This window comes from Lygodium microphyllum, chromosome 5 (assembly GCF_053477565.2).
Source record: "Lygodium microphyllum isolate KBCC chromosome 5, Lygodium_microphyllum_v1.1.10, whole genome shotgun sequence".
In the NCBI taxonomy this organism is placed as follows: domain Eukaryota; kingdom Viridiplantae; phylum Streptophyta; class Polypodiopsida; order Schizaeales; family Lygodiaceae; genus Lygodium; species Lygodium microphyllum.
In genome coordinates, this window is record NC_141139.1 from 4,278,265 (window position 1) to 4,566,622 (window position 288,358).

The following is a 288,358-nucleotide window of genomic DNA, read 5'->3' on the forward strand; positions in this document are numbered from 1 at the left end:
ATTTTTCTATAAGAAATCAGAAAACTCATTAGAGAGATATTCTCCCCCTCCATTTTGATATGTAACCCTATCTTTTTCTCAACCAAAGTCTTTAAGCTTTTAAAGTGAGTGAATGCCTCACTCTTCTTATACATAAAGTAAATCCATACTTTGTGAGTATGATTATCAATGAAGAAAACATAATACTTGTAATCACTCAAAGTTACAGTCTTTGTAGGACCCCACATATCAAAATGTATCATTCAAGTGGCTTCTCGCATACATTTCTTTTAGTGTAGAAATTCATGCCTTGCTTGCTTTTTAGATTGACATGCTTCATATACTTTATGCATCTCATCAATCCTAAACTTAGGCAAACTATCCACAATTTATTTGGTTGCATGTCTTTAAGCTATTGCACATTCACATGGCCAATTCTCTTATGCCAAATTTCAATATCATCCATAATACTTGAACCTTATGCAAATATAGCAACATTTATTTTAGGCAGACTTATATCAAAAGAAAACAATTTGCCAATATGTTTTCCTTTTGCAATCAACCTGCAATTACTTTTAGGATCTTCTATATAACAAGTATGAGATGTGAATTGCACCTGCAATCCCTATTCTACTATTTGACTAACAAAAAATAAAATTGTTGTAATATTTAGCATATGCAGCACATTAGCTAAGTACTTTATTTTACTATCTTACATACTCAAATGAATATTTTTAATATAAGGAATGGGGTGAGATATATCATCCACTATCTCCACATAGCTTGGAGATTCTAGATTGCACATCTCTCTCAACCATTCTTCGTCGTAATCCATGTGGTTAAAGGCTCTTGAGTCTACATAGCATACATCATTCTTTAATGAACCCTTAGCAGTCATATTATTAATAAAGTGATACATAACAAACACCTATTCACTTATGTCATCATTGTTTTCTGCTACTAGATGCATAATTGCCTTGTTGCTTTTTCCATTTCTAATTTTAGCCTTCTTTTTTAAGTAGTTTTTAGAAATGTGGCCTTTTTCACCACAATGTCAACACTTTGCTATCATCAGAATTCTATTTCCTATTAGAATCTACAACTTGTCATCTTTGACTCCTCCTTAGGAATGTCCTCCTCTATTTTGTTGTGCATCATAACTTTGACCACAACCACCACCTTGGCCTTTGTCATGACCTCTATCTTTGCTAGTAGAGTAAAGCACATGTTTAGACTTATTCTTACTTTTGAGAAGAAGAGGAATCCAAGCCAAGGTTCTTCTCCTCAAGTATCAACATAGAAATCAAGTCTGAAAAGTAGTCATATCATCCCTCATATTCATAGATGACCTGAACCTCTTATATTCATCTCCAAGTCCATCTAAGGATATACACACAAAATCATCATTACCAACTACCATACTAATAGATCCAAGAGCTTCCACAATACTCTTAATATTCAAGTCATAATCATTAATGGATAGGTTCCCTCTTTTCACTTGGTTTAGCTTCGAACTTGAGTTGCAGCTTTCTAGCCTTTGTGTTTACTTTGAATTGCCTTGCTAGATTCTTCATGTAATAGAGAGGGTATTAGATTCCTCCAAATAGTGTTGCATGCTATCTGTGGTACTGATAGATAGAAAATACATGACTTTACTTTGTGTTTGCTCCCAATATTTCCAAGCCTTTACTTGTTCTATAGCAACATTTGCATAAGAACTTTGGGTGCTATTGCTATGTCTTCTTCAATATAATTCCAAATACCTTTACCCTTCAAGAAATTTGTCATTTTGAACTTCCATGCAATATAATTGAACTTCAAGAAATCTAGTTGAATTTATGACATTTCAACAAAACAAATAATCTTACAAAAAACTATAATTTGCAATCAAGCAAATACTAGGTGCACGACAATTAAACATGTAGCCTTTTTTTACTGACTACACAACAATAATTGCAATCTACAACCTGTATATAGATGCCTTCTATATCTACAACCCAACAAATACCTAAAACCTTATAAGTCCAAAATCTGTAACCTATACACTTGTAAATGGCTGACACAGTCAAAACTATAGTATACCCAAAAACTAATGTTGGACCACTTGCAAGTCTAGAACAGATACCAAAATGACATTAGATGCTAACAATAGTAGTAGGATAGTTGTAAAGGGCTTATCTACAATATATATATTTTTCTTCTTGCTCACTAAATTTCATTGCAATCAAAGACTATAGCCTTGCCAGTCTCAAGAGTCTCCCATAGCTATAATTAAAGGTAAATTGAGCAAGGTAGAAGAGCTTCTTACCCTTTCTTGCTTCATACTCCAATGCTTTCGTTTCAACCTTCAATAAATCTTTTTGCAATCCTGGGATGGCTTTGGTACCATGAAAACAAACAAGAGGGGAGAAAGGTGAAGAAACCAAGAGCACATACACAAAAACAATGGTGACTTGAGCACACAGAGAGATAGGCTTGAAATCTTCTTATTCTTCTTTTACATAAAGAACATGATAAAACACTAATATGAAAGTACCACAATGTATGTACACATGGTCACTAAGTGTGAACCAGCTAAGGAAAGAAGAGATGGCATAATGAATGTGCCATAACTAAGGGTGGACTACGTGGATGTAGTCTAGCTAGAGAATCAATGGTGTATCATCATGTCGGTCACATTGAACATGCCAGTGAGTAATATCTTGCCGTATCATGAAGGGACATAGTGGATGTCAAGTCATGTAGAGTTCAACATCTCAACAGATGCAACATTTTGCTGAAGGCAATGTAAAATTAACTAGTATTTAGTTGATGCTCTCCTTGTTCTTGTTCATTGATAGTTCTTGGTTTTCTTTTCTAAGAATGCATCCTTGCAACTAAGTCTTGATTTACAATGATGAATTCCTTACTTATGCAAGGGATTCAAGAATGTCAGCTGCTACTAGTAGCTCCAAATCAACAGGGCAAAGAAAAGATACAGCTCTTTCTTGATATATTGAGAAATTTGATCACATAAAGGTAGATGATATGCATAAATGCAACTACTATGTCCTAGAGAAAGATTATATTAATTTGAGTGAATGATAAATGTTATGTTTGCCATTACAGAAAATAATTTTTCACAATGAGTATTCCCTCGAGAATGCAAGGTTTCCCCTTTTTGCATATTGAAGGTGTTGGACTAGGTTTTGTGGAGGCTATCCCCTTCCAGTGAATATAGATAAATTAATTTTAATGGAAAAGAGATTTGCATTGTGGGTGTTTGTTGGCATCAGGTATGGATACCAATATTTAAGGCATCTTTACTATATATCATGTGATGCTCATGCCATTGCAATGGGGGTAGAGATTGCATGCATAATTTGCATCCTTACTCAAAAAGACAATTTTTGTGGTGGATGAAAGGCAGGGTTCCTGCGAAGTCACTAGAGGGCATGGTTGAAGGTTGGTTGGTGTTTGAGGTGCTAGTGCATATTTCACAATGGCTACCAATGGTGGATGTAGACAACAAAATGCTATGGTCGCTGAAGAACGATGATAGACTGACCAAAGATGTGGTGGTTGAAAATAGGGTAGAGAAAAGAATGGATCCTGCAATGGAGGAGAAGGTGAATCGCTTTTGTATGTTGCACCATGCCTCTATGGAGACGTGGCTTGCCAAGTACCAGATCACTAGGCAAGATCAACACGAAGCGGCATCTGAATTTCAACGTAGTACTCACCATCGACCAATTCGATATCCCGAGGGCATGGAAAGATGTCGTGGTTCATGTCAACATGATGGTTGCATGGAGCTTTGAGCGCAGCTTCTTGCGAAGGGGTGAAGGTCTCAATGGAGGAGTGGAAATTCTCGAGGGGATGTAGTCCAAAGGTAATGATGTATTTAGGATTTGTCATATCTATATTTTATATGCGATAACTAATTTGAGTATTTCAATGTACAATACAAAATATATAGTGTAGCGTGGTTGCGCGGACAATATTTTCGTGTGGAGCGTATTCCATCCTCTTCAATCCCATGTAGGAAGGAGAAAAAGGCTTATATTATCTACTCTTTGAGCCCCATTTTTGGCCTTACCTCTCCCTAGAGACCAACCATTGTAAAAAATTCTCATTTGCATATGAATTATTGTAAGCTTCATGTCTTTTCTTTCACCGTTTTTAATGCAAGGGCTATATCTGATTTTTGGCATGTCCTCTTTGTTTCTTCTACTCTTGTTCTTTGCCAAATTACTTTGTAAAACCACTAGAAAACTTCTAGTAGGCTGTTTGCCTTTTGTGCACCATTGTTGTGTCTTGTATGTTTGAAGTACTTAGTCCTTGCTTGGTAATGGGACTTCTTCGTTCCTTGAGTAGACCAAATTGATAGACTCCCATACTGCCATACAAACTCAAGGCTGCCTTTATGGAGGTTTTGAATTTGTTGAGGATCTTCTTGAAGCTTGAGAGATATTCCTTAAACCAAGATGTTTTATCACAATACATGAACTCTATGTCCAGTGCCTCTCCTAGACTTGGACTTCCTCCTCCTTGCTCTTCCATCATCCTCATGGTCTTTGACTACATTGTGTAGCACTTTCCATTGGTTGTAATAAGTTCCTTGTTTTTCGATTGCCATGGAAGCCCAAAAACCTTTTGATCTTAACTCCACTTGTTGAGGGTTTCCTAGAAAAATGTTTCCATTTTTAGATCTCTCAAGATTTTCTTCCATCACAACATTGCCCTTGTGGAGACCAATGTCAAATAGAACCTTTCCAATATCCTTGATAATATCCTCCTTGGCCTTTTGGGGTTGTAGTTTCCATGTAAATCTAATGTAAAGGTGCACAATTTTATCTACTATTCTACACAAAGCATGCAATGTGCACATGTGGATGATTGATAAAGGTATATCTAGAATATATTAATGTTTGGATCTTTGATGTATCTGTCATGTAGCTTATTCCAACTAGGAGCATTACACTCCTTGGCCATGGCCATACAATAAATACAAGGACTCTTAGAAGTTGCCCTCACTATTTGGCTACATATCCCCATTCATCAGGGCGATAGAAACTCTCTCCATCTTCTTAAGATTTACAATCTCTATTTCATCCAAGTTGATAACAAAAATGGCAATCCCATTTACTATTGTATTCTCTAGCTTGTGAAACCTTATCATGGCTCTCTATAAATTTCTTAGGTCAAAGAATATGTTATTATACAACTATCATACTTTAGCACTCTCATCTTTTTAGGATAGCTATCTATGATGCGAAAGGAGTCACCAAGGACTTCCAAGATTCTTTGGTTGATATTGAATCTTGTTTGTTGATTCGAGGATGGATTTGGAAGTAGAGACTCCTTTACCCTTTTCTTTTTCAAAATCTATTGCATGACTTTGAACAATTGAGTGTAGCTTTGCTTGCTAATCTCCACTTTGTCTAGGGTGCTTTGGATGTTCTCTTTGTCCATGCAAGACCTTTCTAGGAACTTTTCATTGCATTGTTCCTTAGTCTTCCTAAATCTATTCTTGGCCAACACATTCATTGCAGCTTTGGGAGGAATGATGCTGCTATAGGCTTGCAATGCTCCCTCCAAATTCCTTGTTACATTGTTCGTGGTGAAGCCTTGTCAATCACAACAAAAATGATGACACACAAATGATCATGTATTCGTAATGCATCCATAGATCCATAGAATGCTCTCGAAACACAATAGAAGAATATAACTAATCTAGCATGAGTAACCAATTGTTACCATATTACTATTATTCTTCTCCTATAATCTCCACTTCTAGGCTTGAGTGTCATGATATTCTTCAGGCTCCTCTACCTTTCATGCAAACCCAAGTGTTGTTTCCTTCCATTTGGCTATGGGTAGTTGGGTTCCAAGAATCCTTATTTTTCCTTGGCTCTCCTCTAGTTGTTTCCTCATTGTGTTTATTTCCTAGTAAAACCATTGGTACTTCAGCTTCAAAATGTTGGAATGGCCTACTAGATTTTGAGTATATGTGCTAGAAGTCCTTGATGCCCATCTCCAATAAACCTCAGCAATGAGGAATACAAAGAGAATGGAGGGGTTCTTCTTATTATAGGATCCATAGGATAAAACATACCACCATCAGTCCATAAATCAATGTTCTTTCTACCCTGTGATCTCATTACTTCCAATGCACTTGGTGTATGACCAAACATCTTGTTTCTTTTGTGAACAAATGCACACACATCATCTAGATCAATATGGAGGTGGTATATACATTTATGGTTATCCATGCTTGCAATCAAGTTACCAAGAGGTGATCCGAGTTTGCAATCGAAGTGGTTTCAAGGGACAAGATGTGATCCAAGCTTGTAATGGAAGCGGTTTATAGTCCCCCAAAATGAAAAATTTGAAAACAAAGAGGGAATATTTTGAGAGAGTCATTGCCTCTTGAAGGGAAGCAGTAAGGCATTGAAGGTGACAAGTTCATGTGATTCCTTTGAGGTTTGTCATCGTCAATGAATGATAGATAATGAGAGTACTAAGGTATAAAACAATCAACATTCCTCGAGATGGTAAATTTATTTTCCAATATTTTTTTATAAATATTTTTTTCCAATAATATTTTTAATAAATTGCATTGCACTTTCTTTATCACCAATTTCTTATAGGGCCAAAATGTGACCTCAAAGGTTCCCTAATGGCAGTTAGTGGTAGGGCTCTAGTTTGTAAGTAGTAGGGAACCACTTTCAAATGGTGATGCATTGCCAATAACTTGGTAAAGACACTTCACGATGGGCATAAAGCTTTTTAAGTGGTATAAGAGCACTTGAACTGATGATGAACTTTTTGTAAGTGGTGGAGCAGACCACTTGAAAGTTGTTTGCACCACTTTTAGTAGGGGACCAGTAAGGCAAAGCAAACCACTTGGGAATGGTAGCTTGCCACCTAGAAGTGGTAGCACTCTAGTTACAAGCTCTATGGGAATATTTGGGAGATGTAATGCACTACTTGCAAATTGTAGGGTCCAAGTTGCAAGTGGTTGGGAACCACTTTCGAGTGGCGAAAGACCACTATTGAGTGGTAGGGTACCACTTTCGAGTGTTACGGGACCACTTTCCATTGCTAGGGACCTCTTGTAAATATTAGGTTAATAGTTGTAAGTGGTAGGAGTCCACTCTCATATGGTTTTAAGGAAATATTTACAAGTTGTATACTACTTGGCTAGTCGTGTTGGACCTTTGACAAGTTTTGATGCTACATTGGCAATCATCCATTTGAAAATAGGGTCATAGAATGATGCTATGCCCAACACTCAGACTTTCATTTTACAAAAAAATTTCAACTTGAATCCAACAATAACTTCATCCATTTTCCCCTTAATCTAATTTTCCCAAGTAAATTCGAGATTTAAATCATCTAAGTATTCACATGTATTGAACATAATTTTTACTTCAAGACACCCTAGCTTTTGGCCCTTTGTTATGTTGTCTAAATTATTTGGACTTAAGTTTTAATTTTTTCTCATAATACTTTTTGCTAATGGCATTTTGCCTGTATTATGTAGTTCTTAATTATTGAAATTCAAATAATTATTGATCTTATTTCTCTCAATGGTAATTCATAAGTTAATCTTGTTTTCACTATACTTTTCTCTAGCATCTTTAGACTAAATAACATATGTTTGATTTTTCTAACCAAGTTTCAATAATTTATATCACTAAAGTTTTCCATGAAATTTTTTTCAATTTTTTGAATGGATTTAATTTATAAATACATGATTATTTTTCTAGATTTTTACTTTTTCAAGTATTTATCTTAAATTTATTTTAAAAAGTTCTAAATTCTAAATTTTCACATTTTCCCTTTAAGAATTTGTCATTTTGAAAATTCAATGTAGAATAATTATTCTTATCAAGCTCCTTGCTAACGATTTGGTTGAAGTTGTCAGACATTTTGGCACAATAGAAAATCTTGCAAAAACTATAATGTGCAAGCAAGTTGATACTGCGTGCACCACAATTAAAACATGCAACCTTTTACATTAACTGCATAATAATAAATATACTGTAATCTGTATGCAAATGCCTTTTGTGTTTGCAACTTGGCAAACACTTGAATCCTTACAACTTCGAGATCTATAACATGTACACCTGTAAACAATTGGCATAGTCGAAACTATAGTATACCCAAAAAACTAATGTCATGACCATTGTAGGTCCAAGATGGACGTCATAATGACCACATATGCCAAAAATGATAGTAGAAATTTCCTAAAGGACCCATTTGCTGTAGATACATTGTTCTTCTTACTCACCAAGTTGCAATGCAATTGGAGATTGCAGCTTTTCTAGCCTCAAGATTTGTCTGTTGGCGATAACCTAATGCAAATCAAGTAAGGTGGAAGAGCTTCTTTCCCATTGTTTACTTTCGTGCTCCAATCCCTTCACCTTAGCCTTCAATCAAGTTCCACCGTCCCACGTAGCCATGGGACGACTATGATACCATGAAAACAAACAAGAGAGAGGAGAGATGAAGAGACCAAGAGCACACACAAAGCAATGGAGACTTGAGCACACACAGAGATAGGGCTGAAGTCTTATTCTTCTTTTTTCTTTTTCTTCCACACAAAAAAACTAAGCCTACAATATGGTAAAAGAATAATATGAAAGTACCATAATGTATGTACATGCAGTCACCAAGTGCTAAGAAAGAAGAGGTGGCACAATGAATGTGCCATAACCAAGGATGTGAACTATGTAGGTACAATCTAACTATAGAATCATTGGCATATCCTCATGTTGGTCACCTAACATGCCAATTAATAATATCGTGCCACATCACCAAGGCACGTAGTGGGGATGCCAGCTCATGTAGAGCTCGACATCTCAATTTGAATTGCATTCTTTTTTGTTATCATTTCATATTATGGTTTGTGCTTTACAATGGTACAATGATGGCATGCCATCATTAAACAATTAGCCTTAGTTTGATTGAGTTAATAACTAATTTAGTTCATCTTACCATCACAATTTTTACCAATGAGGCTATCTCATCAAAGATGACATCTCTGCTCACTAATGCATCCCGAGTAGAGGGATCATAACATTTTTATGCCCACACTTATGTGATTTTGGATCCAGGCTTTTCCTTTTCTCGTCAGGTATGTGCACATAAGGCAAGATAGCCAAATACTTTCATGTGATTGACATCAGGCTTGTAGCCATACAGCTTCTCAAATGGTATGTGCACATAAGCAAGACAGCCAAATACTTTCATGTGATTGACATCATGCTTGTAGCCATACAGCTTCTCAAATGGTATCATCTCATGAATATCTGTAGTGGGAGTCCTGTTCAAGATATATATGGCTGTCATAACAGCCTTAACCTAATAATAGAGCAGGATACTCTTCTCATTTATTATTTCCCGAGCAGCTTCCATTAATACCCTGTTCTTCCGTTCAACTATCCCATTTTGCTGCGGAGTGTAGCTGTATGTAAGCTATCTACATATGCCATTTTCAACCAAAAATTTGTCAAACTCATTTGTCACATACTCCCCACCATCATCAGATCTCAAGCAAGAGATATAACAATCAAATTCCTTTTCAACCTGCTTTTTAAACTATTGAAAAACAACAAACACTTCATCCTTTGTTTTTAGTATATAAACCCAAGTATAGTGACTGAAGTCATCAATGAATGTCACATAGTACCCGAAGCCTCCCATACATGCATTATGGGCTAGCCCCCACACATTAGAGTGAACTAACTACAACGGTCGCGTACTATTTCTTACATGCCTGACAAATGGCAACCTTGACTATTTACCAAAGTGGCAAGCATCATAGGCATGACCAATATCTGTATACTGAAACTTGGGTAAACTTGTCACAAGCTATTTCTTTTGCATCATTTGCAATCATTGAAGATTAACATGTCCCACTCTCTTATGCCATATTTTCAAGTCTCTAACTGTGCCAAAGCCATGGGCAAACATTGTTGATTTTAGTTGTGGCAAAATGGCATCAAAAGTAAACATCCTGCCATTCCTATGACCGCGAGCAATCAATTTGCAGCCATTTCTAAACTCCTCAATGAAGCATCCATGCTTGTTAAATTGGACCTGCAAATTCTACTCAGTCATCTGACCAACAAACAATAGATTTTTAGTAATTGACGGGACGTGCAATACATCATGTAAGTTCTTCTTCCTGCCATCATGGATTACCAAAGGTACTTTGCCTTTATGTTCTATGCTATGATGCATGTCATCCCTTGTGCATACATAGTCATTCTTCTCAGGCACCATATTAATCTTTCTCTTTCTTTTTAAATTAAAATATGTAAAAGATAGGAACAAAAAGGCTATGCTCTAGTGAATGACAATGTGCACTTGTTACCTGGTACTCTTAGAAAGATTTTGTTCATTGCCAAGACTTTTTGGATCACATTATATATATTGCTAAAGAATTCTTATGATGCTCTCATCTTGTTCAAAAACCAGCATGGTTTTTGCACACATGTGATACTAAGTCAAGAGCCAAACATAATAAACCCTATCATGTAGGCCAAGATCATGGTGTGAGTTATAAAACTTTTTTGGAGCAATCATAGTAAGCAACCAAATGTTAAATAAACAACATATTGAAATTGATAATTAGTGATAGAAGGGAAAATATGCTATTTACCGTGGAGTGCAACCAAATGAAGAAAATAGTACATTTTTGGGTAGAACAAGCTCAGTTTGAGCCATGAATGCTTAAGCTATCTAGGTATGGATGCCATTGTGGAAGCACCTACTCTTTGATTGGTTTTTCTTTAATAGGTTCAGAAAACAATGCTCTTAAGCGTACAAGTTCAAATCACTTTTCAATGTACCTAATTGCTATTGTAAGTTTGCATGATTTTTTACCAATATTGCCATTATTTGCTTAGTAGTCTTTGTTATACAATTGAACAATGCCTTGGAGCACATCTTTGATATCATTGTAACAAGATGGAATGTGTGTATTCTAGATTTCATGACTCAAATACAAGCATTATACATCCAAAACATCCATGGGGACATTCTACATAGTTTAAAGCCGAATTGAATAGATACAAAAGTGACTTAGAAGCCTTACAAGCTACATAAACACCAAACTAGTTACAATCAACCAATTTGTGACTCCCTTACTAGTTTTATTAATCAAGGTAAGGTTGGAAGAGTGAACGATCTTTAAGCATGAGATTGCATACTTCCTTTAGCATCTCTCTAGCCTTTTCTCTTCAATCCTTAGTCCCAATTTAAGAGGGTAATAGTGCAATTTGCAACCACTGTCAATGATGCTGATCTAAAAGGCATACAAAGACTTAGTAGTGCCCATGTGCTATGTACTACTTGGATATACAACTAGAGAGTGGGAAGAGCAACTTGTCCAAAAACATGGCCAATGAAAAGCTTCATGAAAATGTCTCCATACTATTAGACAAGGTGAAACTAGTTTGAAATAACCAAAGGCTAGTAGACTTGAAGTTGCACACACATAATCTTTAAGATTGAATTTTAGCAATCGACAAGAAAAGAAAGTTATGGAGCTAGAATGCTCATACTCCACAACAAAAATAAAGATTGAACTAGAGCTTAGTGTCCCTTGAGGAATTGTCTATACAAGTGTTTGGATATCCTTGCTATTTAGATATTTGATATTGACTTTCAAGAGGCCAACTTAGTACTTTTACTCCACATATTAATATTTCTCTAAAACTTGTCTCTTGTTGTTGCTCTCACTAGCCAAGACATATAATACTATATTTGAATGTAATTTCTATAGTTATTGATGATCCCACAAAAATACAAGAAGACCAATTTTTCCAAACCTTTGATCTTCTCAAATTTCCCATTTTGGTAGTGCAAATTGCAAGGATTGCTTGAACTACCAAAATCTTCACTACCACACATCCAACACTTGCCTTTTTGTAGGAGATCATAATCTTGCCCAAATCCTTCATGATCAATGTAGAAGAATCCTTTTGACAAGGTCTGTCATGATAGACCTCTTCTATATATCACAAAACACAACTATAAAGAACATAGGGCCATCAGTGATCATATTAGATGAAGGGCTACATGATCATACTTAGAACAACATTGTTCAGGCTAGAACAACATTACCTTGCCTAGGCTACTCATCATCATTCCTTAAATAGTCATCACCATGCCTAGAATAGCTTTGCTCTATCTCAAAATAAGGCTATAGTTCCAAAAACAACACAATGTATGCTAGGTGCAAGATAGCCTATTTATATTGATAAAGCCGATGTGTAGTGTAAATATGCCTTTTTCCCCCTTTCTTACACATTTTTTCTTTTCTTGAAAATCATTTACTTTTTAGTGAAACAATTAATTTACTAGTAAGCTTTAATTATTTTCCCATTAAATTATCCAAGTTAAGTGTTATGGCATAAAACTTTGACTTGGCCCAAATTTAATAAATCAATAGACACTTTCTCATTAAGATGTTATTGAGTTGATTGATCATATGTCCTTCCAAAGTTTTCATCCTGTGCATATTACATCTTCATCTCATCCAATTTTTTATGATAAGAAATATACATGGTTGAAACTTGTGGTTTCTTAGATAAGCATCAACCACAACATTCCTTTTCCATCTACATGCATTATTTGAATGTGAAAGTGGGATAAGAGGTTAGCCCATCTTCTATTCTTTTCAAATAGTTTGGTTTAAGGGAGAAAGTAATGCAAAGTTTGTTTATTAGTTCGGACTTCAAAATCATCACCTAGTAGGTAGTGCTTCCACACAGTAAGAGCATGAATGAATACTACAATCCCTTTTTCATAAATCTACAAATACTTTTTAGCACCCTACAAAACTCTAATCTCATTCACTACCCCTAGCCATCCTGCATGGGAATTACACAAATGCAATTGACATATGCTTCAAAATTTTCTAAAAATACTTATTGGAGGTTAGATGAATCAAAACTAGATTTGAAGAAAGTGTTTTCGTCAACTATTTGAATATTGTAATCTATTTTTAAGCCTATTTCAAAGGTGCTTTTCCTCTTACAAAGCATGAAGGAGAGAGGCTATCTTTGAAAAAGGGCTAAACCTCATGAAGTAAGAACATAACCCAAGGAAACTAGACACCCTATGCATCCTAGGATGGGAGTACTTAGTAAACCGGATGCATAAGGCTAACATTGTTGCTATGAGCAAGAAACTAGAGATTTGGGAGAGTGCGAGGGGGGCTAGAATGTAATCTAGAAATCCTTCTCTATCATTCTTATGACATGACTGTGGATGTATGACTCTAAATAGTCAAAAAGTCTTGAAATAGGTCAATTCATCTAACAAATTTAAGGTGGTTAAATTAATATGTGCCTCTTCTAATAGTTAAAACTATAGTCTAGATCCATTCTAATGTCAAGACACTTTGGCCAATTAGGTTATTGACCCTTTTGACAAGCATTTATATTTTTTTGTTGCATGAAATGGTCTGTTTAGTATTGTTGCTCTAATAACCATTCTCCACTCTCTAGAGTTGAGACAAAAAAGAAAAAAAAAGGCATAAAGGAATCAATTTCTAATTATTTTTTATTTGCCATCTCCTTGCAAAGACTACATTAAGATGGGAAAAGTGGTCTTGCTGTGCTGATCTTTATCATTGCAGAGGAGTCTTTCCCTTTCTCAAAAGGTCTCAATAATGTTTCTCGTCTTGTTGATGATTATTTGGCTTATGCTAGCTCTATGATTCATGTCACATATCTACTTGAGGACTTTACAAAAATGAAATGCAAGAGAAAAGATGAGAAAAGTGGAAAGAGTTTGACTACAACCTCCTTTCAAAATAGGGATGGCTAATACTTCTCCATGCACGTATTCTTGAATTGGATTTTCTTGGTTTTTTGGGCCACTTTACAAATTTATTACAAGTGAGATTGTTAAAGCTCATGTGTTTTTTAGTTTTGGGATTTCTATTATGGTGTTTCTTTCTTGCACTCTTGAATAGTTTTGTTCTAACAAGTATCTTACAAATGACTAAGTAGGAAATTGCACATTTCTTCAAACCAAGCCAAAAGGTTAGCGCCATAAAATGCGTGATGACAAGCACAAGGAAAAGGAAAATGATAACATGCATAAAAAGAATGATGATTGTAACATTATCCCTAGTAGGTCTAGTGTCAATATTGAAGAGATTAATATTGTGAAGACTAATTTTGATGAGATGTGACTACATACTTGTAGCTTCTTCTCTTGATGTTTCACAGTTGACTAGTGCCTTGTCTACCTATGCTTAGTGTTGGTTGCTTGATTCGGGGGCTTCATTTCATATCACCCCTCATTGATAGTGGTTCCACTCCTATTGCAGCATGATGGGATATGTTAGATTAGATAATGACTTGGCATTGGATATTGTTGGTATTGGAGATATCCAGTTGTAGTTTCCTTTAGGTAATATGTTTACTTTGCATGATGAATGCCATGTTTCGGCTTTGACTAAAAGCCTACTTTTGGTTGGACGGTTGGATGATGCAAGTCATGTTGTCATGTTGTATCTTTTGGTAATTCCTCATGGAACCTCACACATGGAAATCTTATTCTGGCATGAGGTACCAAGTCTAGCACTCTTTATCCCTTACTTGTATTTGGGTCTATCAACAATATTTTGGCAGTGGCTGTAGCACTACATATATTGTTATGGAATCATTGTCTTGGGCACATGTCCTTTAACGGAATGAAAATGATTATCCATTTGTAGTATCTTTTGCCACTTGACTATAAGTTTTTTTATTCTTGTGATCATTGTCTTTATGGTAGATAGACTCGTAGTTTGCATAAGAAGTCTCGCATTATGTGCATGGGTGAGCCTTTGGCTCTTGTTCATTCTGATGTTTGTGGACCTATGCCTTGCAAGTCTTTAGGTGGCATGAGTTATTTCATTACTTTCATTGATGATTACTCACATAAGGTCTGGGCATATCCCATTAATCAAAAATTGAAAGTCTTGGCTACATTTCAACATTAGCTTTCTTTTGTTGAGAACCAATCTGGGTATAGGCCGAAATGCGATTTGATAATGAGGGAGAGTATGTATCTAAAGCCTTTGAGCAGTTTTGTGATGAGAGGAGTATTAAGCATCACTTGACCACCCCATATACCCACCCTAGAATGGTATGGCTAAGAAGCTTATAGTATGCTTAGCTAGGTAGGCTTATTATCAATCTCCATGCAAAAAGCCTAAGGGATTTAAGAAAATTTGTAGGGAATACCTAGTGTTCATGCATTCCTAGGGATGTACCTATAGTGATATGGATCCATGTTTATACATAAAGAAGGATCGTGATGGCATCCTTATGCTTTTGGTACTCTATGTTGATGATATGTTGATTTACTTTGAGCACTCATGATGAGCTTGATGCCTTTAAAAATCAGCTCAATAAGAGCTTTGAGATTAAGGACACGGGATAAGCCTCACATGTTCTTGGGATGCGCATCACACGTGATCACTCTAAGGGTCTCCTTTACTTGTCGCATGATGTTAAGCCTATTGGCTATCCTTTACCTTCTCATGTGATGGTTAATCAAGTTGATTATCTACAGTTTGATCAGCAAAAGGTCGATGTGGCCAAGATCCCTTATGCATTTGCAATGGATAGTTTGATGTATGCCATGATAGCCACTCGTCTTGACATAGCATTTGTAGTGGGAGTTGTGGCATGCTATATGGGTACACCTAGCAAGTAGCATTGGGATACCATGAATGGTATCGGGTGGTACCTTAAGGGCACTACATATATATGCATATGTCATGGTGGCTAGAATACATGAGTTGTAGGAAATAATGAATATGATTATGTAAGACATGTAGATAGTAGGAAATTCATCTTTGGCTATGTCTTCACCTTTTACTAGAGGCATTGTTTCTTAGATGTCTAGGGTGCAAAATGCATGGCCCTATCCACTATAGAGATAGAGCATGTTGCAACCACCACACTGAGGCTTATAGGAGGCTCTCTAGTCAGGCCATTTGGTGGTAAACCTTGGTATTATTGATGTGGTCCCTAGAGTGCATCTAGATTCTATGAATGCTATTCACTTGGCCAAGAATCCGGTCATCCATGTGAAGACAAAGCGTATTGAGGTGTGTTACCACTTTATCCAAGAGGTCGTCGAGGAAAAGTCCATTGAGCTTGTCAAGATCTCAATTGACTAAAAACCTGCAAATCTGCTCAAAATATCTCAGCAAAGCATTTTTCCTTTCTTAGGAAGCTAAGGGGCATTGGATGAGATGATGTCTTTCTTCATCTTATTATACTTTATGTACATTTATCCTTTGCCACTTTTTTCTTGTCTCTCCTCACTAGGAGCACATTTGCCTTTAAGTGGGAGGTTGTTAGGGGTATGAATGTGCCTAACTGTCTATTTTTTTATTACACTAATAGTACATGCACACTTGTGCACTATAGGTGGTAAGCACCCATCACTATCACTTTATTCTTTATTCTTTCAATGACATTTGAATAAGGAAAGGTCGATCACACATTGTGATTGTTGGAGTTTCCATATATTCTCTCTCTCTCTCTCTCTCTCTCTCTCTCTCTCTCTCTCCATCTGCCATTGCTCTTGCTTTTCTTTTGCTTTCGCTTTCACTTATGCACTTCCACTCGAGCTCTACCTTTTAGGGGAGAGGTTAAATTCACTTCTACAAAGCCAATGTAGTGGGGCTAGATACACGGTTAGGGTTCACTACTTCAACCATGGCATACACTTGCATTTAGTTGGAATTTGATTTTGAAATCAAGTTCAGACTTGGGAAAGAGAATGTGATTGTTGATGTATTAAGTCGTAAAGCTTTTTTGAATGCACTTATCATGGAAGAGCCATCTAAAGGAGATACTTTAGCTACCATAATATCGATGCCTAGCAATCCAGTCATTGAGCTAGTCAAAGAAGAGGCAGACAAGGATCCTAAGTATCAGCTAATGCTTAGAGAAATTCTAGTTAAAGACATTGATCCTAAGCTCAAAGTCAAATACCAAAATTTCATTGTGGATAATGGACTTGTCTATTTCAGGACAAGGCTCTGCATTTCCCTCAATCAAGTGCTGAAAAATAAGATATTATGGGAAGCCCATGACTCCCCATTCTCAGGATACCCTGGCTATGCAAAAACTCTTAGTGCAGTCAAGAAAAGTTACTACTGGGAAAGATTGAAGCATGATGTACTTAGATATGTCTCTGAATGCCTAATTTTCCAGTGGGTGAAAGATGAGCATGTCAAAATTCTAAGCAAGCTCGAGTCACTTGACATTTCACAGATGAAATGGGAGTTCATCAATATGGATTTTGTAGTTGGCTTACCTTCTATTCAAGGAGGGTATAATTCAATCACGGTGATTGTGGATATGTTGACAAAGGTCGCTCATCTTATCCTAGTCAAGACCAACTACAAAGCTTCAGATATTACATGATTGTTTGTGAAAGAAATCTTTAGGCTTCATGGTTGCCTAAACGGATCATTAGTGACCGCGACTCTCTGTTTACGTCACATTTTTTGAGAAGCCTATTTGAAGCAATTGGAATCCAGCTTTGCTTTAGCACAACTTACCATCCCCAAACTGATGGTCAAATAGAGCAGGTTAATCAAGTCATTGAAGATATACTGAAAGCTTATTGTTCCAGAGAACTGACAAGGTGGATACAGTATTTACCCTTAGTAGAATTTTTCTACAATGCGTCATATCACCAGAGTATTCAAATGCTCCATTTCAAGCATTGTGTGGGCAAGATTGTTTGATGCCACTAAATTTCTGTGACCCAACCCTAAAGATTGAGGCTTCTAAGAAAATGCTAGAAGACATGGATGATCAAGTCAAAACTATCAGATAAGACATCCAAGTTGTGAAAGACCGCCAGAAAGCTTATGCTGATCTAGAACAGGAAGAGCGTATCTTCCAAGAGAGAGACATGGTTTTCATCCGTGTTCACCCAAAGAAGAGTTCTCTATCATTAGGAAAGTTCAAAAAGTTGATTCCAAGGTATTGTGTACCATACAAGGTTCTCAAATGCCTAGGAGCTAATGCCTACAAACTGCAACTTCCTAATCATGTGAAAATCCACAATGTATTTCACGTTAGTCTTCTGAAAGCTTATGTGGCCAATCAAGATCGTATTCATGATGACCAACAAATCATAATGCCTAGTCAAGGAGCCCTTGAATTCCAACCTGATAAGATTCTAGATGTAAAAGAGAAATCTCTGACAACAAACAAAACCATTAGAGAGTAACTTGTCCAGTGGATAGATTATCTTGAAGAAGATGCCACCTAGATAGAAGAGACAGCTCTAGAAAAATAGTTTCCCCAATTCTTTTTGAAATGAGGATATCTTGATTCCTCTCAGGAGGAGAGGATGTAATATTCCCACCATAACGCTTCATATCAAGAAACGAATTCGGGCTTGAGATGGTTTAAAAATTACTCGGTGAGCTATCACATAAGTGATTGCACATAATTTTTTTAATATCAAGTCTTGCATTAAATCAATTCCGCAATCCAACACAAGAATATGCCTCAAAGTTCCCAACCAACAAGAAGCAAAGATGCCTCGTAAATAATATTATGACGGCTTGACCATAATTTTTACCACATTATATTTGATTTAGCATTCCCGATTCCATTTAATGTATCAAAGATCGCATTGATTTTGTAACCACAAGACAAATAGTAAAAGCCTTAATCGGTAGACAAAGAACGCATAAGAACGAGCATGACATTGAGTAAGTTAAGTATCAAAGAGTATGGCATCACTTTATAAACTAGATAAGTCATGAGGTAACTTAGCCAAAAACCACCAAATGAAGTCATTTGAAGAAAAAAAGGCGTTTTTGAAAAAATAGGCAAAAAATCATGACTTTTTTATGCATGGAGGGAGAGAAATTATTTTAAAATCATCCCCATGCCACCATCCAACATGTAGGCAATCAAAAAGCATTTTTTCTAAAGCTTACTTAACTCTTGACAAGTAGCCAAAAGAATGAGTCGATTCATGATCCCCCTCATGGCTATAAATATACCCCCTCTCCTTCACAAAGAAAGAAAGAAGGAAGACCTCTTGATGATGGAAAATTTTCTCTACTTCTCTTTTCCATTCTTCTCTACCCGTGTTACACCTTCTTTCCATACAACCATATCACTAAGTAAAATGCTAGCAAAATTTTTATGGACAACCACCAACTCTTCCTAAACTACCACGTTAATTGCCTGACAACCATGGCTCCACGAAGTTGCAAAAATTCAAGAAGCCCATTTGAAGAAAGAGAAGCAAGAAAACATGGTCGATGGAGAAAATGGCATGATAGGAATTGGCAAAACCCTCATTACCACAAACCTGATAGAGGTAACATCTAGTCAGTTTGGAAAATTTTAATGTTTTATAATTTTATCACTATATTTGGCTTTAAATGATTATAAACGCATTCTAAAGAACATGCATATGAACTGCCGCTTAGGAAAATAGTGTAAGTAATATAATAATTAACTATTCAGTGAAAAGACTCTTTCCACCAATAATTACACATGCTAGACCAAGGCTAGCCCAGTAGCCCTTTACTTCAAATGCATGTGAATGTCTAGTTGGCTTGGTTATTCAGATTTGAATTTGTATTGTATTCAACATAACTTTTGACACAAAAATGAAACAATAATTGAATATTTTCTAAAGTTCGTTCAAAATGCAGTAGATGAACCAATAATTAATATAGATCAATGTAGACATCCCTATGTTGTAGAGCTTGCATTTCTTCTTGTTGATTGCATACATGTGTTTGACTCATGTTGAGATTGGTTCAAGGGAGGCTTGTGATGTATGGTGCACACTAGTTTACCATAGAGATGGTTTCAAATCCCATTGATATTTTTGTTGCATGTTGTAGTACCATATTTAAAGACATGTTATGTAAATGGCTAGAAGCTTTTGTAGATGATCTATATGTTTACACAACTTTTGGGAAGAGTACTTAGTCAAGCTTCATCTCATCTTTGAATGATGTTTATAGTATTAGTTATCCCTCAATCCACTAAAATTCCATTTTGGATAAATCATGCTATTTTTCTTGGACATGTTATGTCCAAGAATGGCATTGCTATTGGTACAATTAAGATTAAGGTTATCATCGATCATCCACCCCCAAGCATTCAATGCTTCCTTGGGCATACTAGCTATTATCACCACTTTGTTTTAAACTATGCTACTATTGCTAGGCATTGTATAAGATTTTGGTGTGGGATTGGATTGTTGAATCAAAGGAAGCCTATGAGGCCCCAAAGAAGGCTCTTGCTTTTGCATCTGTTTTACAAGCCCTAGATTGGACAATTATCTTCAATGTTTATAGTGATGTTTTTGACATTTTCATTAAAGCTCTATTGTGCCAACCTGGTGAACAAAGGATTTTCCTATAAGCTTTCCAAGAAAGAAACTCACTAATATTGAGATGAATTAGTCCACCATTGAGTGGGAAGGTCTATTAATGGTTTATGCAACTAAGAAGTTTCAACATTATTTGCTTGCCACTCCCTTCACCTTTTTTGCTAAATTAAGCTCTACTTTATAAGCCATGTGCTATGGGAAGATTTGGCAGAGATGGTTATTTCTTTTGCTTGAGTTTGATTTTTATGTGGCCATGCACAAAGGAAAGAAGCATTACATGGATGATCGCATGTATTGATTGACAAATGTAGAAAAGGCAACTAGTATAGTGATACGATACCGAATGCCGACTTGTTTAGATTTCAGTAGGAGGCCCAATCGTTCAAGGTTGATCTCACACCTTGTTGTGAAAATGTTTCAATTTTGGAGGATGAAATTCATGAACATCCCATTGAGAAGGCTCGCCTCACTAGGCTTGATGAGGCCTGTCGGCCCTACTATATGATTGTTGGTCAACTTTATTAGCTAGAGTAGGGTAGGTCTCCTTCAACAATGTGTGTATAATCATGAGATTGAGTATGTGTTTCAAGAAGCCCATGGTGGCATCATTGGTAGACATTTTGATGACTAGGCTAGTCCTAAGTTTTTATAGTCCTAGTTGTGGTATCCCACCTTGTTCAAGGATATGGCACACTTTGTTAAGCATTGTGACAAGTGCCAATGCGCCAAACTTCTGATTCACAAGGATAAGATGGAGCTATCACTAGTTATTTCTAGACAACCCATTGAAAAGTTGGGAATTGACTTTGTAGGGCCTATCACTTTAGCTACCTAGTACTCACAAGTACATTATATGATTGTGGCCACTAACTACATGATTCAATGGGTTGAGAAAAGGGCCACATGTAAGAATGATGCCCATATCACATCTAAGTTACTGTGGAAGTGATTTCTTGATTTGCCTACCTAATTAAGATAGTTAATGATCAAGGGACTCACTTTTTGAATGAGACATTGCTCTCTACCTTCCTAATTATCCACCAAAGTCATCTCCTTACTATCCTCAAGCCAATGGCCAAGCTAAGTCTACTAACAAGATTTTGATTAATGTTTTGACTAAGAATGTCCTTATTTTGCATTCAAATTAGGATAAAAAGATTATGGATGCCCTATGGGTATATTGTATAGCTTTTGAGATTGTGATTGGCCAAACTCTATTATGACTTACCTATAGTAGTACTGATGTTATTATGCCAATAGAGTTTCTCATCCATAGTCTTTACATTACAATCCAATAGTTTTGGGAAGGCACAAGTGATTAGGCTAAATGCCTTGTTGAGTTGGAACACCTCACTAAGACCCACCTTTTAGCAACCCATGCCCTCCTTATGGAAAAGGATTAACACAAGGCTTGGTTTGATAGGTATGTGCAATAGCAATCCTTTGATAAAAGGTGACATGGTGCTCTATATTCTTCTAAAGTCCATAAGCAAAAATTGAAAAATTGAGGCCTAGAATCATATCATCTTTGTTAGATTAGCACAACATGCAGTGTTCACCTTGATACCTTGGAGAGTGAAGATATTGGTGAAGAGCACCCTGCCACGGCACAATATGAACCACAAACTGGCTAGGTAGAGGCTACAAATACATTGCTAGACACAAAACCTGCAAGAAACCTCTTCTTCCTCACCAAGAACCATGCTCTCCAAACACACAAGAGAGAGGCACACAAGAAATTAAGAGAAAGTCTTCCATCCTCACCCTCTTCCTCTTCCTCACTCTCCATTAGAAATGAGCATGAAGCACAAGAGAGGGAAGCAAGAACAAGAAAGATGAGAGTTGTGCCAAAATGAGAGAGGGAGAAATGAACCGTGACAAGAGAAGATAAAGGAAGAGAGGGTGTAACCACCTCAACCTCCCACCTCCCCAAATCCCACGGCTGCAACCACCTCCTTTTCCTTTCTTGAATTATAAAATTCAAATTTGCATACATTGGCTAAGATCTAAAGACCCTTCAATTTTTGGAATGAGACAAAAGGGTTTGACCTTCCCTTTTCCTTTCAACATTTTTTTAATGTGAGCCTTTTGGACTACACATTTTACATTGCTTCATATTTGATTTTTGACAAAGGGGTACATTTGCAAAGTACCAATTTACAAAAAGTTGTTTCCATGTGAGCACATTTTTGTGCCTTCATTTGCACTGATTTCCTGGTCATCATTCCTTCCACTCTTAAGTGTGAAGCGTCCCCGTGAACAAACTTGAAGAAAAACCACAATCAGCTTGGACAAATCTTCATCTTCAATCTTCGGTCTTCATTTTTTTCTTCATCATCTTTGAATTGCCATTGGATAGGGAAATGAAATAATCACAAATATACACACACAACTAGGTCGTTGAAGCCTAGGTAACAAACACTCCACAAGAAAAATTCACTGAGCACACAAAACATAGGGCTCTTAATCAACTTACACACAAAGTTAACATCACACCCAAGATAGGTTGAAACACAACCACGCCATGAAGCTCCTTAAAACCCAAAAAGATATAACCATCCAACATTCCCTCACAAAAGCTATTGCAATTATGCACTCCACCCGGTTCTTTTTAGAAAGGATAAGGAATGTAGGTTTTATTTGAAAAGAAAACTAAGAAGCATAGAAAGATAACTAGACGTGTGGTTTTATGAGGACAAAAGTTCTTGATGAGATAAAGAAAGAGGCACAAGGAAGAATGAACCCAAGGATGTGAACAAGATTTATAAGGGAAGGGTAATTTATTAGATTTAAATGTTATTAAGATTAATGATTTTTTTGAAGGAATTCTTTGTCTGACAAGACGAAGATAAAGCACATGTGGCATATAAAGAATCTAAGAAGAGGAGATGACATGACGACTAATCTGTTGCTTTTGTGTGGAGGATGGGTGGAGATGAAAATGATAGGAAACCTGATGACGAGATTATTTCTGTTTGTGATTGCGAAGATGGCAGCAGCTGACAATAATGCGCCATTGCACGAAGACGACAGGCATATGGTGGAGGTGCTAATGGAAGATGAGCTCGGCTCCTCTTGCATCTTCCGACAATATTTTCCGATCTCATGCGTCTGTTCATCATCCTCTTCATATTCATCACCATGAGGACGGTATTGCTACTTCAGATGTTGAGAAGCAGACCACGGGCTAGTCGGCATTTCATCCTTCAATGGGCTATGGCCTGGATCTGAACCGCCATATTATGATAGTGGACAATGATGATATCACACTAGTAGCTGGTAGGCAGTGGTAACCACAAGTTTTTTTTTGTAACAGATGTTGTCGAAGAAGCCTAACACTGTACAACTGTAGTGAAGAAAAATAAGATGAGAGGCCATGTGCAAGAAGGTGTCGAGGGCATCACCGTCTCTCTCTTTGTAATAATAATCTCGTTTTGAAACCAGCATCTTCCTGAGACGACTCCCATGCTCAATGGTAAATCTCAAGCAACAAGAATAGAGGGTTCAATAAACCATCTTCTTCTCCATCTTCCCATGGATAAAGCTTTTATCTTCTTAGTACCAGAGCACCCATCTCTTCCTCTTGAGAATGCAGCCAAGAATGAAGCCTTCCATGACCCAAAATCAGACCTGCAAACCTTTTCTCTTGCAAGCTCCATGACCACCTCTTCTCGGCCAGTGCACCAAATGAAGAGCACCCTGCCACGGCACAATATGAACCACAAACCGGCTAGGTAGAGGCTGCAAATACATTGCTGGACACAAAACCTGCAAGAAACCTCTTCTTCCTCACCAAGAACCATGCTCTCCAAACACACAAGAGAGAGGCACACAAGAAATTAAGAGAAAGTCTTCCATCCTCACCCTCTTCCTCTTCCTCACTCTCCATTAGAAATGAGCATGAAGCACAAGAGAGGGAAGCAAGAACAAGAAAGATGAGAGTTGTGCCAAAATGAGAGAGGGAGAAATGAACCATGACAAGAGAAGATAAAGGAAGAGAGGGTGTAACCACCTCAACCTCCCACCTCCCCAAATCCCACGGCTGCAACCACCTCCTTTTCCTTTCTTGAATTATAAAATTCAAATTTGCATACATTGGCTAAGGTCTAAAGACCCTTCAATTTTTGGAATGAGACAAAAGGGTTTGACCTTCCCTTTTCCTTTCAACATTTTTTTAATGTGAGCCTTTTGGACTACACATTTTACATTGCTTCATATTTGATTTTTGACAAAGGGGTACATTTGCAAAGTATCAATTTACAAAAATTTGTTTTCATGTGAGCACATTTTTGTGCCTTTATTTGCATTGATTTCTTGGTCATCAATTGGACACTTCAATGGTAGCCATATTAGGAAGTATTACTCCCTAGGCCATCACTTACATGACTGCTCTATGCGTCCTCCTAATGTTCCTATTAGCATTGTCATTGTAGCTAAATAAACATGATACATGCAACTTGAGTAAAAGGCTGATGCCTTATAGATGGCTCCACCTAGTCCTGTGTAGAATTCCTATTCATTCTTTATTGCTCTATAGTGGCCAACCCTATGCACTGCTGATGGGTAAATCTAACATTTTACTTACTGTTGAGATTGAAAGCACCCCCCTTCTTTTTTATGTTCTTCTGAACAAAGAAGATGTGGGGAAGGAAGTTCTCTTGGGTTGACCCTTTAAGTATCAAGTTCCATGCAATATCAAATATGTTGATTAATGTGTTAACTTATAATTCCTTGATGCCCAGGTCATTTCTACTTTGACTAAGGGGGATCACTTTGTGGGGAAATGTCGACTATCCATCCCAACCCTTCTCAATCCAATGGCTCATTACTTCACAATTGATCCAAAACTAGCACCACTAGACTACTCCTAAGCCTTAAAATCCAAGTCTAAGAAGACTAATCATTTGTAGGGGCATCCTTGCACCCTATTGTCCCACCACCACCCACTAAACCTTCAAAATTAATGCATGCAAGACATTGACCCAGTGTTATAAAACTTCTCCAAAGCTAAAATTTTCTTTTTGTTAGGTGGCACATCCTCTCTTAGAGATCCAAGGCTAGTACAAGGGTAATGTATACATTTGGATCCCAAAACAATCTAGCCCCCTATTGTCCCCTTCACCTTGGGCTCGATCTAAAGTGGCTCCAACTAGATCCCACCATCAAACTTCCTATCGATGGGGCAACCTTATGCACCACTACTTTTGACTAAACCCTCTCAACCTGTCTTTGTACCCTCTTTAGTCCAGCTTGCACAATTGCTTCCTAGTGAGTCTACTATGTCATTCACATCAAACCCACTTTCTACATCTTTTACTGATTCTCAATCCCAAGATCCTCTCCTACTTTTTCTCTTGAATCCTCCCTTGAGAACTCAAAATCTTATGTGGCATCTTCCACTCCATCTCAATCCATCCACTAGTTGGATCAAGTAGTAGCGTAAGTAAAATTCAACACGCACATGGGGAACATGTGCAAAATCATCTCCAAATTTACTTCCATTGCTCTTGATCCATCTTCTAGTCTCAAAACTTTGCTCATTTGATGCTCTCTCAATAGCATGGTAGTAAACTTAGCTCAAAAGGATAATTTCTTAGAACCTAGTTTATTATCCAATTTGAATCTATGTTTAGCACTTTTTCCAAATTGTTTTCTATGATTGATCTTAGCCATGTAGATGATGAGGCACTTGAAATTGCTAAACGATGGAATCCTATGATTGATCTCAGTCTTGCTGACAATTAAGCACTTGAAATTATTTGCTATGATTGATTTTAGCTTGTTGATGATGAGGCACTTGAAAGTGCTACACGATGGAATCCACTTGGGAGAAGCATGGACATCTCTTTTGCAAGAGTCTCCAAGTGCAAGATGAGCATGTTAACACTCTTCCTCAGGTGCATCTCTAGTCTTCTAGATTCATCTCTTCTTTTGCTCTAGTAACCAAATGTGTTAATTACATCGAGATTGTAGAACTTAAGGTTAAACAAACCACCTACTACTTTCTTACACGAATGGTATGGATGTTGGCTCGAGATCACTCATGCTAGTAGTCATCTCATGACCATTGCTGAGAGCAATGGTGTGCCATTAGCACCCTTCATGCCAACCCTACATATCACTCCAATGTCTCACTCCACGCCATTATGTTGACTCATGACCTAGAAGTGCCATCCAATCCATAGCACCATCCATTGTTTAACAAGATTCTTACTATTGTAGAGGAACTATATGTGGCTAGTCTCTTTGCTAGTCCCTATCTACTCATAGGTATTACCATTTATTTCTGTGGCTTAGCTATGCAACCATTTGACCTCAATGCATTTGCTAAAATGGAGTATAATCCCAACTTTTACATTATGGATGTCCATCCTCACCTCTTTTTCCCCTCGGTTGAGTAGTCTTTGGATTTTATTTGTATATAATTTTTCATTTTTTAATTTTTATCTTTTTACTCTTCCTCTCTGCCTCTCCCACTCCTTTCCTCTCCTTCTTTCCCTATCTTCATGTCTACTTTCTTTCTACTCCTCATCTCTACTCTTTCCCCTCCCTTTTTCAATATTCTTTTATTTTTTCCTAAATCTCTCCCTCTTTTCTATTATTTGTATATCCCTCCAAAACATGGAGCCTCGAGAAGAACAGCAAGAATAACAAAGAATCTATTGTAAGAAAATCTATCTTGTCACACCAACAAGCATGTTCTTCACATTTTGGTTATCCAAAAGAAAAAAAACAACACCATTCTTCACAAATCTTCACGTAGCATCATATAGCAATTCTCCCATGGATTTATCACATCAAATCTTCAATACATTCTTCATATTATTCATAGAAACCATCAAAGAATCACAATGACACAAAATAAAGTTCAACTTTGAATGGAATTCATCACATACTATTCATCTTTCATCATCTTCATAGTCTTCATAGTCTCTCTCTTATGTAGATACAATGTTTCTCATTAAAATTTGCCATCTCTCTTACATATACTCTATCTCTCTATAGTACATTGGATTTACCAATGAATATTCCTCAATAATCCTCTCTTGGTCATGATGGATACCCCTCATAAGAGGTATGCCTGATATGAAGAATCACCAAAGCCACTATAGTGTCCCCTGAGAGCTTACTATTGTCACTATTACTATAGTCTTCACTTCAAGTCTTCTTCATCTACTTCTTCGAGCCATTTTAAGCTTGTATTCTCCCTTTTCCAAGATTTCAAAACATTCTCCAAGCTAAATATCCATCCATCAGAACAAGTATAGAAGCAAATAGAGGCTTAGAGAACAAAGACATAGGCTCTACAACACACAAAGGGTCAACAGAAAGCATAAAAACCATACAACTCAAATCAAAACCACTTCAAACCATCTAAAACCATCCAATACACTCTCAATAATTCCTCAAAAGACTTATTCACAATCCCAACCTTTCAAATAGAAAGAGATCAAATCAAAACAAACCCTATCAGAACCAAACATATCTCAATCAATAACCATCATGAGCTTCTTAAACATACTCAACCCATTACAACACATTCCAAAACACTCCCATGATAACAAAAATCAATTAATAAACCTTCAAAATCAACCATTCAACTCACAAAAATAACAAAAATCAACCCAAAACACAAGTCAATTAAGCTCTCAATATATCCTTGCACTTAATCAGGGAGCATCCTCATGACCTTGAAACAAGGAAGAATACTAAGCCCAAAAACTAGCTCAACACTACTTTCTTGAACATCAATAAATTAGCATATCTACCAACAAACCTCAAGCCCATGAATCTCCAAAATAACTTGGATCCATCAAACAAATTGACGAAAGGAAAACACCTCAAAACATAAAGTAATTCTTAGTTCTCAAAATAGAACCAAACAAATAAATAAAGGATATAAGAGGTTCTTCCATTCCTTCACATCGTCAAAACTTTAACCAAATCCATAAAGTAGCAACTTCAAATCTTGGTTGCTTTCTTGAACCATATCTCTAGATAAACACAAATCAAACACATCCATTCACTAACACATAACACATAAAAATTGAATGACATCCTAGTAAGGGAGAATAGAAAATAGAGATTTTATTAAAACTCAATCCACCAAGTACATCCATAAAGAAATCATCAATGAAGATGTTCCCTTTTAAAGGCCAAATGATTTCAGAACCTATACATAGAAAGGGATTCGCCTACAAATATCTTGGGTGGATTTTGAAAGAATTAGAAGTAGCACATCCTCTCCACAAGGATAAGATATCTGCTCGGAACACAAAAGCCATGAAAGTACAAGATACCTAATTGATAGGGACCAATATCCACATGGACATTCAAGAAAAACTTTGGGACTTGCTTCTAATCATTATGAGAGTGTCGATGCATGTATGCTAGATACCAAACAAAATGAGAAATTGATCTAACTAAAGGATCAGTAGATTGATGATGGATCTGACCAAACTGCAAATAATTCTAATAAGCTTGGATAGGAGTTTTCCAATCCCCTAGAATTACAGGCTAGTTAATCTAAGGTCCTATTAATGAATAAGTTTGGCTCCATCGTCTTTGTCTTTGTATCTACAAATCAAAATCAAAGTTGTTACTAACCAATTGAGGGGGGCTAAGAATAAAAGAGGTAGATGGAGGAAGTGGAATCAACACCAAGGGATGAAGTGATGGATAGGAAAAATCATAAAAAAAAGAAAGGTCCAAAGATGGAGATTCGGGTAATTTAACGAAATCAAATAAAAAAGGGGTTAAGAAATAGGTTGAAAAAGTGGAAAGGAGTGTGATAGACGATGTTGGACAAGGAGGAGCAAGAGAGAAAACATGATTGACAATACATGGGCATGGAGTAAAGATAGGAATTTGAGGAGCACCTTATGGTTGGAAAAGAAGAGAAGTTACATGGGGAGTCATTTTAAGTATGGAGAGATAAGAATTCAATTTGTGGGCCATTTGTTGACAATAAGGGAGGGCATTGATGGACCTAGAATAGAGCGACAATTATAATCTTCGAAGAAAGAGGTATCAAAAGGGAACTGATTAGAAATATGAGGTAAAAGATCTTCCCTCAATTGTTTAGCAATTTATAATTATGCATGAGCTTTCAACAGTCTCTAATTCAATACCATAGACTCAATCATGGAATGCCAAGAAATCTCAAGACATGCGTCCACTTTGGATGGATAGGCTTGAAAAATTGCATCCAACTGCAACTCCAAGTGTCAGACATGAAGAACAGCTTGCAAGATAACATTGTCCACATACCAAGACATATCCTCATCATCTAAGAATCAGGCAATCACCTCTAAGATACATATAAGATATCAACATTTTGTTTGGTATGACTAAATCCACAAAAACCATTCTTACAACTTCTATTAAAAGATATGAAAACCAAGCACCACCCCATCTATCCTTTGGAGGATGCAAATCCATAGTGGAAAGCTTCATGTAAAAGACCAGCTTTTGTTGTTGATAGTGTACAAAGAAGAAATGATTTTGCAAGATGTATTCCAGAAACTGCTCAAAATAAGACCACAAAATATCCATTCTAGACTAAAGTCTTTCCACTTTAACTTGGAACAAAGGATAAAAAGTTGCTTGACATTGAAGAGCAGCCAAGTCCGATAAAGATGGTACTAATGCTACATTCGAACTTGAAGGAATTAAGCATAGCCGAGATAGCTTTCTTTTAACTCCTTAATCTTGGTGTTCTGATGCTCAAGTGTATCATTGGCTGATTATAACTCCACTATTTGGGTAGCAATTAAAGCTTTAAGCTCTTAGGTCTCTTGAAAAAGATTATCCTTATCCTCATTAAGAGTAGTTACTTGAGCTTTTGCTTCAGCCAATTGAGCTTGCAAAGAGGAGATTTCCATCTTCTAGGCTTCTAGCAACTGAGTCTATGACTTCCACTTAAAAACATCAGAAAGAGTTTCCTTAGATGAGGCAAGCTTAGTGGTAACCTTATGAAACTCCTCCTTGGAGTGTTGCATCTTCTCATGGAAAGAAAAATACTGCTGCTGAACACAAGCTGTAAACTGAGATCTCTATAGAACTCTAAATGTCCTTAGAGAGGAAGGAATTGCATCTCCTGAAACTAGGTGATGCAGAGAGGGAATTTGTATGCCCAAACTACCATATCTTATGTGCCTTAAGTAAATTTGGAATTGTGAGGCATGCAGGAAGGGTATTGCTTAATGTAGTAGGGATTTGCACTAGAGGAACAGAAGTAGAAACTGTTTCTACTACTTGCTTTAAGTGCTTCCTCTGAATGACCACAAAAGGAGAGGAGTCATGATATTCAAAGATAGGTTCAGAATCCTCAAGAGAAGGAGGGGAAACCATTGGAGGGTTTTTAGAAGGTGGTGGAATTTCTTTTGCAATAGTAGAGTATGTCAAAAAAATATACAAATAAGAGCCATATGTGACATTAGTCACATTACCCCTAGTCACCCTCATAAAGTGTTGATCCATTTTAGCCAAGAGATAGGAACTCCAATCAATACCTATGCCCTTGAGTACCATTCTGGAAGCAATGAATAATTCCTTGAACATATAATTGGACAGAGTCTTGGCATCCTGAAGGAACTAACATAGTTATTACCAAAAGGATCAGATATCATGGAGACACAAACCCAAAGGTAGTGATGACCTATTGGGTATCCAATAAATCTTTGGTTTGTCTCTATAAGAGCTTCAGAATATTAGCATTGGAAAAGGGTTGATAGGCTATTGGAAAGGGTTCCCCATGATAGGGAAGAGACAAAGTCTTTCCCAACCCTCGAGGTGTCATCAAAACATTGGTACCTCAAGCAGAGTTAGACTATAAGAGGTTAAAAATTCATCACATAGGGTAGGATCATCATGAATAAGTGGTAATGAGAGAGCCATAAACTGGGAGAGCCCGGCCTCAATAATAAGGTTCAATCCCATCTCACTAAGAATGAGCTTGAGTGACCAATGGAACATATTGGACAGGAGGAGGAATACGGGGTGCCATTGAGATAGAAAAAACAAAACAAACACTACAAACAGACATAAGGAAGGCTTGCAAAATAAGGAAACAAAGAAACCAATAAGATCTTGAGAGGCTCAGTTTGTCCACCACAACATAGAAGACTACCCCATGCAAACCACATCCTAGAAAACATTTGGCATGACCTACCCACACGTATGGTCGATATCTTCATGAAATGCAACAAATAGGCATTCTGATCCTCATATCAAGCAAGAAAATAAAAATAAATATACATATCGTATCCCAAACCACATCATTGTGACTAATAAAGCAAAAGGAATACCATAAACTACACCAATCTTGACACAACTAAACCAAAACTAGACTAAAACCTGTCAATATGGACTGAGTAATAGACTGCGTCTCTCTCTTTCCCATGTATCACGTTCATTGATTAGATGAGAGATGTGCAGTGAGGATGGATTTAGGTTTAATGGAAGGTGGATTTTACTAATGATCAATAATGGGTGATTTTTTATTACGTGATTAACCTTAAAAAGAAAAATATGGTTCATTTTATCCTTTCAAAAAAATTATTACATTTTACGGCATATTAAATGAACCCGAAATTTGATCCCAACTCCATGGATCTCTAAATGCATATTCATTTTATTTCAATTGATTGTGTGTGTAGTGCATTTTTTGCCAACGCATGCAAGAGTGACGGTTGGTTCATTTTATTATCAATTAAAAATTATGTGTATTTAGTACATGAATGCATGCAATGTGAATAGCATGTTGATTTTATTTTAACTAAATTGATATGTGTATTGAGTGTGCGGATGCACGTGGAAAAAGTGATTATCTAGTTTTCTTTAATCATTAAATCTCATTTGGGTGTAGTAAAAATAAAATAAAATTTAAAATACTTGCAGGGTGTATGAATGCATGTTAATCTGATTTCATACACAAAATCAATGAGTGAAGAGAAAACAACCTCGAAGCAATCCAAAAGACAATCCCACTAGACTCAAAATTTACAACATGACGAAAAAATACAAAAAATACTACATTTATTTTTTAACTTTTTTTAAAGAAAATTTTTGGATTCTTAGAGATATATTTTCTCATTTTAATTTAATTTTAATATATTTCAAATTTTATAGTTGTGAAAATAGGTTATAAAAGATTAAAAATGGGGCATGAAAATAGTTGGAATTATTTTTACATTTTATGGATTTTAAGTTATTTTTTAAAATTTTAATGTTTTTAAATAGAATTTTAAGGTTTTTAAAATTTTAAATTTCTTTATTTGCAATTTTCGGCTAAAAATTATAAACAAAAATTTCAATGGATTTGTGAAACATTTTTTATTTAAATTTTTTAATTGTATTTGAATTTTTTGGTGTTTTTGAAAGTTTTTTTTGTGTTTATGATATTTTTAATAATTGAAAATTACACAAATGCATGTTTAGTGATTCGTGATAGTGCATGTGAACAACAATAATACCTCGCACAATTGAGACCCCACATGCGTCGCTGCACATAAATGGTATTAGAGCTGAAGGAACACCCCCGCATCCATGACAAACTCTTGCATGGACAACGACGAACAAAATGAGACCAAAATATGGAGGCACAAAGACTTGAAAGCAAACACAAGGCACATGCTTAGTGGTAGTTTGGGGATGGAATAGGGGGTTAATGGTGGTGGGAGTACGAGAAATGTTTTTGGTTTGTTTTTTGGTTGTTGGACGGTGAGGCGAGAGAGAAAAAACAAGAAAGGGAGAGAGAGAAAAAAAAAAGAAGAAAGGAGGGGGGGGAAGGGTGGGAACGATTGGAAAGGAGGGGGGGGGGGATAATTGACGATTTTGAATTTTTTTTTGTGTGTGGTGTGTTGTGAAAAAAAAAAAGAATTAAGGGGTGGTTGTGTAAAAGTAAAATAATAAAATAAAACAAAAAACACAGTGACTACTTTTCCCTTACCCACGCATAAGCACGGGGTGGGGTAAAAAAATTTGATGCGACGAGAATGATCAACAAGGGAAAATGACGGGTGTTTGGACCACTAGAAGGCAGTCCTAAGGACATACAATTCAAGGCAAAAACCAAGCATTTGCATGGACATGCAAACGTGACAACATGGTGAGTGGGGGTGTTCACATTGAAAAAATGACAAAAACGCACACGAAAAGTGAAACAAAAATTAATTCAAGACAACTCAAAAACAGAAACAAGGGGCAACAAAAAGAAAAAGTGTTAGGGAGTGGTGTTTGATAGGGCAGTTAGGTCAAAATGTGATGCGGGTGAAAAAAAGGCACATTCACATAAAACAAATGTAAAAAATATATAGAAAAATATAATTAATAAATTAATAACACAAAATCAATGGGTCATAATGAGTGGAGGAAAAAAATTTATTTTTGTTGACCAACGACTCAAGGCATTCCAAGCAAGACACCATTTTGACGAGAAAAGAGTGTATTCACATGGAAAAATAGTAAAACTCGCATAAGAAAATACCCATAAACATGCAAAAATGAATAATTGTTAATCCATGCATCGAAATGATAGGTTGTAAAAAGGGATATCAATAAGGCATAGATAAAACCTGATATTGTTTAAAGATCATATAGTAGTGTGTATATGGTGCATCAGTGCATCTCAACCCATTTGGCACAGGTGTGAGAAGGCATGCCAGGGAGCCTTGTAGTTCAGTGCATAGAACAAAGTGATGTATTTGGTGTGATGGTAGAGGCCCATCTCGTGTGTGTATAGGAAAATGGAAACGTACCTGGCCCCAGTGTTATAATGTCTCTCAATCCTCACCTCTTAGAGTTGATTGAAGGAAAAATTAGTCATGCTCAGCCCACTCTCTGTCTCACGCTCTGTTGATGAATACAAGAGGGTAGCCCATACGCACATCTCCATGCAGTTAGGATCACTCCAAGGGTTTGTCAGTAAAGAGCAGCTTCGTTTTGTCAATGATGTAAAATAATATCTGGTGATGAAGAGGCGTACCCAAGGAGGTAGCCAATAGATCAGGAACTTGATTTGCATGTAAAAGAAATTGTCTACTATAGGGTTTTGATGCCACTATCCAAGCACATGATACAATGCACCAAGGGAGGTGGCCTCTGAATTGCATCCTAGGGATATCCACTGAGGAGTCAACTGTTCTGGATTGCAAGGTGTTGCCACCTTTTCCACAGCCAAGTTCTTGTCCAAGGGTGTTTTCCACCTTTTCTTGGAACAACGCTTATCATGACAGGGAATTTATTCCTTTTCTCTCATAAAAATGTTTATTATTCTTTTATTTTTTTTATTTTTTTTCATTTACCCTACTCCCGAGGGTGTCCCCACGTTTTCTCGAAGAGTAGGTTGGTGTATGACAGGGACCGAAGTCCTTTTCTCTCATGATCTTTTTTTTTTTGTTTATTTCCCCCTTCTTTTCTCTTGTTTTTTAAAAAGTAAATGGTAGAACACCATAGATCAGAACTAGCCACACCATATCAGCTGGATTGAATAGGAGGGTAACTAAATAGAGGTAAGAGGTAGAGATGAGGGGCTAGTAGAATGGCGCCACCCAATGAGGCCGAGAATGATGGATATCAATATTAGCATAAGAAATAGGAAGAAGCGACACCTCAAAGGGAGAGAGACTATCGATTGTAATTGTCGGGATCCCTCGGGAAGGTTAATACTTCTTCAGGTGAACCATTAATCAAGAAGGGATCATCAGAGGCATCAACGCTTGCACTTGGATAGAGCCGTTAGGGTTGACAGCGAGTAGCTTGTAGGGACCCATCCAACATTGTTGGCGCTTTCTTGGAAACTTGCCAAAGTATGAATCATAGGCGAGGACTAGGTCACCTTCCTTGAAGTCTTTGTACTTGATGAAGCTATCATGGTAAACCTTTCCTTGAGCCTGTGTGAGTTCCATACACTATAAAGACATTTGTCATATTTCACCCAAACATTCCAAGTGAAGAAGGTAGTGCTACAAGGACTTAGTATCTCCCAAGTGCTCGATGATGGCCATTCACAAAGAGGGTAGCTCTAACTCGAGAGGAAAGACAACTTTTGTGATGTACACCAACTCGAAAGGTGTTTGTCCTATAGCAGCTGTATGGGAGATTTTGTACGCCCAAAGGGCCTTTGTAAGTTGATCATCACAATCACGATGATGTGCAACAATTGTCCTTGTCAGGATGATCGAGCAAAGGAAATGATTGGTAACTTCGACTTGGCTGTTGGCTCTGGGGTAATATGGTGTGGACTTGTGATGGGCAGATCTAGTAAAGCTGTATCGGCTCTTCCATAATCTTGTTTAGAAAGTGAGTGTCTCTATCATTGACCAGCTCTAGGGGACTACCAAAGTGAGTGATGATATTATCGTACAAAAATAGGGCTACGCGGTTATCGTCATCTTGTTTGAGAGCTTTGGCCTCACAACACTTCGTCACATAGTTCCTACATACTAAGATGTACTGGTTCTACTTCCTTCTGGTTGGAGGATTGATGGGGCCTATGAAATCGATATCCCACTTTTTGAACGGCTTTAGGGGAAGGATGGGATGTAGTGGCATGGCACTAGATTTGGTAGGCTTTCCAATCTGCCGCCCTTTGCTGACAAGCGTCACAGTCATTTGCAATAGTCATAGGTATCTTTATGTAATGTAAGCCACCAATGTCCAACCACTCTATCTAACATTTGGTCTCTAAAAGGAATAGGGGAATGATCCTTCTTTATCTTGGAATTTAGCTTGCGAATGTCCCACATATTCGCAGCTTCCATTCTTCTTGGGTACTACCACGATGGGTGAAACCCATTCACTATTGGCCACTAGATAGATAAACTCAGCTTCAAGGAGCTTAAATAACTCTGCTTTTACCACCATGGCTAAGTAATTTGGATTCGTGCACATGTATCTTTGACTTACTAGCTTGGCATCGGACTCTAGGTCAATGTGATGCAAACACACTATGGGATCAATCCTCTTTAGATCTTTATATGATCATGCAAATATGTCAAGCTTCTCATTTAGTAGGTTGTGCAGGATTGACGGCTCTTCTATAATACTAGTACCCACCTCTAGATGATGTTCAATGCCATTTGTTTCCACAAAAGTTAATTTCTTTTCACCTTCCAGTTCATGGATGAAGGTCTTGTGCACTACTTCTGGTGGGTATAGATCTGACTCCTTCAAGGGGAGTGACCTCTTCATTTGATGCCCCACTAAAAGTGACTTCTTCTTTCCATGGGGACTTGGTTGGCTCCTTGGGATGCTGAAATGGTATCATGGTTGTTTTAGATTTTATGGGAGAGTTAATTACTTCTTGACTTGAGGACTCATCTTCTGAGGATGCCTCTAGGAATGTCACATAACAAGGACCATCTGAGTTTTGCTTGGGTTGCTGGATTGGTGTTTATTGGCAAGGTGCATCATCATCGTCCTTTTTTGAGAAATGTAAATTAGGGTGACAAGAGCCACTGCTAAAGGAAGGGTTATTCTACTTAATCCATTTCTTATGGAGGTTGTGCATATGTGATGTGATTCATTTATCAGTCCAAAGGGTATCAGAGTCATTCTTTCCCACAGCATGGGAGCTTTCTAAAACCTTAGAGACTTCATCCTTGTTTCTATCCTCTTTCGATTGTATAGCTTCTTCCATTTCTCTTTCATTATCTACATCTTGACTTTCAACATTGTCCTCTTCAAACTCTAGCTTTGCCTTTGCTGTTGTGGCTATGTATTAGGGAGAATAGTACATCAATGCCTCTAGCTCACTGTCAGAGGTAATTTTAGAAGGCATTCCTTGTTCATGTAGCAGGTATTCAGCCATCGACAAGGACTTTGCTTCTTTTGGGAGTTGGCCTACATTGCCTACTATTAGGGACTATGCCTCTATTTTCTTGGGAAAGATATGTTTGAAAACTCATTCATCTACTAATGTCCTATCTGTAACTTTGTTGGAGGACTATGTTAATACTTCGATGGAGGTGAATCCATTATCTTTTTGCAAGCCATACAACTTTACTACTACCTTGTTGGGGCCTCTACCTAGGGTTAGGGTTCCCTTGAACTAATTTGTTCATGCTCTTGCTTCAAAAAGCCATGGTCTTTTCAAGGAGAAGAGGGTATAAGGTCCTACAGGAATTTGCTTTTACCACCAGATAGCTCAATCAATAGTCTCTTCCTATAAGAGTTATATTTACATATGGGAGAATGCCCAAAGGCTTAATTGTGCTTTGGTCTACTAGTCGAATAAGCTATTGTGTAGGCTGTATGCCTTGCACGCCTAGATCATTGTCACATCTGTCATTATGTTCAGTGATGAGCCACCATCAATCAATGCATCTGCAATAAAATATCCTTTAATCCCAATGCCAATCTCTAGAGTACCAGGATCCAAGAAGGCATTAGCCACAGCTACTTTTTTCACAGGCTCTAGGGCTTTATTGGACCTAGTGGCAACTGTGGGGCAATCCTTAAGCCACATCTTCTTGTTAGTATGCTTTTAAATTTCTTTTGACAGTTGGGGGACAACACTAGCACAATTGTCAAAATGCTAGGTTTGAAGGTGTCTAGGTCTTTGACCAAGTTATACTCTTTGATGGGATCCATGGGCTTCTCTCTTGGGGAGGTCAGTCATAAATATATGCATATATCACGTGGATTCAACATAAGAAATTTTTAAAATAAAAATTTTACACATTTTTAAACATATAGAAGGGTCCCACATAAAGGGGTTACTTAGAGGTTGAATAGAAAAGGGTTATGTTTATTAAGGGAAAATTCAAAGATAAGGGTATTTACAAATAGGCCTTGAATCAATTACTTACCATGATTCCAACCCCCTCAAGTGGGAGGTCCCCACACTTACCTCAAGTGATCTTTGCAACCAACCACAAGGTCACACAACCTATCTCAAGTTTGCTATTTATTTCTCACCTCACCTTGTGTGAAATAGCCTTGAGTTTTGCAGTCCCCTTCACTACCCCATGTGGAACCTTGGGCCCATCCACATGGCGTGTGCAACATTATGATTGCTGAGCAACCACATCTAGACCTAGGGCACAATGGCCACTACTTACCAACTACCTCAAGCTTCATGCTCGCATTAGCTAAAGTTTCCTCTCACCACTACTGAAAGTTGTGGATTGTAGCCACACCTAGTTTGACACAATGATGGCTTGCTATGCATAATCACCATTGTATTGAGGGCCAACCCACCTCGAGGACTCACACCAAGATCACAATCGAAAAAAAGTAACCTACCTTGAGTGCCATACATGCCACATTTTACCAACTCAAGTTACCCTACCTTGAGTACTATGCATGTTCAAGCCTCTACTTTGAGTGAATAAATGTATGCCAACCTTGTAGTCGAGTCCTGAGTCAATGCAAAACCTCCCATCAGTTGCATTGAGTCTTTAGCCTTGCTACACTTAGCCCTTGTAATGAGACCCACCCTGAGGATCGTGACTACTCTTCCTTTGCCTACACACTGAGTTGCACCTCCCAGAGTTGATCACTCACCTTGATCTTCAACAATACATGTGGACAAGTTAATCATTGACATGATGGATCCTGAGTCAATGCAGAACCTCCCATCAATTGCAGCCCTTGTCACGAGACCCACCCTAAGGATCATGACTACTCTTCCTTTGCCTACACACTGAGTTGCACCTCCCAGAGTTGATCACTCACCTTGATCTTCAACAATACATGTGGACAAGTTAATCATTGGCATGACAGATCCTAAGTACAAAACATTTCAAGTCAGTACTAACTAGGGCACCCCTATACACTCCAAGTGGAGGTTCATCTTCTAGTAGGAAAAATAGCAAGTGAAAAGACAATAGAAAGTTGTCAAGGCCTCCACAATCATGTGTTTTGCTAGTATCCAGTCTCACCCCCTCCACTTCTACTCTTGCATACCCAACTTGCATACCCAAGTGCCATTTGTAGTCAAAGTTTGTTTGAAAGAATCCCAAAGCACATCAACAGCATCACCTCCACCATGATGGTTATTGTAAGTCGGCAAGATGATGATTTCCATTTGAAGTCTGGGATGACATGATCAAGGAGGCAAGCCAAGGGAGCATGAAAGGCAAGGACATAGGGACCATCTAAGGTCATGATCCAACTAGGTAAGAGATGATGGTGGGTGAAGAAGAGGTCAATGGCATAGGTGCAAGTGAGATGATTATCTAAGAGAGGGTGTGTATGAGGTCAGGTTTGCCTCTTCGATCCTCATTGCCCCCTCCCAAAGGACCTCAATAACAATTAGAGAGAGAGAGAGAGAGCTCTTGAAGGAGGCAACAGATTGATCTACACATGTGGGCAACCTTTTTGTGGCCACAGTGGCAGCACAATTGAGTAGAGATATGATTGTGCCTTTAGAGTTGAAGAAGACTTTGGAAGAGGATGGTCTAGGAGGGGGCCCTTAGGCAACTAGAATGCTAGCAACCCCACTTCATACCATTGGCATGGTGTGGCTTGTAGCCAATTGTTGGGCTTCCCCATGCCCTGCATCGTTAGTATCACCTGTGCCTACAAGAAACTCTCAAGCTCCCTCCTTGCCTCCACCCTCCGCTATCTTAGCCTCCACCACAATTGAGTCTCCAACCACCTTCCATCCTCCCTCTCCCTTGTCTTCATAGCCTCTTCCTCCAAAACAACCTTCTCTCTAGCAAGATCCCTCCTCCTTTGCCTCCCTCCCCTCCTTCCAAAACCTCAACCTCTCCTCCAACTAGCTCTTTTGCACCATCCCCCCACCCTCACCAACTACCGCCAGATGCAACACCTCAATCTCACATGCAACGACATCTCCAGTTTCATCTTGGATGGCTTTGCCACCAATCTGTTAGAGCTACAAGAGCTGGATGTGTTAGTGAATGCATTGTCAGAGACGATATGAAGGGACTTAGGCAATCTAACTGTGCTCCAGAGAGAGACATATTTTCTCCTAGGTTCCTCATCACCTTATAATGATATAGAGTCTAGACTCCTTAGAGAGAGAGAGAGAGAGAGAGAGAGAGAGAGAGAGAGAGAGAGAGAGAGAGAGAGAGAGAGAGAGAGAGAGAGAGAGAGAGAGAGAGAGAGAGAGAGAGAGAGAGATGTACTTTAAGCGCACACCTATTTTTAGAGGTAGTGCGCTTAGAGAGAACCCCTAAGAACAAGTGTGTTGAGTCTTTGTATTTTGATTTTGTTTTCTTAAGACCTTTGGATCATCTACTATAAGAGAAAGAGCATCTAAGAATAGAGGTGTTAGAGTGCTTGTAATTTGATTTTGTAATGGTCATCAAATATAGAGGAAAAAAAGTATTTTAGGTTTGGGGTATTCACATAGATGCCACATAGGATCAACGCTGGTTTGTGAGATTTGTCAATTCTAAGATGGTATAGATTTCATGGTAGACTATCATCACCAATTTTCCTTGCTCGCAATGGGTAGGAATAGCCTTTTAACCTTGCCAACAAATCAACATACATACTCAGTAGGCTACTGCAAAGTAGTATTGCTCCGTCTTCTTTATGGTTGTTTACACATCGAGTCCAAACGCATTTTGGGCACATGGGCATGATCCAAATGTGTCACCATTTGAGAGAGATTCAAAAATATGTCTGTGAGAAAGAATCCCATCCAATGCGTTTATATCACCCAAGGAAAAACTACATTAAAATTTATGGAAAATGTAAACTTGAACCAACACCAAATGTGGATAGAACACTCATGTAAACAATCCATAAATGAGAGAAATGACAAATGGATTCTAAAACTTTACCTATTACTTTTTGTTTGGATAGTGTGAGAAGGCAAGTAATCCCTTTTTTAGGCAATTTCCACACACCTTGGTGTGTAATCAGGTTGTTTATCTTGCCTTTTGCATCCTTGATCTCTGTTCCACCTTCTCTCTCTCTCTCTCTCTCTCTCTCTCTCTCTCTCTCTCTCTCTCTCTCTCTCTCTCTCTCTCTCTCTCTCTCTCTCTCTCTCTCTCTCTCTCTCTCTCTCTCTCTCTCTCTCTCTCTCTCTCTCCCCCCCTTGCCTCACTCCCTCACTCCCTCCCTCTCTCATCCCTTTTTTCTAAAATACCTTTTTTGTCAACAAGCACTTGAGTATGTGGAGAGTGTGTGCAGTAATAAATCTAACCAATTTGAAGTATCTCCTCTAGTCTTTTTAAGTTTGGGATTAGCTTCTAAGTTCTAAAATGCTTGTGGTGCTTGGATGAAAACCATAGCAATGGCCACATTAATATTTTATTCTTTTCTCTGTTTTCTTTCCTCCCTCGCTTTGCGTCCTTTTACTCTCTCTAATTTTTCTTCTACTCTAATTGTTTCTTCTCTAATTGTCTCTCTCTCTCTCTACCCTCCAATTTCATTCTCTTTTTTTTTACCTCCTGTGTGTGTGTGTGTGTGTGTGTGTGTGCGTGTGCGTGTGCGTGTGTGCGTGCATGTGTGTGAAGAAGCTTATATTAAATGAGAATAGTTACATCAGGTCTTCTAGCTAACCAAAGAATGATACAACCTCATAAGGGAAGCTAAAAGGATACCAAAGCACATCACAAAAATTTCATATGGGGGGCACAACAGGAGTGGAGCAAACAATATACAACCATGAAGCAACCATTTTAGCAAGGACCACATAAGTCAAAACCATGGAAGAAATTTACCATAACACCATCCCTCAAGCACATCTCACATGACCATGGATACCCAAGACAAAATCAAAAGTAAAGGCATTATGAGTGCCTTTATGTGCTAGCAGGCAATCCATCTAAGAAACCAAAAAAGGCAAAGATTATTAGGTTACCAGTGGTCAAAGAATGCAACTTGCCCATAACTCAAGAACATATGGATGTTCGCTATTGTGTTATCAAGGTCCACACATAAGAAATAAAGCTCCAAATTTGTCTTGCAATAGGGTAACATGAATCACGGCCTCATTACGAGTAGTGGTAAGGATACAATAGCCATAGGGGATCTTGTGATAAGCATGGAACACATCCCTAGTGGGAAGATTACCAATAGACAATCTCCATATGAAACCTTTCCCCTAATTAAGGAATCTTCGACCTCCATACCTAAGGAAGTATTTTTAGCCACTTTCCTCTGCTATCCCAAACATGCCATGCTTTGTTGGCTTTCTCAATGACCCATCTCTTATCCTCAACCATCTTATAGTAAATTTGATTAGCCAACCTATTTAGGAAACGACCTAGTTTTACAAACACACAATCATCATGCCAAGGTGAAGAAGTCTAAAAATCAAGCAATGACGTATGCAATTGAAGCTACTCCTCCATAACCAAATTTGGTTGTGGCCTCTAGGCACCTGGAAGTACTAGGGTGGATGCAATGAAAGGAGCTAAGATGGGGATATTGAGGAATGAAAACATCACGTACAATTTTCTCTCTCTCAATCTCTCTCTCTCTCTCTCTCTCTCTCTCTCTCTCTCTCTCTCTCTCTCTCTCTCTCTCTCTCTCTCTCTCTCTCTCTCTCTCTCTCTCTCTCTAGTGAAGAAATTTTAATTAATGAGTCAAAACATGTACAATGGGCCCCTCTAGCCAACCAAGTAGAATCAAAGGCAAGCAACAAATACTAATGAATTTACAAAATACAAAGCTATCGGAACAAGAGAAGGGGGTCATGAAGTAGGCCCGATAGGGGTGTTGCAAAAAATATATAGACCTGGAGTAGTTGCCTCTTCAAGTATCAACCAACTGAACCATGGAACTATTCTATTATAATAGCATGCACATGATCTACATGACAATGGGTACTCAAGGCCAAGTCAAAAATGAAAGCATTACAAGTTTTCTAGATGTGCCAACAAAGACCAATCCATCGCACAAAATGAAAGAGACATGGAAGATGTGGTTGTAACAAGGATGTGCATGACATCTTGCCCAAAACCCAAAAATGACGAGTCATAGAGCTCCATACACAGGAAGTGAAGTCCAAGATCTATCTTGCAACTAGGTAAGAGATAAAAAGATTTCTAGGGGTATCATCACAATACAAAACACATCTACCATGGGAAATCTTGGGGCCACTCAAACCCCATCCCCCCCCCCCCCCCCCCCCCAAGGAAGACCATTGATGAAGAAGCCTCCATATGAAGAAATTTCCTTGCTAAGGAAGCTTGGATTTCCAAAGTTGAAACTAATCATGCCACTTGGCTCAATTGTCACAAAATACCCATCTCTTATCCTCCCATAGCTTGGATTTCTAAAGTTGAAGTAACTGATCATGCCACTTGGCTCTATTGTCACAAAATGACCCTAGACTACGAGGTGTTACCACCTTTTCCACATCCAGCTTCTCGTCCAAGGGTGTGTGCCACCTTTTCTTGAAATGAGGCCTGTTATGACAGGAATTTCTTCCTTTTCTTCCATAGCAGTTGTGTTTTTATTTTTATTTTATTTTCTTTCTTTTTTTTGTTCTACTCACAAGGGTGTTTCCATCTTTTCTTGAAGAATAGGCCGGCATGACAGGGACCAAAGTTCTTTCCTCCCATGACCGATATCGATGTATATATGTATGTATGTATATATGCATGCATGCATGTATGTATATATGTATGTATGTATGTATGTATATATGCATGCATGCATGTATGTATATATGTATGTATGTATGTATGTATGTATGTACTTTTTTCTTTTGAAAGAGGAGAATGGCAGGAATGCCATGTATCAGAACCATCCTCACCACCTCTACTGCAGCAGATGGAAAGGAAGCCACATTGGGGTGGAAGGTGGCTATGAGGGGGCTAAGAGAACAAAGCCACATGATGAGGATAAGCACAAAGGCTATCGATAACAAACTCTTATCCTCCCATGTGCTTTTCAAGCCAATCAACCAGCATGGATGTGGACAAAACCTTAGCTTGCAAGGAATTAGCTTCCTTTTAAGAATCAAGGGGTGTCAAAGAGTGAAGGGAAGAATCTCTTGCAATGATATAATCAGGTGGGAAAGATAAAAAGACTATGGAGTTTTGAGTGGGTATTTTGAATTCAAAACATTCCATCATGAGGCTTGGATATAGTAATGTGGTCATGCGAGATGCCAATCTCCTCAATAAAAGACCTAGCAATGTTTGTTCCATGATGATGTTGTATACATAAAGATTGCAAAAGGGCCAATTGCAATGCTATCTTATGAATCTTGACATCCAATAAGATAGCACCACACAAATATTTCAACATAGTAACATGTTGCGAGAAATCCCACAATTGATTTCCGTACTTTCTCCATAAAGAGGATGGATAACACCAGTTCTAGTAGTCATTTCTATGTCCAAGGAAGCAAAGGCAAGAAATAAGATATCATACTTATCATGATAATTTGTACAACTTTCAAGCACACATATAGAGCCTAGGCATGGGATTTCCAATGCATAAACTTATCATGAATATGTGAAGATATCCAATCAAGCAATGCATGAGGGGCAACATCCACCTTGATGGGTAATAGAACATCTCCTTGCCAACCCAAAGCATGCAAATCACTTTTTGTATAATTGATCAAATTCTATAATTCATCCCTTAATGAAACCTTATTGGCATGGGTGAATAAACTCCCGGAAGACCTTCTACAACGTATTAGAATGATCTTAGAGAGGATTTCTAGAGAAATGCATACTTTGTCTTGTGAAAATGGGATTCAACATGCTTGTACCTTTAGAGAATAACTTTAGCATTTTCAATCTCTATTGGAGCAATATATGATCTTGCAATAGGCTAGGACACATCTAATGAATTGACCACTTATTCAAAATTGTTGAAATGTAGAATCCAAGCTCTTCAATATGAGCAATATATAAAATGTCAACTATTGGCTTGCTTGGATGCTCTGCATGATAATAATTGTAATGATCATCTTTTTTTTTTGCTTGCCTTTGCCAAAAAAATGCATGTGAGAATCTCATGTGCTTATTGGATGCACATGGCACTGTGGTCCTTGAGCCTCAATCTATCATTGAACTATATTTAGAGTACTATAAATCTTTGTTGGTTGGGTCCAAAGAAATTCTCATTAACATAGTTCATGATGCCCATTATTACCTCTTGAACATGGGGTGTGACTAGGTGAAGCATGAATGGGAAAATTTTATGGAGGTAGATATTACTAAGGTTGAGGGAGAGGAAGTGTTGTCCTATTTGTTGTGCGAAGAAGAGCCTTGGTTGGGATGGCTTGCCTAATGAAATGTTTTCCACTTATGTTAATCAATCTAAGAATTGCTCCATATACCATGAGAACCAATCACATAACAAAAAAGACTCATTGAATCATAGGGGAAAATGAGCAAGTAGGGCCTTGAATGCATCCATAGACTATTGATGAATCATTTCTAAGACCAAGGGTAATGATCTGAAACGACATGTCGTCTCTCCACCCATATATTAAGCACTATCATAAGGAAGAAATTACAAAGTCCATGCTCAGAAGGATGAAGCCAAGACCACATATCTTGTTTTGATGAGGCTACCCATGTCTTGTGCTTGAGACCATCCATCATAAAATAAGGTGAAGTTTCTTTGCATGCTCACAAGTATTGATATTTCCCATCACAAATCCTAGACAAGCCATATAGAGACAATGCAAGTCCTCCTAAAGCTAACATTGATCTTGAGCTGTGGTGGGTGTGTACACATCTACCAACCATACTACCTCACCCTCATACATAATCTCAACAATCATGAATCTACCTCAAATACCCTAGTGAAGTAATTATGGTTGTAAGGAAGAGTGAACAACCAACATAACCCTAGATCTATGAGGAGCATGCCTATTGAAAAACATAGTAAAATCCTTAAATACATAAATGGAATTAGCCATCATGTGTTGCGCGCGCACGCATGCACGTGCATGCGCACCCACGCACGCACGCACGCACACATGTGTTGCGCGCGCACGCACGCACGCACGCACGCGCGCGCGCACACACACACACACACACACACACACACACACACACACACACACACACACACACACACACACACACACACACACACACACACACACACACACACACACACACAGTGTGTTAGATTAGGATATTCCACTTAGTCAAATTAAGAATGAAATAAAAACTCTACGAATACTGAGCACCATTGGATTGTGCTTGACTAGGCTTGGCAAGAGGCATTGTTTCTTTATGTGTTATGAAAGCATTAAAAAATTAGTAAAATTTTTAGCTTTTTACGATTATCTTGCTAAAAAATACTAAAATTTAAACCCCCAATCATGGGATGCTATGGGAAAAGTAGTAGTCCATGATTAGCTAGTTGACCCGTTGACCAGATAGTTAAAGGTTATAGTCATTTGCATGATGGAGATCATTTGTGAATTTATTTTAATCGAAACATTTATGTAATTTTTTGGGTTTTCCTAAAATATATTTGATTTTTTTAATTTAGTGGTGTTTGGAGGGATTACCATCAACTATGGATAGGTACTACATCAAACTAGCAAGTCATGTGCATAAGTGGCTACATATTTGCCTTGGGGTTGATGGTTCTTATCTTGAGTGAATCTTCATGTTCAATTGATTTAGTCACCAAATTAGTTCTAGAACCTAATATGTTCAAAGTTTGGGAGAGGTTGTGTGTGAAAATTACACGTTATTTCATTATGTAGCTACTGTAGTCATTGAGCTTTTGACTAGCACATATCTTGCCAATGCTAGTTAGATTGTTTGGGATTGAGAGAACCATACTAGTCGAAGAGTTGTGTGAACAAGATGCATCAACCATATGTCTAAACCTTTTTTGGTCTCCATGACTGATTTGAGTTGGTTTTGAGCGGTAGTAATCAGGAACCCTCTTGAGAGAACTTAGGGGCATATATATATATATATATATATATATATATATATATATATATATATATATATATATATATATATATCCGATGAAGATATTTGAATTAATGAGGCAAAATATTTACAACGGGCCCCTTTGGCCAACCAACCAAAATCAGAAGCAAGAACAAATACTAATGAAGTGACAAAATACAAAGCTATAAGAACAAAAGAAGGGGACCATGAAGCGGGTGCAATAGGAATTGCAAAAAATCTCTAGACTTGGAGCAACTACCTTTATGAGTATCAAACAACTAAAATCATGGAAGTAATCTACCATAGCGACATGCACACAACCTACATGATCGTGGATACTCAAGGTTGAGACAAAAATGAAAGCACTATGAGATTTCTAAATGTGCCGAAGACAATTTCATTGCACAAAATAAAAGAGACATGGAAGATGTGGCTATAATGAGAATGTGGATGGCATCTTGCCCAAAACCCAAAAATGACGAGTCATAGAGGTGAAGTCCTAGATCTATCTCATTAATAGGAAAGAGATAGAACAATGAGTAGGGCTGTCATCATAATAGAGAAGACACATCTACCATGAGAGATCTTGGGACCGCTCAACACACCCCCTAGGGAAAACCACCAATGAAGAAGCCTTTGTATGAAGAAATTTTCTTGCTGAGGAACCTTGGATTTCCACCAAGTAATTGACCATGCCACTTGGCTCTATTGTCACAAATAGACCAATGTATGTTTGCTTTCTCAGTGACCCATCTCTTATCCTCAACCATTTTATGATAAATCCAACTAGCTGATTGTTTTAGAAAATTCTCTAGTTTCATGAAAGTACAATCCAACCACGGGGATGAAAAGTAGGCAAAGGGGAAAGTTACCTAAGCTAGTCGTCCAAAGTCAACCATATCAACTTGTGACCTTGAGGCATCCTGAAGTATTGACAAATACTATGGAAAGAATAAACCCAAGACTAACTTGGAATGACAACATCATGTAGGTCTTTAGACACAATCTTTCCATGTGTTTTTCATCCCTCTCCATGTGCTTTTCAAGCCAATCAACCAACTTGGAAGTGGCCAAAACATCAACTTGCAAGAATCAAGAGTTGCCAAACAATGAAGTAGAGAATCTCTTGCCATAAGGTAATCTCAAGAGGGAAAAATGAAAAGACTACAGAGGTTTGAGTGGCTATCTTAAACTGAAAACATTCCATCATGAGGCATGGATAGTAATGTGGCCATGCAAGATGCCAATCTCCTCAATAAAAGACTTTGGCAATGTGTGTTCCATGATGATATTGTACACATAAAGATTGTAGAAGGACCAACTAGAAGACTATCATATGAATCTTGACATTCAACAAGGTAGCACCACCCAAACCTTTCAGCATAGTAACACGTTCCTAGGAAACCCACAATTGACACATGATTTCCCTGCTTCTTCCATAGCATAAAGCAGCTGCCATTTTTATGTCCAAGGAAGCAAAGGCAAGAAATAAGATATCATACTTATCATGATAGTTAGTGTGGCTTTCAAGCACACATATAGAGGCTAGTAGGCTTGGGATTTCCAAGTGTATACTTACCATGAATACATGAAGATATCCAATCAAGCAATGCACGAGCAACAACATCCACCTTGATGGGTAACCCAAACATTTAGTTACATATCCTTGAGAAACAACACCTCCTTGCCAACCCAAAGCATGCAAATCACTCTTTGTACAATTGATCAAAGTGGATTTTTGAGCATTGATATACATGCCCAAAGCCAGACCAAATTACCCCAAAAGTTAAGGTCCACTTGGAAGAGTTAATCCCATGATATTGCCATCAATAGCCAACTTATCCAATAGGAAGAGCATCAAATGAGTCACTAGTGAAAATAATAGGGGATTCAAAGGGCAACCATGATGAAAGAATGGGATAAAGCAATCTCTTTAGTCACCCCTCGTTTAACCATATGTATGCCATGGATCACACAACGAATGATGACACCAATGAGATATGCCATGTGAGAATCAAAACCCATGGCAGATATCAACTGTCAAAGAAAGGACAAGCAAACCTCATCCAAAGCCTTTGCAATATCCAATTGAATCACAACAACTTACTGGCCTTAGGCTTTGGCACAATCTATTCCCAATTGAATATTCAAAATGTTATGCATAATAATTCATCCCTTAAATGAAACCATATTGACAAGGGTGAATTCATCCCTTCATCCCTTATGCATGATCATTCATCTCTAAATGAAACCATATATGACATGGGTGAATCAACTATAGGAAGACTTTCTAGAGTGTGTTAGAAATTATCTTAGAGAAGATTTTATACAAGGATCCCATATAAAAAATGGGCCTTCACCATTCCAAAGTTTAGAAAAGGCACCTTCAATAATAAATGAAGGACTACAATGGTCCTATTTGAAGGCATGCAACCTGATCTCCAAACATGCTAACAAAGACGAGCCAATGGGTTGCTTCGTTTGGCAAATAGGTTCTATTTGGGGATCTAGAGGCATGGTCTAATTTTTGGGAAAATGTGTATATTTGGTCTCACAAATATGGGATTCAACATGCATTTGCCTTTAGAGCATAACTTTCCTATTTACAATCTTCGATGGAGCAATCAATGATCTTGCAAAAAGATGGGACACATCTGATGAATTTGCCACTTAGTCAAAGAGGTTGAAATGTAGAGTCCAGGCTCTTTAAGATGGGTAATATACAAAAATGTAAACCATTGGCTAGCCAAGATGCTCCCCATGATAATAATTATTAGGCTTATCATTTGTTTGCTTGCCTTTGCCAAAAAAATGCACGTGTCAATCTTGTGTGCTTGTTGGGTGCATATGGCACTATGGTCATTGAGCTTGCATCTTTCATTCAATTGTGTTTAGAGTACTATAAATCTTTGTTGGGTCCATAAGAAAGTCTCATTAATCCACTTCTTGCTACCCATTATTACCTCTTGAACATGGTGCATGACAAGGTGAAGCCTCAATGGGCAAATTTTATGGAGGCAAATATTATTGAGGTTGAGGTCAAGAAAGTGTTGTCCCATTTGTCACGGAAGAAGTGCTCCATATACAATGAGAACCAATCATGTAGCAAAAAAAGAGTCATTTAACCATAGGGGAAAATGAGCGAGCAGGGCCTTGAAGGCATCCATTGACTATTGATGAATCATTTCTAAGACGAAAGGGTAATGATCCCAAAAGACATGTAGTCTCTCCACCCACATATTAAGCACTACCAAAAGGAAGAAATCACTGTGGCGTACATACATCATGTCCAATTGAGCCCAAGTATTAGAGTGTTCAAGAGAACGATAGGTAAATCCATGCTTGGAAGGATGAAGCCATGTGTGTTGCTCTATATTCTCTCTCTCTCTCTCTCTCTCTCTCTCTCTCTCTCATTGTGTATTAGATTAGGATTTTCCATTAATTCAATTAAAGAAAGAAATAAGAACTCTTAACAATGAGCCAAACTTGCTCAGCACAATTGGATTGCATGTGCTTGACTAGGCATGGCAAGAGGCAATGATTCCTTATATGTTATCATAGAATCATAAAATTAGTAAACTTGTAGTTTTTTGTAGTTGGTTGCATTACCCCGCTCCGAGTGGATTGATGCACGCCAACCTTGCAGTCGACTCCACCCCAATTCACGCCCTCGCACCAAGTCCCTCTGCATCACCCCGGGTTAACTCGACTTCATGGTTTTATACCTCCACCTCGAGGCATCCACTCCTGAGTCAATGCAAACCCTCCCATCGGTTGCATCGAGTCCCTCCCCAGCCCTGCTACACCTATCCCTTGTCACAGGGACCCATCCCGAGGACTGTGACTATCCTTGCTTTGCCTACACACCGAGCTGCTGCACCTCCCCGAGTCGCCCACTCACCCTGAGCTTCCACGTCTTATCACCTCAAGCCCAGCACCAATCAATTGTTTGATTAAGTCCACAACCTTCCTAGGCTTGGGTTGGGCGACAACGTAACCGCATAGTATCAACAGAGGACACAAACACAAACCTCATAGTGGGACACATTGTATTCTTAAAAGAGGAAGGGGAAAGTAGTGAGAATCTGACTTCAAATCTTAGAAAACCAGAAGGTTGTAGGACTTGCAGACACCCAAGCATTCTATTCAATCACATGAGAGAGACGAAAAAAAAGAAGGAAGTGATTGACCTAGTTACACATTTGAACCTTGAGCACAAATTCCAACATGATCTGAATTGACACCCCACACCTCATTACCTTTTGGTTTGATTCCGCAAACTTGCACCACTCCTTGGGTACACATTTCATCCTTGGGCCCCTACTTTCACCCTCTAGGGACTTAACCTTACGAAAATCTGCATTGACCCTGGGATAGCTGCTTAACACCCCTCTTAGTTTTAAGTCTCTTGCATAATGAGCATGAGCACTTCAACTTAGGTTACTCACTTTAATACCATCACATATTCAACCTTGGGTGGGGGTTAGCTGACATACGAGATGATTTCAGATTGCACTAGCTAGTCTGCACAATACACCTAGACTTAGGCCATTAGGATATCATATCACAATAGGCACTAAACCACAGTCAAGGGGGGGAACAAACAAGCAAGTTGCTAAGAATAGTATGCTGAATTCAAATCATTGCAAGGACACATCCATGGGTGTATTAAGATCAAGAGAATAAACTAAAACCCAACACCCAAGCCAACAATTCTGATAGGACTAGAGAATAAATGTGGACTTGAGCTACAAATTAGCTTGACAAAGACCATCAGGTTTACCTGCCCAAAACCCAATGTACTTGGGTGTTGCAGAGATTTCTTCCTTGAACTTCAGTCTTTTCTCTTCTTCTGGAAGACAGAGGCTTCAACTTCGACTAACATAGGAGAGGACATGTTGATAAGAATAGTGACCACGTGGTCATACTCCTCAAGTAGGAATTTGAGCGAGTCACCAATAGCAATGGCTTCTTCCACGAGTTCAATTTCTACAAGTTGGGTTAGCAAGCCTTTCATATGATTTAAATGAGATGCAACAGATGACAGGGGTTTTATTTCTAATCTGAAAAATTCAACAAGTAACCCAAACTTGAAGCTTCTGGATTGAGTTGCAAAAAGTTTGTTGAGCTGGTCCCAAGTATCTGCAAGGTGGCTTTGAGAGGATGACAAGGAGGAGAGAGGCCTTCTTGCAGACCTGGCAGTCTGACATCTTTCACCTTGATCCTTACACAGTCTGGCATTATAGCCATTAGATTGGTTGTTCACACAACCATTGTATCGCATATGTGATGTATTCAGTTGCTCCTTCATGGGATTCTTTGTACTTCAAATTTTACCTCAAGGGGAGTTTCTCCGAGGTGTTATTAACAAAACTTATTCTACAATATCAAGGAAAACCAAAAATTTCCAGCTTATATTTTTTCAGTGTGTCCGCTTTCTTTGTGATAGAAGCCTTACAACAGCTAGCCCAGGATGGAAAGAAAATCCTTGCTTCCATCCACCAACCCAGCAGTCAGGTGTATGAGCTACTACCACGACGTTGGAACTGATTTCAACCCTTATCATGATTTGTGTCACTTCGGCTCCCAAACTGAACTATCACCTGGTCTAAGGGACAAGCAGAAGGCTTATTGACTCCCATATTTGGAACTGTAGAATGCACAGTGATATGTCAGAGGTTTTGCTCCCTTGGGCCAGGGTTTTGTGTGTGTCATATGTTTCAGGCTTCTTGACTTCCATGCCATAGGAGGATCCATTTCCTTTGTCAAGGACATGAGATGATTGAGAGTCTCTTTAACCCTTAATTTTAGCAAACCTGGAGCAAAATAGGTGTGATGGTTCAATTAATATTGAACCGAAGGTTTTAAAGCTCTTGCAGGTCTTTACTCATGAGCACATGAATGGCCATTATGCAGTTGTGGCATTTGCCATGGGAAATTCCCTATTGTGTTTGCCATACTTGTCCCTCATGTCCCTATTTTCAGCCAGAATCTGCTATTGCATGTTGGATTTGCACCAAGGCATCAGCCACTATCTTGACTTTGCCTGTTTGCAGGCATAAGTACCATGCCCATTTGCAGGCATGGTACTTGCGGAGAGCTTCATGATGGCGATTACAAAACTATATTATGAGGAATCATAACTGGTGCAGGCATACAGGTATTATGGTACATTGATAGGTCTTAATGATGGTTCAAGCATTTCACAAAATTGGGTGTCTTAAATATCTTGAGCAGTAAGTCAGACTTACACAGTGGCTTTCCAGGTTATCTTCCTCCTAGGTGCTAGTTTCTTCTCTCCCAAATGATTACCAGCACTTGGATGGAAGAACCCATTCTTCTATTTGAGCTTCTGCTCATAGTCTCTTGAGGTACTTTTGCCGGATATCTTCCTCCTAGGTGCTAGTTTCTTCTCTCTGCCAAACAATTGCCAACACTTGTGTGGAAGTTCCTATTCTTCTATTTGAGAGGTCCTGCATACAATGAAGGGTGCCCGAGGGCCCAGATGGACCAGTACAGGCACTGTTTATCTATGTTTTAAGGTACAACAACAAATTAATTGTTCTTGACACACGTGGCCAGAGAATATATAAGAACAATAATCTAGGATTGAGCTTCCAAAGAAGACTGGAGGTTGGTTCCCCCAAAGTCTCTGGACAACAGTCTTGAAAGAAGCATTTGAGATCAACATGGGAACTTGGTCCAAGTATCTAGGCATTTTGCTAGGGATGGCTGTGGGTTAAGGTTGTTAGCAGATATGTCAGTTCAATGCTGAGTCTGCACATGTCAGTGGGCTAGGGCACCAGGATATTATCTTGATTATTTAGGCATTTTTCTTGGCATTTTATGATGGTCATTTAGCATTTATTACTGGCCGACCTGACATGATTTATGGCATCGTTTTTCCCTACTTGTTCAGGCTTCTCCTCCACATTCATTGATCATTCATCACCTGACTAGTTCTGGTGGAGGGAGAGGAGCAGGTGCCAGTGCCTTCACAGCTGGTGACTCACATTGGTTCTGTACTGTCTCATATCTTGGTATATGGATTCCATTTCCCGAGTATCTCTTTGCTTCTGAGTTTCTTATGCAGTGTTCTTTTCTTTTGCATTGTTTCTCTCTCTTTTGTTTGTCTCTTGTGTACAACAATCTGTTTACAGCAGTTTCCCACATGCTTCCATTGCTGCATCCACTTCTGACATGGTATCAGATTTCAGGATTACTGTTCCTGCTGCTGTTTACACTGTTTCAGGTCTGAGTTTTGACTTTTTGTTTGCTGATTGGACCTGTTCTGACTGCTGCGACTGATTTACAGCCTTTTGATCATTTTCGGCCTATCTCCTCAGTGTTTTGTAGACTCCCATTTTCGTTTTCAGCTTTTTGGGCCTGTTTCAAGGCTGGAGACCTGTTATTGACCCTTCCAAATCTGGGTTTTCGTGTCTGCTGCCTACATTTTACTAATCAGCACTCGCTTTTTGGCTGTTTGCTCCTATGCAAGGCTGGGCGACAATATTTTCAGGCTGGTTCTAGTTATTTTTGTTCTGTCTTCTCACTTTGTGGTACACTCCTTAGCTTTAGAGAGGGTTCATGTGTATCTAGTTGCTGTGTTCTCATCACTACACTCTTGTTATTGTTGATCTTTTCTCTATGAGCTTTCTTTCCTGCTTGGAACTAGTGCAATCCTCGTGAGTTCATAATTTTGGCATACTATTCCCTCTAAAGATCCCTTACTTTTCTTCATCTTCTCTGTATCTCCCTCATGATGGCTCCTCCCACATCTCCTCCTGATGGTTAGCATACAAATATTCTTCACTCATCTACAAGTGCTATGTTGGAGACTTGTGTTCAGCTTTAGGTTTCTGTGAGGATACTATCTCTTGATACTTCAGATGTTCCAATTTCAGAGAGGGATGCCATACAATAGAAGAAGTCTCAATGTTATTATTGTGGCAAGAAGGGACACCTCCAGAAGGACTACAAGCCATTAATAGCTTTACAACAGGAGCAAGTGCGAACGATGATGATGGGTGATGCCTCTCTCGGTGAGTCTTCCTCTTCTCCAAGTCCAAGTCTTAGCTCTATCTATATGGCCCAACCGATGACTGCAGAGACCTCCCTTCCAGGCTGCTAGTACAGGTGATCGGGTTATCCGTTACAACTCTCAAGTGTTAGAGAGGGAATGTGAGAGGTTGGTGAGATGGAATAGGTGAACCTCATCTACAGAGTTGTACAGGTGCAGAGGTTCCAGAGAGGGGTTTCCTTGATGCACCAATTGAAGTCTCACTGGTTCAAATCCTGGAGCTGGGATTGACATCCAAGTTCATGATGAGCTCTTTGTTTGATTGATAGAGGAATTGGCTCCTAGTCTAAACTCACAAACACTTTGACAGTCTAGCCAAAGGCGGAAAATCCATGGTTACATATGTTGAGAGGCATTTTTGACAAGATGGTCTTGTATGTTACTACGAGACATTGTTGACAGATATTAAGAGCTGCTACGATTCTTCTCTGTTTTTTGGAGCTAGTACGATCGACATTGACATCAAGTTCTCTCCATGGCACCTTGGTGGTGGTTGTGCACCCACTACTAGGGTATCTATGGTTATACTCTGGTGGTCCTTGTTGCATATACTATGATGGGAGATTAAAATTGTATATTGTATTGTATCAGGTCACCCATGATCTAAGAGAGGGTGTTAGCAGATATGTTAGGTCATGGCTGAGTCTATGCATGTCAATGGGCTAGGGCACAAGGATATTATCTTGATTATTTAGGCATTTCTCTTGGCATTTTATGATGGTCATTTTAGCATTTATTGCTGGACAACTAGCATTGAATGCTGGCCGACCTGACATGTTTTATGGCATTATTTTTTCCTATTTATTCAAGCTTCTCCTCCACATTCATTGATCATTCATCATCCGACTAGTTCTGGTGGAGGGAGAGAAGCAAGTGCCAGTGCCCTCACAGCCGGTGACTCACATTGGTTTTGTACTATCTCATATCTTGGTATATGGATTTCATTTCCCGAGTATCTCTTTGCTTCTGAGTTCCTTGTGCAGTGTTCTTTTCTTTAGCACTGTTTCTCTTTCTCTTTTCTGTCTTGTGTACAGCAGTCTATTACAGCACTTTTCCACATGCTTCCATCACTACATCCATTTTTGACAAAGAAATGCTCTTCCTATCCATGATTTAAGACTCAAAAAGCTGCACCTTTTTATGCAACATCAAGTAGTCTTCAAGCTTGACAACCAGGGGCAAGTTGCATTCAGGCATTGTCCACCAAGTAAATCATCGCCAATAAACTGCCATCTTATCCATCACCAATGATTGCATCAAAGAAAAAGACCCACCACCAAGCCTGAGTATCATTGCTAAAAGTACCTAGAACATAGAGCTTGACAGATACTGAAAAATGTGGGTGTGCTAATAGTATGATGCGTTGTTGACAAAAGGATGCTGCACTAATCAAGCTTGGTGGTTCAAAAGTCCTGTCCAAACAAGATGAACACTTCTCAAAAGCATCGCATGTACTAATGATTTATGGATGATTGTCAGGGTTCCTATTTCACACAGCTCAATATCAATTGTCTTTAAAAGCATCACATGTACTAATGATTTATGGATGATTGTAAGGGTTCCTATTTCATACAGCTGAATATTAATTCTCTCTAAAAGGGGATGATGATAATTCCATCCCTTTGTATAACTTCAATTGGGCCTTGTCTAGTGCAGATTTTAGACTAGAGTCCTTTTGTAGGTTCTCATGCATCCCAAATTAAAAGTCCTAGCCTTTGAAAATACTAGGAAAAATAATTGAAGCATTCAAGTTTACTTTACTGATAAAGTTCCAGATTCATTGGAAAAGGTAATGGTTGTGTAAGCATGGTGAACCTGGTTTATGCTGAAATTTGCATGCCCACATATCATCCATTGTGCATGTATGCATTTCCTGGAAAGGTATGTTGTTTCATACACTTCTTCGATTGAGATATTCTGACAAATTTTAACACGAATACTACAAAGTAAACTTTCTGTTGCAGTCAGACCATTGCATAAAAATAATTTTGTTTTCTGCTACTGAAGGCGATGGGGTGGCCAGTATCATTGCCACTGATTGTATATCATGCACCAGAGTCATTTTATTTACATACATAAACAAACATTCCTGAACCCAAATTTCAAGGTGGTCAACACGATTTTTTGCACTGTTGCTTCAAATTACATGCTCAGATATTCATATAGGCAAACGTTGAAGAAGTGACCATAGGTTTCACTAGATCACAACTTTGAAACCAATGATGTTTCATTATTGATTGTAACAGATCCACGTGAGTTAGGATGCCAACCACAAAGCATATCAGCGACTATATTAAGCCTATCTTGGCCCCATATGAGTGACACCCTTTTCCCATCTGGATCAAGAATCAGAAAAGTAGGTGCTCCGCAAGCTCCAAGTGACAATACCTTCGAGCAAGCAACACTATTAGCTTCTTTCAACAGATAGTTACATAAAGGAAAGCAAGACTGGACTTGTTCACATTAAAGATCGCAACAAGAGTCATCTAACAAGGCAATCCCACAGCAAATGAGAAACCGAAATCCACCATTCAGCTAAAAGCTCACTTAATATCTGTAATTACTAATGATGAGAAGTATCTGCATAAACATCCATGTAGAAGCAGAGGAAAAACACAATCTGCTGCTGCTTGATTATCTAAATATGTGAAGGGGGAAGAACATGCAGAATTATGTGTCTTTCAGCATATTATCCATACCCATACAAGTGGCCTCTTAAGTGATGCATCCATGAAACTCTTCAAAGTCATGAGGATGTTTGAGGTTGGCACATGCCCCAACAGGCCTATGTTTCCAACCAATAACATGATAGCTCACAGGTCCTCTCCCTTCTCAAACTGGGGTGCTCACGGTTTGTAGCTTTGAGGGAAGCTCAAAGTTGCTCACCTACTCTCCTCCATATAGAGGCCTCCTTTTGATGTCCCCCTCTGACCCTTGTGCTCAATAGCAACCAATAATATCCTCCTGCTTGGAATAATGGGAGGCAGCCTAACTACATATTGTAGAAAATAAAACAAGCATGTTGGGAAATAGACAACAAACCCAGTATAGTGTAAGAATACTTGCCACTTGCCATATATCTTCATATGTTGGATCCAGAAAATAATGTAAGACACACTACATGTCGTGATCATGTTAATTTTCAAATTGCATTGTCAAAATTAAAATAGTTAAGGATCATTATCTTGAGTCAAAAGCGAGAAATCTGAAGGTACTTCTGTTTACGTAATTGTGTGATGTTTCAAGTTCAATCTATTAGTGGTGTACATCACATGCATGTTAGGCTCTATTAGGCTTTGTATTGGGCACCTTTATGGGCAATTGGACAGCCCATTTAGGGCTAGCCCATTAGTCTCGGGTCTCGCTCTAGAGTCGACATATACTCCAGTCCTCCATTCTTGCTACATCGGATCACATCCACTTGGAGAGGGAGTCTGGAGGTATTGCTGGTCACCACAGATGCCATTCACCTGTGTCATTTGTATGGTACATCTCTTGTATTGTGTTATGGATTCCATTGCCAGTTCGTTCATTGTTTGCAGTTTAGTGTTCTCCCTGAGATAAATATACAAGAGTCACAGCTTTGTAGCAGAAGAGACTGCCATATGCTAAGGTATTAAATCCTCCCGTGGGAGGAGACCACTGTGCTGAATAAGATCTAGTGGCCAATGAAGAAAACCCTTCAGCCTGGCAACATGCCTTTGAATCCTTGAGGCAGAATGAAAGATAAAAGCATTCTGGGTGACCCAGTTGTGCCAACAGTGCCAAAACCCAAGAAAATGAACTAACATTTTCGTATGTAATTGGGCTGGAGTAGGATATTTTGACTTGCCGAAGACCCCATCTGATGGATGGAGGGAAGGACCCACCACAGCCCTGCAGATGTCAGAGAGCATGGACCAGATCTTTCAGGCCAATCGGCAGGAAATGAATCTTTGGTGGGAAGATTTCATGCTGGTAGCACAAAAGAAACAGTTGCCATTTGAAATATGGCATCTGGAGAGGGCAAAAGCAAGGGGCAGGCCACCTATCAGTACTCTCCAAAGAAAAAATTTACATTTGAACGGGTTCTTATTGAGCCACCCACAGTTAATTTCCACCATGCTCCACTTTTATGCAATCCCCAAACAGCATTGGCCTTGGCCACCAATCAAGTACAATCTCTGATCAAATCCCTTGAGAACACTCAGAAGAATGAACAGTCAGAGTTCTCTCTTTCACTGTTCATTCTTCTGAGTGTTCAACAGTTGTGATTCTTGCACTTCTGTTGCTCATTCTCGCAGAATCTAGAACTCTAGAACACAAATGTTGGCCAAAATATGGTTCTGCTTGTCCAACTAGATTGTAACCTTACATCAATTTCCTTTTCACTGGCCATTCAAAACCTGGGAATGTTCAACCCACATAAATGCAAAAAGCAAGCTAACATTTCCACTTGCCATTAGAGACCTATTTATGATCCCTTCATGATTCCTACTTTTGGTTCTAGAACGGTTTGCATTGTCATGCCATTTTTACAAGCCCTAAACCCCCTCATTTATAACTTTAAAATTTTCACATCATTGACAGCAGGACATGTTTGGTGATTGTCTATTGTGCACATCATGGACCTTGTACGTAGCACGTTGCAGCTTGCTCACTTTTTGCTTTTCAGGAACTAACAAACTGGGATGTGACAAGCCCTAAACCACCTTAATACTTTTTGCACATATATTGAGAGCTAGAATGTTTGATGATTGCCTCTGATATGCAGATCATGAACCTTGTATACAGCATGTTGCTTGCTTTTTGCTTTTCACGTACCAACAAGCTAGAATGTAATGATATTTGGGACACAACAAGGATTGTGGTGTACAAACTTGCTAGATTAAGTCATGGTGTAAAACATGCCTAGAGATTAACACTAGAGCTTATAACTGTGTAGTTGTGGGTTCTAGAGTTGCTAGGTGCATCACTCGATTGGACACCTACATACACATTGTGTTGGTGTAAGTCCAAGCTCTTGCTCACTCAAACACTCGGTTCATCCTTCTCCTTGGTAGTCACTGAGGAAGGGGGTCCTAGTAGAATCAAGCTCTGCTATTTCAATCTCTTTGGAAGCTATCCTATTTGTGTATAGGAAAAATACTAGTGTGGCTCTTGATCACTTGACTAATATTTGGTGAGAGCAACGAAGCCCATGTGCGCGCCCGTGAACGAAAAAAAAGAAAAAGAAAAAGAAAAAAATTTCGGGTTGGAATAAAATGGCTTATTGACTAGAAAATTTAGTTCATGTTAAGTCAATTGTGCATGGATGTACCTTTCAATGCAAGAAGTTTTATTGGTCTGTTGAAACACATTTGCTGGAAGCGGCTATCAAAATCCTTAATTAAGCAGACGGATTCTAATGTTGAAAGTAAATTTAACATTTATTGAGGTTTTTTACCTCACTTGTAAGGTTTCTAAGTTTTTGCTTTGTTTCAGTACTCTTAGCTGCTTGCAACAATCCATCCGCATCAAACCCACCTTCTTTCAGCACCTGCACAGGAAAACCCCTACATACTTAGGTTTTTGATTGCAATGGAATCAAGTTCATGCCTTGAATAGTGAAAAAAGAACTTCAATTGCTCAACACTCTTATAAAACAAAAGAATGCACTTTGTCGGTGCACGCAAGCACTCAAATGGGCCACAGATAGTTAATAAATATTTTCACATATGATACCAAGCAAAGAAGTGACGATAGTATGATGCTCCTTTAAACTTAATACCAAAATCCTCTCATAAAGAGGTATTGTGTCACTGTGACACTATCTATGGATCTTGCTTGTCATAACAGAGGCTTACAATGCCATTTTGTTGGCTAAAACATTATGAATATTAAGAGTGCCTAGTCATGGAATGAGAGTTTGGAACTGGTCACAATAACCTGGATGACGATAAAACCCATAGTTCAATTTTTTAAACACAAAATTTGCAAAATAAAACAATCCACAATGGCTAAAGACAGGAGGAACATGAAAGATACATTGTATGGGTCATCAATGGTGGAACTCTCTAAATGAAGTTTCAGAAATATAAATCCTGATACCACGAGATAGAGATTGGCTGGAATTGATATCAGAGTGAGTACATTAATCTTTTTGGGGGGGTGTGGTGGTGGTGGTGGTGGAAGTCTGTGATGGAACTTTCAGAATCCAGAAGATTTGAGGTCTCTCTTGCATAAGCACGTCTGTTTCCTGCATTTCACATGAATCACTTATGGATGCACATGCTGCCAAACAAGTATGAAAAGGAAGATGAAATCTTATGCCACTGAATATCATCTACTCTACCAGCACTAGAGAGATGACAAGACAATGCCTATGATTAAGAAATTCATGTTGTCTTGTAACACCCTTAAACACTTGAGATCACAAGAAAGGGGTGTGCATGTGAATTCCTACTTGTAAACGTACAACTATAATGTATTATAGCCTATGTCCACTAAACAACACAAATGAATCCCATGACAAAAAATTACCTTGTAAAGAACAGCTTCATCAGAAATATTTTTGTCTTCAACCCATGCAGCACGATATATTAGACTCGTTGTGTTGGGCTCACAAATTGCAACTCTCAAAGCTACCACCTGTTAAAATGACGACACAGTCCTGTTGTATTCATATCAGATACCTCTACTTCTAGATTCTACAGATTTGCAAACTTTCTCTACAAATATTTGGTACATAGCCTCCAAGAAAAGAGAATCTACTAAACACCTCAATCCAACCAGGACATCACTGTAAAACAGAATAACCAAAAAGTCTGTTCACTAATTTTCAAGGAGAAAATTGAATACATAGTGGCATACTGGATCTCCATGTGATGCAAGCTACAGTCCCCGAGGTCACTATCAGAGCCTCTCTTGACCATGGAATACCAATTTGATAGCTCTTCTCTGGACATCCGGAACTCCAGGGCAGCCCAATAAGAAGTGCCTCGTGTCTCCTCTGTCTCTACCATCTAACACATGCTACTGGGAACTTGTTGTATCCCAGCCATGTACGAACTGAATCGCTGCATAGTGCACCCAAATAGTCCAAAAGAAGTAGAAGAGAATGCTCAAAATGTTAAAAGAGAGGGTCCTTGCAGGAAACACATCCTAGGTAAGGGTGGGATTACAAGATTGACGACCCTTAACAAACTATCTACTATATCCAATATTACAAATAATTTTTTGACCATCAAGGGACCTTTCCTCTTCTACCACATTGTTCCTTCAGCTTCTTCCCACGACAACTTCTGCTCATCTTAATTGCCTATGTCTATCTGCAAGCACAGCAATGGGCAGGATCTGCTATTGCGCTCCTAGGTTCATTGTCCCTACAGGCCAAAATGTCTCAATGACCAGCACCTTGTATGCACATCAGACTACCTAACCTGCAGAACTTTCTGAGGAGTTGGAACATGGCCACACTGTGACTGCCTAGCATGAAGCTCTGCAACAGTAAAGCACTGGTAAGGTCAAAAAGTGGAGTCTGCTGCATTTCGGTTGCTGAGATATTTGGAGACCAATAACATGGATCCTCCAAGGGATACTGGATAGCACCATGTCGTGCTGTTCTCTGTCAATAACCAATCAGCCACCCTTCTAAACTATAAAGCAAGTACCTTTTTTTTTGCAGGGGGTTGGGGGGAAAATGGGAGCCACCACTTCTGCCCGCCACCTGCAAGTGAATGCCCATCAGCAAGAACTGAAGTACCCACACCTCTCACGTACCTACACTAGCGAGAGGAGGATCTAGCCGCTCCATTGGGATCACTGCATCTATCTCTTTCCTCCTAGCCTATGGCCCTTGCTGACAACCTGCAACCTGCTGTAAAGCCTCCTGATCTGCCAACCAGTAGACATCTCTCCAAACCCTAATAGAGTGAGTAAGGCCAACCTCCAACCAGCCCACTGAACATGAGAGCGCTCTCCTAGTTGTAGCCTGTGATCTCTAATCCATGGGTTCCAGGTGACCTGCTGTCTGCTGTTGATCAACCCCCTCTTGCCATGCTGGGGGATGAGACTCTAGGGCCTTACGTAGACCCTGCCAAAACCAATAGCAAGCTGCGAGGAAGGATGATTTGGGTAGTGTGGTCTATACTGAGATGAAGATCCACCTTGAGGATGGTCTCCACTCCCCACCTAGCAGGGGCCAGCACTCCTAAAAGGCCATTTGGAGGAGAATTTTCCCTGTCTATCCATTTGGGGTGAGCCCTTGGATCACTAGCTTGCCTAGCAAGGCCTAATTCTGAAACTCTGGATCAATGATCCCAAAGCCTCCTTGGAGCAGTGACAGATATTTTCTCCAACCACCTTGGCACAAGAATCCCTGGACCCATCTGACCCATCCCAAGGGAGTTTCCACACCAAGCAGCAAAGCTAAACCATACGAGACAAAGAGAAGCACCATAAGGAAGCAATGTACCAGGAGGACCTGGTTGACCAATAAAGGCCTGCCTGCCAAGGAGAGGCCAACTGTGCTCCAGGCCAGCTTCTGGCAAATAGAGTCAAGCACCAGAATGAACTTCTAGGCTGGTGTGATGCCAACTCCCCCCTTGAAACCGAGGCACCTGACAGTCTGACCACTAATCACCCATTTAAAGCCTAGGTGGATGCCCTACTCGATGCTAGAATTTGGGTTTGTAACCAACTTCGACCAGTTCATTTGCACACCTGTTGCCAAGGAAAACACCTCTAGTACCAGTCTCTTTCTTCAGCTCAAAGAAAGTGTACATCGTCAGGATGCTCCCTTCCTAGACAAAGCATGTCTATGTGTCATGAATAAGGCATGAATGATGTCCAGGAGAATGGGGCAGAGTGATCTTGGCCAACACCTTACAGGCAATTGACAGCAAGGTGATCAGCCTTAACAAGTTCAGGTAGTCTCCCCCTTTGGGGGGAGATTAATCCACCCTACTGACAAGCTGCATGGCATCAGCCCGGACCTGAAGATCTCTTGAAATGCTTGCAACAAGGGGCTCTTCACATCCTCGCAATAGGTGAAGAAGGCGGCTCTGGACAGCCCATCCTCTCAGGGCATTTCTACCCATCCTGTGATCCAAATGCCTTGAAGAGCTCCTCCTCAGTGAACGAGGAAGGAGGGAGTCCCCCCATCTCAGTTGTCACGAGGGATGGGAGGCAATCCCCCACCTGCTGCATGCAACAAGGCACTTGAGTAGAAATCGGCTCCTGCTAAAAAAAAGCTATCCATAGAAGTCAATGGCTGGTCCCATCATCTCCTCAGGACATGATTGGACTCTCCCATACTAGTTATGAAGGCTGAGAATCTTGTTCCCCAAGGTGTGCGGTTGGTGCACCTGGAAGAACTCTCTCTCCAGTGTCCCCTTTCCATGCCCAGAAGGCAGTTGAGGTGCAGAAAGAGAACTATGTCCTCCTCTCCTCTAGGCTCACAGGAGCTATCTGAGCTCATAGTTCCTAGGTGTGGAGGACGGGATTGCCAAGAGCCTTCTGTAGTAGCCTTTGTATTGCTGCTAAGTCCTGCCAAAGGGCCCTCTCCTCCTCCCAACATTGTTGTTAAGCCTAAAAGGGTGGCCTTTTGATAAATCCCACTCGACTCTCCCAAGACCGCTATTACCTCCTTTGCAATCCCTCCATACTGCCGCCACTCCGTAGTCCACGGCCATGGGACTTATCTTGTTTCCTCCTAACGCCCGTAGGTTGAGTCTCAGATCCAACAGCAGCAAGGATCCAGGGCTAAATCAAGGGTATCTGGTGTGAGGAGAACCAGAGCATGATCTGTGAAGGTGGTGTGTGACCCCACTCTCCCACATAAAACCTGCCCAACCAATCAAGGATACATCCCAGCCTCTTGTACCCCTAAGAGAAGTCCAAAGAGCCATCCCGCTTTTGGAAAACCAGATCCCTCCATGTATAACAGGCTCCCACTACAAAGACAAAAGCCTCCCAGGCCTCTTGTTGCTCCTTTGCCATGCCCTGGAAGTCAAAACCTCAGCCCTATTGCTCCACTTAGGTATCCAAATTGTTGAAGTCACCTCCAACAATCCAGGAGTCACCTCTACAAATCTAGCCACAATCTCCATCCAGAAGCCCATGTGTGTGTGAACCTCTAGGCTCCATCTGTGCATACACTGAGGATCCCAATGCATGAATCCCCAATGTCTAGCCAAACCCATAGAACTCTCCTTGCAACAATTGCCCATGATTCTGCACACACAATGGAAGCCTCAAGCCAATGGAAAAGCATACCCCACCACTTGTGCCATGTATTCCAATAGAGTACTCCCAATAAATATGGAAACCACCCAGAAGAACCTTTGACACCCTATTGGTGTGGGTGAGTTTGTGCTCTTGTAGAAGAAGGATGTCAAGTCGTCCAAACAGGGCTGGTTGCAGCTCCTACTGGACTATCAATTTCTTGGAACCTCTCACCCCACTATAGTGGAGGTTGTTCACACTCCAAGATGCTAGATGTCTAATGTATGCTCATGAGAAAACTCTAGGGTCTGTCAAATAGGTCCCTATTTGGCATGGTCAAAGACTCGGAAGACGGTGAGTTGTGTGACACACACTCGCACCTAGCAATGGGCTTGAAGGGCGAGCTCCACTCCCCCATGGTGGTCTTGGGAAAGAGAGGGGTGGCAATGGTTGCTCTCTAAACCACTATGAAAGCCTTCGAAAGCCAAGCTGAGAGATGCACCTTAGAAGTCTGATAGTATCAAGCAACTTGGGGTGAATAGCCAGAGTTGATCACATTGTTGAGCTAAAACACGCTTTTCAGCTGATTAGCATTCTTAAAACAGCCCCAAAGTACACTTAATTGATGAAAAACCCTGAAAAGGGGAGCGGTCCGAGAGAGTTTCAATGGTCCCCCAAAAACCCTAATTCTTTGGGGCACCCTTCAACATCTATAAATAGACAGGCTGCCCCCATTCAGCCTCATTCCCATCTGTGCAGGTTTCAGACCCTTGAGTGCAGATTTCAACCATCAGTCTACCTCTACGTGGCTCTCCGGCCTTCAAGACTGCTACCACCTCTCCATCAGCCCTTGTAATGCCCTAGCGCCTTCCTCCAAGCTATTGCCCACTGTTTGGTGCCTTCCTCCAAGCTGCATTTGGCATCTTCCAGCCATTGCCAGCATCTTCATCAACTCCAACTGCTTGCCTTTGGTGTCTCTTCCTCCACGCAACAGGTGCTGGTGCTCCTCCTCATCCAAGCGACATCCACAGTTTGCGTTTACACTCATCTGGGGGCCGCCTTCCACCTCCATAGCTTCTCCTACTTGCGTTTGGTGCTCTAGGCCCTTCTGGCATCATCGTTTTGCAAACTCCTCACTCACTTACTCGTAGTCATAGACTTGGGATCCGTCTCTGGTGGATGTCACTTTTCGACACACTACTCTGCCCTTGAGTATCTGTACACTCTTACATTCATTTGTAGTATTCATTCACTTCAGAGTTGTGTTCTTCTCTCCTCAGAGCCGGTGCTCTTGTAAAGAGTATCCTACAGATATTGTGGAGAGCTAGTCTTTGTGAGAGACACACAATACGACTCCTGACCAAATCACAATGTCCCAAACGTCTTCTTCTCTAGTTTCTATGATGTCCTATCAGGCTTCGAAATCACTTGAGGCCCTAAGACGACATTATGGACTCGATGAGGAGAAGGACACTCCACTTTCATCTTCACCTTTTTTTTCTACTCCTATTCCAGATTTCACTAATATGACAAAGGAGGACTTTGAGGAGTACTATCGCAACAAGTACGGTAATGTTTACACTGCTCCTACAAGCTTTGCTACCACATTCAAACTGGTTGGTGAGGCTCGCCACCTCTCCGATCATGGAGGACATACGGCATTTGGAATGTCTGGCGCCCTTTTGAGTTGAATGAATCAAAACCCTCACATGTTTCTTCTTTTGAGGTGCAAGATCCGGATGGATTTGCGTATGTGAACTTTAGTAGAGGGGGCTCATGAAGCAGACGGAATTCAGGTACATCTACAGCTTCTGTTTCATTTGAGCATGTAGCACACACTTCTCACTTCTATCCCATCCCACCCTCTTCTACCTCCACTCTTGATCATCTCTCTTCATCCTTTCAAAATCTCGGATTACACTCCACATCTGCTTCACACACACTAGGGGTTGAAACTTCCATCTCCGCTCCTAGCACCTTCTCCTTCTCTACCCCATTCTCTACCTCTTTGCACGATGGTACTTCGTTGGGGGGGTGCCACCCTTTTAACACAATGCCTCTCACCTTTTTCCAAATGAGCACACCCATAGCACTTGGACGGCTCTGATGGGCATCGCCCTCACTACCCCCAAACTCACCTCTTACATGACCACTCAGACGTAGGGGATTCCATCCTCGGCTTATGGTGCGTCATCCCACTTACCTTTGGTTACACCTACGCGCAGGGATCTCCATCTTCTGCTCCACATGTTCCCATCCCACCTCCACTAGGGGCTACTCATACGGCTACCATACCCATGTCTAATCAGCCCATCCCTACCTATGAATCCACCTTGTACACTACCCGCATGCTTGGTGGGCACTCTAGGGCCCATTCCCAAGCGCAATACAGCATAAATCTCGGCTTTGAGCTTCAAGAGTTTTCTATTAAGGAAGGGGATGATTTGAAAGTCAAGCTAGTTGAATATAGGCGGTTACTTGTCAAGTTCGCCACTACTGGCTCTCCAAAGTTAGACAACGATCAGGTTATGTTCTTCTTGAATAAGTTGTCTGAAAAATACTTCAATTTCATTCAGCACATCATCTCACAGCTTCGATTGCCAACCTTCTACAAGTTTGAGTGCCAGTTCTTGTGTTATGCGAGGCTGCATGATCAAGTCCACGAGCAATCCTCATCATAGCCTTATTCAAAGCAGAGGGGGTTGGTTGCCTCTTCTTCGGAAGGGAAAACCAACAGTGGCAAGAACTCGTAAGATGCGAAGGCAAGCCAATCAAAGGGTGACTCGTCTTCCACAGATGGAACCAAAGAATCTCGACCTATCTGGCAGCAACTCCCTAAGAAAAACCAGTTTTGCGCACACTACCAGAGAGGAGCCCATGTGGACAAGGAGTGTCGCTCCAAGGCCCAAGGTCTTCCACCTAAAAAGCCTTAGCAGACCACTGTGACTACACAGTCCAGTGGAGCTACGCCTTCCACTCATGCTTCATCTGCTACTTCAGCACCCATTGTTGCTGCTGGACATGTGGCCCAAGCACAGCCTCAGCAAATAGTCTCTTTCACTATCCCAGAGGGACTGGCTGATTGGTTTGTAGCAGGTCCTGATCCCATTGCATTTCGTGCATCTATCTCACCTTCCTCTCCACCTCGTCAGGCATTCCCTTGGCAGAGCCCTACTATTGGAAGTACGTGATGGTGGACACCTTCTTAGACTAGCATGTCTCTAGGTCCTTTAGGATACCCTAGGTCTAGCATCCATTTTTCGCACTCTTAGAGTTAGGCCCAAATTATTCATTGTCCTTAGCTTTTCCATTCTTAAGTCTTCTGTTGCATTTACTTACACACATCCATATTCATTGCATTGTATTTTTAGTTAGATTTTCTCTTTGTTACGTTTTGCTTTGGAGCATCTCACCACTAACCTCTGTGTTTGCAAATTCTCATCACTTTTGTAAGGTTTTGTCTTTCAGTGTAGGGCTAACTTGTAGATTGCCTTGGTTCTACCTCGGCTAGAGCCGTGGGGATGCGCACCCTTTCTTTCATGGTTTCATCATCCAAGGAGTGCTTGCTCTTCTTCCAACATGGAGGTTTTCCCTCCTGAGGCAAATCGTGTAGCATCTCTCTCAACACTATCATGGCGATGACTTCTATCTTGCTCTTCCAGCGGGGTGTTTTATCCACTTCATCTTCTTCCATTCCTTATGGTTCTCAGCACCACACAAAGACCGCCGACATCAGCCTCCTCTTCCTTCTTCGGCATTTACATCTAGGTTGAGAGGGGGTTCTACCCTTCTTGGTATTCTACAGGCTTCAACAGTTTGTCTTCAACATTGGCTTCTCCCCCTTGTTGTGCCTTCCCCTTTGCATTGCATGATTTCATCATCTTTGTACTAGGGCGCTTGGGCAAGTGAACAATTTTCCCACGAGGGACACTGTCCAAGTGGCACCTGTTGCATGAGCATTCTTCAGCATGTAGCATACTTTGCATCTCATTGTGCAAAGCAACCTTGAGTAGATTCCTAAGCTGTTTCCATCGGCGGCTGTTGACACCATACCACCATACTCCCTCATCATATTTTCCCATAGTTGTCAGGTATGAAAGGTACGATACGATAAAATATGGTACTAAATGGTACCTTAAGATTTTATAAGATACGGTACGATATTAGTATGACAAAAAAAATTACTTGATTATTTTAGACAAAAGATAATAAAATAGATATTTCAAGTCTACATAGCAATGCTATTAGAGCATATAAGATGAGTACTTAAGGGTAACATGCCAAAGCCTAATGCGGAATATGCAACATGCGCTACTACTATCTACAACTTATAACTACATAGATGGGAGTGGATACATCATACATGCATGATCATACAAATAAGAGTAGTGTGGGCTTGAGAGAGAGAAGGTTGAGAGAAATTATTTGAATCTCAAATAACCTAATCTCATGGGAGAATCATATTAATATAAGGAGCATTTAGCTCATCCCAACGTGTAGTTCGAATGGGAAAGATGCATCCATTAAGTTGGTACCTTATGATACTAATACGTAAGGTACGGTACCTAAAGTATGGTATAGTATCAAACCTTTCGTACATGGTACTAGTGCAACTAGAGAGAGAAAGAGGCTTGAGAGAAAAAGAGGGTGTGAGAAGCTTGAGAGAGAGAGAGAGAGAGAGAGAGAGAGAGAGAGAGTTTACGAAAAAAAGAGAGAGAGAGAGAGGCTATGAGGAGAAATAAGAAAGAAAGAAGAAAAAAAAAAGTTGTAGACTTAAAGTAGAGTTGCCAAAAAGCCCCCATTTTTTTGTACTAAATCATACAGATACGTACTGTACCGTACCGTACGGATCAGTCCGTACTACGTACGGAGACAACCCTGTATTTTCCCTCGTCATCGACACCCTTAAGTGGATTTTGTGATGTGTTGGATATACCCTCCCTACTCTCGTCTTCTAAGTCATTGTTACTCAATCGGCCACATCTCATAAAATTTAACTCTCACCAAAAAAAAAGTTCAATGTGGTTCCATCCGCCTTTGTAGGGCTTGGTAGGCCACTGGGCAGCCGACGTGCACCCTTTGTCCGATGCCCTGTCCTCTCTGGGGTAACTACTTGGACCCCCTTGGTAAGATAACCATTGCCTCTGTAGTCTTGGTAGGCCACTGGGCAGCCGACGTGTACCCTTTGTCCAATCCCTTGGTTGCTTTGGGGTTGAATGCCTTGGGGTCAATAAAAATCCAAGTGGCTGGCCTAACCTTTTGGCTCCGTTTTGGGCCTAAGAGGGGGTGTTGAGAAAAAACACACTTTTCAGCTGATTAGCATTCTTAAAACAACCCCAAAACACAATTAATGAGAAACCCTAAAAAGAGGAGCCATCCAAGAGAGTTTCAATGGTTCCCCAAAAACCCTAATTCTTTGGGGCACCCTTCAACATCTATAAATAGACACGCTGCCCCCATTCAGCCTCATTCCTGTCTATGTAGGTTTCACACCCTTGAGTGCAGATTTCAACCATCAATCTATGTGGCTGTCCAACCTTTGGGACTGTTGCCACCTCTCCATCAGCCCTTGTAGTGCCCTGGCGACTTTCTCCAGGCTATCGCCTACTGTTTGGCACCTTCCTTCACGCTGCATTTGCCATCTTCCAGCCATCGCTAGCACCTTCATCAACTCTAGCTGCTTGCGTTTGGTGCCTCTTCCTCCAGGTGATAGGTGCTAGTGCTCTCCATCTAGGCGACATCCACAGTTTGCGTTTACACTCATCTAGGGAACACCTTCCATCTCCATAGCTTCTCCTACTTGCGTTTGGTGCTCCAAGCCCTTCTGGCATTATCGTTTTGCAAACTTCTCACTCCGACTCGTGGTCACAGACTTGGGATCCGTCTCCGATGGATGTCACTCGCCGATACATTGCTCTGCCCTTGAGTATCTGTACACTCTTACATTCATTTGTAGTATTCATTCACTTTAGAGTTGTGTTCTTCTCTCCCTTCTTCTGTTTGTGTTTGAATTTTGAGTTTTTTGTGTTTAGGGTTTGAGTTTTGCTTTCTATGTCTGTGTCTGTCTCTTTGTGTTTCTATCATGGTCATACATTCTGTGTTTCCTCAGTGCAAACGCTAGCAGTTTTCTTCACACATCCCTTGGCAGTATTCATTGTTGCAAGGCATAGAGGAGGATACTAACATGTGGGATCTTCGCTCCCCATCTACCAGTTAATGTCCATCACGCACCTCAACCATGCTCCAACACCTAATCCCTCACGATCTCCTCCACCTTCCCCACATCCATCTACCACAATGGGAAGTTTGGAGGAAGGAGTAGTAGTTCAGCCCATCCAAAGGGGCCAACATGTGTGTCCTACTAGCCCATGACTTGTGGATTACAAAGATCCTCTAAAGGCAATGGGAACTCCTTGCAGCCCACAACTTTCATGTATGTCCAAGGGCCGCAACGAAAGAACTCTTGTGGTAGGAGCTGGGGATATTGTGGGAAGGTGTGGCTGGCTATAGGGGAGGAGATGTTGGACAGACCAGAGGAAGGAAGCACCAAGTGAAGGGCCGCTTGGCTGGTGTCCAAGGGAGGACACGGATCTATGAGGATCATCACGCCCTTTAGGAGCAAGCTGAGGATGTGTTGAAGAGGGAGGGTATTTTTTCACATGTTATCAGAGCATGACCTCTATAAAGGGGGTTCTTGTTGCTTTTTCTCAAAAGGGGCAGCAAGGGAAGGATAAACAAAATCAATATTTCAATCAAAATAAAAAACAAACTGAAAATCAAAATCAAAATCAAACCAGTGAAACCCAAGGAAACTCCCAATCATCTCTAAAACACAAGGATGGCCATTTTTTATGATGAGTGTCGATCAAAGGCAAGAGACACAAGAGTTCCAAGTATAATTTTCATTCTTGCATGGTTTGTTTACTGTGTGGGCATTATATATTCAATATTCATTCATTCATTCAGATTCCACTGTGTTCATTGTCTCTAAGTTACCCTAACCCTAACTGTGTTCTTTTGAGTTTATGCTTTGTCATACGCTTTCACTTATGTTTCTGCATTAGGGTATTTCTTCACATGGTATCAGAGCAAGGTTCTCTTCCACAAAACCTCGGCCTTTGATTTGAAAGCCCTTCACAAGAAGCATGAACAATAGGAGGGCAAGATAACTTGGAACACATCTTCGCCACATCATGATACTCCCGAGCCTAGCACATCAAGATACTAGACTATGTGGGCTTCACAACTTGCTCCTTCATTTGACAAGGCCAAAGAGTCTTTAGACTATCATGGAGTTCACAAACCATACAAGATCTCACGAGCCAAATATGATCTCATCCTCATGTATCTTGCTCAATAGTAGATCAAAGGTAAATTTAAGTTTTCCCCTTTAGGTTCACTGCATCGGTCTAATGATTTTGTAGGAAGCATGGAAGCTCCACAATGGACTAGCCACCCTAACGTGAAAAATGGCATGGAGTACAAACCATTTTCCTCTCTACCTTCATCTACTTCCTTACCTCTTTCATCTTTTCCACACACTTCTCTACCTTCATTCACTCAGCTAAGAAATGCATTGATTAGCCTCTTGAATAGCCCCAAAACATACTCAATAAAAAATGCAAAAACAATGTGCAGTTTGAGAGAGTTTCTGTGAAATCCTAATTTGGGAGGATCCATCCACATCTATAAATAGATAGGCTGCCCCCATTCAGTATTCATCCTTTTGTGCAAGCTTCTCACTCTACCATGCATATTTCAGCCATCAACCACCTACCATCTGCTATTGAGCCATCATCGACTACACTCCATAGTTACCAAGAAACCCATTTCATAAGGTTAGGAAACTTATTTCATACCTAGGCATTTCATAAATGTATGAAACACCTATTTTAAATTCACAAATGCCATACCCTAAATGTCTTGGGGCTTTTGCAATCATCATTTATCATGGATTTACTTTGACATGGATATTAGCATTGATTACTAAAGTTTTTTTTGAGTTGTTATCCATGATGATTGCATATATTGATGGCTCCTTCTATAGCTGAAGTCGATGCTGGGCATTGATAGTGGACCATGATGCATGCAAATATTGATGCTATGTTGAATGTTCATTTGTATTGTATAGAATAATGAATAATGTCAATCTATGTTTTCTATGTCCTTGAGTCATACAATACATGTATATAAAGCTTTCATACTTTTTTATATCTCAATGAAACCCATTTCTAATATTTTATGAAACTCGTATGAAACCTGTGAAACCTGTTTCATACCTCCCGTTTCAAAAACACTTGGCAACTATGTTGTAGCCCATCACTATCCAGTCCGAGGGTCATAGTTACCAGGAACGGGGAACGGGAACGGGAACGGGAACGGAGGGAACGGTGTGTATATATATATATATATATATAGAGAGAGAGAGAGAGAGAGAGAGAGAGAGTCAACACTTGTCTTAGAATCTAGAGAGAGAGATTATATCAACCATAATTCATGAAATTAGACTCTAGAGACATAATAATCAAGTTTCAACAATAATAAAGATTCAAAACATTGTAACCAGCAATGGATTGTCGCATTCATAATTCAACATTCTAATCAACAATGTGCATAAGTCCAATTGGCAACAAGTGTGCATTGCAAAAACACAAAATATGCACTAAACTTTAAAGCCTAAATAGTAAAGATCCAAGTTACAAGAGCTCCAATTTCCAAGTCAATACTTTAAAGTTCCAAAAGGCTAGCTACTAAGTGCTCTGATTCATGGAAGATGGCTCCACTGTGCCTCAATGCTCATCCTACTGAACAACATCCTGCCCATCATCATCACCATCATCATCATCGTCATCTTTTTCCCAACATATAAAAGAATCAGCCTTTGCAACTGATGTACGAGCTAGCAAGCGAAGATTGGAGCTCACATAAACTAGGTCATTCGTCTTCATTGTACCAAGACGATTTCTCTTCTTTGAGTGAATGTGATTGAATGAGCTCCATAGTTTCTCTAAACAAGAAGAGCTAATTGTTTGGCTAAGAATATGAATAGCCAAACTCTGCAACTCTGGAGCTTCTGCCCCGTAGTCCTTCCACCATAAAGCAGCCCCAATATTTGTCCTTTCCTCTAGTGCATCCTCTGTACTAAACATCCCTAATGTTTGCCGATATACAGAGAGCTGATTTTTAATTTTGCGTTGCATTTCACGGCTGGGATAAAGCCTCGCAAGCAATGTGTTCCAAGCCTTGACCACCTCAAGGTCTCTTTCTTGCATCTTTCCTTGAAACTCAGGATCAAGCACATATGCTGTAGCATGCATAGGAGAGTCATACTCATTCCATCTACTGATGCATAACTCCTTGATCTGCTCATACCTATCTGCATTTGGTTCCAAACTCTCCAACCTCTCAATCATGCGATCCATACCTTCATAGATATTCCCAATGCATGGATCCATGCCATCTGCAAGCCTCAACATGTGCATAATAGGATCAACCATTTGGTTGGTGCGATAAACCTCATCCCAAAAATCTCTATCAGAAACATATGCATTACATAACACGGCAGTAGCAGTGGCAGCCCCAGTCCAATTTTCATACTCATCACTAGCAAATAGCTCCCGAATTGCACCTTTGCAATAGTGCAATCGACCGAGTATAAGAAAGTTATATGCAAATCGTGTATCCGAGTATTTAAGAAGTTCTTTGTTACTTCGCTTGCGAAACTCAGCATGCAAGTACTGATGATTACATATAAATGTGATAATCTTGTTGCCTTTCGCAACAAGAGATGCAATCCATGGCAAGTCTCCAATATCCTTCAACAAGTTATTCAAGCAATGCGCCATGCATGGACTAAAGGTGATATGTGGATACATTGCCATTAAAATGTTTCCTGCTGCCCTATTTGTAGGTTCACCATCTGCCACAAACTGCACTACATTTTCTACCCCAACAGCCTGCACTGCCTCGCACCACTCGGATGCCAATACATCTGCACTCTTTCTAGTCTCTGAAGCATCATGACTACCAATGAAGTATACATCTCCACGAGAATATGCAACAACACCATGTATGGACCTATGGCGTGTGTCACTCCATCCATCTGCTATCAATGTCACTCCATTTCTTGCCCATTGATTGCGAATATTTGCTGTTGCAATCTCTATGGCTACTTTCTCCTTTTGAAGCAATGTAGTCCTGATAGTTTCTGATGAAGGGGGCTTATATGTGGGTCCATACTCTGCAATCTTTGTCACCATATTTAAAAAATAAGGTGACCTGGCTGATTTGAATGCAATATGGTCATGGTAAAAAAAGCGTGCCATTGCTGCATCTGTTTCCTCTTTTTTCTTGGGTTCCCATGAAGTGTGCAATGAACTATGTTTAACACCACGACCTGTTGCCATTGATGGCCCACGAGAAGGCTGCGTAGCCACTAATCCTGGTGGTCTTCTACATGAAGCACCATGCCCTGCTGGCCTTGGAGTCCATGTTGTTGGATCCACTGCTATATTTGGCGTCCTCCTGGCATGTGAATTCCCCATAGAAGTGGCTATGCGGTCAAGTAACTCCTACCTTTTCTCAATTGATACATTGGTGCAAAAACGCACCTCTTTCCCCTCCTCATGTAGAAGATGGGCTCTCACTTTATCAGCCCCACTAGTGCGAGCATAAGGGCAAAGTTTGCATTTCCAAGGGCGAGCCCCTCCACCTCTCAATGGCACCCCTGCATCTACCTCATCCCACCATGACCAAGTAGTGCTTCGACTTCGTCCAGTTGTTGACGAAGTACCTACTGAGAATGATGAAGATCCCATAGATGTCAATGCTGCCATCTATATAGAAGTGACAAATAATCAGTAAACTGTAAACTTCAATGAAATTAGTAATTACAGAAATTTGCAGTCAACATTTCAACATCCATGCGTCAAAGTTCAATGAAATTGCAAAAATTTCAACCAAAGTGTACCGTGTGCCGCATGCGACGTAGGCGGGAGACTCAGAGGTAGGTGGGAGAGTCAGATGGGCAGAAGTAGGCACGCCCACGGCCTTGGCGAGGTAGGTGTGGCAGGCCGAGCAGCCTGCAGGTGAGTGAAGCGGGAGCAGGCGGAGGAGCAGGAGCAGGCGGGGCAAGTGCAGGAGTGAGAGCGGGAGCAAGAGGGGTAGGAGCAGGCGGGCGCATGGAACGGCAGGCGACAGGCGGGCGCAGCGGCGGCAGGCCGCAGGCGACAGGAGATAGGCAGGGGCGCGTGGAGCGACAGGCCGTAGGCGACAGGCGGGGGTGCGTGGAGCGATAGGCCACCGCAGGCGTCAGGCGGGCGACTAGCGAGAGCGGGCAACAGACGAAACGTCAAACAGGAATTTTTTTTAAAAAAAATTAAAAAATTACATGGCTGGAACGGCCGTTCCAAATAGGAAACGGCCAGGGAACGGGATGGAACGGGCTGGAACGGGCCAAGGAACGGGCTGGAATGTTTTGCCAGCGTTTCCTGGGCTCGTACCTCCCGGAACGCGTTAATCCGTTCCTATGCGCCGGAACGGGCGTTCCCTGTTTCTATGCCGAGGCTGCTTGTTTTCAGCCATCGCCCTATTATTTGGAGGTCTCCATTTGCCGCATTATCATAGCACCTGATCAGCCTATGTTTTAAGCATCTAGTGCCAAGCAACAAGCTAATGCCATCTCTCCTGCCAAGTGAGTACTGCAGTACCTACATTTTTGCGGTCCAACAAGTTGCCTACTTTAGCAAACACCTCTCCTCTTGTCTCCTAGCAGTTCTCTACCTCGGGCGATCAATTTTCAGCCTTCTTTGGTGGTACACTACTGCATTTACCAGATTTCAACCTCTAATTGCTGTGTTTTGTTGACCAGCCTATTGCCCTTCATTATTCAACACTCTCATCTCAAACCAGTGGTTACAGCTCTTGGAATTTGTCTCCAGTGGACATCACTCTCCGACACTAATGCTCTGCCCTTGGGCACTTTGTACACTCTTCATTCATTTATAGTTTTGCTTCACTTCAGAGTTGTGTTCTTTCTCTCTCCTTCTACTTATGTTTGTTTCTATGTTTGAATTTTGAGTTTTACTTTTAGGGTTTGTGTAAAACAAAACGACACAAAAACACAATGTTTAATGTGGTTCCATCCACCTTTGCGGGACTTGGTAGGCCACTCGACAACTGATGTGCACCTTTATCCAATGCCTTGGCCTCTTTCGGTAACCACTTGGACTCCCTTGATAAGATAACCATCGCTTCTCTAGTCTTGATAGGCCATTAGGCAGCCATGGTGCACCCTTTTTCCAATGCCTTGGCTACTTTGGGATGGGACACCTTGGGGTTAAAACACATAAAAATAAAAACACTCAACACTTTGGGGTGGCCTTCCTTTCTAGCTCAATTTTTGGGCCTAAGAGAGGGTATTGAGCTAACATAAGCATTGCATGCTGAATTAGCTACTTAAATAGCCCCAAAAATGCTTAGTTAATGAAAACCCTAAAATGGTGTGCAGTTTGAAAGAGTTTTAAAATAGTTCACAACACGAGGTCCCGAAACTTTCTATAGATAGGTAACCTACCCTCCATTCAGCCCAATCTCATTTTTGCAAGTTTCAAGCCCTCTAGCTTCCCTATTCACACCTCGTTCGCAGAGGATATCTTAGCCGAAGCTACCGGTTGCTATCTACATCCAGTAGGCACTTGTCTCCAATCTCCATCATGAAGTCTACATTGATTTTGGCTGCATTTGCTAATCAGTCACATTGTCTACAGCTGGCAACCTACTGAACTACTATGTTTGTGATGTGTGGCTATTATATAAACTACAACGTCATGATACCTACGTTTTTACTGCCATTAGCTTGCCATATCATCATACCTATATTTTTGCTACCGTTACCCTACCACATCATCATCAACTTGTTGCATTAGCAGTTTTCTCTCTCCCCTCCCCATCCGACACTAATCTAGAACCACACACTGCTTTGATTGCTATTGTCCAACATTTGGAGATTGCCTTGTTGCGTTTGAGATCTTTTAGGAGTACAACACTCTCTCCCACTCAGTACCTCTACCTCACTCTTTGAGACACGAGAGTTCAGGGTATAGTTTTCATTCCTGCATGGTTTGTTTGCTGCATGAGCATTGTATATTCAGTATCCAATCAGTCATTCAAATTTCCATTGTGTTCATTGTCTCTAAGTTATCTTAACCCTAACAGTATTCTTTTTTGAGTTTATGCTTTGTCATATGCTTTCATTCAATTTCTTCGTTAGGGTATTTATTCACAATGTCATTAGATATAGTGAGTTTGGCTCACAATGCTCTCCAACAAGTCGCCAAGCCTCTCTAGAGTCCTGGCTCAAGAACAATTGATATATAAGGCTCTCTTCTTGCACCATGTAAGACGCCTGAAGAGTAGTTGTTTGTACCTACTTGTGAGTCCTCAATCCTAATGTCACCTTTCTCTCTAAACAAGCTCTAGTCTTGCAGCTCTCATCATATGAGCTATTTCAAGGCATGAACCTAGAGAAAGCTAGCTCTTTGTGCTGGCTATGACGGTGAGAACGTTACACTCAATCTCGCATGTAAAGCCTCATTGAACTACTATGTGAGCTTAAATGATAGAATGTGGGGGATCGATATCATACAACAATCTAAAGTTCTACACGGATTAAATACCCTCCATCTCTCTAGAGAAATAGTATCTTGAGTGCTGGTAAGCCACACAAGGAATCTAACCATGAGTAAACTAAAAGTTCACTATGAATGATAAGGATGGTCTGCTGCAATATGAATGAGGCACGATAAGGTCCTGAATATGAGATATAAGCATAGGAGGGGCAAGAACATAGTCCATTGTGTTGGCAACATGTTGATGGGGATAGCATGTGGATGCACCTGAAAAAGGATAATTGCTAGACATTGAGTATGGCTAATCCATGTGTTACACCCATCTCTCATAATCTTTTTGTTTTGCTACATCATCGGAGGTCCAAACTCTTCTTTACCACTTCAATCTTGGACAACTAACACACAATTGGCCCCAAAATTAGTGCCCTTTGCGGTATTTCTTTAACTTGTATTACTCAAACTTGTAGTACACAGATGCAAACCGATCTCTCTATAAATATTGGAACTATGGACTGTCAAAAATGAACAACACAGTATCAAGATTCAATTCACCCCTTGATTGTGGCACAAATTGGGCAGATATTGAACCGAGAACACTTGCATGCAGGCCAACTCCAATGTGGATGTGCAATCCCCCTCAGATCTACTATAATTTCTTCAATTGCAACAGCTACTTTGATTACTCGGCTTTTGATTTATGGGCACACTTTTCAAGGTAGCTGAAAACCCCTAAGTTAAGCAGAAATTAAGGTTTATAACAGCAAATTGAATGCTGTCCTCTTCAATTCTGCTGAGAGGAATTAAGAACTGCATAAAGAGGAGAGAAAATCAACTAGAGAGAGAATCCTTCAAACAATAACTTGGATGGCGCCAACAGCTTCAAACGGGGGGCAAATCCCCAACTTGGCTGACCAGCCCTCCTCTTATATCACCAACTTTGACTGGGGTGGAGACGGAATTTTTTGCCCTTCTCGTCACGCACAGACGTTCTGTTGTCACATGAATCCAAGCTGATCTGGCAGCCCAGAGAATGCACACCACACTAGTCATTCTTGCTAGAACAAGCCCTCCTCAACCTCAGCCAGCCGCCAATGGTCTCAAGCAGCCTTGCATGGCAAGTTCCTTATCCGTTCGACAAGTGGCACCCCTTCTAATGCAATTTCAGCCTCTAGACTTTAAATTCCATCAATATATTAATTGCGGAAATTAGAAATCCTCGTGTCCTTGCCCATAAATTGGCCATCAATCATCCACATTTCATGTGCTAAGCATTAACCTTAGTCTAGGCATTAAATGTGTAATTTCTCTTGGCCCAAATGACACCACAAGTCATTTCACAAGGTCCATTTAATGTGGAAGACCAAGATTGTCACAAGGCACCCACAAATACCCGTCTAGTATAACTCGTGAAAACTTTTGTCGATGTTCTTCGCTACCCAACTTGGGTTTTGGACTATATTCATGACCAAATTAACTTGCACTTCACATGTGCACAACTTAATTATGCCAAAGCCGAAAAAGCGAGCTCACGCCCATCACGTCGCAAGCTTCCCCCCCCCCCCCCTTCATGTCTGTTCGCACCCGCCAGATCATTCGCGCTGCTACGTCAGCTAGCCCCGCCACGTCCTGACGGCTCGCGACAGCCCGGTGCCCCGCCTATCCGCCTTTCACCTCCGCCCCGACAGTTCGCCCCCCACCAACAAATTCGGTCGCCTGCTCCACCTACTCCACCCTCCCCGCCATTCCATCCCCCCCTGCTGGCCCCTCGCCGCCCTCGCCCGCCTTGCTGTCCCCGCCCTACTGTTCCCACCCCACCCCCCCCCCCACCCCCGGCATTGTTCCCCCCCACCCTCCAATTGCTCCCTCTCTTGCAGCAACTTTCCCCCTCAGGTAGCACCACGACGTGATTAGTAGTTTTCTCAGAAGGATCGCGCAATGGAAACCTCTGGTCAGACGCCGACGCACTTAACGAGTGCCCCCCATTCAAACACCTTACATGTCGTCCTCTATGAGAAGCAACTCTTAGCTGTCCGAGCTAAGGAGCTGTAGCTAAAGGAAACAACAATTTATGGTCAGGTAGTAGGACATTCCCTAGCTAGGGCCTAGCTTCAGGACTAGCTTTACTCCACGCTGCACATGGGCACAGCGCAGATTGTGGAGGCGGTTCTAATGGGCCAAGGAATCTTCATGGTCAGGCTCAGTTTGGTAGAAGCAGCTTGCGAGCTACTTGCCAGTTCACCATATGCGTCCACAAAGGGGGTCATATACATGGTCCCTTGGTACAATGGCTTTACTATGGAGGCATTTACACTCCACAACAGGTTTCTTCGGCACCCGGTTACCCTTCTTTTCCCTGGCCTGGCGATAGAGTATCGCCAGTTGGTGGAAGACTTTGGATGGCTCTTCAGCACTGTCCTTCCCGCGTCTTTCGCGGATGCGGTGACAGCAACAGGAGTCCCAAAGGTACAGGTGGCAATGAAAGAGGTCAAGAATATCCCACAGTTCCTACAGATTGAGATGGGAGGGCATGCTTTTAGGCAGCAGGTCATTGTGATGGGGCACTGCCATGACTTTGGGCATTAGGCAACAGTGTGTATGCGTTTTAAAGCCAAGGCGACTCTGCCGACAGGCCTGCATGTGGACGTTGACGGCTTCAGACGATTCCAGAGACGACAGAGGGACACGGCAGGGGGGGGCGCAGCCAGCTCTTCAGACCCAGCCTCGACAGCAAGGAGCAGGTGGGCAAGCAACGCCCCTTCGGCAAAGCACCTCACAGCCCCCCCCTGCCCGCCCCACCTTGCAAGACTGCAGTCCCCCATATCCACCACCCGTGCCACAGAATACCTCACCCGAGATCCCACAACCCCCACACCCATCTCCCCCCCCCACTGACCCTGGCCCATAGCCCACCCTCTCCAATGCTGCTAGCCCCTCCCCCCCACACCTGCCATGCACCTCCGTCCATACCACCATCCCTCGATCCTTCTCCCCCCACCACCTTCCCTATAGAGCACCCCCCCTGATCAGCACACCTGGTACAAGTGTTCCCCCCCAGACCCACCCCCCCTCATCCCACAGGAGGTGATGAGCCACACACGCCTACATCCTCCCCACACTAGCAGTCTTTTCCCTCCCATACAGCCACCAGCTCATCCGCCCATCACACTTTCTCGAGACAGGCATAGTTGTTGCCACAGGAGTTCTTCCGTAGTGGCCCATGGTCCTACCTGACAGTTGTGGAGTGCGGAGAGCTCCTACTACCTCTACAGGTGGGGAACTTCGTGGTCCATAAGTCAAGGAGGGGCAAGGTCCATCTACTAGCACCACTGGATGGACCGAACTACGCCTTTTTTCTTCAATCCTCTCACTCAGGGGAGTGGACGACTACACAAGTAGAGGAAGAGTTAAAGAGTCAAGTAGCGGACCACATCTCCTAGTGGATGGGAGAAGAAGGACTAGCACTATTTGCACAGCAGTGGCCTGGTTGCATGATGGACGTTAACTAGTGGGCTGGTGCTAAGGTCCCACACTTGAGTATTATCTTTCGAGCTCCTCCACAGTGGAGAGCTCCAAGGGATGTGATCAAGTGGCCCCTAGCACAAGCAGCCCGTTTCTACCAATGTACAGAGTCATGACTCTCAGCATGGGTGATAGATGCATTGATAGTACAACCTAGAGTATCTATCACCCCTATGGTCCGAGGGCCACCATGGGGAATTGGAGTTCACTGTCCAGACTGGTGGAAAAGCGTACTTGCATGCCTCATAGCTTCTCCTCCTCATCAGCAACCTCCACACCGAACAGATGCTTGTTCGGTCAGTCACAGGTTTCCCCATGAGCTTACACCTTGCATCCTGGAATGTAAATAGTCTCCACTATAGTGGGGCATGTGGTTCTAGGAAGTTAATTGTTCGGCAGGAGCTGCACCCTACCCTTGCCGGACGGATTGACATCTTACTTTTACAGGAGCACAAGCTCACTCCCACCCAGGCCCAACGGGTTGGGAAGGTACTTTCGGGCAGCTCACACACTTACTGGGACCACACTATAGGTGCCCACGGCAGGAGTGGAGGCGTATGCACCTCTATTGGCCCAAGTCTCACCGCCTGTGTACGAGACCACGGGACGACAATGGCAGGGAGGGTTCTATGGATCAGATTGGATATTGGACACTCGTGCCTTGGAGTCCTCAATATCTATGCCCCTACGGAGGTTAGGGCACGCACTAGGTCCTGAGTGGAGATTGCGGATGGATTCCCAAAGGTGGACTCCTGGATCGTTGGAGGAGACTTCAACAACCTGGAGGCTTTGGAGGACTAGTAGGGCAGAGGCAGAAACTACCAGGGCATGGCTAGGGAGGAGCAGGAGGCATGGGAGGTCTTTTAGCTAGTAGTAGGAGCACGCAATGCCTGCAGAGACCTTGCCTTCCACAGGAGGGAGAGTCCGTTGGACTTCTTTTGGGGATACAGGCGGCTAGGTGGAGCCCTGCTTGAGCGATTGGACAGGTTTTATGTGGGAGAGTGGGGAGGCTCTCGTGGAGGCTGGATTGAGCAGTTGGCAAGCACCACGTTGTTCGATCATTGCCCGGTTCTCCTGGCACTTGATCCCCCAGCATCCACCCTAGACACACGATCTCCTGTCAGATCCCTAACTCGATCTATAGGAGGGAGGAGGTGACGAGACAGATAGAGCAAATTTGGACGAGAGAGTGGGACAGGAGGGACTGGGTAGCAGAGGAGGTTGCAGAGATTCTAGCCGAGTTGAGCAGAATCTGCCAAGAGGCAGCCATACAGGCCAGGTAGCAGAGTTGGGAGGAGGAGAGAGCACTCCGGCGTGAACTTACAGCCATACAAAGACTATTAGGAGGCACTAGGGGATCCCACCCTCCACGCACAGGAGGTGCAAGCGTGAGCAGCCATTGCTAGCCTAGAGGATAAGCACTCGGAATTCTCTTTCCGAACCTCAGCAACCTTCTGGGCACGGAAGGGAGACACGATGTGCACGGAGTTCTTCCAGGTGCACCAACCTCGCACCGCAAGAGAGCAAATACGCAGCCTTCAGGATCAGTATGGGAGGATGCATTCTAGCCCAGACGAGGTACTGGAGATTGCCACTGAGTATTACACTTGCCTCTTCCAGCAGGAGACAGCTTCAGCTAGAGGATAGAGATGTAAACAACAAGTCTGGGATCACATCCCGTCCCTCGTCACAGAGGAGATGGGGCGCTCCCTCCTGACCCCCTTCACAAAGAAGGAACTAGAGGAGGCCTTCCATACACAGGATGGGCAGAAATGTCCGAGGGAGGATGGCCTATCTAGGGTCTTCTTCACCACCTACTGGGAAGTAGTGAAGGACCCCCTACTGATAGCCTTCCAGGAGATTTTTAAACAGATGCCAGGGAGTCTTTCGGCAGGCCTTATCAGTCTTCTCCCCAAAGGGGGAGACCGATTGGAGCTTTCCCCGTGAAGACCCAATCACCTTATTGTCAGTGGCCTATAAGGCACTGGCAAAGCTGATTGATAGACGACTACACCTCATGCTCCTAGACATCATCCACGACACACAAACAGGCTTTGTCCAGGATAGGAGCATCCTAGACAATGTATTTACCTTCTTTGATGCGACAGAGTGGGCTCAGCACAGTGGGCAGAGACTGGCCGTACTACTCTTGGACTTCAAGAAAGCTTATGACAGGGTGGACTGGGATTTCCTACAGGGCACCATGGTGAGGTTGGGATTCCCCCAGGTTTGGATTCGCGGGGTCTCCGCCCTTTACAAATCAGCCACCAGCAGGGTTCTCATAGGCAGAAGGCGAGGGGAGGAGTTTCGGCTGGAGAGATTGGTTCGACAGGGCTGCCCCCTGGCCCCATACCTGTTTCTAGTCTTTGCAGAAGCAATGTCTTACTTCCTCAGGTCACGTGTGAGCGGATTATGCGGCCTCCGACTTCCAATGAGAGAGGAGACTGAGTTGTTAGACTCAGAGTATGCAGATGATACAACACTCTACATAGAGGACGATGAGTTGATACTGGAGAGAGCGGTTGACTCTTGACGTGTTCTGTTCTATAGCGGGAGAGAAAATCAACTGGCAAAAGTCGGTTGGTTTCCTCACAGACCCGGACTCTAGCACGGAATGGGGCGTCCACTTGGGATTGAGATGGGTGAGAAGAGGGCAGACCATCCGGTACCTAGGGTTCCAGGTGGGACTCAACATCACTCCTACCCAGCAATTTCTTCCTGTCCTTGATTCTATTCGGAGAAAATTGACCTACTGGAGCATGGCTCGTCTCTCATTAGCCGGCCGAGCCCTGGTGGTTAACCAGGTACTCCTAGCGACGGCTTGGTACATTGCCTCGTGTTGGTGCTTCTCCTCATCATGCGTAGTGCAACTCCACCGCCTAATGCGGAATTTCCTTTGGTTAGGGTCAAATGATTCTAGGGACTCCAGGGCCAAGGTGGCATGTACAACCATCATACGGCATCGGTCAGAGGGAAGGCTTGGGATCATAGACCCAGAATATCCGAGTATGGCCCTCTTAGGCAAGCTAGTTATCCACGGCCTCACACTAGGAGGGCAAACCTGGAAGGTCTTATTGCAAGAGGGCCTTTAGGACTATAGACCAAGGCTTGGCGGTAAGTGGAGGCCGTCCTTGAGATGGATCTTCATGTCAGCTCAGATCACCCCCCCCAGATCACCTTTCCTACGCAGCTTACTCCGTGTGTGGCAGGGCCTCCGTAAAGCCCTAATTGAGCGCCCCCCAGGCTACCAGGAGGAGATAGACCATCAGCCGGTGATTTGGAACCTCCAGGTCAAAGATCGGGAAGGGGCACAGATCGGTGAGCGCCCCCACATCTAGTGGGCTGGTTGGGGGGCCGGCCCGGCTCGTACCATCAGGACATGACGGGAGGTGTACAAGATGGCAGACGAGGAGGTGTTGTAGCGAGTATTAGGTTGCGAGAGAGGAGTGGAGTTGAGGAGAAGGGAGATAGATGCAGCGATACCTTTGGAGTGGCTTGCTCCCCCAATACGAGAGCCGATTGAGCACGAGGAGGTATGGGTAGCTAGGTTTTTGCCAGCAAGCATCCCCCTACAGGTGGCAGGTAGAGTGGGCGGCGCCACACAGGAGACTTTCTTCGCCGTGCAGGAGGGGGGACGCTTGGCCCTTGACAGAGGGCAACAGGATGAGGAGATAGCCGGCCTTTCATGGAGGAGAATTCGGGTGGTGGGCCTTCAAGGGAAGACATGGCGACTAGACCCCTATGTTTTCTAGAAGGAGCTCAAGGAGTGGCACCTTTGGATCTGGGAGGGCAAACCACTTGATGAGCTGGAGTGGGATCCAGGAGAGTGGCTATGGCCAGCCACTGCGGTCGCCAAGAAGCCACCCATGTTCCTAGAGTACACTGCCAGGATTGGCAGACATGTATTGATGCAGGAGGATATGGATTGGGCGCTGTCTGTAGCAGGCACTGGGCGGAGCACAACATCACGAAGCCTTTCCGACGGACCTTCTGGCGCCGCCTATGGGATAGCTAGAGGCTGAGGAGGGTGTCGTATTTCTTATGGCTGGTGGCACATGGAGGCTTGACGGTGGGAAGTTGGCTTGCCCAGATGCAGGAGGGAGGTTGTAAGCGCTGCACACAGTAGCCTTTGGAAACCCCAAAGCACTGCCTTTGGTCATGTGAGGAGGCACAACTCATGTGGAGAGAAGCATGCCGCATCCTTTGCCGTATAACACCCAGCCTTGGATGTATCTCATGGGGAGCTTTCTGTTGGCAGGCAATCAGCCAAGGCCATCATCTTCTATATGAGGCCGAGATGCAGGACACGATATTCATTATCAAGGTAGGGTCATGCGCAGTGGTGGGTTTGGAGGCTCTACCCATCCGCCAAGTACTGGAGCCCACAGTAGATCACTCGGAGGTATGGGAGATCATACAGAGTCTTACTGGATGGCATATTTGGAAGGCGTGGTGTCAGGAGGTTTTTGGCATAGAGAGACTTTCAGTACAGGAGACCTTAGCAGAGCTCTGGACCTCCATCATCCACTCCCTCCGCAGCTAATGGGATCAAGTGCAGGGCGAGTCCAGGGCTCGTCAAAAGCTCCGTTGTCATTTCATGCGCACTTGGGGCGGCCAGGACCTGTTTTTCGTGATGCAGGTAGGCAGCCCTAGTTGGCGATACACCCCCCGCAAAAAAAAATTATGCCAAAGCAAGGCAATAAAAATACACCTCCTGTGACGAGATTCCTCAAGATGTGTTTCAAGGTGTAGTAGAGTCTATGATTGTAACATAGGGTACAATTCCTTGGGTCACAGACATAGGCCCAATCTATGGATATGAGGATGTACAGGGGAGTCATGCCTATCCCATCTCTGGTCACCTCTTGAACATGATTGCCACGCCAGATTTTTCGCAGCCAGACTGGACTCAGGTCACTATCATAGATGAAAGTTGATAGCTAGAACCATTGCTTGGTATACTTGGACAGCCAGATGTATTTGTGCTATAAAATTATTGAACATATCCACTATACTGACTCTCTCTCTAGGATTTGAATAAAGATTGTCCACACTCCATGGGAGATGGAGATGATACAAAGCAGTTCAAATACGATGAGACTCATAGGAGACATGATTTTCTCAGGACCTAGGAATTCTAACACTTTTCTTTCATTCTCAGCCACACATGGCTTGGCATGATAGACCTCCTGATTGGTTATTCATTCAGGTGAATGTCCCTTATAAGGCCATTTTTTGTACTTTGCCTCGGGATACTTTGTCACAAGGGGGATTCATTGATAATCAATGTTTCTCTAAACAAAAATATACGCTCACAGCTAGGATACCTTTCACACCCAGGATCTCCCATCTCAACTAACCAGTGGGTGGCACCTTAGTGTTGAAAATCACTCTAGGCTAGCCACACTTAAGGGAGAGATTTTTTCAGCAGATACCCAGGGAACTGCTGACCATGTTTCTCTCTTTTTATATTCTGGTATTTGTACCTTTCTATCTATCGTAGTGATGATTGTGGCTGAGGTGTCTTAAATAGGTTTCTCTTTTTGTAAGACAGCTACTACTGTTGTGGAGCTAATGACATGTATCAAAATTAATATTGGTTTCATACTTCTAAATTTGGATAAATAGACCAATATAACTTACAGATCGAAGGGGAAACACTGTAGGAAATTTGAAATTAGCATTGAGGTAGCCTGACCAATCATTCAAGTCTTTCCTGTAGACAAGAATAAAGAATTAGCAATTAATTTATCAAAGGCTTTGCATCAAGTACTCAACATATAATATAGCAATTAAAAATATATCACTAGCCTGCTCCAAGTTTGCTGTGTGCTGATTTTACTTATGCTGCTAATTAAATATTTCCTTTAAAAACACGTGTCTGTTGCTGCAGCAATGCCAGCATTTCTGCTGCTGCTTTTAGCCAACATTTCTGGTCTAGCCTACCTAAGCCTTGTGAACATGACCACTCAGATTTCACAATGAAAAAGAGTGCCTAAATTTGAGCTCAATGACCAGAACTTAAGAGGGGTGATTAGAGACTAGAAGGAGAAATAGGTAGGTTGCATGTGCTAAACTTGTGACCATGTGCTTTGGATGAAAATGTTAGTGAAAAAGACAGCTACAGAAGATCAAAGAGAATCACCATTATTAATGTGCTGATTGAGTATTGATTAATATTCAGACGTCTATATAAAGAGTAGGGTTCTAATTAATGAGGGATATTTTGTTGAACAACAAACTTGCTCTTTCAAGCTTACTTTTCTGCTCTCGACTCAAGTTCTTAATGTTACATTTATGTAGATTTTGAAGCTAGTAATAAGGCTCTTGTTGTGGTACAGTATGATGATTCATTATATTGATTCTAGGACAAGGCCTTCTGATAATGAGTGGCAGTCTAGTGAAAACCCTCCAACACCCAAATGGATCTCCAACTTGCGCAGATGACACGGAACAACACATACAAACTTAAAATAAAACATTAAGGAATGCACATCTAGCTTCCTTCCAACAATAGTGATTCAGCAGTATATCTGGCCAGGCTCCCATCGCAAGGGCTGAACCCATATCATCAGCAACACCATCTGGGGGTGTGGATGGAGCTGCATGGCAGCAAAGAAATGAGTTTCTTTGGGTTCAAAACTTCCACATTGTTTCTACAAGTAAGAAACTTGTAGAAACACTTCTATGAGTAAAAAAGGTGAGGTTTCTTTGACAAAAAAAATCTGCAAAACCCGACTTTAGGAAAACATCACGCGATGCTATGGGTCCTTAATTGGGGCCTTTTTCTTTTTTTTCCATGCTCCTCCTATCACTCTCCTCATGCACGAACAGCAGCCCACTTCTTAGCCTTCCAGAGTTAATTTTGGATATGAGACGAACTTTTCTGGCATTTTGTTTAGTTATTGTACTTTATCACTATAGCATCTATTCTTGTCTCGGAAATTGATTATATGACTCTAGTCTCATTTATGAGTTTATCATGTATCATGATTCAGTTTGGCTTTCGGCATTTTCTCATTTTGTTTTGGAATGAGAATCATGAAGTTGTAGCATGATCCATTCGACATTGCACGTGTGTTATGTGATACATTTATTTCAATTTTCATTGTGTGACATGTATGAATCATGATATTTGAGGTCTTATTAATAGTATAGCTTGTCTAAAGATTAAACTTTGACATAAGTTAATGATGGATGCATGATGTGTTATTCTAAACTGACTCCCATGTATTATCACTTATGCTGAATTGGCCTCTTCTTGTTTAAGAGAGAGTTCCAGAGAGGATTAAAACCCCTTTTTCTAGTTTAAACTATAAAGATTCCCTTCGTTAAAGAACGTGTTTCTTATTTGACAATGACTTGGAAGAAACAAACCATGCTGCTTACATTTCATTTCTAAACATTTTTAATGTTTCTAGCTGCTATGGAGCTGCCAATTGTCCTAATTGAACTGACCACATGAAATGTGGCACAAAGAGTCCCCATATCCTTTTTATACGTTCCTTACCTGCCCTATCCTTTAGGGTGCATTCATGCTACACGACCATTAATGCCCTAGCAGAGCGTGTCCACATTGTGTGACCTTATATGGTCCATGGTCATTGGCCCATGTTGTGAGCACCTATGCTGAATATCTAAGGATATAATAGTTCCCCCTTATGAACAGTTTTCAGCACTTAGGGACAAGGTGTTCAAGAACCAACAAGTCAGAATACAAACTCCCACATTACCTCCTCCTTTTGGCAGTTCTTCAGGATCAATGATACACAAACTTCCCTCCAACTGATTTTGAATTTGGTCCACAATACCATCTTTCTTGGTTCCCCCATCCTCTTTGAATGACACTAAAGAAATTTCCAAATAGTGTGGTGTAACACCAACAAGACATAATATACGAAGCTAGTAGGCCTAATTGAGTACTAGTGCCTAACCCACCAATAAGGGGTGGGTTGTGCTTTAGTAGGTGAGCTTCTACCTGATGTAGTTCTTAACACCACAATACATTGTTGGGCAACAGTGATGTAAGCTATATTGTATATGATCGTTTAACATTTTCTCATTTGAAATGAAGGTGAACTCTCAATATATGTTAGATTTGGGATCTGTGAGAAAAAAACTTAAGGCTGTAGATTCGTACCCCTATTGTTGGATTGCAAAACACTTCTAAGGCTAGTTTAAGCCTTCCAACATCACAATATTGTCTCCACATTTAGAGTGGTGTCATTTCCAACTTACACACATGACATGACAAGCCATACAAGTAAAGAAAGAACATAGAAGAATGGATGTCAAAGCTTACCTTTCAACCATAGAGTCTAATTGGGCTCACCCTAAAGCTCGGGGTCAATACATTGAGCCAAGATCCTATTACAAAGGTTAATGTTCTATACCACCAGCCCATATCATCTTAATATGGATGGAGCTGCCAAGGGTCTAGAGTCCAAGTATGGTAATCACATGAGATGTGGTACTATTGAGCCCTTATAGGGCTCTTTATTGACCCTAGCCATCAGGGGGCTTTCACACTTTAGGACCCCTTAATTGCTGAGATTCATCATACTACGTAAAAGAAATAATTGGCAGTGGTCATCCATGTGTTTAGGATTTGGTGTTACTATTAATATCGATACGACACTTCCATCTTTGTGTTGGGTGTAAACTCCCATTTATCGTGTGTGTATAAACTTACTATGCAGCACAATGGTACACTCTTACTCAAATCTCAAGTTCATGTATTAATGCAATCGGTGCAGATTTGTTCAGTAAAATTTTGGGGATTTTGCTGAAATTTGAGAATTTTGGCAAAAATGATATATGAAATGTACATTGGAAACATTGTTGATGCAATATTGGTGCTGTAAGCAAGGAAATTCATCTCAAACTTGTGAAATATTGAAGAAATTGCAGAGATTCTTGGTTTCTTATGTGTAACAAAAGTACTTGGTCACATATGTATGCAATACATATGTTGGGCAACTCCCATTGAGTTGATGTATTGCTGAACAGTCATTTTGCAGTAGCCTTAGTGATCATTTGCAGATCTGGGATTATTGCAAATGTACTTTTGGAGATACTATTGAAGTGAGAGTCACTGGGCAGTGATGTATGCTTTGAGTATATGCTGAAATTTCAGTTATACTGCTGAAAGTCATCAGTTCCACTTCTGTACATGTACTTGGACCAAACCTTGCTCTCATTGACTGAAAATTTGGACCGATATTAACTGAATATTCAGCTCATTGTTTTGTTGTTACAAATTGCAGTATTGTTCTTTGGGTACATTGCTGAAAAATGGCTGCAAATGCTTCAAGCAAGAGTGACACTAAATCCCTTCTTGAAATCAAGAGATTAATGGCACTGGTTTCGACTTGTGGAAGGACAGGATGCAAGGCATTTTGTTTCTCAAGGATTGTGATGATGCTCTTTTGGAAGTCAAGCCTGCAACTATGACAGATGAGGATTGGGCTGCTAGACTCAACAAGAAGGCCATTGCATACATTAAAATGGTTGTATCTGATGATGTACTTACGGACATTAAGCGTCTTGATATAGCTTATCCCATATGGAAAAAGTTAATGAACACTTATGAAAATACAACTCCAGTAAATCAAGTGCATCTCATGTGCAAGCTTGTAAACATGGAGTTGGATAAGTCTAAGCCAGCATCGAAGCATTTGAGTGCTTTCACTGGGATTTTGAGCCAATTGCAGGACTCTCGATTGCAGCCCTTCAATGATAAATTGAAGGCCATTTTCTTGTTGATGACTTTGCTTGATAGCTGGGAGTCATTGGTTGTCTCATTGAGCAACAACCCTGATTTAACCTTCGATGGTGTTAGGGACAGTATTCTCAATGAGGAGATTAGAAGAAAGTCCAGTGGAAAAAGTAGTCGTTCAGCTTATCATCTTAGAGGCAAGTCAAAAAAGAGGGGTAAGGCAAGAAATAATGGCAAAAGCAGGAGTAAAAGGAAGGGCAAACAACAAGATGTCACTTGCTATCAATGTGGACATAAAGGGCATAAAAAGCTCGATTGTCACTACTACAAGAAAGAGCAAGAAAGAAAGAAACAGCAAGGAAAAAAAAGGAAGGATGACAAGAAAGATGATGACAGCTCTCCCTCAAAAGAAGTAGCAAATGCAAATGTTGCATCTAGTGTGGTCATTGAAGAGCTCTTTGACACTAAAGAGAGACTTGTTGCAACCTCATGTAATGATGTAGATGTTATAGCAGCAACAAGTGATATGCACAACACTAAAAAGGAGGTGATTGATGCCTTACTTTCAGCTCATGATGGGCTGTCTTAATCATGGATAGTGGATAGCGGTGCCTCTTTTCATGTCACTCCCTCTTTGGAGTCATTTTCCGAATACACTTCAGGTTGCCTAGGTAAGGTTTACTTGGGCAACAATTCTGCATGTGAAATAGAGGGTGTAGATATCATTCACTTGGCCCTTGAAATGGCCAAGAGCTGATTTTGCATGATGTTAGATATGTACCTAGCATAAAGACAAGTTTACTATCAGTTGGGTAGCTTGATGCAAGAGGGTATTTTACTACCTTTGGTGGTGGATCTTGGAAGGTCCACAAGGGCTCTATGCTGATTGTTAAAGGCAGCAAAAAGGGAGCTTTGTATTATTTTCATTGTAAAGCATTACTTGGCAAGTTTTTGGCTATGGATGAAGTTCATCCACAGATGGAATTTTGGCACAAAAGACTTGGCCATATGAGCCAGAAAGGCCTTCAAGTTCTCTCCTCTTCAAGGAGATTTGATGTAAAAGGCTCTAGTATTAACTTTTGTAATGATTGCATATATGGAAAACATATGAAGTCTCCTTATTACTCCGGTGTCGTTAAGAAGTCCAATGCTCTTGACTTAGTACATTCAGATATGTGCACTATGCTTGTTAATTCACATGCGGATGCACGGTACTTTGTCACTTTTATTGATAATTTCAGTAGAAAGTCATGGGCGTATGTATTAAAGAGCAAAAAGACAATGTTGGATGCTTTTAAAAAGTTTCATGCTTTTGTTACCACACAGAAAGGGCTTAAGTTAAAAGCTATAAGAACGGATAATGGGGGCGAGTATATTTCTAATGAGTTCAAAAGGTTTTGTGAGATGCAGGGTATTAAGAGAGAGTTGACAGCCCCTTACAATCCTGCATCAAATGGCGTGGCTGAAAGATATAATCGCACACTTTGTGAGAGGGTCAGATGCATGCTATCCACAGCTAATCTCCCGCAACAGCTTTGGGGAGAGGCTCTTAAAATTGCAATTCATGTATACAATCGCACTCCCAATCGTGCATTGGAAAATGGCGTTACTGAAGAGGTTTGGTTTGGCAAACCTATTTCATATGACCATTTGCGTATCTTTGGTTGCAATGCTTTTGTGCATATTCATGTAAATCAGAGGACTAAACTAGACATGAAATCCATCACGGGTATCTTCATGGGATGTGGAGATGAGGGAGAGATGGGATATAGAGTTTGGCTTTCTCAGGATAGGAAGATAGTACGTAGCCAAGACGTAGTATTTAATGAGGCAAAGTTGCTGAAAAATGCTACACATGGTGACCTTGACAAGAAGAATGTCAAATTTCAGCATGAATAGCCAGTCATTCAGTAACCATTAGCTGAAGATTCTATCCCTTTTGATGCTGAAAATGATCACAGAAAATTGATGCACATGATGGAATAGGAAAACAACAAGAACATGCTGAAAACAGGTTACAGCAGCAAGAAAATGATCACAGCAAATTGATGCACATGATGGAATAGAACAACAAGAACATGCTGAAAACAAATCACAGCAAATTGATGCACATGATGGAATAGGACAACAACAAGAACATGCTGAAAACAGGTTACAACAGCAAGAAAATGATCACAACAAATTGATGCACTTGATGGAATAGGACAACAACAAGAACATGCTGAAAACAGGTTACAGCAGCAAGAAAATGCTGAAAACCAATTACTAGGTGATGCTTGTATTTTTAGGCTTTTGTAGACATTTAGGTAGGAAAAATTAAGGGAAGAAAAAGAAAACAATAGTTGGAGTTATATGAGGAATTTGTATACAAAATTCAGTCATTGTTACTCAATAACCAACTTAGTTACATAAGTTCTTTTGTATTTAGCATATAATTTTCAGTTGTGCCTGCATATTGATGAAAAATAAGTCTATGGGAACCTTCAACTTGGTCAGCTGAAAGTAATTGACAGTCTGCATGATAAATCACATTGATTCAAGTGCAAAAATATGGTTAGAACGAGTTGTTGATGAGGTTGATCAAGTTGTGTAGTGTCGTGCTCCCAATGGTGTTTCTCTTTCTATGTGTTTGGATTTCCATGTTGCATCTTTCACTTGGTCCTACCAATTCGGGTTGTTGATCACCACCCATCTAGGTTTGAGGGTCTTCTCCTATTGGCGGGTTTGTTGTGTTCATTAGGCATGAGTGTGTTCCTTCTTATTTACAGACAATCCTCAATTTATGTTCACTCACTGTATGTGTGGTCCTCTTTTTTGTGCACTGTGCAATATTAGCTGAGGATGTAAGCCCATTGCCTATCAATACAGATCATTGGGTAAGAAGTTCCACACATGTCAGAAGGCAGCCACAAAGGTTTCAACCATCTTTTGATGAAAGTGAGTCTTTGACATCTAAAGAGGCACAGTCATGAAAAAACAAGAGAAAGTGGGAGCTTGCTATGCAGAAAGAGATAAAGTCTCTGTATGCGACAATAATCCTACCACCATGTGCTTTGAGAGAGAGAGAGAGAGAGAGAGAGAGAGAGAGAGAGAGAGGGAGCGGGACGAAACCCCTGCTGTCGGCCCGTCCTCTCAGCGCCTGTCTGGTCCGTCGCCGCCGTCGTCTGACATGCACGCAACAGTCTCCCCCGTCGCCTGACACGCCCGTACCAGTCGCCCCCGCTGAGCCGCGCCAGTCGCCGTCGCCTCTGCTCGTCTGCGACCGCAGGTGCTCGTCCTCGCCTGTCTGCCTCTGCGCGTGCCCGTGAGAGAGAGAGAGCGCGACAGAGAGGAGTCGCCTGCGCCCTGGAGCCATTGCCTGTAGCCCCGTTGCCTGTTCCTCTCGCCGTCATCTGCAGTTCCGTCGCCTTCTCCTGCAGGCCCGTCGCCTGCATCTAAGAGGCCCGCCAGCTGCCTGCTTTGCCCTGCTGTCGCCCGTCAGATCTGCGGGCTCCGCTCTTGCTCGTCGCCTGTCCGCCCTGTGTGTCAGGGCTCCTGCCGTCGCCGTTGGACCTGGGCCCTGTGGACCTTGCTTGCCCCAGCACCTGCCCCATCGTCTGCCCCGCCGCCTGCCCACTGTGCATCAGTCCTCCGTCGCCCTCAGATCGTGATCCTCGATGGCTGGTTTGGATCTGGATTTCATCGACCAAACGGTGGCAGCACTTGGCCCGGATTCCGATGCTGAGGAACCTGAGGATATGGTTCCGTGCACCGAAGAGATGCCCCCTGGTCCTGACATCCAGCCTGCGGGTAAACGTACCAAACATACTTCGGAAGAGATAGGTGTTCAGCAGGATCGTTCCTATGCTCAAATTGCTTCAGATTCAGTGGACTCTCAGGATGTTGACTGGGAGCATTTGCTGGAATTTGCCAACACTCTGCTTGGCGATTATGTTCAACATAATCAGGAAGTTTTTTCCGACTCTGCACCTGATGATGTTCTGGAAGCCACCGTCGACCCAAAAACTGTCCTACGCTCCTTTTCCGTGTTTAATGATCGCGCTGTGATACTCTTCTTCACTGGCCGAATCCCGTTGCTTTCCCGTATTCGCCAGTGGCTGCACAGTCTGCTACAAGGGGAATGTGTTGAAGAGATTTTTGTTGGGCCCCGGGGTTTTTTTGAGGTCCTGCTGAAATCTGAGACGCACCGTGCTGCTCTCCTGTCTAAACTGCCTTTGTTTTTTGATCGCCGGTTGGTTCATGTGGTTCCCTGGCGCCCAATGGCAGATTTTCAGCGCCTGCTGCAACGTGAATGCCCTGTGTGGGTAGAAGTGGAAAATTGTCCGGCTGTTTATTGGCCACTATTGAAGGATGCGATGGCCGCTGTCGGAACTGTTTTGGTCCCTCCCAGTCTCAGGGCTGTGAATCGCAACCGATTGTGTATGTTATGGGATACTGCAAGGAAAAGGCCTGCCTGGTTACGCCTCAATTGCTCTGGCATGCATCCGTTACACTTTCGTTTAAAATGGGGCAATTTTGCGGGACATTGCTTTTCCTGTGGACAGTTGGGGCATTTTATGGCCGAATGCCCGGAGCAGCAACACACTTCAGATGTTGGCCATGTTGCGCCGCCCATGGATGATATGGTGTGTGATGCTCCGTCGCTGGATACTCTCCATCCGCCTCAAGTTCTGGCCAAAGGTAAACAACAGGTTTCGGATCTGGATTCCCGTGCCACTGATTGGGTTGAAGTGCGTGCAAAAAAAGGCAACAGGGTTGTTGCGGGCATGGAGAATACTGTGCCTACTACTTCACAAGATTCCATGCGTATATATATGCGCAGGAAGGAAATGTTGTCTTCTAAGCGCTCTACTCCTGCTATGGCTGCCTCGGCCCCCCGTCCTCAGCCCGCCAGGAAAATGTATTCGGATCGTCCAAAGGGTCCACCTGCTAAGCTGGCTTTTGATACCAGAGGCAACGTCATTACCCCGTGGGACCGTCGTTATCCTCGTTCCAACCCCAAGCCAGCAGATATGCCGTCTACTTCCAAATCTGGTCCTCAGAACTCTTTTGCGGTATTGGCAGATTTCTTGGACGAGGGAGTCCTGGATATTCTCGCCGACAAAGTCAAATCGCGGCAAGCTGTGCCTCGTACCTGATTTTGTTTTGAATACACATGAAAATAGCCACCTGGAATGTGCGAGGCATTTGTTCTCGACACAAGCAACATACCATGTGGACTGTATTGTATGAGAATCAGTGGGATGTCTTGTGCGCTGTTGAGCACAAGAGTCACGGTGAAGCCGGCAAAGTTGTGGATTGCCATGGCTTTCGTTTGTTCTATGCAGGGACACAGGCCATGCATTATTCGGGTGTGCTCATGATTGTACATGCCAAATATCAGCCTGTTCTTGTTAAAAATGATGTTCATGGCCGCTTTTTGGTGATAGAAATTTTATTCGAAGGGGAAATCTTATGGTTACTTGGCCTCTATGCTCCGAATGATTCGTCATCTCGTCGGGAGCTTTGGCAGACTTTGCAGACCTCCTTGTCACTTGGCAGACGGGGCTTCTTCATGGGGGATTTCAATATGTGTGTTGATTCTTCCCAGTCCACATCGGAGCATTCGGTAATGGATGCGCCGGAAAGTCGTATGTGGCATGAGTTGGCTCTTGCTGTTCTTAAGCAAGATCTCTGGTCCTGGCTACATCCGTCTTCTACAGGGTTTACTTTCCATTCTGCCCAGTATGCAACAACATGGTCGCGGTTGGACCATATATATATCATGCAGAACGATGATTTTCTTCCCGAGATGCTCGAAATAAAAGTGTTGCAGCAATATGCCTTGTCGGACCATTTCCCTCTGCAGCTTGAGCTGCTTGCCCAACCCATTGCACCTTTCAAGCAATTTCTGGGAAAACTCCCTTTGCGTTTCAACTCGTCTTACTTGAAGCATGCCATATTTCAGGGCTATATGCAGCAATCGATTGACACACTCCTCTTGGACTTCTCCTCTCAGGGCACTGCGTCATTTGAACGATTGCTCTCTAATGTGCAGCGGGTTGCTCGGCAGTATGGGATCTATCATGCATCTCTTTGTCGGCGGCGTCGACAGGCCGCCGAGAACCTGCTGGTTTTGGTCCGTTCGCTGCTGGTGGACACTCCGGATGATGCATTTCTGCTTGCACTGGCCATGCGGGTGGCTGATCTTATTAAAGAATTCCAGTTGAGATCATATCAGCACGCCAAACTGCAACATCTGACGGAGACTTTGCAAGATAGTGCGTGTCAGACCCATAAGTTCTTTCGAGCTCTCCACGCCTCTCCTGCTCGCGAGAATATGACCAGACTCGAGGATGCAGAAGGCCACCTTATCCTGGATCCGCAGACTATTGTGCATATGTGCAGGAATTATTTCCGCGACCTTCTCGGTTCTACTACTCCACCTTCACCCCAAATTACTTAGGCCCGTTCGGTTTTTTATGACCTGGTCCGCAATCAGCTTCCGCAGGACATGCAAGCTACTATGGAGTCAGATATTTGTGAGGCAGAGGTTATGGATGTCTTGTTACACTTGCCCAAGGATAAAAGTCCGGGCTGGGATGGTCTCACTAATGAGTTCTTTGAGGCTTTTGCTACCCAACTGGCGAAACCATTGCAGGCTTTGTTTCAGCAGGTGTGGGAAACGGGGATCATGCCTTCCTCATGGAAAGGGGGTCTTATTAAGCTGCTTCCAAAAGTTCCTTCGCCATCTAAGTTGTCACAGTGGCGCCCAATTTCTTTGATGGGTTCAATGTACAAAATCTTTTCCAAAGTAATGGCGAATCGGCTCCATAAGCATCTCCCTGCCATTGTGCACCCTCTCCAGTATGGTTTCATTAAGGGCCGCAATATTCTGCACAATGTATTGAATGCTCAACAGGCAATTGATTATGCAAAGCATTCTCATCAGGAGGTAGTACTGATTCAACTGGACCTGGAAAAGGCTTTTGACTATCTGGACTGGTCTTTCGTTTTGCTGAACTTATGTCTGCTATGGGCTTTGGTGCTCGGATGTCTCGTCTAATCTACACCATTAGCACTGCGGCGTCTTCGGGAGTCATGCTGAACGGAGGTGTTACTGAGCCATTTGTCCTTGCCCGCCCTGTCAGACAGGGGTGCCCTTTGAGTCCTCTATTCTTTGCCCTTGCGACACATCCAGTTCTTTCCATGTTATCTCATATGGCAGCCTCTTCTCAGTTGGCCGGACTGTCGCTTCCTACAGGACAGCACTTCATTAGCCAATCCCTGGCGGATGATAGCTTTATGATTTTGCGTGCGGACAAGGATAACCTTCGAAAAGCGTTGGATGTTTGGGGTCTCTTTGGTCAGGCGTCCGGCCTTCGTATCAATGCGCTCAAATCAGCCATTCTTAGCTGCACGGAGTCGGATTTGCAGTCCCTAGACTGGCAAGGTCTGGTTGTTCCTCATGGCTCCATTGTCAGGCATCTTGGGTACCCTTTGGGTGTTGAGGTTCCCCCAAAGCAGCTTCTGCAGTGGATTTCTCAGAAAATGGTGGCCAAGTTTATGTATTGGAAGTCTCAGGCCTGGCCCTTCCATGTTCGCCTCAAAGTAGCCCAGACAATTATGTTGCCAATGCTCACATATTTCTTGCCATTGTTGCCCTGGACTACTATGACTCTGAATGCTCTTACTCAGTCTATTCGTTTCATGCTATGAAAGAAGGATTCATTGCACATAGGTATTTCCTGGATCTCTTGGTCACATGCGTGCACCCCCAAACGCATGGGTGGCGGAGCTCTTTTAGATGCCCAAACTCACATGCAGGCACTCCGTTGGTCTCTTTTCCGAGCCATGTGCTCGGATCATCATCCATGGGTGGATATAGCCCGTTATTTCCTTGAGGCCCATGGGCTTTTGCATGGTAATACCCAAATCCGGAGTTCTTGGTGGCATGTTCTTAATGCTGATTCGCGGTTCTCCAGTTCGTCTTCATCGCTGCTTACTCATTTGGTATGTTCCTGGAAAGTGGTCCTCCAGAAGGCTCAGTGGCATCCAGCGGAGGATCGCTTAGCTACTAACTCTTTTCAATTGGAATTGCTGGCAGTCTCGCGTTTACTTTCATGGGAAGGTAAACATGAGCTTAGACCACAATTTAACCGGATGGGACGTTTGGGCTTGTCTTCAGTTGCGGATGCCACCCTTGCCAGTCGCAATGTGCTTATATCATTTCGTACAGCTAGGAGGCTTTTCAGGATCCCTCGTGGATATAGGCCTTTATGGGAACAGCTTTTGAGGGAGCTCCAGTGCAGACAACCCTTTCCTGCCCTTGCTTCGGATCATCCCTGGCAGGATTGGGACCTACAAGGCCGGCTCCATTTAAGCAAAGCTTCTGCTAACCAAGTGTACCATCTTCTGATTAAAGATCATCAATGGCTAATTACTAAAGCGAATGCTTTATAAGATTGCGTAAATCCCGATCATGGTGGAGGGCAACTGTGATGGAGGGCTGGTTGAACAAGACACCCTTCAAATATAAAGTCTTTCTTTGGAGAGTGATGATTGGTGGTCTTCCGCTTGCTTCAGCTCTTTCCAAGCGACGAATCTCCAATGGCAATTGTTTCTTTTGCACCACAACTGTGGAATCCGCCCGCCACCGATTTATTTCTTGCCCCATCGCTAAGAAAGTCTGGTTATTTTTATCGGCTGTTTGGCAAGGAGTGGTTGGTTTCCCCCTGCGTCCCTTTGATTGGGTTTTTGGGCAGCCCAAATACCACACTCCGGCACAGCCCCATATGAAGCTCATGTATCACTTTCTTCGATATTGGGGCTGTTGGCATAACTGGACCATTCGGAATGCTTTTCTTTTTGACTCCGCCTGTAATGTTCAGCGACATATTGTGAGGCTTAAGGGCCTCTTGTATTGGCAGCTAGATCTTCTCCAGCATTCTGATTTGCTCTCTAGGGAGGACTTACGTCCCTGGCATATGGCAATTTCCTCCGCGCCGTTGCCTTGACCTTGTAACTTATAGTACTTAGAACCTCTTCTCATGATGGCTTAGATTGTCGTCATGTATCTTGTAATCAAGTAACCTTGTATTTTTTTCGTAATTAATATAATTACCTTTTACGGGAAAAAAAAAAAAGTCTCTGTATGCGAATAACACATGGGAACTTGTACATTTGCCCAAGGATAGGAAAGATATTTCTAATAAATGGGTTTATAAGGTGAAATGTATTGATGGGAAGTCCAAATACAAGGCATGTTTGGTTGCTAAGGGCTACATATAGAAGGAAGGCATAGACTTCCAAGAGGTTTTTCACCAATGGTGAAGATGACTACACTTTGTGTTTTATTTGCTCTCACTGCATCCTTGGATTTAGAGTTGGATTAGATGGATGTGAAGACCACGTTGGGAAGCAGTAAAATGTATCTTTAGATACTTAAAAGATACACAAGACAAGTGCATATACTATGGAAAGGGTATATTACAATGAAGTGAGCGATGTGCAGTGGCGATGCAATGTCCGGCGATGAAAATGTCTGATAGAGAGCAAAACGTGAGCAAGAGTAGAGAGTGAGAGTCAGAGAAAGAGATGCATGATGTTCTTGGGTGCAATTTGTTGTGTACCTCTTTAGGTTTTAGATAGATATATATAAAAGTATAAATGTGTTAAGGACGTGGTCACACCCGTGTACATATTAATGGCACGATGGCCCTTTATTCCCAACAACCTCCCACCTAAAGGCAATGTGCCTTAAAAGGAGAAAAGAATTAGCTAAGTCTAGGTATGTACAAAGCTGAAATACATATACCTATCCAACTCCCATCATCTGTCGGCAATGAGCAAGCCACTCTGCTCGAAGACCCTTCGTGAGAAGATCTACAGGATTATCATCTGTATGCACTTTGACGAGCTCAATACTCTTGCTGTCAAGTACATCTCTAATGAAATGATACTTCACCTGTATGTGCTTCATCTTTGCATGAAAGACGGGATTCCGTGCTAGTATGATAGCACTCTGACTATCACAATGGAGAACAGGTGACTCTATAATGCCAAGCTCTCCCACCACAAGTGCAAGCCATAAAGCCTCCTTGCATGCCTCAATGGCAGCCACATATTCTGCCCCTGTAGTAGACAATGCAACACACTTTTGTAGCCTGGAGATCCAAGAGACTGCTCCTCCTGTGAAGATAAACACATACCCATAAGTGGACTTTCTGCAGTCTACATGACCAATATAGTTTGCATCCGTAAAGCCAACGACATATGCCTTCTGCTTTCCAAAAGAGATGCACAAATCCTTTGTGCCTTTGGGGTATCTCATAATACCTTTCACTGCTTCACAATGCTTTTTACCACGGTTTGCCATGTATTTGCTAACCACTCCACTGCAAAGGCAATGTCAAGACGTGTAGCAACCATAGCATATGGTATTTTGGCCATTTCAGCCTTCTCATCATCAGATGTAGAGCTATCCTCTGCACTGAGTTTCACATATGGAGGCAATGGAACCCCAATTGTTTCCCCCCCTCCCCCCCCCCCCCCCCTCCATATTGAAACGCTGCAAAACCTTGGAGATATACTCTTGTTGAGATAGATAGAGTAATCCTTTTGATCTATCTCTGAGTATTCGCATGCCAAGAATGTGATTTGCATCACCAAGATCCTTCATGTCAAAGCTTCCATGAAGACTTTGCTTTAGTGAGTTCAAGGCATGAGTATCCCTGCCAACAAACAGCATGTCATCAACATACAGAACCAAGATAATCAGGCTGCATCTGCTGCCTTCTTGGTGTGAAAGCAGTGATCCACTTGACTTCTATGAAAACCTTGAGACTGCATAAATATATCAAACTTATGATACCATTCTCTTGGTGCTTGTTTGAGCCCATACAAATTCCTTTTGAGTTTACATATCATCTTCTCTTTCCCTTTTACCACAAAACCTTCAGGCTGCTGCATATATATGTCTTCATGCAGATCACCATGTAGTCTTTACATCCATCTGTATGAGCTCCACATCTTTAGCTGCAACCAAGCTCAAAATGGTTCTCAATGTAGTCATCTTGACTAGTGGAGAGAAGATCTCATCAAAGTCAACTCCATGTTCCTGCTTGTATCCCTTCGCAACCAATCTTGCTTTGTACTTTGGCGAGGAACCAAAAGTGACCTTCATCTTGTAAACCGATTTGCATGGAAGGGTTTTCTGCCCTTTAAGAAACTGCACCAAGTCCTAAGTGCCATTTTTCTCAAGAGATTCCATCTCTGACAACATGGCTTTATACCATTTCTTGTTGTCTTGTCTGTTCATTGCTTCCTTGAAGCAAGACGGTTCACCATAGTCTGTCAACATGACATAATCAGCCACATTGTTTGCACTAGGAATGAATCTATCAGGTTGTCTAGTAGCCCTAGACGATCTCCTAACCCAATGATCATTGTTTGCTGACTATTGAGCTTGCAAATTTTCATTTTCAGCTTGCTATCTTGGCATTTCAGCCTACAAATCAGCATTAACAGTTTACTGTCCTGGCTGTTCTTGTACATCCAGTGGCTCATCATTATGGGCAATGGCTGGCTAATCATTTTCAATATTATTTTCCACATTTGCAGGTTCATTTACAGCGGGTATTTGCTGCTGTACAGTGGGCATATTTTTCTGTCCAAAAGGTACTTCTTCCCGGAATACAACCCTACGGACCTCCTCAATCTTTTCGGGCTGTTTATGCATGCGATCTTCCCGGAAGATAACATCATGCTGCGTACTATTTTTCTTTTCTCGAGATCCCATAATCTATACCCCATTTCACCCTCGTCACCATATCCTAGGAAAATGCATTTATAGGACTTTGGCTCAAGTTTGCTACATTCTTCTTTACGAATGTGCACAAAAGCCTCGCAGCCAAACACTTTCAGGTGAGGATATGAAGGTGTCTTGTTTGACCACGCTTACTGAGGGATTCCCCCCCCCCACCCTCCCCCCCCAAAGACCTGTTCGGTGACTGATTAATCAAGTCAACAACTGCCATAATAGCCTCTGCCCAAAAACCATGGGTTAATGTAGCATGAGGCAGCATAGTACAGATTTTATCTTGTATGGTCCAATTCATACGCTCTACAACTCCATTTTGGGGTGGATTGGGAGGGGTAGTGAGCTCCCTCTTTATCCCTTTGCTGTCACAAAATGCCTGAAAGGCCTTGAACACATATTCCCCACCATTGTCTAAGAGAAGACACTTAAGTGTCTTATCAGTCTAATTTTCAACCAATGCCAAGAATTTTTTAAACTTATCAAGCACTTCGTCCTTGCTACGAATAGAATAAACCCACACTTTCCGTGTGGCATCATCGACAAAGGTGACAAAGTATTTTCTTCCCCCTAAAGATAACCCTGGCATCTGATATACATCAAAATGTACTAACTCTAGAGGAGAAGATTTCAACGAAAGAGACTTCTTATGAGACGTCTGCGCATGTTTACCATAAACACAATGATCACAATGCTCAAAATCAGTATAATGAAGACAAGGCAAGTAACCCAAACGAGAAAGCACTTTCAATCCAGTTTGACTCATGTGTCCCAACCGGCCATGCCACAAAGAAACACTTGGCTGCTCGTTCATGGCAACCACATGGTCACGCATACTAGATAAATGGAGAGGATACAAGGTATCACTTTTACAACCTCTGGCAATCACTCTAGATCCCTTATAGATCTTCCATTTCCCATCACCAAAGGTGGCACGAAATCCATCGTCATCTAGCTGCCCTATGCTAATCAAGCTCTTCTTGAGCTCAGATGCATGCCGTACATGCTGAAGTGTGAAGACAGAACCATGCTGAAACTGCAACTGCACACTGTTAATACCTACAATGTCACATGTATAGTTGTCCCCAAGATGGACAACACCATGTTGACCCCCTGTATAGTCAAAAAACCACTCATGATGAGGGGTGACATGAAAGGAAGCACCTAAATCTAGAATCCAAGTGTGCATGTTATCATCCATATCTGCAAGTAAAGCATGGTACTAAAGTGTGAAGAGACAAAGAGTACGTGATTTCCACTGTCACTGTCATGAGTGACTACATTCACCTCTTCAATTTTGACATTGCTCTTCTTAGGTTGACTCTCTTTCTTCTCTTCCTTACTATCATCTGTCTTCTTGCCCTTTCTTTTTTCTTTCTTCCATTTGTAGCAGTCACGTTTAAAGTGACCCTTCTTGCCACAATGATGGCATTCAACATCCTTACCACATGATTTACTGCATCCCTTGCTATCAGATTTGCCTTTCTGTGATCTTCCCCTAGCATGCAAAGCACTGGAAAACTTACTAGATGCATTGTTCTGCCGATTCATTTCTTCCATGAGTAGAGCACTCTCTACAATAGCATACAAAAGTATCACATTAGAATTGCTCATAGCCGTCCTGAATGTATCCCAACTCTCTGGCAGAGTGCAAAGCAAGAACATAGCCTTAAATTCTTCATCAATCATGAACTTCAAGGCAACCAACTGGCTGAAAATGGAGTTAAACTCACTCAAGTGAGGAGATATTGCTGTACCCTCTTTCATACGCAAATCCATAAACTTTTTCAATCAATAAACTTTGCTTGTGGCACTCTTCTAGGCATACAGTTCTTCCAGTCGAGTTCAAATAGCATAGGCAGAATCCAAATCTTCAATGTTAAACAGCAAGGCATCAAAAATCGATAGCTCGATGGTTGAGAGTGCAAGCTCATTTAACTCATCCTAGTCTTCCTGTTCCATATCTACGGGCTTTGTCCCTTTGGTCTTAATCAACCTTGCCTGCTTCTTCTGCAACACGATATTATAGCACTGTTTTTGCCAGACTACAAAGTTATGTGCTTCAAGCTTCTTAATGTGCATGAGATGACTGTTGTCACTACTGCCAGCCATGATTTTCAGCCCAAATGTGACCAACAAATTCAGCAAATGCAGGCCCAGACTGTCACACAAGTGATCAACGTACAAACAAGTACCAACCAACAATAAATAACCACATAAAAGCAGAAATTTCAGATCTGCAAATAAATTTCCAGAAGCACTAAACCTTGTGCTACAGCACTCCACAACTAATTACAGCTGCTCCAAGGAAAAATACATCACATTACATGAGAAGTCCCAAATTTTAGCTGCAATTTCTGTTGTACATGCACCCATGGGCACAAAATTTGACACGCACGGTCAAAAGCCCCAAAATTTTTGTGCTCAAAGCATCAACCATACATCTACACTGTCTCTGACATGCATAGAATAGGCCAATTTTGTCCAAATAGAGCAATTTCAGCAAAACCCCCCAAAATTTTCCAAGTGCTAGATGTCCAAATTGCATGGAATTAAACCCGCATGTATATAAAATGACCAAATGGTGCACAAATTTCGCCCAAACAGCAAAAGCCCCAAATTGCACGGGGTCCAATGTGCATCAATGTCGAGAAATTTGGTAAATTGCAGCCCAATTCTTGCATGCACATGAAAAGCCCCAAATGTCGGAGGCAAAATGTCACAAATTCTTGCAATTTCTGAGACAAATATCACTGTTGTGTCTTGCTCGCATCAAATCTAGACAAATCCCCAAAATTTTGGCACAAACCCGCCCAAAATTCTGAACTGTGCTTACACACACAAACGCCCATCAGTGAGCAAAGGGCTTGCTTGCAAGGAACCTTTGAAAATTAAAAAGTTTTGCAAAAGAAACGTGACGAATCTGCCCCATTTACAGCCGCCAGCCCTTCGCCTGCTCGCATGACCTGCTCATAACCTGGAAACGATGTTTTGACCTGCGCCTAAAGTGCGTGACCTGGGCATGACTGCGTCTGACCAGGAAATGACGATTTTGACCAACGTGCAACCTGGAACTGTTGCCTGACTAAAAAAATATCACCTATTGACTTGCGCCTAATAACTGCACGAGCTGTCACCTGTCTGAAAACGTGGCCTGTTGACCTGTGCCTGACTGCACGAGCTGTCATAGTTGTTGCTTGTCTGTCCAGTGAAATAACAATGACGAGCTGACTTGCACGGACTCCGAGAAGCGCGAACACCTTAGCCGCAGCTTTGAAGTGAGCGACCTCTTATTTGTATGATCATTCATGTATGATGTATCCACTCCTATGTATGTACTTATAAGTTGTAGCGCATGTTGCGCATGCGGCATATGCCATAGAGGTTTTGGCATGTTACCCTCAAGTATTCATCTCATATACTCCAATAGCATTGCTATTTAGACTTTAAGCATCTGTTCTATCATCTATAGTTCAAAATAATGAAGTTATTTTTTTTTCGTACTAATATCGTACCGTACCTTATAAAATCTTAAGGTACCATTTAGTACCGTATTTTATCGTATCGTACCGTACCGTACTTTTCGTACCTGACAACTATGGTGTGACTTTTGTGTTTAACAGCACATAATACATTTCAATTATTCTCATGCAAAATATACCACATGTCATGCTGCTTGTTGGAAGAGCAAATTTCACAAATATTCGAAGTGACAATCTTGATATATTAACTAGAGAAAATCAGGTTATCACATGTCATGTTACTTGCTGGAAGAGCAAATTCCATGAACATTTCAAGTGGCAATCTTCTTATATCAACTAAAAAAAATTAGGTTTGAGATTGATCTTGCCTCAATTTAACTTTCTTTACCAATGTGCAAAATATCCCAACTCTCTCTCTCTCTCTCTCTCTCTCAAGAGTACTAGATTGCAGTATATATTGCTACATAATAGAAGATTCCCTCCCTCTCCCGGCAAAAAAAAAAACAAGAGTAACTATATTAGTCACATGAGAAATACAAGTGCAATGCAATGGTTGGACAAGGACCACATACGGGAATGTATGGCACAAATCCCGATGGTATGCAGTAGCAAATGCATGGTATACAAGGCCCAATGTTGTCACAACTCTATAGAAACAGAATTTGTATCCTTTTTCATTAATTTGTCTATATAATGATTTATTAAATTTATTTCCTTTGCACTAATTAGATATAAAGCAAAGTGCATTGGAGCTGGCCACTGATGAGTGGTCACAGGTTATGGTGGACCCACGCGGTGGGTTAGAGAAAAGATAGTTCACACTTCCACCTATATGGCCCGATTGGGCGCCTGTGACCAGAACTCACGCATATCAGGGTTAGACTCGCACACAGAAAGGATTGATGCCTTGAAGTGTGGCCTAGATCCACCACAACAGACAGTTACAATCAACAAGATGGCATGATCATGAAATGCTTGTATAATGTGCATGTGTGGACTGAAAGCTTGAAATGCACATTTTTTTGCATAGGAAAGTCACATGAAGATTCTGATACCGTTTTTGCGATGTACACGGAAAAAGCTTTCATATGACACCCATATTGAGGGGGTCTCTAAATTTTAGGAGATCCCTAAATTTTAGGAGCCTCGAATTAGCCTAAAAATGCTAGTCCTAAAAAATAGGGAGGTCATTCTAAAAAAAGTAAGTTTTGTACTCTGACTGTGCTTACTAAATTTAGTTGTTTCTATTCTTGACAGTATTCAACCCAAAAAGGAAGGCCATAGAGAAGAGACAAGTGTCAAGACACTTGTCACACAAGTTTCCAAGTGTCCCACCACTTGTCACATCTCATGACATGTGGCTGGACACTTGTCTTGTGCTACTCCACTTTCCCCTTTTGTACTAGCTCTTCCCTCTCCTATAAATAAGAGCTCGTTTTTCTTCATTCATCATCATTTTTCTTTGCTGTAAACTCATGTACAGCACCCACAAATAGCCAAAAACTGGCCCCATCCATCCCCATCATCATCCCCCACTTCTCCATTATCAAATTCCTCCATATTCCCTCTTCTATCACTGCTGTTTTACAGGATAGCAAGCCTATAAATTCATTACAGCACCTCCTTCTCGAGCTCTTTCTTCCATTTTAGCAACAAGAAGCAAGCCCTATCCATGTACTGCTAATCAACGATGGAGAAAGGCTGATTTCCTCTCTTTCTTCTCTCATACTGTAAAGAAATCAGTTCTTATCATTGCATAATAGATAATGCATGTGTGTTTGTACATCTTTGCATGATCTTGTGAGAGTGAGAATTACTTCTCCTCACTATCAAGTTGATTGTAACTGAGCTCTTCCCTAAGGGACTTGGGTTGAGCAGAAATGCATTCCTTCGGGGGGGGGGGAGGGGGGGGGGCGGTTTTTGCCATCTTCAACCCTCAATCTTGTTTCCATTACTTTTACATTTTCATGGCTGTAATTTTGTGAGTAATTTTCATTTTCAGCTTTAAGTGTTCATTCTCTTTTATATTAAATCTCGAAAACAAGCGAATATCATAATTGTTAAGCATACTACGTTGTTCGGGGCGATTACAAATGTATTCGGATATGGTTGAAAATGTGCAAAAATGTATGGCAACATTGGCTTGATGTGTGTGTGTGTGTGTGTGTGTGTGTGTGTGTGAGAGAGAGAGAGAGAGAGAGAGAGAGAGAGAGATGAAACGACATGAGATGCTTTATTAACGTCTACAAGAGGCCAAAATGATCATATATACGTAATGCAAGCTAATGCTTTCTTTCTAGAAATTTTGGAGATGAGAGTATCAAATTACTTTCCTTTGCAATTTGACGTGCGTAGACAGCCCATCACCCCCTTTGCACAGTTTCTTGGCAAACTTCATTTGCTCTTCAATTCCTCCTATGGTTTTCCTCAAACATTTCCAAATTCAATAGTGTGTAAGGGCCATGCTTCTTCACTAGGTGATTCTTCCTACTATATTACATTTATTGATGATTTCTCATGCAAACATGGGCTATGTTTTTTGCAATTTTTAAAAGATCTTAAGGACAATATTGAATGGCGAACAAGGGCAAGGGTTAAAGCTTTGAAGATTGATAAAGAAGAAAGATACAACTCTAAAGTATTTGGATGAGTTTTGTAAAAAACGTCACATTAATCATCAACTTATGGCAATATATACTCACTAAAAAAGTGATGTTGCAAAAAAAAGAAATAGGACACTTACTGAGAGTACTCATAATACGTTGAAGATTAAAACCCTGATTTTAAAATTTTGGAATGAGGCTGTCCAAACAGCCATGTATCTTCTAATTAATGTCCGACCAAAGCTTTGCAAGGTATAACTCCACATGAAGCATTTTGGGTATGAAGCCCAAAGTGTCTCATTTGCGTGTATTTGCAAGGATTGCGTATCTCTCTCATATCCAAGGGGTCTAGAGGTGAATCCTAGTAGGGATGTATAGTACTGTGTGGCCACCTGTCTCGCCTCTAGAGGGCCATGTGCAATGGATCCATTAGCTCTCCTGAGTCTCGGAACACCCTATCTAGAGTATTTAGGCCCTGTGGTGGTGCGGGAAAAATCCCTATTAACCTTGTCCCCAAACTGAGTCCAAAAAGAGGCTCTCACGTGAAATATGTACTTCGATCTAGCTTCCTTCATGGAGTCAATCTTTGCCTCAACAGTATGCATCCTCTCAACTATCCATCTGCATCCTGATCTCCTCTCCTCCTCCCTCTATAAGGCAACCAATGATGCCCTAGCAGCTCTTTCCTTCTCTAGAAGGCTCTGTCTCCTCCTTGCGGCCTCCTCTCTAAAGAGGGAACTGAGGGCTGAAATGATGAATGGGTTGCCTCTTACCCATCCAACCTCCAATCCTCACTAAGAGAACTAAAGAGGGGCACCACCTGGCCAAAGGGAGGATAGGCTAGGACATCTCTTTTCTCAAAGAGAATCAAAAGAACCAAGACACAAATTTACAAGAGAGAATATATGTACTAGACACCCTATTAGAATATAAGAGAGAGAGAAGATGAGAAGAGAGAGAGACAAGAGAAGAAGAGGTAGAAGAAGCTTGCCATTATGTATTCATGGGATGAGAAGATGAGAAGAGAGGGAGACAAGAGGAGAAGAGGTAGAGGAAGTTTGCCATTATACTACATAATAAAAGAACTTACTCATAGCTTACCTCAAAGAGATGAGGGTATTCTAGAGTGCTCTCATGTGCTTGTCATTGTCCTTCTCCTCCCCTCCCATTCTCCATGGGCTCTTTATATAGCCTCCATGAGCGATTAGATTAAGCTAATCTTCTTGATTAACATAATCCTAGATGATGTATGGCATCTTTGAAAATATGGAGAATAGTGGATAGGACAAGTCCCCACCTTGGTCATCATGCAAGAAGCCAAGGGTGGTGGTAGACAAAATAGAGAAAGGGAGCTAGATTACAAGAGTTGGGTGCCCAAAGCACATTATTATAATATATTTACAAGAAGGATAGAATGGAAAGTTGGTGTGGTGACAAAGAGAAGTAATTTGCATGTAGCCAACAGTCCGCGCCTTCGTAACTTCAAATCCGTGAAGAATCTGAAAAAAGTTTCTTCTGCAACTTTGTAGACCAAGTCGAAACCGATCGGGCAATGCAGGAATTTTCTTGAAATTCACTTTTTCTTGGGAGTTATTGAGATTATAAAAAACGGCTTCCAAAAGCTGCTTTGACTTTAGTCCCCCATATATATATAAATACATATAAGCATGTGACAGAAGAGGTCCATGCTTGTAAGCTTTTGTGTAAGATCCAAATGATACCATGATGTGGATATTGACTTGTGCACTGTGAGGTGTCCTCTAATGATGGTGATAGATTCCAAATCTTAGTGATGCAGGCAGAACCCATATGTAGTTGGAGGCTAGTCCTTTGAAAAATCTATGCACTCACTCAACTCCTAGGTGTAATCCATTTCTATCTTCACTAAGATAACCATCCCTTTTACCCTTTATATTGACATCCCTCCTAAGAACTTGTTCCCCCCATTTGCTAGAGTTATCATAATCAAGAAGCAATGTAGCATACCTAGTGTTTAAAGAGTAAACCCAAAGTGATATGATAAAGCTCTTGATAGGGGTTTTGGCCAAATTTTGTGGTAGAAATCCGGGTTGTAAAAAACCCGGATCAGGACCTAATCTCTTGTAGCCTCTCATCCAAGTCACTAGCTACCCGTCCAGCTGAGAAGGGTCTAGATCTCCAACACTGTGTGACTGTGTCTCTAAGATCATCCTCATAAAACAAGTGCTATGGAATCCTAACACTGGAATGGGATCCCCCTACTCTCTAAAAAAGAAGTATTTGAATCGGTGAGTGGTCCAAGAGGGTCATGCCAGGTATGATGCCTATAAGGCCGCCTCTGTCACAGGCCCAGTCATCCACATAAAATCGATCAATCCTAGAGAAAGTCCTAGCTCCTATCGCTCTATCTCTCCTAGAGAGCTCAAGTGAGCCTATGGTCCTGCCAAACTCTGCTATGAACCATGGGTCCTAGCCTCTAATCTAGAATAAGAACTCCCAAGCAACCTGTCTCCTCCCCTAATGATTTCTGTGCATCTGCCTCTCATGTCCTCAAGAGCCTCCACCATGTTAAAGTCACCCCCTACCACCCAGTGATCAACCTGTTGGTAGAGACTGCGTCTCCTGTCTCGTTGGCCATTTGGGGCGTAAATGGCCAACAAACCAATGAGTGCCTCCTCCACTCTCACCAAGACCCACATGGCTCTCCCTGAAATCAAAATACCCCAGCCTTGTACCGACTAAATCCACTGCTCCCCAACACATATGCATACTCCATCTTGTATCTCAATAGCACCTACAGCTGCTGCCCAGTAAGTGTCACTCTGACCTGGCAGTAGCTTCCCGTAACATCAGGATATCCTGTGTGCCGAAAGATGGTGCTCCTATAACATAAGAAAATCAATTGATCCTCCTCCTAGAGCTCTGTGCAAATCCTATCGCATGAGGCTTCGGCCCTGCCTAAAGTGACGACCTCCAGAACCTCGTACATTCCATGAGAGTATCCTCATGGAGAGTGTCTCAGCCTCTCGGATCTGTGTGGCTGTACAGCCCATGCCTGCCTCTACTACCTCCTGGTATATACCCGATCATGTGTCCTCTCCGCTATCTCTGTTGTGGGGTGTAATGGGGGGGAGTCCTCAGAGTAGTCATCTGAGTCCTCTACCTCTTGCTCACTGTCCTGGGCCATCACAACTTCCCCAGCCTGTTGTGTGTCGGGTACCTGAGATGGGCTAAGCTCGGGAAGCTCAACCTAGTGAGGCGATGGTTTGAGGTATTGTGGCGTATTTATAGCCTGTTGTAGCTACTGAGAAGCTACTGGTGTCGTTGCCTCCATGGGCTGAATCACATCCATCTGCAGTGCTGCCCCTATCAGTGGCTGTAGGACCTCTAGCTCTAGGGCATCCAAAGGAGCATCTATGGGAGCAGTGAGGGGCTGCAGTGGCTCTGCATAGGCTGACGGCCTGAAGTCCCTGATCACTCTCGACCGTCTCAGCTCTAGTCCCTCCTGCCCCTGTCTCTCAGCAGCGCGCTCTCTTTGCTGCCATTGTCTCCTCCTTTGTCTAGCCTTGTGCCATCTCTGGTGCTCTGCATCACTCCTCTGACGCGTCTTGGGTCTACCACCTCCCTCATCCCTGAAGATCTGGCGGGCTGGTAGCGAGTGCTGCCTCCATCTGCTCTGGTGAGCTGAACTCGAGTCTGAAGCATCCCTTTTCGAGGGGCACCACTCGCATGATCCTGGCTCGAGTGCTAGTAAGAGCAGACTGGATGGAGTCCTTAAGAATGTGGATAGGCAGATGATCTCCAACCATTCTACAGGCCAAGGATGACGCTTCTAGGGCTGACACTCTCTCCTTGATTGCCAACTCTGTGTCCGGAGCAAAGCGGATTGGTGGGAAGGCATCGGCCGATGTATGTAGGGGGCTGCTCTGGAACCCTCTGGGGATGGTGGAGGACCGGCTGCAATCTTGGGCAATACGCTAGCTCCATGTGTCGGTGGTGTGGGTGCTTCATGGTCTGTTGGCGCAAGGTATAGCCACTGGTCTGCCTGTTGAGGTTGTGCGCGGGAAGGGGAGATGGAGGTTGCTTGTGCAAGGAATCTTATGAAGGCTGCAAGGGTGGATGAGGAGGCTGAGGAAGTGTCCATGGCTGCAAAGCGAGGAAAGAGTGCAGGCAAAGCAGGTTGAGGCATGGTAGACAGGGCGATTACTGTGAGCCCTCTTTTTGTCACTATCTCTGTTGCATGCTGGTAGGGTTTTACTGCTGAGTGGCTGCAGGTCTCATGCTGCTGAACCCAATACCTACAGGATAAGTGTAGACAGCAGACAATATAGATCACAGTAGCATTGCACAGGTCAGGGACTAGGTGCCCCACAGGCAGTGCAGAAGAAGATGCTATATCTCTATTTTGTTTTGGTCTCTCTCTGGTGGCTTGTTCCTACACGCTGGAGGAGGAGCAATGGGTGTACAGGGCAGAAGAGCAGGGGCACAGCTGGTCCCCTTGGTGCGCACAGCAACAATGAAGTCCCTGCCTGTTTGTCTCTCGAGTCTCTAACAAGCTGTAGAAGCAAGGCGGTAGTGTGCAGGTCACCAGACGGATAAGGTTGCAGGTCACTGGACGGATAAGGCTGCAGGTCCGCTAGTCTGTTCATGAGGGAGACACGACCTGTTTTGCAGAGTTTGCTCTTGTGCCTCTCCCTTCATCATCAGTTGTTGAGAGAATCCATGGAGGCAGACTGTCCTGCAGCGCGCATCAGGCCTCCAGCCATCTCATCGCCACTAGACCAGTCTCCTGAATCCTGCAGTGAGAAGGCGGGCGTATCCACAGCCAAGGTCGTATACCAGGTCAGAGGAGTTCACACGAGCCAGCTCCAGCATGCGCCAAGCAACGTGGAAGCGCATACGCACGTAGGGTGCCAGACGAAAGCCTGCCAGATAGCGCATACACAGGCCAAGCCTCAGCCCGCCATCTCGTCAATGTCTGTCACCATGACGACCATCCCACATCGCACGTTTATCTCTTTGGCTATCCAAGTCATTTTAACAATTTGCATACTATTATGGATTTGTTCAAAGTGTTTTGGACTCAAATCTCTATATCACAAGGGAGATGTTGTCACACTTGTTCTTGTCTATATGATGCTTTCATAATCACTGGAAGTAATGGACAACATCTTAAGCAAACTAAAGCGGGCTTCTCAAAGGAATTTGGCATGACGAATTTAGGTTCTTTGCACTATGTCTTAGGCATTGAAGTGTAGAGAAATGACACTACAATGATTCTTACACAATCAAAGTACATTAAAGAGATGCTAGAGACGTTTTCAATGGCTGACAGAAAACCTCTGTCTACTCCTAAACCTAATCAGTGGTAGTCAGTTTTCTCACATGATATGTGTGTGCTAATATAACTCTTTACAGACAGCTTGTGGGCAGAGCTTGATATATCTAATAATAACTCGGACACATAAAGCTTATGCAATAATTCGTCTCAACCAATTCATGGCTGATACATAGGAGTCACATTGGAAGGCAGCAATGCATGTACTTAGATATTTCAAAGGCACCTTCAAATGGGCTATTGAATATCTCTCCACACATGCTTTAGTATTATCTTGATTTTGTCACGCAAATTGAGTAGCTGATATTAATGATAGAAAATTGATTTCATCGTATGTGTTTCTCTTGGATCCGGTGCAATATCTTGGAATGTAAGAAGCAATCTATAATGGCACTGTCATCTACAGAGGAAGATTCTTTGCAGTTTCTGAATGTGTTTGGTTGAGGAGATTGTTGGCCCAAAGATTGTTAATACTCCTAGTGGTTATCTGAAGCTATCTTCAGACTTGGGCTGGAGGACTTGAAGATCACTTTGTTGCATCTATGCCCTCACTAACATCCCAAATTTTCAGCAAATACCCTACTGTATCAGATCAAATGAGGTCGGGTTGTGGACTCACTCAGATGCTTGGTGGTGCTTGGGGCCAACTCAGAGGACAAGGCTGAGATGCTTGGTGGTGCATGGGGCCAACTCAGAGGACAAGGCTGAGGTGTCGATAATATTTGTTAGTATTATCATATGATCACACATGTGACATTGGTTTTCAGAGGGGAGCATACAACTGTTTCACTTTGGCTTCTATCTTGTTAGATATCATTTAGATTCTCAACAGCATGTCTCACCAACAGCAACAAAGACAAAAGGTTTCTGCCCCAATATGGGCATTCAACAAGTCCTCTTCTAGATGGACATACAGCCACCATGTGAGAGATTACACCATGCGTCCCTGGCAGCTTGTCTGTACTTCTCTAAGATAGGCTTTGAGTGCTCAGCCATCATAGCTGGTTTTGTTTTTGTTTTTGCCTGGTTTTCTCAAATATAATATAGCACATGATTATTTTCTTTGCCAAAAAATATATATTTAATAGTTTCAAACATAACCTTGAGTATGAAGCCTGAGATGCTCCTGCAGCCAGCAAAGGCACTATAGGGGTGTTGATAGCTTTGAAAAGAGCACCGAGTAAGAACTGCAAGTTTCAACAATGACAAATGATTTCAAAACAAAGTTCAAGAAACATCAGACTAAAACACAGATTGATGCAGTCCCTTAAATAGATGTTGCATCAAAACCCAATCTTTAGGGCAAGGATGCTATCAGCAAGAAAAAATATTGAAGAAATAACAAAAGCAGTGAAGGAAAGGTGGTTAACTAGCAAGCACAGCATTCTTCACCTTCATAACAAGAAAACTTTAGCTATGTTTTCTTAAGCATTCTTCACCTATATAACAAGAAAACTTTAGCTATGTTTTCTAAATGAATTCTCTATACCGGTTTGTACACAAGCTTGGCTCCTGTTTGCTGTGTGACTTCTGCTACCTGCAGAATATATAGTAAATGTATGATTGTTCCTGTGTGATGTGAAACCTAAACAATTCAGATCATAAACACACAAATTCCATTCTTTTGAAACTCTAGATAAGTTTTTCAGATAATTTGTGAGAATGCTTTTCAAGTTACCTGTAAAGATGCTAGGAATGACCAAGGACTGCTAAAATCGTGATAGAATACGAGTGTGTGAGGTTTGTGTCCAGTGACTGACCTGCAGCAGTATAATAACAGCCTTTTTGTCCCAAATAAAAAATAGTTGCATACTAACAGACAAATGCATGTCCTCCAGATGCCAGAACAAGAGAAACATGGAGATAAAAAGTCAAACATACTAACCTCAATATTCTTCTAGGACTACCTGGGACGTTACTTATCACTGTTTCAACAAAAATAAGACGATCCTGCAGTTGGTTCATTAAAGATCAAAACAACTTCAAAGTTAGCATGTTTAACCAAATGTGCAAACTCCATTCTACAATAAAGGCAACTTATACTAAGAAAGAAAGAATCAGAAATAACTGTGCATTTTCAGTTGTTCTATCATTTTTTGCTGGAGAAAAAGATCCTTCTTATAGTTACAACTCCATCTTGGAGCAGTCATAAACTGAGACTCTTCGATTTGAGGAACAAATAATGTGCAGTAAAGAGATGCTCCAGGCAGTGTAGCCAAGAGTTTGGAGACAGGAGGTTTCATACATAGGAAACAGTTCATAAACAACTTTTTTTTTGGTGCAAAAAAAGCTGTGACTAATTATATTCCAGAAGATTTTCACAAAGAAATACAGGTGCTCAACAATAGCTGGAGCTCAACAGTAGCTGGAGCTGCCTGAAAATCAGAAAACAATCATATATACGAGCCTCTCAAAGTGGTCTGGGGAGGAGGGAGATAGAAAACACCCCCAGGGGGAGGATGATGTATCGCCACCTAGGGCCACCCGCCTACATCATGGAAAAACAAGCCATGGCCACCCCAAGTGAGAATGAATTGATGCCAAAGCTCCTGACACTGTCAAGAGAGTGTCAAAAGTCACCGAGCAGCTGATCCCACCGGCGGAAAAGTGAGTGCATGATAGATGTCCAAAGCTCTGTTAAGGCGCATATACCGAGAGTTTCTCAGTGTTGAAAATCATCTGGCAGAGTGCCTTCGAAATGTGCCCCCCTATAAGGCTACCAATGATTTCCAAGACCTCTGGTTGTGATGCAGTAGGCTCCAATATCTGGCAGCTGGGCAAGGCCTCCAGACCAACCAGAGCACAAGAGCTTGCCTTGATGATAAAGATCATATCATGCATCTCTAATTCATACAGAAGATCGTGGCCCTAGCTAAGTGACTCCAATAGGAGGCCCCCCAAGAGATACACCCCAGGCTAGGTGCAACTTGACGAAGTCATTGGCAGACACCTCTCCACAAAATTTGAGTTGCTTGGCATGACCAAAGACATGATTTGGACATAGTGTTGTTGTGGGCAATGCTTACACACTCCATCCTACTCCATCTGGGCCATCCAACACCCAATTACTAGGCCCCCATGCGCTAGAAGCCATATAAAGTAGGACACTTTCCTCAACCACCAACTATCCCAAAGGTATCTCCAGAAGGTCCAGCTGAAAGCATCTGTAATGCTCTCCTCTGCCCGTTGTCTGCTATGTGAGGGTGCCTAGCCCATGTTGGCCTGCATCAATCCATAAGACAAGAAACTCAAAGGCTTATAGGTGACTGCTAACGCCAACCAGAGCCACTCTCTTCCACTCCAAGATGAACGAAAACTATGTTTTACAGAGAGGCTTATAGGCAACTGCTAAGGCCAGCCAAAGCCACTCTCTTCCACTCCAAAATGAATGACTTTACACCTTTCATTGAGTTTTTCAGCTTTTCCTTGCATTTTATCAGCTTTCACATAAAAAATTACATGAAAATATTACATTCTAATTATTCATCCTTTAAATCAGTAAATTCAAGTGTCCCAACCCAAAACTTTGGCCCACACTCAACTTTGATAAACTAAAAATAAATGTGTGAACAAACTTGAAAGGCAATTTGGCACCTCTGGATGTTCCCTTCATAGAAGAGGTTACCACAGTTCCCTCTAAAGTGGACAATATGGGGGAGGTCTTTTGTCAACTTCATTATGTAGCCTAGTGTAACACAAGAGCTGGCATTTGAACTCATAAAAGATGGTAGGTGGGGTGAAGAGATGACTTGCTGTTTAGAGTAGAAATATTTTAAGTGCAACTTGTTTAATAGTGTGCCATGATTAGGATTTGAGTTTGGCAGAGCAGTGGTAGCAAACTCTACAAGTAGTCACCTATATTCTGCCATCTTGACTTTCAGATCATCCTCTTTCTTGATGGAGAATTCCTATAACTCATGATCAAGATTAATACATCAGGTTTGATCTCTCATTGCATAAGGGTCAATAAGATAACTCCAATAATCATGCCTACTCATCAAGGTCCAACCCTACCAGATCATTGCAAGACAATTATACAAACCAAGGTAGGATGAACTATTAAGAAGATGTGTATTTTGAGCTAAAAATGCATTATATACTAATTAACTCTTTAAAACAGCCCCAAAACGTGTAAATTATCAGAAGTGTCATTAAAGGGGGAGTGGTCCTAGCGAGTTTTTGTATCCCACATGCAAAATCCTAATTTGGGAGGATCAATCTGCATCTATAAATATGCAAACGGCTCATCATTCAGCCCTATCCTTGTCTTTCATGTTTCGCCATCAGCCCTCTTCCACTAGCTGTCCAGCCCCAGCAACTGCTCCTACGTGGTCTACAGCTGTCGCCCAACCTCCCACTACTACCTGTGATCAGCTGTCCTCATTTTCATGCGGTTTCATTGCTCTGTTACCAATTCCAGCCCCAAAGACTACTACGTTCTGGTTTCCAGTCTACTATCCTTCCATTTCTAGCATCAACCTGATTTGTGTTTGCATCCATAGTAGGTCGCTTTTGTGTTTTTTGCGCTTTTCTTCATCAGTCTCTGCTTTTACTGGTGGTTACTACACTCAGGTCTATCTCCGGTCGACAACACAATCGAGATTCGACACCTCCCTCAACCAGCTCACACGAGAGCCATCCACTATTGGATAGTTGTGCCCTTGAGCATTTTGTACATTCTCTCCTTCATTTACAGCATTGATTCTTTCACTTCAAAGTTCTCTTTCTTCTCTATTGGTGTTTGTGTTTTTGTGTTTTGAATTTTGAGCTTTGCATTTTGCATTTTGCATTCAAGGTTTGCATTTATTGTGATATTGTCAAAGTTATTGTGTTTCAGCCATGGTCGTACATTCTGTGTTTTCTTTACGCAAACCCTAGCATATCTTCACATGGTATCAAGGACGGTGCTCTTTTAAGTTTTTATCTACGAATAGGATCAAGGGATGGATTGAAGCAATAGCAATGCAAGGCTAAATGATTGTCCATTAATAAATTAGGTATCAGTATTTTAATTCAATTCGCAAAATGATTATATTGCTTCTTGTGGAAAGTGTGTGCAGGTGGAACTACAGCAATTCTATGAGCCATTTCTTGCAGTTTACCAAGCAAGAAATCAATGCAACATCTTCTTAAGGGAGGAAATTTTCCGCACTATGGAAAACATCAAGATCCATCCAAGCTAGGGGAGAGAGCCAAAATACCAAGGCCGAATTCAAAGCATTACCACATTAGGGGCAAGCTTCTATACTACCAACACAAGTTGTATGTGCCTAATAGTTAGAACCTCAAGAAGAAGACTCTATGGGAGACCCATGAAAATCTGACAACTAAACATTCCAACTATGCAAAGACTATAAATGTAGTAAGAAGAAGTTACCATTGGCCAGGAATGAAAGTGGATGTGCTAAGATATGTCACTCAATGCTTGAGTTATCACTAAATTAAGGCGGAAAGGATCAAGATGCCAAGAGAGCTACACCCACTAGACATACCATAGATAAAGTGGAAGTGCATCAGTATGGATTTTGTAGTAGGTCTTCAAATAGTGCAAGGTGGATATGACTCAATTCTAGTAGTTTTTGATATGCTGACAAAGGTCACTCACATCATTCTTGTGAAGACTACCTTCAAAGCATTTGACATTGCTAGATTGTTCATCAAGTAGATTTTCGCATTCCCAAACTCCTCCTCCTTGGGATCCCATGGTGTCTCTTCAGGCTTCTCCATCACTAGAGGCCCCAAGGAGGTATTATGGACTCTACAAGAAAGACGATGCTTCACCTTCACCTTCACATTCTTCACTTTTTCCTAACTTCATGTGACAAATGAGAAGTTTGAAGAATTCGTGCAGTTCAAGTATGGTCCAATTTACCTTTCTCCTACCAGCTCTTCTCCTACATCCGGACCAGTTGGTGAGGCTAGCCACCTCTCCGATGAAGGAGGACATATGGCATTTGGGACGACCAACAAACCATCCTATTCATATTAGCCAAGCTCAATATCATGTTCATATAACCCTTTTGAGTTATATGGATCAAAGCCCACTCTTGTTTCTCCTTTTGGTGGGCAGGATCCGGATAACTTTCAATATGTCAATTTTAATCAAGGAGGCTCTAGACGCAGATATACATCTACAGGTATACCTGGAACTATATCTTTTGTTTCTTTTGAGTATGGAGTTGGCACTTCGCTATCAAACCTCCCTCACCTCCCACCCACATCTCCAAAATCTCTTTATTTTGCATTCAGTAATTTTGAATTGCACTCCACTTCTACATCCAACACATTGGGAGTTGGGTCTTCCATCTCTGTTCCTAGTTTCTCCTCTTTCTCTCCATCCCATGTCACTTATTCTCAAGTGAATGCCACTTTGTACCCTCATACATCATTTGGGGGAATGCCACCCTTTAATAGTGTGTTGTACCCACACCCCCAAGTAAGCACATATGTTTATCCTAGGATGGCGATGATGGATATCCCTCTCACTTCCCCCAAACACTCTCATCCTCATCTATTGGCTTCTCAAACGCCGAGATTTCCATCATATGCTTATGGTGCACCATCACACACTCCTTGTCGCTTCCATGCAAGGATTTTCATCCTCTACACCATGTCCCTATCCATCCTCCATGGGCTACTCATGCGGTCCCCTTCCCCACCATCCATTCCCACTTTTGGATCTACTGTCCAGGTGCAAGGATTTCCATCCTCTACCCCACATCCCTATCCCACCTCCATGGACTACTCGTGCCCACCATGCCTAGTCCGTCCATTCCCACTTTTGGATCCACTATGCAGTGTGCGCACTTCACGCATGCATGGTGAGCACTCAGGGATTCATTCCCAAGTGTACTCCACTCCCCTGCCCCACTCACCCTACCCACCTTTCCCATCCTACAATACTACCACTCCTGTTGCTATGGCCAAGAATGCCTTCACGAATAAGACTCGTTTTAATGGGTCCAATTTTACTACTTGACATCTATCAACATTTTGACTGCAATGACACAACCAATGTTGAGTTAATGTAGGGGTTGCTTCCTGAGTCCCACTCTCAATTACAATGTTTTCCCCTCGCATCTAAGCATTAGAGTCATCTCATCAACCACTATGTGGCATAAGATCACACTCAATGTATCAATCTTGACCTTGAGCTTCAAGAGTTTTCCATTAAGGGGATGATCTGAAAGTCAAGTTGGCCAAACATCGGCGATTACTCACTGAGTTTGCCACTATTGGCTAATCAAACTCAAAAGACAATCAACTTACATTCTTTTTTAACAATTTTTGAAAAGTATTTTCACTTCATCTAGCACATTATCTCATTGCCCCGATTCCCAACCTTATATAAGTTTGTACACATTGGTGGCCACATCCTTAGGCTAGCATTTCTCTAGGTCCCTTCAAACACCCTAGGTTAGTCTAGTATTCCTCTAGATCTTTAGTCTTCCGCTACATTCATTCATAGATGCATACTCATTGCACACCTTTCATTTATCTTTACATTTCTTTTTGTTTTGCTTTGAAGCATCTCACTACTAATCTCTATTTTGCAAATTCTGAGCTCTCTTGTAGGGTTTTGTATTTCAATGTAGGGCTAACATGCATGCTTGCATTAATCCTTCCAGGGCAAGAGACATGGGATGCACACTGTTCCTTTCATAATTTTATCATCTAGGAATTTTGCTCTTCTACCAACATGGAGACGTTCCCTCTTGAGGTGGATCAGGCAACATCTCTCTTGATGCTATCATGGCGGTGCCTTTTACCTTGCTCTTCTAGTTAGGGTGCTTCATCCTCATCTTCAACTGTCATCATTTTTCTCGGTGTACCACACGAAGACCGACATTAGGCTCCTTTTCTCCTTTGCCTTGACATTCAAGGTTGATAGAGGGTTCCTTCCCTTTCTTGGTACACTACAAGATTCCAGCCCTTGTCTCCAATGTCGGCCTCCCTTCCCTATTGTACCTCCACTTTGCATTGCATGATCATCATCATCTTTGTAGAAGGGCACTTGGGCAAATGAAAATTTTCCCACAAGGGACACTGTTTGTGTGGCCCCGCTACATGCGCATTCTCATCATGTAGCACACTACTCTATGCATCTCATTGTGCAAAGCACATGTCTCCACCGCCGATTCTCTACCACAAGATTATCATACTTCTTCGCCCCTTTCCCTCATCATCAACACCCACAAGTGGTTAGTATGGCTTGTCTATTTTCTGATGTGTTGGATCTAACCATCCCTTTTCATTCTCCCCTCGAGGCACAGTTACTTGACAGGTCATAAACCATATCTTCTCAACAATTTAAAAAAATTTGGGAAAAAAAAAGTTCAATGTGGTTCTATCCACCTTTGCAAGTCCTAGTAGGCCACTAGGTAGTCAGACAAGCGCCCTTTGTCTGATGCCTTGGCCTCTCTAGGGTGATAACTTGGGCTCCCTTGGTAAGATAACCATCGCCTTTGTAGTATTGGTGGGCCATTGGGTAGCGGGCATGCACCCTTTTTCCGATGCCCTAGTTACTTTGGAGTGGAATGCCTTGGGGAAAAATGGGCTTCAACTTTTTTCAGTCCCTTTCTAGTTCCAATTTTGGACCCAAGAGGGGATGCTAAGTTAAAAATACATTATATACTGATTAGCTCTTTAAAACAGCCCCAAAACATATAAATTACCGACAGTCTCATTAAACAAGGAGCAATCCTAAAGAGTTTCTATGTCCCACATGCAAAACCCTAATTTGGGAGGATCATTCTGGAATCTGCATCTACAAATAGACAAGCTGCCCACCATTCAGCCCTATCCTTGTCTTACAGGCATTGGCCATCAACCTCTTCAACTAGCTATCTAGCCCCCAGCGACTACTGCTATGTGGTCCATAGCTATCACCCAACCTCCCACTACTACCAGTGATCAGTTGTCATTATCTTCAAGCAGTTACATTGCTGTGTTTACCGATTCCAACCTATAGACTACTATGTTTTGGTTTCCAATCAGCTGCCCTTCCATTTCCAACATTAGCCTGATTTGTGTTTGCATCTACAGCAAGCCTTTTTTGTGTTTTCAACACTTTTCTTCATCAGTCTCCACTCCAACTAGTAGTTACTGCACTTGGGATTTGTCTCTAGTGAACGATACACATTGACACCTTCCTCATCCCGCCTCCACAAGAGCCACTGGCTGTCAGAAGCTCTGTCCTTAGAATTCTATACATTCTTTCCTTCATTTACAGCATTGATTCATTCACATTAGAGTTTACTTTCTTCTCTATTTGTCTCTATGTTTTTGTGTTTTGAGTTTTGAGTTTTGTGTTTTGCATTTTGCGTATTGTGTTTTGCATTCAAGGTTTGCATTTATTGTGCGACAAGCCTAGGTTTTGTGGCCCATATCATTCAAAGATGTGGCTCAATTCGTTCAACAATATGACAATAAACAAAAGTATCGATTTTAAAGGACAAAATGGAGTTGTCACCACTTATAGCTAATCAACCATTTGAAAAGTGGAAAATTGACTTCATAGGCCTATAAGTCCCATAGCTCAAGATAAGTAAAGCAAAGTGTAATTGATTGTTTTACAAAATGGACCAAGGCAAAAGCCATTAAAAAGAACGATGCCCACACAATGGCAAAGTTTTTATAGGAGCAAGTCATCTCAAGATTTAGCTATCACATCAAGATAGTATGTATACAAGGAACCCATTTTCTCAATAAAGTGACTAATTTTCTCCTATCAACATTCATGGTCATTCACAAGAATTCATTATCTTCCTATCCACAAGTAAATACCCAAATTGAGTCTACTAACAAAATCCTAATCAATGTTTTCATCGAGATTGTTTTGGTCTCTAGGAGTGACTGGGATAATAGACTCATATTTCTATTTCCCCCCCGCCCCCAAAAAACTAAACCTTAATTATTAATGGACTTTCCCATGTCCACATAGCTCATGCAATGTTGTAGACCTATCAAACAAAGTTTCAAAGATGAACCGCATCCCAATGACACTCAATTCTTTCCATACCTTCAATGAACTTTCTTTCAATTGATTTGATTCAAATTTCAAAATCCATACTTTGATATCACACAAACATGACGTGTACCTGGCCCCAAAATAATTGATTGTTCACAATAAAGCAAGGAACTCCAAATGCTCCCATGCTAGCCAACCTAGTCTGTTCAAAACATTTATCAAAAGAAAAGTCATCATGCACAAGTTCTTAAATATAACATGATTATAACACATATACAAGAAATACTAGTTTAATCATTTACACTTTCACAATTTCTCAAGGCCTTTTGTTCAATCATTATCTACGTACACACTTTTAACGTGAAAAAATGTCATCTCTAAGCCATCCTCTCCAAGACACTTGCCCACCATAGGTGCTCTCATAATCTCTCCTCCATAGGAAAGGGTGCCAAATATGCTACTCTCATGCCGTCCAACAACTCTCTTAGTGCTCTATAGAGTACTTTCAATCTACACAAGATAAAGGGAGCTAGAAGTGGGAAATGTTATAGCCAATTACCAATTGTGCCACCTCTTGGAGTGACTACAACATAGCATCAATTGTCCTCCTCAAGAGGTTTCCTACCATGCATTGAGCGCATATGGCCTATCTTGCAAACTATAATCTAAGGAACCCTTCTATCACACAGATGTGAATTTTTAACTTAATGCTTTTTGGACACTTGAGTTGTACATGTGGAGTACAATGTGAGATTAAGTAAAATGTATGTGTGTCACAATGACTAATAATCCTAGTGAGGAACATTGGTAGAAGTTGTGTGGATAGGTGTGAGTGGGGTACCTAGGTTAAATCTTGCTCAAGGACATTAAATAGCCCCTTGGAAATGACTTTTTGTGCATCAGTTTTAGAGAATCGAGATTTAAATGATTTAATGTACTACACTAAGATTTGTGGAAAGTTCCAATACTTTTAGGTTCAAAGAGGTTAGGAATTTAAGCTTTTTGAGGTTGGGCAATATTTAATGTTCTTTTAATGAGGGCAGCACCAAAGGGCTATGCACCTTGAAATTGCATGTGGAGGCCCAAGTTAAAATGGAAATTTGCCAAATGTCAAGTTTTGGTTGGTTTTGGGCTGCATGCAAGTGTATCTTCCATGTTGGCGTCCTACTTGATTCTAGGGTGATTTCTAGGCCATGCAAGGATTGAGAGGGGTTAGACTAGTTTGGGCAATTGAGAGCAGCGACTTAGTGGTTGTTAGAAGTCCATTGTTGCTTTTTCATCTACCAATGTCCCTATGGCCCTAATCACATTGTGTTGGTCTATTCAAAGATTGGAGCAACACAACACTAGAAGGATTTTAGCATATCCTCATGGTCCATAATTGTCTTGTGTTAGTTCAATCCGAGACTACACCACACACAAGAGTTTTTGGGATGTCTCGCTCGATGCTCCTAATCAGATTGTATCGTTGTGAAGTGTGCCTAGACCAACACACAATGAGTTAACAATAATGTAAACCATAAATTAGAACAATGAGATAGGAGACTTTAGAACATTCTCATAGGCTTTTATCACATTGTGTTGGCTCAACATGAAGACTTGAGAGCACATGTTTAGAGGTACCTAGATACACACGTCTATCCAAAAATAGTAAAGACATCAACAAATCCAAGCATGCACCAAAATTGATGAACAAAAAGCAATGAGAAAGAGAAGAGAAGATGCAAAATTGAGTGTAGCATGTGCAATCACATTTAACACATGTGAAGTAACGTGCTATAAATGAGGTATCATGGACTCCTTGATGCTAGCGCGTGCAAGTAAATTTACCATATATAGCTAGACATCAAAGGGCCTTTGCCTTTTGTGGTCCTTAAAATCTCTACATATATCATTGTCCTAGCCAACTGATTGAAAAATGGTGAGTCTCTTTGTCTACTCATCTCACTGTGTTGAGCAATAGATTGCCTAGCCCAATCAGTCCAAAGGCAAGCAACCCACTCATTCTTCCGACTTTGGAAACCAGGGGTGGACGGAAGCCCGACACAACAAAGGAAAGGGAAAGGAGACTCATGTACTTCCCACACCTGCTGTCCCTTCTTCACAGGACCCCCTCCGCACTTATTCCCATTGCAAAGAAAAAATCCTAGGATGCGTCTACCACTTGGGCCCCTATTGTAACCATGGATCTGCCACCTCCCAAGGAGCAACAGCCACATTAGCAACCATCCCGATCATCACCGTGCACCCGTGACCCTCCCTCTTAGTTGATTATGGGTCCCAAATATGTTGAGATTTGATATTGTGTTGTGTTGGTCTTTAGCCGACAATGCGATTATGCTTTCATGATGGTTTCAAAAAATCCAATATTGTGCTATATTGACGTCCATAGGCTGATCCGCCAAGGCACTCTTACGATCTGGGCATTCGCCCATGAAATGACCCAGTTGACCACAAGAGAAACAGTGGCCAGCAAAAGTACCCCACTTGAACTTGAACCAAAGAGGCCACATGCCTGTACAAGCTGGGTCACTTCCAGGCAATGTCCCACAGAATGCACAATCTATTCATGTTGGCTGCCTTCAAGCTAGGGGGGACCAACACATGGCCTTTGGCAGCCATTGCATCCTTGAGAAGAGCCCAGTAAACCGCCAGGAAATTCTCAACTTCCACATAAACAGGACATTGTTGCTTCAACAAAGATTGGAATTCCGGCAATGGACACCAAGAGACAATATGCACCAGTTGCTTGTCAAAGAAAAGGGGCTGCTTTTGGAGGAGGAGATCAAGGGCCGAAGCAAAAAGGACCACCTCATTAAACCCACGCAGGCCAGCAAAGATCTCCTGCACACCATCGATCTAAAGAATAGAGGTCAGCCATTGATGGATCATGGCAAGCACGGGAATCCAACCCGTGAAGAAGAGAATGACACCTCACTCATGAAAGACTGAAAAGGAGCAAAGGCCCTGGTGAGTTGGCACTTCTATATCTAGAGCCTTCTCCTCCGCACAAGCAGGGATCACTCGATGATTATGCTCAGCATATTCTTCTAGGAGGGAATTCGCAAACTCCAGCAACTGCTCCCAATTCTGTTCCAACGAATCCTATGAAGTGGAAGCCACATAAATATACGAGCGAGGCGGAGAATCACCCATGTCAGGGGCTTCAGGAGCAACAGTGAACTCATCATGAAGATGCTTGCTATGTTTGATAGATGGCTGAACAGATCAAAAGTTACTGTGGTGGTCAATGCGAGAAGCCATTTCTGTGCACTCATGACCTCTTTTTCTTCCATAATCTCAGTAGAATTCAACCTTGAATTTGTTATTGGCAGAAATAAAACAAAGTCTTGGCATCATTTTCTCATCTTGCTTATTCACCTGATTGAACTTCTATCCTGAAATTAGTCACGGTCTTCTGTAGACGCGACTTTGCTTTCGAAAACCCTTCGACATCTTTGGTGAAACCGACGTGAAAGCGTCGTAGAAATTTCAGGATGGGAGATACTTCAGCATCTATTTCAGCCTCTTCTACAATTCCAACTGCGTCCTCTACTTCAGCTCCATCAATGACTGCTGCGTCAAGTACTTCAACAGATGATCTAATGCAGATTTTGCAGAATATGTCCATGTATATGCAGCTTCAAAATCAGCAGACACAATTGTATATGCAGCAGCAACAGCAATTGCATCAACAACAGTTGTCTCAACAAAGGCAACTATATTCAGAGCAGGAGAATGCAATCAGTGCGACTAAGGCGATTGAAGCAGTTGAGAATGAGAAAAAGCTATTTGATGGCCGTAATGTTTCCGCATATTTGAAGACATATGAGATCAAGATGGGGTTTTTTGGAGTTCCAGCTGGACTTATGAGTAAGTACTTCCTTCGTCTTGCCACACCCGCCTTGAGGGCAAAAGTGACTGATCTTTTTATTCAAAATTCACATTGGCAAGATTTTAAGAAGGCCCTGAAAGAAGAGTATTTCCTTGAGGACTTTGGGATGGCTACACGGCGGTCATTCCGAGAGTGGGTCTACATGCCAAACAAAGGTCTAGCTGCTTCAGAGTTGATTCGAGAATTTGAAGAGAGGTATAGTCAGCTTGATGCCATTGAACAAAGAGCATTGGATGTTGAGAAAGTTGAGCTTTTCTTGCAAGCTGCAGATCCTGCTCTTCAGGAAGAATTGGGAGAGCTTCTTGAGGATCGCACGAAGCCTATGGGTCTTAAAACAGATTGGCAAGATGCCCAAGATGCAGTCTCAACTTTGACCAAGAGAAGGATATGGAAGACCCGCCTACAGAATGGTTCTATGACACCGACACCATCTTATGCTCCTATGCTTGCTTCTATCCCTGTTATTTCTTCTCCTCCTCAGCCAGTTTCTTGGCCTATGCCAGTGCCTACTGTTTCCACTCCTCCTATTCCTCCTGTTCCACGACCGATGCCAGCACCTTCTGCTCCAAAACCATCCACTCCGTCAGTGCCTACCTCTCTTGATGACATAATCAAAGGCATAACGGATTTGACACTGGAGTCAGTTAAAGCGGAGTTGGTGGGAAAATTGAAAGAGCAGTTTGCTTCGACTGCGCCTACTATTTCTTCTAGTGCTCCTACTGCACCTAGGAGTGCTCCTAGTGCACCTAGGAGAGATCGGAGATGTATTTGGTGTGATAGTACGGACCATCAGCATTGCAGGGATTGTGAATCTTTTCAGGATGCAAGGAGAAAGAATTTGATATATTGGGGACAAGATGGTAAGATTTGGTTAACTGAAACAGGAGCTCCGCTTGCTACCAACTTTGGGAAAGGCGGAATGAAGAAGTTAGTGGATGACATGGCTGCGCGTACTTCTTATGTGACAGCTAGAGGAGATGCTTCTGCATATGGAGTCCAGATTGAGAAGGGATCAGAGAATCAGTCAACACTATGGACTTACGCTATGGAGACTGCAAACAAGGGAAAAATTCAGCAAACTGTTTTGACTAGTGCATCAGATAGTGGATGAAGAGAAAGGGCTATCTCTATTTCTCTTCAATTGTGGTCATTGTAGTCAATGGTAATTGATGCAACCTAGGTGAAACCAATCTCCAAGCTCAAATGATGGCAGCCTCAAAGTTCCTCCCCACGTCTCTGGCCCTAATCTACTAAAACTGAAGTTTATACAAGGAACCCAAGTGAAGTCCTCATGAGGCCTCCAATCCAACTATCTAGTGTTAGATACCCAAAACCCATACGACTTGTGCCAAAATATTACAGCACAAGATGCTTTGCTAAAGGTCTCCATGGCTGCAACAAAGGTCCTAAAGTTGTTCACATCCCTGTCCAACTAAAGTATTGTGTCATCTGCAAACCCCACATCAAGGAGCTCCTCAAACTAGGGATGGGTAACCTAATGCCCCTAATACTAATATACTTGTTTGCTGAAGAAGAGCTCATGACCTCTACTTTAACGAATAGGAATAGGAATAGGAATAGGACTAGCAGACATCAAAATCTTCTTTATCAACTTTCCTAAAAAGCAATCAATCCCTTATTTTGAGATACTCCAAGGATCTACCCCTTTGCAAGCCCATAGCCCAAATCCTCCCAATTTCTTTCCATTTCATTTCCTAGAGGAAATTTTTTCCAAGAAACTGATTTAAAGTCCAAATTTTAAGAACTCCATTGGCCTCATTGAAGGTCCTCTAGCACCTATGCTTTTGGCCCTAAAGACAAATGATCTCTCAAGTACATAATTGTCTCTTAATCTTGGTGGTTGAGATTGTTTGGATAAATGGTCTTATATAGTGACTATTGGATCTTGACTACCAACACCTAGACATTTTGACACAGTTTAGTGCGTCGTCGGGGACCAACTCGGACCATGTGGCATGGAACCTATATCCTGAGTTTCTTATCCTTTTCCCTTTCCCTTTTTGGTCACGTTCACAAAATGGGTCAGTTGCAAATTTATGGTATCCAATGTCTCCACAAAAACTTACATCTATATTATCATACTATAGACATAGCCATGACTCATGAGTGATTCAAATTGCTTGCACATAGCAAGGTGATCATCTCCTTTTAAAGAACATAATTGTCTCTTAATCTTAGTGGTTGAGATTGTTTAGATAGATCATCTAATAAAATAACTATTGGATCTCGAATACCCTTTCGAAAAAATGAGTCATTTGTAAATTCATGTTATCCAAAGTCTCCATAGATCCTCACTTCTATATTTTCATTCTATCAACATGAGCCATAAGCAATCCAAATTGCTTGCTCATAGCAAGGTAGTCATCCCAATGTTCCTTAACCTCTTCAATTTCTATCTCAAGATCAATGATAGGCTTCTCAACCTCTTCAATTTATATCTCAGGTCCTTTGTAATTTTCTAATCCCCTTCCCCTTCCTGAGGAGCCACTGGTACATGGGGTTGTGGCATTTCTACCTCCTAGGGGCCTGAAGATGCCTACAGAAGCTGCAGCCTGCAAGTGGCTGAGGTGGAGGGTTTAGTGTACTCGTCCTCTACTGGATCCTCAACATAGTGAAGGGGAGCATCACTTGGAGGATGAGTAATGATTGGGCATGGTGGTCTTGGGATCCTGGAGGGGTTAATTTTGTTCCTCAGCACTATTTGTCTTTGCTCCTAGGGAGTTCGTAAGGCAAGGGTGGCACTACTTGTGGCTGGCTGGGTAATTGAGACCTCAGTTGTATTGTGGGTAGCTGAAATTGGGGTTGGGTCTTGGAAGTCTTCGTGGATCTCTGCAATAAGTGGCTTCATGCCCATAGCATCTACACTTTGTGCAAGTGCATGCTGTCACTCGGGCAGCTGGTTTAAGGTCTCTAACAACTCTCCATCATTCATTAGCCTGCCTCTACTGCTCCAAGCATCTGGACTCTCTTCTCTTTGTCTCTTGCAACATGAGCCTCCTCTCTCTATCTTTGCCATTGCCACCTCTACCTAGCGATGTGCTGTCTCCAATGCTCCATCTCATTGTTAGCTAATACCACTACAAGCATGCTTATGACTAACTGCCAGCACTCCATACGGTGAACTACATACATTCTCTCTAGACTTGCATTACGTTGTACATAACTACTTGTCTAGAGTCCAAAATTTTTTGTCATATTTTGTCTACTGGCATTGTACAATAACCACCTGTCTAGACTCCTAAATTGTCGGTCGTGTAATTGTACAGAAATGAACCTAAAATTTGCATTCCAAAATTTTTTCAAATAAGTTTTTTAAAGTTACTCCTGCCCTACATAGTTAATGTCTCCTGTAGCTCGGAAGAAAGAAAAGAGAGGATGAGAAAGTTGCCTACTTGGGAATGACCTGCCTCAAACTCAAGTGTAACAAGATTAAGAACCAGGATTTCCCATTATGTTCCAAAAGAGATAATGGCAATGATAAGATTGGGAACAGCACAGCACCATCAAAAAGAAATGAATGAAATGGAGCAGCCAATGTATTGCAAGGACTTCATCAGTGCAAAAATGAGGAAAAGATTCTGAGTGGACTGGAATTGTGACTCATATGTGATGCAAGTGAGAACAATTAGATACTTATCAGCTTTTACCCACCAACCGAGTGCTCCAAGTATGGGGAAGAGCCCAGACTTATGCAGATACACCATGTGAACATTGGTGTCCAGCCAAATGATGCAACAAGCAAGATTTGAACCAACCTCATAATTAGGAACATAAGTCATAGCTGCTAGACCATCGCATGTAGTGGACTGGAATAGTGACTCATATGTGATGCAAGTAAGAATAATTAGATACTAATCAGCTTTTTCAGACCAACCAAGTGTTCCAAATGTGGGGAAGAGCCCAGACTTATGAATAAACACCATGTGAACATTGGTGTCCAGCCAAGTGATGCAACGACCAAGATTTGAACCAACCTCATAGTTAGGAACCTTAGTCTTAGCTGCTGGGCCATCACATTTAGGATATGTTGGTCTTATCTACAACCAGACACCATGACTTTTCAATAATGTAATGGTTTCATGTGGCTGATTTCACCAAGTCCAACACAAAGTTTTGAGATAGAACACAGCATATGACTGCTTGAGACAGATCTGCTTAGTGGGAATACTCTTGGCATATTCAACTCAAACAAACATCTGCCAAAATGAATAAAAATTCATCATACAGTATTGTCGTGTAGCTGTTTTTTAATCTCCTCGCTGTTGATAGAGTGAAAGGGAACTGCATGCCGATGTGCAATCAAACAAAGTACCTCTTCATCTGATACATCCAGATCTCTAACCCAATATGCCTACCATCAAAGAAAGGTAAGAGTCTTAACTTACAAAGTTTGAATTGAAATTGGAAAAAAAAACACATCAGCATGATTTGGAATTTAAATGACAAAAGAGTTTCATATAAATGACATCAACATAAACTGTTGAAATTGGAAGAATGAAAACCGAATAATTCAGAAATTACTAAAGAAAAAATTAACTAAATTTTAATGCCCAAGGCTTTTATATCATGTAGCTTCATCAGTTTGTTTCATGGAATTCGGCCATCGGATAAGAAAATCTGGTCAAGGTCAAAAAGTAAAGAAAAAAGATTTTGGCTGGGAAAGTGATGTCCTAAATTTCCATCATCACTTGTACAGCTCATAATGCTTTGCACACTTTATATTATATAAACAATACCATGCCTCAAAAGAGGTGGGGGAGAAAGCAAGCAAGTATTGTGTCCTACGGTCCATAGGCCAACCTCCAAGAAATCAAACCCTACATCATGTAGCTTTCCCTGCTTGTTTCATGGAATTCAGTCATCAGTTAAGAAAATCTGGTCAAGGTCCATAACTAAAGAAACGTAGATGTTAAATGGGAAAGTGAGGTCGTAAATTTCCATCATCACTCTCCTAAGGTCCACAAGCCAACCTCCAAGATATGAGACCACCAAAGAGTTTAGCAAAGCACTAGAGGGTTGTGAGTAAGGATACAAGCAGATTGCTGATGGCCCCTTTCACATAGGAGAAACTTCTTAAAGCTTTGGCTCAACTGCCAAAGGGCAACTGCCAAGGGGAGGATGGCTCCTACTCTCCAAGGGCCCTGCTCTCCTCTCCTATCTGATATCTATCAATAAAATTTGTCCCAAGAGAGATAAAGGCTCTACTCTAAGGTGTGTGGCCATCCATGTCTTTGAGGGGTTGTCTCCTCTCCTCTTCAACAATTTCTGGGAATTTGTGGAAAAGGGTAAGAAAGACTACTTCCAGCTGAGTTGACAATCACTACAAATCCATTCTTAAATGTCCTGCCAATAGATATAGCTCTCATTTGGTGCCCTATTGCAGGGCTATCTGCTGCAATCTAGAAATGAGAAGCTTCTTCAGACTTCTAGGGATGCTATACTTAAAAGGCATCAACATATAAGTTTCACTAATAAGGCTTTACTCTAGCAATCAATATCAATAATGCCTAGGTCCCCTCTTGAATTTATATCCCATGTAACCATAACCTTTGTGGGACTTCCATCCCTTTCAACTAAATGAAGTTCCTAAGAATGGACTTTGTTTGGCCAACACAAGATTTAGAGAAAGCCTAAGTAACCCATGTACAACATGGCCACTAAGAGTACTTGATCAACCACCGCCAATCTCCCAAAGTCTCCCTCCAAGAGTATAGCTATGTCTCTCAAAAGTGGATGCAACAATGGCAGCATAGAAGAATGCTGAAATAAACTGATGAGCACAAGATAGAAGAGAGAGAAAAAAGGAAACACAAGAACACTTCAAAGGATAACTCAAAGATATGCTTGGGAAATGGAATCCATATGCCTAACATGAGACAGTCGCATACAATAGTGAGTCACTAGCTACATGGGCGTTGGCACCAGCTCCCTCTCTCCAACAAGGCATGCACTGGAATCTGCAAGTGATGAATGAATAGACTTTGGAGGAGGGAGCCAAATAAATAGGCAAGAAGTATGCCAATAATGTGATCAGGTTGGCCAATAATAAATGCCCAAATCACCATCATAAAGACAAATAAAAAATGCATAAAAATCACTATAACATCAGGCCCACTATTGTACATGCCCAAACTCACTCATGACTAGATAGTATCCTTCCACTCAAACTTCATCTACTAGAGGTGCCCATAGAGGGTAACTGAACACATGGTCAAGGGAGCCTTGTACAACAAATGAAGTTTCACCCACATTGCTCAAGCTATTTTGCATGAGGTGACCACCAAAGAACCTTTTTAAAGATGCAAGAAACAAGAGTAAAATATACATGGGCATCATCGGAATCCCATGTAAGCACAACTTCCTCGTGGTTGTCCTCATTGAAATCAGCTGGAAGAGGAGCGGGGCGCTAAGGTTGCTCAATAGCTCCAAAAATAATACTACCACAATCACTTCTGCATAAACCAAGTTTTCATAGCAACACTCCATATTAGGTAGTCAGGGCCGTGAAGTTTGTCATCAATAGAATAGGAGAGAGGAGCCATCTGGAGAGCATAGGAAGAGAAGAAAAGGAATAGAGACAGATATTACAGCCAAACACAACACAAATTGCACAATCAAGAGTTCACACACAATGTCAAGGTAACTGATCAAAAAATCTGCAAAAGTCAAATAGAATCAGCCAATCAAAGATGGACAGAGGATGAAAACCTGCCACCCAGCCTAGAAGTGCAAACAAACGCAAATGCTACATGTCAAAATGTAGACAAAGAAACATGAATAGTAGTCAACGCAGCCTGGAAGGTGATCCCAGCAGCAAAATGCAGAGATTTGAAGGCCAAAAAGTCCAAGAAACTGGTCGCTCAGATGTAGCCGACACAGATGATCAGTAATGAGTAGAAGACAGCAGTGCAAATGGAGATCTTGAGCTGAAATAAACTGTTGAACACAAGACAAAAGAGAGAGAAAAGAGAAAACACAAGAACACCACAAAGAAGAACTCAAATATATGCTCGGGAAATATAGCAAACACAAGACAATCACATACAGCAGTGAGTCATTGGCTGCATGGGAGAGAAAATGGAAAATGATGAAGGTCTTGTTGTTCAAGATTGCGAGGTGTATCTTAATCAGCTTGTCCCATGAAAGCTGGCAATTATACGAAAACGTCGATTGTCTATAGAACACGTACGCGATTTGGCGAGTTTCAATCTAATATCATTGATCAAGCGATTGCGGATTTTCAGCAAACGGTAAGAAAAGTTAATATTAATCATGCATTGTACTCGCAAGCTAATTGAATACCATATACAATAAGATTGGGTCTGGCTGGCAAATTTTCTATCCAGGGAGGTGATGTCTTGTCCCAAGGAGGAGTGCACCCTTTGCAGCCAATTAGAAGAGTTCGTGGGCGTGCAATGGATGGAGTCCATGAGCCACACTCTCTCCAACAGGGCATGCACTGGAATCTGCAAGTGATGAATAAATAGACTGTGGAGGAGTGAGCCAAATAAATAGGCAAGAAATATGCCAATAATGTGATTAGGTCGGCCAGCATTAAATGCCCAAAACACCATCATAATGACGAATAAAAAATGCCTAAAAATCACTATAATGTTGAGCCCACTACTACACATGCCCAAACTCACTCATGAGCTGATTATACTACTAACATGGTCCACTACATTAATTTTAATTTTTGGTCTAGTGCTCACACACAAGGGTGCCATGATAAGAGAATGTTGATCCCCACATTTCCAACTTACATAACTCACCAAAGTGAAATAAGTCTTTAAAGATCTAAAGACTCTATTGAGGCTGTGAGTGAGTGTCGCCCAAGTGATCATGGGATCATATACCTCCATGGATATGACAAACGCTCAAAAATTATCCTCCTCTCCATCTAGATAAACTTGTGTCAACAAACTCTACATCTATCGATTGCTCGTAGTCTAAGATGGGAAGCCTTATACTTCTAAAACCAAACCAACGAAGTTTGATACATCTAACACCACCATGTCTATCCCCCTAAAAAGAAACTCATAGTCTCTACAATACAAAAACTTCACAGAGATGGGTGCAACAATCTCCTCTTTGTCAGATGGGAGAGGATCGAGGTGCAGCTGAAGTGCAGTAGACAGTGTGAGAGTGAGAGACAGAGTTGAGCACGACACCCAATGCAATAGTACTGAATAGAGTGTTAGCAGAAAGTACAAATGATAACCCTTATACCTTAGGGTTATAAGGGGCTGTTCACACCCGAACACAGTAAGTGCCCGTAAGTGTGCACCACAAGCACATACAAAATAGTACACATAATCTAGGGGAAAAACCTCTCCTACCGAGAGTAAAAAGTGCCCCAGTGTCCTAGTGATCACCCGCACACTCCCATATGAGCGTAGGCGTAAGTAAGGCGTGTGAGATACCCAACAAACCCCCCTGGAGTGAAGAGTGATCAAGTGTACAAGGATCATCCGCCACCAAAGGGCGTCAAATTCAAAGCATCGCGAAATGCTTCAAATTTGTCTCGTGGAAGAGCTTTGGTGAAGATGTCTGCCACATTGCTGGTGGTAGGACAGTAGACAAGGCTGATATCACCTGCATGTAGCCTCTCTCTGACAAAGTGGTAGTGAATCTCTATGTGTTTCGTGCGAGCATGAAACACAGGGTTCCGTGCCACTGCAATGGCACTCTGACTGTCAGTATATAAAGGAGTAGGCTCCGTAACAGATACATCCAAATCAGCAAGTAAGCGTCTAAGCCATACGCACTCAACTGCAGTAGTGAAGGCTGCCTTGTACTCAGCTTCACATGACGACGTGGCAACAGTGGATTGTTTCTTGCTAAGCCAAGAAATGCATGACGAGCCAAGAAAGAAACAATTGCCACTAGTGGAGTGACGAGTATCAAAATCACCAGCCCAATCAGAGTCACTGTAAGCATGTAACTGCAGTGGTCCCCCCTTGGCATAAAGCAATCCAAGAGCTCTAGTACCCTGCAAGTAACGAAACACACGCTTCACAGCTTGCCAATGCGACATACGAGGCTGATGCATGTACCTGCTCAAAACTGAAACGGCAAACTGTATGTCTGGCCGAGTGTGGCATAGATAGATGAGACATCCCACTGCTGGAGCATAAGTATGGATATCAAACAAATCACTGTCATCATGTAATGACAGTTTGAGCCCAGGTTCCATGGGTGTACAAACTGGCTTGCAATCCTGTAAGCCAAACTTCTCAAGAAGTTGCCCAATGTACCTTGACTGACATAATCCAATGCCTCTAGCATCATGTACAAACTGGATGCCCAAGTAATAGTGCAAAATACCCAAGTCAGACATGTCAAAAGTTTGCTGTAAATTATTTTTGAATGCTGAAATCTGATCAGCACGTGTTCCAGTGAGCAAAAGGTCGTCTACATATAGACACAAAATCAGCATGGATCCCCCCTCTTTATGTACATAAAGGGTAGACTCAGATGGGCTGTTTACAAACCCCTGACTAAGCAAGAAGGCATCTATCTTTGCGTACCAAGCTCGTGGAGCTTGTTTCAAACCATATAGAGCTTTTTTCAGCTTGCATACTAAATTTTCTGAGCCTTCAACTGCAAAACCAATGGGCTGCTGTACATACACTTCTTCCTGAAGTTCCCCATGTAAGAATGCAGTCTTTATATCCAGCTGATGCACTTTCCAACCAAAATGTGCAGCCAAGGCAATCATAGACCGAATGGTCGTCGTACGGGAGGTAGGAGCAAAGGTCTCCTCATAGTCAATGCCCTTTTTCTGTGCGTAGCCTTTAGCTACCAGCCGTGCCTTGTACTTATCTATGGATCCATCTGCATTCCTTTTCAATTTGTAGACCCATTTCGTACCAATGGCACGCTTGCCAACTGGCAAAGACACCAAATCCCAAGTATGATTCTTATGAATAGAATCCAATTCAGCTTGCATGGCTGCCATCCAATGCACACTATGTCATGCATCCTCAAAACATTCAGGCTCCTCATTATCATGAGTACATGCTGCCATAACAAACTCCATGGAATGTGCTGAATCATGCAGTCGAGTTTGCCTTCGAGTACGACCAGCCAAGGGTGTTTCCAAATGACTATCTCTCATAGTCTGCGTGTACCATCTAGGCACCTGTCTTGCTTCCTGGCTGTGTACAAGTTCCTGCTGAATTTCAGTTTCAGCAATGTGCTGATTTACTGCATGTTCCATAGGAGCAGCTGGCTGAACATTAGGTTCATTTGCTGAAGTACCAGCTGAATCACCAAATGTGATGGGCAGCAGCCCTTCAAAGACATCACGGGCAGCCTGATATGTATCAAAACCAGCCAAGGATAATTCTGATTTTTCATCAAATACAACATCCCTGCTGACAAAAACCTTCTTGGTCACGGGATCATAGAGTCTGTAGCCTTTGCTTTCGCTGCTATATCCCATAAAGATGCATTTTACAGCCTTGTTGTCCAACTTCTTTCGAAGTACCTGTGGAATATGGGCATATGCAAGACACCCAAAAGTACGGAAGTGGCCAACAGAAGGTTTGCGGCTGTGCCAAGCCTCAAAAGGTGTGACGGTTTTCAAGGCCTTGGTAGGGCATCTGTTCAAAATGTGGCAAGCGCACATGACGGCTTCCATCCAAAAACTATGAGGCAAACTCTTTGCCTTCAGCATACATCTGGCCATCTCCATGAGTGACCGATTTTTCCTCTCTGCTACCCCATTCTGCTGTGGAGTATATGCAGTAGTGTACTGATGGATAATGCCCTTCTGCTGCAAATAAGAATTCAGCATAGAGGACATGTATTCCCCCCCTCGGTCCGAACGGAGAGTCTTAATCTTGCAACCAGACTGAGTTTCCACAAGTGCACTGAAAGCCAAAAATGCATCATACACTTCTGACTTCTTTTTCAAGCAGTAGACCCAGCAAAAACGTGTAAAGTCATCAATAAATGTTACAAAATAGTAACAACCACCCAATGACTGTGTCTGCATGGGCCCACAAACATCCGAATGCACAAGCTGCAATCTGGCTGTTGCTCTAAAAGCAACATCACGGGGAAAAGAGAAACGATGCATTTTCCCCAAAATGCAACCCTCGCATAAATGCTCAGGAGGTCTCTCCAAGAGAGGTAATCCATCCAACATCTGAGTACGCTGTAATAGCATCAAGCTGCCATAGTTTACATGCCCCAAACGAGCATGCCATAACTCTGCCTCTAACATAGCAGGAGTAAGAGTGGATGTCAAATATGCAGACTGATCTACCGAAAGAGCATCCAACTCATATAACCCATGACACAGAGAACCTGTCAAGACCAATGTCATGTGTTCCTTGTCACGGACCATGCAACGGTCATCATCAAAGGTGACCTGCAAACCACAACGTGCCATAGAAGAAATGGAAAGCAGATTCTTCTTAATGCCAGGCACATACAAAGCATCCTGTAGGCGGAGAATAGAGCCATCAATGGCTGTAAGCTGAATCTCCCCAATACCACGAACAGGGTATGATGCATTATTAGCACACTGAACAGACTTCCCAACGGGAGGTGCACCAAGAGAAGCAAACAAATCTCTACGAGATGTGATATGCCGTGAAGCACCACTGTCAAAGAACCAAGTGTCAGCATCTTCTGTAGAGCTAAATGCTCTATCAGCCCAAGAGACATCATAACTGCAAGTGTAAAAACAATAGTCCCTGTCTGCAACAAAGGACGCGGACTCACTAGCAGTGGAAGGAGCTGCAGAAACAGACATCCCTGACTCCTTCTTCTTCTCTTTGGCGATGCGCTTCCTGCACTCAGTGATGTAGTGGCCAGGCTTCTTGCAGTAATGGCATTTTCCTTTCTTGGCTTGCGTGCCCCCCTGTTTCTGACTTGTCTGTGAAGTGTTACTACTACCAGAACTCTGCGAAGCATTTTTCCCTTGGCTGTTTTTACCCTTCTGCCTTGACATAAAAGCCTGCTCAGAGGCTATACCATCCACACCACTGTTCCGTCTAGTTTGCTCCTCCTCTAGAAGCAAACTGACAAGCTGAATGAAAGTGATGGGCTCTTTCGAAATCCTCATAGTGAGGTTCAAGGCAGTATGAAAAGCCAAGTAAGAGGGAGGCAGTGAATTCAATGTCGTAGAAATCAGCTGCGCATCTGAGTAGTACTCATCCACATTCATGAGTTGCTCCCGCAAGTCCTGAATTTTGTTGAGATGATCCTGCATAGAATCACCCTCATTCATCTTTAGAGTCTCTAGCTCTTTCTTCAAGAAAGAGATGCGAGTCTCATTCTTTCCTGCAAACATCTGCTCCAATATCAACCAAGCTTCTTGTGAAGAAGCTGCTGAACGAATATGAGGAATGATAGAACGCTGAACTGCCAATGCAATCAGCGACATAGCCTGTGCATCCCGTGTATCCCAAGTTTTCTGAGCTGCAGTTCTTGGGGGAAGTGGCTGAGCGGGGTGAGGTGGAGGGGGCTGAGGTTGCCCTCTTGCACGTCCTCCTGGAGGAGGAGTAGCGGGAGCCACAACTCCCGGTCGTGCTTCCTCTCCACTAACATAATCCCACAAATTTTTTGCCACTAATACATTCTTCATCATGAAAGACCAAAGGGAATAATTGTTCCCATCCAATCGGTCTTCCTTGGACACATAGGTGAATACATCTCCTCCCTGATTTGCCATTATTTCCCAAAAGGTAATAGAGCAATGTCAATGCAGTACGGGCTGGAAATCTGCAAATTTCCAGAAATTGCAGCAAACACAAGTCTGCAATTAATGTGCAAAGGGTACTCTGTCAAAAAAAAACTGTCACTGATGCACGCTTCCCAAGGTGCAATTAGTGCTCAGCAGCACTAAAACATCAAAAGCCCCAAAATTTTGCCAAAATCTCTGTCAAAAACAGTCGTTCTGTGACTGTATCAGCAGTTTAAATGCATCTGTCCTCCAAATACACAAAAGCCCCAAAATTTCTGACGATCCAGTCCAGAAATTTGCATGAAATTTATCCCCCCACTTGTTTTGTGCTTGCCGCGTGTGAACCTCCGCTTCCAGAACTGTGTTCTGGGCTGAAATTAAAAAAAAATTGTTGAAAATTTTACCTGACGTGGAGCAGACTTGCGTGTGCTGGTCGACGGGCAGTTTGGCGCAGGACAGGCTGACGTGGTCGTCAGACGAGCTGGCTGCGCGTGGTCAAAACGGCGGGCAGGACGGGCTGATGTCAGACTTGCGGGCTGCACGTGACGTTGACGGGCGGGCGCAGGTCAGTCGCGTGTGACGGGTGGACTGACGGTGTTCTGACGGAAGTCGTATGGGCTAACAGACGACTTAGGCGGCGCCTGGGCTGACAAGGACTGCACTGTTGGACAGCGCGCTGGCATACGTCAGCGCCTGCAGCTGACGTGAAGCAGACTGATGTCAGACGTGACTGACGAGACTAACGTTGACGTGGACCTGGTGCTGCTCGCGAGCTGCTGACGGACAGGGTACTGGTGGAGGCTGGCGACGACTTGTACTGTGCTGAGGCAGCTCTGTGGAACAGCGCCTCACTGCCGACAGAACTGACGACAGGTTGTACCTGTGCTGAGGTGACGTCTGACGCTGGAGCAGGACTGGCGTGTGCTGCAGAAGCTGAGTTCAGAGCTGAGCTCTGATACCAAATGTCAGATGGGAGAGGATCGAGGTGCAGCTGAAGTGCAGTAGACAGTGTGAGAGTGAGAGACAGAGTTGAGCACGACACCCAATGCAATAGTACTGAATAGAGTGTTAGCAGAAAGTACAAATGATAACCCTTATACCTTAGGGTTATAAGGGGCTGTTCACACCCGAACACAGTAAGTGCCCGTAAGTGTGCACCACAAGCACATACAAAATAGTACACATAATCTGGGGGAAAAACCTCTCCTACCGAGAGTAAAAAGTGCCCCAGTGTCCTAGTGATCACCCGCACACTCCCATATGAGCGTAGGCGTAAGTAAGGCGTGTGAGATACCCAACACTCTTGTAGGCTCCATAGTAGCCAAAAGTTTCGGAAATGGCTTTCAAATAAGTTTCCTACAATACTAATTTTTAGGAAACATCAAAAAAACGTTTCTCACCACATATTAAAAAGTATAGTTCATAGAGCTTCCATATATGCAATATTCAAAGAAATAGGCCTATTTATTCATTATGTATATGGCCAATGATTAAATTCTACAATATATAATGCCAAATAATGTCAACTCCTCAAGAATATATGTGTTACTTGTCATTCCTCAACCACATTATTGTTTATAATGTGGTTAAAGTGAAAGTAATCATATTATTTACAACGGTCAAGGTATCAATATTTAAAAGGGAAGTCATAAATATCAAAGGTCGAGTTAAAGTAAAGACATGCACATGTATAATAAAAAGTGACAAAAAAAGACATGAGTTTGTCTACTGAAGTGTCAAACTTGCCAAATTATTCATTACACAAATGAAAAGTACTAAAAAGTCACCCTTGAATCCTAGAGAATATATCTTGATAGAACCTCCACATCCTCCTCAATCTCCTTATTTTAAATCGCATTGTTACCAACCTTCCTTTCATGGATGGCTAGTAAATCCCTCATTACAGCTTAATTAGCAAAAAACAATTAACGCAAATCTCAAAATACAAATTTACCTACTGATCTTAGACAATGCACACCCAATTGGCCCCAAAATTGATGCCCCTTTTGGTATTTCTTTAGCTTTATTGAAGAAAAAGTTGATTTACAATGGGATTCTCCCAATCCCCTTCACAATCCAAACTCCCCTTGTTGTCCAAAAAGTGACCAACAAGTCTTCAATTTGATTTGCCCCTTGATTCAGGCACTTAATTGACCTTCACCCACTTCATAGACGATGGAAATTGCCCCAAATTCAATTATTTGTTGGTCCCTCCACTTGAATAGGCTAAAAACAACTTCAATCCTGTTGAATCCAAGTCTTGGAGCTTCCAATTTCTTGGACGCTTCCCGAGGCTGCTGCTAAACCCTAATTTCTGCTGCAAATTAGGGTTTACAGCAGAGAAATTTGAAATTTCTGAGCCTCTAGTGATCTCAATGCTGCAATCTCTGGAGCAAGGTCGTAGAAAGGCTCGGAGATGAGAGAGAAAGCTGTAGAGAGAGAAAATTCAGAGTTTTGTCGCGAAGAATGATTGAAAATCAGTCAAATGTAGCTGCTGCCCTACCACAATAGCTTGTAAATACAAAGAATTGAAAAAAATCAATCATTTACTGTTGTTGCCCTGTCTCAACAGCCTCTAGATAATGTCACCTACTGTTAATTGGTCTTCTCCTGCCCTTGGCTACCTCAGAAGGTCCTCCAAAAGGTCCTCCAGTGGCTGCAAATCAAACCAGCAACATCTCTTCCCTCTCTCTTGCAGGCTGAATACACTAAAAATGCCTCTCTCCAACCTCTAAAGACGTTTTTCAATCTTGCATGGGCATTTTTGACAAGTGGCAGCCTTCCCAAATGGTTTTTCCAACATTAGCCATAATTAAATATTAATTTTTAGTCTTTAAATACTGAAAATTAATCTAATAATTATTTCGGTGCCCTAAAAAATAATGACTGGCCAATAATTAAATTGGCTAGGCAACTTCCATTCTCGAGTGTCTCTGTGCCATCTTTGACCATCAGATTGGTGTTAGGTACCATTAAACATCACTTCTCTAGTGTCACCAACCAACACTAATGGCCAAATAAATGACCTAGGCCAACAATTAGCACCAGATATCACCAAGTATCTGTGCGGCATAACTTATAGCAACTTTTGCCTTTGGCATCCCGTGATTTCCTTGGGTCCCACACTCGTAAATTTACTCTAACCCCAGATACACCTCACATGTGCAACATTTACTTAACCATGTGATTAAAAATTAATCTACATGTTAAGTGGGGTTTTCAAAAATACAGGTCCTTTTGACACACACAAACTAGAAGTGGAGATCTCATAGTACACTAATCTATTTATTGAGAGCTGAGTGGGTAGCTGCTGGAATAAAAAATGTAAATAGCCAAGAGCATCTAACAAGGCAACAAGGGGATGCAGCAGCCAGCTGATATGGGTGGCAAGCTCTAGACAACTCCAAGCATGTGCAGCAACAACTCTAGTAGGGCAGCATCCACCATGCATCAGAGGATGAAGAGGAACAGAAGTCGAATAAAAGGTAGATTGGTGGACTATTCGAGAATGAATGGGAGAGAAAACTCCAAGCATGTGCAGCAACTCCAGTAGAGCAGCATCCACCAAGCATTAGAGGGAGAAGAAGTCACATAAAAGGTGGACTGGTGGACTATTGGAGAATGAATGGGAGAGACAAGAATGACATTTACGTGGTGTTCAAGGTTAAAGGCCACTTGTGAAATAAAGAGAAGAATTTTCCAAAAATTTGTAAAAAAGGATAAGAAGCAATGTTGTATTATTAATTGATTACTTAATTTAGGGCTAATTTGCTTGGCAACCACTTCCCATAAACTATTTGTAATTTTGCACAAAGTATATATATGTTCTTGATATGGCTATTTCTAATTGCCCAGTATGAAATGTGAGGAACTGAGTTCCCTAGTTGTGTGGCCTGGAATTCCCTACTATGTTGTATGGGAAACATGATTCCCTAGTTATATGACCTACAAATCCCTAGTTTAAGATGTGGAGAATTAAATTTCCTAGTTATATGACCTACAAATCCCTATCTTAAGATGTGCAAAGGTAGGTAACACATTGTGACTATTGGAGTTTCCACCCACCGTCTTGCTCTTTCTTGCTTGAATCTCCATAGCTCTTGCTTCCTCTTGTGCTCTCACCTTTTGCTCCACCTTTCAACTGGTATCAAAGCACGCATTTGAGAGGCATTACTAGCATTCACTTCAGCCCGAGCAATGAGCTTTAACTCAGCTTCCACGGCAAATACTCATTGAGGTGCGCATCAGCCCCATTTCTCCCAAATAAGCTCCCCCCAACCCATTTCTCAGCCTTCCCCAAGGTATTTGTGAGTGCCAAGGGCCCTAGCACTATCGGTATTTTCAGCCAGTTTTAGGACTGCTATCTCACCTGCCCCAATTCATCCTACTACTACTACTGATCATTATCCAGCAATTTGTAGTTCTTCATGGCTTACTTGGCTCTGTATGAGACGCGCTCTCTACCCGTTACGTCGCAAGCTGCCCCCCCCCCGGTTCCGCCTGATCGCGCCCGTCATACCTTGCCATCGTCAGCGCCCGGTTCGCCAACTCCCCCCCCCCCCGCCCTGACATTTCGCCCTGTCCGCCCCAACATTTCGCCCTCCCCCTACCATTTTGCCTTGCCCTACTATCTTTCCCCTCCGCCTTGACATTTCGCCTTGCCTTGCTCCGTCATTTCACCCTGTCCCGCCCTGACATCTCACCCAGTCCGAATCCAAAGGATTCGGCCCTGTCTTTTCCGCCCCAACAAATTCGGCCGCCCGATCCCCCCGCCAAGCCACCATCTCCTACAGTTCCCCCCCCCCCCCCCCCCGGAGCGCGCTGCCTCCGTTCATAATCTCGGATCCGTCAGCGTTTTACAACATCCCCCCCCCCCTCGTCATTGTTCCCACCACCCTCCAGTTGTTCCCTCTATCTGCAGCAACTTTCTCCCCTCAAGTAGCACCGCGATGTGATAGGTAGTTCTCTTAGAAGGGACGCGCAATGGAAACGTTTGGTCAGACGCCGGCACACTCAACGAGTGCCCCCCAGCCAAACACCTTGCGCATCGTCCTCTCTGAGGAGCAGCTCATAGCCGTCCAAGCTAAGGAGCTGGAGCTAAAAGAAACAGTGATTTATGGTCATGTAGTAGGACTGGCTTCACTCCATGCTGCGCATCGGCATAGAGCAGATCCTGGAGGCGGTCCTAATGGGCCAAGGAATCTTCATGGTCCGGCTTCGTTCGGCAAACACAACTCACGAGTTACTTGCCAGCTCACCATATGCGTCCACAAAGGGGGTCATATACATGGTCCCTTGGTACAGTGGCTTTACTATGGAGGCATTTGCACTCCACAATAGGTTTCTGCAGCACCCGGTCGCCCTTCTTTTCCCCAGCTTGGCGATAGAGTATCGCTAGTTGGTAGAAGATTTTGGTCAGCTCTTCGGCACTGTCTTTCCGCGTCTTTTGCGGATGCAATGACAGCAGCAGGAGTCCCAAAGATACGGGTGGCAGTGAAAGAGGTCAAGAATATCCCACAGCTCCTAGAGATTGAGGTGGGCGGACACTCCTTTAGGCAGGAGGTCATTGTGACTGGGCAACTAGGGCAGTGCCTGCGCTGCCACGCATTGGGCATCAAGTAGCAGTGTGCACGCATTTCGGAGCCAAGAAGGCTCCGCCGACAGGCCCGGAGGTGGACGCCGACGCCTTCACACGAGTCCAGAGACGACAGAGAGGGAGACGGCAAGGGGGGCGCAGCGACCCCTCAGACCCAACCTCGTCAGTAGGGAGCAGGGGGGCGAGTGACGCCTCCTCAGCAGAGCACTCCACAACCCCCCCTACCCATCCCACCCGGCAGGACCGCAGCTCCCCACATCCACCACCCGCGCCACGGACTACCTCACCTGAGATCCCATAGTCCCCACACCGCATGACCCCCCCCTCCCCACTGACCCTGGCCCAAAGCCCCCCCTTGCCAGGGCCACCAGCCCCCCCCCCCCCCCAACACCCGTCATGCACCTCCGTCCATCCCACCATCTTCTTCCCCCCCACCACCCCCCCTACCGAGCACCCCCTTGATCCGCATTTAGGTGATCCCCCCCAGACCCACCTCCCCCCCTCCCATAGAAGGTGATGAGCCACACACGCCTATATCCTCTTCGCACCAGCAATCCCCCCCCTCCCACATAGCCACCAGCTCATCCGCCCGTCACACTTTCCCGAGACATGCACAGTTGTTGCCACAAGAGTTCTTCCGCAGTGGCCCATGGTCCTACCTGAGAGTTGCGGAGCACAAAGAGTTCCCACTACCACTAGAGGTGGGGATCTTCGTGGTTCGGGTCCATCTACTAGCACCACCGGATGGACCAAACTACGCCTTTTTTCTTCAGTCCTCTCACTCAAGGGAGTGGATGACTACAGAGATATAGGAGTTGAAGAGTCAAGGTGGCGGACCACATCTCCCAGTGGATGGGAGAAGAAGGACTAGCATTGTTTGCACAGCAGTGGCCTGGCTGCATGATGGACATTAATTGGTGGGCCGGTGCCGAGGTTCCACACTTGAGTATCATCTTTTGAGCCCCTCCATAGTGGAGAGCTCGGAAGGATGTGATCGAGTGGCCCCTGGTACAGATGGCCCGATTCTACCACTATACAGAGTCACGACTCTCAACATGGCTGATAGATGCATTGATAGTACCACCTGGAGTATCTATCACCCCTATGGTCCCGGCCGAGGGCCACCATGGGGGACTGGAGCTCACCGTCCAGACCAACATCAAAGCATACTTTCATGCCTCATAGTTTCTCCTCCTCATCAGTAGCCTCCACACCAAACAGATGCCTGTTCGGCCAGTCACAGGTTTCCCCATGAGCCTACACCTTGCATCCTGGAATGTGAATAGTCTCCACTACAGTGGGGCACCTGGTTCCAGGAAGTTGATTGTTCAGCAGGAGCTACAGCCTGCCCTTGCCAGACGGATCGACATCTTACTGCTACAGGAGCGCAAGCTCACCCCCACCCAGGCCCAACGAGTAGGAAAGGTACTTCCGGGCAGCTCGCACACCTACTAGGAGCACACCATAGGTGCCCACGGCAGGAGCGGAGGAGTATGCACCTCTATTGGCCCGAGTCTCACCGCCTGTGTGCGAGACCACGGGTCAATTGTAGCAGGGAGGGTTCTATGGATCAGATTGGATATTGGGGACTCGTGCATTGGAGTCCTCAATGTCTATGCCCCTACAGAGGTTAGGGCACGCAGCAGGTTCTGGGTGGAAATCGCGGATGGACCCCCGGAGGTGGACTCCTGGATCGTTGGAGTAGACTTCAACAATCTGGAGGCTTTGGAGGACCAGCAGGGCAGAGAAAGAAACTACCAGGGCATGGCTGGGGAGGAGCAGGAGGCATGGGAGGTCTTTTTGCTCGGAGTAGGAGCACCCGATGCCTGGAGAAACCCTGCCTTCCATAGGAGGGAGAGGTCGTTGGACTTCTCTTGGAGATACACGCAGCTAGGTGGAGTCCTACTGAAGCGGCTGGACCAATTTTATGTGGAAGAGTGGGGAGGCTCTCATGGAGGCTAAATTGAGCAATTGGCTAGCCTCTGACGTGTGAGCGGACTATGCGGCCTCCGACTTCTAGTGAGAGTGGAGACTGAGTTGTTAGACTCAGAGTATGCAGATGATACAGCACTCTACATAGAGGACGATGAGTTGATGCTGGAGAGAGTGAGGCTGGCTCTGGAGGTGTTCTATTTTGTAGCGGGAGCGAAAATCAATTGGCGAAAGTTAGTTGGTTTTCTCACAGCCCCGAACTCTAGCACGGAGTGGGGCGTCCAGCTGGAATTTAGATAGGTGAGCAGAGGATAGACTGTCTGCTACCTTGGAACCGCATCCTTCGCCTTATAGCACCTAGCCTTGGATGTATCTCATGGAGCCTTCTGCTGGTAGGCGATCAGCCAGGGCCGTCACCTTCTGTATGAGGTCGGGATGCAGGACACGATATTCATGATTAAGGTAGGGTCATGTGCAGTGGTTGGTTTGGAGGCTTTACCCATCCGTTGGGTACTGGAGCCCACAGCAAACCGCTCTGAGGTATGGGAAATCATAGGGAGTCTTACAGGGTGGCATATCTGGAACACACGGTATCAAGAGGCCTTCGGCGGAGAGAGACTGTCACTACAGGCGATCTTAGCAGAGCTCTGGAGACTGAGTTGTTAGACTCAGAGTATGCAGATGATACAGCACTCTACATAGAGGACGATGAGTTGATACTGGAGAGAGTGAGGCTGGCTCTGGAGGTGTTCTGTTTTGCAGCGGGAGCGAAAATCAATTGGCGAAAGTTAGTTGGTTTTCTCACAGACCCGAACTCTAGCATGGAGTGGGGCGTGCAGCTGGAATTTAGATAGGTGAGCAGAGGACAGACTGTCTGCTACCTTGGAACCGCATCCTTCGCCTTATAGCACCTAGCCTTGGATGTATCTCATGGAGCCTTCTGCTGGTAGGCGATCAGCCAGGGCCGTGCTTTGGAGGCTTTACCCATCCGTTGGATACTGGAGCCCACAGCAAACCGCTCTGAGGTATGGGAAATCATAGGGAGTCTTACAGGGTGGCATATCTGGAACACACGGTATCAAGAGGCCTTCGGCGGAGAGAGACTGTCACTACAGGCGATCTTAGCAGAGCTCTGGACCTCCATCATCCACTCCCTCTGCGGCTGATGGGATCAGGTGTAGGGCGAGTCCAAGGCTCATCAGGAGCTCCGATGTCATTTCATGCGCACTTGGGGCGGCCAAGACCGATTTTTCGTGATATAGGCAGGCAGCCCCAGATGGCGATACACCCCCCCTCCATGGCTTCTTGCCCCCATCCCCCCCCAGACCGCCTTGAGAGGCTTGTACACATGATGTATTTGTGACCTTATCAACTCCAGCTTGTCTATAGAGCATGAATATTGCATTGTAACCAGTGTTTTTGAGTAATATAATCAGCCACATTTTATTTGCCCAAAAAAAAAAAAACTTGGCTTCGTATCCTGCATCATTCAAAGAGTTTTGGATTAGCCATTGCTCTACAGTTCAGGGCAGACTGTTGTATACCATTTGGACAGCAAGCATTTAAACGGTTAATGCTCTAATAATGCTTACGAGGAAATTTTGCAATGCCCGGATGATGTATTGATGCTCAGAAAAGGCTTTTGGACTGATTAGAGCTTGTTGTTCTTTGATGTAATACCCTGTGGGTAGCAAGCATTAATTGTTATCGCTTATGTATTGAATGCCTACACATGCTTTGGGGATGCTTCATGTATATATTGATGCTTGGCATTGATTCTTCTGCCCAAATATGCTTATGTTGACCTCTATATCTTGGATTTGAGCTCAATTGGTTGCATTTGGCCAGTGGCTACTTGCATTTAAGTTTTATTAGTTGTGGTCTTGAAGGCTTATTGAAGGTACATGCTCCTAGAAGTATTGATTCATGTCATTGGGCACCCTAATATTATACGGTTTATGTATTGAGCATTGCTTGGCTCTTTCCGGATCACTTCCATTGGAGCACTTTGATATTTTATTGGATAGCTTGGACACTTGAGTCAATGGGAGACTCTTACTTGCTCATGTACATATAATTAGTTGGTTATGGTCTACAATACTCATGCACACATTGATGACTATGGGCTGATTTAGCTTTGGTTTGTACATCCATTACTTCCTCCTATCAGATAGGTTTGTCAACTCAAATGCATTCTTTGATTATATACTTGAACTTCACTGTTGATATGCAGTGAATGAGTTGCAAATTGGCAAACGTCTGTTGCTTTTGGGAAATCTCATCTGCATAGTTGGCTTATGTATATACTACTCTCTTGTTTGGGATTGCATCTGTCTCTAACATCTTTGGGTCTCTGACAATACTTGGTACCTTGGTGGTTCATGCTCTATTTTGCACTGCTAATCAGATTGTATATCCCCATTGCTACCTGGATATTCCTGGCAATGGGAGCTGTCTTTTGCTCATTTTGAATAGAAGGTAGGTGACTAGGTGTGCAGTAGAAGACTTGAAAAGTAAAAGTACCGCTAAGCCTAAAGGAAATGGATTCTACCTAACCTAACATAAGGTTCCTAAGGATGATCTAGGACTTTAGGAGACTAGACTAGTCAGAGGTGATGACTGAACGAGCCATAGATCATAGATACCATAAGGCACTGGGGGGGAGATCCAAGAACCATTGCCCGAGTGGCCAATCACTGATGAATCTGATAACAGAGGGTGGAGAAACTATTCTAGCTCCCTAATGAAGACTCCCTCTCTCAACTGCCTTGGAGTGGCACTACCATTGCCAAAAGGAGCTGAGACCAGTTTGGCGATGGGATGATTTTGGGTGTGGGTCTAATGCCCTTGGCCTTTGAGTGACAATTATCATCTACATGGCTAGTTTTCTGGCAAAAGATACGAAAACTATTCTTTTTAGGTAAGAAGTACTAGAAGGGTCTTTGTGAGCATTTGGTGTACCACTCCCTTTTTCCATCAACAAAGGAGGCTGACCATTGGCATTGGAGCGAGGTCCGTGTTTAGGATCAATTAGGGACGATGGGACTAAATCTAAGTGACTAGAAGGAGGTGACTTGTCAGCACAATAAAAGGAATTATGTGTTTGAGCAGCCACAAAGGGTGGTATAGAGTACAGGAAAGGGATTATCCACACAATAGGACCAGAGAAACGAGTGTGATGCACTTGCGGATAAGGGAAAGGTGCACAATGCACAAGTGGCATTCTCGACAAACAAAGCAACAAGGTCCAAAGTGGTGCATCTCCAAATGTCTATTGATGGCCTAGAACCTAAATATGCATCTAAAACGATGTGAGCTAAGACTAGATAACCTATGGTGGGTCTAAACTAGAATTCTAGATGGAAGAGAGAAGAATCAAAGTGGAAGGAAAGGGTAGGAAATGTAAAGATGAATGTGAAGCACCAAACTCAAACTCAAACGAAATAGAAGACAAAGGATTACCCTGTGGATCATCTCTAAACCTAGAGTTTTCTTCTACTCCAAGGTAGTACCAATCCGGTTCTCCACGGGGTCCCTACATATCCCTGCATAATTGAAGGAGCAATATAAACATAATCAAACTCACACAAGAATGGGCTGCATGAACCTGTCATCGGGTTGGTTTGTGAAGATTTTGAACTTTCACTTGTATTTCAACTCAATAGTCTTTCCTCAACTAAGAAGTGATCAGTCTCATCAACGGAGTGCTCTAACTAAGATGCACCTTGTGGAGAAATATGAGATGAAAGAATAGTTGAGCCTTAGTCAATGATCCCTAAAAGAAAGATTAGTAGGTGGAGCGTTGTCCTCCAAATCAAGACCATAATGCCTCAACAAAGCCTCCATTAAAGAAGTAGCTTGAGAAAGCACCAGAGGATCCCGAGATGGAGTGGTCTGAGCCACAGTGAATCAACATGTAGCATATAGTGCCTCAAGTAACTCTTTCAAAGAGCACTAGCTTTGACACCAAGTTGAGATATACTAGGGTTTGCAAAAGAAAACACTTTGTGCATGATGACAACTGAAACACAAAGAACTCAAACACAAATGCAAAAACACAAACAGAGAAGAAGGAGAACTTTGAAGTAAATGAACAAATACTGTAAATGAAGGAAAGAGTGTAGAAAATGCTCAAGGGGAGTGCTGTCCAACGGCCAATGACTCTCGTGTGGCAGGCTAAGGGAGTAGTTGAAGAGTGATGTCCGCCGGAGATCGATCCCAAGTGCTATAACCACTAGTCAGAACTAAGATGATGCTGAAAATGAAGGGGCAGCAGGCTGGAAACCAAAGCATAGTAGTCCCTAGGGCTAGAACTGGTAAACACAAGTGTAACCACCCAAAAGTGATGGTAGCTGATCACCAACAACAAGGAGTTGGGCAACGGCTAGAGGAGGGTGAGCTGACACGGCAGCTTGCAGGAACAGTAAAACACATACAGCAGGGCTGAAATCAAGGCAATGTGCTGATGACATCAGCAAGATGCAGCAAACCCAGCTAGGAATGGGTTGCCTGATTCTGATGATGGTGGGCCGCAATTGTGAAGGTTGGACAGGCATTGGAAGGGAAGCTGATGGCTGAAAACTATAAAACAAGGGATGAATTGAGTGGCTAGGCAGCCTCCTATTTATAGAGGTTGATCCTCCCAAAGTTTGGGAGTTTGCTTATTGGACACAGAAACTATGATAGATTTTGAGTTTTGGGGCTGTTTATTTTTTTAGCTTAACAGTTGTCGCTTCCAACAACCTTTAATCACCTTCACTAATGAGAATGCGGATCTTTAGCCCTTGAGAACCTCTACTTCGATACCATGTAAATGAACGGTGGGTTTGCAAGGAGGAACACAAGGTGTGCATGGCAAACACAATGCCACAAAACTTAGAAACACGAAAAGTGAATGGAAAAATAAAGCATATATAGTGCTAATACAATGAAGTAAGCCTTAGGTTTCTCTCTCTCTAGGACCAATACTGAGGTGAGCAGAGTCAAGTTGATAATGCCAATCAGAGCTGAGAGAAAACTGCATTGTCTTAATCAGGCACTAACATCTGTGGACGACGATGCTTTGTGGAGGGAGTGAAATGCAGTCCTCTGGGCAAGTAGGTGTTGGAGAAAGACACAGATGACAATGGACAGCAATAGAGGGAGCAAAACACAGTTGTCAAGAGTTGTCAATGATGAAGAGGATGATGTAATCTCTCCAAAATTATGTCTACTATCAAGACCGCTATTGGGCAGCCAACTCAAGAAAAATTAAAGTGTCGATGAAGAAATCTCTCCAGATGAGTGGCTGCAATCAAGCAACAGCTAAGCAGCCCTTAAGGAGAGAAAAATGCAGAGATATTTGCTGATGAAGGTTGGCTGCAGTAAACCATAGGGGCTGAGAATGCTGGAGATAGCTCCCTGATGATGATCGAATGCAGGGTGGCCAGAATGGGCAGTAAAGGCAAAGTGGGCAGCTGCTGGACAAACACAAATAGGCAGCAGCCTCTGACTAGGTGGCAGGCTGGGCAGTAGTCATCTGATATGGCAGCAGCTCTAGACACCTCCCAAGTGTGGGCGGCAATTGCAGCTCTAGTAGGGTAGCATCCGCCAGGGATTGGAGGAAGACAAAGAACAGCAGTTGGAGAAGAGAGAGACTGACTGAATGTGAAGAATGAATGGGAGAGACAAAGAATGCCCACAGCATGATCTATTTATAGGGGATTTGGGAGCATTTGTCCTACTATGTGAAATAAATGCATACAATACAATGGGGCTGTTAATGGAAACTAGAAGTAGGAATTAATGTAATACAATTGAAAGTTAATACATATAATGACATTGGTTGCTCAATAGTGACCACCAACACACACAAAGCATGTCCCATGTCTTATCTATCACACTCTAAGCTTATTTGTATTGTAGAGACACTCATAAGGTCCACCATTTCACACCAACTGCAGACCCATCATGAGGTTCACTCAACCCCATTAAGAGCACACCCCATCCACAAGTGCACCTTGATCACATTTTTCCATTGGTTTTAGTCTATCTAAATTGATACTAGTCGCTCAATATTCCGGTTTTATTCCATCTGAATTGATACAAGTCGCACAAAATTCACGGAAGAAACACGGAACTACAGCAAACTTTCACCACCGATGAGGCATGTAATGTCCCTAATTGGTAAAGTCGAGCTTTTGCTTTCAAAGTCAAAATGTTTGTATTCTTAGTTAACCTAAGCAAACCTTCTTAAGTTCCCCAACTTTTAAAGGAGTAGCTAATTCATTTCTAGGGCATGTCTTACTTCCTTAAATGGTAGAATTTGGAGTGTCAACCAAAGGACTCTACCACTACCTCTAAAGAGAGAAGTTGTTCCTCAACTAAATTTTCAAACATCTAAAGTCAAAATTCAACTAAGCATAGTTTGATCTTGGGGTCAACTTTTAAAATGAGGACAAAACCGGTAAGTGAATTAAACCTCCCAGAAAATTAAGAAAATTATTTTGTAATTAAGTAGAGACTAGCATTATCAATTTAGAATGGCAATAAATTACTTTTTAATTCCTAAAATAGCACTAAAGATGCCATTGAGACTATAAGCTAGGCTTACTTGAGATTCCAGCCAACCAAAATAATTATGAGAAAAGACTATGCATCGATAAAGTATAGCAATTCACTGAATTTTTTAGCAATACCTCATGGCAATATTGATGTTTAGAATCAATTCAATAGGTGGCCATAAAGCTTGGAAATCAATCCCCCGACCATGACTAACTATGCACACTACAAGGGTGCTCTCAGAAGAGCCCAACGACTAAGCTGCTGAGTCAACAGCTCACTCAAAAGTCCAAATCAAGTAGAAAACTGAGTGTGGAGATTTTTTGTGCATACTAGGCATGGTTACACAAAAACTATACATAGGAGCTCCAAGAGTCCAATTCAAGCTCAAAACTAGGGGTGGAGATTTTTTGAGCTTATTGGGCCTGCTTTCACAAAAACTTTAAATAGGAGCTCCCTCTCACTCATATTTCAATTGTTTCTTCCACCACACCAATCAATGGCACATACCTAGAGTATGAGAAAGGATCAATGGAGGATTTAGGAGATGGCACATCTAGGAGAGTCACTAGAAACATGGAATGACAAAAAGGAGGACTATCTGATGTACCATAGCCAAAAAGTAGAGACGATGGAGACTGCAAGGAGGCATGGCCAAGTCGCTCTTGCTCTCGCTCTTTCTAATAGTTCACACCCCAATCCATAACTTAAGGTGCATATTTCCTCAATTTTCCATTCTTTTCACTTGAGATCAATTAATCATTACAATTGTTAGAGACCCTAATAAGCCTTGAGCTAGGGTCGTAAAATCACATTGATAGTATAAATCTTATACATTTCTTGCTAGAAAAGTCAGATTGCTCAGTTACACTTTTAAAATTTGCAATGGGCCATGAGTGAGTCGTTACATTGTCCAATATTTTATAAAACTTCTAAGCTTCTACTTTTAGAAAGTTAAGATTGCTTAGATACACTGCTTAGGGCTTGCAACAGGCCACAAGCAAATTGCTATGTTGGGCCAATTTTTCTTAGAAATGCTAAGTCTTTTTTATCAATAAGCTAAGTTTGCTTAGATGAGTTCTTTACCAATTGCAAATCACTATAATGACAATTTTTCCTTAAAATCTAAGACATGAATAAGTCATTATAATGTCATTAGTGCCATGAGCAAGCCATTATAATGCTAGATTTCTGTTAGAATCTTAAGTCTTCGCTTTAACAAAATAAATTCTTGCTTAGAAGTGTTTCTGAAAATTCATAGACAGGCCATGAACAAGCTGTTGTGCTGCCCAATTTTCTATAGGAAGTTATGAATATCAATTAAAAAAATTAAATTAGCTTAAGGTACACCCCACCTTTTATAACGGGCCATGGGCAAAGCCATTATGCTATAAAATTTTCTACAAAAGCTATGCTAAAGATTCAAGAATGTAATTATGGTTTATTTCATGCTCATTATACTGCCATAATTTTCCAAGAAAATTTGTCATTAGACTAGGGAGGTAACGTTTAATAGTGGCCTGATTGCATGTCCTAAGCATCACCACTTGGATTTCTACAAATTCACCAACTTAGACAGTCAAGTTGCTATTGGGTCTACCTCGTAGGAAAAGCACATGGCTTTATCCACAAGAGCCCATTTGAGGGTTCCTAATGATATACTAAGTCACCTAGAAAAAGATTGTCACTTTGTCGACGATTCATCACTTTGATTTGGGCCAAGAGTAGAGATAACTCTGGCAAAATTCTCCTAGGAAATTAAACTAGGGAAATGGACTAAGTAAAACTAATAAGGTCACTAAGTTGGTTGGACTAAATGGACATGGTTTGGGAAATCTAAGCTAGATGCTATAATATGATAAGGCAAAGAGGGTAGATGTAGTAGTGATGTTTTTAGTTAGAAATTTTAGCCTAAAATCTATGGAATTACCATTATAAAAATCATTTGATTTTTTTCTGTTATAATTGCTACATTGTGGGAATGATTAAAGGTCGAGTTTCAAAACAGTAATTAAGTATCATGGGTATGATAGTCAAGAAATGAAAATAGTGATGATTTATGGCTTCCCTATTCTACTGAATAGGACTAGCAAAGGCTTTATTTGCTTTGTTAAATATGCTTTTACACATGATAAACCTTAATGTGATATTAAAGGTTTGAGTTATGGAAATGGCTTATGGAATTGCACGAGAAAACCTTTCTTTTGGCAAAAGCACCATACCTTGTTGGTAGCAAAATATAAAGCAAACAATAAAATCTCTGAATTTTGTTGGAGAAACACAAACTGTCAAATATTATTGCTTGAAATTTTGAACTTCTGAGCAGTTTAACTAATGGTTAATTCCAAAAAATTGAATAGTGTGGACATTAGACGTTCTCTAGACATCAAGCAATTAAAAGTCTATTTGTCTTATAAAGCTTTCAAAATAATATACATGAAAAAGACTACCTGAAAAAGATCATGAATAATGGCAGGTCGAAGAGCTTCTGGAGTACTTAAGATAAGCCTAAGAGCCATAACTGTCCTTATGGGATGTCTGGAGTTCCATAGAAAAGGAGCAGCAACATGCTTAACCTGGATCACACCAAAAACTGAATAATGAACTACACAGCAGAACAAACTTCAATCACAAGCATAACAAACAATCAAGTTGTCTCCAAAATTTTACAGGTTTGGCAACCCTAAAGATTAGTGCATGCACTAGTATTTTCTAGTCTAACTATCATTTTTGTTGGTTTTCTATGCACCCAACTTCACATATCGATGGATGCCATGTTTTATCTTCAGCAAATTCATAAATAGTAAATAACCTTTCTCAACAAGAGGAGACACAAAAACCAACAGCCAACCACCACTTTATGAGGATTTATAAATACATTGGAAGAACTTGATTTCAAAGAAAAGAGAAATTTAATCAGTAAAAAGCCTAGAATAGGTCTTCATGGTACATCAAAGATAAAGTAAAAAGTTTACACAGGGGCTGAGTGAATAGCCAATCAAGTGGTATGTTATCCCACACCATATGTGACTGTAAATGGAAGGTGCGAGATTCCCAAGTCTGAAGAAAAGCATCTTTCCTCCTAAAACCAGCCTTCATCCTCGGATAGGGTGGTAAATAACCTGATTAATCGATATTTACAGCAGGTAATCAATTCACATAAACTGAAATGCACACTTTACCTCTTAATTCTTGGACAATGGACAGCCAATTGGCCCCAACACTCACGCCTCTTTTGGTATTTCTTTATCTTTTATTGCAAATGAATGGAGTACAACCAAGATTCACTGATGTGTTGGGTATTTGACTCACGCCTCACTTACGCCTACGCTCATATGGGAGTGTCGGTGATCAGTAGGACACTGGGGCACTTTTTACTCTCGGTAGGAGAGGTTTTTTCCCCCAGACTTAGTCTTATTTTCGTATGTGCTTATGTGCTTATGTTACACACTTATGGGCACTTACCGTGTTCGGGTGTGAACACCCCCTACAACCCTAAGGTTTAAGGGTTGTACTTTGTACTTTCATTCTACACTCTTTCAATCTATTCTATTGGGTGTCGTGCTTCACTCTGTCTCTCTCACTCTCACACTGTCTACTGCACTCTCAGCTGCACCTCGATCCTCCCACCTCACATTTGGTATCAGAGCTCAGCTCTGAGCTCAGCCACCTGTCTGCAATCTGCAGCCCCCGACTATACCTTCTGTCCCTCCAGCCGCCAGCTCTGCCCCAGCTGCCAACTCCAGTCGCCAAGTCTGCAGGCGCCGTCAGCTCCAGCCGCCAGCGCGCCACGTGTCAGCGCCGCCAGCTGCAAGCGCAGTCGCCACCAGTCCTGGGCGCCGATTCATCTGTACCTGCACGCGCCACCTATACCACGCGCCACCTGCCAGTTGCAGGAGCCGCCTCCTCTGCCCAACGTGCCTCCTGCAAGCGCCGCCAGCTATAGCTGCTGCCTTCTCAGGCGCCGCCAGTCCCTGCGCGCGCCACCTGTACCTGCGCGTGCTGACGCTGCTCCTGCAGGAGCCGCCTCCTGAACCTGCAGCAGCCCGCCACCAGGAGTTCATGCAGCAGCAGGATCAGTTTTCTGCATTGGGACACGTGCTTGTGTCTGTGACAGAGACACATTGAATGCACATTCTAGGGTATTTGTAACAGAAATTTTGGCAGAAATTTTGGGGATTTCGACATTACTGTGTTGTTGAGCACTGTTTGCACCTTGGGAAGCGTGCATTAAAGACAGTTCTTGACAGAGTACACCCTTGCACATTAATTGCAGAAGTGTGCTTGCTGCAATTTCTGAAAATTTGCAGATTTTGAGCCCTTACTACTTTGACATTGCTCATTTGTCTTTGGAAATTTGTCATCATGGCAAATCAGGGAGGTGATGTATTTACCTATGTATCCAAGGAAGACAGATTGGATGGAAACAATTATTCGCTATGGTCATTCATGATGAAGAATGTATTAGTGGCTAAGAATTTATGGGATTATGTCAGTGGAGAGGAAACTAGACCGGGAGTTGTAGCTCCCGTTACTCCTCCTCCTCAAGGGGCATGTGGACAACGGGGACCTCAGCCCACTCCACCTCAGCCACTTCCTCCAAGAACTGCAGCTCAAAAAGCTTGGGATACACGAGATGCACAGGCTTTGTCGTTGATTGCTTTGGCAGTTCAACGGTCCATCATCCCTCACATTCATTCAGCATCTTCTTCATGAGATGCATGGCTGACTTTGGAGCATATGTTTGCAGGAAAGAATGAGACTCGAATCTCTTTCTTGAAGAAAGAGTTAGAGACTTTGAAGATGAATGAGGGTGATTCTATGCAGGATCACTTGAATAAGATTCAGGACTTGCGGAAGCAGCTCATGAATGTAGATGAGTACTTTTCGGATGCACAGTTGATATCCACCACCTTGAATTCCTTACCTCCTTCGTACTTGTCTTTTCATACTGCATTGAACCTCACCATGAGGATTGCCGAGCACCCACTCACTTTTATTCAGCTAGTTAGTTTGCTTCTAGAGGAGGAGCAAACAAGGAAAAATAGTGGTGTGGATGCTTTAGTCTCTGAGCAGGCTTTTGTGGCAAGACAGAAAGGCAAAAACAGCAAGGTAAAAAATGCTCCACAGAGTTCTGGTACTTCTGGCACATCACAGAATCAGACACAAGAGGGGACGCAAGCTAAAAAGGAAAAATGTCATTATTGTAAGAAGCCAGGCCACTATATCACTGAGTGCAGGAAGCGCATTGCCAAAGAGAAGAAGAAGGAGTCAGGAATGTCTGTTTCTACTACTCCTTCCATTGCTAGTGAGTCCGCATCCTTTGTTGTAGACAGGGACTATTGTTTTTACACTTGCAGTTATGACATCTCTTGGGCTGATAGAGCACTTAGCTCTACAGAGGATGCTGACACTTGGTTCTTTGACAGTGGTGCTTCTAGGCATATTACATCTCGCAGAGATTTGTTTGCTTCAGTCGGTGCACCTCCCGTTGGAAAATCTGTACAGTGTGCCAATAATGCATCATATCCTGTTCGTGGTATTGGGGAGATTCAGCTCACAGCCATTGATGGCTCTATTCTCCGCCTGCAGGATGCTTTGTTTGTGCCTGGGATCAAAAAGAATTTACTATCTATTTCCTCTTTGGCACGTTATGGTTTGCAAGTCACATTTGATGATGACCGTTGCATGGTTAGAGATAAAGAATGCATGACTTTGGTCTTGACAGGATCTTTGTGTCATGGTTTATATGAGTGGATGCTCTTTCAATAGATCAATCGGCATACTTGACATCCACTCTTACTCCTGCTATGATACAGGCGGAGTTATGGCATGCTCATTTGGGGCATGTAAACTTTGGCAGCTTGATGCTTTTGTAGCATACTCAGATGCTGGATGGCTTACCTCTCTTGGAGAGACCTCCTGAGCACTTATGCGAGGGATGCATTTTGGGAAAAATGCATCGTTTCTCATTTCCCCGTGATGTTGCTTTCAGAGCAACAACCAGATTGTAGTTGGTGCATTCAGATGTTTGTGGGCCTATGCAAACAATGTCATTGGGCAGTTGTTACTATTTTGTGACATTCATTGATGACTTTACACGTTTTTGTTGGGTCTACAGTTTGAAAAAGAAGTCAGAAGTGTATGATGCATTTTTGGCTTTCAGTGCACTTGTTGAAATCAATCTCGATGCAAAATTAAGACTCTCCGTTCGGACCGAGGGGGGGAATACATGTCCTCTATGCTGAATTCTTTTTTGAAGCAGAAAGGCATAGTCCATCAGTACACTACTGCCTATACTCCACAGTAGAATGGGGTAGCAGAGAGGAAGAATCGGTCACTCATGGAGATGGCCAGATGTATGCTGAAGGCAAAGAGGTTGCCTCATAGTTTTTGGATGGAAGCAGTCATGTGTGCTTGCCATATTTTGAACAGATGTCCTACCAAAGCCTTGAAGACCATCACACCTTTTGAGGCTTGGAACAGCCGTAAACCTTTTGTTGGCCACTTCCGTACCTTTGGGTATCTTGCCTATGCCCATATTCCACAGGTACTTAGAAAAAAGTTGGACAAGGCTGTTAAGTGCATTTTTATGGGATATAGCAGTGAGAGCAAAGGCTACAGACTCTATGATCCCGTTACAAAGAAGGTTTTTGTCAGCAGGGATGTTGTTTTTGATGAAAAATCAGAATTATCCTTGGCTGGTTTGGACACATATCAGGCTGCTCGTGATGTTTTTGAAGGGCTGCTGCCCATTGCTTTTGGTGATTCAGCTGGAGCTTCAAAAAATGAACCTAATATTCAGCCAGCTGCTCCTATGGAAAGTGCAGAAATTCATCCATTGGCTTATCGGAATATTCAGCATAATGCTGAAACTGAAATTCAGCAAGAGCTTGCACACAGTCAAGAAGCTAGACAGTTACCTAGATGGTATTTGCAGACTATGCAAGATAGTCCTTTGGATGCACCCATGGTTGGTCGTACTAGAAGGCAAACTCGTTTGCATGATTCAGCACATACCATGGAGTTTGTTATCGCAGCAAGTACTTTTGATAATGAAGAGCCTGAATGTTTTGAGGATGCATAACACAGTGTGCATTGGATGGCAGCAATGCAAGCTGAATTAGATTCTATCACTAAGAATCAAACTTGGGATTTGGTGTCTTTGCCATTTGGGAAGAAAGCCATTGGAACGAAATGGGTCTACAAACTGAAAAGGAAAGCAGATGGATCCATTGATAAATACAAGGCACGGCTTGTAGCTAAAGGCTACGCACAGAAAAAGGGCATTGACTATGAGGAGACATTTGCTCCTACTTCCCGTATGACGACCATCAGGTCTATGATTGCTTTGGCTGCACATTATGGTTGGACAGTGCATCAGCTGGATATCAAGACTGCATTTTTACATGGGGAACTTCAAGAGGAAGTTTATGTACAGCAGCCCATTGGTTTTGCAGTTGAAGGCTCAGAACATTTGGTATGCAAGCTCAAAAAGGCACTATATGGTTTGAAACAAGCTCCTAGAGCTTGGTATGCAAAAATAGTTGCTTTCTTGCTTGGTCAGGGGTTTCTAAACAGCTCATCTGAGTCTACCCTTTACGTATGTAAAGAAGGGGGATCTATGCTGATTATATGTCTTTATGTTGATGACCTTTTGCTCACTGGAACACATGCTGATCAGATTTCAGCATTCAAACAAAATTTGTAGCAAACTTTTGACATGTCTGACTTGGGAATTTTGCATTACTACTTGGGCATCCAATTCATACATGATGCTCGAGGTATTGGGCTATCACAGTCAAGGTATATTGGGTAGCTTCTTGAGAAGTTTGGCTTACAGGACTGCAAGCCAGTTTGTACCCCCATGGAACCTGGACTGAAATTGTCATTACATGATGACAGTGATTTGTTTGATATACATACATATGCTCTTGCAGTTGGATGTCTTATCTACCTATGCAACACTAGGCTGGACATACAGTTTGCAGTTTCAGCTTTGAGCAGGTATATGCATCAGCCACGTATGTCACATTGGCAAGCTGTCAAGCGTGTTTTTCGTTACTTGCAGGGTACTCGATCTCTTGGGTTGCTTTATGCCAAGGGGGGACCACTGCAGTTATATGCTTACAGTGATTCTGATTGGGCTGGTGATTATGATACACGTCACTCCACTAGTGGCAATTGTTTCTTTCTTGGCTCTTCTTGCATTTCTTGGCTTAGCAAGAAACAATCCACTGTTGCCACATCGTCATGTGAAGCTGAATACAAGGCAGCTTTCACTACCACAATTGAATGCGTATGGCTTAGACGCTTGCTAGCTGATCTGGATGTATCTGTTACGGAGCCTACTCCTTTGTTCACTGACAGTCAGAGTGCCATTGCAGTGGCACGGAACCCAGTGTTTCATGCCCGCACGAAACACATTGAGGTCCATTATCACTTTGTCAGAGAGAGGCTACATGCAGGTGATATCAGCCTTGTCTATTGTCCTACCTCCAATAATGTGGCAGACATCTTCACCAAAGCTCTTCCTCGTGACAAATTTGAAGCATTTCACGATGCTTTAAATTTGATATCCTTTAGTGGCGGATGATCCTTGTACTCTTGATCACTCTTCACTCCAGGGGGGTTTGTTGGGTATTTGACTCACGCCTCACTTACGCCTACGTTCATATGGGAGTGTCGGGGATCAGTAGGACACTGGGGCACTTTTTACTCTCGGTAGGAGAGGTTTTTTCCCCCAGACTTATAGTCTTATTTTCGTATGTGCTTACGTGCTTATGTTACACACTTATGGGCACTTACCGTGTCCAGGTGTGAACACCCCCTACAACCCTAAGGTTTAAGGATTGTACTTTGTACTTTCATTCTACACTCTTTCAGTCTATTCTATTGGGTGTCGTGCTTCACTCTGTCTCTCTCACTCTCACATTGTCTACTGCACTCTCAACTGCACCTCGATCCTCCCACCTCACATGATGTCCTCCGCTAATGCAAGTGATATTTGCAATCATTAATGATCAACAAGCCTTCAAACCAACGTGTCCCTTGGTTTGCTTCGGGAATTGGCCTTCACCCAGCTCCTTGCCAAAAACATTTAGCCTCAAATTGAAATTGGCTGGCTAGCCTCTTGAATATCACTGAAATTCTTCAATTTTAGCTCCTAGAATTTAAGTCTTAGGCCTCCAATTCTGAGCACGCATCTTGAGGTAGTTGTCAAGACCATAATTTCTATTGTAAATTAGGGTTTATAGCAAAGATGGATTGAAATTTTTTCCTCTAATGACCCAAACTACTAGAAAATACTAAGGGAGTTGAAAAATGGCTAGAGAATGAGAGAGAGTGCTGAAAAGAGAGAAAATTCACACTTTCATCGCGAGAAAATGGAAGAAATGAATTGTTCCCCTATCTAGACAACCATGAAAGCTCTGTCCATGGATGGAACACCCCAAATATGATGTTGCCTAGCTGAAACAACCCTTGAACTGTCACCTATACTGTAGAGACTTCCAGGCATGTCTCCACCTCTTGGAGGGTCTCCTGACTGGAAATGGCCTATCAACACTCTCTCTCTCTCTCTCTCTCTCTCTCTCTCTCTCTCTCTCTCTCTCTCTCTCTCTCTCTCTTTTTTTCGTAAATCTCTCTCTCTCTCTCTCTCTCTCTCTCTCTCTCTCTCTCTCTCTCTCTCTCTCTCCGTGAAAAAGTGTATTAATATATGGAGATATCTACATTAGGCCTTTAGGCCAACCAAACAAAAAGGTGACAAGTCACATGAAGCAGGTCTTCTGGCCATCCAAGAAATCCTAGCAACTCACATATCAAGCCTAAAAACTACCAAAACCTAGCACACAAACATCATGCTGGCAACACAATAGAAGTAGAGCAAATAATATCCAGCCAAGCAACAGCCACATCAAGGAGGACTAGGTCCGCTAAAACCATAGAAGAGATCTCCCATAATAGTAATCCTCAAACACAAGCCACATGACCATGGATGCCCAAGGCCGAATCAAAAATGAACGCAATGCGGGCGCACCAAATGTGCCAACGAGCTATCCATTTAAGAAAATGGAAGAGGTAGAGATTATCTAATTGCAAAGCAAAGGAAGAAGGGATCTTGCCCAGGACCCACAACCGGATGCTCATCTATTGCTACTAAATCACCGAGGTCCACACACGGGAAATGAAGCTTCAAATCCGTCTAGCTAGAGGACAAGAGATGCACATATAAAGCAAAGTCTCATCACATGTACAAAAGATACATCTGCCACATGAGATCTTGTGGCACATAGCACATTCCCAATGGAAAGTTTTTGATAAGCAACCTCCACATAAAAACTTTTCCTTGATAAGGAATCTTGGACCTCCACAATTGAATGAATCTATCTCGCCACTTCACTCTACCATCCCGAGCATGCCAACCTTTATTGGCTTTCTCAATAACCCATCTCTTATCCTCTACCATCTTATGATAGATCTAATTAGCTAACCTTTTCTGAAAATCATTACGTTTTACAAACATCCAATCCTACAAAGGGGAAGTAGGCTTAAAATCAAGCAATGGACTATCTTGCTGAAGCTGATCTTGCAAGGTCGACCAAGCTCTCTCTCCACATAAGAGTGGTTGGACTAGACGAGAAAAGCTCCCCAATTGAAGATGCTACAGCTCTTGCCACCAAAATTGGAGCTACAAATGTACCCATCATTGGGGCTTGGCGAGTCGGGAAGGCTGACACAAAAACAAAAGTCCTCATCTTGAAGTTTGGAGACCTGGAAAAGAAGAGAGCCTTCCTCTCTAAGAGGATCGCTCTCAAAGGAGAAAAGATCTACCTAGATGAAGACCTCACCCCAGCCCAGTTAGCCCACAGGAGGGAAAATATGCCACGTGTTCTAGAGGCACGGAAAGCAGGTAAATGGGCTGTATACAGAGATGGAAGAGTCATCATCACAGAGAAAAGGACGGCATGACGGTGCGCGGCCTATGAGACCCTGAAGTTCACACTGTGGAATTGCAATGGCTCCCTTAAGACAGATGTAGGTTATTTTGAGGATACTTTCAAAGGTATAGACATTGCTATGTATACTGAGACACATCAATGTAAAGACAGCCGTTTACCTGATGTATATGGATATGGATGGGAAAGTGTATATCGCCCTCAGCCTAGACGGCCTGCAGGGACGAGGGGATCAGGAGGTGTGGCAATTCTATTTAGAGAAGAGCTCCGAGATACAGTCCAAGTGGTACATAGAGATGTAGAGGCAAGATACATGTGGATCAGGTTACGTACAAGCAGAACTCGCGACATGTATATTGCCATATGCTATTTTCCCCCTGCATACTCTAAGTTTGCCCCTAAAGAGGCATCCCCGTATACACCACTATATGAGGACATAATGGGATACATGAGAATTGGGGATGTTCTACTAGCAGGAGACTTTAATGCACGCACAGGAAACAACCAATCTGCTTTCTTTGACACTAGTGATGAGATGTTCAGAGATATTGCATTAGATGAAGTGGGATTAGTTAGATCAGCCCAAGATAGAGAGATAACAGAATATGGAACACACCTACTGGCACTGGGAAGTGCACATGGTTTGGCCATCCTTAACGGGCTACCACAGTGGCCAAGATCTAATGGCTTCACATGTTGGACTAACAAGAAGGGGTCAAGCACAGTGGACTATTTGATCGGATCACCCAACTTGCTACCTGACATAAAAAGTTTTGAAATCTCAGACAGACCAATTGGATTAGTAGCAGACCATGCTATTCTAGCTTTCACAATGCAATATGGGCATATACATGAAGCACAGTCACATATACCAAAATTACCACGCTATGATTTTGTGGAAGCGACCTCACACATATACAGCATTACTGTGCGAGATGCATTGAGGGAGCTAGACACACAGGCCTCTCTGGATGAGTTTACAGGACAGTTGGCCGAGATAATACACACTTCAGCAGCATACGCTTTCCCACACACTACACCGTCAGATAAACCTCCACGAGGTAATGCTCCACAGAATGGCTGGTATGATGATGAGTGCAGAGAGACACGAGCACGTTTTCAGCGAGAGCTGGCACTTGGTATATGCACCCATAAGCATGCTCGAACACTCTTCAGACGGTTGGTACGCAAAAAGCAGCAGGAATACCTGAGCAGACTAGAAACAGAAATGTATTCCATGTTCTTGGGGCAGGACAGCAAGAGAGCGTGGAAAAAGATGCATGAGAGCCAGCCACCCCTACAAATTACTAGACCGGATGATTGGCATGGATATGCTTGCACACTCTATGATATCCCTGGCCAAGAGCCTATGCCACTCCCCTCAACCTCAAGACCAGCAAATTGCAGATTTTTCACAGAAAAAAAAGTGAGGAATGCCATATGGAAGCTGAAAAATGGAAGAGCCCAAAACCATGAGGGTTTAGTGGCTGAACACTTCACGCATGCCTGTGATATTCTGGCACCAACGCTGGCTCACATCTTTAATAGGGCAGTTTGTGAGGGATTTCCAATCTGTTGGTCAGACCATATTATTGTGCCGCTCTTTAAGAGTGGAGACCCCGCGCTACCTAGTAACTACCGAACTATCATGATTGGACACATGCTGGCCAAGATATATGGCTCTATCGTGGAACAAGCGTTGAGTGAATGGGCCGAGATGCATGGCCTGAGGTCAAAAGGCCAGGCTGGCTTCAGGAGGGGATATACAACTCTAGACCATATCTTTACGTTGAGGGCAATCATTGAAGAAGGCAAGGCATTCAAGAAAAAGATCTATTGCTGTTTTGTGGACTTTCGCAAGGCCTTTGACACAGTGCCACGTGCTAGACTCATGAAAAGAATGCAAAACATTGATGTGCCCGTAGAGATACAGTGGAGTATCTATGCCCTATATGAGACAGTGACAGGCAGAGTACGAACACCTGAGGGCATCTCAGATACAGTCAATAGCACCATTGGGGTGAAACAAGGCTGTCCACTTTCACCGACACTTTTTGGGCTGTATATAGATGAAATTTCAGAATATGTGGATAGGACGGGTGGGGCCGGAGCCAGCCTAGCTGGAGTGCTGATAGCATTACTGCTTTATGCCGATGATATTGTACTTATATCTGACTCACCTGAGGGACTAAATAGACACTTGGATGCATTATCAGCTTTTTGCAGAGATAGAGATCTTAAGGTGAACCTTGGGAAAACTAAAGTTATGGTATTTAACACTTCAGCTGCTTGGGTGACAAGAGCTGAGCACCAGTTTACTTTTGAGGGAGAGCCAGTGGAGATGGTTAGGCAGTATGTTTATTTGGGGGTCACATTGAAGGGACCACGGTTCTCTTGGAGAGAGACATCAGAGGCTCGTTTGGCAAAAGCATATGCAGCCTTAGGGGCATTGGAGAGGCAATGTGCTCACATACAATTTCATGAGCCGCGCACCAAACTGTGGCTTTTTGACACCTTGGTTACACCCACACTCCTATATGGGGCAGCTATTTGGGGTCCGAGTCTGTTTCACACGAAGAGACAGCCTTTGGGAGACCAGGATGGACCAGAGAAGGAATACTATGATGGATGGGAGCATATGGAAAGACCACTGGTCATGATGATCTCACGCATGATACGAGCGAAGAGCTCGACCCCACATGAGATTATCAGAGCTGAGTTGGGGGCATCACCCATGGTGGCTGAGGCCTTGGTTCAAGCAGTGACTTTCATACATATACTATGGGAGCTCCCCCAAGATAGATACCCACGGCTAGCCCTGGCCTCTTCTAGACAACTAGCAGCAGACGGTGACAGACACTGTTGGTATGCTCAGATGAGTACATGGATGCGTCTACATGGTCTGCAGATTGACAGACTACCCCCCTTTGACTATAGCCTGGATTGCCCTACACTTGACCTAAGCCGATCAGAGCTAAACCATGTGATCAGAGCAGACATACTGAAGTTAGATACGGAGAAGACCTGGATCCGACCCCCCTCGCCCCATGGCACGAGGATGGCACACTACCAGACCCACTTCCTCCAGGTATCTGAGGATGGTTTCATCACCCGACCCAATTACATGGACACACAGCTGCCTCATGGACTACGCACAGTTATTGGTCAGATCCGCACCTCATCCCACCACCTAAGGATTGAGACAGGAAGATGGGAGGGTATACAGACAGAAGAACGCATATGCCCACTATGCGACAGAGAGCCAGAGACAGAGGAACACTACATCTGCCGATGCACTGTATATTACGACATACGAGGTAGATACCACTGTCTGTTTCGAGAGGGTTTTGGACCCCTGAGACGGATCATGCAGTATGAGGATCAGAGATGCTTGGGATTTTTCCTCTTGGAGCTCCAGAGGCACAGAGCAACAATTCTACGGAGTAGGAGGCCCCCACAGCTCGGCTCACATAGACAGAGAGCAGTCACTGACTTTTTCATGGATACACGACAGAGTATGGCAGATACCACTACTACTGCCACACAGCCTACAGGAGTACATCATCATTGGACCTCATCTTCTGTAGGTGTCCATTTGGATAGAGCAGTGGAACTTAGCCGGTCTAGGCGCCCACGTCCACCCGGACGAAGGCCTAGACATCCACACCAGAGACAAATTAAAGCCATCATTGAGCGCCACAGGAGACAGATGCCAAGACGCCTCAGCTATGCAGAGATACACCTCCCTAGAGAACAGACATATCATTGATGGAGAGTTTTCCTTTCTCTACTCTCACTTTCAGATCACTGACATGTTTCCCTTTTATGGGACACTATTTCATTTCCTTTTCAGTCTTATAGGCATGTTTTTCATCTTTTTTCTCGTTCTAGATGAGAAACACACCATCATTGTATGTACTGCTTTGGTCTCATAGGCCACATTGGCCTTTTAGAGACGTTAATATACTCTCTCTCTCTCTCTCTCTCTCTCTCTCTCTCTCTCTCTCTCTCTCTCTCTCTCTCTCTCTCTCTATATATATATATATATATATTGCTGAAGCTGATCTTGCAAGGGCATGCTGACGGGCGTGCTGACGGGCGTGCTGACGGGCGAATGCTGACGTGCGTGTGACGGGCGTGGACGAGCGTCTGACAGCGAGCGTCTGACGGGCGTCTGACGGGCGGGACTGTCGTGAGTGCCGCCACTAGGGAGCTGCTCTGCAAGGTCACGTCTCTGCACAGGGAGACAGCCACTGTCCTGCAGGACACGAATGTACTTAGAATGACATGAATGCTGGCTTGTCTGCTGTGTCCTGGGTGAATGTACTGTGGCAGCAGTGACGAATGCAGACACTCTCAGATTGCACTTACTCTCTCAGACTGACATAAATGCAGGCACTGTGAATGTACTGTGGCAGCAGTGACGAATGCAGACACTCTCAGATTGCAGACACTCTCTCAGACTGACATGAATGCAAACTGACATGAATGCAGACACTGTGAATGTATCGTGGCAGCAGTGACGTATGCATACACTCTCCCAGATTGCAGACACTCTCTTAGACTGATATGAATGCAGACGCTGTGAATGCACTGAGATTGCAGATATACTCAGACTGATATGAACCTTGCATGCTGTGTGGACTGGAAACCTACGGGATCTCAGACTGACGCACATTAACATTTCATGTTACAGTCATATCTTATGATGCAGTCACATTGACAGTCTATGATATACTGTCTCTAGTTCATGCTAGAGTGATAGTTTATGTCACTGGTTTACTACTCTACCCAGACTGTAAACAGTTTTATGCTATAGCGCATACTATAATTACGATGGAAGAAACTGACAATGAAGGAATCACAAAACCAGCCATGGAGACAATGTTTCATACACCGCCAAAGAACACGAGATACAAAAACTATGGGCGTAAAACCCGAGATTGGAATGTCTCTCCAGGGTCGAGTAGATATGGGAAGACATCCCGCAAAATTAATGAAACACTATATGAGGAGATGTTGACCATACTCCGTGCTGAAATACGTACCATGAGGAAGGAAATGGAAAAGGACATACAAGAGCAGGTTCGAGCTGAAATGATGGAAGAACTAAAAAAGGAGATGGAACAAACTTTGGATGCACGCATGGCAGAGAAAGACTCATTGATCTCTAATCTACAAGAAGAACTAGACGAATGCAAAAAGAAACTGGACACACAAAAGGAACCACAAACCACACCGAAACTACAAAAAGAAATGGATGTTTTAAAAAAGGACATGCACACCTATGCAAGTGTGGTGGAAGGCACCCAAAAGAAAATGGAGAATGTTGAGAATACCGTCAAAGAAAATGCAGAATGGATAGATGTGGCAAAAAAGAACAAAGGAATGCATGGCAACAAAGTGGAAGTCATGAATGCCACCTTGGAAGAAGAGGCAAAAAAGCGGGTACGCGCACTCCACGTAAGAGTGGTTGGACTAGACGAGAAAAGCTCCCCAATTGAAGATGCTACAGCTCTTGCCACCAAAATTGGAGCTACAAATGTACCCATCATTGGGGCTTGGCGAGTCGGGAAGGCTGACACAAAAACAAAAGTCCTCATCTTGAAGTTTGGAGACCTGGAAAAGAAGAGAGCCTTCCTCTCTAAGAGGATCGCTCTCAAAGGAGAAAAGATCTACCTAGATGAAGACCTCACCCCAGCCCAGTTAGCCCACAGGAGGGAAAATATGCCACGTGTTCTAGAGGCACGGAAAGCAGGTAAATGGGCTGTATACAGAGATGGAAGAGTCATCATCACAGAGAAAAGGACGGCATGACGGTGCGCGGCCTATGAGACCCTGAAGTTCACACTGTGGAATTGCAATGGCTCCCTTAAGACAGATGTAGGTTATTTTGAGGATACTTTCAAAGGTATAGACATTGCTATGTATACTGAGACACATCAATGTAAAGACAGCCGTTTACCTGATGTATATGGATATGGATGGGAAAGTGTATATCGCCCTCAGCCTAGACGGCCTGCAGGGACGAGGGGATCAGGAGGTGTGGCAATTCTATTTAGAGAAGAGCTCCGAGATACAGTCCAAGTGGTACATAGAGATGTAGAGGCAAGATACATGTGGATCAGGTTACGTACAAGCAGAACTCGCGACATGTATATTGCCATATGCTATTTTCCCCCTGCATACTCTAAGTTTGCCCCTAAAGAGGCATCCCCGTATACACCACTATATGAGGACATAATGGGATACATGAGAATTGGGGATGTTCTACTAGCAGGAGACTTTAATGCACGCACAGGAAACAACCAATCTGCTTTCTTTGACACTAGTGATGAGATGTTCAGAGATATTGCATTAGATGAAGTGGGATTAGTTAGATCAGCCCAAGATAGAGAGATAACAGAATATGGAACACACCTACTGGCACTGGGAAGTGCACATGGTTTGGCCATCCTTAACGGGCTACCACAGTGGCCAAGATCTAATGGCTTCACATGTTGGACTAACAAGAAGGGGTCAAGCACAGTGGACTATTTGATCGGATCACCCAACTTGCTACCTGACATAAAAAGTTTTGAAATCTCAGACAGACCAATTGGATTAGTAGCAGACCATGCTATTCTAGCTTTCACAATGCAATATGGGCATATACATGAAGCACAGTCACATATACCAAAATTACCACGCTATGATTTTGTGGAAGCGACCTCACACATATACAGCATTACTGTGCGAGATGCATTGAGGGAGCTAGACACACAGGCCTCTCTGGATGAGTTTACAGGACAGTTGGCCGAGATAATACACACTTCAGCAGCATACGCTTTCCCACACACTACACCGTCAGATAAACCTCCACGAGGTAATGCTCCACAGAATGGCTGGTATGATGATGAGTGCAGAGAGACACGAGCACGTTTTCAGCGAGAGCTGGCACTTGGTATATGCACCCATAAGCATGCTCGAACACTCTTCAGACGGTTGGTACGCAAAAAGCAGCAGGAATACCTGAGCAGACTAGAAACAGAAATGTATTCCATGTTCTTGGGGCAGGACAGCAAGAGAGCGTGGAAAAAGATGCATGAGAGCCAGCCACCCCTACAAATTACTAGACCGGATGATTGGCATGGATATGCTTGCACACTCTATGATATCCCTGGCCAAGAGCCTATGCCACTCCCCTCAACCTCAAGACCAGCAAATTGCAGATTTTTCACAGAAAAAAAAGTGAGGAATGCCATATGGAAGCTGAAAAATGGAAGAGCCCAAAACCATGAGGGTTTAGTGGCTGAACACTTCACGCATGCCTGTGATATTCTGGCACCAACGCTGGCTCACATCTTTAATAGGGCAGTTTGTGAGGGATTTCCAATCTGTTGGTCAGACCATATTATTGTGCCGCTCTTTAAGAGTGGAGACCCCGCGCTACCTAGTAACTACCGAACTATCATGATTGGACACATGCTGGCCAAGATATATGGCTCTATCGTGGAACAAGCGTTGAGTGAATGGGCCGAGATGCATGGCCTGAGGTCAAAAGGCCAGGCTGGCTTCAGGAGGGGATATACAACTCTAGACCATATCTTTACGTTGAGGGCAATCATTGAAGAAGGCAAGGCATTCAAGAAAAAGATCTATTGCTGTTTTGTGGACTTTCGCAAGGCCTTTGACACAGTGCCACGTGCTAGACTCATGAAAAGAATGCAAAACATTGATGTGCCCGTAGAGATACAGTGGAGTATCTATGCCCTATATGAGACAGTGACAGGCAGAGTACGAACACCTGAGGGCATCTCAGATACAGTCAATAGCACCATTGGGGTGAAACAAGGCTGTCCACTTTCACCGACACTTTTTGGGCTGTATATAGATGAAATTTCAGAATATGTGGATAGGACGGGTGGGGCCGGAGCCAGCCTAGCTGGAGTGCTGATACCATTACTGCTTTATGCCGATGATATTGTACTTATATCTGACTCACCTGAGGGACTAAATAGACACTTGGATGCATTATCAGCTTTTTGCAGAGATAGAGATCTTAAGGTGAACCTTGGGAAAACTAAAGTTATGGTATTTAACACTTCAGCTGCTTGGGTGACAAGAGCTGAGCACCAGTTTACTTTTGAGGGAGAGCCAGTGGAGATGGTTAGGCAGTATGTTTATTTGGGGGTCACATTGAAGGGACCACGGTTCTCTTGGAGAGAGACATCAGAGGCTCGTTTGGCAAAAGCATATGCAGCCTTAGGGGCATTGGAGAGGCAATGTGCTCACATACAATTTCATGAGCCGCGCACCAAACTGTGGCTTTTTGACACCTTGGTTACACCCACACTCCTATATGGGGCAGCTATTTGGGGTCCGAGTCTGTTTCACACGAAGAGACAGCCTTTGGGAGACCAGGATGGACCAGAGAAGGAATACTATGATGGATGGGAGCATATGGAAAGACCACTGGTCATGATGATCTCACGCATGATACGAGCGAAGAGCTCGACCCCACATGAGATTATCAGAGCTGAGTTGGGGGCATCACCCATGGTGGCTGAGGCCTTGGTTCAAGCAGTGACTTTCATACATATACTATGGGAGCTCCCCCAAGATAGATACCCACGGCTAGCCCTGGCCTCTTCTAGACAACTAGCAGCAGACGGTGACAGACACTGTTGGTATGCTCAGATGAGTACATGGATGCGTCTACATGGTCTGCAGATTGACAGACTACCCCCCTTTGACTATAGCCTGGATTGCCCTACACTTGACCTAAGCCGATCAGAGCTAAACCATGTGATCAGAGCAGACATACTGAAGTTAGATACGGAGAAGACCTGGATCCGACCCCCCTCGCCCCATGGCACGAGGATGGCACACTACCAGACCCACTTCCTCCAGGTATCTGAGGATGGTTTCATCACCCGACCCAATTACATGGACACACAGCTGCCTCATGGACTACGCACAGTTATTGGTCAGATCCGCACCTCATCCCACCACCTAAGGATTGAGACAGGAAGATGGGAGGGTATACAGACAGAAGAACGCATATGCCCACTATGCGACAGAGAGCCAGAGACAGAGGAACACTACATCTGCCGATGCACTGTATATTACGACATACGAGGTAGATACCACTGTCTGTTTCGAGAGGGTTTTGGACCCCTGAGACGGATCATGCAGTATGAGGATCAGAGATGCTTGGGATTTTTCCTCTTGGAGCTCCAGAGGCACAGAGCAACAATTCTACGGAGTAGGAGGCCCCCACAGCTCGGCTCACATAGACAGAGAGCAGTCACTGACTTTTTCATGGATACACGACAGAGTATGGCAGATACCACTACTACTGCCACACAGCCTACAGGAGTACATCATCATTGGACCTCATCTTCTGTAGGTGTCCATTTGGATAGAGCAGTGGAACTTAGCCGGTCTAGGCGCCCACGTCCACCCGGACGAAGGCCTAGACATCCACACCAGAGACAAATTAAAGCCATCATTGAGCGCCACAGGAGACAGATGCCAAGACGCCTCAGCTATGCAGAGATACACCTCCCTAGAGAACAGACATATCATTGATGGAGAGTTTTCCTTTCTCTACTCTCACTTTCAGATCACTGACATGTTTCCCTTTTATGGGACACTATTTCATTTCCTTTTCAGTCTTATAGGCATGTTTTTCATCTTTTTTCTCGTTCTAGATGAGAAACACACCATCATTGTATGTACTGCTTTGGTCTCATAGGCCACATTGGCCTTTTAGAGACGTTAATATACTCTCTCTCTCTCTCTCTCTCTCTCTCTCTCTCTCTCTCTCTATATATATATATATATTGCTGAAGCTGATCTTGCAAGGGCATGCTGACGGGCGTGCTGACGGGCGTGCTGACGGGCGAATGCTGACGTGCGTGTGACGGGCGTGGACGAGCGTCTGACAGCGAGCGTCTGACGGGCGTCTGACGGGCGGGACTGTCGTGAGTGCCGCCACTAGGGAGCTGCTCTGCAAGGTCACGTCTCTGCACAGGGAGACAGCCACTGTCCTGCAGGACACGAATGTACTTAGAATGACATGAATGCTGGCTTGTCTGCTGTGTCCTGGGTGAATGTACTGTGGCAGCAGTGACGAATGCAGACACTCTCAGATTGCACTTACTCTCTCAGACTGACATAAATGCAGGCACTGTGAATGTACTGTGGCAGCAGTGACGAATGCAGACACTCTCAGATTGCAGACACTCTCTCAGACTGACATGAATGCAAACTGACATGAATGCAGACACTGTGAATGTATCGTGGCAGCAGTGACGTATGCATACACTCTCCCAGATTGCAGACACTCTCTTAGACTGATATGAATGCAGACGCTGTGAATGCACTGAGATTGCAGATATACTCAGACTGATATGAACCTTGCATGCTGTGTGGACTGGAAACCTACGGGATCTCAGACTGACGCACATTAACATTTCATGTTACAGTCATATCTTATGATGCAGTCACATTGACAGTCTATGATATACTGTCTCTAGTTCATGCTAGAGTGATAGTTTATGTCACTGGTTTACTACTCTACCCAGACTGTAAACAGTTTTATGCTATAGCGCATACTATAATTACGATGGAAGAAACTGACAATGAAGGAATCACAAAACCAGCCATGGAGACAATGTTTCATACACCGCCAAAGAACACGAGATACAAAAACTATGGGCGTAAAACCCGAGATTGGAATGTCTCTCCAGGGTCGAGTAGATATGGGAAGACATCCCGCAAAATTAATGAAACACTATATGAGGAGATGTTGACCATACTCCGTGCTGAAATACGTACCATGAGGAAGGAAATGGAAAAGGACATACAAGAGCAGGTTCGAGCTGAAATGATGGAAGAACTAAAAAAGGAGATGGAACAAACTTTGGATGCACGCATGGCAGAGAAAGACTCATTGATCTCTAATCTACAAGAAGAACTAGACGAATGCAAAAAGAAACTGGACACACAAAAGGAACCACAAACCACACCGAAACTACAAAAAGAAATGGATGTTTTAAAAAAGGACATGCACACCTATGCAAGTGTGGTGGAAGGCACCCAAAAGAAAATGGAGAATGTTGAGAATACCGTCAAAGAAAATGCAGAATGGATAGATGTGGCAAAAAAGAACAAAGGAATGCATGGCAACAAAGTGGAAGTCATGAATGCCACCTTGGAAGAAGAGGCAAAAAGGCGGGTACGCGCACTCCACGTAAGAGTGGTTGGACTAGACGAGAAAAGCTCCCCAATTGAAGATGCTACAGCTCTTGCCACCAAAATTGGAGCTACAAATGTACCCATCATTGGGGCTTGGCGAGTCGGGAAGGCTGACACAAAAACAAAAGTCCTCATCTTGAAGTTTGGAGACCTGGAAAAGAAGAGAGCCTTCCTCTCTAAGAGGATCGCTCTCAAAGGAGAAAAGATCTACCTAGATGAAGACCTCACCCCAGCCCAGTTAGCCCACAGGAGGGAAAATATGCCACGTGTTCTAGAGGCACGGAAAGCAGGTAAATGGGCTGTATACAGAGATGGAAGAGTCATCATCACAGAGAAAAGGACGGCATGACGGTGCGCGGCCTATGAGACCCTGAAGTTCACACTGTGGAATTGCAATGGCTCCCTTAAGACAGATGTAGGTTATTTTGAGGATACTTTCAAAGGTATAGACATTGCTATGTATACTGAGACACATCAATGTAAAGACAGCCGTTTACCTGATGTATATGGATATGGATGGGAAAGTGTATATCGCCCTCAGCCTAGACGGCCTGCAGGGACGAGGGGATCAGGAGGTGTGGCAATTCTATTTAGAGAAGAGCTCCGAGATACAGTCCAAGTGGTACATAGAGATGTAGAGGCAAGATACATGTGGATCAGGTTACGTACAAGCAGAACTCGCGACATGTATATTGCCATATGCTATTTTCCCCCTGCATACTCTAAGTTTGCCCCTAAAGAGGCATCCCCGTATACACCACTATATGAGGACATAATGGGATACATGAGAATTGGGGATGTTCTACTAGCAGGAGACTTTAATGCACGCACAGGAAACAACCAATCTGCTTTCTTTGACACTAGTGATGAGATGTTCAGAGATATTGCATTAGATGAAGTGGGATTAGTTAGATCAGCCCAAGATAGAGAGATAACAGAATATGGAACACACCTACTGGCACTGGGAAGTGCACATGGTTTGGCCATCCTTAACGGGCTACCACAGTGGCCAAGATCTAATGGCTTCACATGTTGGACTAACAAGAAGGGGTCAAGCACAGTGGACTATTTGATCGGATCACCCAACTTGCTACCTGACATAAAAAGTTTTGAAATCTCAGACAGACCAATTGGATTAGTAGCAGACCATGCTATTCTAGCTTTCACAATGCAATATGGGCATATACATGAAGCACAGTCACATATACCAAAATTACCACGCTATGATTTTGTGGAAGCGACCTCACACATATACAGCATTACTGTGCGAGATGCATTGAGGGAGCTAGACACACAGGCCTCTCTGGATGAGTTTACAGGACAGTTGGCCGAGATAATACACACTTCAGCAGCATACGCTTTCCCACACACTACACCGTCAGATAAACCTCCACGAGGTAATGCTCCACAGAATGGCTGGTATGATGATGAGTGCAGAGAGACACGAGCACGTTTTCAGCGAGAGCTGGCACTTGGTATATGCACCCATAAGCATGCTCGAACACTCTTCAGACGGTTGGTACGCAAAAAGCAGCAGGAATACCTGAGCAGACTAGAAACAGAAATGTATTCCATGTTCTTGGGGCAGGACAGCAAGAGAGCGTGGAAAAAGATGCATGAGAGCCAGCCACCCCTACAAATTACTAGACCGGATGATTGGCATGGATATGCTTGCACACTCTATGATATCCCTGGCCAAGAGCCTATGCCACTCCCCTCAACCTCAAGACCAGCAAATTGCAGATTTTTCACAGAAAAAAAAGTGAGGAATGCCATATGGAAGCTGAAAAATGGAAGAGCCCAAAACCATGAGGGTTTAGTGGCTGAACACTTCACGCATGCCTGTGATATTCTGGCACCAACGCTGGCTCACATCTTTAATAGGGCAGTTTGTGAGGGATTTCCAATCTGTTGGTCAGACCATATTATTGTGCCGCTCTTTAAGAGTGGAGACCCCGCGCTACCTAGTAACTACCGAACTATCATGATTGGACACATGCTGGCCAAGATATATGGCTCTATCGTGGAACAAGCGTTGAGTGAATGGGCCGAGATGCATGGCCTGAGGTCAAAAGGCCAGGCTGGCTTCAGGAGGGGATATACAACTCTAGACCATATCTTTACGTTGAGGGCAATCATTGAAGAAGGCAAGGCATTCAAGAAAAAGATCTATTGCTGTTTTGTGGACTTTCGCAAGGCCTTTGACACAGTGCCACGTGCTAGACTCATGAAAAGAATGCAAAACATTGATGTGCCCGTAGAGATACAGTGGAGTATCTATGCCCTATATGAGACAGTGACAGGCAGAGTACGAACACCTGAGGGCATCTCAGATACAGTCAATAGCACCATTGGGGTGAAACAAGGCTGTCCACTTTCACCGACACTTTTTGGGCTGTATATAGATGAAATTTCAGAATATGTGGATAGGACGGGTGGGGCCGGAGCCAGCCTAGCTGGAGTGCTGATACCATTACTGCTTTATGCCGATGATATTGTACTTATATCTGACTCACCTGAGGGACTAAATAGACACTTGGATGCATTATCAGCTTTTTGCAGAGATAGAGATCTTAAGGTGAACCTTGGGAAAACTAAAGTTATGGTATTTAACACTTCAGCTGCTTGGGTGACAAGAGCTGAGCACCAGTTTACTTTTGAGGGAGAGCCAGTGGAGATGGTTAGGCAGTATGTTTATTTGGGGGTCACATTGAAGGGACCACGGTTCTCTTGGAGAGAGACATCAGAGGCTCGTTTGGCAAAAGCATATGCAGCCTTAGGGGCATTGGAGAGGCAATGTGCTCACATACAATTTCATGAGCCGCGCACCAAACTGTGGCTTTTTGACACCTTGGTTACACCCACACTCCTATATGGGGCAGCTATTTGGGGTCCGAGTCTGTTTCACACGAGGAGACAGCCTTTGGGAGACCAGGATGGACCAGAGAAGGAATACTATGATGGATGGGAGCATATGGAAAGACCACTGGTCATGATGATCTCACGCATGATACGAGCGAAGAGCTCGACCCCACATGAGATTATCAGAGCTGAGTTGGGGGCATCACCCATGGTGGCTGAGGCCTTGGTTCAAGCAGTGACTTTCATACATAGACTATGGGAGCTCCCCCAAGATAGATACCCACGGCTAGCCCTGGCCTCTTCTAGACAACTAGCAGCAGACGGTGACAGACACTGTTGGTATGCTCAGATGAGTACATGGATGCGTCTACATGGTCTGCAGATTGACAGACTACCCCCCTTTGACTATAGCCTGGATTGCCCTACACTTGACCTAAGCCGATCAGAGCTAAACCATGTGATCAGAGCAGACATACTGAAGTTAGATACGGAGAAGACCTGGATCCGACCCCCCTCGCCCCATGGCACGAGGATGGCACACTACCAGACCCACTTCCTCCAGGTATCTGAGGATGGTTTCATCACCCGACCCAATTACATGGACACACAGCTGCCTCATGGACTACGCACAGCTATTGGTCAGATCCGCACCTCATCCCACCACCTGAGGATTGAGACAGGCAGATGGGAGGGTATACAGACAGAAGAACACATATGCCCACTATGCGACAGAGAGCCAGAGACAGAGGAACACTACATCTGCCGATGCACTGTATATTACGACATACGAGGTAGATACCACTGTCTGTTTCGAGAGGGTTTTGGACCCCTGAGACGGATCATGCAGTATGAGGATCAGAGATGCTTGGGATTTTTCCTCTTGGAGCTCCAGAGGCGCAGAGCAACAATTCTACGGAGTAGGAGGCCCCCACAGCTCGGCTCACATAGACAGAGAGCAGTCACTGACTTTTTCATGGATACACGACAGAGTATGGCAGATACCACTACTACTGCCACACAGCCTACAGGAGTACATCATCATTGGACCTCATCTTCTGTAGGTGTCCCTTTGGATAGAGCAGTGGCACTTAGCCGGTCTAGGCGCCCACGTCCACCCGGACGAAGGCCTAGACATCCACACCACAGACAAATTAAAGCCATCATTGAGCGCCACAGGAGACAGATGCCAAGACGCCTTAGCTATGCAGAGATACACTTCCCTAGAGAACAGACATATCATTGATGGAGAGTTTTCCTTTCTCTACTCTCACTTTCAGATCACTGACATGTTTCCCTTTTATGGGACACTATTTCATTTCATTTCCTTTTCAGTCTTATAGGCATGTTTTTCATCTTTTTTCTCGTTCTAGATGAGAAACACACCACCATTGTATGTACTGCTTTGGTCTCATAGGCCACATTGGCCTTTTAGAGACGTTAATATACTCTCTCTCTCTCTTTCTCTCTCTCTCTCTCTCTCTCTCTCTCTCTCTCTCTCTCTCTCTCTCTCTCTCTCTCTCTCTCTCTCTCTCTCTCTCTCTCTCTCTCTCTCTCTCTCTCTCTCTCTCCAGCCTAAAACATATCTTTCCCACTTCCATGGGCAACTTTTGCTAAGTGGCAACCTTTTAATCCCATTTTCTGACATTATCTAGCTTATTAAACTAAAATTGACTTAATAATTACTCTAGCGCTTAGAAAATTAATTTCACCAGCCAATAATTAAATTGGCTGGCCAGTTTATCTCCCAAGTGTCCTTGAGCAATTATTGACCCTTAGACTGGCATTAATTGATTAATTAATGTCTAGTCTCTAATGTCACCACTGACATTAGTGGCTAATAAATTAGTTCATGCCCAAATCTAACACCAAGTACCACTTAATATCTATCAAGCATAACTTATTACAACTTTTTCCTTTGGCATCAACTGATATCTCGAGGCCCTAGGTCTCGCAGTGTGAAATAATTAACTTGCGCCTCCCATGTGCAAGTCACATTAGCACATTTGATTAACTTTTAATCAAAGGCTAAGCAAAGCAATGAAATTTCACATCATTGTGACAAACCACCTCTTGAAATCCTTGTAGCCATCCTCGATTGCACTACAATGTGCCAAAGCATCCGTTGCCACTCTACGGAAAATACATGTTGGCATCATAATGAAACAACATGTGCACCTATTGCTTAACCATGCTTGTGTCCTCTGTAAATGAAATTCCAATCACTTAAACCACTTACAATCCACACATATGAATCATAACCACTGTCAAAACCATAACGGATGCATTCACATACCCAAACCCAATATTGTTCTGACTACTAAGGCATTGTAATGCATAAGCTGAGCATAGACAACACCTCATAGCAATGATGTACCACATGATAGACATATAAAGCATACATCAGCTACAAACCACATGTATTTTATACAGTTGTACTTTTTTTGCCTGACCTAAAAATGTACATTACATACCATCCATATATTCCATATATACCTTGCAAATGTATATCAAATTTAAATGTACATTCCATGTATGTCATACATGCCTTACAAATGTATGGCTTAAGAGCCTAGGTGCAAACCATACCATATGCAAACTGACTAGTACACCAAATAGTGATCCCAATGGAAAAAATACTGTCAGCATTCAATAACTTGGATGCAAACCAAGTACATGTAAGATCCACTACATAACTGAGTTGTCCATCACTAGAGGAGTGGAGGTACAACTTCCCCTTGAGCATCAAGTAATACCCTAAACCTTCTATGCTTTGCTGAGCTTGAAACAACCCGATCCAAAATCAACTCTAACTAAGACACATCAACGTAAAGTACATCATTGAGGATAATCTACCAAGTTTTCCTCCTCCATCCTGTTGCATTATTTCATTGATGAAACAATACTAAAGCTTCACCAAGAAGCACTTGGAAACTTTACCTCTAACTTTACTTGCCTCAAAACCTCCACTAAATTCTAGGCCTTTTGTCTCTTTGAAGCGTAATCGCTGGAACTTTCACATTGATGCAATTCTATCTTGACCAACATGAAACCTTGTATCCAGTTGACAAGCCCCTCATGTATACTTGGCATGCTAGGACCACCAAATACATTAGGAAACATTCTTGTTTGCATAGTTTGGTCTATTGCAATGTGATTTTGCATACTACTAGCCATACCAAGATACATTTTCCCATATATTACATGCATTAATAGCTACATTTCCCTCGTGACCATAGCATACATGGATTTCACCCAGACAGCCCCTTTCCCCAAAGATATACTACAAAGTCCACTTCATGAAGACTACAACAAATGGCTTCATTGAGAGACCTCGATACCTACATGTATACATGCCACATGAGAGACAAGTAGCCATTGGCCAGGTCAGGGTATCCTCTCACTAGCTTGAGATTAAGACCAGGAGGGCAGCCCACATTCCCCCAACTAAACGGATTTGCGATCTATGCCAAGAGGAGGTGGAGAGCAAGGAGCACTACATTTGTAGATGCAAAGCCTACAACACAGTCCGAGCTCAGTACCCCCTACTATTTGAAGGAGACATCTCCCTTAGAGTAGTCATGGAGTCCCCACACCGACGCCACCTAGGCCAGTTTCTAGTCGAGTTTCTAGTCATGGAGTCCCCACACCAGCGCCACTTGGGGCCAATTTCTAGTCAAGATTCAGAGGCTCCATACATCACTACTATAGGCTAGCACTTCACAAAGAGGGGGACGTTAGTCACAACTCACCAATTTCCTCCACACAGTAACCATGCACATAGCACCGACACAGAGAGGGGTGACATTCTAGAGAGCCAAGGAGATTAGCGTAGCCTGTCACCCATGGATACAAGGATGCAAACAAAGATGCTATATCAGAGAGAGAGATAAGGGAGATCCGCAAATGACATGAGCAACAACTGACAGAGTTAAGGGCCCAGTCCGGATGCTACCCTAAAACTAATTCATCCGGGATGTATGACATACTCTATCCACCAATTCTGACCAGGTGAAACTAGATATAGGGATATCATTCACCCACAGAGCTAGACATATATTACCTCATCCTCCCATTGTATCCCTATGTGAGCACTATTTTGTTTTGCACATCACCTGACCTTCTTTTCATAGTATATCACTAACCATCTTTTAGCACGTCACACTTTGATATCTAGTGACAACCAGCATTGTACATGATTTTGTCTCATAGGCTGAGTTTGACCTCAAAAGACGTTAATATATCTTTCTAGCATGAGTTAAGCACGTGGGCAGAGATGTGGGGAAGACGTTAATATATCTTTCTAGCATGAGTTAAGCACATGGGCAGAGATGTGGGGTCTTAGAGCACAGGGACAGGCTGGCTTTAGGAGAGGCTTTCTCGACATTAGGTCACATCCTCACACTCAAAGCGATCATTGAGGAGGGAAGGTCCCATGCCAACAGGCCTACTACTGCTTTGTGGACTTCCGCAAAGCCTTTGACACAGTACCAAGAGACAAGTTGATACATAGATTGCATGCCATGGGATACTGAAAGAGCTCGGCTGGGGTATTTTGGCACTATATGAGAGGGTTGTGGGCAGAGTACGGACACCTGAGGGCCTTTTGACACCTATTTACTCCCCCATTTGGGTGAAGCAAGGATATCCCCTCTCTCCGACATTATTTGGCCTGTACATTGATGGGATTGCTGATTATATTTCACAAGAAGGAGATAGAGGAGCTCCACTAGCTAACACCTATATACCTCTCCTATTGTATGCAGATGACATTGTATTGATAGCTAACTCTCTAGAGGGACTACAGAGACACTTGGATGCATTACACTCCTATACTATGGACAGTGGACTTTCAGTGAACCTCGGTAAAACCAAGGTGATGGTATTTAATACTACACCACACTGGGTCAGGAGATCAACACCTACATTCACATATGGACTTGAGGAGCTTGAGTATGTGGACTCTTATGCATACTTGGGAGTCTTATTCACAGGGCCCACCTTTTCTATGCAAGAGGCAGTAAACACTAAACTGACTTGCGGATACATAGCACTAGGTGGTTTGGAGAGAATGTGCTCACATGTGCAGTTCCACGAACCCCGCACCAAGCTATGGCTCTTCGATACACTGGTCACATCCAGACTACTCTATGAAGTACAAATATGGGGGTCCCGTCTTGACCACTATAGCAGATCAAGGCGCACTTATGACGGATGGAGGTCGATGGAGAAACAACTAGTGTCCATGATATCCAAGATGATCAAATGTAAGGCCTCGGTTCCATATGAGATCATCAAAGCTTAGATAGCAGCTACATTGATTGTGGTGGATGCCCTCACCCTATCAGTTGCATACATGCATATCCTATGGGACTTACCCAAACATAGATATGCACGGTTGGCTCTTGAATCCTCCAGGTAGGTTGCCAAAGAGGGTGATACTTTATGTTAGTGTGCACAGATGTCGGCCTGGTTTGAGTTACATGGCTTTAGCATGGACAAGTTACCCCCTTCCAGTACTCCCTTGATGCACCATCTCTTGATTTGAGCAGATTATAGATTCATTGGATCATTAGGATGGATCATACCCAATTGGATATCAAGCGGACATGGTTGATGCCAAGGCAGGAGCTAGGGACAAAGATGGCTTTCTATCGCGAGCATTTCCTTCGTATTACAAATGATGGATTTATTGTTCGCTCAAGATACATGGACAGCCATCTTTCCCATGGAATTAGATGTACTATTGGCCAGCTGCACACCTCACATTAGCTAGAGATTGAGACTAGCAGATATAGATCCATCCCACTAGAGAAGCGCATATGTCAATTATGTCAATTAAAGCCAGAGATAGAGGAGCATTATATCTGCCATTGCCCAGCATATTATGAGATCCATGGCCGTTTCCACTCTCTCTCTAGAGATGGATTTGGACCACTATCCAGAGTCATGGATTTTACCGATCAACAATGCCTTGGCCTCTTTCTCCTTGAGATATGACAGCTTCGTGACATACGCCTCAAGAGTACAACTGCTCCAAGATACCGAGGCTCTTTACAAAGGCAGCTCATAGACTTCTTTGCAAAGGAGACTCAACAGACTTCAGTACAGTTACAGCCCCAATCCACACGAGAGACTCAACAAAAACACCAACGACACCTTCATAGCCGAATGAGATATGACAGCTTCGTGACATATACCTCAGGAGTACAACTGCTCCAAGATACCGAGGCCCTTTACAGAGGCAGCTCATAGACTTCTTTGCAAAGGAGACTCAATAGACTTCAGTACAATTACAGCCCCAATCTGCACAAGAGACTCCACAAAAACACCAACGACACCTTCATAGGCGGATACAGGGGATTATTCCTAGGCCCTCCATACCCACATGAGATTGTACCATTTGGAGCTCATTGTTACTAGATAGTGATCTATGTTTTACACATTGCCATAGTTAGTTTCCTTTCTTATTTTGCTTGTGCTACATATTTTCCCTAGACAGTTGTACCATCATACACATGATTGTAACTAATGGTCTCATAGGTCATTTTGGCCTTTTATAGACCTTAATATTTCATTTCATTTCTCATAGCTTGTACAATGCTGGAATGACCCTCCCTTCCTCTCTCTCTCTCTCTCTCTCTTTTTTTCGCAGAAGATAATTAAATTAAGTAGTAAATATTTACATCAAACCATTGTTGAGCTAAAAATGCATTAGCTTTACTTAAACAACCCCAAAACATACTTAATTAATAAAGAAACCTTGTTTATTTAAAAGAAATTCGATCCTAGAGAGTTTTTGTGTCCCATAAGCACAAACCCACTTGGGAGGACCCAAACTTTCTATAAATATGTATGCTGCCCTCCATTCAGCCCTTAATCTCATTTTTGCAAATTTCAGATGTTTTAGCTTGCTGCCTACACCCCGTTCGCGGAGGACATCTCAGCCGAAGCTGTCCATTGCTGTCTCCATCAGTTGGCGCCTGATTTCCAGCCCTCTTCACGCACTTTGGAGCTGATTCCAGCCAGGCAACTGTTGTTCCTGTGCAGACATGTTACCATACAATCTATCACGTCATCACAGTCCTGCAGTCTGCGTTTTTAGTCTTTCTCTCTCCTACAGGTTGTCATGCCTGCGTTTTTAGTCTCTCCCTCACCTGCTGCCTACGTTTTTAGTCTTTCTCTCACCTACTGCCTGTGTTTTTAGTCTCTCTCTCTCTCCTCACTGCTGTCTGAATCAGATCCAGCTTCTCACTGCTACGTTTGCTGGTGTTCAACATCCGGAGGCTGCCTTGCTGCAATTCGGGATCCGTTCAAAGTATGACCCCTCTCCAACTCATTATCCCTGCCCTGATCCTTGAGATACAAGAGTTCCAAGTACAATATTCGTTCACTGCATAGTGTGTTTGCTGCATGAGCATCGTATATTCAATAGTCATATCACTTCATTCATTCACTATGTTCATTGTCTCTAGAGTTACTCTAACCCTAACTATGTTCTTTTATCAGTCTGTGTTTTGTCGTACGGTTTCTGTTTATGTTCTTGTGTTAGGGTATTTCTTTACATGGTATCAGAGCTTGGTACTCTCTAAGAAGCAAAAAAAATAGTAGGTTCAAATGACTTCGAATACAACAATACCGATTCAATCTCCAAAACCAACTATGCCGAGAACCGAGCAAGAGTGGGCCGATCAACTTGCTCCACAAAGTTCCGACATGGTGGTAGACACCTCTGATTACATGGAAGAAAATCTAGGCAAGCTGACCTCTGAAGAATACAAACTAATCATAGCTCATAGACGAAAGAAGATTGAGGAGCTCGATCAAAGAATTGCCCTTCAAGAAAAGCTTCTAAATGAAGGTATGCATGAATTTCTCTCTTCAGATGTTGCGCGTAAATCTGATAATGTTGCAGGGCCGTCGAGACCTCCATCAGAGATGGGCCCCCCTCCTAGAGAACAAGACCAGGAGTATGTTCCTTTTTTTCATCCTCTTTTGTCCACTCCAGTGCAAGGTAATTTAGATTCGCCTTTTGTTCCTTCTTCTTTTACCTCTTCTGCTTTGCAATATTCTGGTAGAGATCATGGGGAAGAAAGAGTCTAGTCTGTTGACTACGGAAAAGGTCCTCTTAAGGATCAATTCTTGTATGTTAACACACGTCGTGGGGATTATAAGAAAAAGCTAGATATCTCCTCTTCTACCTTCCTTCTTTTTTCTCTACTTCACAAAATCAGAATGAATTTGGTGTTCCTTTTTCTTCATTGCATGGTGCATCATCATCTTCACATTTTCATTTTCAATCATTAAATGATAAAAATGAACAAAATGCATTTGCACCTCACACACCACATTTTCAAAACCCACCCATCCCACCACATTCTTTCCATTCACGCCATTTACATTTCCATTTCAGACACCTCATGTCGCACCGCACATCACCGAGGGGTTATGGAAACATAGGCACATTCTTTAGGACCTCATCCTTTCCTCAACGGGGTAATGTTCCACCTACTTCACACACATTTTCCGGATCATTGTAACCTCGGTATCCCCCCCAGTCTCTCCCAAGGGTGGATCAGTTGGCTCCACCGTTTGCCTCCGTGGGTTTACCTAGTAAACCTTTTGGTCATACTGATGTGCCCCAGCCTCACTTTGAACAGGGCTTCTGCATCCCAGTGCCTCCACCTCAATCCACACTCATTGGACACTCACAGCCTACTTCTTCCTACCCACCTCTATCTCCTCCTTCTACCTATCAGACATATCCACCTCCACCGTCTTACCCCCCACCATCTTATCCCCCACATCCATCTTACCGCACCTACCCAACACCTCATGGTTCTAGCTCATCTTCTGCCAAGCATGCATTTAATGACAAGACTCGTTTTAACGGGTCAAACTTTACTACTTGGTCGAACTTGATGAGACATGTCCTTGACTCCCAAAACCTAAAGGATATTGTGCAGGGATTGGAACCCCAACCAGATCCCGCACTTGTCCCATACGAGGTTGTCCGCTCATGGAAGGCTAGAAATGCCTCCGCCATTGTCGAGCTGATGCACGGCTTATTGCTTGAGTTTCATTCTCAGCTTCAGCATTTTGACTTAGCGTTTGAGCAATGGGCACACTTGACTGACCGCTATGTGGCTCACGACAGGACCCGTCGTATCAATCTTGACCATGAGCTCCAGCTTTTCAAAATCATTGATCGGGATGACTTGAAAGTCAAGTTAGCTGAGTATCGACATCTTCTCGCTAAATTCTTCACTACGGGAACTCCCAAGTCCTCTAACGATCAGGTCACATTGTTCCTAAATAAACTCCCCAAGAAATATTTCAATTTTGTGGAAGGTATAGTTTCAAAGCCTACCATGCCTGCATTCTATGAATTTGAGTGTCAATTGTTGCGTTACGCACGGTTGTTTAATCAGTTTCATATGAATTCCTCTTCAGAGGGGGCTCTTGTTGCTCATTCTCAAAAAGGGCAACAAGGGAAGGGAAAACAAAACCAAACCTCCACTCAAAATCAAAATTAAAATCAAGAGCAAAAGCAAAAGCAAAATCAATCCGAGGAATCACAAAGAATATCATCTCTCAAACCTCGGTGGCAAAATGCACCTAAAAAGAAAATGTATTGTCAACATTGTCAAAAGGCTGACCATTTTGACGACGAGTGTTGATCAAAGGCAAGAGGCATAGCACCAAAATCTAAGTCACAGACCCCCGCTCCTCAGTCTGGGCAACCCCCAGCAAGGGAGGCACGATGATGGCAAGGGGCAGTTTAAAGATCAGACTCATACTGCCACCGCTCAGCCATCTCAATCAACAGCGTTCTCAACTCCAAAGGGCTTGTCTGACTGGTCTGCAAAGGCCCACATCGTCTCCATAGAGATATCCAATGCGATTCTCATCCACATCTGTGAGTTTCCTCCTAACGAGGTTAACGTAGAGACTTACTCGTCACAGCCGAGCACTTCAGCTCCTATTTGGATTGTGGTCAGTGGAGCTATACATCATATGACTCCTATAGCAGACATTTTCTGTTTCCGAGTCCTTGCATCCGGACGGGTCTGCGTAGGAAACAACTCCTCGGTCAAGATTCAGGCTCAAGGTTGCGTCAGTTTTGACACTAACAAGAGTCCGGAACTGGCTTCGCACTGGACAATGTATATCATGTCCCTCAGCTTGGGGTGAACTTGTTATCTATTCAACAGCTTTGCCGGTTGGGGTGAGCAGTCTTCTTTACAGCAACCACAATCGAGATCCTTGACTCTCAAACTGGTTTAGTGATTGCTCGCGGCGAGGCACAGCCTAATGGCCTATACCACATGACACATTTTCTGACCGAGCCAACAGCTGCTGGCTCCGTGTTCCATAGCTTCCAGGCTTTAGCCACATCTCGGGAGCCTACGAACAATGAGCGCCTTTGGCATTTTCGCTTAGGGCATCTTGGTTATAACTCTCTTTATGAGTTGTCACGCCATGAGCTGGTTAAGGGCCTTCCACACCTGAAGGTAGCTCAAGATGTCTATAAAGCATGTCAGCTCGAGAAGCAGCACCGTACCTCATTTCCTCAGCAAACCTCACATCGTGCAGAGGCACCTCTTAGATTGATTCATCTTGATCTTTGTGGGCCGACATCCACTACTACCTTGAACGGCGCAATGTACTTCTTTTTCATAGTGGATGATCATTCCAGATACATGTGGGTGTACTTCCTCAAGCATAAGTCTGATGCTTTTACCTATTTTCTACTTGGGTGCTACTGGTTCATAACCAGACTAGTCGTCGTGTCGGTTGCATGAGGAGTGATAGCAGTGGTGAGTTCATCTCCCACGAGTTTTCCGAGTTTCTACAAACGCATGGCATCTCCCGCTAGCTCACCTCTACCACTTCTCAAAATGGAGTCGTAGAGCATAGGAACCAGACAGTCATGGAAATGGCACACTCTATGTTGTTCACAGCAGAGCTCCCTAAGCACCTTTGGGTCTAGGCTATTAACACTTCGGTGTACATCCTCAACCGGTGCCCCGACTGCGGCTCTTCACCTGTATGAGGCATTTTTTGGCTCTCGGTCTGCTATTTTCCACTTCAGAGTCTTCGGGTGTCATGCATACAAACACGCGCCTGATAACATAGGAAAGCTCACTCCCCAATCTGATCTTCAGTTTTTTGTGGGATATTCCTCTGAAGCAAAAGCCTATCGTTTATTCGATCCTCAAACAAACAAGGTGATCGTTAGACCGGATGTCGTCTTTGACGAGAGGGATATCGTGCAATCCTTTGCAACGGATTCCGCTCTAATTCCTTCTTCCATATCATCAGAGATCATGCCTACTGAAACTGGTCTACTTCCCGCTCCTGACATTTCTGCAGATTCTTCCACTCCTAGGCCCCCTCTGCAAGACCTGTTACCTCATTGATACCAACAGACTGTGGGAATCAGGGATCCTACCACCGGCTTTCACTCCGGAGGGACCTAGAAGATCTGCCCGGCTTGGTCCTCAAGCATCATTTGCGTCATTGTTTACAACAGATTATATAGCGCATTTTGAGCCAGATACATGGCAGGAGGCTCTTCAGCACCCTCAATGGCCAGAGGCCATGGAGAAGGAGCTAGAGAGTATTGACCAAAATGAGACTTGGACATCGGTGGATCATCCGAGCCACAAGAAAGTCATTGGGACAAAGTGGATTTTTAGGACCAACATAAAATCTTATGGGACTTTAGAAAAGTACAAGGCTCGCCTTATCGTATAAGGGTTTCGACAGAAGCAAGGCATTGATTATGAAGAGACCTTCACCCCTACTGCGCGGTTGACTTCCTTACGGTTGCTACTCACGCTAGCCGCTCACCATGGTTGGCCGATACATCAAATGGATATCAAGAGTGCCTTCTTGAACGGTTTCTTGGAGGAGAAAGTCTATGTGAAGCAGCTACCGGGCTTTCCTTCAAGGAACCCTAGGGATAAGGTATTCCGCTTGCATAAAGCTCTTTGTGGGCTGAAGCAAGCGCCACGGTCTTGGTTCCATAGGATGGATAAGTTCTTGCAGACTCAGGGATACCATTCTACCCCTTATGACCTGAACTTATATGTTCGATCTACTGCAGAGGGGGTTAGCTATATCCTGCTATACGTTGTTAACTTACTCATCACAGGCTCAGATTCTACTGCCATAGTGGAAATCAAGGCTAAGCTTAAAGCTACATTTGGGATGACAGACCTTGGTTTGTTGTCCTATTTCTTGGAGATGGAGGTGATTCATTCTCGAAGCTGTATTTTTGTGTCACAACAAAAGTACACACTTCAGCTGGTGGAACAGTATACTCAAGATCAACCACGGCCAGCGGCCACGCCTCTAGCTCCTACTTTCCACTTGTCGAAGGATATCCTAGGACAGCCCCTCGATGAACATACCTATTGTTCTGTTGTAGGAAAACTTCTTTGGTTAATTCACACTTGGCCAAATTTAGCTTACTCGGTTAGCATACTCAATCAGTATCTCACAGCACCTAGAATGTCACATTGGATTGCATGTCTTCAGGTGTTAGCTTACTCGGTTAGCATACTCAATCAATATCTCACAGCACCTAGGATGTCACATTGGATTGCATGTCTTCAGGTGTTGCGTTATTTACGGTGTACTTATTCTTATGGCCTGTCATATGGTTCTGGTTTATGTTTGCAGGGGTACACTGATTCTAATTGGACAACAGATCCTAACACCCAACGTTCCCATGGCTGCTACCTCTTTATCTTGGGCACGGCTCCCATTTCTTAGTCCAACAGTAAGCAGGAGACGATGGCAGCTTCCACGTCCGAGCCTAAGTATCGGGCTCTCTTCGATGGCACCACCAAATCCATCTATCTGAGGAGTTTACTGGCGGCGCTTCACTTTCCATGTGACTCTCCCACAGTTGTCTACTGTGACAACTAGAGCGCCATTGCCATTGTGGACAATCTGATCATCACACCACAGACACGGCATGTGGGAGTCCACTTCCACTTTTTCAGAGAGCAGGTTGAGCTAGGCACTATTCGCCTAAAAGTTTCTACCATCATCAGATAATTTTGCAGATATCTTGACCAAAGCGGTCAACCGGTCGGTTCTTCAGTACTTGCTACCCAGGATCGGCTTGGATACAACCTCCCCTACTTCTTTAGCTTGACGAGAAGAGGGTGCTTCCCTCTTGCTTTCCCTTCCAGTTTGACAGGGGGAGGCTTCTACTCTTAATAGTGACAGTAATGAAGCTTACAATTTTTTTTTTAAGACATCACATTCATTTATTCTTTTGTATTGTACTATGGATATTTGTAACTTTATCCGCACTGTCAAGATGACATGATTGTAAAAGGGCACTTGGACAAGTGAACAATTACCCTGCGAGGGCATTGTTCCAATGGCACCGTTGCATAGCATATTGCATGAGCATGATATCTTGCATCTCCCTTTGCATTACCCCATGCATTGGCGTTCTGTTCATGTAAACATGCATCTGTGCGCATTTATCCCTTTTCAGTCGTTTGGAGTGGTCGACTCTAGAATCCACCATATCGTGGCATTGCACATGGCGGTCTCCAAGGCAATCTTTCCTAGCTTGCTTGCTTGCTTTGCTTGTCTTGCTTGCTTGACATATTTGCTATACACACACCTTAGTCATTTTCTTCGTCATCGACACCTAGTAATAGTAGGAATAGTATGCTTGTCTTGTGAAGGTCTTGGGTCTGCTGACCATCCCTTATCACTCTGCTATTTGGGGCACGGATCCTCAATAGGACAAAAACTCATTTAAAACCCTCACATAATGCTTAATCTATCAAACCTAAAAAGCCCTATTAAAAAAAAACCAAAAAAAAGTTCATAGCTGACAACCATCGCCTCTGTAGTCTTAGTAGGCCACTGGGCAGCCAACGCGCACCCTTTATCCGATGCTTTGGCTACTTTGGGGTGGGATGCCTTGGGGTAAAAGATAAACAAAGAAAGGGCTTGGCTGGCCTCTATTCTCCTTGCACCGTTGTTGGGCCTGAGAGGGGGTGTTGAGCTAAAAATGCATTAGCTTTACTTAAGCAGCCCCAAAACATGCTTAATTAATGAAGAAACCTTGTTTATTTAAAAGAAACGCAATCCTAGAGAGTTTCTGTGTCCCATAAGCACAAACCCACTTGGGAGGGCCCAAACCTTCTATAAATATGTATGCTCTCCTCCAGTCAGCCCTTAATCTCATTTTTTCAGATTTCAGGTGTTTCACCTTGCTGCCCACACCCCGTTCGCGAAGGACATCTCAGCCGAAGGTGTCCATTGCTTTCTCCATCAGTTGGCGCCTGGTTTCCAACTCTCTTCACGTAGTTTGGAGCTGATTCCAGTCAGGCGTCTACTGATCCTGTACAGACATGTTGCCATACAGCCTGCCACATCATCATAGTCCTGCAGTCTGCGTTTTTTGTCTTTCTCTCTCCTGCAAGCTGTCCTACCTGCGTTTTTAGTCTTTCTCTCACCTGGTGCCTACGTTTTCAATCTCTCTCTCTCTGCGTTTTTAGTATTTCTCTCTTCTACAGGCTGTCCTGTGAAAGGTGAGAAGGATAGAAGCTTGCTTGGAAGTGAGCTATGGCGAAGAGCAAGAGCAACAAAAGAGAGAGACACAAATGGGAACTCCAACAGTCACAATGTGTGACCGGGCCTTCCTTTATTCAAACTGTCACTAAAAGAATAAAGAATAAAGTAATGCTGACGGGCGCCCGCCACCTGAAGTGTGCAGTGGCGGGTATTGTCAGTGTAGTAATACACGGGCGGCTAGGCAAAGGCGCCTTTACCCCCAAAAATCTCCCACTTAAAGGTGAATCTACGCCAGTAAGGAGTGAAAAGAAAAAGAAAAGACAATACAATGTACACATATACAACACGATGAGGAAAAACGTCATCTCATCCAACGCCCATCAATCTCCTGAGGAAGGCAAAGCGCTCAATAGTGAGGCTTTTTGTGAGCAGATCTGCAGGATTTTCATCAGTGGAGATCTTGACAAGGTCAACAAACTTGTCATCCATGACCCCACGTATGAAGTGATACCTCACCTCAATGTGTTTCGTCTTCGCATGGAAGACCGGATTCTTGGCTAGCTGAATAGCACTCATAGAATCCGAATGCAGCATAGGTATAGTATCAATCCCAAGGTCATGAACCAAACAACCCAACCATATGGCCTACTTGCAAGCCTCAGTGGCCGCAACATACTCAACCTCAGTGGTAGAGAAAGCCGTACACTTCTGAACCCTAGATATCCAAGAAACAGCACCTCCAGCATAGGTAAAGACATAGCCGGAAGTGGACTTCCTACTATCTGCATGTTCTGCATAATCGGAGTCTGTGTAGCCCACAACTCCTGTATCCTGGCTGCCATACCAAATGCACATATCTGTTGTGCCCTTCAGGTATCTCATGATACCCTTTACGGCATCCCAATGCTTTTTGCCAGATGTAGCCATTTAGCATGCCACAACACCAATTGCAAAGGTAATATCTGGACGAGTGGCTATCATGGCATACATCAAACTGCCCACGGCTGATGCATAAGGGATCTTGGCCATCTCAGCCCTCTGCTCATCCGTCTGCGGACAATCGGCTTGTGAAACCTTCACATAAGAAGGTAATGGACAGCCAATAGGCTTTACGTCCTGCATGCGGAAACGCTCAAGGACTTTATGAATGTACTCCCTCTGTGAGAGGTAGAGTAGTCCCTGATGCCTGCCGCACTTAATGTGCATACCAAGAATGTGAGAGGCATGTCCTAAATCCTTCATCTCAAAGCTCTTCTTCAGCTGAGATTTAAGAGCATCCAGCTCATCATGAGCTTTTCCTGCTATCAGCATATCACCCACATAAAGTATCAAAATAAGCAATGAGCCATCACGGGCTTTCTTCGTGTAAAGACACGGATCCATAGCACTCCTACTATAGCTTTGTGACTGCATAAAGGCATCAAACTTATGATACCACTCCTTAGATGCCTGCTTCAAGCCATAAAGACTTTTCTTTAACTTGCACACTACATGCTCCCTTCCAGGTTCTGCAAAGCCCTTAGGATGCTTCATGTATATCTCATCATGCAAATCCCCATGCAAGAATGCAGTCTTGACATCCATTTGATACAAGTCCAAGTCAAGCTACGCGACTAAGACCAAAACCAAGCGTAGGGTGGTCATCTTGACCACAGGAGAAAAGACTTCATCAAAGTCAACTCCATGCTCCTGTTTAAAACCCTTAGCGACAATTCTTGCCTTATAAGCCGGCTTGGGGTTTCCAGGGGTACTTTTCAGCTTGTACACCCATTTGCATGGCAAAGCCTTCTTGCCCTGAGGCAGTGCAACGAAATCCCAAGTCGTATTCTTGTGCAGGGAGTCTATCTCAGACTACATAGCCCTCCCCCAGGAGTGACTACCACCCCTGGGCATAGCCTCATCATAGGTGAGAGGCTCTCCTGCATCTGTAACCAGGACATAATGCATCAAGGGCTCAAATCTATCAGATGGACGTCTATCTCTAGTAGACCGTCTCATGGCAGACTATGCGGCCGGTCCAACACCCTGGCCATGTGTACCAACTACTGCTGCAGGCTGTCCAACTGGCTGTGCAAGAGCACGTGGCTCCTCCTGGAATATAACCCTGCGTATCTCTACCACCTTCTCAGACTGCCTATGCATCTTGTCTTCATGGAAAACTATATCATGGCTGCGGATGACTTTCCACGCTTGCAAATCCCAGAGGCAGTAACCCATCTCGCATGCATCCCCATAGCCAAGGAAAATGCATTTGACACTCTTAGGATCCAACTTAGTACGCTTGTCTTTGGACACATGGCAGAATGCCTCACATCCAAAGACACGTAGATACGCATAAGACGGAGGTTTCCCAGTCCATACCTCCTCTGCAACCTGGAAATCCAAACCACTAGAATGTGATCTATTTATGACATACACAACTGTATTGACTGCCTCAGCCCAAAAGCTCTATGGTAAGTCTGCATGGCTAAGCATACTACGTACACACTCCTGGATGGTTCTATTCATCCGCTCAACCAAACCATTCTGGGGTGGGGTATAGGGGGCGATCAACTGACGCCTAATACCCCTCTCATCACATAGTTGCTCAAAAGCACGTGACACATATTTTCCCCCATTGTCAGTCCTAAGGCATTTCATCCTATGCCCAGTTTGGTTCTTGACCAATGTAAGCCATCTCTAAAACACAGCCAAGACTTCTGACTTAAGCTTAATGGGGTAAGCCTAGACTTTACGCGAAAAATCGTCAATGAACGTCACAAAATACTTTGCACCACCCATAGATTGACAGGGCATGGACCCATGACATCCAAATGTACCAATGCCAGGGGCTCACTCATGCATGTCCTACCAGACTTCTTATGTGAATTCCTATCTGTCTGCCATAAAGACATGCTCACATGAATCAAAACATGCGTAGTCAAGGGGCAGTAAGTAATGCAAACCAAAAAGCATTTTCATTCCCTTCAAGGACACATGGCCCAAACAGGCATGCCAAAGAGATACATGTGGGATGGAACCCACTGACAAAACATGGTCAACAGAGGACCCATCAACTACAAGAGGATAGAGGCTGCCAGCTTTGGCACCTCTAGCAAGCACAAGTCTGCCACGGGTGATCTTCCAAGCAGAATCCCCAAATGAAACATGAAACCCAACATCATGAAGCTACCCCCTGCAGACATAAGACTGCGTGTAAGCACAGGTACATGACGTACATCCTGTAACAGAAAAGTACTGCCAGTAGAGAACTGCAGCTGTACGCCAACAATAGCAAGTGACCTGTCATCATCCAAGTGAACTCAACCAGAGACAATGCGGTACTCATGGCATGGTGTAACATAAAATGAAGCACCAGAATCCAAAAGCCAGCATTGCGCATACATAGAGTGAACATCAACCAACGACGTAGCATCACAAGAACTAGTTGTAAGTATGTACTCCCCACCGGAGTCATCAGTCTGCATGACATTTATCTCCTCGATTTCCACACTAGATTTCGCAAGCATAATGCTGCGATCAAAGGACTTTTCATATACTTTGTCTTTCCCCTTCTCTTTGCGCTTCTCATTGCACAACTCATGACACTATGGGCGTGTATGACCCTCTTGCCGCAATAATGACATGTCACATTAGCGTTTCACCCGTGAGACTTGCTACGTGACTTACCACGTGACTTAGACCTAGACTTCTGTGAGTCTCTGCCACGGCCATTCCCACAGTCATTCTTGCCATTGCCATCTCTGTCTCTAACAGTCAAAGCATACGACATACGAGAGGCATCCAAGTTCTTACGGTTGATCTCTTCCTGCAAAAGAGCACTCTCTGCATCAAGCAAGTTCAAAATAGTAGTAGGAGTGCATAAGGCAGTGTGGAATACATCCTATGACTCACTTAGAGTCCCCAGCAAAAACAATGGAGTAACCTCATCATTAAAGGTAATACCCTGCGAAGTCAAGTTCTTGAGAATAGGATGGAACTGGCTCAAATGAGTAGACATTGTTATATTCTCCTTCATGCGCAGGTCCATAAGCTGCGTCAACCTATACATCTAACTTGCTGGACTTTTCTTGTCATAGAGGTTTTTAATTTTATCCAAAATCTACCAAGCAATCTGTCCTTCCTCAATCACATTGTAATGCACTTGTTCAATGAGAGACAAGATGAGGGTGGACTTACATAACTCATCAAGCTCATCCCATTCATCATCAGTCATAGTTTCAAGCTGCTCACCATGCATCCTTAGTGGCTTTGTCTGCGATTTCTGTACCAATACCTGCCAAACTTGGCTCTTCCAATAGGCATAATTCGTACCATCAAGCTTAGTGATGTTGAAGATAGCACTGTCAGTGGAAGAAGAACCCATAATGCAGTCCAAAATAGTGCAGACAATTCAAAACTGCTTCTTGTTTTCTGCTGTAAACAGCTAAAATACTACCATAACCAAGGCAAAATGACCACTAAATGATAGCTAATGATGCTGCCCACTAAGTACCATCAAAAGTACATAAAAACAGGATGATTCAGCAAGAAAATTCCATATCAGTCCATACATAACTGCTTGCTGTAATAAATTACAGCCAGGTATAATGAGAGCAAACTGTAGGCAAAATCAATGCACCAAGTCAACCACTAACTGTCAAAGCATGACCAACATCAAGCGAGCATAAATCAGCATATGACAGTCATACGGACATCGAGCAAACACCCAAGCATGTCAAACGAATCCGTCAGTAAGCAGCACACCCCCTGTGTAATAGGGAAAAGTGTACACAACACTGGCAAGACCTGACACAAAGAGGTGTATGCTCTGGAAGTGCGAAGCCCAAATCAAAGCTCAATAGCATGAACCACCTGCTCAATGTCTATTAAACATCCAACGATGCTCCCATTGGCACAAAAGCCGTATGGATCAAGCCAAGAAGCTCAAGAAAGGTATATGAGAGCACCAATGATGAAAGATCCAAGACCAGACATCAATAAGACATCATGAGCATATAGGCTCTGCAGCCTCCAATTAGAGCATCCATAGACATCAACTGTATCCCAAATACAACTCTGGCAAGCCAAGAAATATCCCAAGTAAGTTCTGGGAAGCCAGATGCAAGCCAAGACAAGGCACTAGTAGCAATCAGCTCCAAACAATGTAACTAGCATGTAGTAGTGGCATAGGCCAAGCATGTCAAGACCGGTCAGACATAGGTAACATACATGCCATATGTACATCCAAGATGGAGCATCAAATGCATTCCAAAGCCGAGCTCAAGCTCAAATGAAGATCTAGAATCAAAGACAAGCTCGATGTTGTACCCTGAAGATCAATACTCCATTGCATATCCCAAAGACATAGCCCGAAACCAATAGGCATAACCAAACTCGAGATAAAATAACCTGTCAATTCAAGGTAGCACGAATCCCAACCAACAACGAAGTGTCCGCATCCAAATCAAGGCTCAATAGCTCTCAAATAGCATATCTGAGCATAAACCATGATGACCAAGCATCAATACATCCAACAGGACACCCGAATGTCAACAAAGAGCATTATGCATAAGCCGTCCTTGATAAAACCTTGCTGCCCAAACAATGTACAGCAGTAAATCCCTGCATAAAAATCGAGCTATGGAAGCTCAAACCAAGTCCCAAAGCATCTCAAAACATTGGAAAAACATCCCCAAGTTAGACTCTTACCTTGCCTATATCGGGTTTCGAATACCCGAGATTTGAGAAAAAATGGGATTTTTTTGCCAGATTTTGAAACAGGCACAAAAAAACGTGAGTTGCTACTGTGGGGCCTGCTGGTTATGCTAAGGATAAGGGGGCAAATGGGGGCATACAAGGTACCCAATGAAGCCAAGAAACACCTGTAAAGAACCTATGAGGGTCGGGGAGAGGCGGGAGATGAAATCTTACCTTGGGGGAAGAAAACCATGGCTAGCATTGAAGCTCCAAGCTTTAGGTCTTCAATCCGGGCTAAAGTAATTCCGGGCCAAGCTCAATGATCAAGCTCTGATACCAGTTGAAAGGTGAGAAGGATCGAAGCTTGCTTGGAAGTGAGCTATGGCGGAGAGTAAGAGCAAGAGCAAGAGCAAGAAGAGAGAGAGACACAAATGGGAACTCCAACAGTCACAATGTGGGACGGGCCTTCCTTTATTGAAACTGTCACTAAAAGAATAAAGAATAAAGAATAAAGTGATGGTGACGGGCGCCCGCCACTTGCAGTGTGCAATGGCGGGTACTGTCAATGTAGTAATACACGGGCAGCTAGGCAGAGGCGCCTTTACCCCCAACATCTTGCTTGCGTTTTTAGTCTTTCTCTCACCTACTGTCTACGTTTTTAGTATTTCTCTCTCCTCACTGATATCTGAATCAGATCCAACTTCTCACTGCTGCTTTTGCTGATGTTCAACATCCAGAGACTGCCTTGCTGCAATTCGGGATCCGTTCAGAGTATGTCACACTCTCCAGCTCATTACCCTTGCCCTAATCCTTGAGATACAGGAGTTCGAGGTACAGTATTCATTTACTGCATAGTGTATTTGCTCCATAAGCATCGTATATTCAGTAGTCATATCACTTCATTCATTCATTGTGTTCATTGTCTCTAAGTTACCCTAACCCTAACTATGTTCTTTTATCAGTCTGTGCTTTGTCATACGATTTCTATTTATGTTTCTATTTTAGGGTATTTCATTACAACCATCAGGTCAACACTTAAAATAACAGACATAAAGCAAAGTCTACACAGACTCTAACAGAGAAATGTCACACCTAAAGAACAACTGGTGTGAAGCGAATAGTATCCAGTCAGGGAGCAGCAATGTCAGGAAAAACCAAATCAGTAGACACCATAGAGAAGATTTGCCACAACACTAAATCACAAATTCAGGCCACATGACCATGAGTGCCAGATACTAAATCAAAAATGAAGGCATTCCGAGTACGCCAAATATGCCACAAGGCAATCCATCAAAGGAAATGGAACACGTAGGAATAATCTGAACGCAAAAAGGTCATGGAGGTCATCTTTCCCATAATCCACGAACGAGCTGATATCCGGTGCTGAGTCAACAAGAACCATGCACGGGAAACAACACTCCAAATCTATCTTGCAACACGACAGGAGACAAAAAGATGAAGCACTGTCTCATCACATGTAGTACAAAATACCCATCGACCAGCAGAGATCTTACAAGCACACAGCACATTCCCGGTAGGAAGAGCCCCAATAAGTAGCCTCCATATAAACACTTCTCTTGATACACGAAACCTTAGATTTCCAGAGTTGCATGAATCTCTCTCTCTCTCTCTCTCTCTCTCTCTCTCTCTCTCCCCCAACCTCAAAATCGTCTTTCCCAATTGCATGCAGTTTTGCTAAGCACCAACCTGCTAATCCCATTTTCCAGCATTATCCAACTTATCAAATTAATTTTTAATTTTAATTTCACCAACTAATAATTAAATTGGCTTGGCCAATTTGTCTTTCAAGTATCCTTAGGGAATTGTTGACTTAGAATGGTATCAATTAATTAATTAATGGTTAATCTCTAACGTCACCACTAACGTTAGTGGCCAATAAATTGGTTTAGGCCCAAATCTGACACTAGGTACTATGTAGTACTTGTCAAGCATAACTTATTACAACTTTTGTCTTTGGCATCAACTAATATTTCGGGGTCTTGGGTCCCACACTGTGAAATAACTAACTTGTACCTCACATATGCAAGTCACATTAGCATATTTGACTAACTTTTGATCAAATGCTACACAAAGCAATAAATTTCACATCCTAGTGACACCTCCCCTTTGTGATAGTACACAATGGAATAAGAAACATGAACATAGAGCGACAAGGAAAGAGAGAGACTGATATGAACACAAAGAATAGAAGTAAAAGACAGCACTAATCAGAAAATGGAAAGCTAAATGGGAAGTGCAAAATAAGTGGGAGCCTTTGGTACATGTCAAATGCCACTACTTTTGACATTACTTTACTAACTCAATGAGGTAGAGACAAGGCTCTGCCCTTGCTTCTAGTCAACTCATATTCCAATTTCAAAGGCATTCACTCTCTACTCAATATTCTACCCCAACAAGAAAACTAACAACCAAGAGCTTGTAGTAGACTCAACTTTTCACCTTCACATGTTGTAGTTTGAATGTCTTCAAAGGTTTAAGGTAGCCTCACAATTCCAACAATGCTCCCTTGATCCACTCCCACTACACTCCTTTTCAACTAATGCAATTTGCAATAAGCACTTGAACAAAAGAGGGAACGTAGGGAAAAAGAAAGTATACCAAACCTCAAACTCACACTCTACCTCTAACCCTCCAAAATACAGAAGAAGAAGGGGGAGAATAGAAGGTAAGAAGAGAGAGAAGTTTCACTCTCTACATCCCTCACACTCACTCTCTCTCATGCTCTAACTCTCTCCCTTACTCTCAACGAGTGCACTTGCGTCCTGATGTAGGTGGCACAATTTAGACTGATCCGTCCCTACATGCAGCCTAAGGCATCAATTAGGGTATCAAATCACATTGATGACGGAGGAAGCACGTAGGCCGAACGGAGAGTATGCTGGAATCTACAAAACAAATGGAGGAGAGACTGGGTGGGGGCTGCTATTTACAGCAGCAGCCCCTAAGGATACATGACCTGCAATCAGCTGCATTAATTGCAGCCAACCTGCAAAATCTGGTCACCCCAGCCTCCTACAAATAACAATGTGAACACAAACTGATTTCGCAGAAACTAAAATGCATGGGAACCAGCTCAATGTCCAATGAACAGTCAAAGGAGCGTCTCTGTTAAACTCTGACAGAGCTGACAACCAAGAGATGGCAAGCATGGAAAATACAAGAATGCTAATACCCCCTCTCAAATCCTAGAGGCGTGTTTGAAGACCCGACAATTACATGTGTTGAAGCATAAAAGCCTGAGACACATGCTTCTTGAAGAGATCTTCTGCATTGTCCTCCATGGGACAGTACTGAGTAGACCACTACTAGCTCAAAATCTGCAATCCACTCCCAAACATAATGGTACTGAAGCTCTAGGTATTTTTTGAACAGGCATGAAACACAAGGTTCTTTACTAAAGCTATGGCACTCTAGTTATCCATGTGTAGCATTGTGGGTCCTATCTATCGAAAGCCAGTCTCCACCAACATCCAATGGAACCATACCACCTTCTATGAGGGAGAATAGAGGGCCCAAATATTCAGCCTCTTAGAAGATAAGGCCACACTAGGTGACTTCTTGTTGCTCCAAGAGATCGCTCTCAATCCAAGGGGGAGAGCAAAACCTATAGTTAAGCATCAGGTGTCAACATTTCCATCCCAATCTGAGTCACTCCAACCTACTAGAGTGGCTCCCTCTCTATACATGATCCTGTAGGATCAAGTCCCCTAAAAATAGGGGAAAATGCGCAAAGTGGCTCTCCAATGAGCCTGCAATGATGGTGTCCTCATAAAGAAGATAAGAGTGTCACCACATAAGAAATATCAGCCTCGTATGAATGAGCCAAATCAAAGAGCCGACAAGGCACATGTAATGGGTGGCATCTAAAAGAGGATCACCTATAGTAGATAATTTGAACTCTGGGTCCCTAGGGCATAACATGGGCTTATATATGTCCATACCATGTTTCAAGAGAAGCTTTGATATGTACCTATACTGAGAAGTGAAAATATCTTGTCCCATCTAATAGATCCCCAATCCATCCAAGAAATGAAGGATGCTCAAATCAGTCATATCAACCTTCTGGTGTAAGATCTCCCGTATATGATCCACCTCTTGTGTGTGCCTACCTGCAATGATCAAATTGTCCATGTAAAGGATGGCCAAGACATACTACTAACGCCCACACTGATATTAAGGTTAGGTTCAGGATCTAAACATCTAAAGCCACTCTGAAGAAAGAATATGTCAATACACTAGTACCAAGCCCTAGGAGCTTGCTCTAGACTATAGGAAGCCTTCTGCAAGTCATAGATATGGTCATCCTTTCCAGGCACATGGAAGCCTAGAGGTTGATCAACATAAATCTCCTCCTATAGGATGCTATTCAAGAAGGCAGATGTCATATCCATCTAATACATGAGTCAATATGCTAGGCTGCAAAATTTATGCTTGTCCAAAGTGCTATCAACCAGGTATTTGGTCTTATAGATCCACTTCACACCAATCACTTTTGCTTGCATGGATAAGGAACCAGCTCCCAAGTCTTATTTTTCTTGATAGAATCGAGCTCTTTATACATAGCATGGAGCCAAACATCCTATGCTAGAGCCTCCTCAATGCTAGTAGACTCTCTATCCTCTACAATCAAAGTCATAAGGAATCAAGCTCCTTATGCATAGCATGGACCCAAACATCCTATGCTAGAGCCTCCTCAATGATAGTAGACTCTCTATTATCTACAATCAAAGTCATAAGGAAATAGTTCACACAAAGTGAATGTCACCAGAATAAGAAATAAACTTAATGATTTAATTAAATTTCACAAAGATTTTTAATTAAAATGAACTTTAATTATGATACCCCTAGCTCTTGGAATAGTGACCGTTACAACGACAGTGAAGGATTTGACATTGGGATATACATTGGACAGGTGTCGAGTCATGTGGTACATGGTTAGGGCTAAAGGAACAAGATGCAATATGAAACTTTAATTATATTGAAAGTTTGCACCTTAGAATTAAGTTATATTCAAAGTTTCACCTAGTCAGCAACTCCCTTAGGACACTTAAGTTATTAAGCAGACTTTGAGCTTATAAATTGAAATGCACCTTAGAATTAAGTTACATTGAAAGTTTAACCCAGTCAGCAACTCACTTAGGGCACTTAAGTTATTAAGCAGACCTTGAGCTAAATTTTTGCCCATTGAGCAACTCACTTATGATTAATGACTAAGTCATTAATTAGCTCTTAATCAAAAATGTGATATGATTAAGCAGCAATTAATTACTCATTTGAAAAGCTTATCTTGGCTATTTAGCACTTTTTCTCTTTCATTTAAAACAACCCTAATTTAAAGATAGCCACACTTCTCTTTTTTGCTTCAGAAAATTGCAGATTTCAGCCATGGAATGAGCTTACAACATAGATGGAGTATGGACAACAGCCACTTTCTTTCCTCTTGGCATACGGATTTCATTGGGTAGCCTCATATCTCCATATACAGCAAGGTACGCTAATATTTTTAAGCTAAATATTAAAAAAACAAGTTATGATAGTATTGTGGCCTGAGATCCTTTCTTCTTCTTCGAGATCTTAGGCCTAGTGCACTTTCTAGGCAATTTTGTCACAAAGAAAACGGCATTCTCACAATTTCATTGCAAGAAACCCCCTTGTTTGTGAGAAGAACAATATGGGATTGCATGGGGACTATGCAATAGAGTTATCTCAGCAAATGCTCTACGAAATTGGGTTCAAATGCTTGTTGTCATTTTTAGGGTTTGGCACGCTGAAGCGTTCATTCGCAATTTTGAATACTGTATAGCTGGTTGAAGGCTAGCAATGAAGATGCCAAGGCCATTGTGCACCATGAATCAGTTATGTCGTGAGAAATTGCTGAAATACAACCATTTGTCACCAATTTTGAGCATATTTCAATAATCCAAAGAAATATCAAAAACGGCACCAAGCATTGGGGCCAACAAGTGTCAATGTGTATTGTAGGAGCACTCTAGCTCCAATTGTGTGTGGAGTTTTCTTCCTGAACTTATTGTTAATATGAATTAAGCGTTTGCTAAAATGTGGTTTACTACACTTAGGGCTTCCAAAGGCTAGTTTCATGGTTCCGTTGCCAGGACATAAACCAACTTTCTGAAGGAGGTGAGCTTGTCGTCTCCTCAAGGAGCAAACATATACAATTTAGTTTGTTGTAATTCAGTTACAGCAAGGTTTATACTTGCTGAAAATAGTATACAGCAAGGTGCAGATAGTAAAGATGTCACACAACAGTGGTAGTAGGAGTGAGGAACAGGGATCCCCTCTTGAAAGGCACTCAATACATGGTTTTGAGTCTCCAAATGCTGAAAATGCTTTAGGACAGCAAGCAACAAATGTGATCAGTAAGCATGCAGCTCAATCACATGTAAGTCCACAAGTCCAAGGTGCTTAGGAAGCAAATGCAATGTTTATGGCACAATTAGCAAGTGCTATTATGAGCTTGCAACAATTAATTCAGCAACCTCAATTTGCTAAATTTATGCAATCAGTTCATGATGTTAAAGGGAAAAAAGTTGGTTCGCATTCTAAATAGGCTCATGAGCAAACTTTTCAGCCAAAGCTATTACACCGGCACCTATAATGCCGAATGTGCGAGGAACTCCAATTCAGCAGCATGATCATCCATTAGGGAATAATGTGCAGCATATTCCTCATGGACAGCAAACAATTCCTCCACCATCTATGCATCCAAGTTATTGTGGAGGTGGATCAGTGTTTCACGCTATGAATGCCACTACACCCGCCAATGTTGGAATGCAAAATGCAACTAGTTTCCAGCCAGCTATGTTAGGTGTTCATGAGAACTATCATGGGGCAATGCAGCCCAAAAATGCACACTGGAATGTATTGTAACATTGGTATGCAGCTAGGTATGCAAACTAGAATGTTTGGTCACTTGGGAGGCACTATTGGGCATATGTCAAATGCAAATGTAGCAATGGCATCACTGGGACTACCATTTTTACAGCCACCCATGTATGATAACTTGACTCATTTAGGTAAGGTGAAAGACTACAAAGAAGGTGGGACAATAGTCAAATTTGAAACCTTTAATGGTATGCAATAGACTGAAGACTTTGACCTTCATTCAACAATTTGATGCAGCCTTTACTCTAGGGGCAAGTTTTCTGAGCCTTCAAAAGTGCACAAGGTAACCACTTTTTTAAAAGGAAATGCACTTCAATGGTGGACAACCCTTTTGATGCAAGGCAAGGCACCAACAACTTGGGTGCCATTCAAACTAGTTTTCTTTTCTCAATGGCTAACAAATACTTTTGAAGTGGACATGACAACAACTTGGCACAAATTGGATACAATTCATTGTGCTGATTTGTAAGAGTACACAAAGAAATTCTGGGCAGCCAAACTGACTTTTTGGGCAGCAAGTTCAAATCCTCAAAAAAGGGTCAACATGCTGAAAATCCATCAAAGTCATTCTTTCAAAAAAGCAGACAAGGCAAAAGGTCATTTGCTAGTGCTAAGAAAGCTATTAAAAGAAAGGCATCGTATGATGCAAATAAATGTTATGTTTGTGAACAAGATGGGCATATAGCACGTAAATGACTAGAACGTAAGTTTTAAGACCGTGCAGATGACAATAAGGATCAGAAAGGCAAGAAGTATAAAACTTATGTTGGATTGGTATCTGATCTTGTTGGTGAGAAACCAAACACAAATGCTTCAACGCTATGTTGTGCATGCGGCAAAGTGAGGCATCAGCATGCTTTAGTTTTCTTTGATGCAAGAGCTCGTGCCAACTTCATTTCCCTAGAATTGGCAGCTAAGTTGGACATTAGAGATGATGAGATGGGTCCATGGGTGAGGCCAGTTTAGCTTGTCTTGGACATGGAGAGCCAGTCACCCCTGTCATTGGAAAACTCTGAATTCATTTATAGTCATATATGGATAGTGAGGATTTTCGCATTATGCCATTGAAGAACTGTGATGTCTTATTGGGTATTCCGTGGTGTCATAGAATGCATGCAATGATTGATGTATATAATAGGAAAATCGCTCTCTCATAAAGGAAGGCAACATGTTCTTGATGTAAAGTTGAAGGGAGAGTCTATTCCTCTTGTGTCTGCTTCAACAATTTCTTCAGTAATGAAAAACCATCTTTCCACATACTTAGTGAAAGTCATGCACCTCCATATGCAAGGCATTGTGGCATTGATGCTAGAGTGAAAGCAGTTGAGACTTTTTTTTATTGGCCAACTTTGAGACATGATGTAGATTACTTTGTGTGCACATGCATTGTATGTCAAAAGTTCAAGTTTGACCAACAAAAGGCACCGGGTTTGTTGCAGCCCTTGCCTATTCCGAATAGACCATGGAACAACATAGCCATGGATTTTATCTTTAATCTTCCTAGGACACCTACACGGGATGATGGCATATGGACCATTATTTGCAGGTTTAGCAAATAGGCTCATTCCATTCTAGTGAGGAAAAAGATAATTGCGGATCACATGGCAAGGTTGTTCATGTAGAACATCTTTAAATATCATGGTATGCCATAGTCTATTGTGAGTAACAAGGATCCTCACATGACGAGTCTCTTTTGGAGAGGCATTTTTGAGAATATGGATATGACCCTAAAGTTCTCATCTTCTTTTCATCTACAAACAAATGGGCAGTCTAAAGAAGCAAATGCTACTATTTTCAATCTTTTGAAATGCTACACTGTTTGGTGAAGTTTCAAATTATTGCACCGCTTGATGCAAAATGGATGGAGGAGGAGGATTTCATAGAATCGCCTCATTTGTTACAACTTTACCTTGATGGTTTTCAGTTGGAGCTAACTTTAATCTAAGCTTAGTCAGAGACTCAATAGAGCATAGATCTAGAGCATTGCATGATACTCAAGAGGAGAGTGGTGTTTCTACTTCTTTAGTATAGATATGCTCATGTATCTACATGCTGTTTGGAGATCTTTCATATTCCCTACAAGTACTTCTATGATCAATCTACTAGACACATGTTTCTACAATAATGTTTGGTTATTTAATAGTACAATTACCATTTTCATAGCTATGTATTTGTATAGTTGTGATTGGTTGTATACTAGTGCAATAACTACCATCTTTTGTTTTTTAATGTACATTCCAGAACATGGTGTAGTAGCGACGTGCTTGGTTACATTGAAACATGGTGTAGTAGTGACGTGCTTGGTTACATTGAAACATGTATGGATAATTGTATAATGGCAATACATGGAGTAACAGCAGTGTGCTTGGTTACTTGGAAACATGTGCCAACAATTGTACATTAACAATACATATAATAATGGCAATATGCTTGGTTGCTAGAAAACATGTATTAGTACTTTAGTATGCAGTCTTGGATCTTAACCGTGCAATCGAGGTCACTTGTGATGTTTCAAGAATGGGGTATGTCACCAAAACAAGAAATGAACTTAATGATTTTTGCACTAGCAATGCAGGATTTGACACACAGGCATGAGGGCCATGTGGTACATGGCCAAGGCTAAAGGAACAAGGTGCAACGTGAAACTTTCATTAAATTGAAAGTTTGCATCTTATAATTGAGTTACATTGGAAGTTTCACCCAGTCAACAACTCACTTAGGGCACTTAAGTTATTAAGCAAACCTTGGGCTAAAGTTTCGCCCGGTCAGCAACTCACTTATGAGTAATGACTAAGTCATTAATTAGCCCTTAATCAAAAATATAATATGATTAAGGAGCAACTAGTTACTCATTTGAAAAGCTTATCTTGGTTATTTGGGGCCTCTTCTCTCTCATTTGGAGCAACCCAAGTTTGGAGATGCCACTCTTCTCTTTCTTACTTCAGAAAATTGCAAACTTCAGTCATGAAATGAGCTTACAATATAGATGGAGTGTGGACAGCGGCCACTTTTTCTCCTCTTGGTATGGGGATTCTATTCAACAGCCTCATAACTCCATACACAGCAAGATATAATGTTGTTTTCAAGCTAAATATCAAAAAAACAAATTATGACAACATTGTGGACTAAGATCCTTTCTTCTTCTTCTAGATCTCATGCCTATGCACTTTTTGGGCAATTTTGTAGCGAAGAAAGTGACATTCTCACAATTTCATTGCAAGAAACTCTCCTATTTGTGAGAGGAACAACGTGGGACTGCATGGGGACTGTGCAAGAGAGTTATCTTAGCAAATGCTATGCAAAATTAGGTTATGATGTCATTTAATGTTTGGCAAGTTGTAGTGTTCATTCATAGTTTTGAACAGTCTATAGCTGGTTAGAGGCTAGCAATGAAGATATCAAGGCAATTGTGCACCCATGGATCGGTTATGTCATGAGAAATTTCTGAAATACAACCATTTGCAATTAATGTCGAGCATATTTCACTAATCTAAAGAAATACCGAAAGGGGTGCCAACCTTTGGAGCCAACAAGTTGTGAGAGAAAGAACAAATCGAAGCTCAAGAGTATAGTTGACAATTATTAAAATACTGAGAATGCATGCTATGGAGGATCACTAATGAGTAAATAGACAATCATAATGAGGCAGAAGCATTGACAAGGAAGAACAACTAATATTATCCAAGCATAATGCAAGTACAACTAATTAATAATGACTAATAGAATGAGTGTGGGGATGAGTGCCTTTTATAGGCTTATAGTAGGTGGTATTGGTAGGTGGAGATAGGTGAAAAGGAACCATGGTATTCAACAACCGTGGTTTTAATAAACCGTGCATACATGACCTAGTCTAAGGCTTTATTTACAATCTGTTTCTTTGCCTTGTTTGTCCCATACAAAGAGGCTATGCTGGATGTGATTGCACATTTCTCAACACCCCTCCTCAATCACAACCGTAAAAGACACTGAGTATACAGAGGCTGTCATGAGTAGAACCTTGCTAAGTGTAGACATGAAAGAAACAAAAACAACCATACAAAGCTAGAGGCTATTACAAAGCCTCACTAAGTGTGTAGAGGCTGTAGTGTGCAGAGCTACATGAGGAGTTTAGGAGCTTATGGTGGCAACATAAGGCAAGTCCATATGTTAAACTTAAAAAATTTCTATCATCAGAAAATGAACTACAAAAAAGGAATTGATGAGTCTTATCCTTTTGTTCTTGGGGTTCTTCTTCTCCTTCTTCAATGTTGTCTTCATCTTCTTTTATTGTAGCAAGATATGCTCTTTGAGACTTTTTCTTAGCATAGCAAAATTTCTCAATATGCCCAGATTTCTTACAAAAGTCACAGACTACGCTCTTCTTTCCTTTCACATAGAGGAGTTGTTGGTCTCCTCTTGGGACGCTTGCGCCGTGTCGTGGGGGGTGAGGACGGGGCACGGTGGGTTTCGGCTTTGGCATGTTGATTAATGTGGTAGACACATTATCAAATTCAAGTGGAATACTTTTGAGAAGCACTCCAATGCAAATGCCTTCATCTATCTTCAAGTTGATTCCTACAAGTTGTGTCAACAAGCTTTCCATATAATTCAAATGAGTTGCAAGTGAGGTATTACTTTGCATGTCGAGCCTAAAAAATTCAATTAGTAAACCATATTTTGAGGATTTAAAATGAGCTCCAAATAAGGTTTCTAATTGATCCCATGTCGCGTAAGAGGTTTCACAATCATCAACATGATGAATGTAGCTGTCATCAAGTTCGAGCTTGATAATAGCTTGAGCCTTATCATCATTTTTATCCCATACAACTGAAAGTACAGCTTCCCTTGGTTTCTTCTCTTGACCACTTGTGATTGACCACAAGCCTTTATTCATTAGGATCAATTTGATCCTAGTATGCCATGTATGGAATCCAACACCATTGAATCGGGATGTCGGTGAATCCTTGCCCATTTTGAGATTGCAAAATCAGCAACAAATCAGCTCCAAACAATTCCAGTTTCACTTGAGCACAAGTGCTAAGAATCACTAGGTGATTAGTATCAAGAGATACTAGGCAATTTAGTGACTATGATGCCCTTGAAGTTGGAATCTTCAAGATCTGATGCAAGTCTGAGTCTTTCCCACCTTGATTTGATGCTGGAGTTGCAAAAAAAAACAGTTTTGATTAGAGGCAAAGCTGATTGTGTTAACTAACATTAGTGCTAAAAGCACTAGATGAGTGTCCATGGACACTGTTTCCTGAAATGCTTGAGAATCTTGTTAAGATCTTCTCTCTTTGCTGGTAAATAACTTGAATGCTTGCTGAAGACTAAGTGCTGGAGCAGATTAGAGGGTGTCAGTGACTTGATTTGAGCCACAGGAGTGAGAGAAGGAAGTAAAACAAGAGCTTGAAGCTTGATAGCTATGGAGTCTGCATTAGGGTTTCAGGGGGCAGCCTGGTTTTTCACCTCCTCTGAGCTGAATACTTGATCATTTCCAAAACTTTTTTGATAAAAATGAAGCTTAGGAAGTAGGCTATCAAAGCCCTATGATGTTCGTCAGCATCATGACGTGTGCAGGCGGAATTCGACGTACGAACAAAAAAGGTGCAATCTGGACAGCGTGCTGTTGCAGGCCCAATGCTGGAGCAGAGAGGCAGCAATGTTGGGCTTTGAAGTCATAGGGAGGAGCTCCTAGAGCAAAGGAAGAGTTCTCCAGAAGAAAGTACGAGCTGAAATAGCCATGTTTGAGAGATTCAATCCCTCCACTGAAGGTGGGTAGCTATGAAGGTAGATGAGAGATTCATGGAAAAGTGGAGGGAGCCAGAAATTCAAATTGGAATGACTCAATTAGTGGCCTGATGACTCACTAACTTAAAACCCACTCTGATACCATGTTAAAATACTGAGAATGCATGCTATGGAGGATCACTGATGAGCAAATAGACAATCATAATGAGGCAAAAGCATTGACAAGGAAGAACAACTAATATTATCCAAGCATAATGCAAGTACAATTGATTGATAATGACTGATAAAATGAGTGTAGGGATGAGTGCCTTTTATAGGCTTACAATAGGTGGTATTGGTAGGTGGAGATAGGTGGAAAGGGACCATGGTATTCAACAACCGTGGTTTTAATAAACCGTGCATACATGACCTAGTCTAAGGCTTTATTTGCAGTCTGTTTCTTTGCCTTGTTTGTCCCATACAAAGAGGCTATGGTGGATGTGATTGCACATTTCTCAACAATAGTGTAGAGTATAAGAGCACAACACCCAATGCAATAATCTTAAGTGTGAGGTTCAAGTACAAAGTACAACCCTTAAACCTTAGGGTTGTAAGAGGGTGTTCACACCCGAAGAGGTGCATTGTCCTAGTTGATTAGGCGGCAACACCTAGAAGAGCTCTACAATATGAAGGGAGTCAACACAATCCTTTAGGCAGAGGTGTCAATGATGAGGAAAAGAGATGCTCTATGAGGGTACCAAAACGCGGTCCCTTGGGCAATGGAATGTTGGAGTAGACACTAGAAGATGAAGGAGAGTAGTAGCGGGGAGCGAAACACAATCCGCAAGGGCTGTTGAAGATGAAGAATATGCTAAAATCTCTCCAAGATTATGGATGTTGTAGGGCTGATAAAGAGGGTATAGCCTACTACAAACAACCTGAATCTGCTGCAAAGGCAGCCTCCATAGAGTGGCTAATGACTAGGAACTATCACGTGGGTGATGGGGTGGCAGCAATAGCTGGAAACGCACAATAATGATGAAGATGATGTCTTGTACCAGTCCAAGGAGAAGTGAAACCAGCATACGCAGCAATGGAAATGATGAAGAATAGGTCGCCATGCTGTGTGGACTCAAAACGCAGCAATGTAGTGTCTGGAACGTATGGCTATGTAAAGAAGACCTTTAGATTGAAATCACCTACTGATAAGGCATCACGATCAGCTATACATCATAAACTGAGATATCCACCAAGGTAGGGGTGTGGACAGCAATGGTAGAGGGCTGAGACTAAAGGTCTGATGGAAAAATGATGAAGGACCAATGAAAGAGCAAGTGTGGAGTGAAGATGAATGAATTCCCGTGCCATATTTATAGGCACATGAGTCACTTAACTGTCTAGAGTGGTGCCCAGATACTAATAAATTATATAAATAAAGGCTTTTTGGGGCTGTAAATGGAAACCAACATAGGAATTAAAGGAATACAATGAGCTTAATGAACTTGGTATCTCAACACCCCCTCTCTTGCCCAAAAAGATGCCCCTAGGAGGAGAGAGATACAATCTCCACCCTATAATCCAAGTATTCTACCTAAAAGGACACCTATAAGGAAGAACAATAGATAAGGTGTGCTCATGGTGCTCAAAACTCAACCTCAGAAGAGAAGCCACTAGCTCCGTGTCTCAATGCTGATAAGAATGCCAAGGCATGTCCACCAAGTCATGGCGGCCCCAACCTAGGTAGAACTTGTAGATCCTAGGTATCAATAGGTGAGATGGCAGCTCCATGTCGACCCCCCCATCCAAGGAAAGATAAAGAATGCAATAACATTTCACCAAGGTGTGTGAAGGAACGCATGATGAGTAGTGAGACCCTCTAACACTAGAGGAAGCAAATCCCCCTCTAAAAACAGAGAAATAGGATCCCCTTTGAAGCCCCCCTCTGAATGCCCCTTTAACAAAGATAGGGAATATGAAAACTCGTGGATCACAGCCTCTAGAGTGTCTAGTGATGAAGGAAGGACCACCAATGTTGCCGAAGAAGGTATCCAAAACTGCAAGGGACTAGAGACCAAACAGCTCTCAAAGGTGGCCTCCCAAAACTAAGTAGAAGAGGGATGGAAGGTAGGGTATCAAGATAGTCTCCTTGATGCCCTCGTTAGAGCCCGTGTCTTTCGAGCCATACAAGGAAGGTGGGAGAACGTGTAGCTCTTGTGGAGCTATGGATGGGCAACAACTCTATCTCTCTATGCAGCAAACTGCGAAGCCGAAGAGTCAAATAACCTCTATCTCTTCGCAAAGCAAATTACCGAAAAGGCAGTATCCAACAACCTCTATCTCTCGGTGGAGCACATTGCAAAGCCAATGGCCATGGAAGCCACTAGACCCAAAAGTAGGTGGGAGAAATCTCCATAGCAGCGAGCACATTGTAGTTGCCTCCAAGAGGGCTTATCGCCTCATGAGGTCTTAGAGCCGCCTTTTGTTCGCAAGGGCTTAGTACGCATCTTATTACCTAAATCATAAAACTCAGATGACCGATGCAGAACAATCTCTACCACCCATAATGGCAAGGTGGCACAAGGAGTGCCAAGAGGTAGATGCATATACTTTGGTGGGGTGAGTGTAGTGGTGTGACTGTTCTTACCACAATAGGAGAACTTATGGCCGGTGCTTCCATCTTTGGAGAAGCCATAGCACCAATGTGTCAAGCCTATAAATGGAGGTTGGGAGGGAGAAGAAGGTGATGGTATCCCCCCATGATGCAGCAAAAAAATTATGGAATCTAAGAGTATTGCCGATCACGTAACCTTTCTTCACCTAAACCAAGAATGAGGATCTTTAGCTCTTTGAAATCTCTCTAGGATAATGGCTACTGTCAAGACAACTGCTAGACAACCCTTTAGGAGACCAAAAAATGCAAAAACGCAGGTATCTGTTGTAGGGCTGCTAAAGAGGGTGTAACCTGCAATAGATGGCCTAAATCTGTTGCTAATGCAACCTTCATAAAGTGTTTGATGGCTGGGAACTGTTACATGGGTGTAGGGTGGCAGCAATAGCTAGAAACACACAATAATGATGAATATGATCTGTTGTACCAATCCAAGGAGTGAAACCGGAAAATGCAGCGATGGAAATGATGACGAATAGGTCCCCAAGCTGTGTGACTCAAAATGCAGCAATCTGGAGTGTTTAGAGCTTATGGCAATGTGAAGAAGACCAAATTAAAATTGCCCTATTGATAAGGTGTCAGGATTAGTTGGGCAACATTATGAATTGAGATATCCACCAAGGTAGGCATGTGGACAGCATTGATAGAAAGCTGAGGCTGAAGGTCTGATGGGGGAATGATGAAGAATTCATGAATAAGTGTGGAGTGAAGATGGATGAATGCCTATGCCCTATTTATATGCACATGAGTCACTTATTTGTCTAGGGTGCTGCCCCAACTCTCTCGGCTAGCACCCAAACAATAATAAATGATACACATAAAGCCTTTTTGGGGCTATAATGGAAACCAAAATGGGAATTAATGAAATACAATGAGATTAATGATTTTGGTATCTCACAAGGAGGCTCTCCACCCAAAAAAAACGGCTCAACACCCCTTAAAGAAACCTGAGGGGATGAACATGGAGTAGGAATACTTGTAGGAGGAGCACAAAAATGTAGGGGAGGGAAAGGAGGGTGATGAGTCGAAGATGAAGTAGAGGCGCCAAGCAAAAGCCTCAAAGGTAACAAAGATACTCATCAAACACAACATCCCAACTCACCACAATCTTATGGGTCTAGGGATCATAATATTTGTATCTATTACTACCTAGCTATAACCAACAAAGATGTGCTTTGTGGATTTTGTGTCGAGATTTCCCTTGTGTTTCTTGTCGACATGAACGTAGGCATTGCATACGAAGATGCAAAAATGGGAGTCAAATGGCTTCGTGCCAAGGAATGCCTAAAATAAAGCTGTGTCCTTTAAAGCTACAATCGGAGACCTGTTGTAGATATGAACCACAATAGAGACTGCCTCCCCCCAAAGGGTGTAGGAAGAGTTCTCAATGCTCTAGCATCAAAAGGACATCTCCAACATGGTCCAATTTTGTGGCTCCACAACACCATTCTCTAATGGTGTGTTCGGATGGAAAAAGTCTATCTTGATCCCATGTTGCCTGGAAAACTTATCAAACACTTTGTAACAAAACTCACCTCCTGCAAAGGCAGATGGAACCACAATGAACCTTTTTGTGTGTATGTTTGTGTGTTTTTAAGGTGTGTTGAGAGACAATTTGCGGTCAATTAAGTAACTCTACCTTATGAAAAAATGAGAAGGGATGGTTAGATCCAACCCATCACAAAACAGACAAGCTACCCATCCACTTGAGGGTGTCGATGATAAGGGAACAATGATGAAGTAATGGTGGTGTAGTGTATACAACACATGCTTAGGGCACATCAAGGGCAGGACATACCTAGCAAGGTAATTCTTGCCTATGGTTCGACCTATCACCCTAAGCTCCCTACACTGCACCTCTCTTATGCACAAATTGGGTCCTCAAGTGTGGGACACCATCGAGGGCTTAGACCCATCTCCGAGTTCCATAAGCATGGGCACCACGCACTCCACGGTAAGGCAGAAACACCCCCAGGTAGTGCACCTTCTTTTCTTTCCAGGTACAAACAAAGGCACTGACCACCAGCTCCAGAGACCCCATCATCCATGCAATGCACTCCCCATCTTATGCGACATGTCACCATGCAGGCATAATAAAGCCAGGGGCGGACGCAATTGTCCCAATCAAAAAGTGGAAGATCTGCGCTGTTGCTCCACAATGAAAACTTGCTCTTTTGCAAGAAATCTCCAGACTGTGTTCTCACTTAGGTGATGACACCATGTGAGAGTGCGCAACGGAAGAGAAACACGAACATAGAGAGAAGCAGAGAGAGAGAGAGAGAGAGAGGAAGCAGATGATGAAGGAAGAGTAGTGCACTGACTGAAGAATGCTAATTCAATGATGATGGACTAATTAGTCCATGCACACAGCCCAAAGCATCAATGAGGGCACCAAATCAAGCTGATGACAATGGCAACATCAAGTACGGAGAGTCGAAATATGCACCTGCAAAGGAAATACTGAAGACTGAAGAGTATGTGTGTGTACCAAAGGAGGGGGAGGGGGGGGATGCAGAGATGCGGAGATGCGGCTATAAATAGCCATAAATACCCAAATCTCTCCAACTTGCACCACGAGAGGCCATAAATGCTATCCACCAGCAATAAATGCTGGTCACTAAAGAATAAAATGCCATCAACAAGTGTAGGTAGTAGACTATGGAAAGCAGTAACTAGCCTAGGATTACACACAGGAAGCCGACAAATAAAGAAAATGCACCCAAACTGTCAAAGCTTCTATGTCTCTGTCAAACTCTGACAACAACCAAGAGATGACTAACTGACATAACTAACATTGGTAGGCTAACAAATCTGGCATCATCCGTGCTGCATTTGCTACTGTCTGACATCCTGGAGGCTGCTTTGTTGTGTTTTGAGATCTATTGGGAGTAGGACACACTCTCCAACTCATTACCTGTGCCTCAGTCCTGAAGACACAAGAGTTTAGGATGCAATATTCCTTCATTGCATAGTGTGTTTGCTACATGAGCATTGTATTATTTAGATTCATTTATTTATGATCTTCACAGTGTTCATTGTCTCTGAGTTACCCTAACTATGTTCTGTTGTGTTTATGCTTTCTCGTACGCTTGTATTTGTGTTTCTATGTTAGGGTATTTCTTTACATGGTATTAGAGATACACTCTCTTCAAAGAAACCTGGCCCTTTGATTTGAAATCCCTTCGCAAGAAGCAGAAACAGTAGGAGGGCAAGATGACTTCAAACACGATATTACCGCTTCATTCCCCTGAGCCAAATCCATTGAGAAACAAGATGAAGTGGGCCTCACAGCTTGCTCCTGCAACTACCAACATGGCTGTAGAGACTTCACACTACCATGGAGTCCATAGACCATACAAGATTTCAAGAGCCGAATACGACCTTATCCTCATGCATCACACTCTTCCCCTTTAGATTCAATGCATGGGTCTAATGATTTTGCAGGAAGGGCAAAAGCTCCACCAAGGAAGACTGGCCATCCTAACGTGGAAACTAGCATGGAGTACAAACCCTTCATCTCTTTACCACATTCATCCCCATCTCTACCTCTTTTATCTCTTCCATTCACAACTCCACCTTCATTCACTCCTACATCAGGTAGACAAAATAACATCTGCATCTTATGAGTTTTCTTCCTCGTTTTGATAAACCACTGGGTGCTTCTCTTCCAGCATCATTGAACCTCCCACCGATGCTTGCTGATATGGACCTTGGCTCCCTACACCACAGGAGTATATGCATCTTTCCCTGGCACTCCTTGTGCCACCTCTCCCTTCTGGGCCACAGTGTTTATTCTACACTAACTTTAAAATTTTTATGCTCAAGGCAATAAGATGTATCCGATGCGCACTAAGTCCTATTGAGCAAAAGGAGGATCATCACACGCCACGGCCTTCTTGCGACTACCACAATGCGCAACCAAGGTTGCTTCTACTTCTTCTAGGGTTTTAGGAATGCCATCTCAACAACCCTATTGTTGGATATTGTCCCCTCAACAATCTGCTCCTTCGAGAAACAATGGTTGTTCGACACCTTCCATTAATTCAGCTCCACAAACCACTCCATCGAGAGACACCGACTATGTCCCACCCTTGGCTCAACATGAGCCTCACCTTTCCCCTTCCTCGACTACTCAGGATTGAAAGGACACCTCTGGGAGTTCTTCGACATCTTCGACACACCAGATACCTTCTTTAGCACGATCGGTGGCAATTTCTTTGTCCTTAGATGATTCAAAGTCCGTGATCCATGATTTTTTAGATTCCCTATCTCTCGCAGAGGGGGATTCAGAGGGGGATGTACTCTCTTTGCCCTCAAAGGTGGCTCCTACTACTACTTCGGCTTCAAAAGGTGTTGGGGGTAAAGGCGCCTCTGCCTAGCCACCCGTGTATTACTACACTGACAGTCACTGCCACTGCACACTGCAGGTGGCGGACGCCCGTCACCATCACTTTATTCTTTATTCTTTTAGTGACAGTTTGAATAAAAGGAAGGCCCGGTCACACATTGTGACTGTTGGAGTTTCCATTTCTTGTCTCTCTCTTTCTTGCTCTTGCTCTCCCGCCATAGCTCTCGAGTACAAGCTTCGATCCTTCTCACCTTTCAACTGGTATCAGAGCACGGTTTCCAGACTCTTGAGCTTGGCTCGTGGCATTCTCAGCTTCCCATCGACTCCCCACTTGCATTGGGTCTCCTTCCCGGCAGCCATAGCTCATTTTCTTGAGCTCCTGTCACTCCCCGGCTTCCCGAGCTTCTTCCCAGCCTATTGAGGCACCATCAGGGCATTGACATTGAGATATTGCTTCATTATTTCAGAGATTTATTTCAGTCCACAGGTCTAGGTAAACAGGGCAGCCACCATTGAAGCTTCCAATCTTCATATCTCCTTGCCACTGGTTGTGGGCTACTAGAGGCTTGTTCCAAGGCCTCTTTGGCTCATGTTTGAGCCCTCCAACCTCTCCAGACCTGCCATGTGGACCAGCAGGAGCAGCAGCAACATCACGCAAATCTGCACCTATTTTTTTGGCTGCCACACATTCAGCCACTTCAGCTCTAGCTCCAGCTTAGCGTCAAGCACTTGTTCGGGGTCCATTTCGGGCTTTTTGCACATGTATTGATACTTGGCATTGATCCTTTGAGATTAGGCATTGGTTGGTGGCTGAAAACAGTGTTTCAGGACTGTTATAAACAGTCCACACACATTTGATGCTAGTGCTACATTCACAGTTTATGCCTATGCTTATTTGGGCATGACTACATAACCGGTTTGATGCCTATTGCATCACAATTGATTGGAGGATTGAAGCTACATGTAATGCTATGATTTTAGCCTAATTGTGGGGCTGGAAATACACAGTTTATAACAGTAAATGCATGCTGAATACTCTTGGGCTGAAGCTATCTTTCATGCTTTGACATATGCCTATTGGTTCCGGGTGTATGTCTTGGGTTATGCTATGATGTATTGATCATTGAGGGACGACTTCGAGCTCGTCATTGGATCCAGATGCTTTTGGAAGCTTAAGCTTATTTCAGCCCGCACTTATTGACATCGGTCTATGCTTGACAGTGGTCAATGCTTTGACACTTATATGCTATTTGGGTCATGCTTACCGGACGCCTACGGCTTGATGCATTTGTCTTGGCACAGTGTATCATGTACTTGTTGAGCTTTAGTGCTCTCTGAAGACTTGGCTCGGATTCTCATTTGCTATTCCGGACTTTTGTATTGGATGTCATTTTGGTTGTCAGAGATCTTTATTGGGATGTATGTCTTACTCATGGATACTACCTACAGTTGCTTTGTAGTCGTTATGCTCTTGGGATGCTATTGAGGCATTATCTTGGTTACCTGTCTTTGGTACTTTGACTTGGTTTGATTGAGTTGTTGAGCTCGTTTATCCGCCTTTAGTGCCAGTGGGAGCATCTTGTATGCTTGACCGACATTGAGCAGGAGGTTTATGCTATTTGAGCATTTTGCAGATACTTCAGACTTTGGGATCTCTTACACTTAAATGTTGCATGGTTCATGCACTAATATCTTGGAGTTTCTTTTGACCTGAGCTTGGGCTTTGCACTCTTGTGAGCATACACCTACTGGTGTCTGGTCTTGCCAGTGTTATGTATACTTTGCTCTACTGTCCAGAGGGTATGCCTACTCACTGACGGATGCTTTGGTGACATGTTTGGGTGTTTGCTTAGGGTCTTGATGACTGTTTGGTGCTGATTTATGCCCGATTATGGCTGGTCATGTCTTGACTGTCATTTATTAACTTGATGCAGTGATTTGGTCAGCAATGGACTCTCACAGTACCCTGCTGTCATTTATTACAGCAAGCATATAACTCCAGACTGACATGGATTTTTCATGCTGAAATATTCTGAAATGATGTACTTTCACTAGTACTTGGTGGGCAGCAACTTTGGTTACACTTTTCTCGCCATTTTCTCTCGATTTTGGTGATTTTTTCGTCATTTTCTACAGTAAACAGCAAGCAGTTTTGAACTGTTTGCAATCTTCCACCCTGCATTATGGCGAGTTTGTCCCCACTGATCATGCTATTTTCAACATCACTAAGCTTGATGGTACGAATTACTCTTATTGGAAGAGCCAGATTTTGCAGGTGTTGGTGCAGAAATCATAGATCAAACCCTTGAGGTTGAGCGGACATCCGTCTACAACTATGCTAGATGAGGAATGGCTTGAGCTTGATGAGTTATGCAAGTCCACTATTGTATTATCTCTCACAGAACAGGTTCATTACAATGTATTTGAGAAAGAACAGAGTGCAGGCGAGATGGGTTACCGTCTCTGGGATCCGCAAGCGCGGAAAGTCATCCGCAGTCATAATGTAGTCTTCCATGAAGACAAGATGCATAGGCAGCCTGAGAGAGTTATTAAGATCCGCAGGGTCATATTTCAGAAGGAGCCAAGGGCTCCTGCACAACCAATTGGACAGCCAATAGCTGCAGCAGATGCTTATGGTCAAGGTGTTGGACAAGCAGCTGGGCAAGCAGCATAGCCTACTGTGAGACGGTCTACTAGAGACAAACGTCCACTTGATAGATTTCAGCCCTCGATGCATTATGTCAAATCTTGGATCTCTGGGATCCTCTACATCTTCTTCATATCTCTCTTCGCTTCTCTTTCTTCATCTGTTTTTGGGCTTGAGAGGGGGTGTTGAGAAACCACTTCTTCAGTTTCCCCACTTCATTTAGGATTTTGCACTAACAACCCCAAAAAGAGCTGGTGTCCACATTCTAGTCACCTTTTCAATGGACGCCTACACAATGGTGCACCACCCTAGATAGTGTATGCCTATAGATAGGCTGTCACTTCATTCATTCTTCACCCACTTCAATCATTATTCACCCCTCTTCTTCCGTCACTCCAATATTCTTCCCTTCTCTCTCCAACCCTTCCAATTCCCTCACACTCCTTCGAGAGGACATTGTAGTTCGTGATTCGTGGCTACCTACTCCATCTTCTCTCTCTATTTCACGCGCCCTGTTCGATCATTAGGTTTTGCGTTTTGGAACCTTCCCACATCTTGGCGTCAATCCTACACAGCTAGCAACATCATCTCACAATTGGCAGCATCACACAACCTCCATTTGGGACTTCTCCACCTAGTTTCAGCATTCTCCACCTAACGACAATATCTTCTCACCCCTACCGTTAGCTCATCATCACCCACGTATTTGCGTTTTGCAGCCTGGAAGATCCTCTATATCTACTGTCATCATACTCCACCTCGCGCCAGCATTTGAGCTGCTTTTCTTACGTTTGACAACTCCGACACACTCTAGGATTTGCGTTTTGCTACCCAGGCCATATCGGCATCTGGGGATTGTGATTCACTCCCTCAACGGTTGGTGTCATCTTCCTCATCTCGAACAGCATCAAAGGACTGCGATTCGCTCCCTTGACATCTATCCCTCTCCTTCCAGTGATTACTTCGATAGCCCACTGCCTGAAGGACTGTGTTTCGCTCCCTTCGCTATGCAAATTCCCCACAAGTACCGCCGCCTGATTCAAATAGGATAGTGCAATCATCTTTTGAGCTTCGACTCCACCGTATCAACTTTTCTTCTCATAGCATGATTCAATGCATCATCATCGTGTTCTTCTTTCGTTTCTGAGTTTCTCTTCTCTCTCAATGTTTGTTGTACACACACTACATTTCTCCCTGTAAACCCTACTCTCTCTCTAGTCTCTTAGTCATTTTTTGACAAAATCTAACTGAGCTAAGTTTGCACACCACCTAGCATCAATGGCCACAACTAAAAATGGGCCCTAAACAACAAAAATCACAACCACATGCCTGGATATGGAGTTGGACATACAATCTTGAGGCCCACTCTAAATAACTAATCGGGAATAAAAACTCTAATGAGCTGAGGGCCTGCAAATGGCACACATACAATGAACTGCAGGGTAAAACTGTCAGAGATCATAGCCTGGTTTCAGGCAGGCAGCAGCTGCACAGTCCAGCTGCACAGTCGGACTGTGCAGTCGGACTGCCACGTGGCAGTCCGACTGCCTGCAGCTGATTTTTATCAGGCTGCGCCCTATTTTGGCGCCCCATTCTAGGCAGATTTTCGCCTATTTATTGCTGACGTTTTCAGCAGTCTGGCTACTATTCTCTGTCGCAGATTACAGACCGGTGCCGTGCAGATCTCTGTCTCTGTTCGCAGATTTCAGACAGCAGACAGTGCAGACTGCAGCAGACTTCGAGGTGGACAGCAGGTCGCATCGTCGAGGTGGTGACACGCAGTCCAGCGCACTGCGCCCGTGTATATCTTTGTATTCAGCATTCTTTATACAGCAGATCTTCAGTGTACACTGTCTCTTTCTCTCCCTTCTCTCTCTGCGTTCTCTCACTCTCAGTCCTACGCTTCCGCACCGCTGCACTCTGACATGGTATCAGAGTAGTGTTTGAGGGCTGACTGAGCGCAGAATCAACCTGAAGAGGAGTTTCCATCGCGACACAAATTTGCGTTTTTTGCGTTTAAGGGCAGACAGAAGGGCTGCGCCTTGGAACAAGGCTGAAACGAGTGTGGGCGCACAGGAAAGGAGTACAGGTGGTGGATTTGCTGCTGTTTACTGCTGTTTGACGCGGAGAAAGTTTGAGTTTTCAACCTAAAAGTGCAGGTTTTGCTTTTTCATCGCCTTCGGCGGGTGAAGAAGCTTCGGAACGCAGAAGAGCCTTAGCAGGCTGAGTTTACCCAGTCAGAGGGGGCTGCTTTTGCGTTTGAGAAGGCATTGCAGGTGAAGATGTCTACAGAGATGGACTTGGAGTTCCAGGCGATTATGGACCGGAAGGTGCCTGTCCTACCGGCTCTTCCTACAGATCAGAAGCTCGACGGCGACAACTACCGCATTTGGCGCGTTATGATGTTGGCCATTCTGGAGTCCTATGATTTGGCGGAGTTGGTACAGGAAGATATTGACCGGCCTTCGGTAAGAGATGAGTCCAAACTCTCTTCCGATGCTCGTGCGGAGTTGGCCAGGGCCCAGTCTCATTGGGACAAACTGAATGCCAGGATTCGATCCTTTCTTTTTCTCTCATGCACTACAGCCGTGATCGCTCACATCGAGCACTTGACGGTGGCTCGTGAGATATGGCTGGAGCTTGATCAAATGTACAATCGGATGACCCTGATGAAGAGGGTTTCTTTGGAGGTACAGATGCGGACCTTGTCCGTCAATAAGTCTTCTTCGCTAAGGGAACACATTAACAAGCTAAGGCAGCTACAGATGCAGGTTCAGAATGCGGGGAAGCCGATCTCCTCCGAAGACATGGCGATTACACTCTTGTCCCAGTTGCCGCCACGATTCGGTACATTTTACTCTGCCCTTATTGCTTCGGGGCGAGAGTCTACTCTTCGGTGGGAGGAGTTGGTTCCTATGGTCTTGGACCAAGAGGAACAGTTAAAGGGACAGAATGCTTCCAAGACGGAGGCGTTGACAGGTCAAGCCTCTCAGAAGAAGGGGAAGGACCAAAAGAAGAAGAAGGGGGATAACAAGTCCAAGAAGGACAAGGAGAAGGACAAGGACAAAGACTCCACATGCCATATTTGTGGAAAGACTGGCCATTGGAAGAAGGATTGCCCTGACAAAGACTCGAAGGACACCAAGAAGAAGGAAACCAAGGATTCTGGAGCGGTGGCTGCACCCTCATCAGCTGCATTTCTACATCTAGTTGTCATTGCGGAGGCTTCACCGAATGCTTCTGATGCTGCGATGGCGGCTTCCCAATCTCGAGAGTGGATTATTGATAGTGGTGCCTCACGGCACATGACTCCTTCATCAGATGGTGTTGCCCAGCTGCGACCTTCGCGTGGGCAGGTTCTCATTGGAGACAGCTCTTCAGTCTCTATTGCAGGTCGCGGTAAGATGCAGCTTATTCCGGATGGACGAGGTGGCACCCATACTTCAGAGGTTTTGCATGTACCAGGATTGGGGTACCATCTCCTTTCAGTCCATAAGATTTGTTCCCTTGGTCTTCTGGTGGAGTTTGACAGTTCTACAGTGCGAGTCCTTGATCGTGAATCGAGGAAGGTTCTATCATCTGGATATGAGGAGAACGGCATTTACAAACTGAAGTCTTCCACTGCCCTCTCTACTATTCTTCTTACCTCACAGTCACAGTCTGAATTATGGCATGCTAGGTTTGGTCACTTGAACTATGACTATCTTCGGAAGGCGTCACGGGGACAGCTTGTTCGAGGGTTGCCGGATATAGTGGTGAGCCAGCAGCCATGTGTCTCCTGCATAAGGGGGAAGCAGCATAGGGATGCCATTCCCCACACCGCTTCGCGGCGGTCTACTTCACCGATGGAGTTAGTATCTACGGATCTATGTGGCCCTATGAGGAATGAGTCCCTGCGTGGGAGCTCGTACTTCATGCTGATCGTGGATGACTATAGCAGGATGACATGGGCCTACTTTTTGGCACTAAAATCAGAAGCTTTCTCGCACTTCAAGGATTGGCTTCTCTTTGAGGAGAACCGATCAGGCCGGAAGTTGAAGACCTTGCGATCCGACAAGGGAGGTGAATTTGTCTCTAATGAATTTGCTCGGTTTTGTGCAGATAGAGGAATTCACCAGGAGTTTGCCAATACGAATACTCCACAAGAAAATGGTATTCTCGAACGGAAGAACCGCAGTGTGATCGAGATGGCGCGCACCATGATGGAGCACCGACAGACCCCTCAGGTTCTGTGGGCCGAGGCTGTGGCTACTGCAGTCCACATCCTTAATCGATCCCCTACTTCGGCCGTGGAAGGGATGACTCCATTTGAGGCTTATTTTGGGACGAAGCCAGATGTTTCTTACTTTCGGGTCTTTGGGTGTGATGCCTATGTTCACATTCCCAAAGCTCACCGTGACAAATTCGAAGCGGCTTCCCGAAAACAGGTATTTGTTGGCTACAGCTCCCAGTCCCAAGGCTACCGACTGTATGATCCCGTCAAGCGGGATGTATATACTAGCCGTGATGTGCGGTTTGTGGAGGTTCCGGCTTCTTCAACGGGTGAGGAGCATCCCGTTCTTGGAGATCCAGGGGAGAGTTTGGCTCCTTCTACAGTTCCACTGGAGCCTGTGCCGTTTGATTATGATTCTGTTTCTGACACAGAGTCTACTGTTCCACCGGATCCTTCTGAGGAGTTACCACCGGTGGACATTCCAGAGTCTTCTACTGATGGAGAACGACGAGGGGAGGTTCGGCCTCCTCCTCGCTGGGCCCGTGACACACTCCGTGATTCAGGGATCGAGGGGGTTCCTGAGGAGTGGGGACCGCAGGATGGTCCGCGGCGGTCACGGAGGCACTAGGCGCATTCTTCGGAGCTTGTTTGCTCCAATTATTGTTTGATGTCCCGAGTTATGCAGGATCGAGAGCCCACCTCCGTGAAGGAGGCTTTACAGTCCGCCCCATGGAAGAAAGCTATGGAAGCTGAGTTGGAGGCTATTGAGAGGAATGGCACTTGGTCACTTGTGCCACGCCCCCCGAAGAAGAAGGTGATTGGAGTCAAGTGGGTCTTCAAGACCAAATATCTCAGTGATGGTACTTTGGATAAGCACAAGGCTCGCCTTGTTGCTAAGGGTTTTGCCCAGCGCCCAGGGATTGACTGTCATGACACCTTTGCTCCTACCGCTCGTATGGCAACCATTAGAGCTGTTCTTGCTTTGGCTGGCCATAGGAGATGGCCTGTTTATCAGCTGGATGTGAAGTCGGCCTTCCTGAATGGTGATTTGAAGGAGGAGATCTACGTTGAGCAGCCTCCTGGCTTTGGTTCTTCCGATGGGAAAGTCTACAGGTTGAAGAAGGCCCTGTATGGTCTCAAGCAGGCCCCGCGAGCTTGGAACGAGAAGATTGATTCGTTCCTCCAGACTCAGTTGGGATATCGGCGGTCCAAGGCCGATCCGCAGCTGTATGTTCACACTTCCGGGGAAGGTTGTGTGCTGTTTGTATTATATGTTGATGATTTGATTGTCACAGGTGATGATGCACAGCAGGTCCAGGAGACAAAGTCAGCTTTACATCGGACGTTCGAGATGACGGATTTGGGGCTACTCCATTTCTATTTAGGACATGAGATTTTTCAGTCTCAGAGGGGGATCTTTCTCTCCCAACAGAGATATGTACAGGAGCTCTTGGTGTCTTTTGAGATGGAAGATTGTCGCGCCCTCTCTACTCCTATGGATCCGAACTGGAAGGCCACTTCCCACTCAGCTTCTCCTTTGGCGGATGCTTCCCGCTATCGACAGTTGATAGGGTCCTTGATTTGGCTTCTCAACACGAGGGTTGATCTATGTTTTGCTGTTGGGCTCTTGGCAGGGTTCATGAGTGAACCTAAGACGGTGCATTGGCAGGCTGCTCAGAGGATACTTCGGTATCTGAGGGGGACGTCTGATTTGGGGATTCATTACCCCGCAGGGACAGATGGGTCAGATCTTGTACTTGCAGGTTGGAGCGACTCGGATTGGGCCGGTGACGTGGACCACAGGCGGTCTACAACAGGTTACTGCTTTACTTTGGGTGCAGGTGTTATTTCTTGGAGTAGCAAGAAGCAGCCCACGGTAGCCCTTTCGTCTACTGAGGCGGAGTATCGGGCCGCGTCTTCCACCACATGCGAGGTTGTGTGGCTTCGGAGACTGTTGGAGGAGCTTGGGTGCCCCCAGACTCGTCCTACATTGCTGCGATGTGACAATGAGAGTTGCATTGCCTTGGCGAGGAATCCTGTTTTTCATGCCCGGACGAAGCACATTGAGATCCAGTACCACTTCATCCGAGAAAAGCTTTTGGATGAAACCATCACTGTGGAGTATTGCAAGACGGAGGATAATCTTGCGGATTTGTTTACGAAGGCGCTTCCTCAGGCTCTACTTCGGCAACATTCCAGATCCCTCAGGCTTCTGCCCTGTCCAGGCTCTGAGAGGGGGTGTCAGAGATCATAGCCTGGTTTCAGGCAGGCAGCAGCTGCACAGTCCAGCTGCACAGTCGGACTGTGCAGTCGGACTGCCACGTGGCAGTCCGACTGCCTGCAGCTGATTTTTATCAGGCTGCGCCCTATTTTGGCGCCCCATTCTAGGCAGATTTTCGCCTATTTATTGCTGACGTTTTCAGCAGTCTGGCTACTATTCTCTGTCGCAGATTACAGACCGGTGCCGTGCAGATCTCTGTCTCTGTTCGCAGATTTCAGACAGCAGACAGTGCAGACTGCAGCAGACTTCGAGGTGGACAGCAGGTCGCATCGTCGAGGTGGTGACACGCAGTCCAGCGCACTGCGCCCGTGTATATCTTTGTATTCAGCATTCTTTATACAGCAGATCTTCAGTGTACACTGTCTCTTTCTCTCCCTTCTCTCTCTGCGTTCTCTCACTCTCAGTCCTACGCTTCCGCACCGCTGCACTCTGACAAAAACATGACCCCCCCTCAACCAAGGAAAATTACAAACAAGGTGACCCAACTTCCACAAGATACAAAAGATCTCCAAGGGTGCTAAGAGGTAATACATTGGTAAAACCATCTACTACATTGGCCCACATAAGAACATACTCTTGTCGAAAGAGTCGCAAGATCAATCTAAACATGAACAACATGATAATGAACCACAATGTCCTTGGTTCTCGAATGGAAGATCAGGTCCCAAGCTACGGCAATGGCCATGACCATGATATCTCCCACTAACTCCATGATAGGACCGACAACTAGAGATGGCATACATGTACTGCCACCCCCTCTCAGATCCTTCATGGAGCACTTAACACACCAAATGTAGAGTAGAAGCTAGGGTCACCGTTTTCAAAAGAGATCACCAAGGGTCAATGCTTCTGTTTGTTAGGATTTTTGTGCATTTCCTAGGTTTTATAGGCTTGCATTGGGCATTTGGGAGGGCACCTGAATGGGCAATTAAGCGGTCTATTTTTGGCCAGCTGAATTGTCTCAAGCCTTGCCTTGTTGGCCTATATATGCGTGTCCCCTCTCCACTCTCCAGTGACACATCTTGCACACTTGCATCTTATGGAGAGGGAGACCAGAGGCACTCAATGGTCAGACATACCCCATGTGGTTTGCACACATCTTTTCATGCTTTGGTACATAGAACAGCCTATTTTTGGCCCGCTCATTTATCTCAGGCCTCGTACATTGGCCTATATAGATGCATGCATCCTCTCCACTCTTCAGCAATACATCTTGCACACCTACATCCTGTGGAGAGGAGGAGACTAAAGGCACTCTGCTGGTGACATATCTTTACCATTATGATAGATCTTAAAGATGCGTTCTTGCATTTATTGTTCACCTCTTCCCATGTTCAGCAGTTTTTTCTATTGCTTCTGCTTGCATATCTCATTCTCACATGGTATGACCAAGTTCTTGCTATGGTACTCCTTCCATGCTGTGACAGATATGGTACAGGCTGTGTTTTCAGGTCTAGGGGCTGCTGAATGCTGCATTTCATTGCTGGCTGCTGACATTTGAGCTGGGTGACAACCATCCTAGGTGGGCATCATTTAATTATTAGAACTCAATCACTAATATTAACCCAATTTCAGAGACTAGTTTTGAATCTAGAAAATCTATCAAGATCATGAGTAAGTATCCCATAGCCATATATCTAGAATATTTATATGGATGCCTTTTTCTTGTTTTTGCTTGATTAAACATATTTTTCATCTTGCACCTGCTGTAGACCCTGCTTTTTACCCAAGCAGCCCTGTGTTTCAGCATATAAAGCTTCATTTCCACCTGCAGATGCCTTTACCTTGACTATTATAGCTGTTGCCAGCCTGCTTTTCACCTGCCATTGACCTCATCATGATTGAATTTCAAGGAGAGAGAGCTCTATTAACAAAGACCTCAGCGGTATAAACAATGTCAGAGTACAATAAAAGCCATGTAGATGATGGCAACAATAATATAAAAGAGAGAAACACCTCCAAGTTATCTGCTTCCAGGAGAGTGTCTAATACAAGCGCTCCATGAAAAGCCTATCCGGTGGTTTGTAATTTCAGACTATGTGTGACTCCAGGTGGAAGAATGTGCATAGAGCTCAGAGGTTCGTTGCAGTCTCCTATCCAGCTTGGTGGAGCATAAACACTTGTACGGGTCCTAAATGTGATCGGCTAACTATGACACCTGAGGTAGGTGTACTAGATGGCAAGAAAAGATTGGTGCTTGGGCGCCATGATGAGGGAAAAGCTGTGCTTTTGCTCTGGCCAGCAGCAAAGATTGGCAGGCACTGCATTTTGGGTGCAGCTAGCTGCATTTTGTCTGGAGCAGTAGTTCCAGGCAGTAGAACTTAGGTTTAGACAGCAGGAATAACACCATGGCTGATTGGACGATGTTGTGGCTGTCCTAAAGGAGTCGTGGCAGCAGGTGGCATCTTGGAGAGGCCAGTTGCTGATATGGGCAGGTGATCATTGAATGAGGGGATCATGCCGGATGAAGTACCTGAGGCACTTATGGTCAATAAGCCCAAAAAAATCAAAGGTTCAACAGTTCAAGCATGAACCTCAAAACGCATACAAGATATAGGATTAAAGTGAAGAGGGAGTAGTGAAAACAAGAAAACCAAAACATGGACCCTCTCTTAAGCGAGGACATAATCAGAATTATACAATATTTGAGACAGGTTTGAAAGCTCTCTTGGTCAAAATCAACAAATATCACAAGTTGACTCCATCATGCCAATGGGAAGAGTCAACCAAAAATAATACTAATATTAATAAATCCAAAATCGTGTTAACTTCCGCATGGATCTCACAGGCTTTCAGTTATCATAATTCCAATTCTCAGTTCAAAAACCATATCCTCAATCAAAAGGAATTTCTGTACCGACATGTGCAGCCAACCAGCACCGCAATAAAGAGTGGCGACTTGCCTGAATTTCAAGATCATGAGCTAAAACCTTTCGCTTTGCTGGAGGCATGGAATCAGTGGCAGAACCATGTTTTCCTGTAAATCCAAACCGACAAATGGGAGAACAACTCTGACATGGTAGGGTCTTTCAATCACGGACACCACTATGGCACTACATAATGGACCGCATTTTCAATTGATAGAATCCATGATCAGGGCAATCTCATGCGCTTATATTATAATTTTTTTGTTACCTTGACGAGCGTTGGACAAGTGGTAGAGTCCACCCAGGAGGACGGGCGTCCAGACTACTCGAGCTCCGCAGCGGTACGCGACCTGATCGACCTGCAAGGAGGCAAGGTAGGCGTAGGGGCAAGCTATGTCGAACGCGAACTCGAAGGACGGAGCGGGGGGTACCGCCATGGCTGCTGCTACTATTGTACGTGCATGCGATGTGCACAGCTACAGCGTCACGCTCCCTCTGCTGACAGTCTTCTTCAGTCTCGCTCCTTGGTGGTCGTAGACAACTCACTTGCAGGCATAAAATTCTCATATTTCTTACATCAGAGTTGACGTTCTCAATTTTGGTTGACGAAAACGCTGCTGGCACACGACCTCCTTCCATGGCTCCAGCACCGAGAGGCGACACGTGAAGTGTGGGCGGCGCAATGACAACACTGGACGCTATCAAGAGGCAGACGACTAACTTGATGAGCTCAATCGATACTATCATACTAGTTCACGTATGGGCGCTATTAAGAGGCATGCCACTCACTTTGTGAACTTAATTGAAACTAGTGTTCCACGTTAGGACCCATGCAAGTGCGAGTCATTAGGGCACCTATATAATGATGGCATTACTTCCCTTCCCCCTACCCCCCCCCACCCCCCCGCCCCTCTCTCTCTCTCTCTTTCGTGAAGATAATTGAATTAAGTAGTAAATATTTACATCAGACCATCAGGTCAGCATTGAAAATAACAAACATAAAGGGAAGTCTACACATACTCTAACACAAAAATGTCACACAAAAAGAACAATTGTGGAGTGTCTATACAATCGGTCGATCAATGCCCTGAGACCGTGCCTCTCTGCATATCGAGTCTCAAGGCCTTGCGGATCGCGATTTGTAATGGAGTGCTGCAAAGAAAACAAAATGCTAACTGTTAGAAACATGATTGTCAGTACAAAGAATATCTCAAAAAAACAAATAAGCAAAACAAAAGAGAAACTTACAAAGTCCTCCAAATATGTCATGTGGCCGCCACTCCCAAGATGATGTACCGATCTGGCCTCGATTCGTGCCCTCGCCGCCTCTCGCTGCTGACTCCAACGTCCTGGCGAATTTGTAGCCTCCTCCCTCAGTCGGCGCCAGTCGTCTGCATCTAACCACTCGGGCTTTGGAGCCCCACTCTTGATGGCCTTGCGTGCGTCGGATCGTCTATGTGACATGTATGCATGCATGCAATCCATCATCCAGCCCGTAGAGAATCTATCCACTGCGGCTGGCACTGGGAACTCCTTGTGCAAGGATGCTACTATGTACTCCTTGCTCCCCTCCGGTATGTTCCTCCAATGATCAAAACTTGTTGGCACAACTCCCTCATGTGAGCCATCACCCTCCTCCCCTCATCATTCATGATGATGGCTCCTGACCTGCCATCCACTAGGTATCCATAACCCCTAGGAGTATGCCTAAGATGGGCCCTCTCCCATCTCTGTCCACGCTCCTGGGCATATCCAGGAGACCCCTGTACATCCGGTGTACCGACGGGGGTACCCTCTCCCGGAGTGCCACTCAAAGGGGTGCCACCAAAGGGGGTGCCACCAAAGGGGGTGCCACCAAAGGGGGTGCCACCAAAAGGAGTGCCACCAAAAGGCGTGCCATCTGCCGACGGCTGCGCAAAAGCCGGAGTAACTGGAGTGGACGTCCCCACAGGTGTGACAAATCCTGGAGGTGACGCAGCTCCAGCTGAACGACGAGACGGAGACACCGCGTCCGTGTCTCCACAGCAGCACCCCCCTAATCCTCCTGCAGTCGCAGTCCCTCCCTCTGGCCCAAGTCGCGAGCGTCGAGATCGTTGCTCGAAGCTGAAGCATCTGATCGCGCTGAAGCTGATCTAGCAGAGCGCCCTGACGAAGAACGAGACAGCTCCTGATCTGCCATCTCTCTGAATCTCGCGAGCTGATCTGGAGACATGCGTGCCATCATGTCCTGAAACTCCTCATCGCTCATCCCTCGACTCATCCTGAAAATGTCAATACCTGCATAGATTAAAAATGATGTTAGAATAATCAATTTAAACTATACAAAGCACATTAATATAAATCATTTTTGAAAAATCCCTCTTAAAATGCATATCTTATCTACCTTTATGGAAGATCTAAACAACGAATTGAGTAATACAATTCTCCAAGAATGAAGTATTCTATGGTCCCATGTTAATCTCCTGACACAACTCTGCATACACTGGAAGGTCGATAGACATGTCACCACAAAAGAACGAGTCTGCCTCGTTCTCAAAAAATTCTACGACTTCTGTATTTCCATCATTGTTAGCCGATGCGGGCTCCAAGCTTGTGGTGGCCTCCACCCCTTGTAATTTCGATCCCTCTATTTGCATATTTTCTTCATCTATGCCTGGAACATCGCTTTGATCGTATACTCTCGCACCTCGAGGAGTTGAAGGTATAACATACCACCATCGAGGTTGTCGGGGGTTTGGATAGAAGATTACCTGTTCACAAACACTTACAAAGCGACTTCAAACCATTGTGACATAAACCATGTCGTATTACAATTAGCAAGCAAATGACTATTTGTACCTGTTCACAATGGGCCGGCAACACAAAGGTGTCGCGCAAATCCATCCATTTTTTTTCGGAATCTATTTCGAAAAATCCAGATGGACCTCGTCGAACTGTTGCTCCAGCTCCTCCAAGTACCACTTTGAACCATTGCACATCGAATATTATCATGGAGAAGCTACGGTAATCCACCGTAATAATACTTTGCAAGTTCCCAAAATACTCCATCTCATCCACAACCGTGTTCAGATCCGTTGCTCGTCGCCGGCTCTCTTGCTCAAACCTTGCCATGACACCACAGTCCATTGTGGAGCGCATTTGGTCAATACGCTCCACCCGAAAATACCGTCCGCGCGACCACGCTGCACTATATATTTTGTACTGCACATTGAAACACTCAAATTAGATGTAGCAAGCAAATTTAGATACGACACATTCTAAACCCCTCATTACCTTTGGACTACATCCCCTCGAGAACTCCCACTCCTCCATTGAGACCTCTGTCCCTTCACTGGATGCTGCGGTCAAGGCTCCATGCAACCATCGTGTTGACATAAACCGCGGCATCTCCTCCATGCCTTCGGGATATTGAATCGGTCGGTGACGCGCACTGCGTCAAAATTCAGCTCGCGCTTCCTCTCGATCTTGCCTCGCAATCTGGTACTTGGCGAGCCACGTCTCCATGGAGGCATGGTGCAACATACAAAAGCGATTCACCTTCTCTTCCATTGAGGCATCCATTCTTTTTTCTACCCCATTTCCAACCACCACATCTCCAGTCAGCCTATCATCGTCCTTCAACGTCCATAGCATTTCATTGTTTGGTTCCACCGTTGGTAGCCATTGTGAGATATGCACTAACGCCTCTGACACCAACCAACCTTCCGCCATGCTACCTTCCGGACGAGCTCGTTGTCGCACAAAGCCTTTCAGAGTTTTCATGAAGCGCTCCAAGAAGAACATCCATCGCGTATGGACATGTCCAGCAATCTCCACTTCGTCCACAAGATGCACAAGAAGGTGAACTTGTATCGTGAGCATGCTAGTGGGCAAGTATTTCTCAAAGAGACAGACCGTCTCAACTGCTCCCCGCCTTACGGATTCAATAGAGGACGTCTTAATCTCTTTCTGTGAGATCCATTGCACCAAAGTCGACAACTTGTAAATGGCCCTGCGAATTTCTGGAGTTAGGCATCCCGCGATCGCGATCGGTAGGACAAACTGCCACAAATGAGAAAGCATTAAGAATAATGGTCACTTTTCAAATTTCAAAATGTCCACGCTAATTAAAATCCATTCTGTTCACAAACCTGACATATCTTATGCCAATCATGGGATTTTAGCCCAGACATTTGGTCATCTTTAGAAAATGCGGACCTGAGAGAACGCATCATACCCGTCGGAGTGCGGATAGACTTGATTACTTGCTTCACAATGCGCTCTTCTTTGGTAGACAAAACCCAGGGAGCGCGAGGAAGCTGCACTCCCCCTTCAGCACTCGACTGCGGCCAAAGCGCCTCCATCTTACCTACCTCCTTTAAATCCATTCGTGACCCTATAGTGTCTCTCTTTCCTGTGATGTGGTCCCATAGCAAGCTGCCCACATTTTTGAAAATATGCATGGGATCCAACAAGTGGTTGACCTGTAAGTGGGTCCAATATGGCAACTCGTAGAAAACTGAAAACCGTCGCATTCCATTTGGATGTGATTCCGGTTTTACCATTTTCAGCTCGTACCAGCTTGCAGCGTTCATACGTGCTGGAGGTCGTCCAAGAAAACCTTCCCTGAGTTCATGATCCTCCGGCAAGAAAGCGGCGTGTCCTTGATATACCATCTTCTTCATGGTTCGTGACCTTCGGGAGTCTAACTGTGGCCCACACAATGGACATGCATGATAACCTGAGGTAACGAGACCTGCAAGGCGATCCACGACCTAATGAATACTTGATTGAATGAAATAAAATATAGATATTACCAGCAAGAACAAAGGTATGCTCACCTGAGCACTCTCCCAATCCCGGAAAGTCATGCATCGTCCACATGAGAATGGCTCGAATGTTGGCTGACCGCCGACCATCGCGCCTGCTCATATCTTGCACCGTGACCCCCTCTTCCCACAAAATCTTAAGCTCATCGACTAATGGACGAAGATACACGTCCATATTTTTTACTTTGTAGCGGCCCGGGACGAGCAAGCTAAGGATAAGATGTCCTTTCTTCGTAGAAAGCCATGGAGAAATGTTGTAGTTGACAAGCACTATAGGCCACACACTGTAAGAAGTCGAATGGGTTCACACCATCCATGGCGAGACCGAGCCGAAGATTCCTTGGCTCTCGCGCAAAGCCTGGGAAGGTAGAGTCAATGTGGCTCCATGCGCGCGAATCTGCTGATATTCGTTGCACTCCATCCGTGGACCTATTCTACACATGCCACGTTGTCAAGCTTGCCATGGCAGACGTGCAAAACATGTGGTTTATGCGGGGGATGAGCGGAAAGTGTCTGAGAACTTTTTGAGGGATGGTCTGCCCTTGCAAGTCCTGTCGATACCTGTGAGCACCACACTTTGGACATGTCTCCATAGTCTCGTATTCATCTCGAAACAATATGCAGTCGTTGATACATGCATGGATGTTATTGTAGTCCATGCCAAGCTTCCGTAAAACATGTCGTGCATCATCACGAGACTCAGGCATGGTGTTTACAGGTGGCAATATATGATATTTCAATAACCTGAAAAAAATCATAAAACACCTTGAAAAAACACAAATGTTTGCAATAATACTGTAAAAAAAAAAAACAATGAAGTCTGTGTACAAGGTACCTGAATAACTCAGTCACACTCGTATCGCTCCAACCGTATTTTGCTTGCACACTTAAGAGTGCAAGCAATGTCTTCAACCGAGATACTCGACACCCATCATATAATGGTATGGATGCTTCCTCTCTAAGCGGGTCAGATGTCTCAACATCCATGGGAATCAATGCATCGATCATTGCCTCCATCTCAAGCTCCAAGATTGTAGGCAAGTCGGGAAGGTTGTCTGTCTCCTCTGGCATTGACGGTATAGATAGGCCTTGCGAGTGGTCGATTGGCTCCTGCAATCCATCCATTGCACGTCCACGAACTCTTCTAATTGGCCGCAAAGGGTGCACTCCCCCTTGGGTCGAGACATCACCCCCCTAGATACAAAATTTGCCAACAAGACCCAATCTTATTGTGTATGGTTTTCAATTACCTTGAGAGTACAATGCATGAAAAATGCTAACTTCAAATTACCGTTTGCTGAAAATCCGCAATCGCCTGATCAATGATCTCAGATTGAAACTCGCCAAATCGTCGTACGTGTTCTATAGACAATCGGCGTTTTCGTCTAATTGCCAACTTGCATTGAGAGCAAGGACATGGGATATGCTGACTAAGATACGTCTCGCGGTCTTGAACAATAAGACCTTCTTCGTTTGCCATCTTATCTACATTACAGCAAACGAGGCTTAAATGGATAGCTTTATGGAGATGTACGTCAAGTTGCAAGTTGACCATAAACCTTGCATTGTATATAGTAGTCGAGAGATTTTCCGATGTTATATCTCGGCCTTGTATCATGCTCAACAATTTGTTTGTCCCGGTAGATAATTATTTGTTATATCTCGGCTTTGAGTATAAGTAATCCATTTTAAAATTAATGCACGCCATCTATGAAATTTTATAATTATAGTAATAAAATTTATTTCAATCAATTCTACTCATAGTCATAAGACCTGAGAGAAATTATCATATACTCAATTTAAGGGTTTCTTCTTCTATAACAATAATTTTGGGTTCATTTTGATGAAGTACATGGCCCATGGCAAAGCACATTGCATACCATTATCAATAAGTCTATTATCTTAAATTTCCTTCCCCTCCCTCTCCCTCTCTTTCTCTCTTTTTCTCACCCTCTCCCTCTCGTTCTCTTTCTCTCCCTCTCCCATTTCCTTCCCCTCCCTCTCCCTCTCCCTCTCCCTCTCCCTCTCTTTCTCTTTCTCTTTTTCTCCCTCTCCCTCTCTATCTCTCTTTCTCTCTCATTTCCCAAACAAGCAAAAAATAAAGTGATTTAAACATCCTCCAAGCAAAAGGGAGAGGGAGAGATACAATGCACTCTCCCTCTCTTTCTCTTTCTATCCCTCTCTTATTTCCTTCCCCTTCCTCTCCCTCTCGCTCTCTTTCTCTCTCATTTCCTCTCCTAAACAAGCAAAAAATAAAGTGATTCAAACATTAAACAAGCAAAAGGGAGAGGGAGAGAGAGAATGCACTCTCCCTCCTTCTCCCTCTCTTTCTCTTTCTCTCCCTCTCTTATTTCCTCCCCCTCCCTCTCCCTCTCCCTCTATTTCTCTTTCTCTTTCTCTTTCTCTTTCTCTTTCTCTTTCTCTTTCTTTCCCTCTCCCTCTCCCTCTCCCTCTCCCTCTCCCTCTCCCTCTCTTTCTCTCTTACTCTCTCGTTTCCTCTCCTAAACAAGCAAAAAAGAAAGTAATTTAAACATTAAACAAGCAAAAGGGAGAGAGAGAGAGAGAGAATGCACTCTCCCTCTCCCTCTCCCTCTCCCTCTCTTTCTCTCCCTCTCTCTCCCTCTCCCTCTCCTTCTCTTTCATTTCCTCTCCTAAACAAACAAAAGAGAACGATTTAAACCTTCAACAAGTAAAAGAAAGAGAGAGGGAGACTCACCAATGAGATATGGCGAGCGTGGGCGGCTTCTCTTTGCAACGAGGGCTCCTCCTCTCCTTCGCGAACAACGGCGGCGGCGGCGGCGGCGGCGGTGGCAGCAAGTCTCTTCCTCTTCTTCTCTCACAAAGCCTTCGCTCTCTCCCTCGCTCTCGCTCTCAAAAGGCGAAGAAAAGAAATGAAAACGGCGCTCTGGTTTCGGCCGCGCTTTTTTTCCCTGCGGCGTCGCTATTTGCGTCGCAAATAGCGATGCAAATAGCGACGCCGATAGCGACGCCGATATCCGCCGTCGCTAATCGGCATCGCTAATTGCCCAATTCCTTGTAGTGAGGGGGAGGGCCATTAAGATGTATGTGTGTAGGTTCACATGTAAAGTTGTGTGTGCTTTTTATGTATGTGTCTATGTTTGCATTTGGGGTTAAGTTAAGGGGTTATATATGCTTATTTACATTGTACTTTACCTATGGGAGAGAGAGAGACAGACAGAGAGAGAGAGGTTTTGTTGAAGGTGCACCTTGGGTGTGTTTGACGCTTCAGGAAGGCGACTAGTAGTGGTGGTGGTGGTGGTGGTGGTTCGGAAAGGCGCAGAAGGCTTATGTATCCAGGCCCAGTAAAGCAAAAGAGAGATTGGACTTGGAGGTGAATGGATGGTTTTATTGACATGCTTTGCGCTACCTCCTCCTACGCGCCTCTACATATCGAATCGCACACAAAGAAAAAAAGGTGGTGAGGTCCGATGCAATACCACGGGATGGGAAACACTCCAACATAGGGTAGCTACTCCCTCATCCCCATGCATAGCATATTAGACTTTACACGTTGTACTTTAATTTTGTTGAGTTACAAGAGAAGAAATCCCTTCTCAAACAATTTAAGAAAGAAAAAAAGAATGATAACAAAAACAAATTGTTTGTCATAACGTAGACCAAATGGAAAACGATGAAGGCCGTGATGTTCAAGATCGCGAGGCATATCTTAATCAGCGTGTCCCGTGTCCTTGCTCTTAATGTAAGCTAGCAATTAGATGAAAACATCGATTATCTATAGAACACGTACGACGCTTCGGTGAGTTTCAATCAGAGATCATTGATCAGGTGATCTCAGATTTTGAGCAAACGGTAAGAAAAGTGTATATCAATCATGCATTGTATTCGCAAAATCATATACAAAAACGTTGGATGTGGTCGTAAAATTTATTACAGGGAGGTGACGTCTCATCCCAAGGAGGAGTGTACCCTTTGCGGCTAGTTAGAAGAATTCGTGGGCGTGCAATGGAGTGCTTGAGCCAATCTACCACTTGGAAGGTACTACCCAATCTATACCATTTAATACCAGAGGAGACATGTAGCCTTCTAGACTTTCCTACAATCTTGGAGCCTAAGATGGAGGCAATGATCGATGCATTGATACCGATGGATGTCGAGACATCTGATCCGCTTAGAGAGGAAGCATTCATACCATTATATGATGGGCACCGAGTATCTCGCTTGAAGACATTGCTTGCACTCTTAAGTATGCAAGCAAAATATGGGTGGAGCAATGCGAGTGTGGCCGAGTTGTTCAGGTACCTTCTACGTACACTTTGTTGATTTCTTTTCAGCACCATCATAAAAAACAATAGTGCTTTTTCAATGTGTTCTATGATTTTTTTTCAGGAAACTAAAGTTTCATATATTACCACTTGCAAATACCATGTCTAAGTCTCATGATGATTCGTGGCATGTTTTACGAAAGATTGGCATGGACTACAACAACATCCATGCATGTATCAACGATTACGTATTGTTTCGAGGAGAATACGAGACTACGGAGACATGTCCAAAGTGTGGTGCTCACAGGTATCAGCAGGACTTGCTAGGGCAAACCATCCCTCAAAAAGTTCTTCGACACTTTTCGCTTATCCCCTGTATACATCACATGTTTCGTACGTCCGCCACGGTGATCTTGACAACGTGGCATGCACAGAATAGATCCACAGATGGAGTCCAACGAATATCAACGGATTCACGCACATGGAGCCACATTGACTCTATCTTTCCAGGCTTTGCCTGAGAGCCAAGAAAACTTCGGCTCGATCTTGCTATGGATGGCGTGAACCCATTCGGTCTGTGCTCAACTTCTTATAGTGTATGGCTTGTAGTCCTTGTTAACTACAACATCCCTCCATGGCTTTCTATGAAGAAAGGACACCTCCTCCTTAGCTTGCTCATTCCCAGCTCTACAAAGTCAAGAATATGGACGTGTATCTTCATCCATTAGTCAATGAACTTAAGATTTTGTGGGAGAAGGGGGTCGTCATGGAAGATATGAGCAAGCGCGATGGTCAACAGTCCGCCAATATTCGAGCCATTCTCATGTGGGCCACGCACGACTTTTCGAGATTCAGGGAGTGCTCAGGTAAGTAGACTTCCATTCTCATTGATAATATCTATCATAGCTCGTTCAAGTTTGTATTCATTGGATAGAGGTGTTGAGACAAGTCCGGTGACCTCAAGTTATCATGCATGTCCATTATGTGGGCCATAGTTAGACTCCCGAAGGTCATGAACCATGAAGAAGATGATATATCAAGGACACGTTGCTTTCTTTTCGGAGGGTCATGAACAGAGGGAACATTTTCTTAGACGACCTCCAATACGAATGAACGCCCAAAGCTGGTACGAGCTGAAAATGGTCCACATAGAGTCACCTCCAAACGGAATGCGATGGTTCTTAGTTTTCTACGAGTTGCCGTAGTGGACCCACTTATTACAAATCAACCACTTGTTGGATCCCATGCATATTTTCAAGAATGTGGGCAGCTTACTATGGGACCACATCACAGGAAAGAGAGACACTACAGGGGCACGAATGGATTTGAAGGAGGTAGGTAAGATGGAGGTACTTTGGCCGCAGTTGAGAGTTGAAGGTCGCTTGCAGCTACCTCGTGCTTTTTGGGTTTTGTCCACTAAATAAGAGCGCATTGTGAAGCAAATTGTCAAGTATATCCACACTCCAACGAGTATGATGCGTTCTCTCAGGTCCACATTTTCTAAAGATGACCAATTATCAAGGCTAAACTCCCATGATTGGCATAAGATATGTTAGGTTTTACTACGAATGGATTGTAAGTGACCTGCATATATTGCTATTTGGAGTGTAGTCATTGTTCGTAGTGCTTCTTCATTTGTGGCAATTTGTACTACCGATTGCGATCGCAGGATGCCTTACTCCAGAAATACGCGGGGTGATTTACAGGTTGTCAAATTTAGTGCAATGGATCTCACAGAAGGAGATCAAGACATCCTCTATTGAATCCACAAAGCGGGGAGTAGTGGAGACACTCTGTTTCTTTGAGAAATACTGCCCACCAGCATGCTCATGATATAAGCCCACCTTCTGGTGCATCTTGTAGATGAAGTGGAGATTGTTAGACCTGTCCATACGCGATGAATGTTCTTCTTGGAGCGCTTCATGAAAACCCTGAAAGGCTTTTGCGACAACGAGCTCGACCAGAAGGTAGCATGGCTGAAGATTGGTTGGTGTCTAAGGCATTAGTGCATATATCCACAGTGGCTATCAATAGTAGATTCATACAACACTATGCTACGATCACTAAAGGATGATGATAGACTAACCGGAGATGTGGTGATTGAAAATGGGATAGAAAAAAGAATGGACGCTGCAATGGAGGAGAAAGTGAATCGTTTTTGTATGTTGCACCATGCCTCCATGGAGACGTGGCTCATTAGATATGAGCAAGCCAGGAAAGATCGGGAAGAAGCGGGATCTAAATCTCGACGTAGTACACGCCATTGATTGATTTGATATCCAAAGGGCATGGAGGAGATGCCGGAGTTTATGTCAATGCGATGGTTGCATGGAGCTTTGACTGCAGTGTCTCGCAAAGGGACGGAGCTCTCAATTGAGGAGCGGGAATTCTCGAGGAGATGTAGTCCAAAGGTGACGATATGTTTAGGATTTGTCGTATCTAGATTTTATATGCGACAACTAATTGATTGTTTCAATATACAGTACAAAATATACAGTGTGGCATGGTCGTGCGGACAGCATTTTCGCGTGGAGCGCATCGACAAAATGCGCTCCACAATAGATTGTGGTATCATGGCAAAGTTCAAGCAAGAGAGCTGACGATGAGCAACGGATCCAAACACCGTTATAGATGAGATTGAGTATTTTGGAAACTTGCAAAGTATTATCACGGTGGATTACCGTAGCTTCTCCATGATCCTATTCGATATGCAGTGGTTCAAAGTAGTACTTGAAGGAGTTGGGGCAACAGTTCAACGAGGTCCATCTGGATTTCTCGAAATAGATTCTAAAAAAAGATGGACGGATTTGAGTGACACGTTTGTATTGTCGGCCCATTGTGGACATGTGCATGAACACATGCTTTTTTAATTTTATTACGACATGGTACATATCACAAAAGTTAAATCTCTCTTGTACGTGATTTTGAACATGTGATTTTCTATCCAAACCTTCGACAACCTTGATGGTGATATGTTGTACCTTCAGCTCTCTGAAGTGCGAGAGTATATGATCAAAGCAATGTTCTCAGCGTAGATAAGGACATTATGCAAATAGAGGGGTCAATATTGCAAGGGGTGGAGGCTACCGAAAGCTTGGAGTATTAGAGGAGCCAGAATCGGGTAATAATGATGGAAATACAAGAGTCTAAGAATTCTTTGAGAACAAGGTAGACTCATCCTTTTGTGGTGACCTGTCTATCGACCTTCTAGTGTATGCAGAGTTGTGTCAGGAGATTGACATGGGGCCATAGGGTACTTCATACTTGGAGCATCCACTTACTCAATTCCTTGACAAATCGTTTATAAGGATACATAAGATATGCGTTTCAAGTAAGAGTTTTTTTTAAAAGATTTATATTACCATGCTTTATTTGATTTATATTGATTATGCTAATATCAATTTTTGTCTATGCAGGTGACCTTTGTGGATATTTGGATCTGCACGATTAGTCGAGAGATGAGTGATGAGGAGCTATAGGAGATCTTCACACGTATGTCTCCGGATCAGATGGTTCGATTCAGAGATATGGCGAACTAGGAACTGCCTCGGACACCATTAGACCGTTTTGTTAGATCTACTTCGGTGTGCTCTGATGCTTCAGTTTCCAGTAGACGAGGTCGACCCTCCAAACTTGGGCAAGACGAAGGGAGTGGTTCTGCGGGATGCTACGGAGACGTAGATACAATGAGCCTCTAGTCCGCTCGAGATATAGATGCTACTCCTCGCTCTCGTGCAAGTTCGAGAGAGCGTGGCTTAGGTGGTTGTTGTGGAGGTACTGACGCAGTGTCTCTGTCTCGTCGTTCTGTTGGAGTTGCATCACCTATGGAATTTGTCACACTTGTGGATATATCTACTCCAATCACTCTAGCTTTTGCTCAGTCGTCCATAGGTGGCACCCCTATGGGTAATACTTCGAGAGATACTACCCCCGTAGGTACACCAAATGTACAGGGGTCTCCCACTACAAGGGTATACACATATAGTGACGCTAAGTAGCGACGTTTTTTTTTTAGCGTCACTATTTACGTCGCTAATCCTTGAAATATTTTAAGTAAAAAAAACATCGATATTAGCGTCGCTATCTGCGTCGCTAAAAACGTCGCCATTAGCGTCGCTATTTAGCGACGTAAATAGTTACGCTAATTGCGACGACTTCCTCTGGTAACATTTCACGGAAACCCGAATGTTTCTTTCAAACGCGCGCGCGAACTGCAGAAGCAAGGCGAAGGCGGAGAGGTCCCGCACGAAGAGGTCGTGGAAGAAGAAGAGAGCACGACGGTATGCCATGTTTTGGTTTCTTTACAATCTTTGTTTTGCTTTGCAATGTAGGTTAGAAAGTGTTGGTTTCTCTTCGATCTTTGTGTTACTTTGTGTTGCTTTGCAATGTAGGTTAGGAAGTGTTGAAAGAGAGAGAAATGGAAGCGAATGTTTTCAAATTTTTTCTTGTGTTGGTTTTTATTCTTTGCAATGTAGATTAGGAAGTGTTGAAAGAGAGAAATGGAAAAGAGTGTTTTTATATTTTTTCTTGTGTTGGTTCTCTTCAATCTTTGCAATGTATATAGGGTAGAAAGTGTTGAAAGAAAGAGAAATGGAAAGGAGTGTGAAGGGGGATGCTTGTTTTGCTTGATTATAATTTTAGAGAGAGAGTGAGAGAGATAGAGATGTAGAGAAAGAGAAATGAGATGCTTGTTTTGTTTGGATTGTATCTTTTGCAAGATCTTTCTAAACTACATATTCATCCACAATGATATTTCTAGATGTAGAAATACTTCTTTTTCTAGGATCATAAAAGTAAAATGCTTTGGTGATGTTACTATTACTCATGAGAATACGTTTGAGAGATTTAGAGTCTAATTTCTTTCTATGAGCATAAGTAATGCTTCCAAAAACTTTCAAACAACTCACTACTAGCGTTTGACCAATAAAGGCTTCAAAAGGAGTTGTGCCTTTCAAGGCATAGTGGAAGATCTATTAACTGTTATAAAAATGTATGTGTGTGAGCATAGTTTAGATCCGACCTCAAAGATAGATAAGTTTAAAGCCGAAATCAAAGAGATAGGTACAAAAAAATTTTAAAAAATGACTTGAAATATATATAGTGGAGTGGTCCCAATATACAATATAGAATCGTTATTAAATTATCATTCCATTATATCGCAATCAAGATGTCTAGCAATCACGACCAACATGGTGGGGATCGTGAGGCTTGGCTCAATCAATGTGTCCCCTGTCCATGCACGCAATGCAAATTGGCCATTCGTCAAAAACGTCGTTTGTCCATAGAGCATGTGCAACGGTATGGAGAGTTTCGAGTTGAGACAATCGACCAAGCAGTCTTGAATTACGAGATTGCGGTAAGTTCTCTCTCATTACTATATGACATGTAATTGATTTAAGTATAACAGTTTGGGGTTATCTTAGAAGTTAGCTCCTTAACGTCCTTTACAGGGTCAGGGCTATGTCAATACATTGCAGTCCGCAGATCTCTTGCGTCCGGTAAGACGGGTTCGTCCACGCTCTATACAAATGCCGTCTGAGATAACTAACTGTCTCATAGAAGGTGATAACTCTCAACCCCCTTCTATGGGTGAGAATGGTGGAGATATGGACGATCCTCTTGCTTTTTTGGAGCCCGAGTTAGAGGACATGATCGAATCATTGCTTCCGACGGACTCAGAATCCCAAGATCCTTTAATTGCGGAGGCTGCCATTCCATTGTATGATGGGAGTCGGGTATCCCGTTTGAAGACACTTCTTGCATTGTTGAGCATACAAACAAAGTATGGATGGAGCGATGCGAGTGTGACAGAGCTATTCATGTATATTATGATGTGTATGATTCTTTATTGAAAGCCATTAAAATGTGCTATGTAGTACTCTAATAACGTGCTTCATTACAATTTGTAGAACGTTGAAATCTTACATTTTGCCTACCCAAAACACGATGCCTGAGTCTCGTGATGATGCAAGACAAGTCCTGCGAAAGCTAGGCATGGATTATAATTCCATTCATGCTTGCCCCAATGATTGTGTTCTCTTCCGAGGAGAGTTTGAATTGTTGGCCACATGTCCCAAGTGCGATGCGGACAGGTATCGAAATGACTTGCAAGGACAGACTGTTCCGCAGAAGGTTTTGAGGTACTTTCCGCTGATACCGCATGTTCTCACATTTTTTGGACCAAGAGTTTTGCAAAGTTGACTACATGGCATGCGGAAAATCGATCCACTGATGGTGTACAGTGTACACCAGCTGACTCAGAAGCATGGCATCACATTGACGAGACTTTCCCTGACTTTGCAAAGGAAGCGAGGAATCTACGATTCGGTCTTGCCATGGATGGGGTAAATCCTTTTGGTTTATATTCCAACTCCTATAGTGTATGGCCACTGGTCCTTGTTAACTACAATATACCGCCATGGCTTTCCACCAAGAAAGGACACCTTTTGCTCAGCTTGCTTGTGCCTGGACGATACAAAGTCAAGAATATGGATGTCTACCTCTCTCCACTGATTGATGAGCTAAAGGAGTTGTGGGAGGGAATTATAGTGGAGGACATGAGCAAACATATTGGTAGGCGATCCGCAACTATAAGGGCAATTCTTGTGTGGACCATGCATGACTTTCCAAGTTATGGAGAATGCTCTGGTAAAGCGTGTTTTCTTATTTTGCTAGTTTTCTTTGAGCGATGTTGGTGTTATGACATGCCTCATTGTACATGTGTGTTCTATAGGGCTAGTCACGTCAGGTTACCATGCATGTCCTCTGTGTGGACCAAGGTTGGATTCTCGTATGTCAAAATCTATGAAGAAGATGGTATTTAAGGGACATCGGGATTTTTTGCCAGAGGGTCATGTCATGAGAGAAGGATTTCTTGGTCGCCCTCCTGCGAGAATGAACGCACTGAGCTGGTTTGACGCAGGATGGTGGACCAAGACTCGCTTCCCAGTGGAATGCGACGCTTCTCAAATTTCTATGAGCTGACTTATTGGAAAAAAATGAAAATTAACCACCTTTTAGATCCCATGCACATTTTTAAGAATGTGGGTAGCTTGCTATGGGACCACCTCACTGGGCAGCGAGACACACTAGGAGCGAGGATGGATTTGAAAGCAGTGGGAAAGATGGAACCATATTGGCCTGTAAGTGGCGTCGACGGTCGAGTGCAATTGCCGTGCACTCCTTGGGTTTTGTCTGGCAATGAAGTGTGATGAGTAAAGGAAAACATCAAGTCCTTTCACACGCCGACTGGCCTAATGCGTTCTCTCAAGACAGCATTCACAAAGGATGACCAACTAACAAGACTCAAATCCCATGATTGGCATAAGATGTGTCAGGTATGTACGGTATGAGGCTGCGTATGGCATGATTCTGCATATTAGATTTCAGAATCTCCGTTTGTTTATACACAATATTAATTACATGGTTTTCACAGTTCATATTGCCGATCGCAATCGCGGGGTCTCTGACATCGGAGGTACGGACAGCCATTTACAAATTGTCCAAGTTGGTTCAGTTTGTCTTCCAAAAAGAGATTCACATATCATCGATTGAATCCGTGAAATGCATGGCAGTAGAGACTGCTTGTCTTTTGGAGAAGTATCTTCCCACTAGCATGCTCACGATACAAACCCATCTTCTAGTGCATATTGTAGATGAATTGCACGTTGCAGGTCCAGTCCATAGTCGATGGATGTTTTTCCTTGAACGGTTCATAAAGACCTTAAAGGGATTTCTGCGACAATGGGCTCGTCCTGAGGGTAGCGTGGCTGAAGGTTGGTTAGTGTTGGAGGCCTTGGTGTACATTTCTGAGTGGTTGTCCATTGTGGACCGGGACAAAGGCTTGATATGGTCACTTAAGGAGGATGATCGTCTGAATGGAGATGTCCTAGTGGGAAACAGAATAGAGAAGAAGATGGACGCATCCATGGAGTCCAAGGTGAACTGATTTTGTATGCTGCATAGCGCTACGATGGAGAAGTGCCTGCAATGGTATGAGGATGCTTGAGCTGAGCGAGAGTCTCCAAGATCTGACTTTCGATGGAGTATGCCCCAATGGCCCATTCGATATCCAAAGGGCTTAGAGGAGATGCCTCTACTCATGTCCACTAGATGGCTACATGAACCCCTAACCAAAGCATCTTAAGATGGAGAAATAGTTTACTGAAGAAGAGTGGGACTTCTCACGTGGATGCAATCCCAAGGTATGGATGCAATCCCAAGAAATTATAATCTATACTGCAAATCGCAACTAATATACTTGTTCTTCTCCCAGTATAAGGTCCATAGTGTAGCATGGTCACGTGGACGACATTTCAAAGTAGAGCACATTGACAAGTTACTCTCGACAATGGACTGTGGAGTGATGGCAATGTTTGAGCAGGAAAGCTGACGACGTGCCACAGATCCAAACCGTGTAGTTGCAGAGATGGAGTATTTCGGATGTTTACAGAGTATCCTTGCAATGGACTATCGAAGTTTCTCCATGACCATATTTGATGTGCAATGGTTCAAGGTTACTCTCAAAGGAGCAGGTGCAACTGTTCGGCGAGGGCCAAGTGGCTTTGTTGAGATTGACTCAACGAAGAAGTGGACCGATTTGAGTGATACATTTGTTTTGCCAAATCACTGTGAGCAGGTAAGAGTCCCTAATACTTGACGCACTTTAGCAATCTCAAAGTGGACTTTTATACTAATCGTAATATGGATTAGGTCGTCTTTTTCCCTAATCCGCAACAACCTCAATGGTGGTATGTCATTCCCATGACATCTAGGAGTATCCCCGTGTTTGCCAGAACCCCCGTACCAATCGTAGAAGAGACACTAGCTTTAATAGCAGCAATGACAGAAGGCATACAAGAAACTAGGATGAATCGCCTGGAGGACCAAGACATCTCACCTATGGAGATAGAGAAGATAGAGGATGGGTTTTTTGAAAATGAAGCAGATTCCTCATTTTGTGGAGAATTTTGTATAGATCTCCCGATGTATACTGAGCTATGTCAAGATGAGATTGTGGAACCCTAAACAAAAGTGACTCGATCAAAACGTTCCTTCCACTACAGCAATGCCATTTTTTGCAAATCGGTTAGGACAGTTTGTATGTTTTTGAAGTATGGTGTTTTGTATTATCTAATTTTTTTTATTATTTTAAAATGAAGTCTTGCAAATTAAGTCTTAGTTTTATTATGTCTTGCAATTCATTATCTAATATTATTATTTTTCCTTGTATATGCAGGTTTAGGATTTGGCCACGGACGGCAGGATGAGTCACGATTTTACAGATGACGACATTGACGCGATGCTAGCACATTTCTCACCGGAGCAGCTAGCACGGGCCAGAGATAGAGCCGATGCACAGCTTTCCCGTTCCACCTCAGCATGATCGGCAGACTCTGGACGGTCCGATGCTTCGATCTCCAGTAGACGCAGTCGCAGGTCTCGCTTTGCTTCAGAGTCACATAGTCAAGGAGGAGGCAGCTCCTGTTGTGAGGATACAGATGCAGTCTCTCCCACTCGCACTGCCACCAGGGAGTCGACACCATCTTTCACTGGCGGTGGCGAGCAAACGTCTACTACTCCCACTCCTTCATGCACCCCACCGATCACTCCTAGGGCCGACAAGAAGTACATGAAACCCACTCCTCCAGGTATGTATTTTCACATCCTTTTTCGCAGTAGCACTTATCAATTCAAGTTGTGTTTGACACATTTGTATTAATGTCATGAAAGTACCCGTTTGCAAAATCTTGCAGGTTACTCGTATCTCATAGATAAGGCCACTGGCCATTTATACATGAATGATGAGGGAAAAGCTGTCATCGATACATGGTATCGAGAGTTCCCTCAGCCCTCTAGCAATGATGGATTTTTGAGAGGGTGGATGATGATGTGTATGCGTGACTATCAGTCGCATAGGCGGTCTGATGCACACGAAGCAGTCAAGCAGGGCAAATCGAAGCTGGAGTGGCTAGATACAGAGGACTGGAGTAATCTCCAGGATGAGGCGACATCCACTCTAGACAAGTGGAAGCAGTAGAAGGACGCAGCAAAGGCGCGCTTGGACGCAGGATCGGTGCATCACCTTGGTAGCAGCGGCTACGCAACATTCCTGGCAGATTTCGTAAGTATTAATAGGGTAGAGTATTCTAATTTAATGACATCCATGTTGATGTATGTATTTCGAACATGAATCTCAAGTACGTTGTTTTTCAATGTTTGTGTGCCATAGCAAGGTTTTACGAATTGCGACCCGACTGCACTAGAGGTGACATACGGGGAGAAGCATGGCTTGAGTGCCCTGATCGAGAAGCTCTATGCTCACAGAGGACTGGTAAGTAGTTATAAATATCATCCTAATTTGAGAAATCTGTCATTATATGTCAGTTTGTATTTGGTACTCACAATTATATATGTATTTGATGTTGCAGGCTCCCTTCGATATGCCACTACAGCAAGAGGAGTTGTCTGATGCGGATCAGTCACATAGAGATCAGATTAGGCTATATAGGATTATTCCCCATCTTGTATTATGTAAGGCCTTATGGCCTCTATCCTCCATATGTAATAGCTAAGTGTATATGATTCGGACTTCTATGTTGTAGCATGACTCCATATACACATCTCCATGTTATTCACCACATATTGATGTACAGGTGTATACATATTTGCTTTGTCGTAGTAGCACTTCTCAATTTAAGTTCTGTTATTTTCTTTATCAATGCAGTGCACATTTGTGTTAATTAATGTCATGAAAGTACTTGTTTGCAAAGTTTTGTCATTATTTGGGATCGATTGTCTAACTTCTTTGACAACAGGAATTGTCTCTTAGCCCTGTGTGGCTCTAACTGTAGCAGGGCTGCATCTACAGCTCTGCCACAAAAAAAAAATCTGCAACCGTCGGTATTAGCGTCGCAAAATAATTCTGCAATCGTCGGTATTAGCGTCAGAAATTCCTCTGTAATAACTGTCGCTATTTTCGTCACTAATTTCGTCGGTATTAGCGTCGCTAAATAGCTAATACCGACGAAATTAGCGACGAAAATAGCGAGGCAAATAGCGACGGTTTTGTAGCGACGCTAATAGCGACGACGGGGATATTTTTCATATATAAAGAAAACGTCATTATAGCATGTATATGTTGTAGTGTCCTAGATATGACTAAGAGCGTTGTCGCGCAGGTGGGAGAGGACACATCTTAAGCATACCCTAGAGGGGTATGGATACCTTATAGATGATAGAATATGAGCCATCATCATGAATGATGAGGGGAGGAGTGTGATGGTTCATATGAGAGAGTTGTGCCAACAAGTTTTTTAGCACAACGTCTTGGATAATTAGAAGAATATATCGGAGGGGAGCAAGGACTGCATAGTAGCATCCTTACATTAGGAGTTTCCGATACATATAGGTTTTCCACAGGCTAGATGATGGAGTGCATGTGTGTGTACATGTTACGCAGACGATCGAATGCACGAAAGGCACTTAAGAGTGGGGCCTCAAAGCCATAGGCAGATGATTGGCGCCGACTCAGGGAGGAGGCTACAGATTCTCCAAGACATTGGAGACAGTAGCAAGCTGAGGCAGCGAGAGCACGACTGGAGGCATGAGTGGTCCATCATCTTGGGAGTGGCGGCCACATAACTTATCTAGAGGACTATGTAAGTTTTTCTTTTGTTTTGCTTGCTTATTTTTTTGCAATATCCCTTGTACTGACAATCGTGTTCCTAACAGTTGTATTTTGTTTTCTTTGCAACATTCCATTACAGACCGCGATCCCACTGGCTTAGAGACTCGATATGTAGAGAGACACAGTCTCACAATATTGATCAACCGATTGTACGGACGCGGCGGCCTAGTAAGTCACTCATCTTTCTTGTCCATAGTTACTAATTTTAATTAAAATGAATTATTGTATGGTGGGTTGACGTGTAGTTGTTTCCTTTTTTTACAGAGTCAGTTCGATGCTCCTCTCGCCCTTAGATCCGTGGAGCGCACACCCTCTTCTTTTTGCATCATGTGATTTATGTAAGCATTGTCTATGCATTATGTTATTATCATCCTTTGTATCTTGCCATAATTGTACCGTCGCTTTCATTACGTGATCTTATATTTATTCTATGTATGATCAGTCTAATGGATTCAAGTACATGTTGCCTTCATTTTGACGAGCATTGTACACTTTACTATAACTCTTTTGTATGGCCCAAATAAAGCACATTACTGCACGTGTCGCTATTAGCATTGCAAATCATCACTATTTGCGTCACTATTACGCAAATAACAAGGCATATAGCGACGATGATAGTGACTGTTCTATGGCATCACTAATACTAATGTTTTTTGCAACGACAGGGGGTAAATTTTTTAATGAACATTTTCGTCTCTTTGAACGTCGGTATGAGGCCTATATCTTGTAGTGTCTCCTCAACCTTGTCATTGATAGATTATTGATATCGCGGCGGTATGTTACACACACCATGTGTGTGTGTGTGGAAGTGCACATGCACCACATATGTGGCATGTGTACATATACATGTCCATTTACTCTGACAATTACAAGATTCATTTATCAAAAGTCCGCATACTTCTCTTCTAGCTACTCTTAATGTAGATAGCAGCAAACTTTACACAAACACCCCAAATTATGCTCAACTTGTAAAGTAGGGTCCTCAACATACTAAATTGGATGAAGAGACATGGTAGATGGTGGAGGCCTGCATATAAGGCAAATGGAAGATAACATTGGACAATATCAAAACAACAGATGCAAATGAATGGAGCAATGCTTAGTGGGAAGCCTAATCCTTTAGGATGATACAAATAATCAAGCCCATAAATCCACCTAAATGTAAAGAAGCATGATCGCACTAACTTGTAGGCAATTGTGGTGGCACAATAGCTTATTGAGACGTCGCCCGAGATTCCAAGCGGGGCACCATCCAGAAGATGGTAGTCTCATGGAGCCATGCTGCAAGCTGGGAGGATTTGCTCACACCTGCCTCAACCAGCTGAGATGCGGCTCGTTAACTGCCATTGATGATTGCAGGGGAGGATGCGCTCGATATGCCATGCATAGGACGACTTGATGATTGCAGGGGAGGATGTGCGCGATCTGCCATGCACAGGACGACTTGAGGGTGGCCAACATCAACTTCTTGGTAAGTTACATGGTCCCAACAATCGTCGCACGGCGCCCAGAATAGCTACCATATCGTTGTCGCTAACAGCCTAGCACAGTTGAACACTGTGAGCTCATAACAGCTCATAACTACTATCCAGAAGATGGTAGTCTCATGGAGCCATGCTGCAAGCTGGGAGGATTTGCTCACACCTGTCTCAACCAGCTGAGATACAGCTCGTTAACGCACTCATATTTTTCTTGTGGCCAGCCTTGAACTTTTGGCGCAACATGGCAAATGCAGGAGGCGACTGTTATTGAGGCACAAGGCGTGGCCTAGCGCATTGAGCAAGTCCACGGATGGGAACCACACCATGCAAGCCCTTGGCATCCTCATAGTTGAAGATGGAGCCATAAGAGTCGTCAATACCATCTAACAAAGGCCACCACTGCTTGCCCGGCCCGCTACTAGTCGATGTGGGTCTTGCCCCCAGCCGCAAAGCTGGCAGTTAAGCACCAGCATGGAGTTCTCGCTATACTACCAGACTGCCAAATCATGCTGATGCTCTCGGTGCCCACAACCTCTTGCCCTCACCTCAACTTTGGTGACCGTCGTTTAAATGGCAACCATGGTGGCTTCATCCTGGTCGACCATAACGCCATGTGGCGATCCACTCAGTGGCAGTAGCAAGAGAGCTGTTATGAGCTCACAGTGTTCAACTGTGCTAAGGCTGTGAGCGACAACGATATGGTAGCTATGTTGGGCGCCATGCGACGATTAGTGGGACCATGTAACTTACCAAGAAGTTGATGTTGGCCACCCTCAAGTCATCCCATGCATAGCAGATCGCGCGCATCCTCCCCTGCAATGGTGAATGGGCTCTAGGTAAATATCAAGCCCCATCGATGTGGCATTTATACAGCCAACGAGCCCCTACCACTTGTGGTAGGTGAGTACCAAGACCCAAGCACGTGCTGTTGAGCCCCACCTGCAGCCCTCCGAGTGCGAGCCTGCGAGGCCTTGCCTTACCAGAGACGAGAGAGAGAGAGAGAGAGAGAGAGAGAGAATCCTGCCATGTCCATTTAATGACGCACCGTAACATCAAAGCCATTTAGGACCCACTATATTCCAATATAAACTTGGAACATTAAAAATGTTAAAGTGACATGTCTAAATTGATAACAAATGCGCTTCATAATAATTATTAAAGTTATCATTAGCTTCATCCTAAAACTTTTTGGAACCATTGTGATGTTGACTTTTTACAAGGTTGAAGTCTTGAAATAGTTGAAGACACATAGTAATTTGTGTGTGTGCGTGTGCGTGTGCGTGTGCGTGTGAGTGAAGAAACCTTCAATAACATAATTTTAAGAGGGGGCAAACAAGTTAATGTTGCTTCATTGTATTACTTATCATTTCTAATGCTAGGGCATATCAATAGCGGCATTAGAATCTACTCAAAAAATGACTAGTATGCAATATGTGAATAGAATACATTGTGTCATTCACATAATTATTTCTCATTCTCCATGCATTAAGCATTAGTACATATGACACACTAAATATCTTCATCCTTTAAGCACCATACTATTGCAAGCTTGGTGGTGACCCTCAATGGACAAGAATACTAGACAAGGGTTACCATTGAGCGATAGAGGTTTTGACTCTAGCATAGGGTAGCCACAAGCTTCTTGGTGGTAGACCCTTGATGACAAGGACACTAGACAAGGGTCGCCACTAAGTGATAGAGGGTATCCCCAGGGAAAGGGTTGCCATGAGCTACTAGTTGGTGACCATCAAAGTCCAGGACATTGGATGAGGGTCACCACTAAGCTATAGAGGCTCTTCCCTTAAGTGAAGGGTTGCCATGAATCATTGGATGGTGATCATTGATAACTGCTTATTTTTAGCTATTTTTACACTATTTTTCATGCAAACTAAAGTGCTTTGGCTATGTATTATGCACTATTTTTCATAAAATTTTAGTAAAAATAAGATCGTAAAGTCATATTTGGGTTGTGTTGAGGTGGAATTAAAAGAGAGAGTTAGATATTTTACACACAAATTTAGGGAGCAAAAAAATAATAAGTGATAGAAGCTAGATGCGGCGAAGGATTTTTAGTAAAAAACCAAAGATAACTGGAGACGAGAAGAAATGTGGGTATAATGTAGCATGTATACATGGAGTTTGGGTCAAGAAGTTGTCACGAAAGGATAAAATAAGTCCAGAGATGTGGAAAGTGTCAAAAAAATATGTTTCAAGTGGGAAAACCTTCAAATTTGAAAAGGGATTATTCAAGAAGTTGGGGGGGGGGGGGGGGGGGGGGGGGGGGTTTTGTTGAAGCACTAGAGAGAACAACAAGAAAACAGGGCACTAACATTCATGTGATGAGTCTGTTGTAGATTTTGGACACAATTTCAGAATGCTTTGGCTGCAAATGATCATCTCTTTCATCTCCTCCATCCTCATACCATTTTTGGAGAGCATTCTTGAGTGTAGAGAGAGGAAATTTCAGCAGGATTAATGGAAGATAAGTGCATATTAGTGAAAAACATGGGATATTAGAAGACTTGAAGATTTTTCAACGTGAAGGAAGAGGGAGGAGCAAGCACCAGCACCCCCAAATATGGTTGAATATTTTTTTTATTCCCTAAATCGGGTATGTCTATTTTCATCAAAATTTGAATGAAAGATGTATAGATTAAATGATTTATGGTTGAATGTATTGAATTTCTGATCTCTCAGTGTAAAATGAATGGAAAAAATTTGAGTCCTTTGTATTGGATGCATCGAAATGATAAAGAATTTATAGAAAATAGGCTAAAATGTTATATTTTTAGACCATTATTAATGAGGAGTTCTAGATAACATCAATGAGAAATGAATTGAAATAGAGTTAAAAAACATTCAAATGAACCTAGAAATGAAATTTCACCTCCTAGAGATGAGTCTATTAAGAGATTTATGCATTTTAGTGACAAAAATGTCAATTTTTAAGCATAATTAGTGAAAAATTAAGAGTATTAATGAGTGATTAAGGATGAAACCTCAAAACAGAGTTGAATTAGATCATGATGTATTTTCTTATCAATCCTTAGTTCAAATGGATCTCTGAAATTAGAATTATAAAAATTTTAAGATTAAAAAGGACAGACTTTTATGTTTTTAAGGAAGTAATTAGTGAATATTAATGACAAATGGAAGAATTTATTGATTAGAAGAGGTACAAAAATTGTATTCATTATGTGAAACATCTTATTAATAGGGTTTGATGTTTCATGCTTAGATATAATTATTATGAATATTTTCATTTTTTGAGCAGTGATAGAGAAAAATTAATAACTTCTAATAATGAAGGATTTTGTGGGAGAAATGAAAGCGGAATATATATTATTTTATGTTTAGATTTTTCCACTGAAATCTCATGGGTAATGGAGTTCATTTGGTTATACTTCCTTTGTAAAATGCTATTTAGAAAAAAAGTAATGATTAGTGAATATTAATGGTTGTATTGAAGTATTAGCAGAAGTTAAGGGTGAATTAAGCGTTTTCAAATGATTTATTTCTCTAGTTAAAATGTTGAGAACATTAGATTTAACATCACTACAACAAAAAGGCCTCATAGACGCACTTTTAGACGTGATTTTTGAATATAGAGAAAATCTTACGGGCGCGTCTATCCGCCCATCTATTTGCGTGTCTACCGTGTCACGTCTATAATCGCATGTATGAACGAATTTACACGCAAAAATAGACGCGCAATAGACACACATATACACACGTGAATACATGCACATAATAAACCAAAATTGCTATTTATTTAATTCATTTTGCGCGTCTATTAGCGCGTCTATTTGGCAGTTAAACGGGCATATAGACGCACTTTTACAAGCACCCGTAGACGCGAACGAAAAACAAAAAATCTCTTTTTTTTAAAAAAGATATTTAATTTCTTTTTTAAATTTGAATTATCTAGCGCGTGTACTTTGCACTGTAGACGCGCGTATAAACGCGCATTTTCTACAATTTAGACGCGTGGATAAACGCGCAAAACATCAGATTGTGCATTTGGAAAAAAGACAATGGATCTAAAAGCACGAGAATCGAAAATAAAAGTCCATGTATTCATTATAGATCAAAAGCATTTACATGGGAAGTTTAAGTGCTTGCGACCTAAAGCGTGGCCGCAATCAGTAGGCTCAAAGATGGATCATACATATACAAGAAAACAAGGCCATAGAGGAGGTATGGTGCTCCTCTACGAATCTGAAGAAGAAACATCTTCGCTAGTACCACCATGGCTACTAGTGTCGCTATCCCCCTCCTCGCTATGCTCCACATCCGGGTTCACCTACACACACAAAAGATCAAGGTTGCTTACATAGACATGGTGGAGAAAAAGTTATAATTAGCTATACTTTTAATAGGAAAGTAAGAAAAACATACCTCCTCTGGCTGTCGAATCCTCATAGCCCGGTTGTATTGGTCCTCAGTGATGAGACCCTCCTCATAGAAGTGAAGCCATGTGGCAGTGCGGTTATGGCCTCGATAGTAACCTATCTCTCTAGGAGTAGGTATCCTATCAACGATAGTAGTCTGCAAAACAATTACGATATATACAAACAATTATGAGACACAATATATTAGAACAAATTATATAAAGAATTAAAAGAAATATAAATTTTAAAAAACTAGAAATCAAAATATACTTACAAACTCTGCCTCCCACGACTCTTTGCCGCCCGATCCGTAATGCGACGATCCCATTGTTTCCATTTGGATCCGTTGCGCCTTTGCGTGCTGGCGACTCTTCACTTTCTCTGCTGCTTTTTTCTTGGCTTTCTTCCACTCTATGTGGTGGCACATAGGTGGTTGGCTATAGGCTCCACGCCCCTCCTCCTGCCTCTGTAGTGAGTCCATGGTGCATGTCATGAGGTGGGATCTTTTGTTGTGAAGCATATCCCTCACTTTTGTGCATCCCCAATCATTCGAGAATCGCTGACCCTCAGGATTTGGGTACCTCCTATGGACTGCCCTCAAAACCTCCTGCCACAATTCGCTTTTCTGATTTTTGAAGGCAATGAAACAATCTTTATATGTCGCATGCACGACGCTCCTCATGTAGACCATTACATCCCTTCCTTCATCATCATGGAAGATGCCACCAGCATCTGTAACTCTATAGTATTGGCGTACAAGCTCCTCTACGTGATCTACTGGTGAGGGTGATTGCTCGCCACCTCCTAGGCAACCCCCACACAAGCCTCGTCCTCCCCCTCGACTCTCCCTCCTCCCTCTCTGTCGACTACCCTCTGCCTCGCTGGATGCACGTGCTTCTGCAGATGCTTGTGCTTCAGCCGATGCACGTACATGTGCTGCACGTGGAGTACCTGCATATGGAGTACATGCATGTGGAGTACCTGCAATTAGAGTTTGGGAAGTAGTGCCAGGCAAAAACGTCAGAGGCGTTCCAGACATGACGCTGAACACCTCGTCCGCTGTGGGAGAGCGGCCAAGGTGTCTGGTCATCTCTCCCATGAAGTCTTCCCTACTAGGAAAACCTCCAAAAAATGCATTGACCCCCCTGCCAAACAAGGCCAATGTATCATTCATGCAATCCAAATCCGGGTCATTGCTAGATGAACCAGGATACAACATCTGCAAAAAAAACACAGGAAAAAGACAAATTTGTTTGCATACAAAAAATCATATATTACCTACATTTTCAAAGAGCTTTCTTTAGACATTGAGCATAAAACTTAAGTGCTAATGCTTCTCATAAACAAGAAAACTGATAAACACAAACATGGGATTGGTCACATTCATCATTGTAAAAATATATTGTTTTTTATCAGAGTTGGGAGGGCTGGGGCGTGTATGACCGCGTCTAAATTGCAGGTTAGACACGCTCTCAGACGCGCTCCTAAAGTCAACCTTCTGTTCAGTGCGTCTATATTCGCATCTGAGATGTAGTATAGACGCACTGTTAGACGCATATTCCAGGTCAATCTGCGCACGCGTGTATCATCGCGTGTAGATTGACCTGCACACGCGCCAGCACACACGCTCTAAGACGCGCCCTCAAACGCAATGAGAGGAAACATTTTTTCGCGTCTATACCTGCGTCTACACTAAAATGTAGACGCGCTAGCAGACGCGCTTAGTCGGCTGATTTTAGTCCGACGACCGCCATTGATGATTTACAAAATCCAATACATAATGGAATCAGAAATCCTAATACACAGACAGAGTAGAGAGAGAAAGAGAGAAACAAAGAGAGAGAGAGAGAGAGAGAGAGAGAGAGAGGGACTCACCTTGGGTGTTTGGTGTGGCAGGTGGTGGCGCTTCTTCCTTCTCCTTCTTCCTAGACGCATACGTAAACGCGGATATAGACGTGCATTTAGACTTTATCATAATTTTTTATTTTTAAGATAAGTTTTGATAGTGAATTCTTATCATAAGTTTTAATGTATTTATGATTATTTTTGTATATTTAAAATTGAGATCTTAGAATAATTAATACGCTAGCTTTAAGTTTTTATGTAAACATATGAATGACAAATATTTTGATGTTGTCATGAATTAGGTTTAATCATGTCATCGTCGTCACCTAGTGCAGTGCATGCTGATGAGTCAATGAGCACATCCTCAAGTGAGGATGAAACATTGCGTCTTCATAATCGAGATGCATGGCTACGACGAAAAATTAAATGCATGTATGATCGTTGTCGAGGGTGTATTTTTCGAGCACGTCGAATTGCAATGTCACACCTTAGCTTATATGGAGAATGGGACCGAGAAAAATTACCGGTATTCATTTTTTTTTTACCACTAAGATTGCTAGTCTATGTTACGGGAATTATATATCAACGTACATGAAACTCCCTTTTGTGGTTGAGCAGGATGCGGTGCCACATTCTCAGATGCTCCCTCCCGGGCACCGAGAGGATGCAAAACGTCGACGCGAGGAGGCAGAGTCTTCAAGAAGGGTAGAGACTCAGGACCATGATAGTAGCCCTCATGAAATGCCCCATCAAGTCGTAGAGAATGAGGTTTTGGACAACATGGTACACCATCTATTTTCGCAACTGGTTCAAGGAGAAGGTCACTCTACGAAGCCAGATGATCCACTATATGTAGCATCATCTACTCCGTTGTATGAAGATTGTACGTACTCCGTTCTTCGTGCGTCCCTCGAGATACTTAACTTGCAAACAATTTATGGATGGAGTAATGTCAGTTTGGATGCGTTATTAATTGTTCTATTTTGAAATCAGATAGAAATATATGTTTGTGGTTTTTTAACTCACTTTTAAAAATATATGTAGGTTATTATCACAAATGCTTCCAAAAGGAAATAAATTGCCAACTAAGAGAGAGCAAGCAAGACATTACTTGATATCTCTGGGAGGCCTCGATTATGTCAAGATCCATGCATGTATCAATGATTGTGTCTTATTTCGTGGGATTCATGAGTTCTCACGAGAGTGTCCTATTTGTGGCGAATCAAGATACGAAGTGGAGATGAAGTTAATGGATGTGCCTCGTAAGATTTTGCGACATTTTTCGATTGTTCCACGTATAAAACTTATATTCAAGTGTAAGTCTATTGAAAAGCTCATGTCATGGCATGCTAGTCATCGTTCAAGTGATGGAAAATGGAGGATCCCTGCAGACACATCGACATGGCAACATATAGATAATTTGTGGCCCGTTTTCAAAGAAGAGTCAAGAAATTTGAGATTTGGTTTTGGATGGAATCAATCCATTTGGCATCAAAAGCACATCATACAGTGTATGGCTAGTGGTATTGATGAACTATAATATTCCTCCATCCATGGCAATTAAAAGGGACATGTAATGTTGTCCCTTCTGATTCCTGGAAAGCACAAGGTAAAAAACATGGACATTTACTTAGAGCCTTTGATTGAAAAGTTAGAAATGTTATGGGAAGGTATTGAGGTGCAAGATACAAGCGCATCTGTATCCTCTAGAGATTTTACATTGAAGGCCATGTTGTTGTGGACCATGCATGACTTCCCAGGATACGGAGAGTGTTCAGGTACATGTATATAACTCTATATTTGAAATTCAAGACTTGAATCAATTGCATTTTATTAATTCACTTGTTTTTTCAGGTTTAACCACATCAGGATATCATGCATGTCCTATTTGCGGTCCCTCTCTAGTTTCCTCTAGGCCGGCACATTTAAAGAAGGTTATCTACAACAATCATCATCGATTTCTTCCTATTGACCATCCCAAATATGTTCTCCCTACTAATGGAATGACTCCACAATCTCTAACCATTCGAGATTGGAAGGAGAGATGGATTAATGCCAACAGCCACCCTCCACTCGGCATGAGTCGGTAAGAAGTGCATTTCTCTCGATTGACTTTAAAGTATTTAGCATGATGAATTGTTACATAATATATTGTTTGTTTGTTAGGTTCTCTATATTTTTTTCATCTTCCGTACTAGACTGAACTCAAGATCAATCACCTGCTGGACCCCATGCACATATTCAAAAATGTTGTATCTACATTATGGGATCACTTGATAGGGGCTCATGATTCAGTTAATGTAAGGAAGGATTTACGTAACATTGGTCACATGAGACGAGCGTGGCCACGCATTGGACCCAGAGGAAAGATTGAGCTACCCCATGCACCTTGGATGTTGTCAAAGAATGAGGAAAAAATAGTGAAGGAACAAATATATAGCTTTCGAACACCCACAAGATGTATGAGATGTCTCAAGGGAGCCTTCATAAAGAAAAAGAAAAGAGGTGTGGAGCAACTATCTGCTTTGAAGTCCCACGATTGGCACAAAATGATTCAAGTAAGGGTATCTCTAACCATGAATATAGTAATTAGTGGAGTAACTATGTGTAAACTTTGGGGTATTATGACTTTTTCCTCAACTAATCATTTGATCTATGAATATTGTTTACATTCAGTTCGTACTTCCTACTAGCATATCCCATTGTGTATCCAAAGATGTACGTGATATCATTTACAAGATGGGAGAGCTTATGAGGTGTGTATGCATTGTATTTTTTCATTATATACCTTTGAATTTCTACACAAAAATAAACAATTCTCAAATACATCCTGACAGATACGTGAGCTCGAAGGAAATTGATCCAAACACATTGTAAGATGCTCGAGTATTATCTGTTGAGGTGGTTTGTTTGGTGGAGGAAATTTTTCCTCGATCCATTTTGACTACTCAATTACATTTACTCGTACATTTGATTGATGAGATCGCACTTTGTGGGGCAGTTCATGCAAGGTGGATGTTTTTTCTTGAGCGCTTCATGAAAACCTTGAAAGATTTTGTGAAGCAAAAAGCACGGCCTGAGGGAAGCATGGCTGAGGGTTGGTTAGTGCAATCATCCCTTGTTTATATCTCTGAATATCTTGCTGAAGTGGATCCCTCTCAACCACGACTATGGAAAGATGATGAAGACTTGAGGATGACCTCTATAGTACCTCAAGGAAAAGGAATGAGTAAAGTACTAACAAAAGAAGAGCTTCGTAAGTTAAATAGTTTTTGTGTGCTCAATAGTGATGTAATGAGCAAATGGGTAACACTATATAATGAAGCAAGGGCAAGAAGAAAAAGCAAAAGACAAGAATTTCGCACTAGATATGGACGTAATGTTTCATTTCTAGATCATCTAAATGCGCTCCCACGTCATATTGATATAGATTGGTTACATGAGGAAATGGAGAGAATGGAAAAAGAGGAGGAACTTAATATATCTCAAGAAGAGTGGGAATACGCACGAGGTTGCTTATCAAAGGTGAGACATACTATCAATTAATTTGTTTCTATAAGTTTTATTTTATATAAATAATTGACATGTTTGATCTTTTGTCTTTTACTACTAGTGCACATTATTCAATGCACTTTGGTGTGAGGGTAAACATCTTCGAACTCAACGTATAGATGAAAAGAGAAATACCCAAGATTGTGGTGTCCTTGCTCACTTCGAGGATGCCAATGGTACCATGGAAGGTTATTGTGGCTTGATCCAATATATTCTGAAGCTTGACTTCAGACGATTCTTTATATATGTACTGGATGTGAAGTGGTTTAAAGAAGTGGTAACAAATGGTGAGCATTGCACAATCAGACGTCATCCAAGTGGTTTTGTAATCATTGACTCTACAAAATTTCACCAAAACAAGAATGACACATTAGTACTACCTCAACAATGCGAGCAGATATATATGCAAAGGCTAATTTTTTAATATGTATACATGTGATACATATACACAATATAATAAGTATTTAAGTTTCTTGCTTTTGTTTTTCAAATACAGGTTGTGTATCATCCAATGGTAAACAATAACCGATGGTGGTATGTCATCCCTATATCTAATCGTTCAAAACCAATATATGGTAATATTACCGACATGGAGATAGCAGATGACAATCCAACAATTAATGATGATGTGCATGATGATACCATAATGGATGATATGCGTGATATAGTACAAGATGAACCTAGCGAGGATGTTCAAGGAAACGCAGAAGAAGACAATAATGTGATTGTTGATGATATTGATGAAGTTATTGAGCAATATAGCAACACATCTGATAGTGGGATAGACTTATTTGTTTCGTTACCTCTTGGTAACATAGACCTAGAAGTAGATAGTTTAGCAAGGGCTGATCTCATTGAAGATGAGATGGATCATTCACTGTAACATACTTAATTTGCTTAATGATTCAATGTGTATTCTTAATTCTATGGTTTTTATCATGCGCACACGTGCATACTCAAGAATCAATAGTCAAGTTTAAAGCTAAATTGAATTTTCCATAATAAAAAGGAAGTATTTTTTATCATCTTCAAGTAGAGAAATTACAAGATACATATTGCAATACTTGCTACTAATTGTAAGGTTTCTGTCGCTTGCCGCTAATTACTTATATCAAGCTTGTCAACTGGAGGAACTGCCATTCATTAGAGAGCAATGAAAAAGTAATTATTAACTCTATTTTTTTAATTCAATGATTCAATGTGTATTCTTAATTCTATGGTTTTTATCATGCGCACACGTGCATGCTCAAGAATCAATTTCAAGTGGTTAAATAATTATTAACTTTGTTTTTTTAATTATATTAATTCCAATTTTAGGTGGTTAAATAATTGCGCGTCTGCTGGCACGTCTATATTGGCGTCTATTTGCGCGGATATATAGACGCAAAATTCGCGTCTATTTACACGCACTTTTACACGCACATATAGACACAATGATAGATGCGCCCGACTTTGCACGTCTAACATGCGCATCTATGCCTCGTTTCTCTTGTAGTGCATGCTAAGGGTTGTAGTTCAAAATGAAGGGTTAAGTAGCAATATTTAAGAGATTGCAAGTAAGTTAAGGGAGATTGTTAGATAGGCTAATGGTTGGACTACATAAAGAAATGATAGAATGAATTTTATGCTGATAATTTGAGGGTAAAGGAGGCATATATCTCCACTTCCAATCCTTAGTTAACACAATGACTTCACATATAGTCATCTTGCGCCTACTTATCTCGGGGCTTCTTAAGGAGACATGGTGAAATCCAACTCAATACCATTAGCATGCAACAGCATTACAAATGGTTTTATAGAGAAGCACACAAAACCTTCAAGAGAATAAGTTGGGATCAAGTATCTCTGTGGGTAGCAATAACTAAGGGTGTTAAATTAACATTTGATACAACGAAAGCAAGGAAGTGGCTGAGATTTTGGGTTTACTAGAAAAGCACAATGAAGATATACCCTATGGCACTAAGGATAAGGAACTACCCGACATTCTTAGGAAGTTAAGCTTACATAAACAAGGGCTCTTACAATAGAGAGTGAAAGGAGGATGTACATGATAGAGGAAGTCATCACACACCAAAGTGAATGAGTGAAAGCTAAAAGTTAGAAAAAGATGAGAGAGTAACAAGTAGATTAGAAAAGAAAGTTGTGCGAATAGTGGAGCAGTTAGAAAAATTGAATGTTGAGCTATTAAATACCTTGCAAGGTGGGCTAGATTTGTCATGAGAAACCAAAAAAGTCATAAGAGAGACGTCTTTTGTTGGAACTAAGTCAGATTACAATTGGGAGAGGCAAGCAGGAAGCTCCGCGGGAACGAGTGGTACCAATAAGGATAGCTCGAATAAGGGGTCAACTGCTAGTGAGAAGAAAGAAAAAGATACAAAAGAAGAGGGTCAAAACAGTGATGATTTCGTGGGTTTTGATATCGTTTCCACTGAAATGGTAGGACATAGGCCAGACAACAACACTCCCATTGATCATAGAATAGAGGACAACAATATTAATAGTCTTGCAAAATATTGGGGTCTTAGTAGATTGTTTGCTAACCCAAAAGAATGGGTTCCAATCTTCGAAGATTTAGAGAAAGTTTTAAGAATATTCTATATGGCTGTGAGAGCATCTACGTGACTTACAAATTTTACTCAATATTCTGGATGTTGGGATGACAATCCTGACATGCATGTCCAATGGTTTGAAGTGACATGCATAGCGAACTAGATCATTGATGATGATAAAAAACTTCACATATTCCCAACAACTTTGAAGGATGAAGGAGCCTTGTGGTATGGGAACCTTCCTGTTGCCACAAGGGCGACTTATATAGTATTAAGAGAGGCATTTTTAACTAAGTTTAGGTGGCAAGGGTTCCAAGACCGTTTAGGATTGGAATTTGACTATCTAGTGCAGAACCCAAGAGAAACCATGGAACATTACATTGAGAAGATGGAGACATTAATTAGGAAGACGAGACAAAATGCTCCCTCAAAGGATATGCAAAAACAAAAATGTATTGAAGGATTGTAGGATATAGTGAGGGAACATGTAAGCCTTAAGTGACCAACTAATCTAGTAGATGCAAAGATAGAAGCATGATGGTGGGAGGAAGTACAATTAGGAAAGTTGAGGAGGAAGGGATTATACAGTAGCCTTGGATTAGTTCCCTCAAGTATATCGCCATCCATAGTAGCTAGTACTCCATATGTAGTAGCTCCGGTAGCTCCTCAGGTTTCTTACATGACAAATGTAGGTGTAGCACCATCATCAATTCCATACTCATGATTAAATCAGTATCTGGTACCACCTATATATGCACCACCATCAACAGTCATTGCATCTATAGTACGAGTCTAGATGAGTTTAAGGTGGCTGAACTGATAGCCAAATCCTTGGCAGATATGAAGAAAGAGATTCTCGCTGAGGTAAACCCCAATGTGAAGGGTGTTTATAATGTTAGCTAGCCTAGAAGTGTAATGGGACCAACCCCAGTATTTAGTCAAAGAAATCCCACACTGCCAAGGTCTAATACATGGTGCAGAAAATGTCATGTTTTCGGTCATTTAGCAACAAAATGCCCACACCGAGTAGAGTGGTTCCTGATCAAGCGAGAAATTTGTTCTGCGTGTATTTTTTGAGAAACAATCATGTGGAGGATCAATGTTGGGTTAAGCAAACTCATTTACGACAGTAATAGCCCAAATGCAAACAAATTATAATTATATAGATAGTCAAAATGTGACTTATCCGATAAGACCTCCTAATAGGCCATTTATGCCAAGAGGCATGCCAACTTAGGGGACACCTCCTGTGCCAAAGAATCAAGGATAGGGAGGATATTTAGGGAATGAGAGGAGGCTCTCACTGTGTAGAAATCCTAATTTTAGAAGGAATATTAACATAGGAACAAGTGTAGTTTGTTGGAGATGTGAGCAACTTGGACACATGGCTAGATTTTTCCCAGATGAGCAAAAGAGAAAGGATTATGTTCCTTTGTGTGCCAAGTGTGGCCATGAGGGTCATTATGAAAAGGATTGTCTAGGAGGAAGTGCATCTTCACAAAGCCAAGAAAGGGTAAAGGCATTGTTGATTCAATGACAAACTTAGTAGAAATCATAGAGGACTTGGAGGTGAGACCGATCAAGAAAAAATAGGCCACTTTTAACTTGGATGTAATGATTGGAGAAATCACGCATTCACAATCAAATCCAACGATTATTTTAGAGAAGGAAGAGGGTCTAGGGTTGTATGAAACTATTAGTGCCAAGACTAAGACTTCAAAATAGGAGATACCTTTACCAAAACACTCGGAAGATCATAATATAAAAAAGGAAGCGACAGATTCGCCATCTAATTCGAAAGATCAGCTTGTTTTGCCATTCCTTTAAGTTCTCCAAAGATTAAAAAGGGAGTGGCTCCATTTCCTCAAATATTGAGAGGATCGAAAGCAACTAAAGATAATGACAAGGATAGAGGAAAACCTTTTGATATACGGGATGAATTGGAAAGTTTACACTTGTCTATTAATTTGAGACAATTATCTGAAATTCCTCCTACTTGTAGAAGAGAATTATATCGTAGATTAGTACAGTGAAGTGCTAAAAGGAGCAATCCATGATTGTCTTGCCAAATACAAGAGGTGACAATACAAATACAAGTGTTTGATCTGTAAGAATTGTGGATTTATTCTTAGATCCAGGGACTCCGGTGGTAGATATGGAGGTGATGAAGCACATGATATTTGGGGCTCAGCTAGATGGTGGTGTAGTAGTGAATCTAACGATGGAGGAGACGATGCTTAAATTAGGGTTGAACAATAAGAAGGAGATTACAAGTATTGTTCTATGTTTAGGTGATCAATGAAAAGTAACACCTTTAGGTCTTTTACGTCAAATTCCAATTGTGATTGCAGGTTTGGACTTTAGCATTAATTTTTTTGTAGTGCGACCTATCCAAGGAGCTACTTCATATCCACTTCTTTTGGGCGGTAGACCTTGGTTGCTGCAATCTTGATGCGACCAAAGCTGGCATAAAGGCATTATAACAATAGGACCCAAGCATGATAGGGTATAGTTGAGAGTTGTGGCTAGGGAGTTTTTGTATGAACCTATGGAGGAGAGTACATATACAAATCAGTCTAAAGCCTCTGGAATAGAGAAAGAATTCAATGAGAGCTTAGAGATTGAGCAAAACTATGCTTGGTCATATAGAGATTTGCATCATCGCGCCTCATTAGATGAGGATAACACAACAATCAATATGGTGCACCAAAAGAATGTGGCAAAACCCTTGGGAATGGGGGAATATTCTATGCATTATTCTTCAGGAGATGATAGTGATAGCGATATAGCTAATTGTTTGACCACCTCTAATAGTGATCTATCTAATCTATTGGCAATTTTTGTGGAGGAGGAAAGTGTTGGAGACAAATGGAAGATTATTAGTTTAGATGCTAGAAGCTTAGTGAGGGAGAGCCCAAGACCAAACATTAGTGGAATACAAGAGCACGATCATTTCCACGATTTCTTCTTTGAGTTTAATTCTCGAGCCATTATGCAAGAAGAAGAATCAGATGATGGAATAGAGGAGACATGCGATGAAATAGACATTGAAGAATTTACAACAGTGTTGGAGGTTGATGAAATGGAAGCACAGAACTACCCATTACATTTGCTCCTCTAGAGATGGACAAGATTCCATTTGGGTTTGATCAATTACGTTTGTCTATTCAACAATTCCACTTCCATTATTGGAGAGAAAGAATATGAGAACCCCACAGTAATAGGAGTTGTAGGTCTTTCTAGTCTCTATCTTGTAAAGAAGATGACAATGAGTGTCCTAATGGTGGAGTTGTCTCCTACTATGTTACCATGATAGATTGGGAAGAGGTGTGAGGATGAGCTCAGTTATAACAAAAAAGCCATGGAGAAGCCTCAAGGAAATGCATCTTACTCAGTGGCTGCGTTGGAGGAGGCAATTTTATGTAATAAAGATGAGGCAGCAGATGATAGCGATCTCATTCAATAAAATCACTCAACTACAAATATATAAAGCTCTTACAAAGCATGAAGCATTAAAGAATAAGAAATTGGCTCAATCTTTCCAGTTATATTATAGCGAGGAGATCAATCATTTAAAAGATATTGTAAGTCAAATTGAGAAATTTTCCAAGCAAGTGTTACAAGAGAAGTAACATATGGAGCAAGTACAATTTCAATTGGTGGAACAATTAACTATGAGGGATGTAACCGTCAGTGTTTTGCAAGAAGGAGCGAGCTCAACATCTAGTAAGAATTTTTCTTGAGAGAGAAAAGGTGAAAGAGTCCTAGTGTCTATTTGTTAGGGGACAAGGAGCTACAAATGTCCCTTGGCTCTATCATCAATTACGCCAAGTAGATCATCCCAAATGGTTAGTGCCTTTGAGATCTAGGATGGGAAATTTATCCTCACGTGTAAGTGACGAGTGTGGTAGGAAAAATATTTTACCACATCCAATCGAAAAGATTATGGACTTTACCATTTATGGTGATGGGGTTGAACCACATCTCTCATGGCATGAACCAATGGCTCCAACAAATTTCATAGAGCTAAAGAGAATTATTTAGTATTTAGGCTCTTGCATACAAGAAGAAGAAAATGAAAATCTTCACTTGTTGATACTTAAGCTGAAGTGTAAGAGATTGAAGTGGACTTTTCAAGATCAACAATGCATTGAGTTTCATAACTAGATTTTGTGATATTATTGCCAAGATTTACATGATCTAAGTAAGAATAAAAATAAAAGTACAAGGTATTGTTCAAAGGACTTGCAAGCATTAATGGGGAAGCAAGATGTGTTACATCATTATATGGTTGAGATCACTGAGTTTTTTCCACCAGAGGAGCCTTCCAGTGCATTAGTTGTGTATCAAACATGTCAAGAAGTTGATTGAAGAGAGAGAAAGAGGAGAGAGAAAAATTACATGTCCTCTCCTTTTATACCAATGTTAGTGTGACATGGCATAACATCAATATTATTTGCATACCAAATCCTTATTCTTCTCAGCTTCTTACAATCCATCCCATCCCAAAGGTTTTTACCCTCAAAAACAAACTTAAAAGACTGGAAAAGGATGGATAGAACAGAGTACTACTCTGTTTTACAGCTTTACAAATGGGAAAATGAGTGAAGAATGACCAACATATGGAATAAAATGGAAAAACAAAAGTAAGCTTCAGCTATATACATGATCAGGAATGCTTCAAAAGTATATGGAGCCATAAAATCTTCAACTGATGAACTCAAAATGAAGTAGACATCTTGCTGTGTAAATAGACCCTGCTAGACCAAATCTGCCATAACTTCCAGTAGAAGTGTCCAAATGAGGCGTGCCACATGTCAAAACATAGCTCTTGAAGATTACTTTGACCGCATGTAAGTGCCTTAATTCTGAAAAGTAGACATAATAAAAATCGAACCAAAACAGCGTCATGTCTAGACCCTGTCTGCACCAAAACTAGCTCCATAGTCAATATGCTTCAGCCACCAATGTGTCCCTTAGGAAAGGAAACTCATCTAATATAGAATCAAGCCTCCAAGAAGCTTCCTTAGGTGGTAAACCTCTCCATTTGATCAAATATTCAATGATGGAACGAGATCGAAGCTTCTTCTCACGCTGACCTATGACAATCTCTAGGATGTATTAAATAAGACCTTCTTCATCAATAGGTGGCAGCTCATTAATAAAGAAATGGCACACTAAATAGGAGCGAAAGTAAGGAGTGATTGCCTTTGAATGCCATACAAATAAGTCCGTGCATACTAAAATAGGAGCGAAAGTAAGGAGTTCCTTTAACTGGTTGAAAGCTACTATCTGCAAGAGCATCCCAAACGAAAGCTTTCTTCTTCAACTTGTAGGTCAAAGGAGCTGCAATAGCCGCATAATGCTTGATGAATCGGCGATAGAATGAAGATAGACCAAGAAATCCTCTAAGAGAAGTAGTAGTAGTAGGTGTTGGCTAATCTTTTATACAATGCACCTTCTTGGGGTCAGCCTGTATCCCTTTTTCACTTATAATATGTCCCAAGTATTCCACTTCAGTCTGCATGAAAGAACATTTCTTCTCCTTAGCAAAAAGCCTATGATGTCTCAATACATGACCTTTCTCATGTGTGATAAGTGATCCTATACGGTCTTACTGTAAATTGAAATGTCATCAAAGAAGACTAAGATAAACTGAAAGAGAAAAGGCTGCAAAATCTTATTCATGAGGCTCTGGATGGTAGCAGGAGCATTTGTAAGCCCAAATGGCATCACTAAGAAATGATAAAGCCCTCGATCAATCCTAAAAGCAGTCTTGATTTCATCACCCTCTCGCATGCGGATTTGATGATACCCTGACCTCAAATCAATCTTCGTAAAGAGTCGAGCCCCCTTGAGCTCATCAAGTAAATCATCAATCCTAGGTATTGGATAGTTGTTCTTCACTGCCATCTTATTAAGATCCCTATAGTTAATGCACATCCTGAAAGATCCATCTTTCTTTTTTATTAACAAAACTGGAGATGCATAAGGTGAAGAACTTGGTTCTATGAATCACATCTCAAGAAGTTCCTTGATTTGCTTGGCTACTTCCTCTCACTCACACTTAGACAATCTGTAAGGTGGCTTATTGATTGGCTTTGAGTTGGGCTCCAAATTAATAAGGTGATCTATTGCTCTCTTGGGAGGCAATGAAGTAGGCACCTCAAACAAATCCCTATACTCCTCAAGAAGAGCTATCAAGGCTGGATGACTTGCTGAATTATTGGGCTGATCTTCCATTTCTTTATTCAAATGCAAAATAAATATATGTAAACATCTCTTATACTCCCTTTTGAGTTTTTGAATGGTGATAAGCTGAAAGTCTGATCTACTAGGAATCCCTGTAAATGGATGAGCTGTCCATTGAAGATAAACTGCATATATAGCTGTGAGAAATCCATAGTGATTTTGCCTAATGTCATCAACCAATCACAACCGAGTACAATATCTATAGGTCCCAATTCCAAGGTAATCATGTTTACTTTTGCTTCAAATTTTTCAGCCAATTGTAAAGAAACCTATGGGCATATTTGTGTGCCAATTTCTTTTTCACCATTGGCCACTTGAACTCTAATGGGATGTTGTAAATTAGTGAGAAGACAATTCAACTTGTCCGTAATGGACTTATTCACAAAACTATGGATACTGTCGTTATCTATCAGAATGAACACATCCTTTCCATGAATGTTACCCTTCATACGGAGTGTATTAGGTCTCTTAGAACTTGTCCAAGCATCCATGGAAATAGAACAACTAGTGGCAGCAAGTGGCTCATGACAAGTCCCACCTGGATCAAAAGAAACACTCCCACCTGGATCAAAAGGAAAAGAGTCGGTTGGATCATAAAAATACTATTGCCCAACTTCTTCCTCAAGATCATCATTTTTGGCATTAGGTTCAATTGCATTATCTTATCAATCGCATCTTCAAGATCCTCAAAGACTAACATACTCTAAAGCTTGGGTTTGGCATTTTTGTATACACACTTTGTGGCATGATCAGGTATATACTTTTTCCCACACTTGAAACATAAGCCTTTTTTCTTTCTTTCTTTGTAGAGGTCCACAGGGATAGACTTAGGATTCATGCTGACTGAAATGGATTTAGGCTTATTGTCCCCTTGTTTAAAGTCAACTCTAGGGCTACTTGCTGCCCTAAAATTACTTTGAGGTCTTGAAGCATTGAATGGTGGATAAGTTGGCACTCTTAAGGTTCCACTTGGCACATGATTGCTGCCATAAATGTTACCAACTTTCCCCTAGTTTAAAACAGTCATTGGTTGTCCAAAACCAGGCTGAAATGAAGATTCTCTTCTATATTTCCTTGCATAGCGCTCCGCAAGCTCAATAGCTTTAAAAAGAGAAGTAGGGTTTTGTGCCATGACATCAGCTGATAAAGATGGCTCTAAACTATACATGTACTTGTGGAGCTTAGCCTCATCACCGATGCTCTCTACATACATGGTGAGGTTGAGAAATTGGTTAGTGTACTCTCTTACACTTAGACCTCTTTGCTCCAAACCATACCATCTCTGTGCCAATTTCTCTTTTTCAAGAGGAGAGACAAAGACTTCAGCTATAAGTGTCTTGAAAGCTTCCCAATTCTCTACAAGTATATTCTCCTTTTTAATATACCTCCACCAAGTATGCGCAAATCCCTCTAAGTGCAAGGAAGCAAAATGAATCTTCATGTCATCAGTTCTAGGAAATATATCAAAGTAAGATTCCATTTTGGAGATCCACTCCTCTAACTCAAATGGTGAAGATGACTAACCATTGAACTTGGCCAAAATGATCTTGTCTTTTAGCTCTCTTTCATGGAAGGGTTGCTGTCCCAAAATAAACTGATCATGAGTGCCAGGCATTGAACCCCCAAAATGAGATTGAAATCTCCCAATAGGTAGTTGAGAACCATTATGCAATCTTCCCATTGGTAGAGGACCTCTAGGAAGGTAAGTATTCAGCCCAAAATCTTGGGAGTTGGCTCCATTCAAGCTGCCCAAATAGTCGTCATGCCTTTGTAAAGTCTCACCTACTTCATATTGACTATTTGGAATACCTCTTCGTCCAATAATTCCATGACCTTGACCATTTTGGTTAGGTGGCTGAAGTGGGACTAAGGGCTCATTGTTTGAATAAGCTTTCTCCTTTGCTTCTTTAGATCCCATTTGCATTTGCATCCATTGGGAGAATTGAGCCATTATTTGAGCATTGGATTCCACCAACTCGTCAATAGAAGCCTTTGTTTGAGTCATTGAATCCACTAATTTCTCAATAGAAGACTTTGTTTGATTAGTAGATAAAACCATCTACTCGACTCTTGATAATAGGTTCCTATGATGTTGTTGATGCCTTTGTTCATGAGCATACAAGGTATTATTAAGTGCACTGATTTCTCCAAGTTGTTGAGGCTCTTCAGGGTTCTCTTGGAGTACAGTATCCAACATAGAATCTCTTATTTGCTGAGCATAATCATCCTAGATCTTATTTTTGCCTTTATGCCCTGCCATAATAGTCCTATTGTACCCACTGTCAAAAAAATGGCTATAACTTGGGCTAGGAAACTCCGATTCCAAAACTTTTTGGTTCAAATCAAAGCCAAGAATTCCCTCTTCGAGATGAGCGCACGCTATAATAGGTTTAGAACAAAAAAATTTGCAATTCAATATTTGAGTCTGAAATGTCCAGGCATGCACCTTATTTTAACTAGTGAATGCCCTGTTTCCACCATGTAAGGTAAAATAGTAACCCCAAATGGCTACCAAACCCTATAGTACTGGTGAGTACCCTGTAGTACCTGCACCTGTACTTCAGTAATGAATTTTGTACCTGTAAGGACTTGTAAATGCACTGCAGTGCCCTGTAAAGTCCCTGCTTTACCCTGTTTTGCTCCTGAAGATACTTGAGCCTTTGGAAACACTTCAATCTTCAATTTTCCACTCATTTTACCTGTGTGAGGGATAACATGGTAGGACAAGCTCCCTACATGGGCTCCAAATCACCAGGAGGTGGGCAAAGTTCCCCCTAGGTCAATTGGTTGCACCCCTTCGGGATCGTCAATAGTGAGGGAGGGTCACCTCTCTTTTGTCCCACTATCTCCCCCGGCATCCACCTTTTTCCTTGGTGGGTATATCAACATGGCAGTAGCATTCTATGCTAATCAATCAGCATGAAATGCATTTATGAAATATTCATTCAGTCCCTTTCATGGAATGCAATTGGATGGAAATTTTGAAGGATTGGATAGAAAGAGGGTCTTACCAATGGAATTCAATGGCTCACTAATTGCTTGTACTTACCCTTTTACAATATTTCAGCTTGGGCAAAAGAATTTTAGCCAATCAAATCAAGGTTATGCATCAAACTTGGTAAATGATATCTATGATGAAATATGACTGAATCAATGTTGAAATTCAATGAAATGGGCTCTAATCAATAGGAAAAACACTAATCTCTAATCTATTGATCAATTCAGAGAATTAATTGGTCAATAATGTCTCATCAACAAGTGGAAAAGCATTAGCAATCAGATTATTGAGAGATTTCAAAGATTAAGCAAGAAAGATACATTGATTAAGCTTGAAGAGGATAGTAAATGTCAGCTCCAATCCCATTAATGAAAGAATTCTCCATAATCCACCATGAATCCACCATAAATCTTGAAAGATCCATGAAATCAGTCCATATGAGCTCCAATATGATCAAATCCATGAAGAATCAAAGCCTTGAGCTTGCTTGAATACTTGAATACCAAAGATTCAAGCCTCTTGAAGGAAAGCCCCAAAATAAACCTTCAATATGAGCTCCAATATGCTCCACAAGCTGAAATCTTTGCAATTTGTTGAAGAATCCTTACTCATTGATCCCACGAGTTGAATTGATGAAGAATCTTCAAGAAATTGTTAAGAAATGAAAGCTTGGACTAAAGCTTTCATGGCTCCCATGGACTGTTCATCTAGGGTTTACAGGAAGGCTGAAGATTCACAAATGGAGTGCAATCTTGATGTTTACTGTAGGTTTCCTCTTGCTGAAGATTGGAGCAGTCAAGATTTCATGTAAATCAATTAGAGAAAAGAGAGATGAAGCCTGATGCAGTCTGAAATTTGCACCGCAATTTTCGGGACTGTTTTGACTTGTCTGGGCAGCAATGATCCTTCACAATGGTTGTTGGCTTGAAGCTGGAGAGTTAAAGCATCTGATTCTCAGCTTGGATGAAGCCTTTGAGCACAAATTTGTGTGGTAGGAAGAGATTTTGGCTGGGAACTCCATGAAACCTCTAGGAAGCTTTAAGAAAGGGGAAAGAGAACCTTCTCTTTTCAAAGTAACCAGAGTTTGTTTCCAAACTAAGCCCAGTTAACTCCCCTTTAACTTAGTTACCTCTAAATTGTATGAAATTTTGATCAAGACCTGCTACTTTAGCCTCCCACCGCCATATCTGACCTTGAAGATCTCTAAATGTAGTCTCTTGCTAACTGTAGATGGTTTGCAACCCTCTACTAGTCACTGTCTTTGTCAAGTACTTGTCTAAAATTGATTTTGATGGAGAAAAATTGGATGGAAATAGAAGGAAAAATGGATCAAAGACTAATGCTCTAATACCACTTGTCAAGAAGTGGACTGAGAGAGAGAAAGAGGAGAGAGAAGAGTGCAAAAGAGAGAAGAAAGAGTGAAGAAGAGAGAGAAATAGAGTGACGAGGAGAGAGAAATACTAGAATAGGAGAGAGAAAGAAGCCATTGAAGCTGTGAGCAAGGTGAGAGAAGAATGATAGTAATGTATTAATGTGTCAAAAGATAGAAAAAATTTACATGTCCTCTCCTTTTATACCAATGTCAGTGTGACATGGCATAACATCAATATTATTTGCATACTAAATCCTTATTCTTCCCAGCTTCTTAGAAAACATATTGTAAATCACCATCTCATGATCCACCATCTGAAGTTAATGATGGGCAAAATATGGGAGTGGGTAATCAGGTATGTCATATACCCATGATGAAATCCACAAATGTACCAATTATCAAGCCTAATAGGGTCCAAATAGCTTATGTGCACAATTCAAAAATTGAAACGACACGTTTTGAAGTGGTGCCTAACAAGTTTTTACTATTGGGTAGTCAATTACAAGGTTTAGCTTTGGAGAAGTTATAGATTGTACTTAAGAAATATTCTCATGTGTTCATGGACCTATGCAGATTTGAAAGGCATGAAACCTGAATTGTGTCAACATTACATTGAAATTAAATTTGGTGTTAGACTTATAGGCTAGCGTCAATGGTGCACAAATCCTATTTATGTGGACAAAGTGCATGCAAAAATTACTAAGCTATTAGATGTGGGCTTTATCTATCCCATTGCATACAGTGATTGGGTTTCACTTATAGTCATTGCTCCTAAGAAGAACTCCAATAAATTTCATATATATGTGGATCATTGGGCATTGAATAAGCACACTCATAAAGATCATTTTCCTTTGCCCTTTCAGATCAATTATTGAATCATGTGGTTGAACACCAATTATATTCCTTTATGGATGGATTTAGCGACTATAATCAAGTTCTAATAAACCTCGAAGATCATCCCAAAACTACTTTCACCATAGAGTGGGGGATCTTTGCTATGAGATAATGCCATTTGGTTTGTATAACGTACCAATTACTTTTCAGAGAGCAATGATGGCAATCTTTCAGGATTTTTTGATTAAATGGATGGAAGTCTTCTTAGATGACTTTTATGTGCATGGTGATGAGGATAATATGGCTAATTGTTTAAAAGAGGTATTCCAACATTGTGAGAGTACAAGCATTTCTTTGAACCTTAAGAATTATGTTTTTGGAGTGTCATATGGCGTATTATTAGGCCATGTAGTTTCAGGTGATGGTATTACAATGGATATGGAAAAAGCATAGAAAATCACTAATTTATCTTCACCCCAAACTTTGAAGCAATTACGAGGGTTTCTTGGTCATCTAAATTTTTATTGACGCTTTATTGAGTCATTTGTAGCATTAGCTTCACCTTTAATAGCCTTCCTTAAAAAGAATCAATATTATGATTGGGATTCAGTGTGCCAAGCTACATTTGAGAAATTGAAAGCTAAGTTGGTTGAAGGTCCAAATTTTGGTTTCACCTTATTGGACTAAAGAGTTTCATATCCATGCTAATGCTTCTATGGATATAGTGGGAGTTGTTCTATGTCACGCAAACAATAAGAACATGGATCATCTGATTTATTATGCTAGTTGGAATTTAAGTGATGCGGAGAAAAGTTATACCACAACTGTGAAAAAGTGCTTATCGATGGTGTTTACCATTGCTATGTTTCGACATTATTTGTTGGGCAACACGTTTATCTTCTATGTGGATCACGAAGCACTAAAGTATTTGTTAAATAAGCCCGAACTTAGTGGCCAAGTTATGAGATGGATGTTGCTTTTTCAAGAGTTTGATTTTGAAGTAATTACACATGTCAACCGATGTGTTCTTGCAAACTATATGTCTTGATTAATTACTAATGATGACCTACTTGATGCTCAATTTTTTGAAGTTTCTATCACAATACCGTGGAATGTTGATATCCCTAATTTTCTTAGCTTGGCTAAATATCCACCAATTGCAACAAAGCATGAATGCAGTCGTATTTTATTGTAGTCTCACGGTCCTATGTTTTGATGTTAAGCTATCTATATAAGTATTTTCCTCATGAGGAAATTTATCAAAGGTGTGTTTGAGAAGATGAGGTACCACAGATCTTAATTGCGTTACATGATAAACCTTGTGGTGGCCATTTTGTAGGAGATTTGACAATGAAAAAAGTGTTTTTTGTTGGTTATTGGTGGCCTACATTATTTAAGGATGCACATGAACATTGTAGGAAGTGTGATAAATGTCAATGTAGTACTAGGAGACCAACAAAACACTCTACAATGCCATTAACCCCCATATTAGCCTTTGTACCTTTTGAGATGTGGGGTATCGATTTTGTTGGTTCAATTGATCCACCTACATGATACCATTCTAATAGGTATATTTTGGTATGTATTGAATATGTAACTAAATGGGTGGAAGCTAAAACACTCAAGATTGATCGGGGCAAGGATGTCGCTTTATTTCTTTACAAGAATATTATTACTCACTTTGGCTATCCACTAGAATTGGTTAACGATTGTGGATCTCATTTTTTGAACAATTTAATTTTAAAATTGATGGATCTTTATAAAATTAAACATTAAAAGTCTACCCCCTTATTATCCTCATGCCAATGATGCTGTCAAAGTTACTAATTGTATTATGATGACGATTTTAACTAAGACAGTTGGTGAGAATAACCATGATTGGGATGAGCACTTGCTAGAGGTACTTTGGGTGTATTGGACTACCTACAAGGTGACGACTACCAACACACCTTTTAATTTGGTTTATGGGACTGAGGTTGTATTTCCTATTGAGTTGGCAGTTCCTAATTTGCATGTTGTGTTGTCTAATCGCCTTGGAGACCAGGAATCTCTTACTTATCGCTTGTGTAAGTTAGTTAAGCTTGACAAAGATCGTATGTTTGCTTTACAGTGTATTGAAGCTCATTATAAATGACGAAAAGCCTAGCATGGTAAATGCTTGAAGCTTAAGGACTTCCAAAAGAATGATTTAGTTTTTTTGTATGATAGCCATTACTATAAATTTCCTAGGAAACTTTGTATTCGATGGTTAGGTCCATTTCAACTTAAAGAGGTTTATTATAATGGTTATGTGGAAATTCAAGATTTAGAGGCAGTGCATGAATCTTTTCGAGTCAAGGGTCTTTGCTTTTAACCTTTTGTGAATTAATTGAGAAGTTTGAGTAGATGATGTGGATAAAATAACTAGCATGTTTTTTTTAGCTTGTTCATTTTGGTGTTTTATTTTGCTCTTAGGGGGTGAAATTTTTTAATGGGATACAGATATGGAAATTCTCTAGATGGATGCTCTTACTCCTCGCCTTGATGGTGATAGTCCTGATCATGTTCATGCTAGACTTTATAGTATTCCACGATTTCAGATGCATGACATGTTTTTATATTCTCCGCAAGGTGAGGCATGCTGTGGTACATCTTTTGTGGTTATCTTTTGTTTACAGTACCATCCTCAATTTAGCTATCGGCCTTGTTAGCAGCATCTCTATGTGTGTGCCCAGCTATTGTCATCACCTAATAAGTAGTCCCCGCTTGAAAAGCTCAAGAGTTGATAATTTGTTTATCTTTGTGCTGAGATTGATTGACCTGTTAGAGTGTCACACCAAGCTGCCATGTTTTTCAATAGGTTGACAAGTTCTCCCACAAGGTTGACAACTTTCCCTCTCCTTAGTGACTTGATGAGTTTGGTTTGAGAAGATTGATTTGGCAACTTTGGCTTGAGACATTGGGGAAGGCATATCAAAATTGACAATTTGTAGTTTGATGATACCACTCGACAAGTTTTGGTTGGTAGACTTAGATTGCAAGTTTACATTGATAAGTTTGTATTGACAAGTTGAGATTGACAAACTCGGATCAATGGACTTTTTGCTTGTGGTTTCAAGGTTTACAAATTGGACTTGGTAGTTTATACTTGATGAGTCCTAACGACAAGTTTTTAGAGGTTGACACAATCCACATTGATAGGTTTATGTTGATGAGCCCACATCAACAAGTTCTCATTTGACAACTCATTGACAAGTTCATGTTTACGGGTTCTCACCAACAAATCCATATTGATAGGTTTTGGCTGACAAGTTCTCATGGACATGTCCATGTCAATGAGTTCACATCAACAAGTCTACATTGACAAGTTATCATTGACAGATCCACATCGATAGGTTCTCGTCGACAAGTTTACATCAATAGGTCCATGTCAATAGTTTCTCATCGACAAGTGTAGGCTAACCATTATGCAAGTCAAGTTTGACAAGGTGAAATGACAAGTTATTAATGATTTCAGATTGATGAGTTGAGGATCTACAAGTTAGAATTGATAGTTGGAATGGTTAAATTTGAATTGACAATTGACATGTTAGGTTGACGAGATTATTTGAAGAGTTTTGGATTGCAAGCTTGTTTTGAGATATTGGGGTTGATAGTTGGAGACTAATAGGTTAGGGGTGATGATTTTTGTTTAGAGAATTCTTATTGACAAGTTGGGATTGATGGGTTTGGATTGACATTGATAGGTCTAATCTTGCCTAAGTAGTTCAATCGACAATTTTGGTTCACTTTTCCTATGGAGTTCTTATTATTAGGTTTTTGTAGAAAAGTTCAGGCTGATGTTTTCATGTTGACAAGTTTGAATTAACAAGTTGCCATGGGGAGTTTGAGCTGGATAAGTTTTCACTGACAACTTTCTACTACCAAGTTCCCATTAACGAGTTCCCTAGATAAAAGCACATTGACGTGTTTAATTTAAGGGGACATGTCAATCAATTCACATTTGTGGTTTCAAATTGACAAGTTCACTTTGATAAATTTTATTGATAGGATTTCGATGACAAGTTTCCAATATTCATAAGTTTCTCATTGTTTAACAAGTGATTTCCTTGTTAACAAGTTTCTACCCATCAACAAGTTTACATTGATGGTTGTGGATTGACAAATTCTTGTTGACAATTTTACTTCCACAATTTCTCATCAACAAATTTGCATTGACAAGTTCCCATCAATGGTTTCCATGAACAAGTTCATGTTGATAAGTTTATATTGATAGGTTTACTAAGACATATTTAACCCTAATTGTCTTAGGGAGGGGTGGTTCATTAGTCATCTAAGGACCAATCCTAGTTGCCACCATCTGGGCTAACTTTGAGCGAGCGGATTTATGTGACTAGGCATTCCATAGGTTTACCTCATAGTATAATGTCCAACCTCATCCCATGAGGATCGACCCATGGTTTCTTAAAGACACAACTACGGTCTCTAGTAGTAATCTAACCTCAAGCTTAAAATGAACACATTTTGCAAATCATCCAAGATTGAGGTAGACAAGCACTACACCTAATTCAATGAAATTGAGAAAAGAGCTTAACATCGATCCCTATGCCCATAAGGCATAGTCTCACACTAGCCCCCTAAAATAATGCTTAGTTGGTTCCGACTCTTAGAAAGGTCATGCTTGTTAGTCTTTATTCTAGTCTTGGGGAAAGCCACCCACCTATAAGACGATTTCATTCAAAAACCATCCACTTTCCTTCCATGTTGTTGAGGCATATTTTAGTCTTTTAAACAAGTATGCTACCACGCTATGATGGCATATACAAAGAGCTTGGTTAATTAGTGTTTGCATAGGGTTCATTGGCACGCCCTTAAGAAGATATAGACTAACCAATCCATTTGAAAACATAGTTATTTTTTACTTTTTTTTTAATTCTCATACATACAATCACTTTGAAAGTGAATCAACCCAAAACTAGGCTACCATCCTTGTCATGTTATCCTAGGCCTTCCAATGCTTAACCATGTTGGGCAAATATAGGTTTCCAACTCTATTATAGATCTTGGATCAAGATTATAATCCAAACCAAAGCCCCAGTGGTCGCACTCATCCCTGCCATAAGGGTAAACCTTCCTATATGAAGGCTAATCATACAAAAGCGGTGGTTAGCTATTGTAGGTGGTATACATGTACTCTGGGTGAATAGTAACTGAGGCCATAATTAGTATAGTTCATTTCATACCTTAAAGCAATCACACTCAGTTTTTAGTTTTCCTACCAATCATTCTTTTCAAAAAAAAATCTAGTAATCAAAATCAACAAATAGAAAAATTTTCATGATTTCAAAATCAAAGAAAAATCATTTGTTTATTTTTTAAATGTACTTTTCCTTTTGGACATATGAACCTACTTTTCTTAAAAGAAGGCATACCTAGGTGTTTTTATGAGTGAGAATGCATTTTAGTGAAATAACAAGAAACTAAATTTATTTCTTACAAAAAGAACTATAATTCACAATCATTTGAGAACCCTTATCCTAAGTAAATAAATAAAATAAAATTTAAAAATGAACTAAGATCAAGAAGTTCGCCCTTTAGAAGTATACTTTTTGTTTATAGGATAAGAATTAAAATTATGATTTAATTATTTGATTAATCAAACATCATATATACTTAACAAAAGCAATCTAAGAATTTATAATAATTTTAAATATTAATATAAAATTTTAACTAATTATCTCATTAAAATTTTTATAATATTTTTAGTCATACTTTAAAATTTTTAATTTTTATTATAGTTAATTTTTTATTTTTAACTTTATCATTTTTTAAAAAATTTAGCATCATTTCAACTATATTTCTAATTTTAAAAGATAAATATGCTTTTAAAAATAAGATAATGATTTTATTATTCAAAAGATGGTTTTTATTATTACAATTAATAATCACCTGATTTAAAAATAAAAATAAAAATAATTTTAACTCTATTATTATTTTTTTAAATTTTAGATATTATTTTGATTCCATTTCTAACAACAACTAATTTTTAAAATATAATATTATACCTCATATGACTATATTTTCAACATCATGGCTACTCGAGGATCTTGCCACATCAATATACTTGCAAGGGACTATTGTGTATAGAAAGGGCAAGAAAAGAAAGAATCTCCAAATAGGGGATGGCGTGTGTACCACTACTAACTCCTTCTTCTAGAATTTTCTCACCTCTAACTCGTTAATTTCCACTCCATCTCTCACTCTCAAGAGTAGGCTCATCATCCTTGTATATTAAAAATGAGAAGAGGGTTCCTCCTTTAAACTTTTTTCTAAAAAGGGAGGTTCATTTTTTAGTACAAGTTTAGTAAAACAAGGAATTATTTTTATTTTATTACATAAAATGTTTTTTATTCTTTGATTTTATTTAAAATAATTTTTATTTAATTTAGTGTAAGCCTTATAAAACCTTTTTTCTTTTCTTTTTTGACATAAAAGTTTGTTAAAAAAATTTCAAAGTTTAAAATAAGGTTTAAATTATTTGAAAGAGATTATGGCTAAGAAAAAAATTTAAAATTATTACAAAATCAAATTAATTCTCAATAATTTTTATAAAATTCATTAACATTTTAAATTAAGTTTAACAAATTAACCATGATTAAGAAAAAATTATTTACTAATAAAATATTTTATAAATTTAATTTTAAATCTTAAATTAAATATTAAAAAGTTTAATTTAATTTAAATAATTATAATTAATTTATAAAAATATTTTTTTTGAAAATAATAGTTTAAGCTATTTCAAGTGTAGAAATAAACAACGAATAAGGTTGAATTGAGTATATTTAACTATGGAATTTCGAGTATAGTACACTCTCTTCCCCTTAGAGAAATCAAGATGTCCTTATCTCGAGAGAAAGTCGGGGTATTCCTCTTGGAGAAAGGATTCCTTAATCCAAGTTGCATCTTCCTTTGGCATGTCTTTCCATTGGATTAGATATTCCTATAAGATACAGTTTCTCAAGGGCTTTTTCCTAATTTCAAGGATCCTATTGAGTTGGACTTAAGTTTTCCTTGGGTTGGTATTACTTTTGTTCATCATCAAGGATATATTCCAAATTTAAAATACAAGAATTTAGTAAGCTTATGTGGAATACATTGTGGATCTTTAGATAAGGGGATAAGGCAAGCTTGGATGCATGTGTTCCAAGGCATTTTATAATTTCGTAAGGCCCACAATACCTAGGACTAAGCATGAGTAATGGAAAAATCAGTATCATCCCTTATCTCCACTTAGCATGGAGACTTTGGACTCTATGTTTATCTAAACCACTCTATATTATTAGAAGTCATGTGGTTAGAGACACATGAGTCTACATACAATACATCATTCTTTGATGAACAATCGGTAGTCATAGTATCCATAAAGTGCTGCATAACAAACAACAGTTCACTTTTGTCATCGTTTTTTCTGCTACTAGATGTATAATTGCCTTGCTGCTTTTTTTCTTTTCTAATTTCAACCTTCTTTTTGAAGTAATTTTTAGAAATGCGGCCTTTCTAACCACAATACAAGTACTCCCTCCTATCACCAAAATGTTGTTGCCTATTAGAATTTGCAACTTGGCCTCTTTGACTCCCCCTTTCTCAGAACTATCCTCCTAAATTTCTTTATGCATCATAACTTTGACCACGACCACCACCTTGGCCTCTGTCCCACAACCTATACCTCTGCCAATAGAGTAAAGCACCTATTTAGACTTCAAGAAGAAGAGGAATCCAAGCCAAGGTTCTCAAGTATCAACATAGAAAAACCACATAGAGCCTTTGGTTGTTTTGGCTTTAGGTAGCCAAATCCAAGTGTTACCCTCATAGTAGCCTTGCGCGTGCAATAAGGTCGTGGGGACCCATCGCAGCTTGATCATATGTTGATGTTTATAGTTTCATCTTGGCCTCCTAGGTTTCGAGTGTGGGCCACTAGCCTTGCGAGGCTATGGGTTTTTGTTTCTAGGTGGTGGTCCTTGATGTTTAGGTACCCATTTGAACTGAGGTTCTGGGCTTCATTGTTGGGATTAGCGGCTTGCTTGGCATTGAGATTTGGCGGGTTGTGACGAGTCACAACCCCCCCTTCTTAGACTTGACGGTGGGTTTCTCTACCAGTGTCTTTGCAGACTTTAGAAGGAGTCACGTTGCCCTTGCTGAAAGTTGTAACTATGCGGACGTTGCCCACAGCTAGGTGGATATGTTGTGACTCGTAATCAACATTACAACGAGCTTGCTTCTTAAAGGTTCGTCCTAACAATGACTGTGTGCCAGCATCTTTAGTGTTAGGCAACACATAAAAGATCATTGGCATGCTTTCAGACTCGATAGAAACTGCAGACTTGCACTTTCCCAAGAGTGTGTATGATAGGCCACCATATGGGTTGAGCTTAGCGTTAGTGGGTTGTTACTGCCATTTGCCAATTTGGGTCCAATGATCATGAGTTAAGACATCAAGTCAGCTCCCTCATCGACCAATTCATTGATGGTGCATGTGTGCTTGGAAATGATTCTTATGCTTAGGTAAGCTGGTTCTACAACTGCCTCATCCTCATCGTCCACCTCAATGATAGTGGCTACACGTACTTTGAGAAGGGGTGCTAGCATTGGAGGCTCATGCAGTGGGTGCGTGGGAGGGAAGTACGTCTTTACGCAGCTCACATTGAAGAAGCCTATGCCCTCACCTTATAGGGTTTCGAGTTCTACGTTGCTGATTCGGCTGATGGTTTGAACTCTGAAAGAACCTAGCCCCCAAAATTTCATTTTCTGTTTATGTCCCTTGACTGAGTACAGCAGTACTAAGTTGCCGCATTCAAAGTTTTGCTGCTTGATATGCTTTTCAAACCAACTTTTGCGTCTAGCGCATGTGTGGCTCAGAGCCAAGTTTTCGATAAGTTTGAGCTCAACCAAGTGCTCTGTCCATGCCTCCTTCCCATCCCATCTCTCTTGAAGGGCCTTTCTCGGGCTAGGAATAAAGAACTCTAAGGGTAGAATTGCCTCAGTTCAACCTAAAGGGAGTCTAACCCACAACTGTTTTATTAGTCGTGCGGTAGGCCCACAAGGTCACCATTAACTTGTTATCCCAGTCACACTGCGCACAACAGATATTACCTTGGTTAGGATGTTCACCAAGATCTTATTTGTGGATTCCGCTTGGTCCTTGCCTGGGGTAATAAGGCAATGATTTCCGA

The 288,358-nt window shown here is 42.3% G+C and overlaps 5 protein-coding genes across 7 annotated transcripts; 3 read left to right on the top strand and 2 right to left on the bottom strand.

Moving 5' to 3' along the window:
• Window positions 1-57,069: 57,069 nt before the first annotated feature.
• LOC148035458 (uncharacterized) lies at window positions 57,070-233,847 on the bottom strand. 3 transcript variants are annotated; one of them, XM_087678962.1, is made up of 14 exons: window positions 233,711-233,847; window positions 233,403-233,629; window positions 233,171-233,244; window positions 158,632-158,757; window positions 133,639-133,764; window positions 125,628-125,699; window positions 117,413-117,477; window positions 117,206-117,287; window positions 117,017-117,064; window positions 116,629-116,714; window positions 88,254-88,326; window positions 61,780-61,887; window positions 60,704-60,796; window positions 57,078-57,666 (listed from the first exon to the last, which is right to left on the bottom strand). In XM_087678962.1, exons 2-14 carry the CDS (start codon window positions 233,569-233,571, stop codon window positions 57,481-57,483), a joined length of 1,308 nt encoding a protein of 435 aa, XP_087535088.1. In that variant the 5' UTR covers window positions 233,572-233,629; window positions 233,711-233,847; the 3' UTR covers window positions 57,078-57,480. The 3 variants fall into 3 exon arrangements, with proteins under 3 accessions (XP_087535089.1, XP_087535088.1, XP_087535087.1); XM_087678963.1 differs by lacking the exon at window positions 233,711-233,847 and having other exon boundaries at window positions 57,070-57,666; window positions 133,726-133,764; window positions 233,403-233,702; XM_087678961.1 differs by lacking the exon at window positions 233,711-233,847 and having other exon boundaries at window positions 57,080-57,666; window positions 233,403-233,702.
• On the bottom strand, window positions 74,265-75,338 carry LOC148035459 (uncharacterized). The gene is made up of 3 exons (XM_087678782.1): window positions 75,270-75,338; window positions 75,173-75,200; window positions 74,265-74,614 (listed from the first exon to the last, which is right to left on the bottom strand). Exons 1-3 carry the CDS (start codon window positions 75,336-75,338, stop codon window positions 74,265-74,267), a joined length of 447 nt encoding a protein of 148 aa, XP_087534908.1.
• LOC148035460 (uncharacterized) lies at window positions 167,156-171,622 on the top strand (the record flags this gene model as incomplete). Its single annotated transcript, XM_087678783.1, has 2 exons — window positions 167,156-169,596; window positions 171,535-171,622. Coding segments are annotated over 2 exons (2,529 nt in total), but the record flags the coding sequence as incomplete, so codon positions are not given.
• On the top strand, window positions 172,960-177,339 carry LOC148035461 (uncharacterized; the record flags this gene model as incomplete). Its single annotated transcript, XM_087678784.1, has 2 exons — window positions 172,960-175,405; window positions 177,251-177,339. Coding segments are annotated over 2 exons (2,535 nt in total), but the record flags the coding sequence as incomplete, so codon positions are not given.
• Window positions 178,736-192,665, top strand: LOC148035462 (uncharacterized; the record flags this gene model as incomplete). The annotated part of the gene is made up of 2 exons (XM_087678785.1): window positions 178,736-181,176; window positions 192,338-192,665. Coding segments are annotated over 2 exons (2,769 nt in total), but the record flags the coding sequence as incomplete, so codon positions are not given.
• Window positions 233,848-288,358: the final 54,511 nt, after the last annotated feature.

What these genes read in the sequence shown, in the direction of transcription:
- LOC148035459 (XM_087678782.1), bottom strand. Translation starts at nt 75,338, where the DNA reads ATGTATCCACATATCACCTTTAGTCCATGCATGGCGCATTGCTTGAAT. An exon ending in ACTTGTTGAAGGATATTGGA is followed by an intron (nt 75,201 to 75,269) that starts GACTTGCCATGG and finishes TGTAATCATCAG; the next exon opens with TACTTGCATGCTGAGTTTCG. An exon ending in TGCTGAGTTTCGCAAGCGAA is followed by an intron (nt 74,615 to 75,172) that starts GTAACAAAGAAC and finishes GGCAAACATTAG; the next exon opens with GGATGTTTAGTACAGAGGAT.
- LOC148035458 (XM_087678962.1), bottom strand. Translation starts at nt 233,571, where the DNA reads ATGGCGGTACCCCCCGCTCCGTCCTTCGAGTTCGCGTTCGACATAGCT. An exon ending in ATCAATTATTTTGGGGCCAG is followed by an intron (nt 117,478 to 125,627) that starts GTACACGTCATG and finishes AACCAACTGCAG; the next exon opens with GATCGTCTTATTTTTGTTGA. An exon ending in ATGAAGCTGTTCTTTACAAG is followed by an intron (nt 60,797 to 61,779) that starts GTAATTTTTTGT and finishes TTTCCTGTGCAG; the next exon opens with GTGCTGAAAGAAGGTGGGTT.